Below are 288,358 nucleotides of genomic sequence, written 5' to 3'. Positions count from 1 at the left end.
AGACTATGCGAGAGACAGGAGGACAGGGATTTGGGGAGAGATGGGAGGGACAAAAGAAAGATGATTGGATGATAAAGAAACTTCACAAGGAATAAACATTTGTGTCTGACACACCCAGAAGAAGGTCTGGTGTGTTTCTTTTTAATACTTATTTACGCGGGTGTGTTTGTATGTCTGTGGTCAGAGGAAAGCCAGTTCTCTTTCTACACCGTGTGGGTTCTAGGGTATGGAACTCAAGGCATCAGGCTTGGTGGCAAGCATCCCTTCCTGCTGAGCTACAGCCCCAGCCCTACTCAGTACCCACTCCCAAGCAGAACCTCAATCAAATATCAAGGAAAAAGAAGACAAACCGAAGTGAAGATATTCTCCGAATTGCCTGGCCAGTTTTCTTCAAAGTGTTGTAGTCAGGCCTAGCAGCCAGCCTTGTAATCCAGCTACTGTGAAGGCTGAGGCAGGAGAATATCAAGTTCAAGGACTGCTTAGTCAATGTAATGAGATTCTATCTCAAAAAGTATAAGCTGGGCATGGTGGTGTACTTTTGCAATCCTAGCCTTTGGGAAGTGGAGGGAGGAAAAGAGGGAAGAGTCCAAATAGCTCCAGCTACATAGTGAACTATAAATACCCTCTCAAAAAATAAAATGGGCCAGGCGATGGTGGCGCACGCCTTTAATCCCAGCACTCGGGAGGCAGAGGCAGGCGGATCTCTGTGAGTTCGAGACCAGCCTGGTCTACAGAGCTAGTTCCAGGACAGGCTCCAAAGCCACAGAGAAACCCTGTCTCGAAAAACCAAAAAAATAAATAAATAAATAAATAAATAAAATAAAATAAAACGGGCCAGGTGGTGGTGACGTACATGTTTTATCCCAGCACACGGGAAGCAGAGACAGGAGGATCTCGGTGAGTTCAAGGCTAGCCTGGTGTACAAAGTGAGTTCCAGGATGGCCAGGACTGTTACACAGAGAAACCCTGTCTTGAAAAACAAAAACCAAGCTGGGTGGTGGTGATGCACATGTCGCCGTCAACTCCAGCACTTGGGAGGCAGAAGGAGGCAGATCTCTGTTTGTTCAAGGTCTACAAGAACTAGTTTCAGGATAGCTAGTGCTATTACACAGAGAAATCCTGTCTCAAAAAAAAAAAATATCGGGGGGCTGGAGAGATGGCCCAGCGGTTAAGAGCATTGCCTGCCCTGCTCTTCCAAAGGTCCTGAGTTCAATTCCCAGCTACCACATGGTGGCTCACAACCATCTGTAATGAGGTCTGGTGCCCTCTTCTGGCCTGCAGGCATACATGTAGAGAGAATATTGTATACATAATAAAGAAAGAAAGAAAGAAAGAAAGAAGAAAAAAAAATCAAAGCAAGAAAGTTGGGCTTGTTGGCACACCTTTAATCCCAGAACTCAAGAGGCAGAGGCAGGTGGATTTCTGAATCTGTGACTTTGAGGCCAGTCTGGTCTACATAGTACATTTGAGGCCTGCCGGGGCTAGGTAATGAGATCCTGTTTCAAACAAAACAAAACAAACAAAGGAAAACTCAGGACCATCTAGATGACTCAGTGGGTAAAAGCACTTGCCCCCAAGCCTGACACTGGAACTCAGTTCATTCCCCGGGATCCACACAGTGTGAGTGTAGTCTATGCATGTGTGCATACCTGTGTGCAAGCCGAGACCAGAGGTGGAATTTCTCCAGGAATCTGATTCTGGGAGAAGGAAGGGCTGATGTTTGATGACAGCCAGCGAAGGAACTTATCTCAGGAAAACTTACCACGTCATCTTTCAGGTCAAAATGTCGCCATGACCAGGACTGCTCAGTGATGCATACCCTTAAACCTCACGCTAGGACATCCCAAATGGACCTGGGGGAGACACTGGACCTTTGTTCATCTTCCCAATGTGGCTACATTGAACAAACAGTCCCTTGACCCGTCTACTGGCATCCGCACATAGTAAACCCTTCGTGATCGTCTGCTGAGCTAAGAGTGACCACTTGGTACATCTGCCATGTCCCATACACACAGACATTCCAGGTCAGTGTCCTGGGCCAGGTAGAATTGTTTGTTTTCATTTTGCAGTTGAGGAACTTGAGGTTTTAGGATGGGAACTCGGGTCGGTCTGCCTGACTTTGGGATTCCAGGATTTTTTCCTACCTTGCTTTCTGGTCTCTACAGCTCACTAACTCATGCCTTACTCAGTAAATATTTTGCAAGCCTTCCTACCCCACCCCCACCAGGATTCCAGGCCCTGAGCATCTTAGCTGGGGACTCAGACCTTGGTTAGTAGGTCATGGACCTTACCCTGGAAGAGGTTAGGTCTCACGGCCTGCATAACCGTGTCTCTGAGTGCTGTGCAAACACATCACATCACATTTTCTTTTCTTTTGGCTCCTCTGCCAGGGACCTTCAGCAACTAAGGACCGAGTAGCAGTCATGGCAGTTTCCCTAGGTCAAAGGAGGCAGCGGGTCACACCCAACACTGCTACCCAGCCTGGAGGGGGAAGTGCAACTGAGAGGAGCAAAGACTGAAGCCTAGGCCAGGGGGCGCTGCTACCTCTGCGTGGAGCAATCGCCATTACCAAAAGTGGAGGACTAGAGCCAGCATAACCTGGATTGCAACCCAGCATGCCCCACCCCAGCCCTGCCAAGCTCTGTAGGACAGAAGCCTCCTCCTTACAGACTCTAGCTCCATCTTCCCTCTCTCCCTCCCCCCATCAATGCTCTCCTGGCTCCACCAACAACTGTGTCCCTGCTCCTGGCTACCCCTGCTGCTTTCAACATAGTTCCTTCCTGCGGCTGGCTGGTTGGGGTTTGTGTTTATTTTTCTCTTTTTGCTTTTCTTCTTCTTCTTCTTCTTCTTCTTCTTCTTCTTCTTCTTCTTCTTCTTTTTTTTTTATCGAGGCAAGGTTTCTCTGTGTAGCCCTGGCTGTCCTGGAACTTGCTCTGTAGACTAGGCTGGTCTCGAACTCATAGAGCTCAGTCTGCCCTTAACCATAAATGCTGAGAGGCGGCCGGAACACCGGGCCGCCTTCCGCCGCCCGGAACCGGAGGACGCCCAGCGCAGCCGGCGGGGACCAACTGGGACAGGCTGGAACCGGCAGGGACCGGAGCGGCAGCAGAGGACACAGGCTGCTGGTGGCGGGAACCATCCCAGCAGCAGAAGCAGGCTGCAGGGACCGCGCGAAACACCGAGAACAGATCGCCCCACTACAATTAAACCAAAGAGGTAGGCATTCAGTTGGGGAGGTCCCTGGCAGAGGAGGAGCCCGGTCCTAAACTTGAAGACCCTTCTGAGGGGTGAGAGGGATCTTACCCCCCCGCCCCCCCCCCCCCGCAGGAACCAGGAAACAGAGCAAGGACATTTTGTAAGAGGAGCCCCTGGCCAGCAGGGAAACCTGAACCAGTTTTAACAGACCCCTTAGATAGCATCGATAGGAGGAGATGGGCAGGCGTCAAGGAAAGAATTCACCCAAAAATCTGAAAATCAGCATGAAAACACCAGAACCCAATGATCTTACAACAGAAGGTCTCCAACACCCTAACACAGAAGAAGTGGAAAAAATTGACTTTTTGAAAGCAGTAGAGTCCCTTAAACAACATGTGAAAAATGCCCTTATAGAAATGGATGAGAAGTATAACCAAAAATTTGAAGAAATGAGTAAATACGTACATAATACCCTGGGAAACCAAGAAAGAACGATCAAACAGGTAATGGAAACAGTTCAAGAATTGAAAACTGAAATGGAAGCAAGGAAGAAAACACAAACTGAGGACCAGCTGGATATGGAAAATCTAGGTCAACGAGCACAGCCTACAGAAACAAGCATAATCAATAGAATACAAGAAATAGAAGAAAGAATCTCAGATTCTGAGGACACCATAGAGAAAATAAACGCTCTGATCAAAGAAAACTGCAAAGCCAACAAATTCTCATCACAAAACATTCAGGAATTATGGGACACAATAAAAAGACCAAATATAAGAATAATAGGAATAGAAGAAGGAGAAGAGTCACAGCTCAAAGGCCCAGAAAATATTCTGAACAAAATTATGGAAGAAAACTTTCCCAACTTAAAGAAAGATATTCCTTTGAATATTCAAGAAGCATACAGAACACCAAACAGACTGGATCAAAGGAAAACATCCCCTCGCCATATAATAATCAAAACACAAAATATACAGGTTAAAGAAAGAATATTAAGAGCTGCAAAGGAAAAAGGCCAAGTAACTTATAAAGGTAAACCGATCAGACTTACACCTGATTTCTCTATGGAAACAATGAAAGCCAGAAGGTCCTGGATAGAAGTACTGCAGAAGCTAAGAGACCATGGATGCAAGCCCAGACTACTATACCCAGCCAAGCTTTCGTTCACTATAAATGGAGAAACCAAGACATTCCAGGATAAGAACAAATTTAAGCAATACGTAGCCACGAATCCAGCCCTACAGAAAGTAATAGAAGGAAAACCGCAACCCAAGGAATCCAACATTGCCAACACTGCCTACAATAACTCAGGCATCTAGCGACCCTTCACTAGCACAACTCAAAGAAGGGAGACACACAAATTCTACTTCCAAAAACAACAAGAATATCCGGCATGAACAACCACTGGTCATTAATATCACTTAATATTAATGGTCTCAACTCACCTATAAAAAGGCACAGGCTAAGAGATTGGATACGAAAACAGGATCCAACATTCTGCTGTTTGCAAGAAACACATCTCAACCACAAAGACAGGCATCTACTCAGAGTAAAGGTTTGGGAAAAGGTCTTTCAAGCAAATGGTCCTAAGAAAAAAGCAGGTGTGGCCATATTAATTTCTAACAAAACTGACTTCAAACTAAAATCAATCAGAAGAGATCGAGATGGACACTTTATACTCATAACAGGAACAATTCATCAGGATGATGTCTCAATCCTGAATATTTATGCCCCTAATATAAAAGCACCCATGTATGTAAAAGAAATATTACTAAAACTCAAGGCAGATATCAAACCACACACACTAGTAGTAGGAGACTTCAATACACCTCTCTCAGCAATGGACAGGTCAATCAGACAGAAACCTAATAGAGAAGTAAGAGAACTACTGGAGGTAATGAAGCAAATGGACTTAACAGACATCTATAGAATATTCCACCCAAATAGGAAAGAATATACCTTCTTCTCTGCAGCCCATGGAACCTTCTCGAAAATTGACCACATACTCGGAAACAAAGGAAACCTCCACAGATACAAAAAAATATCAGTGTCCACGTGCGTCTTATCAGATCACCACGGATTAAAGTTAGAATTCAACAACAATCCTACCCCCAGAAAGCCGACAAACTCATGGAAACTGAACAGTCAACTACTGAACCACACCTGGGTTAAGGAAGAAATCAAGAAGGAAATTAAAGTCTTCCTGGAATTCAATGAAAATAGAGAAACAACATACTCAAACCTATGGGACACTATGAAAGCAGTGCTAAGAGGAAAGTTCATAGCACTAAGTGCCCACTTAAAGAAAACAGAGAAAGCATACATCGGAGACTTAACAGCACACCTGAAAGCTTTAGAAAAAAAAGAAGCAGACACGCCCAGGAGGAGCAGAAGACTGGAAATAATCAAACTGAGGGCGGAAATCAACAAAATAGAAACGCAGAAAACAGTCCAAAGAATCAATGAAACAAAAAGTTGGTTCTTGGAGAAAATCAACAAGATCGACAAACCCCTATCCAAACTAATTAAACGACAGAGAGAGAACACGCAAATAAATAAGATCAGAAATGAAAAGGGGGACATAACCACAGACACAGAGGAAATTCAGAGACTCATTAGATCTTACTACAAAAGCCTGTATGCCGCAAAACTAGAAAATGCAAAAGAAATGGACATGTTTTTAGATAAGTGCCACATACCAAAGCTAAACCAAAACCAGGTGAACGATCTAAATAGACCTGTTAGTCGCGAAGAACTAGAAACCGTTATCAAAAATCTACCTTCCAAAAAAAGCCCAGGACCAGATGGTTTCAATGCAGAATTCTACCAGAACTTCCAAGAAGAACTAATACCTATACTCCTTAATGCATTTCACAATATAGAAACAGAAGAGTCATTGCCAAATTCCTTTTATGAAGCTACAGTTACCCTGATACCAAACCCACACAAAGACCCAACCAAGAAAGAAAATTACAGGCCTATCTCACTCATGAATATCGACGCAAAAATTCTCAATAAAATACTGGCAAACCGAATCCAAGAACACATTAGAAAAATTATCCATTATGATCAAGTAGGCTTCATCCCAGAGATGCAGGGCTGGTTCAACATACGCAAATCTATCAATGTAATCCAGCATATAAATCAACTGAAAGAAAAAAACCATATGATCATTTCATTAGATGCTGAAAAAGCATTTGACAAAATTCAACACCCCTTTATGATAAAAGTCTTGGAGAGATTAGGGATACAAGGGTCATACCTAAATATAATAAAAGCTATTTACAGCAAGCCGTCAGCTAACATTAAATTAAATGGAGAAAAACTCAAAGCCATCCCACTAAAATCAGGAACACGACAAGGATGTCCACTCTCTCCATACCTCTTCAATATAGTGCTTGAAGTTCTAGCAATAGCAATAAGACAACATAAAGGGATCAAGGGGATTCGTATCGGAAAAGAAGAAGTTAAGCTCTCGTTATTTGCAGATGATATGATAGTATACATAAGCGACCCCAAAAACTCTACCAAAGAACTCCTACAGCTGATAAACACCTTTAGTAATGTGGCAGGATACAAGATCAACTCCAAAAAATCAGTGGCCTTCCTATACACTAAGGATAAGGAAACAGAGAGGGAAATTAGAGAAGCATCACCTTTCACGATAGCCACAAATAGCATAAAATATCTTGGGGTAACTCTGACCAAGGATGTGAAAGATCTATTTGACAAGAACTTTAAGTCTTTGAAGAAAGAAATTGAAGAGGACACCAGAAAATGGAAAGATCTTCCTTGCTCCTGGATTGGGAGGATCAACATAGTAAAAATGGCAATTCTACCAAAAGCAATCTATAGATTCAATGCAATCCCCATCAAAATCCCATCAAAATTCTTCACAGATCTGGAGAAGACAATAATCAACTTTATATGGAAAAACAAAAAACCCAGGATAGCCAAAACAATCCTATACAACAAAGGAGCGTCTGGAGGCATTACCATCCCTGACTTCAAACTCTACTACAGAGCTACAGTATTGAAAACAGCTTGGTATTGGCATAAAAACAGAGAAGTCGACCAATGGAATCGAATAGAAGATCCTGACATTAACCCACAAACCTATGAACACCTGATTTTTGATAAAGGAGCTAAAAGTATACAATGGACAAAAGAGAGCATCTTCAACAAATTGTGCTGGCAAAACTGGATGTCAACCTGTAGAAGAATGAAAATAGATCCATATCTATCACCATGCACAAAACTCAAGTCCAAATGGATTAAAGACCTCAATATCAGTCTGAACACACTAAACCTGATAGAAGAGAAAGTGGGAAGTACTCTACAACACATGGGCACAGGAGACCACTTCTTACATACAACCCCAGCAGCACAGACATTAAGGACCTCATTGAATAAATGGGACCTCCTGAGACTGAGAAGCTTCTGTAAAGCAAAGGACACTGTCGCTAAGACACAAAGGCAACCCACTAACTGGGAGAAGATCTTCACCAACCCCGCAACTGACAAACGTCTGATCTCCAAAATATATAAAGAACTCAAGAAACTAGACTGTAAAAGGCTAACCAACCCAATTATAAAATGGGGCATTGAGCTGAACAGAGAATTCTCAACAGAAGAACTTCAAACGGCCAAAAGACACTTAAGGTCATGCTCAACTTCCTTAGCGATCAGGGAAATGCAAATCAAGACAACTTTAAGATACCATCTTACACCTGTCAGAATGGCGAAAATCAAAAGCACCAATGATAGCCTTTGTTGGAGAGGTTGTGGAGAAAGGGGTACACTCATCCATTGCTGGTGGGAATGCAAACTTGTGCAACCACTTTGGAAAGCAGTGTGGCGGTTTCTCAGGAAATTCGGGATCAACTTACCCCTGGACCCCGCAATACCACTCTTGGGAATATACCCAAGAGAGGCCTTATCATACAACAAAAGTATATGCTCTACTATGTTCATAGCAGCATTGTTTGTCATAGCCAGAACCTGGAAACAACCTAGATGCCCTTCAATGGAAGAATGGATGAAGAAAGTATGGAATATATACATATTAGAGTATTACTCAGCAGTAAGAAACAAGGACTTCTTGAATTTTGCATACAAATGGATGGAAATAGAAAACACTATCCTGAGTGAGGTAAGCCAGACACAAAAAGAGGAACATGGGATGTACTCACTCATATTTGGTTTCTAGCCATAAACCAAGGACATTGAGCCTATAATTAGTGATCCTAGAGAAGCTAAATAAGGAGAACCCAAAGAAAAACATATAGGCATCCTCCTGAATATTAACCTTCAGCAAGCGATGAAAGGAGACAGAGACAGAGACCCACATTGGAGCACAGGACTGAATTCTCAAGGTCCAAATCAGGAGCAGAGGGAGAGAGAGCACGAGCAAGGAACTCAGGACCATGAGGGGTGCACCCACACACTTAGACAATGGGGATGTTCTACTGGGAACTCACCAAGACCAGCTGGCCTGGGTCTGGAAAAGCCTGGGATAAAACCGGACTCTCTGAACATAACGGACAATGAGGACTACTGAGAACTCAAGAACAATGGCACTGGGTTTCTGATCCTACTGCACGTACTGGCTTTGTGGGAGCCTAGGCAGTTTGGATGCTCAACTTACTAGACCTGGATGGAGGTGGGGGGTTCCTTGGACTTCCCACAGGACAGGGAACCCTGATTGCTTTTCGGGCCGAGGGGGGGGTACTTAATTAGGGGAGGGGGAGGGAAATGGGAGGCGGTGGCTGGGAAGAGACAGAAATCTTTAATAAATAAATAAATTTAATAAAAAAAAAACCATAAATGCTGAGATTAAAGTCATGCTCCACCCCGCCGCCCAGCGTGTTCTGCTTTTTTGACAAGTCTCATAGACCCACGCTGGCCTCAAACTTGCTGTGTAGCCAAAGACAACCATGAACTCCTGATCCTCCTTGTCCACACGTACTGAATGTTGGGATTAAAATGTACGCTACCGCCTTTAATCCCAGCACTCGGGAGGCAGAGGCAGGCGGATCTCTGTGAGTTCGAGACCAGCCTGGTCTACAAGAGCTAGTTCCAGGACAGGCTCCAAAACCACAGAGAAACCCTGTCTCGAAAAACAAAACAAAACAAAACAACAACAAAAAAAATGTACGCTACCACATCCCACCCAAGATTTTTTGGGGGCCTGGACAGGCTTGCTTGTTTGAGACAGGGACTCTGGCTGCCTGAAATTCACAACAGAGACCTAGAACTTGTAAAGATCCATCTGATTGGTTTCCCTGGTGATGAGACTAAATATGTTTCACTAGATATTTTAGAAAGACTTCAGGGCAAGAGAGACTACTCAATGGTTAAGAGCTCTTGCCTAGGACCCGAGTTTGGTTCCCAGCAGCCATGAAATGGCTCGCAACCACCTGTTAATCCAGCCCCTCCTCTAGAGTCATTGGGCACCTGTAGACACATGCATACATACACATAGGTTCACACACTATGCCTAATTAAAAATAAGCCTTATATGGGCCTCTGTTGTCAATCACCTTTGATCCCCAAACTCAGGAGGCAGAGGCAGGTGAATCTCTGAGTTAAAGTCCAGCCTGGTCTGCAGGAATGAATTTCCGGACGGTCAGGGCTACACAGAGAAACCTTAACATGAAAAACCAAAACAATAAAAAATAAAATTAAATCTTAAGAAGTAATAAATTAACCCAGACACAGAGAGACAGTTATCACATATACTCACTCATAGGTAGTTTTTTAAACATAAAGCAAAGAAAGCCAGCCTTCGAGCCACAATCCCAGAGAACTTAGACAACAATGAGGACACTAAGAGAGACATAGATGTAATCTTCATGGGAAATAGAAAAAGACAAGATCTCCTGAGTATATTGGGGGAGCATGGGGACCTTGGGGGAGGGTTGGAAGGGGGAGGGGAGAGGCAGGGAGGGGAACAGAGAAAAATGTAGAGCTCAATAAAAATCAATAAAAAATGGTAATAAATTATTTGGAGAAATGGCTAAATGGTTGAGAGTGCTTGCTGTACCAGCATAAAGACCTGAGTTTGAATCTCCAGCACCCCCAGAAAAGCACTGGGCATGACCACATATGTGCCTGTAACCCCAGACCTGTAGGGTGCAGCCTTAGGTGGCTCACCAGGGCTGGTTGGCCCCCAGTGTAGCTCCAGCTTCAGTGGGAGACCCTGTCTCAAGGGAACAAGACAGAGAGTGAGAACAGGACCCCTGGTGTCCTTCTCTGTCCCCTGCTCAAGCAGGCACACACACCAGTGCACACACCAGTGCACACACATGCACTCAAGCACAAAAAGAAAAGAATGAAAAATATTACTATTGTTGGTTTTTACAGACAGGGTTTCTCTTTGTAGCCCTGCTGTCTTGGAACTCACTCTGTAGACCAGGCTGCCTCCTGAGTGCAGGACTGCGCTACCACCACCTGGCTAAAAATTATTATTATTATTATTATTATTATTATTATTATCATCATCATCATTTTAGTGATTGATTTTGTTTTTTCTGAGACAGGGTTTCTCTGTAACTTTGGAGCCTATCCTGGAACTAACATTTATACACCAGGCTAGCCTTAGACTCACAGAGATCCTCCTGAATCTGCCTCCCTGGGATAAAAATTATTTTTTTTTTTTAAGTTTTTTTGAGACAGGGTTTCTCTGTAGCTTTGGAGCCTGTTCTGGCACTAGCTCTTGTAGACCAGGCTGGCCTAGAACTCACAGAGATCCGCCTGCCTCTGCCTCCTGAGTGCTGGGATTAAAGGCGTGCGCCACCACTCCCCGGCGGTAAAAATTATTTTTAAATCAAGCCCAAGCTACACAGTCTCAAACATCGAAAGCTAGAGCCAGAGAGATGGTTCAGCTTTAAAGAGCACTGCCTGCTCTTCCAGTGAAGAGCCCCCACATGGCAGCTCACCAGCATCTATAGCTCCCATTCCTGGGGACTGGTCACCCTCTTCTGACCTCCTTGGGCAGTGCACAGACATGTTGCATGCAAGCAGGCAATCCCTCACACACAGAAAAATAAATTTTTAAGAAGTATTTTTTAAAGTTTTTATTTATTTTTTGTTTTGTTTTGTTTTTTGAAACAAGGTTTCTCTGTGTAACAGACCTGACTGTCCTGGAACTATCTTTTGTAGACCAGGTTGGCCTTGAACTCTTAGAGATCTGCGCGCCTCTGCCTCCCAAGTGCTGGGACTAAAGGTGTGCACCAAGCCGGAGGCAGAGACAGGCGGATCTCTGGGAGTTCGAGACCAGCCTGGGCTACAGAGCTAGTTCCAGGACAGGCTCCAAAGCCACAGATAAACCCTGTCTCGAAAAACCAAAAAATAAAAAAAAAATAAAAAAAAAATAATAAAGGTGTGCGCCACCACTGCCCAGTCCATAAAAATAAATCTTAAAAAAACTTTGTGTTTTTTATATTCCTATACGTGTATGTCTGCACACTGTGTGCCTGGTGCCTGAGTCGGGCAGAAAATGGCTTCAGATTCTCTGAGAGATTGGCCAGCACTCTTAATCACTGAGCATTCTTTATAGCCCAAATAAATCTTTGAAAAATCAAAACAAGCAGCTGGGTGGTGGTGGCGCACGCCTTTAATCCCAGCACTCGGGAGGCAGAGGCAGGCGGGTCTCTGTGAGTTCGAGGCCAGCCTGGTCTAGAAAAGCTAGTTCCAGGACAGGAACCAAAAAGCTACGGAGAAACCCTGCCTCGAAAATAAAAAAAAAAAAAAAATCAAAACAAGCATTGCTTGGTGGCACATGCTATTAATCCCAATGGGAGGCCTAGGCAGGTAAGTTTGAGGCCAGTCTGGTCCACAGAGTGAGGACAACAAGCACTGTTATACAAAGAAAACCCTGTCTGTAAAAACCAAAAAAAAAAGAGTCAGGCAGTGGTGACGCACACCTTTAATCCCAGCACTTGGGAGGCAGAAGCAGGTGGATCTCTGAGTTCGAGGCCAGCCTGGTCTATAAGAGCTAGTTCCAGAAGAAACTCCAAAGGCACAGAGAAACCCTGTCTCTGGGAGAAAAAAAAATCAAAACAAAATATGGATCTGACAGGGTGGCACACACCTTTAATCCCATAGGCCTAGCTTTAATCCCAGATTTGGGGGGCAAAAACAAGCAGATCTCTGTGAATTTGAAGTCAGCCTGGCCTATATAGTGAATTCCAGGACTCTAAAAACAAACAAACATGCCTTTAATCCCAGCACTTGGGAGGCAGAGACAGGCGGATCTTTGTGTGTTCGAGGCCAGCCTGGTCTACAAGAGCTAGTTCCAGGACAGGCTCCATAGCTACAGAGAAACCCTGTCGCAAAAAACCAACCAACCAAACAAACAAACAAACAGGCAGGGGTGTGTAGGAGGAAACCTTTATGAAGAGCACAAACCAGAGTCCCTGACTTCATGCAGTTCTCACCTCTGCTCCCCATAAATCTGGGGGCTAGTCTGTGGATGGCTCTTACAGGCGCTTCAAACTGAGGAGCAAAGACAAGGAGGCAAAGGAACTTGTCCCCTCAAATCTACTTGAGGGCAACTGGATTTCCCAAACCACAAACCAGGAAATCTGGTCTGACAAGGATGGAAGTCTCTGCTGAACTCAGCCCTGCCCAGGAAAACCTGTGTCTGGGGGTTGCTGTCATCTGAGAACCTGTACTTCCAGGTCGGAGAAGGAAAGGGCCTCCAAGGTTGTGTTTCATCTGGTTCCAAGGATCTTAGACCTGGAGGGACTTTGTTTTGTGATACACCTTGAAGTGCTGTCCTGGAACCTGGAGTCCCTTGTGCATGAGGCAGGTTCTCCCCCAGCACTGGAGGGGACTTTTGAGACCATGAGGGTTGGGGGTAATATAAACTCAAGTGGGTGAAAACTAAGGAAACTGAGAGAACTCAGGGCCAAATTCAGGGTGAGCAGGTATTACACTGAAAGCCCCTGTCAAGGTGCAATAGTGGTGGTTTACCCCTTAACCCCTGCACTCCGAGGCAGAGGCAGGCAGATCTTTTTTTTTTTTGGTTTTTCGAGACAGGGTTTCTCTGTAGCTTTGGAGCCTGTCCTGGAACTCCCTTTGTAGACCAGGCTGGCCTCGAACTCACAGAGATCCTCCTGCCTCTGCCTCCCAAGTGCTGGGATTAAAGGCGTGTGCCGCCACCAGCAGCTTGTTTTATCAATGTTCTTAAATTATATGTATGTATATGTACACGAACCTGTGTGCAGGTGTCTGTGGAGGCCAAAGCCATGAAATCCTTTTGAAGCAAGAGTGAGTAGCTTGATGTGGGGGCTGGGAACCGAACTCCAGGCTTCTATAAAACAGTATGTGTTCTTAACCACTAAGCCATCTCTCCAGCCCCCTTCCTGGCCTTCAAAGCCCCATCTTTATTCAAATGTTTTGCCCAGCTGCATTCATTCACTACCACTGTAGTTTCAGCTCCCCTCTCCACACTCTACCCCTGCCTGCATTCTGGTGTCTTTGTTATCATAGGTGACCCACAACCTATGCTGTGTTATACTGTGTATGTCATGGGTGACATACAACAGCCCGCCTGGCCTTGGGCCTAGTCAGGCCAAGCAATTTCTTTATTGATTAACCAATGAAAGCAACACACAAACAGAAGGCCCTCCTACATCAGGAGTAGAAGTCAGCAGGATGTTTTCAGAGGCAGATCTGCCCAAGGTGCTGCGGTGACAAAGACAGGTACCTATAATGAAGGCAGCAAGGGGGCGCTGGCTTGTTCCCCTGGATACCGAGATTATTACAAAAACTGAAAAGTGCACCTGCAGGAGGCAGGGCAGGGGTGATCCAGGGAGAAAGGCTGGTGATGCCAAGGGGGAAGTCACCCCACCCAAGGGTCAGTGCATTAACACCTCATGGGGCCGTGAGGGTGACAATGGCCATGACTGGGCAATGAGGGTCATGGCACAGCTTCCAACTCCAGGCTTTGCTACACAGAGTCCCCAAGGAAGGGCTGAAAGGAACCAGGTTCTGGATAAGAGGTGAGGAACTTAGGGTGTTTGTTGATGGAAGACTTTGGGCATCAGAAACATGGTAGCAGAAGCATGTGGCAGGCTCGGAAGGGTGAGAGACTGGGGCAGATTAAGGGGTGATCAGGGTCTACAGGGCTGGGCAAGCAGGTAGTGCAGATCATCTGTGAAAATGTAGGCTTGGGCAGTGTGGAGTAGGATGATGTCTAGTCTCCTCAGGTCCACAGTGTCTTGGTTAGGGTTTCTGTTGCTGTGCAGAGACACTGTGACCACAGCAACTCTTTTTTTTCCCTAATATTTATTTATTTATTATGTATACAATATTCTGTCTACATGTATGCCTGCAGGCCAGAAGAGGGCACCAGACCTCATTATAGATGGTTGTGAGCCACCATGTGGTAGCTGGGAACTGAACTCAGGACCTTTGGAAGAGCAGGTAGTGCTCTTAACCACTGAGCCATCTCTCCAGCCCCCACAGCAATTCTTCTAAAGGAAAACATTTCATTGGGGCTGGACTACAGTTTCAGAGGTTTAGTCCATTATTATCATAAGCATGACAGTCTACAGGCAGACATGGTGCTGGAGAAGGAACTGAGAATTCTTCATCTTGATCCACAGGCAGCAGGAGAAGACTGTCTGGCACTGGGTGTAGTTTGAGTATATGAGACCTCAGAGCCTACCCCCAGTAGGCTTCCTCCAGCAAGGCCACACTGCCTAATAGTGTCACTCCCTATGGGCCAAGAACTCAAGCACATGAATTTATGGGGCAATTCCTATTCAAGCTACCAGACCTAGAAAGCCCCCTCTGCATGGAATGCCATGCCCATCATGGTCCAGTACATTAAATACTTTCTGACAGTTCTCTTTTTCTGCAGTGCCCCCAGAGGGCTCTGACCACAGTGGACACTTACAGACATGTGGTAAAATTATCCAACCTGCCATCCGGCTCCAAATGCATAGTTGCTGAGGACAGACACTAAGAAGTCACCCTAGAAACCTCTGTTTCCTTTATCATCTTGAGCCAACCCAGTGCCGCACACCAGATTGCTGGAGTGGCTCACAGGTTTCATTGGAGTCCTTGCTGGGTCTGTGTCACTTCCATCCCCAACCTGGGACCTGGGTCTAGAAGGTCATTGTTCTCTGCCATGTCATCTTCTACAGGAACTGTCCTAATCTGAAGGTTCAGCCTAAACCAGCCCCGCTCCCCTCTGCCTCAGCCGACTCAGTTGCAGTACCATTGACTTGATGTTGCTCCTCTCTCTCTGGAGCTAGTTACACGGTAGACTAGGTAAAGCCTCTGCTTTACACAGGCTGAGCCCCACCCTTCAAATTGCCGCTCTCAGCTCATGGGCCGGGGGCTTCATACATTTGTTGAATAAATAGATCTGCTTCGGGCTGGTTTTATTTATGTTTTCTTCTTGTATGGGCCTCAAGAGCTTATTCTGAAAGTCAAAATCTGAATTTATGCATTCCTGCTCCAGTAATTCCAATTCTCTCTGTGGCAATTAATCTGTGTTCGGTAGGGAGTTAGGAGCAAGGAGGAGCTGCAGTGAACTTGTTATTGATGCTACTTGTGGGGCAGGCAGACAGCGTATTTCTCTGTACTATGCTGGACACGTTGCTTTTCTTTTCTTGTATTTTTTTTTTCTTCTGTTTTTTCAAGACAGAGTTTCTCAGTTATGTAGCTTAGGATGTTCCAGAACTCACTATGTAGGCCAGGCTGGTCTCTTAACTCATAGAGATTCACTTATTTTAGCCTTTGAGTATTAGGATTAAAAACCTGAGTTACTATGCCTGGCTGGAATTCTTTTCCTTTCTTGTTTTTGTTTTTTAAGACAGGGTTTCTCTGTGTAGCTTTGGAACCTGTCCTAAAACCCTGTAACCCTGAAAAGCTCTGTAGACCAGGCGGGCCTTGAACTCACAGAGATCCTCCTGTCTCTGCCTCCTGAAACCTGGAATTAAAGGTGTGTGCTACCACCACCCAGCTGGCATGCTTTTCTTAAAGACGGGGCATCTCTCTGCCTCCCATGCCACCAGCCAACTATGGTAATAAGCAAGCAAGCAAATAATCAAATAGCCCGGGAGTGGCATTAAAGGCTTGGCCCGCCACCGCCCAGTGTTGGTTGCTATAATTATGCCAGTGGTACCCTGTCACTTTAAGAGACACTCCCAATCTCCCCCTTTTCCCCCAAGGCAAACTCTCTCTCTCTCTCTCTCTCTCTCTCTCTCTCTCTCTCTCTCTGTCCCTTCTTCTTCTGAAGACACAGCCTCTGCCTCCCTTCCTCTTTTTCCCCCTTCCTTCCTCCTCCTCCTCTCTCCTCTCTCTCTCTCTCTTTTTTTTATTTTCGAGACAGGGTTTCTCCGTAGCTTTTGGTTCCTGTCCTGGAACTAGCTCTTGTAGACCAGGCTGGCCTCGAACTCACAGAGATCCGCCTGCCTCTGCCTCCCGAGTGCTGGGATTAAAGGCGTGCGCCACCACCACCTGGCTCTCTCCTCTCTCTTTATCTCTGTGTCCCTTCTTCTGAAGAGGCAGCCTCTGCCTCCCTTTCCCTTTTTCCCCTTCCTTCCTCTGTTCTCTCTCTCTCTGTCCTCCCTTTAAGGAAAAGCTCCACCCACTTCCCCAAAGCAACCTCCCCTCTGTCCCTTCTTGAAGAGGCAGCCTCTGCCTCCCTTCTTTTTCCCTCTCCCTCTTCTCTGTGTGTGTGTGTGTCCCTTCTTCTGAAGCAGCAGCCTCTGCCGTCCTTTCCTTCCTCTTTTACCCTTTTTTTCTCTCTCTGTGTGTGCCCCTTCTTCTGAAAAAGCAGCCTCTCTGCCTTCCTTACCTTCCTGTTTTCCCCCTTCCTCTTTTCTCTTTCTCTCCCTGCCCTCCCTTTAAGAGAAAAGCTCTGCGCACTTCCTGAGGCAAACTGATTCTCTCTCTCTCTCTCTCTCTCTCTCTCTCTCTCTCTGTCTCCCCCCCCTCCCTTCTTCTGATTCTGAAGAGGCAGCCTCTGCCTTCCTTCCTCTTTTCTCTCTCCCTCCTACCCTCCTTCCCTCTCTCTCTGTCCCTTCTTCTTTTGAAGAGGCAGCCTCTGCCTCCCTTCTTTTCTCTCTCTGTGCCTATCTATCTCTCTTTCTCTCCCCCCACCATAACACCCCTCCCCTCACCCCTACCAATAATCACTAAAAAGTCTCTATACCTAAGCTCTCTCCGCATGGCACATCTGTCTTTCTCCCACCGGCTGCATCCCACCACTCAGGAGGCAGAGGCAGGCAGATTTCTGTTAGTTCGAGTCCAGCCTGGTCTACAGAGCAAGTTCCAGATGGACCAAAACGACATGGAGAAACCCTGTCTTGAAAAGACCAAAATGCAAAACAAAACAAAAATCCAACAAATAAATAAAAGGTGGGGAAATGTAGCTCTGTTGGCAACATGCTCAAGTATCACAAAGGATGTGGTACTCACTTGTCATCCCAGCATTTGGAAGATAGAAGAGGGAAGATCAGCCAGGCGGTGGTGGCGCATGCCTTTAATCCCAGCACTCGGGAGGCAGAGGCAGGCGGATCTCTGGGAGTTCGAGGCCAGCCTGGTCTACAAGAGCTAGTTCCAGGACAGGCTCCAAAGCTGCAGAGAAATCCTGTCTCGAAAAAACAAAAAACAAACAAACAACAAAAAAAAAAAAAGAGGGAACATCAAGAGTTCAAAGCCATCTTTGGCTACAAAGTAACTTTTTTCTTTAAATTTATTTTATTTTTAAAAAGAAAACAATCTTTATTCATTATACAAGCCAATCCAAGTTCCCTCTCCCTCCCCTCTTCCCAATCCCTCCATTTACTTACAAAGTAACTTTAAAGCTAGCCTAAGCTACATGAGACTGTCTCAATCAAAACAAAACAGTCTTTCTTGCCTCCAAGAAGAATGAAGTAGGCTTAGACACCCATATCCCTTTTGAATGAAAATGAGGACATGCGCCATCCCTGGTATGGCTGACGAGAAGGGTTTTATTGTACAGATGAGGGGGAGGATGGCCAGAGGCATCTGGAAGGGTTCAGATTGAACAAGGCCATTAGAGGATGGAGGACAAGAAGAGAAGGCAAGAGGATCCAGAGAGGAGCCTCAAACCAATTGTCAAGAAAGTGCAGGGGAACCAAGGGAGTGAGTAGCCAAATGACTGGACTATAGAGGAATCAGCACTGGGGGAAGGGAAGAGCCCAGTCCCTGGGCTAGGGGGAGGGGCCAGATTAGACCTGCAGGGAAGAGCCACAGGTACTGAATGGGCCCTGACACCTTTCAGTTGTGGATTTTGGGAGCAAGGAAGTTGGGTGCATATTACCATTTATTTGGCTGAACCCTGTTGGCAGTGGAAGAGTCAGTACTTGACTTTGAACTGGAAGTATATGAAGGAACCAAACTGAAGCCATTTTGGATAGAACTTCCATTTTGAATAAGGATTGAGTAAAGTTCCTAACACCTCCCCAGACCTCCCTGGGTAACTGACAACCTTACTGGCTTCTTGGTTGACAAGATGAGATGCAAGCTACCCTGCTACACTACAGTAAACAACCAACAAGAACAAGAAAAGTGAGCCAGGTGGTGGTGGTGCACACCTTTAATCCCAGCACTGGGTAGGCACAGGCAGGCAGATCTAGTTCAGGACAGGCACCACACCAAAGCTACAGAGAAATCCTGTCTCAAAAACCAACAAAACAAAAACAAAAAAAAAAAAAAGAATTACAAACTCTGAAGTGAGATGGGGAACAAGTAAAACGACTTCTGGAAATGAGGAGCAAGAGACGCGTGGGATAAGCCACTGATGAAAACCTCAGAAGGTCACTCACTAGTGAGCATGCTGCACTCCTGATCCCTGATCCTCCGGCCTCCATCTCCCAAGTGCTGGGAATCAAACACAGGTTCTTGCTTGAGCAGCCACTGTTTTAATGGCACAGCCAGCTCTCCAGTTGTCCTCCCCCAGCTTTTATTTTTTGGAAACTAGATCCCCGGTAGCCCAAGTTGTCTCAAACTATGATGTAGCTGAGGGTGACCTTCAACGCAATCCCCTTGTCTGCACGTCTGCACCTCCCAGATGCTGGGGTTATTGGCTGAAAACAGGAGGCAGAACTTGAAGTCAGTGTCTGCCTGGCTCTGAAGCTTCATGTACAGTCCCACAGCAGACACCAAGCCTGTCCCTGGTGTCCGACTACACCTAACCTCACCCTTACACCCTCTAGTGACAGCATCTATAATCCAGAGTAGGTTTTAGCCAGACTGTAGGCTGACATCCCCTTTCATCCCTTTCTCCCCCAGAAGGGAGGAGGATGCCGCCACCTGCCACTGTTTTTAGTTTGTTCATTGCTCTGCTCTGTCTTTAGAATCCAGTTCTTAATATATGGAAGGTCAGAGTTGAGAGTCCAAGTCAACAAGAACAAGGCACTTCATTAACCTGGAGGTGGGAGGAATAACCAAGCTCTTGATTAATAGGGAGACCTGACATTTGTATAGGCGGTAACTATTTACAGAGGGCTTTACCTCAGTAATCGCGTGAGGCTGTCTAGCTATCAGAGCTGGTGAAAACGGGCAATCCTGGAGGTAGATAAACCCAGGTCTAAAGGTCAGGCCTGCCATGGAGCGTACCACCCTAGGTAGGTTACTTGACCTCAGTACCTCACTGACAGTTATTTTTCTTTTTAAAATTTAAATTTTTTTATTTTAGTTTTCTGTTTTTTTTGTTTTTTTTGTTTTTTTTGGTTTTTCGAGACAGGGTTTCTCTGTGGCTTTGGAGCCTGTCCTGGAACTAGCTCTGTAGACCAGGCTGGTCTCGAACTCACAGAGATCCGCCTACCTCTGCCTCCCGAGTGCTGGGATTAAAGGCGTGCGCCACCATCGCCCGGCTTAGTTTTCTGTTTTAAATTACATTTTCATTGAGGTGGGCAATGTGCCCATGCCATGGCACACATACGGAAGTCAAAGGACAGCTAGCAGATCACCGTGTTCATCCAGCTCAGGTTGTCAGGCTCGGTGCTGGCAGGTGTTCTTACATTAACTTCAGCCATCTTGCAGACCTGATATTCCTTTTTTTCTTCTCTCTCTCCTCTCTCTCTTTTTCAGTTTTATTTTGTATGTGTATGGGATTTGGCTTGCAGTATTTATGTGCACTGCATGTATCCCTGGAAGCCGGAAGAGGGCTTCATATCCTCTGGAACAGGAAATAGAGATTGTTGTGAGCCATCATGTGGGTGCTGGGAACCAAACCTGGGTGATGGAGGAAGGTCATTGGTTAAATAAAAAGAAACTGCTTGGCCCTCATTGGTTAGAAGATAGGTGGGAGGAGTAAACAGAACAGAATGCTGGGAGGAAGAGGAAGTGAGCTCAGACTCCACAGCTCTCCTCTCGGGAGCAGACACCTCAGAGAGATGCCATGCTCCGCTCTCCCGGGCAGACGCACACGATGAAGCAAGCTGCCAGGTTAGACATGCTGAATCTTTCCCAGTAAGACCGGTGCTCACAGATTATTAGAGATGGGTTGATCGGGATGTGAGAATTAGCCTGTAAGGGCTAGAGCTAAAGGGCCAATCAGTGTTTAAATGAATACAGTTTGTGTGTTGTTATTTCGAAGCATAAGCTAGCCATGTCAGGCAGCCGGGGTGATGGGGACGCAGCCCCGCCACCCCTAATTACTACACCTGGGTCTTCTGGACGTATTTGTACTTTTTATCTATTTATTTATTTTTAATATTTATTTCTTATTACACAGTGTTCAGTCTGCATGCCATAAGAGGGAGCCAGATCAAGTTACAGATGGTTGTGAGCCACCATGTGGTTGCTGGGAATTGAACTCAGGACCTCTGGAAGAACAGCCAGTGCTCTTAACCTCTGAGCCATCTCTCCAGCCCCCGTATTTGCGCGTTTAATTAATAATCCAGTCCCTATTTTCACTCATTCATTTTTTGAGTCATCAAATAGACCAGGCTGGCCTTGACTTAACAGAGATTCACCTGCCTCCACCTCCAGAATGCCCGGAGCAGCTGGGCATAATGGAATAGGCTACATAATCCCAGCACTCATGGAGGCTGAAGCAAGAGGATCACAAGTTCAAGGCCTACCTTGGCAAGCTCAAGAGTAACTTGAGACCCTGTCTCAGCAAAAAATAATGGGTGGGGGTAGGATTATTGGGGGATATAAACTCAGTGCCAGAGTGGTTGTCCAGCCCATGTGTGGTTTAGAGTCACCCAAAGGGCCAAGGAGCCAACCCTGTTGGATTATACCTATACTCCCAGCATTTGAGGTGGAAGCAGAACTGCGGTGAGTCTGAAATTGGCCTGAACTACATAGTAAACTCCAGGGGAGCCCAGGCTACACTTACTGAGATTTGAGCAGAGGCCCATGGGCTCCAGGACACTGCTAGGGCTGTGGGCAAAGCCGGGGTCTCCCGCGGCAAGGTAGGGAAATGAACATGAACGTGTGCAGCTGGAGGAAGAGGCTGCAGGAGCCAGGGAAGCCTGGGTATCTCGAGACCAAGTTGAGACCCCACCCTGTGTATCTGCAGCTACTCATGGATCCGTCCTCTTCGCAATCCCCTCCTGGACTATGTCCTATCTGGGGGCAGCAACTTTAGCTCTAAGTCTACAGGGCTAGAATAAACAATCCTCTGAAACGAGAAACACAGATGTTTAGGGCCTACCCAGACCAACCATCTGGTGTTGAAATTTGTTTTTGAGACAGGATCTCTTCTAGTTTAGGTCATATTTAGTCAAAAATGACCTTGACCTTCTAATCCTTCTGTTTCCAAATCCCAAATGCTGGGCTTAAATTTCAGTTTGTGTGGTCATCTCTCCAGCCCAGGTGTTTTTAGACAGAGGTATGCTCCAAATGTGTCACCCAGGTGAAGAGCAAGTTCACCTTAGACATTATTTATGTAGCTGCAGAGAGGCTGAGGAGGTGAAGGGGTGAAGTGGCAGTCCGAAAATGTACTTTGCAATGATTATGATTATAGGATTATAGCTGCCTTAGGTGAGCCCTTGCTATGTTCCTGACACTCAGCAGCAGCTAAGTGGAAAAGTGGGATTACACTTGTTTTGTTTTTTGGTTTTACGAGGACAGGGTTTCTCTGTGGTTTTGGAGCCTGTCCTGGAATTAGCTCTTGTAGACCAGGCTGGAGTCGAACTCAGAGATCCGCCTGCCTCTGCCTCCCGAGTGCTGGGATTAAAGGCGTGCGCCACCACCACCCAGCTAAGGTTACACTTTAAAGCTCTTCATTACTAGGGATTTACACAATTTTTTGTGTCCATCATCCTTTTTATGACCCTAAAAACAAAAATACCTGTGTAAGTTTGAGATCAGCTTGGTCTATATAGTAAGTTCCAGGCCAGCCAGGGCTATCTAGTGAAGACTCTGCCTAAAAATAACAAAGTAACAACAAAAAAATCCAACCAATCAAGAGCAGGATTCTAAAAGTTGAGAACTCCAATATTGCGCTGGGTGCTCTGTCTGTTGGGAGAATTCCTTCTGGGGAGACAAGCATTTGCCCATCACTCACAAGGTTCTAACAACATATCAAAGTCCAATTCCACCCAAGTTCACCCTGGGGAGGCAGTGGGTTTATTGGGCTTACTCACAATATAGGGCTACCTGCAGAAGTGTGGGTGACACCAAAACAGTTGGACTGGAAGTTCTCCACCCAGCAAGAATGCCCGCTTCCTGCTTCCAGCAACTAGAGCAGAATTGCAGATCACAATTCTGGAAGGCGTGGCTGGACTCTCACTGGCACTGCCCCACCTGCTTCTCTGAGGGAAATGGTGGCTGCAGCTCTGAGGACAGAATTCTATCTCCCATAGCAGGTGTCTTCAGTGAGAAAACTGACAGCACAGCCCCTCCCTGCCTGCCAAACCTGAGCCTAATCTCCAGCACCCATGGAGGCAGGTGGTGGCAGAAGCAGGATCCCAGGCAGTCTAACCAATTGGCAAGCTCCCTTTCAGTGAGAAACCATGTATGAGAAACGTGGAGAGCGATATAGGACACCCAACGGCAACTTCCACAGGCACACTCATGAGCATCTACATTGCTACCCATAAAAAGAAAAAGGTTATTTGCTGGGGCTGGAGAGATGGCTCAGTGGTTAAGAGCATTGCCTGCTCTTCCAAAGGTCCTGAGTTCAATTCCCAGCAACCACATGGTGGCTCACAACCATCTGTAAGGAGATCTAGTGCCCTCTTCTGGCTTTCAGGCATACACGCAGAAAGAATATTGTATACATAATAAATAAATAAATAAATAAGTTAAAAAAAAAAAGGTTATAGCCGGGCGATGGTGGCGCACGCCTTTAATCCCAGCACTTGGGAGGGAGGCAGAGGCAGGCGGATCTCTGTGAGTTCGAGGCCAGCCTGGTCTACAAAGACAGAGTGAGTTCCAGGACAGCCATGGCTACTACACAGAGAAACCCTGTCTCGAAAAACCAAAACAAACAAACCAAACCAGATACATCACATATTAACATAAACATTTTTATTAAAATTAACTTTGAAAACAAAAAAAATGACAGTATTGTTCCACACTTTTGCAGTCTTTACTGACAACAGGAGCCAGGTAGAGCCTCAAATCTGCTTCATTTGACCATGCGTGGCTTTACTAAAGTCAAAGAAGAATGCTTTCACTTGGCGTTGCACTGAAGGCAAACCGCCCAGGAGGATTTCAAGAACCATTAGCTGCTAAAAACCAAGGCACCAAAACAGTTTCTCAGTAGGCGTCAGCCATTGACTTAGCATCAGGATGGCAACTCCTTTCAAGGCCAGCATGTTTGAAGGAAACTTGAGCTCTTGTTAATTCAGTTTGAACATCTTTTTTTTCCTTTCCGAGACAGGTTTTCTCTGTGTAGCTCTGGAGCCTTTCTGGAACTCACTCTGTAGACCAGACTGGCCTTAAACTTGTGCCACCACCGCTCGGCTGACCATTCTTTTACTTATTCAGGTCTGTCAGTAACTGAACCCAGGGCCTGGGCAAACATGCCTACTACATGTGCCAGCATACAAACTGCAATGTCTGTTTCGGAAATAAGGTCTCTTGGACTCCAGGGCTCCTTTTCTTCTGAATCCCAGTACCAGGGTCTACAGGCATATACTCAAGTGCCTGGGATTACAGGCATAAACTCATGGAATTACAATCTGTCCAGACAATGTTTAAAGAGTTTAAAACCGCTCTACAAACAGCCAAGATAATATAGTACAATTTTTTAAAAAAGTTTTTTCCTAAACTAGAGAATGCAACATGCCATACACAATCAGCACTGACCTGCAGTGTTTCAGAGCTCACCAAGCACATTTCCTCAATCCTAGGTCCCTCAGGAGAGGGCCTGAGCAGACCTGGCTGGGCCAAGGCAGCCACTGAGGAGCAGGCTACGCTGAGCTGAGTCTCTACGTCCTTCTTCATTCAGCGGCCTGGTGCTATCTCACAAGAAAGACAAGTGACCCACAGTTCCAGACTTGAGCAGGTTCCTCGTGACCTTGTGATGATGCACCTGCAGGACACCTCTGTTCTGATGATGAACAGCGCACTTTCTGAGGTTGTATATGGCACTGAAGAGGCCCCTTCTCAAGGTCACACTTTCCACACACATAAGACAGCAACCATTCTTGAACTTAACGACTTTATTTGACACAAAATACAATATGGCTGTGGGAACAGCAAACACCGAAAACAAAAGAAAGAAAAAACCATAGTTCTATCTAATTTATAATTAACAGGAAGGTGAGTCGCTACACGAGTAACACACGGGTAAGTTTTAGGGAGCGTCTTTTCTAGTGCCCATACCTGAAAGACAAAACAAACGACCTCATGAGGATGCTGGAGAATAAGACCCTAAAACCCACTAAACACTTCTTTGTTTGTTTTCCTGACAGGGTTTCTCTTCTGTGTAGCCCTGGCTGTCTAGGAACTCATTCTGGCGGCCAGGTTGGCCTTGAACTCAAGTTCTAGGGTCAATGGCATTCACTACCACGCCTGGCTTAGCTTTAATAATAAAAATGTGATCAATCTGCTGTAGGTTTGGTATCAGAATCAATCAGCTGAGTGAAGCCAAAGGGACTTGGCACTTGAGGCACCTTGCTTGGAGGGCTAAGGTGGGAGGGTCCTAATGAATTTGAGGCCAGCCTGAATTAAAGAATGAGATGCTGTCTCAAGAAGAGTCCGCCGCCCCGCTTAACCTTCATTTTAACTTCCACATTTTTCACTTTGACAGACCTAGCAGACTGAAAAAACTCTGCAAAATGCTGGCTAATCCCTGTTTATCTCCTCAAAGCTTGCCTTAAAAATAAGGTGTGGCGGCATACACCTTTAATCCTATTGCTAGGGAGGTAGAGACAAATGAGCCTCTGAGTTTGAGGCCAGCCTGGTCTACAGAGCCAGTTCAAGAACAGCCAGAGCGCCGGGCGGTGGTGGCGCACGCCTTTAATCCCAGCACTCGGGAGGCAGAGGCAGGCGGATCTCTGGGAGTTCGAGGCCAGCCTGGTCTACAAGAGCTAGTTCCAGGACAGGAACCAAAAGCTACGGAGAAACCCTGTCTCGAAAAATCAAAAAAAAAAAAAAAAAAAAAAAAGAACAGCCAGAGCTACTTGGAGAGACCTTATCTCAAATAAATTAAACAAACAAGGGGTGGGGGGTGCTCCACCACTCCAGCTGCCTTCAGCTTGAGGCCAGGAGGAGAATGACCTCAACTAGAAGACCCAGACTTAGAACCCCAAACAAGGAGGAACACCTACTTTTGGAATTCCCACTCTCTGTTGTCCAATGGACACACCTGCCTCGTTTTGAGCCATCGAGAGATGCAGTGGAAATGAAAAGCATGCTGAAAGAGAAGACAGGTTGTTACACGTCACTGCAGAGACCACCCACTGTCAACAACAATCACTGGCTGTGTGTGGGAATAACAGGGGACAGGGCAGCCGTGGAGGAGAGGGCAACATCCCACAGAACATCTTGGAACTCTTCTTATTGATAAGGATATTTGCAACACAAGGCATGCCCCTACCGCTAAAGAAATGAATGAATGATCAGGGAGCATAGGAGCATGTTGTGACAGTGAGGACTGGTCTCTGCGGGAATGCAGTTCCCAGGTGCCAATAGCTGTTAACAGGATACTTCTACATCCCTGAGAAAGGGTCCAGACCACAGGCTTCAAATGCGAGAGAGACAACTGTTCTTTCACAACCACAACTCTTACTAGATTCTGCCCTTTCAGACTCTTGACATGATTCATCATGAAAAAACAAACAAAAATCTGAACATCCAAACCAACCAGCATTTCTGCATGCTTATAACCCCAGCACTTGTAAGGTGGAGCGAGAACCAAGAGTTCAAGGTCACACTCAGCTAACACCTGGTTCAAGCTAAAACAAAAACAAAGCAACAAAACAAAAAGCCCCCTCAGAATTTTCAAGAGGCAGAGCCTGAGACACTTCCTGCAACATCTAGGTACTGGGGATAGTTCACTCAAAGACAGGCAAGAGATTTGTCTTTAGCTACCACCTCCCTGCTAAGTATCCTACAGAATGGGGCTTAACCCCACAGAATAGCAAGTGTTCAAGGGCAAAGTGTGTGTGAATTAGGTTTCAATGCAAATGGACCCCATCTTTCTTTGTCTTAATTTAAAATGCAGTAAAGAGTATATTCAGGCGCACGCCTTTAATCCCAGCACTCGGGAGGCAGAGGCAGGCAGATCTCTGTGAGTTCGAGACCAGCCTGGTCTACAAGAGCTAGTTCCAGGACAGGCTCCAAAACCACAGAGAAACCCTGTCTCGAAAAAACAAAACAACAACAACAACAACAAAGAGTATATTCAGCAGACAGTACAATTTACCAAGGGCACATTTACAGCCCAGGTTTATGGAAGAAGTTGACATTATTACCTCATTCGAGCCTACTGCAACCCTGGCAAGCAGGCGTGACAGATATTACTATCTGTTCTTTACAGACAGGAAACTGAACCCCAGACAAATGACTTGTCTAATTTACAGAGCTGGTTCTCACAAGACTCAGAACTAGCACCCTAGCCTAATCTGGAGGTTTCTGGCACAGTATGACCAGGCTCTCCTTTACGGCAAGCTATCTGAATAAATTCATCCTTAATTTTTTTCATTAAAGAAAATTTATTTCCTTTGGCTTTTTTCAAGACAGGGTTTCTCTGTGTAGCCATGGTTACAAACTTAGGAATCCACCTGTCTCTGCCTACTGAGTAATGGAATTGAAGGCATGTAACCACCACCATACCTGGCTCAAAAATTCTTAAGTTTAGATAAAAGCCAGGCGTGATGGCACATGCCTTTAATCCCAGCACAGGTAGACATAGGCAGATCTGAGTTCTAGAACAGCTAGAAATACAAACTGAGTGTCTAAATAAATAAAAATTTAAAATTTCATTTATTTGTGTTTATGTTTGTGGGCACAGGTATGCATGGCACTCATGTGGAGATCAGAGCTAACATATAGAGTCGGTTCTTTCCTATCATGGGGGCTCCAGAGACTGAGTTCTGGTTGTCAGGCTTGGCAGTAAGCACCTTATCCAATGAACCATCTCACCCCTCCCCTTCACACAGAGCAATGCCACCTTTAGTCTGAGGGTGGCGAGGGCAAAGCCCCTGATGTGTTTTCTCTATCTCCATGAACATTTAACATCATTTTTGGCTAATGAGGTCTGTGAAGTGGCCAAAGGGTCTGGACAGAGAAGGAAGAATGGGTGGGAAGACAGCCTCAGGGCCACAAGGAAAACACCGAGCACCAGTTAAGGCCACCCACAAATTTCTATTCATTTAACTTTCTTTTAAAGACCATTATTTTTAATTGTGTGAGAGTGTGCCTAGAGTGGGCATTTGCAGGTGCCCGCAGTGGGTGTGTGCAGGTATCTACAGTGAGTGTGTGCAGATGCCCGCAGCAGGTGTGTGTAGGTGCCTAGAATGGGTGTGTGCAGGTACCTACAGTGAGTGTGTGCAGGTGCCCGCAGCAGGTGTGTGTAGGTGCCTAGAATGGGTGTGTGCAGGTACCTAAAGTGAGTGTGTGCAGGTGCCCGCAGTGGGTGTGTGCAGGTATCTACAGTGAGTGTGTGCAGATGCCCGCAGCAGGTGTGTGTAGGTGCCTAGAATGGGTGTGTGCAGGTACCTACAGTGAGTGTGTGCAGGTGCCCGCAGTGGGTGTGTGCAGGTATCTACAGTGAGTGTGTGCAGGTGCCCGCAGCAGGTGTGTGTAGGTGCCTAGAATGGGTGTGTGCAGGTACCTACAGTGAGTGTGTGCAGGTGCCCGCAGCAGATGTGTGTAGGTGCCTAGAATGGGTGTGTGCAGGTACCTACAGTGAGTGTGTGCAGGTGCCCGCAGCAGGTGTGTGTAGGTGCCTAGAATGGGTGTGTGCAGGTACCTACAGTGAGTGTGTGCAGGTGCCCGCAGTGGGTGTGTGCAGGTACCTAGAGCGGTGTGTGCAGGTAATTAGAGCAGGTGTGTACAGGTGCCCACAGTGGGTGTGTACAGGTGACCACAGCAGGTGTGTACAGGTGTCTGCAGAGGCTAGAGGTGTCCAATTCCCTGAGCTGAAATAACAGGTGGTCCTGAGCAGCCTGATTTGGATTCTGGGAACTGAATTATGGATTCTTTGGAAAAGCAGTATGTGCCCTTAACTGCTGACCCCTCACATTTAGCTTTCTTTCTCCCTCTTTTTGGTTTCTAGAGACATGGTTTTTCTATATAGCCCTGGTTGTCCTGGAACTTGCTCTATAGATCAGTTTGGCCTTGAACTCTACCTCCTGAATGCTGGAATTAAAGGCATATGTCACCACCTCCCTGTAGCTTTTTCTTTTTTTAAAAAAATCTCTTTTGCCGGGCGGTGGTGGCGCACGCCTTTAATCCCAGCACTCGGGAGGCAGAGGCAGGCGGATCTCTGTGAGTTCGAGACCAGCCTGGTCTACAGAACTAGTTCCAGGACAGGCTCCAAAGCCACAGAGAAACCCTGTCTCGAAAAACCAAAAAACAAAACAAAAAAAAAAAAATCTCTTTTTTCAAATATTTATTTATTATATATACAGTGTTCTGTCTGTATGTCTGCCTGCAGGCCAGAAGAGGGCGCCAGATCTCATTACAGATGGTTGTGAGCCACCAGGTGGTTGCTGGGAATTGAACCCAGGATCTCTGGAAGAGCAGGCAGTGCTCTTAACCTCGGAGCCATCTCTCTAGTCCCCCTGTCGCTTTCTTGACAGATATTTCTTCTTACTATGTCCTGGGAGCCATTCTAAGTAGTTTACTTGCTTTGGGCACGTACACATGTTTAGGTTAGCACAACTTGTAGGAGTCAGTTCTGCCCTTCTCTGTGAGCTTGAGGACATCCTGGTCTACAGAGTGAGTTCCAGGACAGCTAGGACTGTTACACAGAGAAACCCTGTCTTGAAAAAACCAAAAGTTAAATCATTTAATCCTGTTTACACTTTTACTATTAGCCATATTTTACCTGAGGGAACCCAGGGTTAGAGATGTTAGATGATCTGACAAAGTCACTTAGCTAGTAAGACAGAAACAGGGTGATCTGAGCCCACACTCCATGACTCCGCGTCACAATGGCAGTTGTGTAGTCAGGGTCCTGTAACCAAGACTAGGGTTCTATAGATGAATTTTTAACGTGCCAGAAATACTATATTTGCTGTCTCATCTCCTTCACAGCTGTCGCACGTGCGAAGCTGGACATCCAGTCAACACTGCCTCATTAAATATTTCTGGCAGGAGTCACAAACACACACATACCCTAGACACTTCCCTTAGAAGGTCTGTTGAGGAGCCTGGAGACATGGCTCAGGGGTGAAAAGCACAGGCTGCTCTTCCAGAGGTTCTGAGTTTTGAGTTCAATTACCACCCCGCATAGGGTGGCTCACAACCATTTCTAATGGAATATGATGCCCTCTTCTGGGATGAAGTCCAACATGTACTCATATACATAAATAAGCAATCTTTAGAAAAATAAAATAAAAAAAAAAAACAGGTCTGTTGAGAAGGTACAGATATTCTCCCAAGACAGTTTTCAGCTTTGAAGAAAATCCCTGAAAGTAGATGAATACTCAAAACACTGCATAGGAAAGAAGGCCCACTTAATAATAATTAAGACAAACTATTTTTCCTTTGTAATAACTACTGTTTATCTGGTTAAACTTAATACTGTAAGGATTTAAAATTTGTCTTTACTATTTGTATACCTTTTGGAGAAAGGTGGGCTACTCAATTATTTTCCCTAATAATTTTCAAGACTGAAAAAAAGGGAGAAGCGGCCACACATGCATAAGTCACAGGCATAGGTAAAGATGGTTTCTTACATTACAGACTCCCCACGCAACAGTACACTCTTCAGAAGTAGCAGACGCTTGGTTGGCCTGACATTCAATGCCTGTGGGAACAAGAGCAAAAGCATCACTGGACCTGGGGGCAGCAGTTTCCAACCTGGCCAGCCAAGTCCTTAAGAGGGTTAACTGGCCATTAACCAGTGGAGAGGGCTGTGCAGTGGCTCACATCTATAATCCCAGGACTTGGTAGGCAGAGGCAGGAGGATATCTGTGAGTCTGAGACCAGTTAGGATTACTCATTCATTCCCCCTAATAATTTAAGACCATTTCAAGGCCATTTCAGGAGAAGTAGCAATGCATTTACAAAGTGTTACTGAAGATGTCAACCAAATAAAATCTTCCTTCTGAAAAACAAGAAGTTTAGGAAAGACTCCTTATTCTGGTACAACTGTACCAGGCTAGCAGATAGGAAGCAGAAAGGCTAGGCATTACTGGGACATCAGTCTTAAGGTTGGACTTTTCCCCACTCCTCAGAGAGATGAGAAGCCAAGGCTCTGAAATCACAGAACTGAGTCTGCTGTTCAGAAACACAGTAACATATAGTCTGCTTGCCACCTGGAAGAGTCTAAGGTCTGTGCTTCACAGTCAAGAATTTACTGGGGTTAGGCCTGGGGCTCATGCCTGAAATCCAGCACTCATGAGACAGAGGCAGTCAGATATCTGTTAAGTTCCAGGTCAGCCTGGACTGTACAGTGAGACCTGTCTCAAGCAAAAACAGTGACACCCTGCCCCCATAAGACCAAGTGGTGCAGGGCTTTCCCCCATCAGTTCAGAGGTGGAGCCAGAAGGAACCACTGAGTCACTCACCAGCATGACTTCTTATTCTTTTTGAGAGGGTTTCATAAATTCTTTGTCTGTCTGCCTACCTACCTACCTATCTGCATGTATAAAATCAAGCTACCTTGAATTTGCTATGTAGCCAAGGATTACTCTGAACTCCTAATCCTCCTGGTTCTACCACAGTGGTAATTTGAATGTAACTGGCCCTCATAATCTCATGGGGAGTGGTGTTATTAGGAGGTGCTGTTTTGTTCGAGTGGGTATGGCTTATTGATGGAAGTTTGTCATTGTGGAGGTGGGCTTTGAGGTTTCTTATGTTAGGATACCACCCAGTGTCTGAGTTGACCTCCTGTTGCTTGCAAGATGTAGAAAAACTCTTAGCTACTCCTGCAGCATCATGTCTGCCTGCATGCCACAATGCTCCCTGCCATGATAATAATGGACTAACCCTTTGAAAATGTAAGCAAGTTCCCTCAATTAAATGTTTTCCTTATAAGAGTTGCCATGCTCAGAGCCAGGTGGAGGTGGGAAGAGATGGCGCGTGTCTTTAATACCAGCACTCAGGAGGCAGAGGCTGGCAGATATCTGTGAGTTTGAGGCCAGTCTGGTCTACAAAATGAGAACTAGTACAGCTATGATTGTTACACAGAGAAACCTTGTCTCAGAAAATAAAACAAAACAAAAACAATCAAAAACAACAGCAAAAACCCGCAAAAAGAATAAGTCAAAGTTTAGAGAAACTGTGAGCCAGCAACAACTACCAGCAAATGGCACATATGCTTTCCAAGTTGCAGTGATCACGGACTGCTACACCATTTGGTTTTTGCTATCCATCTAGCAAATATTCAGAGAAATTTTATTACATATTAGTTTTGTTTTTCTTTTTTTTAATATTTATTTATTTATTATGTATACAATATTCTGTCTGTGTGCAAGTCTGCAGGCCGGAAGAGGGCACCAGACCTCTTTACAGATGGTTGTGAGCCACCATGTGGTTGCCGGGAATCGAACTCAGGACCTCTTGAAGAGCAGGCAATGCTCCCAACCACCGAGCCATCCCTCCAGCCCCTAGTTTTGTTTTTCAAGACAAGAGTTTCTCTGTGTATCTTTGGCTACCCTGGAACTCACTTTCATAGACCAGGCTGGCCTTGAACTCACAGAGATCTATCAGCCTGCCTCCTGACTACTGGGATTAAAGGCTTGCGCCACAATGCCTGGCTTAGATAATATGCTAAAGTAGTAAATAACCACCTGATTAAAAGACAGACATAAACGGGTACTAGAGTATATCTTGGGAATATCTGAAAGAACTGCCAATAACCTATGTGTGCATGTGTAAATGTGGAGAACGTGGGGGGGATACACACACACACACACACAGATGCTGCTTGAATCCACAAATGTAGATAGAATTTGAGATAATGTATGACAGACAGTAAATTTTCTTTATAATTACTTGCTTATTTATTTAATATGTATGCATGTTATGCCTGTACTAGAATATGTCTTGTACCCTTCAGGGCCGGAAGAGGGCATTGAATTTCCTGGAACTGAAGCGATAGAACATGATAAGTCTACATGTGATTGCTGGTAATTAAACCTGGGTCCTTTGGAAAAGCAGCCAGTGCTCTTAACCGCTGAACCATCCCTCCAGCCTGTGACTGTAAATCTTACCCAACAAAACCTAGATCAGATTAAAAGCCCTGGCTGGCCCAATACTCTTGCCATTGCCTCCCAAACGCTGGGATCACAGGGATACATTTACGTATCTACTTTCAAAGGTCATTTTCTTTCACTATTTTTGTCTTGTTGTCTGTACAAGATGGGAAGAAATGTCAACTCTTCCTACAACTCATTCTGAATAGGAACTTGTTGGCTTTACAATGACTATTCTAAGGGAGGGCTGGGTTTACCTCCAAGACATCACTTTAAAAAACAATTTAACTTTTTATTTGAGATGGCTGATAGGAACTTTGGGCAAATTAGTTTTAATTATTTAACTTAACAGTGAGTTCTAGTACAGCCAGGGCTACACATAAAAACCGTGTCTCAAAAACCAAACCAAAACAACCCATTTCAAACACACCAATGGACGAGATTGTACAAGCACCCAAGGGTTCTGATCCTGCTTCACTCATGAAAAAAATCATCAGGATGATCACCATTTCTGTAACCTTCTCAACTTCTTCCCATCCTCCCTGAGTTACTTACAAAGATCCATAATGTGGTTCCTGCAGATGGCACAGTTATCAACTACAATATCCCAGGCCCAGAGGGCTACCGCATTCCACTGAGAAGAGAAAAGAGGGGAAATAATGAATTTTCACTGTAATCGATCAGACTCATTAGGATTTCAGGTTTCAGCTCCAGCTACCAACTCCTTGGCCATAGGGATTATCCAAGAATGTTTTTGGATTATACTATTTGTACTACGTCGTCAGAGGACAACAGCAAACTATATGTATGCTTCCTCATTCACCCAAAGATGGAATATATGAACATGGGATTCTTCAATTTTCTGTCTATAGGGTAAAATAATTTAGCTAGCCAAACCAATGTAAGCAAATTAGAAACACTTTTTTAAACACCTGCTTTAGATTTAATTAAGTACAAACTTATCGTGCAGCTTTCCCTGGCAGCTGTGGAAGGACAGACTCGAAATCTGCAGAAGCACCTGCTCTTCAGGCAGTTTGGACAGGAGCAGGGAGGTGAACAGAATGACTAAGATGACTGGATCATAGAGACGATAATAGTGGGATAAGCTGGACAGCTAATTACCTTCAGTGTCAATACACGGAACAAGGTCATCACTTAAATCTAACCAGATTAATTTCATGGCAAAGTAAAAGCCACTACAATTTTCTTTTCCGATGTTCTCAACTTTTATATGTTCAAACTATTAAGTCTAGAATATTAACTATTAATTCTAGTCAATCTAAACGTAGATCAACCGGCTTCTGCAGTGATACACACATCCTGCCAGATACCCCTCTCAAGGGCTACTTTGATGTGACTTCCCAACTCTTCACTTCTTTCAAATTCAGCTCTCAGAAGTTCAGTAACTTCTACACTACACCATGCCACATCGAGTGGGAAGGAAAAACCGATTCTTTTGATTCTTCTTCAACATGGCTGCTGGCTGTAAAGAGCAGCAATGAGACGCCAAAGAAGGGGGTGGGGTGGAGAGTGTGCTCCGCGACACGTTCCTAAACTACATCTGCCCAACGTCAAGATCTTCATTTTGAACAGATTTATGTAATTTTAGATAGGAACCGACACCTTTCTCCCAGACTGCTAAACCATGAAGAAGAAGAGCGTGTAAAAAGACGTTCCGCATTTCTACTTTTCTGTTCTCAAGTCATTAATAATAATTAGTACCCCACTTTCCTAAATGCCTTAAGTCCTGGGCTTGCTTTTAAAAAAAGGACCAGAACAGGCTCCAAAGCCACAGAGAAACCCTATCTCGAAAAACCAAAAAAAAAAAAAAAAAAGGACCACCAAGCGTTTTAGTTACTGATTTTTGTTAGAAAGGTATCCATCCGGGCATTAGAGAAGTATGGGACTGGCAGAAGCTATGTAACAAGCAGTAGACACCTCGGAAGAACCAAGTCTTACACACGAAGACTAGGCCTTCCGAAGCTAATGAAGTCCTCCATACAATCGAGGCCCCAAACCAGGTCTCCCGGGAGTCAAAAGACTCAGGGATCCAGGAAGGGGCGGGGCAAGGGCACCGGCGGGGCTTCTCAGAGGTTTCTGTGCGGTGCGATCGCACGTTCCCAGCTTTCTCCGCACTGCCCCATCCTCCACCCGCCGCAGTCTCTGCGAGTCTCCATTCCACCCACCCCACCCAGTCCTTCCCCCACCTCTCAGTCACTTTAGTGACAGCTCAAGCGCTTGGCTCCCGCAAGGAAGTCGAGCCCGCGTGTTTCAGTAAGCAGCTTCGCGATTGGCCCCTCAGCTTTCCCAGAGAAACTAATACGGCCTCAGCTAGTGGGCCACCATCACGCCGATCAACCCTAAGGCCCGCCCTCCAGCTTCCTTTCGTGGTACCCGGTCCCCAGGACTGCCCTGAGCCGAAGCTTTTTCCCCCGCGCCTCGCTCGTCCTCAGGCCTGCCAGCCATATCCGCGCCTCGCTAGTTTCCCTGAGGAAGGTACTGGCGAGACCCAACCTTTTTCACTTCAAAGCGCTTCTTGCCCGCGCCGCTGTTGGTGCCGCTGGGGGTATCCACATCCATCGCTGCCGCCATTTTGAAAACACACTGTGCCTCCTCGGGCCACTGCGCCTGCGCGTCGGCTCACAATTCACCTCCTGCTCCGCACAGTGGGCTCCTCCTCCCGCGTCCCTCCCCTTATTGGCGCGCGCGGGTAGGAGGGGCGGGGCTTGTCGTCACGCCCCTTAAAGGCGCAGGTGGGGCTTCCTCTGGCCATCAGCTGGGGAGGCGGCTCTGGGAGCTTGAGGCGGGGCCGGGCGGGGCCGAGCGACGGGAGGCGGAGGCGGAGGCGGCCGGTGGGAATGTCCGTGAGCTCTCACGCCGCTCGCCTTCAGGGAAGCCCCTTAGCCTCACGCCTTCATCTGGGGCGGCGGCTGCTCACCTCGTTTTTGCCTGGACCAATAGCTGCTCCGTTGCCCCAGCGCTGCCCCCGCCAGGCTGCGGTGGAAGGGGCGTGGGCGGCTCTGTGGAAACCCGAAACTCCACACGCGTCTTCCCCTGGTTGTGGCCGACTTTGGAGCTAGGCGGTGTGGCCGTGTCCGGGAGGCCTGCGGCCCGGCTTGCCAGGGCCCGGGCCCCGGCTGAGTTCCCAGTCAGTGTGGGAAGTGATTTCGTGAGGAGAGAAGAGGCCGTGTGTTCTGTCTCCGACCTAACAGAGCAGGCATCCTGCAGCTCTGCCTTCTTCCCCTTCTCACGAGGAGGAAGAGATGGAGAACGCTTGGGAGCCTGGGAGATGCCATATTGCCTCTCTTAACCATTCAGCCCTAAGTGGTCCTCCCTTTCTCCCCATTTCCTATCCGAATTTTCCTGCTTGTACTACAGTTAAGCTAGTTCATCTGTAGTGGCAGAACTTGAATTTGGGTGAGGCATTCTGATAATCGTACACGTCATTTCTATCGAGCGAAACAACATGGACTTTATGTCATGCTCCCATGTGTAGTCCAGGCCTCCGTGGTTTTATCTCCTACACTAGCAGAGGCATGGCTGGAATATATCACCTTGGATTTTCTCTGTTTTTATTTGTCTGTTAATCCTAGGACTTGGGAGGCCAAAGCAGGAGGCTGTTGTATTCCGGTCCCCACAACATGACAACAAAGAGGTTCATCTGAAATGTCACATATCCTCTTGAAAGAGATATTTACTGGAGGGTAATGGAGTGTGACGCTGATGCCATTGCTGAGCAGAGCAATAAATCCAGAAACAGCACCACAGCTTTAACACAAAGAAAATTTGTGAGAGTCTTGCGGGATGTGTGTATTTGCCAAGTTCTACCTCCCATGTTAAAGCTGTCATTGATTTATTATGTGTTAACCGACCTTCTATGGGGATGCAGAAATCCATAGTTAATTAAGATATTAAGAACATATTTATCCATCATTCAACAATTATCTTTATGTACCAGGTCTTTTAAATTTTGGGTTCTTCTTATTTATTTATTTATTATCCATACAGTGTTCTGACCTCATGTATGCCTACATATCAAAAGGGGGCACCAGATTTCATCATAGATGGTTGTGAGCCACCATGTGGTTGCTGGGAATCGAACTCAGGACCTCAGGAAGAGCAGCCAGTGCTCTTTACCTCTGAGCCTTCTCTCCAGCCTGCCCTGTTAAGAACACTGCCTGCTCTTCCAGAGGACCCGGGTTTGGTTCCCAGCACCCACATGGAAGCTCACAACTCTTTGTAATTCCAAGATTAGACACATATGAAGGCAAAACACAACTGCACATAAAAAATAATTTTTAAAAAATGCTATAAAAGTGCTGGCTGGGCTGGAGAGGATAGCTCAGTGGTTAAGAGCACTGGCTGCTCTTCCTGAGGTCCTGAGTTCGATTCCCAGCAACCACATGGTGGCTCACAACCATCTGTAATGAGATCTGGCGCCCTCTTCTGGCGCGCAGGCATACACAGAAGCAGAATGTGTATACATAATAAATAAATCTTAAAAAACAAACAAAGAAACAAACAAAAAACTCATCCTTTCTAACCTGTCCGCAGTCTGAACCAGAAACGTTCTCATCAGGAATAAGCCTGTTGATTATTATTCTTTTTTAAGTCTTTTATATATTTTTATTGTTTTATAGAGCTATATATTTAAATCTAGTCCCTTCCCTTCCTCCCCCCTCCCTTTCTTATGATCCCCATGCTCCCAATTTACCCAGGAGATTATTCTTCTTACTTTTAGGTCCTCAGCCTACATATCTTTGTCCAGATTTTTGTCCCTGATACATATTCACTAGGCCAGAGGCACACTCACTTATGGGACCATGTTTTGTGTGTTTTGTTAATGAGCAAGTGTCTTTGCACCTGTGCTAGGATTAAAGACTGTGCCGAGATTGAAGTTAGGGGTTTATGTCAGGCAAACACTCTACCAACTGATTTCCTATACCTGTATTTCTTCTTATCTCATTTATTCTTTTTATTTTATTTATTTGTGTGTGCATGCACTGGGCCAGAGGGGAGATATTCATTTGGTTTTCTGAGACAGGGTCTCTCATTGGCCTTGAAGGCTGGGCGGACTGAGTGGTGAGCCCCAGATTCATTGCAGTTGGTTATGGGGTTTGAACCCATGTTCATGCTTACAACACAAGCTGGCCTTTTTGATTCAAGGTCTCTCTATGTAGCTCTGGCTGTCCTGGAACTTGCGATGTAATCCAGGCAAGCCTTGAACTCACAAGAAATTTGTTTGTCTCTATTTCTCAAATGCTGGGATTAAAGAAGCCTGAGTCTTGCTATGGAGTTTATATTGATCTGGAATTTTCCTGTTCCACCCTCACATGAAAAGGGATTACAGGCACGCACCAGCACACCCAGCTTTATTTAACTTTTCAGTTTGTAATCTTTGTGAAGAATAGATTATAGAAATGTAAGACGGAAGGAAGGAACACTAAGTAGCCAGTCCTTTGCTTCGACAGCACTAGAATGGGATTTGGATGGTTTTAAGGGCTCACTTATTTAGTTAATATTTTTTAATATTTATTTGTTATGTATACAATATTCTGTCTGTATGTCTGCAGGCCAGAAGAGGACACCAGACCTTATTACAGATGGTTGTGAGCCACCATGTGGTTGCCGGGAATTGAACTCAGGACCTTTGGAAGAGCAGGGAGTGCTCTTAACCACTGAGCCATCTCTCCAGCCCTTAGTTAATATTTTTAAGACAGGTTCTCCCTACGTAGTCCTTGCTGTCGTGGAATTCTCTTTGTAGACCAGGCTATCCTCAAAATCATAGTGGTCCACCTGCCTCTGCCTCCCAAGTGATGGTTTTAAAGGTGTTTGCCACTATGCACAGTTCTCAGGGCTCCTTTAAACTGGAGAAGTCTTGCCAGGTGATGGTTCCGGCAGCGTGTGCCTTTAATCCCAGCACTTGGAAGGCAGAGGAAGAAGTAACTCTGGGAGTTCAAGGCCAGCCTGATCTACACAGAGCTAGTTCCAGGACAGCTAGGATACAAAGAAACCCTGTCTCGAAAAACCAACCGACCAAACCAAACAAGTAACTGTATAAGTCTCATATATCTGGATGTGGTGGTACATGCTTGTCACTTCAGTACTTGGAAGGGAGAGGCAGGAGAATTAGGGGCCCAGTGTCATCCATTACTACACAAAGATTTAGGAAGAGAGGGAAGAGACTGGGTGGTTATGGCATATTTGTTTACTCCCAGTACTCAGGAGGTAGAGACAGGCAGATTTCTGTGTGTTCAAGGCCAGCCTGGTCAACAGAACTGAGTTCCAGGACATCCAGGATTGTTATGTAGAGAAACCTTGTCTTATAAAACAAAACAAAACAAAAAATAGAACTGGGATTCTAAAGACAGAGCAGAACGATGAACAAATCGAAAACAGTGGCAGGTGGCAGAGTCCTCCTTCCTTTTGGGGGGAGAAAGGAGATGAGAAAAGGGATGTCTGCCTACAGTCTAACTAAAACCTACTCTGGATTGCAGATGCTGCCACTACAGGGTGTAAAGGTGAGGTGAGGTATAGTCAGCACACCAAAGACAGGCTTGGTGTTAAGCAGACACTGATTTCAAATTCTGCCTCCTATGGCAAACACCTATAATCCAGGCATTTAGGAGGTGGAGGCAGAAGGATCTCTTGATTTGAAGTCAGGCTGGTCTACAGAGCAAGTTGCAGGATAGCAAAAGCTACATAGAGAAACCCTGTCTTGAAAAACAAATCAAAACAAAAAACAACAGAGCCCTGGTTTCAATCTTCAGTACTACAGAAACAAAATTTAGTAGTATGTATCTTTAGTCCCATCACTCAGAATGTGAAATCAAGAGTAGTAGAAGTTTAAGGTTTTCCTCAACTAAGTAGTGAATTGAGTTTAGTTGAGCACACTATAGTGGTTTGAATAAAAATGGTCCCAGTAGGCCCACGGGGCACTCTAAGGGCGTGTGGCCTTGTAGTAAGTGTGTCACTGGGAGCAGGCTTTGAGGTCCTAAATGGTCAAGCCTGATCAGTGAGTGTGTCAGTCTCCTGCTGCCTGCCAATCCAGATGTAGAACTCTCTGCTCCTGCTCCAGCATCCTGTCTGCCTGCATTCTGCCCTGCTTCCCATAATGATAATGGACTAAACCTCTGAACCCAGTTAAATGCTTTCCTTTATAAATGCTGCCATGGTCTGGATAAGCTGCTGGGGAAGAGTAGTTATTAACAGTGTTACTTCAGCTGGGCGGTGGTGGTGCACACCTTAATCCCAACACACTCGGGAGGCAGAGGCAGGTGGATCTCTGTGGGTTCGAGGCCAGCCTGGTCTACAGAGCGAGTTCCAGGACAGGTTCCAAAAGTTAGAGAAACCCTGTTTTGAAAAACAAAAACAATAAAAAACAAACAAACAAACAAAAAGATTAAAACAGTGTTACTTCACTGTGAGTAGTCTGTGCCACACTATCAACCTACCAGGCAAGACTGTTTAGGATAATCATCTTTTCTTTTCTTTTTTTTTTTTTCTTTTTTTTTTGGTTTTTTCGAGACAGGGTTTCTCTGTAGCTTTGGAGCCTGTCCTGGAACTCCCTATGTAGACCAGGCTGGTCTCGAACTCCCAGAGATCCACCTGCCTCTGCCTCCCGAGTGCTGGGATTAAAGGCGTGCGCCACCACCGCCCGGCGGTAATCATCTTTTCTAAAAGATGGATTTGAGGCCTGTATTTGATGTGGGATTCCCCTCTGTATGCTGTGAATACATTTTAATACTACTGGTTAATAAAGAAGTTGCTTTGGCCTATGGCAGGGCAGAATATAGCTAGGCAGGAAATCCAAACAGGAACAGGGAGAAAGAAGGCGGAGTTGGGGAGATGCTAGCAGCTGCTGGGAAAGCAAGATGTAACAAGCCACGAGCCTCGTGATAAAATGTAGACTAATAGAAATAGGTTAACTTAAACTGTAAGAGCTAGTTAATAAGAAGACTGAGTCAAACAGTTTGTAATTAATATCAAGCCTCAGAGTGGTTATTTGGGAACTGGTGGGTGGGGAGAAAGCTCCAGTTACGTGTTCCACTGGAGAGAATTAATACTGGGTACTGTAAATGTGGTCAAAAGCCTGCAGCTAGAGAGGCTATTAACCCTAGGGGTGATGGATATCATGTGCCTGTCAAATTGCCTTCTGAATATGTTTTTGCTCAAAGAGTAGCACTGCTATCAGCTTTGGTCAGAGAAGCTTCTTTTTCACAGTAGGTAGTAGTTAATGTTGGGACTCATAATTGGACAATGTGAAGATTGTTGAATGTTCATCCCTAGATGGGATATCAATATCACTTCTCTGAGGCTTAGGGAATCCTGTGGTAGAGGGAGTGAGAGAATATAAGAGCGGAATGAAAGGGTGGAATGCTGTCTTCCAGGTACGACATGGCCATCACACCCTGGAGTGCTCAGCAGCTGTGATTACCTACACAAGGCTTGCAGACATTTGGGCCTATCAACATTCCTTCATGGAGGCTCCCCTCCAAGGATCCACAGGGAGCTCATGATAGCTGGACAAGGAAGAGACATTGTCATCTGAGATGTTGCCACTAGTAAGTTGCCCATTCTTCTGCAATTGACCCCTACCCATATTCCTGTAGGTAAGCCTTGAAATTCATTAAGTATATATATACACACACACACTCCCCAAAACCCATGAAAGTAGAAAGAGATTAGCTGGGAAGAGCCATAGGAGTGGGAAGGAAGAGAACAGAGTATAATAGATGGTGAATCAAACTACATTATTTCCAGGCTGGAGAGATGGTTCAGTAGTCAGTAATACTGACTATTCTTCCAGAATACCAGGGTACTATTGCTAGCACCCACATGGCGGCTTCAGTTCTAGGGGATCTGATCCCCTCTTCTTGCTTTCACAGGTACTAGGCACACATGGGGTGCACAGACACACATTCAGGCAAAGCAGCCACATGCATAAAAATTTTAAAAGCACATGAAAGTATCATAATAAAACTATATGTATAATTACGTTGTTCTATTATTATAACATATAATTTATGCTAGTAAAAGAAAGAGGGCTGGAGAGATGGCTCAGATAGTTAAGGACACATGGTAGGTGTGGTAGCACACACCTTTAATCTTAGAGGGCGGCAGAGGCAGAGCCAGTTGATTTCTCTGAGTTCAAGGCCAGGACAGCCAGGGCTACACAGAGAGACCCTGTCTCAAAACAGAAAACTTTAAAAAGATTATAGTTATATCGGGCATGGTGGAATATTTATGTAATTCAGCATTAGGAAGGCCAAGGCAGGAAGTTTCATGCCAGCTTGAGTTATATAGAAATACCTGGTTTCAACAACACGAGATAAGAGAGTGGGTAAGTGGTATGATTAACATCAACTTTACCAATTACATCATGCCATTTTAGATAGTTGAGCATTTAGGCAGGGTCTGCCTAAAGATGGGAAGCAGATTTTTTTCTTCAATACAAGGTTTCTCTATGTAGCCGTGGTAGTGATGGAGCTCACTCTGCAGACAAGGTGGGCCTCGAACTCATAGAGATCTAAGGATGCTGGGATTAAAGGCATATGCCACCACCACCTAGCTTTTTTAAAAAATATATTTATTTTTTACATGCAATGGTGTTTTGGCTGTATGTATATCTACTTGAGGGTGTTGGGTCCACTAAAACTGGAGTTACAGACAGTTGGAGCGACCATGTGGGTGCTAGGAATTGAATCCAGGTCCTATGGAAGAGCTGCTCCAGAAGAGTGAGTGATTTGGCTTATCAGGTGAAGATACCTGCTGACGTGAGTTCTATTCCCAGGAACCACATGGTAGATGGATGGAGAGAGCTAACACCACAAACTGCCCTTTGATCTCTCCTTATCCCGTGTGTTCACACACAAACAATTAAATGCAATTTCAAAAAGAAAATAAATCAGGTGGGGAGGCAGAGGCAGGAGGATCTCTGTGAGTTCAAGGCCAGCCTGGTCTTACAGAGAGAGTTCCAGAACAATCACTGGCTACAAAGGAAAAAAAAAAAGAGCCTTTGGAAGACACCAATTCTGTTCTCAGGATGGGGCTTGGCATGGTGTTTACCTTGGAGAACATCTTTATCTGTTACTTGTCACCAGGAGCCTGAGGTTTATGGAAATACGGCCAAGAAGATGTGCCATCCTTGGGTTACCTATTTTAGCAGAAGCTTTGGGTGAACATTCCCTCATTGAAGATAAGAAGACCAGTCTTAGTTACAGTTTTATTGCTGTGAAGAGACACCATGACCAAGGCAACTCTTACAAAAGAAAGCATTTAACCAGGGGCTTGTTTACAGTTTTGGAGGGTTAGTCCATTATCATCATGGTGGGAAGCAGACAGGCATGATGCTGGAAGAGTGGCTGATCCTCAGGCAGAGACTGGGCCTGGCCTGGGCTTTTGAAACATCAAATTTCGCCCAAATGACATATATCCTCCAACAAGGCCACATCTCCTTCAATAAGTACAGACCTCCTACTCCTTCCCAAACAGTTTCACTAACTGGGAATCAAACATTCAAGCATATGAACCTATGGGGGCCATTCTCATTAACAACACCACAGAGTCACAGATTCATGAGGGCTGAAAGGTGTGGGTGCTATGGGCTGGAGACCTGTAAGGGTATCGTCTATTTGCAGAGGTATCTCCAGTTGGCCAAGATCTGTTTTTCCTGCTTTGCACACTAATTTCTTTGCCTTTCTTCCTTCCTTTCTTTTTAGTTTTGTGGGTTTTTTTTAGACAGGGTTTCTCTGTAGCTTTGGAGCCTGTCCTGGAACTCGCTCTTGTAGACCAGGCTGGCCTCGATCTCACAAAGATCCACCTGCCTCTGTCTCCCACGTCCTGGGATTAAAGGTGTGCGCCACCAATGCCCGGCTCTTTTTGGTTTTTTGAGACAGGGTTTCTCTGTGTAGCTTTGGAGCCTGTCCTGGAATTCAGTCTATAGACCAGGCTGTCCTCAAACTCAGAGAGATCCGCCTGCCTCCTGAATGTTGGGATTAAAGACATGTGCCACTACCGTCCTGCACCTTAAACTATTAATCCTCTTGCCACCTCTGCCTGCATGTGAGGATTATACTCCCATGACACAATTTCAAGCTGAAAATTATATTATTTAAAAAATTAATAAAACACTTATTAAATATATATTTATATTTTGACTGCATGTATGTCTGTGCTCACTGTACATGCACTCCTGCCAGCAGAGTCCAAAAGAGAGTGTTGGGGCCCCTTGAACAGGAGTTACAGATGGTTGTGAGCTGCTATGTGGGTGCTGGGAATCAAACCTCCGGAGGCAGAAGCAGGCGGATCTCTGTGAGTTTGAGGCCAGCCTGGTCTACAAGAGCTAGTTCCAGGACAGGCTCCAAAGCTACAGAGAGACCCTGTCTCAAAAAAACAAACAAAACAAAAAAGGGGACCTTGGAAGTGGAGCCTTGCTGGAAGAAATACACCCCTGGCAGCAGGCTGTAAGGGTAGTTACAGCATAGGCTGCAGAGAAACCCCGTCTCAAAAAAAAAAAAAAAAAAAAAAAAAAAAAAAAAAAAAGAAGAGAACAAGGGAGAAAGAGAGGGACATTTCTTGGGTCACAAGCCAGGCAGCTGCCAGTCAGACATGAGAAGCAGGAAAGTAGGAGATACAGAAAGAAAGGTGAAAAGCCCCGAGGCAAAATGTAGATAGAGAAAATAGATTGAGTTATAACAGCTAGCAAGAAACGAGCATAAGATAAGGCCCGGCATTCATAACTAATAACAAGTCTCCATGTCACAATTTGGGAGCTGGTTGGTGGCCCAAAAGAAAAAGCCTGCTATGATTTTTCTTGGGTTGTATGGTTTAGCCTGGGTTGTTGCATATGCTGTGCAATTTTCCTACCAGCGAGCTCTCCAGATGCAGATTGTTTTTTTTGAGACAGGGTTTCTCTGTGTAGCCCTGGCTATCCTGGAAATATCTCTGTAGACCAAGCTGGCCTGAACTCACAGAGATCAGCCTGCCTCTGTCTCTCAAGTGTTGGGATTAAAGGCCTGAGCTACGGAGGCCTGGTTGTTATTGATTCTTCGTGGCTTTCATTTTGTATATCTTCCTCCCACTCATCTCCCTTTCCCTCCCTATCTACCCTGTTTTTCCCCAAGATAAAACAAAATAAAATTGAAAAAAGAGAGAAAAAGAAAAAAAAGAAAAATCTCATTGTGCAAGCTGCAATGTGACACAGTGAGTCACACAGCATATCCTTGTGTCCATGTATCTTTCTTTACTTTCAAGTGTTCACTGTGATGAGTCATTGATCTGGTTCGAGGCCTCTGGTTTCTGGTTAACACTGGGCCTTCACTGGGACTCTTCTTTTTTTTTTTTTTTTTCTGGTTTTTCGAGACAGGGTTTCTCTGTGGTTTTGGAGCCTGTCCTAGAACTAGCTCTTGTAGACCAGGCTGGTCTCGAACTCACAGAGATCCGCCTGCCTCTGCCTCCCAAGTGCTGGGATTAAAGGCGTACACCACCACCGCCCGACTTGGGACTCCTCTTGAATATCCTGTTGTCCTGTGTCATGGAGATCCTGCAATTTAGGTTCCTATTTCTTTTTTTTTTTGATTTTTCGAGACAGGGTTTCTCTGTAGCTTTGGAGCCTGTCCTGGAAACTCCCTTGGTAGACCAGGCTGGCCTCGAACTCACAGAGATCCGCCTGTCTCTGCCTTCCAAGTGAGCCACCACCGCCCGGCTAGGTTCCTATTTCTTTAGCAATAGTAATTTTCCTTTTAAAATATTTTTTGAGAATATATTTTTATTACATTATTTCCCATCTTCCATATCATCCCAGATAAAAATTATATTTTTAGAAAATGTTATAAAATTAAATGTGAAATTTTGTTCATACTTTTTTTCCTATTCTAACTTACATATTACATTCTCCAAGTCACATGCACATAACCCTAATTCTCTTTAAGTTTATTCCATTGTGCCACACAATTAGTCTTGTAGGCCATGGATATAATGGTGCTAAGCTGCAGGTGCTCTTTACCAATGAGACATATCTCCAACCTGAGCCTCAGATCTTTTTTGGCTCTTTCGAGACAGAATTTCTCTGTGTAGCCTTGCTGGTTTGGAACCCACTCTGTAGTCTGTAGATCAGGCTGGCTCTGAACTCAGATTGCCTGCCTCTGCCTCCTAAGTGCTGCGATTAAACATGTGCACCACCACTGCCCTTTTTTTTTTTGTCTCAGATCTTTAAAAGTTTGCACCTTCACAATTTTACAATTTGATCCTACTTCCTCACAAAAAAATATTCTAAGTTGCTCCAGCCCTGGCTTGTAAGTCATGAGGGTTTTATGAAGCTTTCCTCCCTCTTCCAGAGAGAGATCTTATGATGTAGCCCACAATGGCCTGGAACTCAGACGAGTGATCCTCCTGCCCCATCTTTCCTATTGCTGGGGATGCAGCTGTGCAGTAGCATTCTGGGTCTGACAGGGACTGTACTGAGCCCCATGGGACAGTTTTGCGGAGCCAATCTTTTACTAGTCTGAGTCAAATCCACTGCTGCTTCCTCCCTTCAAACATGAGCTCACTGAATTTATTTTGTAAAGCAAAAGGTTCTTTTTTTCGTTTGTTTTTTTTGAGACAGGATTTCTCTGTGGTTTTGGAGCCTGTCCTGGAACTCACTCTGTAGACCAGGCTGGCCTCGAACTCACAGAGATCCGCCTACCTCTGCCTCCCGAGTGCTGGGATTAAAGACATGCACCACTGCTGCCCAGCTAAGCAAAATGTTCTTATATTTAAGTCTACAAATACTTCCCTGTGTTGGTCACTCTTCTGTTGCTCTGGTGAAACACTAGGACCAAAAGCAATTTATGGAAATGCTTAGTTTGAGGGCCAGCTTGGTCTACAAGGGAGTTCCAGGACAGCAAGGACTACACCGAGAAACTTGAAAAACAAACAAACAAGAAAATTTTATTCGGCTTACATTTCCGGATGAGAGTTCAGATGGTGGTGAAGGGGTGGTAGAAAGCTGCTGGTTGACTGCAAGTTACTTCCACTCAAGAAGCAAGGAGGGAACAGCAAGTGAGACGAGGCTCTACCCTTACAGCCTGCTGCCAGGGGTGTATTTCTTCCAGCAAGGCTCCACTTCCAAGGTCCCCTTTTTTGTTTTGTTTTTTTGAGACAGGGTCTCTCTGTAGCTTTGGAGCCTGTCCTGGAACTAGCTCTTGTAGGCCAGGCTGGCCTCAAACTCACAAAGATCTGCCTGCCTCTGCCTCCCAAGTGCTGGGATTAAAGGCGTGCGCCACCACTGCCCGGCTACTTCCAAGGTTCTATAAGCTCTCAAATAGCACCATTAGTGGGAGACCAAGAGTTCAAATACACATGCCTATCATGACAATTTTCATTTAAACTCCCAACAGGCTAAAATAAAATACACATACCATACAATTCTGTATTGTTTTATAGTATATTTAAAAAATGACAGTAACAGTGCACTCCCTTTATTGGGGAATGATACATCCATTGTCATTGAATAGGGCCTTAAAGAGTAACAGCATTTTGTTCAAATAGAACTTATAATTGCACAAAATTCATATAAAGCATTAAGAAATGTTGACCAAGATTGCAGTTTCTGGATTCTGGTGGGTGCATGGCCTGTGGGCCTGAAGTCCAGTGGTGACCCCTGACCCATACAATACTGACAGTCAAAGCTCCGCAGTGGCCATGGGAGGAAGAAGCCCAGAGGTTTGTGACCACAGGATTCTGTTACAGTGTTAGGAGTTAATGATGTCATTGCCCAGGAACACATAAACACATGTCAGTTTAAAGAAGATTTACCAAGGTCTAAAACTTACACAGTCTATTCAGGTTTGAGCCTTAGATGTCACTTCAGGAAGTTAAGAATAAAAACCACGAGCCACACTATAAAAAATTCTCCGTGTAGTGTTCTTTATGACACCAGCTTGGGCACTCATTTAAATTTTTTTTTTTTTTTTTTTTGGTTTTTTCGAGACAGGGTTTCTCTGTGGCTTTGGTGCCTGTCCTGGAACTAGCTCTGTAGACCAGGCTGGTCTTGAACTCACAGAGATCCGCCTGCCTCTGCCTCCCGAGTGCTGGGATTAAAGGCGTGTGCCACCATCGCCCGGCTTTTTTATTTTTTGAGATATGGTCTCTCTTTGTAACCCTGGTTGTCCTGGAACTCACTATACAGACCAGGCTGTCCTCGAGCTCTGAGTCCTGCCTGGCTCTGTTCCTGAGTGTTGCGATTAAAGGTGTGCACCACCACTGCCTGATTAAATAGTGACCCTTTCATTTACAGTCTTCCAGTCAGTTGTGGCAATGGATCCAACTCAGAACTCAAGTTTAATTGGCAGGAGTTTCTGGGAACATTGTTATAAAGGAGGCGAAGGTACCATTTGGACTGGTGGGAGAGCTCACTATGCTTTACTTATGACCTGCATGAACACAAGAGAGCAGGCAGGACCCATACTTTCTACTTTCAATCTCTGTATTACTATTATTTTCTTCTTTGGAACAGGGATTTACCCCGTAGCCTAGGCTAGTCTTGAACTCACAGCAATCCCCTTCAATCTAGCAAGTGCTGTGCTGACAGGTGTGTGTGACTATGTCTGGGTACAGTCGTCTGTATTATGCACACACTCAGATTTAAAAGAAATTAACACACTAGCTCTTACGGTCCCTTTATCACAGAGCTTTTGAAAAAAGCATTTGTATTAATCCAGCCCTGCCTTGCTCACCATGCAAGCTGGGTTGTATAACCGAACCTGATGCTGAGTTTAGGGAAAGAAACATGATTCTTTGTCACTGCCATGCCACTCTAGCTTAGAGTAGGAAGTGGACCACATGGAACTCACCTTTAATCCCTGCACTCCAGAGGCAGAGACAGCTGGATTTCTGTGAGTTTGAGGCTAGCCTGGTGTACAGGAGAGCCAGGGCTGTTACCTAGACTGAGTCCTATCATGATGATTTGACATACATAGCCAGTTCAAGTGAACCGACAAAGGGCTAGGAGGTGGTGGTGCAGGCCTTTAATCTTAGCAGGGAGGCAGATGGAGGTGGATCTCTTAGATTCAAGGTCAGCCTGGTCTATAAAGAGGGTTCCAGGACAGCTAGGGCTACACAGAGAAACCCTGTCTTGAAAAATCAACCATCCAACCAAAATCCCCACAAAAGCTCTGTAAAAATGGGCAGGGTGCAGGAAGACTGGTAGTCTGAGGCCAGCCTGAACTACCTCAAGAGCCTGTCACAAAGGAAAGCAGCCTGTGAAGGATCTGAGGCACAGTGACATTTTGTCTAAGAAAAGAACCTACGAAGGTCAGGAAGGTGGATGTTTGAAAAAGAATCCCCTTTAAAAACCTAGGCACTTTCCTGGTGCTGGACAACCGAATGGCAAGAAAGACCGAAGACTCTTTTGTTGGCTGGCTGGTGTTGCTGTACTGTGGCTGAATGGAAAGACTGCAGGACATGCATGCTCTCTGAGCCTGAGAGGTCCCAGAAGATGTATGGAACTTGGCTGGGGAGGCAGAGATCATGGAGGATAGGTACTGGCCACCTGGAACACTGACAGGTGGCTTTTAGCACAGGCAGGCATTGGTGAAGAGTAAAAACACAGGCATCATACAAGCGTCTAGGATACTAAGTGTATCTCAGCAGAAGTGCAGAAAGGAAAACCTGAAGACAAGTTTTCTGCTAAATGTGTTAACTGGAATGCATGGGTATGCACAACCAAAACCATTCTTTACATTCACATGTTAAACTTCCTTGACTATTAGCTTTCCAGAATTACTGTCACTAAAGTCCTAGAAACAGACTGTTCCAGAATTCGCCTTCCCAGATTTACATCTATCTAACATGAGAATGTCCTGATATACAGGGACATCCACTCATATAGCTGTGTACTCCTCATAGAACCTGTGTCTAATCCCCCACAAAGACGCTGACTACACACATAGGCAGGACGCCAGTCTGAGACCTGAGATGTGACAGCGACAGTGGTGGTCATGAGGTCCTGCTGCAGATCTGTTCAATGTCATTCATCTCTTTGGGACAATCTGCAGAAAGGATAAGAGGTGAGTCCTGAGTCACCACCACATCATCCTCAATCCGTACTCCGAGACCGCGAAATTTCTCTGGTGCGTCTCTGTCATCCTCAGGAATGTAAATGCCTGAAGAAGAGAAATGGGTTGTGTGTGACCAGTGACAGTAACCAGAAGCATGTTCACCTCTGTTAAAGTTCCTTCAACTGACGGATCTTCAGTGCACTTACCTCAGAGTGGTAGGAATTAAATGAACTACTACAGACAACAGAGCTGTGTACAGGAAGCTCAGTCAAGGTGGCTGTCATTAGTTAGGATTACTACTGTTATAGCCATTTTGTTTAGTAGACTACAGATTGCATTCAACTATAGTAATACCAACCATGATTCTGTCATGGTGTAGTCGTTTAAGAAAGTCACTAATTTGACTGGCAGTGGTGGTGCACGCCTTTAATCCCAGCACTCAGGAGGCAGAGGCAGGTGATCTCTGTGATTTCTAGACCAGCTTAGTCTACAGAGTTCCAGGATAGTCAGGGCTGTTACAGAGAAAGCCTGTCTTGAAAAGCAAAAAACAAAACAAAACAAAAACCAAGAAAGAAACAACAACAACAACAACAAAAACCCCCAATCCCCCCAAACCAAAAAACCCCAAAAACAAAACCCAAAAAACAAATCAACAAACAATACAAAAAACCTTTATCAGTCATAACACACCTAATTTTCAAACTCTGGGTCCTGGTCTAAGAATCATCAATTTTTTAACAGTCAGACTCTTCTACCAGCCTTGCACCTCACTGTGGCCACAACTTGACTTTTCCACTTGCCCAACAGGCATTCGCTTGAGTCAGATAACTCTGTGGGATGAGGGTGGGCAGTTCACTGTAGGTAGCGGGATGCTGGAACCCACCACTACTGTGAGACTATCACAAGCTGACCATGGCAAAGGCAGGATTAAAAAAAATTTGTTTCTTAATATCAACTTACAGAAAGTATTTGCCATCTGTTGTTCATTTGAGGAGTCAAATTAAACAAACCGTGTGCTCCTAAGTAAGAAAACTCAAGACAAACCTAAATATTTTATATTGTGTAAGTAAAAGTAGCAATGTAGCCGGGCGGTGGTGGCACACACCTTTAATCCCAGCACTCGGGAGGCAGAGGCAGGCGGATCGCTGTAAGTTCAAGGCTAGCCTGGTCTACAAGAACTAGTCCAGGACAGGCTCCAAAGCTACAAAGAAAGAAACCCTGTTTCGAAAAACCAAAAAAGTAGCAATGGCTTCAGGGTTAAGCCATCCCTCACCTGGTTCAATTGTGATCACCATACCAGGCTGCAGAGGGAGTGAACGAGGCATGTCTGGAGTGTCATGGACATCCATTCCAAGGTAATGGCCAACATGGTGAGGGCAGTATTTCCGAGCAGCCTGGAAAAGATAATTAGCACAGTATTCTTAGGGCAACAAGCTCTTACAGGGAAAAGTTGGTATGGACAAATCAGTGAGACGTGGTGTTTCTTCCAGTTTCTGCCTTTTAACCTAGCCTTGGATTAATTCTTGAAAGACCTGACAAACTGCAACTTTTTTAGGGGAGTGTGGTGTGTTGTGCTGTGTGCATGAGTGTGTGGGATGCCAGTGTGTGCACTTGTGTGCAGGTACACAGATGCATGAATGTGCCTACTGAAGCCAGAGTTGACAGTGGCTGTCTTCCTCTACAGAACTTCACCTTGTTTCTTGATTGGCTGGCTGGCTGGTTGTGTTTTCGTGTGGGTGTTCATGTCTAATGTGTGTGGAGATAAGAACACAACCTGTTCTCTCCTCCTGCTATGTACGTACGTTTTGGGGAATGAACTCAGGCCATCAGGCTTGGTGGCATGTGACTTTTTATACATGGAACTACCTTATCATCCCTTTTCTTTTTTTTTTAAATTTTTTAAAATATTTATTTATTATGTATATAATATTCTGTGTGTGTATGCCTGTAGGCCAGAAGAGGGCACCAGACCCCATTACATATGGTTGTGAGCCACCATGTGGTTGCTGGGAATTGAACTCAGGACCTTGGAAGAGCAGGCAATGCTCTTAACCGCTGAGCCATCTCTCCAGCCCCTAAATTTATTTTTTTAAAATATTTATTTATTTATTATGTATATAATGTTCTGTGAGGAGACCAGACCTCATTATAGATGGTTGTGAGCCACCATGTGGTTGCTGGGAATTGAACTTAGGACCTTTGGAAGAGCAGGCAATGCTCTTAACCACTGAGCCATCTCTCCAGCTCCCTTATCATCCCTTTTCTTGATGAGTTTGTAGCTCACTGGCTGTCTAGATTAGGGGTGAGCAAGTCCACAGAGGTCGCTCCAGTCTCCACTGCCTAGTGCCAGGATTATGGAAACAGGCTGCTATGTTTTTTAAAGAGACAGGGTCTCTGTGTAGCCGGGGCTGTCCTGGAACGTACAGAGATCCATTTGCCTCTGCCTTGGAGTGCTGGAAGACAGAGGCAGGTGGATCTCAGTGAGTTCGAGGACAGCCTGGTCTACCAAGCGAGTTCCAGGACAGTCAACTGTTACACAGAGAAACTCAGTCTTGAAAAACAAACAAACAAAAATTTATTTAATTTTACTAGTATGAGTGTATGCCTGCATGTATGTATGTGTACTTTGTACGCACCTACTGTCCTCAAAGACCCGAAGACGGTATCAGATCCTTTAGAACTGCAGTTACAGATGTTCATGACCCTCTATGTGTGTGCTGGCAACCTGGTCCTCTGGAAGAGCAGCCTGAGTCATCTGTTCAGCTTCTACACCTTCTTTTTCATGAGGATGCTGGGGATCTGAACTCAGGTCCTCATGCTTGCATCAGAAATCACTTTTCTCACTGAGCCACGTCCATGCCTGGCAAACTGTGCCATCAGCATACTTACCATGCTGCCTTCCATCCCATTGTTAAATTAATTATACACAGGCTAAGGAAAACCAGTAATAACTGACAAAGAGAATCGGTTTCAGGACAAGGATATAGCTCAGTGGTATTTGCCTACCATATGCAAGGTCTTCAGTTTCATCCCTAGCACAGGGGAGAAAAAAAAATCTTTTTGGGGAAAGGGAGGACAGCAATGTTGTTATCCTTTCAAGTCATGCAGGGAAGATATGCAGAGCAGTGGTGGTGCAGGCCTTTAATCTCAGAGAATGTGAGGCCAGCCTGGACTACAACAGGAGTTCCAAGACAGCCTGGACTTATACAGAGCAACTCTGTCTTGAAAAACCAACCAACTAACCAACCAAAAAAGGAAGATACAAACTATGAACATACACATGGAATCCCAGTTCTTGGTGGGTGGAAACAGGAGAATCAGGAATTTAAGACCAGCCCGGGTTATGAGACCTTGTTCCTGCCATCAGTGAAATAAAAAAGATATAACTCACACATCTCTCTTGGGTAGCCTATTTCGGAAATCCTAAGTATTCCATATCAAATTGTGGAATAGGCATGATGTATATTTATTGGCTTGGATAATTCTATCAGTTAGTTAAATATTTTCTGGCTTGGCACAGGGAATTTGTAACTTCTTTTTTTTTTTGACAATAGGAATCCTGGAATTCTAAAATTGGAGATGGAAGATGTCCAATGCTTGTGTGGCTCAGGTTTTTGCAATTATAATGGATACCATTACATTTAGATACAGACAAAACCCATTACAGATGTAACCCTTGGGCATTTTGCTAAAATCTCAATAATGTAACTGAATCAATAAACAGTCTCCCCTCTGATCCCCAGAATTCCCAGGAAAGGTTTAGGAGTTAACGTTCTCTCCTTGTTTGCTCCCTTCCCACCCTGCCTGTACAGACTTCATTTTCTGTTTTCTGAGGACTACACTAGTCCTGTAGCAGACCATGAATCAGAACGTGCTGCCACCTACTGGCAAAAGTAAGCATCAACTTCCTTTGTTTTAATCCATGTTAAAGCTAAATCCATTTTACAAGGAAATGCAAAGACAGAGTCTAAGTTTTGTAGCTTTATTAAGAAGGGCAAAAACTGAGTTGGGTGGTGGTAATGCAGGCCTTTAAACCCAGCACTCTGTGAGTTTGAGGCCAGCCTGGTCTACAAGAGCTAGTTCCAGGACAGGCTCCAAAACCACAGAGAAACCCTGTCTTGAAAAACCAAAAAAAAAAAAAGAGTTAGTTCTAGGACTGGCACCAAAGCTACAGAGATACCCTGTCTTGAAAAAGAAAAGAAAAGAAAACAAAACAAAAAAACCCAAAAAAACCAACCAAACAAACAAACAAAAAATTGAGCAGCGTGTTGGCTGTTCTCAAGGACTGGGTGAAGAGGAGGAAGGTACCTTGAAGGTGTTTTCTTTGCTGTTCTTCACGATCCCCAGATCTTTAAGCTTCTGCCCCATTAGTGTTATCATCGCACTGTAGATGTTCTCCAGGCTTGTCCCAGGGGAGCACAGTGTCAAACACGCTCTTTGGATCTCTAGAACAGCTTCATAGAGCTCTGCCTGAGGTGCCGTGAATCTAGGGACAGGAAAACCAAGGAATGCGAGTTAGGTATTCGGTAGGCAGGCCTGGCAGCAGGTGTTTTACTAGCTAGTCATCTTGCTGGACCTTCAATAGTTTAAGATGAAAGTTTACATTACTGATTTAAACCTTTTCTTCCTTTTTATTTCTTTCTGTGTTGCAGTTTGAGCCCAAAGCCTTGTGAATATGAGGCAAGTACCTACCAACCACTTTCCTTTCCAGTTTAAACACTTAAAATTTATGAACTTCTAAACTGGGCACGGTGGTACAGGGATTCAGTAATCCCAGCACTCATTAGATCGAGGCAGGAGGGCTATAAACTCGAGGCCAGGCTGGGCTACACAATAAGTGTGCAACCGTCTAGGGCACTATGTGAGATCCTGCCTGAAAACAAAAGTCACAAAGGTTTGCTTCAGCTTTCTTCTCCTAATATTTATATATGGTGTTCTTTCTTTCTCTGGTGTTCTGAGACAGTGTCTCTGTGTAGCCCTAGCTGTCCAGGAGCTCCCTCTGCAGGCCAGGCTGTCAGTTGCTGAGCCATCTTTCCAGCCCAGCTTTTAACTGTCATGCCGCTCCAGTTCTGGGTTACAGAAGCACAGCACCACTCTGTCTCATACTCTTTCCCAACTACCTGGACGTCTCAAAAAGAGATTTTATTTATTTCAGGTTATATATGTGTTCATGGCTTGTGTATGTGAATGAAGTGCCTAACAAGGCCCTGGAGCTGGAGTTACAGGCGGCTGTGAGCTGCCAAACATGGGTCTGCTGGAAGAGGAACAAGAATTCTTCATCACTGAGTCAACTCTCCAGCTCTGAAATGTATGTCTGTCAACCAGGCGTGGTGATGCACGTTTTTATTCCCAGTACTTGAGAGGTACAAGGATCTCTGAGTTAGAGGCCAGCCTAGTCTACAGCCTAGTCCTGATGCCTATTTTGTTTGTATTACTGTCACTGTTTTACTTTTCTACACTTGATTTTATTGACGTGCTTATGTGTCATGAGGATCTAAAGATCCTCAAAAAGGCCTATCCATTGCTACTTGACAATCTACAGCTTTGGGGCCTCCAGATTGCCACAGAAAAGGTTCAAATTGTTGATGCTGGCCAGTTTTTAGGTTCTATAATTCTTCCAGATAAGATCCTTCTACAAAAACTAAAAATTTATAAAGATGATTTACAAACATTAAATGATTTTCAAAAATTGTTAGGAGATATTAATTGGCTGCGACCATTTTTAAAGATCCCCTCTGCCGATTTAAAACCTCAGTTCGATATTTTGGAGGGGGATGCTCATATTACTTCCCCCCGGGCTTTAACACCGGCGGCAGAAGCAGCCTTAATGTTGGTAGAGAAATCCATTGAGGAGGCACAATTGTGCCACATTGATGTTACCCGGTCGTTTTCTCTTTGCGTGTTTAAAACGAGAAAATTGCCCACCACTGTGTTATGGCAAGATGGACCATTGTTGTGGATTCACCCACATGCCTCCCCTCAAAAAATTATTGATTGGTATCCTGCAGCCATAGCTCAGATCGCCCTTAGAGGCCTAAAAACATCTGTTAGCCATTTTGGTAAACATCCAGCTATGATGATTGTCCCCTATACTTCCCCTCAGATACAAACCCTGGCTGCCACTTCTAATGATTGGGCCATCTTGGTCACCACCTTTTCTGGGAAAATTGATAATCATTATCCCAAACACCCTCTGCTACAGTTTGCTGCATGTTATCCTCTTGTCTTTCCCCGGGTAACATCTTCCGTTCTGCTAAAAGACGGAATGGTGGTTTATACAGACGGCTCCAAGAGTGGCATGGGAGCCTATGTTGTGGATTCCAAGGTATTTTCAAAAAACTTCTCTGTAACCTCACCTCAGATGGTGGAATGCATGGTGGTGTTAGAAGTTCTTCAAAGATTCCACTGTTTCCGATTCTGCCTATGTGGTTAATGCTGTAAAATTGCTTGAAACCGCCGGGATTATAAGACCTACTAGCACGGTGGCACCTCTTTTCCATAAACTGTGGGAATGTTTGCTAAACAGGAGAGCTCCACTGTATATTACACACATCCGGGCACATTCAGGGCTCCCGGGTCCTATGAGTCTGGGTAATGATTTGGCTGATCGCGCCACACGATTAGCCGCGGCGGCTCTTGCCTCCCCATTACAAGCTGCTAAAACCTTTCATGATAATTTTCATGTCATGGCCGAAACCCTGCGTAGACGCTTTTCCCTTACTAGAAAAGAGGCTTGTGATATCGTGACCCAATGTCACAATTGCTGCCAGTTTCTCCCTGTCCAACACACAGGGATAAATCCCAGAGGGATTCTGCCTCTACAAATATGGCAGATGGATGTTACCCATATCTCTGCCTTTGGAAAACTTCAATATGTACATGTGTCAATTGACACATGCTCTGGTATTCTCCACGCCACGCCCCTACAATCCTCAGGGTCAAGGCATTGTTGAACAAGCACACCACACGCTCAAATCCTACTTGCTTGGGGGCTGGAGAGATGGCTCAGAGGTTAAGAGCACTGGCTGCACTTCCAAGGGTCCTGAGTTCAGTTCCCAGCAACCACATGGTGGCTCACAACCATCTGTAATGAGATATGGTGTCCTCTTCTGGCCTGCTGTGTACTTAAATAAATAAATACTTTAAATAAATTTCAAAAAAAAAATCCTACTTGCTTAAACAAAAAGGGGGAATAATGAAGGATTTACCCCCAACGCCAAGAGTGGCTATTGCCATGGCATTATTTACTATAAATTTTTTAAATTTGGATGATAATGATCACAATGCAGCAGAACGACATTGCTCGGATCCACAGCGACCTAAGGATCTTGTAAAATGGAAAGATGTGCTGACTAATGAATGGAAAGGCCCGGATCCTATTCTAATAAGATCCAGGGGAGCTGTCTGTGTTTTCCCACAGGATGAAGAAAATCCTTTTTGGGTCCCTGAACAGTTTACTAGAACAGTCCTGGAGCAAAAAAATGACACGGACCAACCTCATGACGAGAAGGATCGGGCTAATCCTCATGATGTTAATCATGGGGATCCCAATCGCCTGGGGAGAATCACGATGGGGGATCATGTCGACTTTTCCACTGCCGATGCTGGTGATGTATAATGCACAGGTTTTCCCTCGATTTTTTGCCACTAATAAAGAATTAGGTCTTACATTTTTACCAAAGGATGAGCAAATTGAAGGACTTAAGGAAAACAGAACCCTTTTCCTTAAAGGAAGCTTATGCTTTTTGGTCATAGATAAGCTGGATAATAGCAACCCCTGTATTATATTAGGAAATTTATCTTCCGCTTGGCCGCTTGGCTGAAAGAGGCTGCATGGGGGCCCAGCAGTAACATTGTAGCCAATGCTACTGTTATCTATGGCTGGTGGCCATAGTTCCCATCTATAAATGGTTCTTTTTTTTTTTTTTTTTTTTTTTTGGTTTTTTTCAAGACAGGGTTTCTCTGTGGCTTTGTAGCCTGTCCTGGAACTAGCTCTGTAGACCAGGCTGGTCTCGAACTCACAGAGATCCACCTGCCTCTGCCTCCCGAGTGCTGGGATTAAAGGCGTGCGCCACCATCGCCCGGCTATAAATGGTTCTTTTACCCCGCCACGGCAACCAAAATTGGCCTCCTTTTGCACCGGCAGACAAACGGAAGAGATGGCATTGCCTTGGACAGGATGCCAATCCAGGGATGCTGCCTGGGCTATTACAGGCCTGTTTTCCTTTTCCCCAAGGATAGGCATGGGAACTAACTTTACATCTTTGGACCCCATGCGGGCGGATACTAATCCGTTTGATCAATGGCTGCTTTGCGGTGTTAATGGAAGTTGCACTGATCTTACACCCATGGCCATGCTGAAAGGAGGCAGAAGCGAACAGGGCCAATTGGAATTTGACTGGAAGGGATCCCTGGGCAGTCAACTCCAATCACGCAAGAGTTCAGGGTCATTTCAATGGACTGCCTCCGGAGTAAAATATAAATCTTTTAGACATGTAGATTATGAAGCCACTCCAGTTTGCGTCTGGCCTCCCTTTATGTGGATTGTGAGCAATAAGAGTGCCATAGACAATGAATTTTATTGTAGATCCGGTAAATGCTATTATACCCTGTGTTGGGATGCTCAAAAATTTCCCCTTGCAGTGGTGACCCGGATGCTACGTTTTGTACCTGTCCCTGTAGAGGCATCCAGCAGCATGACACTGTTTCGAGAAAAGAGAGATTTTGGAATTTCGGTAATTATTGTTGGCATCGTAGCTGCTACAGCAGTTGCGGCATCTGTTACTGCCTCTATTGGCTTGTTAGATATACTTATTTGTATTATCTTTTTCTGGTTGCTTTAGGGGTTATGTTGTTCTGAAGAGTGATTTTCTCATCTTGGCTGGATCCAAAGCACAAGTGTTCTCAATGGGAAGCAATTAGACTCTCTGCCTAGTTTACCCAGATTCTAGCTGCTGGTATTTTACTGAGTACTCTAGTGTCTTTGTAGCAAAGTTTTGTTATTAGCTAATAATTTCTGAATATTTTATATGAAGATTTGGGGATTTACTCTCTCTAGCTTCCTCTCTTCAAGAATTTCCCCCAAATTTCTGGTTTGTTTGCCAGGACCTAAATCTGTTCTCTGTTTTTTTTTTTCTTTTTTGAGATAGGGTTTCTCTGTATAGCCTTGGCTGTCCTGGAACTCACTCTGTTGACCAGGCTAGACTTGAATTCAAGAGATCACCTGCCTCTGCCTCAGAGTGCTGGGATTAAAGGCGTGTGCCATTGCTGCCAGGTTGTTCTCTGCCATCTTAGGCTTCTGAGACTGGCTTTACACTGGTATAGTACTGTGGACCAGGAAACGCCTTTGGGGCTTGCCAGAGAGGTGGCTCAGTGTTCAGAGTGACTCCCTCCTTTTGCAGAGGACCCGAGTTTAGTTCATAGCACCCAGTCAGGCAGAATTACCTGTAAATGTGGCTCCAGGGCATCCAATGCCTCTGGCCTTCACTGGTTCCTGTATGCACACAGGTATATAAATTAAAACTAAATTTAAAAAAAATGAAGAAACTAGCCTCAGGCTGAAAACCCTAACCACTAAATCTACCCATTTTAGTAATTTTAAGAGGATTTACATGGGTTGGAGAGGCAGCTCAGTGGTTTTGAGACTGGCTGCTCTTCCAGAGGACCCGGGTTTGACTTTCAGTGCCCACATGATGGCTCACAGCTGTTTATTTTTTTAAATGGTTTATTTATTTTTATCTATTTTATGTGCATTATTGTGCCTAAATGTGTGTCTGTGTGAGGGTGTCAGAACCCCTGGAACTGGAGTTATAGACAGTTATGAGTTGCTATGTGGGTACTGGGAATTGGACCTGGGTTCTCTAGGAAGAACAGCCAATACTCCCAACATCAGAGCAATCTCCCCAGCCCCATCTTAAAGCTGTTCATAATTTCAATTTCAGGGGATCCAATGCCCTCGTCTGGTTTGTGGGCACTACACACCTGGTGCAAAAACACACACAATTTTACAGGTTTTGACTGTTTGTTTTTTGAGACAGGGTTTCTATGTGTAACAGCCCTGGCTGTCCTGAAACTTGCTTTGTAGACCAGGCTGGCCTTGAACTCACAGAGATCTGCCTGCTTCTGCCTTCTGAGTGCTGGTGAATTAAAGGTGCGCACCACCACTACCCAGCAGGATTTACACTTTTTGCCTATAATGGATAGATACTCTCTAGTGCCTTCAAATTGTTCTTAATATTTTGTTGAGCCGGGCGATGGTGGCACATGCCTTTAATCCCAGCACTCGGGAGGCAGAGGCAGGCGGATCTCTGTGAGTTTGAGACCAGCCTGGTCTACAGAGCTAGTTCCAGGACAGGCTCCAAAGCCACAGAGAAACCCTGTCTCGAAAAAAACCAAAACCAAAACAAAACAAAACAAAAAAAATTTTGTTGAGATTTTATAATCATTATCTACGAAGTGTTAATGCAACAAAGATATACTACTGTATAAGACATTATAATTAGAAGGTAAAAAGCAATAAAGAAAACCACAAATGCAAATATCAAAACAAAGTGTATGTGATTCCTATGTTAAGCCTTTCTATGTGCCTTACATGAATAAATCAGGCAAAAACAAAAACAGTAAAAAGCTTTATAAAGACAGCTAACTTGATATATAAGAGCCACTTATTCTAGATACATCCATCCACTAACTTAAATCCTAAGATCCATGGGGCATATTACTCTGTAGATGCCTACCTGCCATTGACAGGCCATGTCCGGGTGATGTCACTCACATAGCAGGCAGATTCACAACCTCCATCAAGAAGCACCATTTCACCATCCTGGAACACAGAAAGGGAAGGAGATAGCAATGAGGCAATCTCACAACTGCAAGTTCTTATCTATGTCTCTGGACCGCTGGAGAGATGGCTTGGTGGTTAAGAGCACTTGTTCTAGCAGACGAGCTGGGTTTGGTTCCCCGCACTCACATAGTGGCTTACAACCACTCTCAGATCCGGTTGCAGGGGATCTGATGACCTCTTCTGATCTTCATGGGCCCATGCAGACAAACTACACACACAAATTGAGGGGGAAAGTTTCTGGGGCCAGCAGGATGGTTCATTGAGTAAGGGTGCTTGACAATCATCATCATCATCATCATCATCATCATCATCATCATCAACAACAACAACATACGTTAATCTACTTCCTTACTAAACACAATTACTCTTAGCATCTTTTCCTTAGGGTCTCTATGTGTAGTTTTGGCTGGTCTGGAACTTTCTATATAGAAGAGGCTGGCCATGAACGAACACAGATTCACTACTTTTAGCTCTTAATTTTAGCATTCCTTTGCTGCTGTCACAATACATGTGGGAAAGAAGAAAATGTTGAGTGTCTTTGTCCTGATCAACTCATAACCCTTAAAGGTAGGTCATATCCTTGCCATACAGAAATAAAAACAAACTTTGGCATAAAAATGATGGTATTTGTCAGGTAGTGGTGGCACATGCCTTTAATGCCTCAGCACTAGGGCTGGAGAGATGGCTCAGTGGTTAAGAGCATTGCCTGCTCTTCCAAAGGTCCTGAGTTCAATTCCCGGCAACCACATGGTGGCTCACAACCATCTGTAATGAGGTCTGGTGCCCTCTTCTGGCCTGCAGGCATACACACAAACAGAATATTGTATGCATAATAAATAAATATTTAAAAAAAAATCCCTCAGCACTCAGGAGGCAGAGGCAGGTGGATCTCTGAGTTTGAGGTCAGCCTGGTCTACAGAGTAAGTTACAAGACAGCAAGGGCTACACAGAGAAACCCTGTCTGGGGTGGAGGTGAGGGTGGAGGACGGAAGAAATGGCAACAGGATGGAATAAAGTCCCTGTTAAAAGCTAACTTGGCCCTGTACAAAACACTTTATAAAACATTCACATTATATAAGAGATATTGGAAAGACTTTTGCTTAAAAACAGATAACCCAAGGCTGGGTGTGGTGATACCCACCTTCAATTTTAGCACTCAGGAGGCAGAAGCAGGGAAATCTCTGTGAGTTCCAGGCTAGCTGGTACTATATAGCAATTCTCTATCTCAGAAACAAAAACAAAAACCTAGACCTGGCAATAGTGGGCTAAGTTAATAGCAAGTAAGACACATACCAACACTGGTAGATATACCTAACACAATCACCTAGAACATGATGAAGTCGAGGCAAGGGGAAGCATGAAATAGAGAACAGAATGAAAAGGTGTAGGACACATCTATTTTAGAGACCTTGAAGGAGTAAGGAATGAACATATAGAACACAGGAAAGATAATACCTTAATTACATCTGAGACACTGACAACAGATTAAATACATAAACGTATAGATATAGAAAGCAGAAATAAATTAATTTACATAAAACCAAGTTGGATTTTTGAGTTCTCTATGTAGCCCTGGCTGGCCTAGAACTTACTATGAAGACCAGGCTAGCCTCAAACTCATACTAGAGATCTGCCTATCCTTGTCTTCAGAGGACTGGGATTAAAGGCACACCACATAAGCCCACTGGCATCTTTACTTCTTAAAGTAACTGTCCCAGTGATACTTCTTTTTGAGAAAAGATATAGTAACTATGATTATGAAGCGGATTTAGATATGACCATGACTTAAGCAAAACAAACAAGGTGGTAGAAAAATGTATAAAGTTATCTCAGGAAAAGAAATTTAATTGCCGTAATCACTTTGGAAATGTCTGGTATTATCCAAGATGCAAACATGCGCATCTTTCAACCCAGACATTCCACTCTTACGTGTCCCTTGGAAGAACTTGATTTCTTATATGCCAGGGCACAAACAATAACATTATAAATTTGGAAATAGCATATAAATGTCTATTATCTCATTAAGAAGTTAAGAAAAAAATTTATAGTATTAAAGTCACTTAAAAATAACAATTATTGGGCTAGAGAGATGGCTCAGTTGTTAAGAGCACTGGCTGCTTTTCCAAAGGACCTGGGTTCAATTCCCAGCACCGACATGGTAGTTCACAACTGTCTGTAGTGTTCCAGTTCCAGGAATCCGACACCTCACACAGACATATGAGCAGGCAATAAACCAATGTACATAAAAATAAATCTTTAAAAAAATTGTGAAACAATTTTAATTTTAATTAAATTTTAATTTAATTACAAAAAAGAATAGAAAACAATTTGGTTTTGTTTTTAACAAATTCTGAGAATGGGATGTCTAATTAAATGTAAATGAAATAAAAAACAAAACAAAAACAAACAATTGTGTTTGTGCAATATAGCTCAGTGGCAGAGCATCCAAGGCACCCCAAGTCTGACCCTTAGCAACGCAAACAATAATATAAGACCCAAAAAACACTGCGCATGCCTGGTGCCCCAGCTACTCTCAGAAGGTTGACAAAGAATGACAGCTAAAGGCGAGGAGTTTGCAGACAGCCTGGGCCACATGATAAGACTTGTCTCTTTAATTCCACCTCCAAAACTCTCTTACTTAAGTATATATATCATTAGTTTTATGAAACTAATGATGCTTCTAAATAAAAATGTGAAATATTGTAATGTACTAATTTCCATGACATTCTGTCTAGCTTAGTAGGAAAGGTGGCCTAGTCTTACAATGGCCTTGCAGTTCAAGCTGTTGAGTAGCCACAGAGCACTCCAGTGGGCCTTGTAACAGCACAAGAGGGAAAGCCATCACATCACGTCTCAGTCCTATGCGAACTGACTTAACCCTTTAGACCGCCTGTTGTTCTACACAGTCAAACTACCGCAGAGCAACTGCAGCTGTGTGCCACTGGAAGTGCTGTGAAATGGCTTCAAAGCCGGGCATGGTGTGCATGCTGTAATGCCAGCACTTGGGAGAGAGACCAAGGCAGGAGGATTGCTACAAGTCTGAGGCCAGCTTGGGCTACACAAGAGAATTCTAAGCTAGTCTAAACCATGGAGTAGCATCCTGCCAACAATAATACTCCGCTCCTAAACATTCTGAAGTTATATAAAGTTCAAAAACAGGGCTGGAGAGATGGCTCAGAGGTTAAGAGCATTGCCTGCTCTTCCAAAGGTGCTGAGTTCAATTCCCAGCAACCACATGGTGGCTCACAACCATCTGTAATGGGGTCTGGTGCCCTCTTCTGGCCTTCAGGCATACACACAGACAGAATATTGTATACATAATAAATAAACAAATATTTTAAACAAACAAACAAACAAACAAAGTTCAAAAACAAAGTCAAATTATGTTAAGTATGTATTGGTAAAAAAAAACCCAAAAAACAAAACCTACGGTATGGACTAGAATGTAGCTCAGTAGAGTCTAATATGACAAAGCCTTGGGTTCCATCCCCAGAACTACATAGAACTGGATGATGGCATCCACCTGTAATCCTAGCACTAGAGAGAGAGGCACACAAGAAAGCTCAGGGTCATTCTTGGCTACATCAGACCCTGTCTCTAAACCACCCATATCAACCATCCAAAAAAGACAAAACAAAGACACAATCATTACCACAATAAATTAAAAAAAAAAAAAAAAAAAAAAAGAGCCTGAACCAGTAGGCTAAGGAAGCCCATAAAGAAATACCAGCTTTAGCAGCTCCACAGGCTGCTTCACACGCAGCACTCTGGAGGCTACCCCGCCTGGTCCACCCAGTGCTGCCTCACACCCTGCCTGTGTACTATGGCTTGCTAACATTTAACAACTATCTTTTTCACCCACTAAGTATGCTAGAAAATGTTCCTACCTGACAGGGCTACTCCAAGGACTAATGAAATAATATCCACAGACCATTTTAGAAATAAAAAGTGCTTTTCAATGGCATTCCATTTGCGAGGGAAGGAAGAGCAGTGAGTTTGGGAAACCCGAGCCTCTTGGGGAGCAGACCACAGGGCATTCCGAATACCTTGATGAGCTGATTGTTCTTCACGTAGTGCAAAGTGTTTGAGCGATTACCGCCTGCAACCACTGGTGGGTAGGCTAAGACGTCGGCACCTCGGGCCCGGCATTCAAATTCAAACTGTGAAAAAGAACAAAGTGTGACTCACACGGTTTCTGTGGAACTGTCCCAGCCCAGGCTGTTTTCAACCACCAGAGGTACTTACTCTAAGTTATTACTGGAACACTTGGCCATACCTAAGCAACCATTTCATGCCACCAACTCAGCACATTTCTGACTCTTCCCGATGTTCTATATTCTGGTCTACAAACGCCCTCTCACATCAATCCTGTCATCCAGCTTTAGTAAGGACAGGAGCTCACGTAGCCCAGATTGACCTCAAACTTACTATATACCTGAGGATGACTCTGAACTCCTGACCACATGTGTTCATTTCCTAAACATTCTGACATGCAACAACCTTATTATTTAATCTCCTGTAATTTAAGCTTCCCATGGTTTTCAAAGGAAGTTCAGAAGACAGAGAAAATCTGTAAAGAAGGCTGAGTCCAAAAACACATGCAAGGCTATTCTTATCAACTAATCAATATATGGCTTATATTTTTATCAATGCCTTAAAATGGCTTATTTTATTTATTTATTTTTAAATGTTTATCATGTATACAGTGTTCTGTCTGCACGTATGCCTGCAGGCCAGAAAAGGGCACCAGATCTCATTACAGATGTTTGTGAGCCACCATGTGGTTGCTGGAAATTGAACTCAGGACCTCTGGAAGACCAGTCAGTGCTCTTAACCGCTGAGCCATCTCTCTAGCCCTATTTATTTATTTGTTTGTTTGTTTATTGTTTTTCAAGACAGGGTTTCTCTGTTGCTTTGGAGCCTGTCCTGGAACTAGCTCTTGTAGACCAGGCTGGCACTGAACTCACAGAGATCCGCCTGCCTCTGCTTCCCGAGTGCTGGGATTAAAGGCGTGCGCCACCACTGCCCGGCTTAAAATGGCTAATTTTAGTTCTGTAAATAGTTACTAACCTAAATGTTCTGGTTAAGTGGAAAAGCATGCTGGGAAACTACATTCTGCCACCTTCAGTACACTCCGAAGGCTCCGTCTAAGGGCTGTTTCAGGTCTCCCTTCCTTTACAGGTACTCAGTGCTGGTCTCCGTTCACACTTTTCTTCACGGGAACACCACGTGCTTTAGATGAGTAAGTTAGCAACAACACGAGGAGGATGAGCTGCCACTACTCTACCTGCCTGCAAGCTGATGCCTGCCACCTGGGAACCAGTGACCTCACTTACACATTTGCCCCAACAGGCCATCTCCTGCTATGTGAAGCTCACCTTTGCGTAGAGAAAGGCTTCATCCACTGGAGCTTTACTGGCAAACATGGTCTCTATGAAGGCCTGGAGAGAGAGGGAAGGGGGAGGACTATGGTTACATTTGTTCACCTGCATGTACTTCCTAGTGAGGGTCCCTTAAAACTGAGCTTACAGACAGCTGTGAGCTGTCATGTCGGTGCTGGGAAATGAACCCAGGTCCTCTGGAGAGCAGCCAGTGCTCTTAAGAACTGAGCTATCTCTTCAGCCCCAAATACAGTTTCATTTTATCTATCACTCAAATATTCAAAATGTTGGGGTTCAAATAAAGAACACTTTTCCCAGCTGGGGGTAGGATGGGGACACAAGCCTTTAATCCCTGCACCCAGGAGAGGATCTGAGTTCAAGGCCAGTCTGGTCTACAGAGTGAGTTCCAGGCCAGCCAGAGCTACAGAGTTTTCTCAACCAGATGCTATGACTAAGTATTATAAAATTTCAGGAGGGAAAAGAAACATTGCTCGCCGGAATAGTTGACTGATGACCGATTTAGAGTTAGGGCGCTCAACCTTCCCACTCAGAATAAACATGTTAGAGCCAGCACTCTGTAAAGTCTTATGTCTTCTCCAAAACTCATGCTGAGTCAACCATCAGTACATGTTTTTATACAAGCACCCAGGAGGCAGAGCCAGGAGGGTCTCTAGAAGTTAATTAGAAAAATGAAAGTAACAGACACATGTACAAAATAAATAATTTTTTTTTCGAGACAGGGTTTCTCTGTAACTTTGGAGCCTGTCCTGGCACTAGCTCTTATAGACCAGGCTGACTTTGAACTCACAGAAATCCGCCTGCCCCTGCCTCCCAAGTGCTGGGATTAAAGGCATGTGCCATCACTGCCCAGCAATAAGTAGATCTTTAAAAAAAGAAAAATCTAATCCTCTCTGGGGTGGTAGGAAGGTCAGGGCCCTTGAAGTGATGCATCACAGGGTCTGCCCCCTCAAGAACGGGATTAGCAGTTGAGAGGTGCCACTCTGAGCGTGAGAACTCCTAGTCTCCACAAGTGTGAAGCTGAAGAAACCGCTATCACTGATGGAGCTAATTATTCCCAGGTGTTCTGACAGAGCTGCACAAAAGAGGAAGCAGCACGTGTCATGTAACAAGATGTGTCTGCAGTTCTACTGTGTGAAATCAAGGACTGAATGAATGGCCTAGTCTACAGCAGGGTTTCCCAACTTCAGTACTTTTTTATTTTTAAAAATTAGGGCTGGGAGAGATGGGTTCAGTGGTTATGAGTACTGGATGCTCTTCCAGAGGTTCTGAGTGTGATTCCCAGCACCCACAAGGCAGTTCACAAGCATCTGTAACTCCACACCCAGAAGATCTGATGTGTTCTTCTGGTCTCTGTGTGCAGCAAGCAAGCCTGTGGTACAATCTCTCTCTCTCTCTCTCTCTCTCTCTCTCTCTCTCTCTCTCACACACACACACACACACACACACACGCAAAACACTCACATAAAATCAATGTAGGATGTCAATAGCATCCTGCATATTCAAACACCAGATATGGCAACTACAAAAGGGACAAAAATACTTCCCCTGAGAAACAATGGCCCAGAATACTGATTCTCTGGGACAGCCACACCCGTGTGTATGTCTATTTTTATTGGTATATATACTTGCAATTCACAACCATACTTAGTTTTTAGACACACACACACACACACACACACACACACACGCACACACACACACACATTTATGGTGCAAGTGATTAACCCAGGTGTGCTCTATTACTTAGCTACACTCCCAGGGCTGCAGAAAATATATTGATTAGCTTATACAGATATTTAAAACATGACACGACAGGCTAAATTTAGAGCTAAAACAAGCTCTGAGGTGTGGAAAGGAGTTGAAAATATTCATTCTGAACCACAAAGATTATCATGATGACTATGGCTACTTATAAGTGGGCCACAAATTTATCTTAGTTTCTTAGCACCCAATGTGAAAAAGGAAACTACACGACTCCTTCTCTTCTCTCTCTTGGTTGTTTTGAGGCAGGGTTTCTGTGTAGTCCTGGCTGTCCTAGAACTTGCTCTGTAGACCAGGCTGGCCTCTAACTCAGAGATCTACCTGCCTCTGCCTCCTGAGTGCTAGAATTAAATGTGAGAGCAACCATGCCTGGCTTATTATTTTAGATTTCTAATTAGACTTGTAAGTTGTGTGGGCTTGTACATGTGAGGGAAGGACCCTAGGGGCAAGAAGGTGGTGTCAAGCTGGGACGGTGGTGGTGCATGCCTTTAATCCCAGCACTCAGGAGGCAGAGGCCAGTCTGGTCTATAAGAGCTAGTTCCAGGATAGGCACCAACGCAACACAGAGAAACTCTGCCTTGAAAAACAAAAACAAACAAACAAACAACAACAACAAAAATGATCTGCACCCGGGTGGTGGTATACACCTTTAATGTCACTGGGGCCAGGAAGTTTATAAATACATATAACATGGTCTCTGATCTCAAGAAAGGGAGAGAGGTGCCAGGTGGTGGGGGCAAGGGCTGTAATCTCAGCACTTGGGAGGTAGAGGTAGGCGTATCTGTGAATTTGAAGCCAGTCTAGCCTACAGAGTGAGTTCTAGGACAGCCAGGGTGGTTACACAGAGAAAAAAGGAAACTGACTTGTTGGGGCTGGAGAGATGGCTCAGTGATTAAGAGTACTTGGTGCTCTTCCTGAGGACCTATGTTTGACTCCCAGCACCCACACATTGGCTCACAATAGACTCTTCTGGCCCTGTGGGCACTGCATGTAAAGATGCACAGACAAACATGCAGACAAAACACACACACACACACGAAACAAAAATTAAAAAAACAAAAACAAAATAAATTGACTTGCAGACTGGAGAAAGACAGTCCAGGGATGACGAGCATTTGCTGCTACTGCAGAGGACCACTTTACTTTGCAGGACCCATGCCAAATGACTTACAACCACCTATAATCCTAATTCCTGAAATCCATGCTCTGTCTTCTCAGGCATGTGCATACCTCTTTCTCTAGTGTATTTTCTTACTCTCTCATTTATTTAATAGACCGGTGCTCACTATGCATCTCTGCTTAGCCTCAAAGTCCCTATGTAGAGCAGGGTAGCTTTAAACTCGCAGAGGTCCTCCTGCCTCTGCCTCCTGAATGCTAAGGCCTATATCACCATGCTCAACACAGGCACACAAATTTAAAAGAAAAAAAAATAAAGAGATTTACCTGTTTGGGCTGGAGAGAGAGCTCAGAAGTCAAGAGCATTTTTTTCTCTTGCAGGACCCAAGCTTGGTTCCACTCACATGGTGGCTCATACCCACCCTAACTCCAGTTCAAGGGACTCTAGTGCCCTCTTCTGACCTCCATGGGCCACAGGTGTGCACATTATACACATAATTACACGCATGAAAATACCCGTAAAATAAATAAATTTTAAAAATATTGACCTGTGATTTGTGAAATCTGAGTTGTTTTTAATTTAAAAAATTTTTATATGTATGTATGCTTTGCCAGTAGGTATGTCTGTATATCACATGGGTGCAATGTCCATGGAGGTCAGGAGAGATCATTGAGTCCCTGAGAAATGGAGTTACAGATGGTTGTGGCTTTGGAGCCTGTCCTTGAACTAACTCTGTAGAACAGGCTGGCCTTGAACTCACAAAGATCCTCACAAAGTAGCTCTGGCTGGCCTGGAACTCAATATGTAGACCAGGCTGGCCTTGTACTCACGGACATATGCCTTTGCCTCCCAAGTGCTGGAATTAAAGTTGTGTACCAATATGTTCAACACTGTGTGAGATCCCTTGCTTTAAGTAGTCATGGGTACCTTTAATCTCAGCACTTGGAAGGTAAAGGCAGGCAAATCTCTGTGCAAGGCCAGCCTGGTCTACAAAGGGAGTTCCAGAGTAGCCGAGGTTATTTTGAAAAACAAAAACAAAACAAAATAAAACAAAAAAGTAATGGGCTGATCAGGCTAAGTGTGTCCTCATCCTATTTCACAGAAGTGCCTAATTTACCAAAACTGATTAAGAGGGCATTCTACTGTGCATACCCATAAACCAGGAATTGTGCTACACAGCACTGAGAACAGCATTTGGGTGTCTGGGTAGGATTTTCAGTTCAGGGTTAGCCTGGTCTATACAGTAAAAACCCTACCTCAAAAACCAAGCATGAAAAGAAATGGCCATCCCCTCTCTGCCCTGAAATGGGTGAATCGTGCCCCTCTTTGGTCAGATAAATGTACACTAAAGATGCAGAAATGCTACTAATGCCTGCGATGCTACAGAACAACACATTTCTTACTTAGGGGTGACTGAAAAGGCACCTCCAGTAGACTACATGAGTCAGCTGTGGAACCCCAGAAACATGTAAAAAGGAGTAATAACTGTATCAGCCAGGCATCTGAAATCCCAACACTTGGAAGGCTTAAGGTTAGTTCGTGCTACTTATTGAGACCTTTCACAAACAAAAGTTTTGTTACTGATATCCTAGATATAAAATAGTAGTAAGTAAGTTCAACACTTTACAAAAGAAACAAAACTAAGAAAAAGACATACCAAAAATTAGGTTAGGCTAGGAAGTTGTGGAGCAGTCAGGTGGTGGTGGCACACACCTTTAATCCCAACATTGAGGAGGCAGAGGCAGGTGGATCTCTGTGAGTTCAGGCCAGCCTGGTCTACAAAGTGATATTCAGGACAGCCAAAACTACACAGAGAAATCTTGTCTCAAAGAGAAAAAAAAATTAGATTAGCCCTTTACCACATACAAAAATGTATTTAAAATGGATGACCAACTTAAACATATTAGCTAAACCTACAAAATTCTAAGAAGTGTTTTTTTTTGTTTTTCAAGACCTGCCCTGGGGGGCTGGAGAGATGGCTCAGTGGTTAAGAGCACTGGCTGCTCTTCCTGCGGTCCTGAGTTCAATTCCCAGCAACCACATGGTGGCTCTCAGCCATCTATAATGAGATCTGGCGCCCTCTTCTGGCATGCGGGCATACATGGAGGCAGAATGTTGTATACATAATAAATAAATAAAATCTTTAAAAAAAGGACCTGTCCTGGAACTTGCCCTGTAGACCAGGCTGGCCTCGAACTCACAGAGGTCCACCTGCCTCTGCCTCCTGAGTGCTGGGATTAAAGGCGGGCGCCACCATCGCCCAGCCTATGAAGTGCTTTTTAACAGTGACTTGATCAGTGATTTTCTTCCCCGTGATATGATACCAAAAGTGCAGGTAACAATAAAAAGACAAACTGGACTTCATAAAAATTAGAAAAAACCCCCAGTGTATCAAAGGGTATTTACTGTTAGAGAGGTAAGACACTCATCAGAGTACTTGTTGTGAAGCCAGACAACCTGAGGTCAATTCCTGGAGGAGAAACAACTCCACAGAGCTGTCTGCTGACCTGCATGCACATGCAGGGCCATATCATATGGGCCCATAAACATATAAGTAATAATAAATAAGGTCGATGTGTAGCTCAACAACAATTAAAATAACCCAATCAAAGTAGAAAACAGTATGGCAGTTTCAGGGAAGAAAATTCATGTTGACTCACACCTGCACTCCCAGACCTTGGGAAGCTGAGGCAGGAGAATTATTATGAGTTCACGGCTTGCATGGGCTACAAAGAGAACCCAATCACAAGAATGAAGTAACACTATTAATCATAGAATATGATTATATTATATTATCTATATACTGTTACTGTAATTCTTAATAACTTTTTGTTATATATAGTTTTAATATATTAAGGTTAAAACCTTCATTTTTATTTAGACAAAAAGAGAAAAGCTCTAGAACAAACCTTTTCCACACTATGAATATGTATTACTCTCACTGGCTAATAAAAAGCTGATAGGTTGGTAGCTGGGAAGTTAGGTGGGAAAATCAAACAGAATGATGGGAAGGATGGTGAAATGGGGAGATGCTAGCCAGCTGCCCAGGAAACAAGACATGCCAGAGGACAAGTAAAGCCAGGAATCACGTGTCAATACAGATGAACAGAAATAGGTTAATTTAAATTAAGTTTTAGCTAGTAACAAGCCTGAGCTATCAACTGAGCATTTGTAATTAATATAAGCCTCTGAGTGATTATCGGGGACTCAGCAGCTGGGACAGGAAACATCTATTTACATACCTTACCTGCCCAATGCACCTGATTGGTCTAATAAAAAGTTGAATGGCCAACACCTAGGCAGGAGAGGGACAGGAAGGCCTGGCACGCAGAGAGAATTAGGAGGAAAAAACTAGGCTTGAAAGAGAGGAGCAGAGGGGAAGAGAATGAGGGAGAAAGAGAGACCCAGCCTGGGGCCAGAAGCCAGGCAGTTGCCAGACATCCAGACATGGAGACAGCAGGAAAGTAAAATATACAGAAAGAAAGAAAGAAAGAAAGAAAGAAAGAAAGAAAGAAAGAAAGAAAGGTAAAAAGTCTCAAGGCAAATGTAGATGAAGAGAAACAGGAGAAATTAAGTCATAAGAGCTAGCAAGAAACAAGCATAAGGTAAGGCCAAGCATTCCTAACTAATAAGAAGTCTCCATGTCATGATTTGGGAGCTGGTCAGTGGCCTAACAGAAAACCTGTTACATTTTGAATAGACCCACAGTTTGCATATCCTTGTTATGTGCAATTCTCAATAAATAATGTTACTCTTTGTAGACTTGTTTTGAGGCTGACAAATACGTCATCAACCTTCTGTACAGGTTAAATGTAGACCATAAAGGTCAGTGAGATGACTCAGTGGGTGAAGCTCTTTGCCACTGCGCCTAAGGACCCGAGTTTGAGTCACACAGCCCACATGGTGGAAGGAGAAAACTGAATCTCACCTGTTGTCCTTTGATCTCCTCACATGTCCAATATGAATGCCCTCTCCTTAAGTAAGAGTTAAGTAAAAAATAGAGAAAATAAAAGTAAATTCAATAATAATTAAAAAAAAAGGCAAGATTATTGCTGTGGTGATGGGAACCAATCAACAGATGCTACAAAAGCCCAAGAGATGCTCTGTGTGAAGAAATGCTTAGTGCATCAGAACAATATTCTTTTTGTCACTGACCCAGATGCCCTTCAGGGTGAAGGACTTACAAATCTCTAGTACTCAATAGCCATAAGTGAGAGAGAGAGAGCCATTAACCTAACAAATACTGAAGAGGTAGCACACGATTTTTGGCTATATGCAGAAATACAAATGAGAGTAAGCAAATTAACAATAATGTGAATAAACACTGTTTAACCAGTCATTAATTGTGATTTAGATAAAAGCGCTAAAATATGACGGCAAAAAGTTAGAGCTGGCTGTGGTGGTACATGTCTTTAATCTCAGCAGTCAGGAAGCAGAAGCAGATGAATCTCAGTTGAGGATAGCTCAGTCTACAGTGTTAGTTCCAGGCCAGGGCCACACAGAGAAACACTGTCTCAAAAAAAAAAAAAAAAAAAAAAAAAAAAAAAACCCATAAAAAAAAACAAAACCCAAAAAACTTATTCACTGCTCTACCCCCTCTCTTATAATATGTGTAAAATAGCTATTTGCTTTATTATTGCAGATGAACAGACATAAGATGAACAATCAGATACTTAAGTCACTGGCAAAGAAAGGAACTAGTTGGTCTAATTCAGCAGGCTTTTTTTTTTGAGACAGGGTCTCATTATGTATCCCTGGCTGGCCTGGAGCTTGCTATGCAGACCAGGTAGATTTCAAACTCACAGAGATCTCTGAGTGTTACCTCTGCCCTTGAAGACAAATATTGTTAATAGTTCAAAAGTGCACAGTGGATGGCCAGGGAGATGGTTGCGGTACAACTGAATCAGTGTGGCTGTTCCTATCACCCCATGACCTAAGCCCGGTGGATTCAGCATGTTTTCAAGTAAGAGAGCTTCAGTGAAATTACGAGTTGTGCTGTTCTGGAACTCACTCTGTAGACTAGGCTGGCCTCAAAGAGAGATCCACCTCCATCTGCCTCCTGAGGGCTAGGATTAAAAGTGTGCATTATCACTGCCTAGCCGGAGTACCCACTTTCATCCTCAGAATCCACAAGGCAATCTGTAACATCTGTAACTGCTGGCCCAGGAGAACCCCGGTTCTGAATTCCTTGGGCATTGCATGCACAGACATACATGCAGGCACAACACCATACACTCAAAATAATTATAAATTTATTTATCTTAACTTTTCCCCACCCAAGACAGGGTTTCTTTGTGTAGCCTTGGCTGTCCTGGATCCTGCTTTGTAGACCAGGCTGTACTTAAACTCACAGAGATCCACCTGCCTCTGCCTCCCGAGTGCTGGGATTAAAACAAGCGCCACTATCTCCAGACAATAAATTTATTTTTATTTCTAAATATTTGTGTTTGTGTATGTGCACATGTATGTAGGGTGTTTGGACCTGTGCTGTGTGGAGGTAAGAAGAAGGCACCAGATCTCTCAAAGCCGGAATGACAGGTGTTTGTGGGATTTGAATTACAGTCCTCATAACTGCACAGCAAGCAATCTTATCTCTCCAGTTATCTTAAGAGATAACTGCCTTAATTCCAGCACTTGGGAGGCAGAGGCAGGCAGATCTCTGTGAGTTCAAGGCCAGCCTGGTCTACAGAACAAGTTCCAGGACACCTAGGGCTGTTACACAGAACAACCCTGTCTCGAAAAACAAAACAAATAAACAAAAACAAACAAACAAAAATAAAATCTTTGCTGGACGTTGTGTAAATTTTTAATCCCAACATTTGGGAGGCAGAGGCAGAGGCAGGCAGATCTCTAAATTTAAGGTTTGCCTGGTCTACAGAGTTCCAGGACAGCCAGGGTTACATAGAGAGACCCTATCTCAGAAACAAAACAACCAGAATACCAAGCTGCTTCACCTATAACTCCCACTGAGCACGAGTCCACCACTTCCTGACTCTGCCTCCCCAAAGTGTCCCACGCCAATAGGAAGTAGCCAGATTTGAACCAGTGCCTATATACCCCAAAAGGTTGGGCTGATCGACTGGAACCACCAGCTCACTCTTGCTTGATCTGTAAAACTTTAAGACAATCCTGAAGCCATTTTTGACAATTCTGAATCCTCTGAGCCTCTGTGCCATAGTGCTTCCCCTCCTCCCCTGGGAACCAAGGACCTAACAGTTACACTCACACGTGCTCAGTTCCTGAACAATTACCCATATAAGTATGTTTTGATTCAGTCCCCTGGGAAACGGGTCAAAATGACCTCTTACCTCATCTGATCTGGCAACAGCTCTCCAGTCAATTATTGGTAATAGCCCTTTCAAATAAGCCAATCAGAATAGTCAAAGAACTACCCCCCTTGCTTCTGTGGCCCCTTTAAAAGTAGACTGTACAAGCTATTCGAGGTCTCTCGGCTTCCCGAATGCTGAGGGACCCTGTCATGACAGAATTAATAAAATCCTCATGCTTTTGCATCGGCTGTGGTGTGTGAGGTGGTCTCTGGGGGTGATTCCTTCTCGGTGTTTGGATGCTAGAGTCCAACAGATCCAGAAAGCCCCATTCCCCTCTCTCCAAACCCCACCCTGTCAGAGAATCTCCAACTAAGAAAAGGTGCCAAAAAGCCCAGATCTCACCTAAAGCCAGCAGCTTTTGACCATACTTGGGCAGAAACCCAGTTGTGGAGACATGCCATCACCCCTCACCTACAGGGTACATAAGCTCCCTGCCTTAGTTCTGCCTGTGACTTCTCTTGCCCTGATCTCTGGAGGCTGCTTTGCTCAGATCTACCTGTGCTTTTGCCTTTTCAATTCAGCTTGACCTGGCTTACTGTGTCAGTTAGAAACCTATTATTGCAGTATAGAAAATCTATTAATATTCACTAAACATATTGCAGAAGTTAGATAAATTCGACTTCTGAAGTTACTACAATGGGTATATGACCTTAAAGGCCCTACTAAACATGAAGAACTTGAGTTTTGTGATCTGACAAAGAAATATTTTCAATAGTTCCATACCTCTGATGTCAGTTTCCCAGCAATCTGCATCCTCTTAATCTCCGCAGGAGATTTAACTAGTCGGAGGCGCTGGATTAGCTGCTGGACACCCCGAACCTTGTTCTTGCTTCTGGCTTTGGCTTCGGTCAGATGCTGCATGTAGTCCGAGTGAAGCTGTGCATGAGAAGGCTTCATCCAGTCATACCAAACCATGCTTGTCTCCGCTTAAAATGGGAAGCCAAATAAGTTTAGAACCAACAGAAGCTGAAGGGGGACTTCAGTGGTGGAAAGCATGCTTAGCACTAATGAGAGCCTTGGTTCAGCCTCCAGCACCAAGCAATAACATACATTAAACTAACACTGGCTTGGGTGTGACATTGCATTACTGTAATAACACCCTGGGAGGTGTAAGAGAGGACCAGGACTCAGTTACATAGTGAGTTCAAAGCCAACCTGGACTACATGAGACAAGCCTCAAAAAGCCACAGTGAGAAAAAAAAAATCCCCAACATTTTTGAAAAAAATTTCTAACAATAGGAAATAGTTCACTGGCAAAACACTTGTCTAGTACATGAGCCCCAAGTTCCTTCTAAAATAAAACATAAACAGCATATCAATAATAAATATGTTGCTGGGTGGTGGTGGTGCATGCCTTTAAACCCAGCACTCGGGAGGCAACAAAGGTAGTAACTAACGTAAGAAATTAAAAGGCCAGAGAGAAAATGCCTTGTGCTCAGTATTTATGTGGCTTCCCCCAGCCAAAGTCCAAGACAGGCCTCATCATTTAATCTAGGCTGATCTTAAAACTTCCAGAGAGCAGGTGACTGGAGTATACCTTTAATCCCAGAACTCAATGATTCAAATTCTGCCTCCTGGGGCAAACACCTATAATCTCAGCATTTAAGAGGCAGAGGTAGGTGAATCTCTGTGAGTTCAAGGGCAGCCTGGTCTACAAAGCAAGTTCTAGGACAGCCAGGGATGTTTACACTGAGAAATACTGTCTCAAAAAACTAACAGCTACAACAACAACAACAACAAACTCATCAGAGACCCTCATGTCCCAGTCTCCCTGAGCGCTGGGATACAATCAGAGACCCTCATGTCCCAGTCTCCCTGAGCGTTGGGATACAGCATGTGTCACCACATTTAGCAATAGTTTTGCTTTTTACAAAAGACATGACTCTTTTCATGATGGCCAAAGAAACATTACTAGGAGAATTATTTTAGAAAATTAACAATGGGGCTGGAGAGAAGACTAGAGCACAGGCTAGTCTTCCAGAGGCCTTGATTTCAAATCCCAGCAACCACATGGCAGCTAACAACCATCTACAATGAGATCTGGTGTCCTCTTCTGGCATGCAGGCAGAACACTGTATACACAATTAAAAAAGAAAGAAAGAAAGAAAGAAAGAAAGGAAGGAAGAAAGGAAAAGAAAATTAACAAAGCCAGGCCATGGTGGCGCACGACTTTAATCCCAGCACTTGGGAGGCAGAGGTAGGTGAATCCCTGTGAGTTCGAGGCCAGCCTGGTCTACAAGAGCTAGTTCCAGGACAGCTAGGACTGTGACACAGGGAAACCCTGTCTCGAAGAACAAAAATCAAAACAAAAAAACAAACAAACAAACAAAAAAAAAGAAAAAGAAAATTAACAACTACAGGCCAAGGAAGTCCCGAATTCTAACTGGGCCCGTGATTTGATTTTACGGCCTTACCTTTCAGTTTAGGTACTAGGTGTTGAAATTCTTCCAGGGTGTAGGCTTCATCCACCCCAGTTAGGGCTACTGCTCCATCTGTGCCAGATCTAGGGCCATCCCACAGTTCTCGACCAGGGTCTCTCCGAGGCACAAAAAGCATGGCCTTGTGGGATGGTAACTGCTTCCCAGAGCAGCTCTGAAGGACCAGAATGCTATCAGGCTCTTGGAACCCACACAGATACAGGAAATTGTTGTCTTGGTGGAATGTGTAGGGGATGTCATTGCTCATGTAGTACGTAGGGTTGGAGAGCACCACCACTGTGTGGTCTGTCCCACTGTGCCCCTGGGTTTCCTTGTGGATCAGAGCCATCAGTTTGTGTCTTCGAAGTGCGTATTCCACCTGAGACAGTCCTGGTGTCACCTCCCCTAGAAACAGTAAAATGAGTAAGTAAATAAATGATTAAATGAAGCCAGTTGATGCTTTGGAAAGGCCACACTTAAAATCCTTACTATCAGATGGAGAAATCTGTGATCATTTCTTTAATTGATGACACAACACACAGAGAATTATGATAATCCAGGTTTTGACTATAAATTGTAGTCAAATGTGTCAATATTTGAAAAATTATGATTAGAATCCTGTAAGATTTTGTACAGATTGTTGGTTCCTTCTTTTATTCATCTAATGAAGTGTTTATCAAGCATTTATTTTTATGTGCATGGGTGTTTGCTTTCGTATGTCCATGCACCACGTGTATACTGGTCCCCTCAAGAGACCAGAAGGTGTTAGATCCCCTGGATCTAATTACAGATGGTTGTGAGCCACTTGGTGGGTGCTGGAAACTATACTTGGGTCTTCTGCAAGAGCAGCCAGTGCTATTAACAGATGAGCCGTCTCTTTAGCTTCTTACAGAATATTACTATGTGCTACGATATAGTTTCTTGAAATTTTAACATGTTAAATATATTTTGATACATTATTTCTCTATGACTTCCTTGTAAAAACGCAATTTCCACATGGACATAGATTTTTCCCTGTTCACCATATTACCAAGATACAGTATAATTAGAATACAGTAGATTCTTGACTGCTAATAGCATGTAGTTTTAATTATAATACGATCTATCCACCTGTTGAGGCTGTTGTTAGAATCAAATAAACATGTAGTTCTCCCCCTCTTTAAATTTTAAATTACATTCCTTATTCATCACTCATTAACTTCTTTGTATGCCAGTGGACATGCACACGCCACAGTGTACATGTGTAGCTCAGAGGACAATCTGCAGGGCTTAGGCCTTTCCTTCTACTGAGATATCTTGCTGGCATTAAACAAAGTATGTGGTCCTTTTATCTTTTTATACCTTATTGCTTATTTTATTTTGAGACGAGGTTTCTCTGTGTAGCCCTGGCTGTCCTGAAACTTGCTCTGTAGACCAGGCTGGCCTTGAACTCAGATATCTGCCTCTTGAGTGCTGGAATTAAAGATGTGTGTCACCACCATCGGGCTTATGCTATTTCTTTTGTATGAGTGTTTGCCTGCATATATGTATGTATGCATGTCCACCATGCATGTGTCTGGTGCCCACAGCCAGAGGGCACTAAAATTATGGATGGTTGTCAGCTTCCACCTGGGTCCTCTGCAAGAGCAACATATGCTCTAAGGTACAAAGCCATTGCTTCTGCCCCAATACATGTGGTTCTTAAGGATCAAATCCTAAGGAGTCTTCAGTCTCTTAACATGTGAGTAAATACAAGCTTTTGAGATAAAAGTTCAAAGGGCTAGATTTTTTTTCTCTCTCCCTCAAACAAAAAGTTACTAGTTATTTAAAAAGCTCTGTCTCAAAAATACCTAAATAAGTACATAAATAAATAAATCAATCTGTGGAAAGGGTTGTGAGTTGATGACTCAACAAATCTTCAGGAAATGGAAATTGCCTGCTTTTATTATATGTTTCAAAGTATAAAAGAACCAATAAAGCAACTATTTAGGGGCTGAAGAGATGGCTCAGTGGTCAAGAGTACACACTCTTTTGTAGAAGACTTAAGTTTAGTTTCCAGCTCCTATGTCTGATGGCCTAGAACTCTAGTTCAGTGGCTCCAATGCCTCTGACCTCCAAATATCAACTCATGTGCACAAACCCACACAGCTACTCACACAACTAAAAATAAAAACTTAAAAATTAGCCAGGCGGTGGGGGTGCACACCTTTAATCCCAGCACTCGGTATGCAGAGACAGGCGGATCTCTATGAGGTTGAGGCCAGCCTGATCTACAGTTTCAGGGCAGTCTACAGAGAAACTCTGCCTCAAACAAAACAAAACAAAAAAACCCATAAATAAATAAATAAATAAGAGCAATTTACCAAGGTGTATCCCTTTGGCCTTCACTTGCTGTTGCCAATAGCCTCATCTGAGAAAGAAACATCAAGGACAGTGGGAAGTGATCTGTACTACAGATATTCCCATCTCAAGGAAGCTGGAATGTGCTACTCCACAAGACTTGTAAATGTTCCTGTATGTTTCTGTCCATACTTCCTTTTTTGTGACACTGCAAGAGGGTCTTTAGATTCTCATCTGCTCTTTGGATTTCCAGCCCTCCCTGCTGAATTCACATGGCAGACTTGGAGAGTCTCAGCTCACGGACTGAGCTCTGCTTTTTGCGGCAGCTTCCCATAATACAAAACAATTGATGTTTTCTGAGTGTTTGCTACATGTATAGTATTAACCATCCTATATTGCTTCATTTAATCTGCACACCGACTGTGGCGCTACGATTCTCCCTGTAGTGGCCAGTGTTCATGTGCAAATATGCAAACACAACTATGGAACAGTGCTGTGTGAAAAAGGCACAGAGCAAAATGAGACACAGACCTAACTTTAGAAAATAAGCATTCTTTTCTTGATCATGTTCGAGCAGGAGTGAGATTAGAACAGACTGAAAATCTTGTATTGATAAAATTGGTAATAAATAAATAGAGGTAATTTAGGATCTATAGACTAGTCTCAATCAATCAAAGCAACAGTGGGATGAGAAAGATGATGGACCAGCCTGACTCCATTTTAAGATTAAAAGTTATCTTAAATAAAAAATAAATAAAATAAAAAAAAGTCATCTTATTACAAGGTCAAAATAAGTTCATGCCTGTTGCCTGTTTTCTGCAGAACTTTCATTTGGCCAGGTCTTGACCCATTTTCTGGTATTTGACATTCCACACCTTATACCCTAATATCCACCCTGATAAGATGCTCTGCCAAATAATTTTGAAATGCTCTGCCAAGTTCCTATGTAACCAAAAACCCATGGAAACCCCTTAGCCTTGCAGTTTTCTGGGCCATAGAAGCCTCACTTTTTTCCTATGTTCAATGCTATTTTCTCAAACCTCACTTAATGGAGATAGCCCTGTCTGAGAGAAAACAAAGCTTGTTTACTTTGACTAAAGAATTTGGGTAATGGTCTTTACCCTGGTTTGGTGAGATTAACAAAGAACCTATTCCCATATTTGTCTTCTTCTTCTCAGACCAGGCCTACCAAGTCTCCTAGAATGCAGGCAGAGACCTCAACTTTGTACTCTGATAACTAGTCGTGCTAAGTTTGCACTGGAAATTTCCTAGTTACCCAAGTAGCAAATGTATGTGCACGTGCATGTATGTGTTCATGCATGTGTGTGTTTATGAAGGGCGAGCAAGGTTCCCTGCAGCAGGGAGAGGTTCTGAGAATGGACTGCCCTGCCTATACACTTTCATAAAAGCAGAGACTGATTATAGTTTGAACTTCTGATCCTCCTGCCTCCATCTCTAGCATGCTGGCATTACAAGCGTATATCCCTACACTCAGTTTTCAGGGTTCTTAGGCATACTAGGTAAGCATTTTACCACAGCCAAGCTATACAGCCCCAGTCTGATTTAAAGGTATCTCCCCAGCCTCATTTAAAGCATTTCTTTATGAAATCTAGTTCATAAGAATGATTGTTTGACAAGTTTTTAAAATATTGGCTGTAATTTCCCAAGATTGGTAATTATCTACAGCTTGGCATAATCATTAGCTAAATGCTTTCAAACTTCCAATCTCAAAGCAGTAGAGTAATAAATCACAACAGAAAAAACATGCAGAAAATGAGCCATTTTCTTCATCTGGTGGGGACAGTGCAAATCAGGTAAGGAATGAACTTTGTACTCTATCAGTAAACTTGCAGTTGCAATGGCCTTTGACCACAGAACCAACAGTCAATATGGCCTAAATTTCTTCTGAGTAGGCATTCTGGCCTTCTGTGAAACTGTAATTATTAAGGATTAAAGTTAGCATTTTGTCTTGTGAAATCAATTAGGGACAAAGGTGACCTTCTACCAACTTTAATGAACCAAAAGACTAGAGATTGTACAATCAATTCTAAGATGGCAGCCAAGAAGGAAGTGTCTTCATGACAGCTAGGACCAGGTCTAATAAGAGGGCAAGGACATGTTTAATTAGCCAAGCAGAAAACCCAGAGAAAAAAGAGCAATAAAGACCAAAAATGGATGGAAAGATGGAGGTATGTAGTTTAATTTTTTAAATATTTATTTATTTATTTATTTATTATGCATATAATATTCTGTCTGTGTGTATGTCTGCAGGCCAGAAGAGGGCACTAGACCTCATTACAGATGGTTGTGAGCCACCATGTGGTTGCCGGGAATTGAACTCAGGACCTTTGGAAGAGCAGGCAATGCTCTTAACCACTAAGCCATCTCTCCAGCCCTGTAGTTTAATTTTTTCCTGAAACTAACTACATTGGTATTTTAAGGTGGCCTATTCTGCCTGGCTTCTATTTTTCTCTTTTTAAAGGAAATTTTCATGTTTTATGTGATGGGCATTGAGACTATATATTGGTGTGTCTTTCTGTTGTTGTTGTTTTTAAAATATTGGTGTTTTGTTTCAAGTTGCTTTTTTTTTTATAATTTATTTATTTATTATGTATACAATATTCTGTCTGTATGCCTGAAGGCCAGAAGAGGGCGCCAGACCTCTTTACAGATGGTTGTGAGCCACCATGTGGTTGCTGGGAATTGAACTCAGGACCTTTGGAAGAGCAGGCAATGCTCTTAACCACTGAGCCATCTCTCCAGCCCTCAAGTTGCTTTTAACATTTTTTTCAGAACAATATTCAAATCTGTAACGAAGGCAAAAGTAAAAAAAAAATATGCACATATGTAGAGAGCAAACAATTTAGACACTAAGTAATTCATCTTCGTATGACTGTGAGGTTCAAGGCCTGGGAAATGCAGCTTACCACATAAAAGTATTTCACCACAAGAAATCAATCATTTCAAAGCTGGTAAAACTTAAGTATCAATTCTACCCTTTCTTCTTCTTTTAAACAGAAACTACAGGTAGCAGGACAGGTTAAAAAAAAATCTTTACTATCAACCAGACTAGTATTATGCTTACCTTACAGCTTTGAAAAACTCTGATTTCTTGTGTGTTTCAGTGGTGAGCTGCATTTCCTGAGTGTCAGCCGACTTCCTAGCAGGAATTCCAGTCTGATGAGGAATCAGCCAAAGGAAGTCCTCACTGAGAGACACACTGGTATCCTTCACTGAGTGGAAACAGTGAAAGAGCAACATATTTCTAAAGGGAATTTATTTTATTACTATACATGCTTTCATAGCAACTTAAAGAAATATATGTTTAACTTCCCATGGTGGAAGGAATAAGTAATTTTCCTCAAAACCCTAAATTTTTCTATAAAGCATTTGGTTTACCCTGCTACCCCATTTCTGGAGTACCAGTCACATATGCACCATCGCCTTCCTAGACAAAAACAAACAAAACAAAACAAAAACCAGTCAAGTCTTACTCTCTGCAACTGCAATGGCACCTGTTCTCGCAGCATCTCTAGAAACAAAAGAAGCCTTCCCAATATTTCCCATGACCCACTACCAACTGAGTCAGCTGCTCACAGTGGCAGACAGCTGAAAATTTTGTTCAATTCATATTGAAGAATTCTGTTAAAATTCTCAAATGAACGTTTAATATTTCAAATAGAAAAGATCAACAGACAATAGTTTTAGAAACTATGACTTAGAATTTTTGTTTAAAAATACCTGAAATATGAGGCTAGAGATGGGTCAGTGGGTAAAAGCACTGGCTGCTTTCTTAGATACCTGAGTTCAGTCCCCAGCACCAACACAGTTGCTTACAACCATTTCTAACTTCAGTTCCAGGGGATACAATGTCCTCTTCTGGCCTCCAAGGTCAACAGGCACATATGTAGTACACAGGTATACATGAAGACAAAATACCCATACAAAAATTCTGGAATATATACTTCTTACTAGTTACTCTGAATTATAGCTTAATTAAAATAATATTATTTGCCAGGTAGTGGTGGCACACGCCTTTAATCCCAGCACTTGGGAGGCAGAAGCAGGCAGATCTCTGTGAGTTTGAGGCCAGCCTGGTCTACAAGAGCTAGTTCCAGGACAGACTTCAAAGCTACAGAGAAACCCTATCTTGAAAAGAACAAAAAACAAAACAAACAAACAAACAAAAACATTAGAACACTATCAGTGTATAATCATGACACACAGCCAGTAGGAAAAATTTTAATGCATAGCATTACCTAGACAGAGCATATACACAGAGTAGTGGTTGTTAGTTAGAGGCCTTACCTGGTCTGAGGAGGTGTGGATGTGTAACTGGGCTGGGCTGGCCTAAGTACCGGTTTGGAATCTTCTTCTTCGGCACAGGCTGGAGGGAGTACCTTCGCTGTAAACACGATCTGCATCCTGAAGAAGAAGCAAAGGCTGCAATGGAGCATCTTTACAGCATGCACACACTCATCTATTCCCAGCAGTCTGGATCCTTACCAAACACACATTAGCAATTCTTTCCTTCTCCTTCCAATATGTTTGTGGCTCCTTTTCTATGCCAGAGCCTGCACTGGGCCCTAGGAAACACAAAGAAGCTCCCTACTCCCAGAGACCTCAGTCTGCTACAGCAGAAGCGACACAAACACACAACATAGCATGAATAAGGAGCTATGAGGAGGAGGAAGAGAAGGAACAAGGAAAAGCAAAAAAGGATCAGAAAGGAGCTCAGGGGTAGCCCAAGGCAATACTCTAAAATTTGGAAGAACAGAATTGACATTTTTTTTGTTGTTGAGACATGTTAGCTATAAGAAAACAAGTACTTGCCGGGCGGTGGTGGTGCACGCCTTTAATCCCAGCATTCGGGAGGGAGAGGCAGGCAGATCTCTGTGAGTTTGAGGCCAGTCTGGTCTACAAGAGCTACAGAGAAACCTTATCTTGAAAAACCAAAAAAGAAAAGAAAACAAGTACTTGCTATTTCATTTAGTATTGCAATGTAAGTCTGGTAAAATAATGTATGAAAAATGCTTAGCCATAGCTGACATATAATATAAGCATGGCCAGCATCAATTTTATTTATTTATTCATTCATTTATTTATTTACTCATTCATTCATTCATTTGGTTTTTTGAGACAGGGTTTTTCTGTGTAACAGCCCTTAGCTGTCCTGGAACTAGCTCTGTAGATCAGGTTGACCTTAAACTCACAGAGATCCACCAGCCTCTGCATCCCAAGTGATGGGATTAAAGGTATGTGCCTCCACTGCCTGGCCTGTTAGCATTAATTTAACCATTTTATTTAGGACATCATTGGAATACACGCTAAGCAAGACATAAGAGTAAGATTGTTTGACCTCATAATCAAAATGAAGTATAATGGAAATAAGACAAGACAGAACATTACACTACTATATAATAAAGTACTAGATTCATAAACACAGTAACTGTTACAACTTAAGATGGGTATAATCACAAGGAGAGGCACATGGAGTGGTTCATAAAAGCTATTTGTGCCGGGCGGTGGTGGCGCACGCCTTTAATCCCAGCACTCGGGAGGCAGAGGCAGGCGGATCTCTGTGAGTTTGAGGCCAGCCTGGTCTACAAGAGCTAGTTCCAGGACAGGAACCAAAAGCTACGGAGAAACCCTGTCTCGAAAAATCAAAAAAAAAAAAATAAACAAAAAGCTATTTGTGTGGGACTGCAAAAGGCGATGATGATTGCTCTGAACAGAAATCACTCACGCCACCTCCCCTTGAGGGAGAACTGAAAAGCATCCCATGAATGCCACGACAGCAGGCACCATGTGTGCAAATGAGCTTGAAGAAAGAGGAGGGGAGGCAGGAACACATGGGAACACACTGGTGTAACAGTAGGTACTCTGCTGACAGTCCTTTGAAAGCTTTGTACGGTTTATCCTGGCACTTGGGAGGCAGAGGCAGGCGGATCTCTGTGAGTTCGAGGCCAGCCTGGTCTACAAGAGCTAGTCCAGGACACGCTCCAAAGCTACAGAGAAACCCTGTCTTGGGAAAAAAAAGAAAGAAATGGTGATCCTTCCTCCAAAATCTCAGAATGAGACTGTGCCTGAGAGTGTTTCCTCTCTAGGGCTGGGATGAAAGGCATGCACTGCCCGGTTTCTATAGCAACTAGTATGGCTACAAGGATTAAAGATGTGTGTTACCACTGCCTGGCCTGTAAGGTTGACCAGTGGGGCTGTCTTACTCTCTGATCTTCAGGCAAGCTTAATCTATTAAAATACAAATGAAATACCACTATAAGCCGGGGCCACATAAAGAATTCCAATCTCAAAAAACAAAACAAAAAGGCAAAACTGTTTAGGGAAAGCTCCATTTCTTCCTCTCTCAGAGAATCTCCAACAAAGAAAAACTGGGGGCTGGAGAGATGGCTCAGCAGTTAAGAGCACTTGACTGCTCTTCTCAAGGACCATGGTTCAATTCCCAGTACCCACATGGTAGCTCACAACTGTCTGAAAATCCAGTTCCAGGGGATCTGACACCTTCACACCAATGCACATAAAAAAAAGTTAAATAAACCATAAAAAAATTTAAAAAAATATTAAAAAAAAACTGTGAAAACGTCCAGTTGTGCATTCTTGCTGGCTGTGGAATCTCTTCCCCTGAAGTTGCCAGAGACCCAGCCTATGGAGGATATGCTGTCACCCTTCAACTACAGGGTACAGAAGCACCCTCCTTTAGTTCGGGCCATGTTTTCTCTTGCCCCTTCTTTAGCCTTGATCTCTGGGGGCTGGAGGACTCACCCAGGAGTTGCATTCCTCAAAGTAAACCTTTTCTTTTTCAATTTGGCTGGATCTGGCTTACTGTGTTGGTGGAGAAACCTATTATCAGGGTACAGAAAACCCATTATCTTGACACTGGAAACCCAGGAAGACTTGAGCTTCCTGCCAGTTAATCGGCCACGGGGGTGGGGGTGGGGGTGGGGTGGTACTTCTCACCCTTTATCTTCGACTGAATCAAATTTTGATACCCAGTTCCAAGTCACCGCCTGCAGGAGACCCCAAGAGTCTGACTCAGAAGAGGTCTTGACCTGGAAGAGGTACCTTGCAGTCAGTCTTAACCTCCCCCACCCCCAACTCAGATTTTATTTCATCAGCTCATTAATGGTCAAAATCGACGACCTCAATTTCCACATTCTCACAGACTGTTACTACCATCTACTGCCACAAATGATGTCCAAATATTTTATACCTGACTGTATGCTTTGTCCTTTTCCTCTAAGGCTCTACTTCCTGACTCCTAAAAATCTTTTTTTCCCCTATGATTTCTTTGTATGTCGCTCTATATTTTAAGATTATACTGTAAACTCTTTTCTTTCTTTTCTTTTGGTTTTTCAAGACAGGGTTTCTTTGTGTTGCCCTGGCTTTCCTGAAACTCACTCTGTAGACCACACTGGCCTAGAACTCAAGAGATCCATCTGCCTCTGCCTTACAAGTGCTGGGATTAAAGGTGTGCGCCACCATTGCCTGGCTCTACACTGTAGACTGTAAACTATTGTTTCAGGATTTGTAAATTGTTCATCTGGCATGGTTTAAAATCTATGTAATTTATAACAAAGTCTGTTTCCATGGAAAGCTTTGTTTGTCTGTCAGAGACCAGCCTTGACAAAAAATACCTCTTGCCAGGGTAGAGGTGTGGGGATTTAGAAAATTTAAGTAAAGAATATGAAGATGGGGCTGGAGAGATGGCTCAGTGGTTAAGAGCATTGCCTGCTCTTCCAAAGGTCCTGAGTTCAATTCCCAGCAACCACATGGTGGCTCACAACCATCTGTAAAGAGGTCTGGCGCCCTCTCCTGACCTTCAGGCATACACACAGAATATTGTATACATAATAAATAAATAAATATTTTTTAAAAAAAATGAAGATACAAAAGAAAATAATAAAACGAAGAAACATATAGGAATAGTATCGGGAGGGAATTCCAGTGAGTACTGAAATTCACCTGTGTTTAATTTCCAACTGCTTAAAATACCCAACCCCAAAAGATAAGAATAAAACAAAAAACTACATTAATATAATACAAGGAAATGAACAGACCAACTGAGGTTGCAGGCTACATTCACAGTTAAACATTCTATTGCTACAACAAAACAAGTCACACTCATTCTCTAGACCAAAAACACTCTGTGGGCAAACCACTCCCTGGATGGAATCCAAAGTTATGTTCTTAAGGGAACCAACTAGAACTTAGTTGGATCCTTAGACTGTTGTTTGAGTATGAACATCTCTATTCCTGGAGTACAAGGCCTGGCTACAAGCCACATCTGTTGACCTTGAGAGCAGAACTAGGTAAGGACCTTTGATTGAGGTAGAAACACAATAACCTTGAAGGACTAGAGGTAAGTTCCAACTCTCTGACCTTTGGTCAGCGTGGACACAGGCTCACATTTGTCTGTTAGAAAAGTTCTATTTTGTATGTATGTATGAATCCGTGCCTGTATGTTTTCTTGTGGACACGGCAGCTACACAGGCTACTTGGGGATCCGCAGTGTTTTATTTTTACCATAACAGCTGCTGCATGTCTGTTTCTGCCTGAGTTTACTATGTTCCCTAAAAAGTTGAGATATCACATTTTCTCAAGTTGTTTTATGCATTTTGTTGTTGTTTTGAGACTGGGTCTCTTTAACAAAGCCTGTCCTGGAACTCACTCTCAGAGAACAAACTCAGAGATCCACATGCCTCTGCCTCCCAAGATTAAAGGCATGGGCCACTTGAGTACAGTCAGTACTTTCTGCATTCTGTATAATCAAGCTTGTTATTTAGTTTTTGAGACAGGGTCTTCCCCTGTAGTCTAGGCTTGCCTGAAACCTCTCTTTTAGTCTTCCTATCTCAGCCTTCTATGTTGGGATTACAGGCATGAACTACCCTACCCATTTTGTATGCCATTACAACTGAAAATTAATACTTTTATTCAATACGGCTATCAGTAGAGGTTAAAACTACCTGGTACAAAGTAAACATTATATACTGAATACACAAATGCACAGCTTCCAAGAGCTTTATTCATGCTTTTCTTTTTCCTTCTAGAACAGACTCACAGTACACAGCATGGTGCATGGCTTTTACTGTGATTTTATAATAGCCATTTAGTAGGCACAGACCCTATCTCAAATGACTCACTGCTGGCAGAAAAGCTTGACTAGTAGGCTACTAAGTCCAGCAAGTTTTCTATGAGACCACAGCCCAGGGCTGTCACATAACTAGTTTATTCATCTGGTGTATATTCCATCATAGTTTTAATTATAACCAAATTACTTATTTTTTATCTTCATTGAATGTGTCTTTTGACTACAATAAATATCTCAACTGCTTGAATACCCCCCGCACAAAGCTTTCTAAGTCTTTATTTTTCTAAATTAAAACATAGAAGCTGGTATGGTGTTACACGCCTTTCTCAGTACAGGGAAGGCAGCAGTAGGATCTCTGAGTTTGAGGTCAGCCTGATCTACAGAGGAAGTAGTTCCAGGATAGCCAGGCAGGGCTACACAGAGAAATCCTGTCCAAAAAACAAACAAACGAACAAAAAAACCAACCAAAACCAGAAGAACCGAGCAATAATTGAGGCTCAGTAATCTAGAAGTCAGAACATATAAGAGGGATGCTGTGGAACACAACCCAAACCAAACCAACCAATCAACCAAACCCAGAAGAACTAAGCAATAATTAAGGCTCAGTAATCTGGAAGTCAGAACAAGAGGGATGCTGTGGCCATCGGCACAGATCGCACAGGAAGATATGGGAGAAAGATAAGAGGTGTTCCAGCCCAGAGTGACTTTGGAGAAATCACATTCGGAAGATTCAATCCCTATCTCTACTCCAGTATGACACCATAATGCAGCTCTGACATATGCTTGTTCCTCTGTTGTCACATAATCAGAACCCTCAAGTCCTTCAGCAGTGGCCCCCAGCACTAACATTACCTTCAATGTAAAAATGTGCCTATTTGCGGTCACTTCTACCACCAGCTGCAGCAACAGAGCTTGAGCTGCAAAGAAAACACAGTGCTTACTATCAAGGGTGTTTGTGTCTAATACTCTGTCAAACCATGGTGGACTACTATGAAGTTCTAGGAGTACAGAGATATGCGTCACTGGAGGACATTAAAAGAGCTTACCGTAAAGTGGCACTTAAATGGCATCCTGATAAAAATCCAGAAAATAAAGAAGAAGCAGAGCGAAAATTCAGAGAAGTCGCCGAGGCATATGAAGTACTATCAAATGGTGAAAAACGGAATATTTATGACAAATATGGCAAAGAAGGATTAAATGGCAGAGGTGGAAGTCATCTTGATGATGAATATGAGCATGGTTTCACATTCCGTAAGGCAGATGATGTCTTCAAAGAGATTTTTGGTGAAAGGGACCCATTTTCATTTCACTTCTTTGAAGACTCACTTGAGGACCTTTTGAGCAGTTCGAGAAGCTCTAGTGGAAGCAGAAGCAGAGGCACCGGATCCCTTTTCTCTTGTTCGTATGACCACCCAGTGTTTGCCAAGCTTTCTTCTTATGACACAGGATATACGTCTTACGTTTCACTGGGGCACGAGGGCCTTACTTCATTCTCTTCCCTGGCATTTGATGACACTGGGATGGGCAATTACATACCCATCACACCTTCAGGCAGAATTGTTAATGGAAGGAATATCAATACAAAGAAAACCTTTGAGAACTATCAAGAAAGAGAAGCTGAGGATGATGGTGAGTTGAAATCCTTTCTAAATAGTGTGGCAGATGAAGAGGGTTTTGCAGAAAAACGACACTGGAGAAGACAGTCGCTCAACAACTATTCACCAAACTCCTACAGCCCCCCAAACATATCTCAATATACCATTGTGGACAACAATGAACAAGGTACACCTTGGGTCACCAACAAGAAGGAGCCTTCCATTTTCTCAGCAGGATTCAAAGAAGGTGGTAGGAGAAAAAAGAAGAAGCACAAAGAGGGGCAGAAGAAGAAGTCAAACAAAAGGAATCACTAATTGCCTCTTCAGACACATTATGATCATATAACATTTAAACACCACTCTTTTGTGTGTTTTGGTTAATCACAGAGTTTCATAGATAATATTTGTTAATACTATGTAAGAGTAGGTGGGGGTCTTTTTGTTTTGTTTTGTTTTTGTGTGCTTTTGAGACAGGGTCTCAACTATGTACCCTAGGCTGGCCTGGAACTTGCTACAGAGACAAGGATGGCTTCAAACTCACAGAGATCTGCCCATTTTGCCTCTCAGTTGCTGAGATTGAAGGTGTACACTACCATACCTGGCTTAAAATTATTTTTTACAGGATTACGGACATTTGGTCAGTAGTTATGTGAATAAGTTATGTCAGAAAAGGATGAATTTGTGGGAACAGTTATTTTAAAACTATGAGAAACTACAAAGATTTTTAATGTTTTACTTTTGAGCTTTTTGAGCATTTTTCCCAAGAGTTTATGACCCATTTAATTCCTTTAATACCATCACAAATTCCTGGTAAATGTACATTAGGAGATAAAAGTCTATTAAGGATTATAGGTTCAGATTCTAGCAGTATTTTCTTTTAAGTTTGAAGTAATCAGTCATATCTGCACAGATGTTCACAGCAGCTCTGCTTACAGTAGCCAAGAGGTAAGAGCAACCCAAATGCTCATTAAGGACCTAAGATATTAACAAAAATTAATAAATAGTCACACTTATGAGCATATGCATGCCTACGAGCATGTGCGCGCGCGCGCGCACACACACACACACACACAGACACGCAGTCTCCTGAGATAGTCCCTTCCTCTGAATTTTTGAAATATTAAAATCTTAAGATGCTAAGTGAAATAAGCCAGTCACCCATAAACAAATACTAAAAAGTAAATGTTACACAGTATCTAAAGCAGTCTAATTGAGATAGGAAGTGGGGAATAAGCTGTTTTGTGGGTACAGAGCTTTAGATCTGCAAAATAAAAACATTCTGGAACCTCACTTCTCAACAATGTGAATATATTAATATCAATGAACTGCACATTAAAAATGTCTAACACGGTAAACTAAATTTAGTGTGTATTATACTACAAGGATTACCCACAATTCCTTGGAATAAACATGGCTGTATCATGAGCTACAGGTCACCAGTCACTCTCTCCAGATAAGAAATGTTTTAGTTTTATTGTGTCTGTATGTAGGATCTACAAATGCTTTACTATAAAACAGCTACAGCTAATTCATTTGAGGATCATGTCGGGAGAAAAAATGGTAAATTACAAATGTATTAGGTACCAAACAAATGGTTTGAGCTGAATATTTAAATTTGTTTCTTTTAAAAATAAATTAACGGGGGTGGGGGGGCTGGAGAGATGGCTCAGAGGTTAAGGGCAATGGCTGCTCTTTCCAGAGGTCCTGAGTTCAATTTACAGCAACCACATGGCTCACAACCATCTGTAATGAGATCTGGTGTCCTCTTCTAGCGTGCGGGCATACATGGAGGCAGAATGTTGTATACATAATAAATAAATAAATCTTAAAAAAACAAAAGAAAACCAAAAAAAAAAAACAAAGAAAAAAAATAAATTAACTTGGGGCTGAAGAGATGACTCAGTGGTTAAAACCACTGGATGCTCTTAAAGAGGACCTGGCTTCAACTCCCAGCACCTGCATGGCAGATCACACCCGTCTGTAACTCCAGCTCCAGTTCTGACACCTTCACACAGATAAAATAATATGCACATAAAATAAAAAAAAACCCTTTTACTTTAACCCTGTCATGTCTTAGCTTTCTGTAACGCTTCCATCTTCATGACGCTTCTCCACATTTTATCCATCCTCTCAGCCACTGAACACTGAGCGTTACGATTTGAGGCCTACTGCCTGTTGAGTGAGCAGAGTAAGGGATCTGAGGAACACACAGCACTATGCAAACAAAAGCCACTGAGTCTACAAACTGGAGACATATCTAAGTAAAACAGGATTTGCTAGGTTTTTTTAGTTGCTTGATTAAAGAGATGGAGCAAAGACATTTTGGAGTATAGAATTATAATTTTTCCATGTGGCTATTTGATGAAACAATTCCAGACATTGGACTTGCAAGGTGTAACATTCCTGCTGTAGGTTGCATGGGAGGAGTTTGAGGAGCACTAAGACCAGTGCTGCAGGTTAAGGATAGCAAATAGACGAAGCCAAAGACCTGAAAGAAAGCAGATTCTCCAGGAGCTGCTTGGTTCACAAGCATGTTAACTACTGCATGGGAGGAAGTAAGCCGCAGGAGGCTCTGAGGAGAGGAATCACATATTCAAATTGGACTCCTTTGCAGTTGCCAAAAGACTCAAGCAAGGGTAGAAAAAGAGAAATTAAAATATTGCCACAGTTTGGTCCAAGGTGGTGGGAATGGGGTCTGTGTGACTTAAAAGTGATAGCATTAGGATATACTAAAAAGGTAGAACGAACAGGTTATGCTGACAGGGTATGACAGAAGTTGAGACCAACAGGTTTTGGAACACAGGAAACAGCAGCGCAGGGGCTAAGTTTTGGCTATGTTACACAAGGGACGCTAGACTTTATTAAGCATGAAAAGAATTTGCTGCATGACTTGTGTTTACATAATCTGTCATTAACTTCTTCCTTTATTACATTACTGGCCATATATATATCCTTTTTTCTTTTGTATTTTAGAAATGTAATTATTGTCAATTCTAGGCATTATCAAGCTTCTAGTCCCAAATTCTTAAAAATTACAGTATTAAAGGGTGCAAACAAATCATCCAGCAACACTGACACCTATCACCTTTGTTCAAACACTAAACTGAAAGCCAGAAACATCTTCCTTCCTTTCCTTCCTTCCTTCCTTCTTTCCTTCCCAATCTGTTTTTCAAGGCAGGTTTCTCTGTCTGTTTACCTACCTACCTACCTACCTGCTTTTCAAGACAGGTTTCTCTGGTTGTTCTAGACCAGGCTGGCCTCAGCCTTGAATCAAGAGATCACCTGTTTTTGCCTCCAAAGTGCTGGGATTAAAAAAAAAAAAAGGTGTGTGTCACCACCGTCGGTATAACTACTATTTTTAAATAATTCCCATAGCAAATGTAAACTTTTGCTTAGTATTGTCTGATTCTCAGTGGGGAGGAAAGGTAATTTATCCTTTAGGAGAAACTGGGGACAATTAGCATCCAAAGTTATTTTCAGAAAATCATAAAAGCTTAGACTATTTTAAATGCCATTAACATAAAATGTGTCACTTAGATTAACCTGTCTCCCTGAAGGAGTAAGGTTGGAAATAAGAAAATCCATTTCCAGAACCAAAACCCAACATCTCAAAAACAGCAAGACTGTAATGATATGTCCTCCAATTCATCTCTCCTTTTTTTGAGCTGGATTTCATGTAGCTCAGGCTGGCCTTGAACTTGCTAAGAAGCCAAGGATGAACATGAACTTCTGATCCTCCTGCCTCTATCTCCCAAGTGCTAAAATTACAGGAATGTGCTACCACATCTGGCCATTTATCCACTTTTAGCTAAAAATTTAGATTCAATTATCTTTCTCAATGCTTAAATTAAAAAAAAAAATAGCTAGCTGACTGGAGGTGGTAGCACACACCTTTAATCCCAGCACTTGGGAGGCAGAGGCAAGACGGATGCTGGTTAGACTCATGTCGTTAGCCACAGTCAAGTGGCGATACACATTAATGGAAATGGGTTAAACTAATATGTGAGAGTTAGCCAATAAGAGGCTAGAGATAATGAGCCAGGCAATGTTTAAATGAATACAGTTTCTGTGTGATTATTTCGGGTGTAAGCTAGCCGGGCGGCCGAGACCAAAAGCAGGCCCTCTCTCTTCACAACAGAGTGGTGCCCAACGTGGTAAACTGACTCTGCGTAAAATCCGAGAGAGCTTCAAAAAGCATACAGAGTTTAACACAGCTTCTTGCTGTTTGCTGGTGGCTTGCCGCAGCTGCTTTAAGAGATTTTCCTGATTCAGCTGTAGCAAAAACAAAAAACAACAACAAAAGCCTTGCCATTTTAGAACAAAGCTTCCTGGGCCCTGCCGCCGGTGCAAACTCCGACTATGGAGCACTTGTGGGCCCGGATGTTTGTGTGCCCACTCCGGGTTGGGAACAAAGTACCCGAGACCATGCCTGTGGCTTGACGCTCCCTGCCTGGGCAGAATGTTAGCCAATAAGAGGCTAGAGATAATGGGCCAGGCAGTGTTTAAATGAATACAATTTCTGTGTGATTATTTTGGGTTTCTCTGTGCTTTTGGAGCCTGTCCTGCAACTAGCTCTTGTAGACCAGACTGGTCTCGAACTCACAGAGATCCGCCTGCCTCTGCCTCTTGAGTGCTGGGATTAAAGGCGTGCACCACCACCACCACCCGGCTGTGTGATTATATTGGGTGTAAGCTAGCCGGGCAGGATGGAACAAGGGGCCCCACTCCCTTCAACACAAAAAGTTGGGCAGTAGTAGCACCTGACTTTAATCCCAGCACTTGGGAGGCAGCGGCAGGCTGATCTTTGTTGAGTTTGAGGCCAGCCTGGTCTATAAAGTGAGTTCCAGGACAGCCAGGACTATCTCACAGAGAAGCCCTATCTCAGGGGGGAAAACGTTCCCCTACTCTCCAGGCTGGTATTGAACTCAGATCCACTTACTCCTGCTTTCCCAGTACTGGGAAGTATGCACCACAATACACAGCTCTCATTGTTTCTTGATAGAATCTACAAGGTCTTCACTGAGCCAAAGTCCAGTTTTTTCTAATATGTCCAGGAATTACAGTCCAAGTCTTATTACAAGATAAATAGATTTTGTCAATCACTGCTAATTACATCTTCCTTTTAGAATTTAAGATTAACTGGGAGTGTACAGATTGCAGCTTATGCATTAGACCAAATAGTCATTTTGATATAAATACCTTAAAATGATATAAATACCTTGAAAATACTTCAAAACATTACCATCCATATAAAATGAAAACACTTCCGGGTTCTAGGGCCATGCATATGTGGACAGGCCCTCAGGCAGAAGTGCCTAATGGTCCTGGGGCCCACATGTGTGGTTGTATCACACACGGATGACTCAGCTAAGACCTTGGGCGCACGTGTGAGCCCCGTCATCTGCGTATGACGTAGTCAAGTCAACCTCCTGTGCACGTGTTAGACAGCTTTTAAATGAGGGACGTGCCATCTCTCTCCCTCTCTCTCAACTAAGAGACTTCAAATCAGCAAAATTTGCAGGGCTGGGGTGTGTGTATAATTCTGTGGTAGAGTCAGCTCCAGGTTCAATCCCCATCACCCACAACCAACCAACCAAAAAACCTACTCTCACTTCAGATATTCATACCTTCCTCAGGAAAGTTTCTTTTTCCTTTTTTTTTGGGGGGGGGAGGGTCTCAATTATGTAGCTCTGGCTGTCCTAGGCCTCACTATGTAGACCAGGTTAGCCTCAAATTCCGAGATCCACCTGCGTCTGCCTCCCTAGTGCAGGGATAAAAAGCATGCACACATCAACTGGGTTAGGCAGTCAATAGTCTTCAATCTAGAGCAGTTCTCAGCACGTGGGGTGTGACCCCTCTGGGAGTTGAACAACCTTTCACAGGAGCTGTGTATCGGATCCTACACATCAGATATTTATGCTTCATAACAGTAGCAAAATTATAGTTATGACGTAGCAATGAAAAAAATATATTTTTTTGGTTGGGGTCAGCTCATGAACTCTATTAAGGGGTAGAAGCATTAGGAAGTTTAAGAGGCAACGATTTAGAGTCTTTCTAAAGAAAGGTGACCACAATGTAGTTGGGGAGGTAAGTTCTGGGAGGAGGGGTGAATGACTCAAATACATTGTATGTAAGTATCGAAGAATTAATAAGAATATATTTTTAAAAAGAAGAGTAAGCAACACCACGGACAGTCCAAGTCCTATTCACAAGAAACTCAAACCCTAACTCCATGGATAGCCATTGCTTACAATGCAAATGCATTCCTATCTTTCCTTTGTTCTGTTATCCCTTGGGTCAAGATTGTAATTTTTCAGTCATAAGGTCATCTGTTGCTTGTCTATCTCCCAATTCTAGACTGTGAGCAACAGTGGGGAGTAGAGATGTATCGACATTAGCTACTGACTCAAAAGCAACTGAATGAAATTGCAGTTTTTGGCTCACAAAATGAGATGCGGCAAAAAAAAAACTGTAACTAGCAAAGACTCAGAAGTGGTATAAAGACTAGACATAACCATGTAACAAACATCGGCCTCAATTGCGTTTCAGTTCCGCATTGGTAAACTGAAGATTCAATGCCACTCCTTCATTAAGCTAAAAAAAAAAAAAAAAAAAAAAAAACATTTAGGGGGAATGAATATAAGATGCTGAATTTACTTTTCTTAGAGGCAAACTACAATAAATTTACAAGATTTTTATGTATTTTAGTCCAGTACCTAGTCCTAAAGCTGGATCAAATCGGGGTTTACACGAAGCTTCAACAAATTAAAGATCAGAATCAAGAAGCTGTCTCTAGCCCGGTCACAGGCCTCTGTGATAATAACTGATCAATCGCGCATTTATTTTCATTCCTCCCTTTAAAGGCACAACAAACTTTAAAGAACAAGCTCGGTGCAATCAACAATTTTTTAAAAATAGAAAGCTGATATAAAAAATTCAATTTCAGCGAGCCCAAGCCTCACACACAAATGCCAAGACAAGTTTTGATGTCAAATACCCTATTTTCTGCACAACTCATCTGAAATATAATCCAATATTTGATACCCTTGGTAGGTGAATGACACATTTTTCAGTATAAAATTTTATGTTAATCAGATTAATTGCTCATCACACGGTACACGGAAGGTTCGCGGTCTCTGCGCTGTTTGACTGTTCATAAAAGACTTAGCCATGTCTCCCTCATCTCCGGTACTTTGTGAACTGAACTGCACATGACATTTGTTCCTAAACGTGTTTCTTCTATCTTTCGAGCTAGCTCTCCTATGAAACCTTTGAAAACCGGAAAGATTTTACGTCGCCCTAACAGAAACAAACGGTACTTGACATGCAATACTTTAGCCAAGTTTGATGATAAAAGATACAAATTCCGAATTCGAACATCTTTGAAGACAGTTCCTCGGGTTTTCCCTCTCTTCAGACATTTCAGCTTCCCAGAATATCAAACTAAAACCCACTTTCTCAGAGCAGCGGGTCAAAAGAAAAAACCGTGGGGACCCAGGAGCCGACCGGTCCAGAACCAGGCTCATCAACTTGTAGCTCTTTGGACTGTTTTAGGCTTCTCCAAGGGAAGACTTGGAGGGGACCCCTGCGGGAAAGACTCTAACCTGAGAGGCCGCGGAGCCTGGCTATTACGGGAACCAGCTTGGGGGTTGAGAGCAGGGAAGGCATGGCCAGCACACACGCGTCAGGAAGAGAAAGTACGAATTGCAGGGGGGAAAGAATCCGCCAGCACAGCCGCGTCGCCAGGAAACCAGCCAACAGCTCGGCCCCTCCGGGCAGGCGCCACTCGCGGGCTTTCTTCCCGCGGCGGCGCGGAGTGGTGACGTCACCCGGCTGGGGTTTTGGCGCGCCCGTCCCACAGGCCCCGCCTCCTTCCACCCCCGTAGGGCGTCTCGTTCTGCTTAACGTACACCTTCACAGAATATCCTATTCCAAATGTCTCCCTGCCTGCCGCTTGAAATCACTGACGCAAGGGCCTTCATCTAGCCCAGGAGCTAGGTCAGAGTTAAAAATACGCGTAAGAGTGTCGGGGTCTAGAAGCAGGCAGTATCACGGACAGCTACACTTCTAGAAGCTTCGAGGCGGCGCACAAGTCCAGAGGTAGAGGGAGTGGGAATGAGCGAGCGAAGGCCCGGGGTCACGAGGCCGTTGGGGGGGAGGAGCCAGCGGCCGGGGAGGTTCTAGTCTGTTCTGCCTCGCGGCTGCCGCCCCCTTGCACTCGGTCACGTTGAACCGCGCCCGGGCCTCCACAGCCGCCCCTCGCCTCCCGCCTCCCGACCATGGATCCCCGCAAAGTGAGCGAGCTTCGGGCCTTCGTGAAGATGTGTAAGCAGGATCCGAGCATCCTGCACACCGAGGAAATGCGTTTCCTGAGGGAGTGGGTGGAGAGGTGAGCCCTGGGCCCCGCGGACCGTTGGGGACGGGAAAAGTGGGGAGCTGGGCCCGAGCTAGCGTGGGGCGGAGGGTAGCGGGTCTAGGCCCCTCCGTGGTTCGCTCCCCAGTGGCTTTGAGAGGTTATCTGGGGATCAGAAGCTTCGGGTAGTTTCGGGGTGAAAAAGCAGAGGTTAGAGCTGGGTTTCCCACAATGAAGTCTCCAGGGGGGTGTGTTTTGGGAGAAATAAATTGTGGGGATCTGAGCACTGGAAATAATGCGCGAAACAAGACAAAGCATATATAGAGGGGTTGTTTTTGAAACTGGCGTCTTGCTTAAGTTGCCTTGACCCATATATTGTTTTAAGTACTATCTTAATAGTGGTAACTCACTTAATCTCTGATACCTTAAATTATCTGTAACGTACGGTACATAGATTTTAATTGCTTGGAATTGTGTTAGGAATCATTTATACCTACGGTAATTGTAGCGCCGGTCACTTCAGACCCTGTAGCAAAATGGTTTTGCAAAGCCCAGCGTGCTTGCAGGACTAACTGGAGAGTGTTTCGCCTGCGTACGAGTAATTCCGTGAACTGATCCAGTGCCAGCTGCTGGGAGACTGAATTGCTCGGATTTGGCTTTCCCTTTCGTTCTTTTGGCTCGTCGATAAAAGATTTTTAGGACAGAATTAACAGGAAGCTTGAGGACCAGTAGAATTTGGGCGGGGGGGGGGGGGGGGCGACAGTGCTGGCAAGCTGTAACTCTCTGCACCTGCCAGGGAGTGGGGGGGGGGGGGGATGAAGAGAAAGTTAAGTCATGCCTTCTGAATTAGGGCCCGCAGTGGAAGCTTACAAGCAGTTGTAGAAATGGGGGGGGGGGTCTTCAGGAAAAGTGAGAATTCAGTGCCAGGTCGAGCTTGTTAAGAACTTTAGTTAATATCCAAAGAAGAGATAGGGGAAAGGTGAAGTTCTATTTTTAATTAGAATCCGGAAAAAAGCTGTCGTAGCTGTGGAGGTCTGAAAGCTTCTCCATGGAGAGAAGGACTTCTGGGCTTTACTTTGTTAAAGTCAGTTATTTCATTTCTTTTGCATATCTTAAGGTGAATCAGCTTTTCTGAGGGGTTGTTTTCTGGGTTAACTCTTTAGGGGAGGACCCAATAAATAACATGTAATCTTTTTTCTTTTTAGAATTTGTTATTTATTTGAGATAGGCTCCCACCATGTAGCTCTGCATACTGAGAACTTGTATAAACCAGACTGGCCTCAAAATCAGAGATCCACCTGTCTCTGCCAGGTATTGTGATTAAAGATGTCTGCCAACACACGAGCAGTTTCATTTCTTTTTTTTTTTAATATTTGTATGCTTTATTTAACTTTATTTTATGTGCATTGGTGTGAAGGTGTCAGATCCCCTGCAACTGGATCTTCGGACAGTTGTGAGCTGCCATATGGGTGCTGGGAATTGAACCCGGGTCCTCTGGAAGAGCAGTCAGTGCTCTTAACCACTGAGCCATATCTCCAGCCCCGCAGTTTCATTTCTTAGGTTATTTTATGTGTATTGAGTGTTTTGCAAGTATACGCATGCTCGAGACCCAGGGAGGGTAGAGGGCACTGGATCTTTTGGATATAGAGTTATGGATGTCTGTACCCCATCCACTATTGTGGGTGTTGGGAATGCTTCCTGGGGTACTCTGTAAAGCAGCAAATACTCTTAATCCCTGAACAATCTCCCAGCCTTGGTATGTAATGTTTTGGGTGGTTTAGAATGTAATTTAAAACATAGAAGAGTACTTCCTAGGTCAGAGTATCGGGGATATGACAAAGCTCCTAGTGAAAGGAAAAGAATTTGAGTTTCTGTCCCTGGAGAAATTACATGAGGCCGGGCGATGGTGGCGCACACCTTTAATCCCAGCACTCGGGAGGCAGAGGCAGGCAGATCTCTGTGAGTTCGAGACCAGCCTGGTCTACAGAGCTAGTTCCAGGACAGGCTCCAAAAAACCACAGAGAAACCCTGTCTCGAAAAAACAAAAAAAAAAAAATTTATTGTTAGAAAGATGTATTTATTTTATGTATTTTGCTTGCACTTTAGTAAGTACACTGCACGCCTTCTAGTGAAGCAAGAATAGGTATCCAATCCTTATGAATTGTTGTCACACAGTTGTGAACCACCCTGTGGGTGGGTGCTGGGAAATAAACCCAGGTTCTCTGAAAGAGCAGCAAATGCTCTTAACTGGTGAACTGTAATCTCTCCAACCCTTCCATTATTTTAAACCTACCAAATGGCAAAGCTGATGCTTCCCTTTCAAGTGTTAGCTAGGAAACAAGAGTTGTGGTTCAAGGCTGGTTGTGACAGAAGAGGTCCATTTTGAATGGGCTTCAACCCATTAACTGTTTAGGTGGTTGTGACACATCTTTAAAGCCAGCAGGTAGCGGTAGGCGAATCTCTTTGGGTTTGAGACCACCCTGGTCTTCAGATCGTGTTCCGGGACAGTCAGGGTTACAGAGAAACCCTGTCTCAAAAAGCTGAGGGAGAGGGGAGAACAGATGAATGGTACAAAATTTATTTTTATAATTACATTCTAGTAGTTTAGCAATCTCCATATTGGAGGGGAGGCTCCTTAGCTGACAAAAGAAGAGCTGCAAATCTTGTCCAGGAAGGGGTTCTTTGAAAAATTACTTCTAGTGGGAGGCTTAGTGCTCGTTCCAGCTTATTCTTCCCCCCTCCCCCCAAAGAAACTCACCCTGTTAGCAAGGAATTATAAAGTGGGAACAGTGGGGCACCATGTTGACTTCCCAGTTACTCTGAAGGTTGAGGCTGCTGCAGGCTCGTTGAATATAGCAGGACCCTGATTAAAGACAAAATCCACTTCCACTCCCTAAAAGAATAAACAAACCCTCACATTAAAGTTGCATTTCAAGGCGACTGGAGAGATGGCTCAGAGGTAAAGAACACTGGCTTCTCTTCCAGAGGTCCCGAGTTCAATTCCCAACAACCACATGGTGGCGCACAACCATCTGTAATAAGATCTGGTGCCCTCTTCTGTACTGTAGGACACATGCAAGAAGAACCCTGTATACATAATAAATAAAAATCTTTAAAGAAAAAGTTGCATTTCAAGAGGGTAGAGGAATGCTGCTTTAAAACATGAGCAGTAAACTGGTGTAGTCGTTTTCTGTGGGGAAAATGGGTCTGGTGATTACTAAAAATACGAGACTAGTTCTCTGAGCAGGCATATTCTCCAGAAGCAAGTCAAAATGTCACTGTTTTATGTGGTGGCGTTTTCCCCATTAAGCCTTTTATTCTTTTTCTTTCTGCCATTTTTTATAACTGCCCTAGAATTTTTACTTGTTGAATAAATAGAACTCTAAAAGTTTATTATTGTAGTAACTTTATTAAAACAATGGAAGAGAATCCTGTTTTGTAGGGCTGGTTGCGCACCTGTGTAACTTGGCTTTGAGCCCTGATGCACACCCTTCAACAATCCCCCCCCCTCTTTTTTTTTCCTTTGAAATTTTTGCTTTCTCAAAAACAAAAAAATCTGCATGTTGCCATTAGATCATTGTTAGAACTAAGAATTGAGACAGAATTTTAGTGTTTTTTTCCCTGATGTTAATCCTAAAACTTAAAGATATTTCTGTTCTGAGCCTGGAGAGATGACTCAGGTTAAGAGCACTGCCTGCTCTTCCAGAGGTCCTGAGTTCAATTCCAGCAACCATCTGGTGGCTCACAACCATCTGTGATGAGATCTGGCGCCCTCTTCTGGCCTGTGGGCTTAATAAATAAATTTTTTTTAAAGGTATTTCTGTTATTTGATCCACTCATAGCTTGTTAAAGGAAGGATTCCCAAATAAACTATAACTAAAATTCTAGGTGAAACAGACAAATCAAAGGAGAAAACTGAAATTTTTGTTTTCCTTCATTCCTCTTAGAAAGAGGGGATGATGAAAAATAGTTAAAAATATTCTTTCTGTATATTTTGCTTTTCAAGACAGGATCTCTCTGTGTAGCCCTGGCTGTCCTGGAATTCGTTCTGTAGATCAGGCTGCTACCTCTGCTTTCCAAGTGTTGGGATTAAAGTATATGAGCCATCACCAGTAACCAGTGATTTTTTTTTTATATCAAATGTTAGTCTGTGAACAAAAGCAGCATTTATAGCAAACTGTTTTCAACACCTTAATTTTGAGCGGATACTGACTGTATGGAAAAAGAGAACTCTGAAATGGTTTCAACTCTGTGTTAATAACAATTTAAGATAATGTTATTAATAACGTAATAACAGAAATGTTAATAACATGAATAGTCCTGGATCTAGAAGTCTCGGTACTTAGCCCAATTTGCAATGGCTGACAAAGATGCAGAGGAGAAAGAAATGAAATAGTCTCATTTAAAATTATCACATATACAAAAATGGAAGTTTTCAGTTCTAGGGACTGAATCCATCAGAGCATGCTAGGCAAGTACTTTACTGTGCTACATGCCCACTCAATCTAGTTTCACCTTAGATTGAAATAAAGGTAACAAGAGACTGGATGTGGGTGATGCATATCTTTGATCCCAACATCTGGGTGGTAGAGGCAGGTGGGTCTCTGAGTTTGAGAGTAGCCTAGTGAATTCCAGGCCAGCTAAGGCTCATGAGACCTGTCTCAAAAAATGGAAAAAAATATACAAATAGATAAAACTAAATCTGAACTTTGTCTTAGGCCTACTTTTATCATTGCACTTGGTGATATTTAAGTCCCCAGGATGTCTTTCCGTTCTACTATGTAGCACAGTTCACGGAACATGACTGAGTCAATATTTGATAGTGGATAGAGTGCATTCCTACCCTCAGTCCAGAGTTTGTCTGTACATGTGCTTAAATAATAACAGAAAGTAGATCAAAGATTGTAACTCTCATGACAATTATGAATGAAGCTTTGTGTGAGCATATTAAGTTTTGGAACATTGAGAACATTGATCAAAATAATCCATATTTAAGCTGGGTGTGGTGACACACACCCTTTTATCCCAGTAATCAAGAGGCAGGGGCAGGCAGATTTCTGAGTTCAAGGCTAGCCTGGTCTGCAGAAAGAGTTCCAGGACAGCCAAAGATACACAGAGAAACCCTATTTCAAAAAACCAAAATTTATATTTAAAATTGGTTCAGACTTGAAGTAATGAACTACAATTTGGAATGTGAGAAACATGAGATACAGCTTATTAATAAATTGTTCTGTGTTTAATTCTTTAATTTTGGAATAGTTTCAAAATTGATTCCTGATAGTAGGCTGCCAGCATGCTCAATCCCATTCAGTGTTGCCTGCTAATAATGACAGTCTTCTACAATGTAGCCATCCAAGTAAGGCAACTAGCAAGGATGAATTAATAATATCCAACCCTTAGAATTACAGGTTGCACTCTGTTGGCATGTTTCATTTTCATTCTGAAAGTTTTCAGTTTTACCTTGGCTTTCATGATTTTGACAATTTGAGTATTACAATCCAGATATTTTAGCCTTTCCCTTAATTTGGATTTGTCTGAGCTTTAATGAGAATTACATTTCTTGGCAGGGCTATCACTTCACAGAGTTAAACTGTTGTAACTATGTTTGGATGTCACCCTACATTCCTGACACTGCAGTTCGGAATTTAGGAAAGACACAGCTTAAGAAAGCTCTGTATTTTCATTAAAATTTAACCTCAAAGAGCCAGTGTTTGGTTACTGTGTGTGTTCTTTTGAAAAGTGGTTTTGTTTGTTTTTAGTGTAGAAATGTTTGTAATGCTATTAAATCATTTTGCTTTCCTGAATTGAAAATTAAGGCATTTTGGATCATGTTTTTTGTTGGTTTTTGTTTTTCGAGATAGGGTTTCTGTGTGTGGCCTTGGCTGTCCTAGAACTAGCTGGCATCAAACTCACAGGTCTGCCTGCCTCTGCCTCCTGAGTGCTGGAATTAAAGGCGTGGGCCAGCTCCCCCCCCAACACACTATGTGATCTTTTGTCATATAGAAACCATTATTCATTGAGTATATTGAGTAATAGAGTGAGTGTATGTGTGTAATTGGAACAGAAAACCTGCACATTTTTTTCTTGAATGAATGGTCTTTAAAAAGAAATGTCAAATTTGGTTTACTATGATGACATATACACTTGTAATCTTAGAAAGATGTAGGAAGATCAAAAACTCAAGGTTATATTGGGCTTTGTAGCATGACTCTTAAGTCTTAACAAGTAAAACCAGAGGCAGGGGAGATGCTTTAGCTGTTAGGAACATCGACTGCTTTCTTGAGTACCTAGGTGTAATTCTCAGCACCCATGCCATTGCTCACAATTGTGTGTCATTAAGCTTAGAATTATAGACAGTTGGGAGCTGCTGTGTCGGTACTGAGAACGGAACCCAGGGCACTTGCAAGAACAATGAGTACTCTTAACCATTGAACCATTTCTTAAGCACCTAAATCTTTTTTTTTAAAAGGAAAAAAAAAACAAAATAAAACCAAAAATTTTTTTTCTATCTGTTGCTTTGCATTTGAACTTCTGTTTTGTATTGGGTTTACTAAAAGATACTAAGGCATGTCACAGATGAGAGAAAGCATTGACAACACATGAAACTGACACAGGCTCATGGACAGAATATAAAAAAGAATGCTCAAGAATAAGATACTGTAATGAAAACCTGAATGAGAATTGAATATTATAAAAATGTTCTTCAGATGACCAAGATTTTATTTACTACAAGGGACTTAATACAATGAAATGTTTGTTTGTTTTTATTTCTTTTTTTTCCATTATTTACATAGAGCGTGAGCTGTTCTCGAACCCGGGACCTTGGGAACAGCAGTCAGCACTCTTAGCCTCTGAGCCACCTGTGTGGCAATACAATGTTAGCATATACCCAGAAAGGCTGGAAATTGAGTGGGGAATAGCAAAGTCAGGATTGAGTAAGTGCTATTTCCATGCAGTGTTGATAACTACTGTAAATTGGTGTAAACAACTTGGAAACTGATGCCCATCTAAATTCAATTTAGGTATATGCTGTACATCCAGATTCTCCATTGGGAAGGGGTGCAGATGTGGGTGGGGCAGCTCTAGTCATAAAGAAATGGTGGCTTGGTAAGATGGGTCAGCGGGTAGAAGTGCTTGCTTGCCAAATGGACTGATGGATAACCTGGGTTGATTCTAGGGTCCCATTGTGGAAGAGTACTGACTTTTCAACGTTGTACACTTGCACTTTTCATACCACATAGAATAAACAACACTAAAAGATTTAAAAAAGAAATAACAAGGGGCTGGAGAGATGACTCAGAGGTTAAGAGGTCTTGAGTTCAATTCCCAGCAACCACATGGTGGCTACAACCATCTCTAATGAGATCTGGTGCCCTCTTTTGGCCTGTAGGCATATATTCAAGAAGAATATTATACATAATAAATAAATAAATCTTAGTAAATGACACTTAAGGGTCTTTTTGGGTGTTACTAAAGCCTTAAATTGTCTTTGTTTCTGCTGATTTGTTTTTTTACCCATCAACCACTTAGGCATTCTACTGTTATTTATGAGTCTATAACAAAAAAGCATGTAAACTTATTTTTTTTGTAGTCTTCTCCCCTCTGAATTTTATTATTTGTATATTGTCTTAAACTATTTGGGAAGCAGGGCTTTGCAAAGAACCAAGTGGTCCCTGAGCTCCTGACACACTCTGGCCAAGTGTCAACCTTAAATTTCTGCTGTTCAGATATATCATACCGTTTTCTAAGCTGATGTCTTAGGGGATGATTTTATCATTGTGTTTTTATTGACTTCTCTGTCTGTTGTTTTTTCTTTGGGAATGGGTACTGATAGCTATAATAGAAATTTATTAGGCTCTTAAGTGACAGTGACACTAGTGTGTCAAAACAATGTGATGTTAACAAACTTAATCATAACAGCATTCATATTAATTAAGAGTGTACTCTTCTAAGCTTTGAAATGTTATCAAGACATTTAGCCCTTTTTAGGTAGAAGTTAATCTCTTTTTAGTGAACTTATGGTGAATATTCTAAACAACTGTCTTTTCTTATTTGAAGCATGGGAGGTAAAGTACCACCTGCTGCTCACAAAACTAAATCAGAAGAAAATGTCAAGGTAAGTTCAAATTTCTTTTATTTGTTTAGGGATAAGACACTATTTTTTTTAAATAGGTCTTTTTGTTTTTTTAACTGCTATTCACAAGTTTTATTATTCCTAATGTTCCCACTTAGAAGTATAATCTTTTAAATTTGTTGTCTTTGAAAAATTTATCTTAGACCAAATCTGGAAGCTGATTTAAAACTGAGAGTTTGAAGTTGGATGCCAGCTGTTTCAGAATAATGTCACCTGTGTGTTTAGTAGCCTGTGAATTCTCTTCTTCTGTCCCTCCTCCCTGAGCGGAAATTGCCGAGGATGAAGAGTATGAATCATGGTTTTGTTTTAGCGTCCTTGGCAGAATGGCATGAAAGGTCGGGAAGGTTGCCCATGGTTTGAGTATGAAGGGGCAAATAACACTTCACATATTTTTCAGTAGTTTTTGTTTTCCTGACTGAGATTTCCCCCCAAGTTTTCTAATTAGTTTGTCTTAAATTGATCGGAAAATCTGTTTAACTTGGAACTCTAAAGGCTTAATTTGTATAAGAAAATAGAAGTTATAATCCAGATGTGGTGATAGAAGCTTGTAATCTCAGCACTTGCGAGACAGAGGCAAGTGAATCGAGGATTTAGGTCGTCTTGTGTTATATAAAGAGTTCCAGGCCATTCTGGATTATCTCGTAGGACATCTCCCCAACAAAAAGGAAAACAGCTTTTTTTCTTTTACTTTTTACCTGAGGGTCTGAGTTCACATTCCCAGCTCATACTTAAAAAGCTGGGTGTTGCAGGGTGGTGTTGGCACTCACCTTTGATCCCAGCACTGGAGAGGCAGAGACAAGTGGATTTCAGATTTTTTTTTTTTAAGCCAGCCTGGTCAATAGAGCAAGTTCTAGCACAGTCAGGGATACACACAGAGACCCTGTCTTGAAACCCCAAGCTGTAGATGTAGTGACTTCTGTTGCTGTTGTAGATACCATGACCAAAACCCGTCTGGAGAGGAAAGAGGAAAGGGTTTATTTCAGCTGATAGGTAACAGTATCATAAAGGGAAGCCAGGACAGGAGCTCAGGGTAGGAACCTGGAGACAGAAACTGTGGAGGAATGATGATTAGTAGATAGCTTAGCTACAGCTCGAGCCCACCTGCCTAGCCACAGTTGGCTGGACATTCCTACATCAATGAGCAGTTAGAAAATGTCTCAGCAAAGAAGACTGCAGGCCAGTCTGGTCACTTCTTCAAATGAGACTTTCTATTCCCAGGTAACTAACTATAGGTTTGTGTCAAATCGACAGGTGAAGCTAACTATGACATTTGACCCCTTGACACCATGATTTTAAACTGACCTTTTCTTTCTTGTCTCCAGTGATATTAATATGAAATATAAAACTTGAAAAGACCCACAGTTTTTAGTAATTCTAATGCTTTAAAAATTCAGTGGGAAGCCGTGTTTAGTGGCCATACTTCTGGCATTAATTTATGTTCTTCATTTCTTTCTGTTGGCCAGAAGCGTGGGTTGTTGCTGTGATGGATCTAAGTTGGTTTGGTGTCAGGCTGCAGACAAACTTGGAACTTTTGAGTTGTAACAGCTGTGGAGTGTTTAGTACTACATGAAAGTCAGGAAGATATGAATGTCTAGATAAATTCCAGGGCAGATTTTAAGAGAGAATGGAAGAATGCTGTTCATTTACTCAGCTGCTTTGTATATGTGTATGTGATAAAGTTTTACTTTGTAGCTTTGGCTGGCCTACAACTCTCTATGTAGAGTAGACTGGCCTTAGACTCACAGAGAATCACCTGCTTGGAGTAAAGGTATATGCCACATCTGGCTTAGCTACTTTTTTTGTGATGTTCAGGCCCACCTGCTTAGGAAGTAATGTTGTATGAAGTTTCTGTCCTGCCTGGTTTCTGCATTAAGTCCCAAAGAAATCACAGAAGTCTACATTAATTATAAACTGATTCGCCTAGTATCTCAGGCTTATTAACTCTTTTTTTTTTTAATTTTTTTTTAAATATTTTATTCATTTATTATGTATACAATATTCTGTCTGTATGCCTGAAGGCCAGTTGAGGGCGCCAGACGTCCTTACAGATGGTTGTGAGCCACCATGTGGTTGCTGGGAATTGAACTCAGGACCTTTGGAAGAGCAGGCAATGCTCTTAACCACTGAGCCATCTCTCCAGCCCGGCTTATTAACTCTTATAACTTATTTTAGCCCATAATTCTTGTCTCTGTTAACCACATGGCTTGGTACCTTTTTCGGTGAGGCAGTTACATCTTGCTTCCTCTGTGTCTGGGTGAGGACTGCAGACTGACTTCCCTCTTCCCAGAATTCTCCGTGCCCTGCCTCTACTTTCTGCCAGGTTGTCCCACCTATACTTCCTGCCTGGCTACTGACCAATCAATGTTTATTTAAAATACAAGTGACAGGGTACAGACTATTGTCCCACAGTAGAGTAGCATTGCCCACAGTGGGCTAGCCTCTTCTACATTAATTATTAAGGTGCTTCACAGATATAATTACAGGCCATTTTGATCTGGGCAATTCTTCATTTGGGGTTTCCTCTTTTCAGATGACCCTAAGTTTGTATCAGTTTGATGGATGAAGTTTTTTATGATAGTGACATAGACCTTTAATCTTAAGGATGGTCATGCAGCCAGGCAAACCTCTGCAGCTCACTGACACTTGTATGATCTTGGGCACTATCATAGTTACTTTTCTCTTGCTGTGAGGAGACACCATAACTGAGACACCTTGTAGAAAAAAGAGCTTACTGGGGTCTTGTAGTCTCAGAGGGTTAGAGTCCATGAACATTATGGCAGGGAGCATGGCAGCAGGAAGACAAGCATGGTGATGGATAGATAACTGAGCTCACCTCTTGATCCACAAGCACGGGGCAGAGAAAGTGAACCGGGAATGGCATGGACTTTTGAAACCTCAGAGCCAGCCCCTAATGATACACCTCCCCTAACAAGGCCAGAGCTCTTAATTCTTGCCAAACAGTTCCACTCATTAGGTATCAAGTATTCGTATATATTTGTCCCTGGGACCCACTTTCATTTAAGTCACCACAGGCAAATTGCACAAACACCAGACATGAAGTTTTCCATATACATGTGTGTATATATAAAAGAAAACCTTTAGTTGAGTGACCCTGTTTCACAAATATGGTAAAGAGTTACTAATGAAGATGCCCAACATCCTTTGGCCTCTATGTTCATGTAATGTGCACACACATGAACATACATACATATACCACCCTATATATCTAAATGTTCTGGATTAGAATTATAACTGGTCCAAGATGAGTGTGGTATGTACCTGTGATCTCAGCATTTGTGGGGTTAAAGCAGGATAATTGTGTGGGCTATATATCTTAGTCACTGTGCTGTTTCTGTGAAGAGATACCATTACCAAGGCAACTCTTGTAAAGGAAAACATTTAATTGAGGGTTTGCTTATAGTTTCAGAGGGTTAGTCCATTATTATTGTGACAGGAAGCACAGTGTTAGGCAAGGCACTGAAGCAGAAGCTGAGACCTACCTACATACTGATCTGCAGACAGAGGGAGACACTGGATTTGGCTTGGGACTTTGAAACCCAGTGACACACACTTTTGCGCTAATAAAAGCCACATGTCCTTACCCTTTCAAATAGTGCCACTCACTGGTGACTAAGCATTAAATGTATTTGCCTAAGGGGGGGGCATTTTTATTGACACTATCACACTATCTCAAACAACAAAATTATCCACAATAGAAGTATATGCTAACATATCTACAGCTTGCACATTTGTTACTCATCGAATATTTTAAAATTAAAGTTGAGACTTAAGCCATCTTGCTCTGTTTTTGGGAGACAGTCTTACTGTGTATCCCTAGCAGATCTGTAATTTCTGTAGACCAGGCTGGCCTCTTAATTCAGAGAGATATGCTGGGATTAAAGGCATGTGCCACCACTCCTGGCCTGACTTTGTTTAAGATCGCAAGGGGGAAGGAACCTAAAAGTGCAGTTAAATTACTTCTGTTCTGTTGACAGTTGGATGAGTATATACAGGTTGGCTGGTAGTGATATAATAAAAATAACCTTCTCATTAAAGAAGGCAGTGCAAATTTATCTCCTGTCCTCCCAGTATCAGATTAGATGAAACCATGGGGTACTAAAAGGTGGGGAGAAAAATTTGTTTTCCATCATGTTCTCTTTTAAATTCTTTTTAATTTCTTTGTGTGTTACAATTTGACAGAATACTTTCTTTGGAGTTTTCAAACTGAGCAACCCTTGGAAGCTGAAGTATTCAGAACACATTTGTCATTAAAACACCATTCCAGCAGGCAGATCTTGAGGCCAGCCGAATGAGTTCAGGATAGCCAGGGCTACACAGAGAAACTCTTAAAAAAGAACAGTCACAATCTGAAAATGTGCTCTTTCACATACAGTCTCATGTTGTTGCCCAGAGTGTCCTCAAACTACCCTACCCTACTGTCTTGTCTGTTTTCAGTCTTTACCATCAGTCATGTGTAGTATGGTTCATTTCGCATAAAATGTTAATGTTTTCAGAGATTGGGAGTCTTGTGCAGTGTAAGCTGGCCTCCTAGACTCCTGATTCTCAGGCGTCTATCTGTGTGCTGTGGTTATGGACAGGTGTTTCCATATACAGCCAAGATGTTAGATTATGGAGAGTCAGCGTATAGTGCCTGCGAAAGAATATTACCTATGTGAATTATATTTGCTTTTAAGAACCTCAGACGGTTTGAATTCTAAAATACCTATCTTAAAGGTGTGGATAGGGTACCAGATCTAAAGTTAATTAGAAATGAGAAGTAAAGGAAGGATATAGTATATTTGAATAAAATACATTTATGTGTATATGTTATATGCATACACAAACACAAAATGTGCTATGTTTTTAAGTACTGATAGCACTGTTTAATTTTCTTCTGTTAGGAAGAAAAAAGAGATGATAAGACAGAGGAAAGCATAAAGACAGATGAACCATCAAGTGAAGAGAGTGATCTAGGTGAGTAGTACATGGTAATGCGTTTAGATAACCTTGGTAACTCAATCCTGTGAGTGGTATTTTTGTTTAACGGTTTATTTTTGATGCAGCATCTCAGTTTATAGCCGAGGATGATCTAAAACTGCGAGGCAGTCCTCTTGTCTCAGCCTCCTGAGTGCTAGGTGCTGTTTTTATTTACTGGTTTGGTTATAATACTGACCTACAGACTTCTTATGTGTTATAGAATTTGTCTACACCTGATTTTTGAAGTTAATTCTATTAAAATGAAATCGTATTTTGTCATTAGCTAATTTGCTCTTCCATAACTTGTGCTGTCTGAATCAGTGCCTTTAAAAACATTGTGGTACATCTCTGGGAAATTTTTAGAGAAGTTTATTAATTTGCTGATGGGGAGGTTTTGTGAAGGTCAGAGGACAACCCTTGGGAGTCAGTTTTCTCCTTCACTGTGTTGAGTTCCAGGGAAGGAGCTCAAGTTCAGTTAATTTGCTACACTATGTATATTACCATCATCACTACAAGAACAGTTCAAGTAGTAGTCTCTGTTAAAGTTTTCATTTGATGTGTGCAGGTTTCTGCATGTTGTCTATGCACCATGTGCATACCTATTGCTCTCAGAAGCCAGAAGAGGACATCAGATCCCATGGAACCTGGAGTTAATGGATGGTTGGGAGCCATCATGTGGATGCTGGGAATTGAATTGGTGTCCTCTGAAAGAATAGCCAATGTTCTTAACCATAGAGCCATCTTTTCAGCCTACCCCTAAGTAGTAGGCTTCCCAACAAATAGTTACTAGTAGTTACTTTTAATAGGGAAATAGTTTATAATGTATCAGAGTTCAGGTGAAACTAGCTCATAGTTATACAAGCAAGTAGTTTTGTGTTTTTGAGATATTATTTATAATACCTATAACCTCCAACATACTAACAAGTACTTTACTCCTGTGCCACACCTAGATCAGTTCATATGATATTAATAGTTTCATAAGTGATGGCTATTAGGCTTTCCCACATGTTTAGTTTAGGTTTTAATTTTTGTGGTTTTTTTTTTTTTTCAACTTTTGCAGAAATTGACAATGAAGGTGTAATTGAGCCAGACACTGATAACCCTCAAGAAATGGGAGATGAAAATGCAGAGGTAAGTTTAACGACTTAGCATAGTTTTTCAAAGGAATTTAATAAATAAATTAGAAGTAGATCAAAATATTTCAACGAATCCATTACTATAATACAGATCTAAGAAATTTTATTTTCTCTTTAACACAAAGCCGTATTTTTCATACATGGAGTGATAATTTCAGTACATATATAGTGTATACCGATCAAATCAGAGTAATTATCCTTATTTCCTCATAAAGACAGATTTAAGTATGTCATATTCTTTGACCATGAGTGTTCTCTCCCCTATCCCATTCCCCTCTAGATTACAGACTTGTAGGTCAGCATGCCATAGGCACACTTGGGTATTTGTGCCTAATGCAGCGCTGTCACAGTAGCCAAGTTAGGGACTTGACCTAGTTGCCTGTCAGCCGGTGAGTTGGTTCTTCTATTGCTGTGAAAAGACACCTTGGCAACTTCAAATCCCCAGCAACACTCCTGCAACAAGGACACATCTACTCTAACGTGTGACACCTTCTATTCGTCTCAGTTTGTCATCAGCTGGGTCTAAGCATGCAAATAAATGGGCCTATGATGATCATGCACATTCAAGCTACCACATAGATAGAAAATATGTGTGTATACATAGTGAATTTTTACCAAACCATAAAGATGAATGCAGTTATATTGATTGTTAGAAAATAGGTTCATCTGGAGAACCTGTTAAGGGAAATATGTCAAGACTCAGACAAATACCACATTTCTTTCATTTGTGTGTCCTGGGTTGCACATAGATACATAAAGCTATTTTTATATATGTGACATAAATTTTCTTTGAATTCTTTTTATGATTTTTTTAATAGAATTTTACTTTTTCGTGTTTGTGGAAGTTTTATGTGGTCTTGGAAACTATGTTTTATAGGCTTGGTTTCTGTTTTATACAATTTTTTTTGTGGTGCACACGAGCTCTGATGTAGCTTTTGTTGTTTTTGCATTGTAAGGGTCTTACTCAGTAAATAAGCTGGCCTTTGAGGTTCTAACAATCCTCTACCTCCACCTCCTAAATGCTAAGATGACACTGTGTGCTGCCACACGGGCTTGCTTGGTGTTTTTCTTTCTTGTTGTACAGATCAAGTAACTTGTCTCTTCTATTGAATTTTCTAGTTAGATATAAAGATAGCTTTCTTTTCTGTTCTTAGATAAAGCAGATTACTTCTATCTCTTCCTCCTCTTCCATCAACACCAAGACAGGTTCTCATGTAGCTCTAATTGTCCTGGAACTCTTAGTGAGACCAGGTTGGCCTTGACCGCAGATTCTCCTGCTTCTGCCTCTTGAGTATTGGGATTAAAGCTGAACTTTTAATGCGTGGCATAGGTCATTTTCGCACAGCGGAGTCGATAAGATGGATGTGGTTAAAGTTACCGTCAAACACTGAACTTTAGGCAGGCTGTTCAGCATATGTTTCTGTTAGTCATTGTGCTGTCAGCATTGCTCTTGATTTTCGTCCTCAGAGCTGGTATAGGCACTCGCAGGATTTTTATGGGACTAAAGTAATAAGACCTGTGTCTTCTATGATTGTAGTGTGAAAGGCAGTAGCTCACTTTTTTTTTTCTTTTCTTTTTTTTTGGTTTTTTTCGAGACAGGGTTTCTCCATAGCTTTTGGTTCCTGTCCTGGAACTAGCTCTTGTAGACCAGGCTGGTCTCGAACTCACAGAGATCTGCCTGCCTCTGCTTCCCGAGTGCTGGGATTAAAGGCGTGCGCCACCACCACCAGGCCAGTAGTTCACTTTTTATAGGGACTAGAAGAGGAAAGACATTGGAAGGAAGCAAAACAAAAGTCCTACCTGAGGCAGAATGTGAAATGTTTGTATAAAAGATTTACACTCTCTAGTTTTTCACTACTAGAGGTGAATGCACGAATGTGTGGATAGCAACTGTCATCCACAGTGCTTTCTCTTCGCATGCTTGTGTCACTACTTCTGAAATAACCTCCAATTTTCTGTTAGATAACTGAGGAAATGATGGATCAAGCAAATGAAAAGAAGGGGGCTGCCATTGAAGCCCTAAATGATGGTGAGTAGTGTGTTCTTTTTGTGTTTCTTTAATAATGGGAATGGAATGTTTTTTTTTCCTACCTCAATGACTGTTAATAGTGTAAACATGAAGGGTTGAAATTTTTATCTTTACCATCCTGAAGATGTTAAGATCCTACTGTCCAGCCACCCCCTTCCTCATGGCAAAGAGTTTAGAATCATTCAGCATTGGTTACATTACTTTAGCATAGACGGATTTGACTTAGCCTCTTTCTGCATGTAATATGGCCTTTCTCTGCTCAGAAGCAGCTTTTAAAAAGATGAAAGGGGTGAGGTGGTCTTTAATCCCAGCACTGGGAGGGAGAGGCAGGTGGATCTGGGTTCAAGACCACCCTGGTCTATAGAACTAATTCTAGGACAGGGCTACACAGAAACTCTATCTCAAAAAAGAAAGAAAAGATTTTAAAAAATCCTGGCAATCCATAACTTTTGATACAGTAATATCTTTTGGCAAGTGGTGTTTGTAGGCCAAACATCTGTTAGAATGGGACTAGAGTCCCGGAATTTTAGGTCTTCAAAAAAATTACTGTTGGTGGCAACAAGGTGGCTTAGCAGGTAAAGGGACTCATACCAAACCTAGTTGATCTGAGAGAACCACTTTCACTGGTCATCTCCTGACCTCCTTGTGTTCCTTGGCATGCCCCTTCCCACCCATGCCAAAAATTTAATTAAAAATTATGTTGAGTGTTTTTTCTGCATCTATGTGTGTGCACCACGTGCGTGCCTGGTGCTTGTAGAAGCCAAGAGAGGGTGTCAGATACCCTGGAACTGCAGGTACAGGTAATGTGAGCCAGCATGTGATACTGAGAATGAAAGTTGGCTTTTTGCAGGAGCTTTTAGCCACTGAGCCATCTCTCCAGCCCCTAAATTGTAATTAAAAAATATTAGAAAGGCTTGATATTATTATGTTTAGTTAAATTTGAATGAGTGATCCTAAACTTGGAACTGTTGTGACTATTATCAGTAGCATTTAATGCAGACTGCATCATAACTTGGAAGGCGTGTCACTGTCATAGCTAACAGTGCTGTCACATGCTTATGCGCATTTGCTCTTGATTTAGAAGATGACTGAAAGTTTTATTTTCAGATGAGTTTAGCTGTCTGGTTCCATATTGACTCCTTGGCTTTTTGGCATGGGAGTGGGGTTAGGATGGGGGAAGTGTTAGTCTCAGTAGTAGAGCTAGGTTAACATGTCCACAGGACTTCTACTCTGTGGCCAAAGCTGGCCTTTATTAAACTCGAGATCTTCTCCTTCAGCCCTGTGAATGCTGGGGACTTTCAGCATTGGCATCGACCCAGCTCATTGTACCATCTGTTTAGTTTAGGTCCTTGTTGGCTTGTTTATTCTTTGTATTGTACAGTTGCCTTAGTGTTTTGAAGCTTTGATTGATATTTTTGGCCTTTATTAGAACTGTCTTTTTTTATTTTATTGAGAGAGTCATATTATGTAGCTCTAGCTGTCTTGGAACTCCCTATGGAGACTAGGCTTGCCTGGAACTCACAGAGATCCACCTGCCTATGCCTCCCAAGTGCTGGGATTAAATTTGCGTGACACCTTTACACCCAAGAACTACTGGTTACTACTGTTTTGCCTGAGTGCCAGTACATTTGAAGATTGCCATGATGTTCCTACCTACTGTGGTCAGACTACAAGTATCTCTATATTTTGTTTTTGTCTTTTAGAGACAGATTCCTTTTGGTGTAGTTTAGGCAAGCCTCCAATTGTGATCCTATTGCCTTAGTCTCTTCAGTACAGGGATTAGAGAAATGTGCCATTATGTATAGCTTTCTTACTTTGTTCCTCCGCATGAACATGAAACTCCAATCCCCCACACACCATGGTGGGATTGACCCAAGGGTCTTAGGATGCTATTTCCAGTTGGATTTCACTGCTCAGGAATGTTTTTCCTTGTGCTTTATAACTGCACATAAACTTGTTCATCAGTTTCATCTTTGAATTCAACCCTGTGGTTGGTAGCCAGTATCATAGTCCTTTTCCACCATAGTTTTAATTGTCCTGCTATTTAAGTGGCTGTTCTTCTGTTTGATGTTATACATACTTGCAGTTTTATAGTGTGTCTGTGTGATTTCATTAAAGCCTTTACTAACAGCCAGTGAGTAAGATGGCTCAGTGGGTGTGGGTCATGGTGTTGCCACTAGTCTTGATGAACTGAACCCACAAAGTAGGGAAAAACCCCACCCCACTCACAGTTGACCTCTGACCTCTCTTGGCATGCTCCGCTCCACTTAGAAATAAAATAAAAGATGTCCCTCTTACTAGTTGTGTCTGTTCAAAGCCTGGACCCAGGCAGATTGTGAGCTGCTCAGTTCCTTTGCCATATTCTCACTTACAGTTGCTTTACTCTTAAGTGCTGGAGAGCAGAGTATTCCTGTCCACTATTATCTCCAAGCCATTTGCTTAGCCGTTCTTTATTACTTTTGTCACTCACTTTACATGTTGTCTGTTTTTCTTACAGTCTTAACAAGATTGAACAAGAGTTACGCCATACAATAGTTGTTTCTGTTTTCCTGTTTCCAGGCAAGCTGTCAATCCGTATAAATTTGACCTAGTTCTGACCCCCCGCCCCCTAAAGACAGGGTTTCTCTGTAGCTTTGGAGCCTGTCCTGGAACTAGTTTTTGTAGACGAGGCTGGCCTCGAACTCACAGAGATCTGCCTGCCTCTGCCTCCCGAGTGCTGGGATTAAAAGTGTGCACCACCATTGCCCGGTGACCTAGTTCTGATTTTATAGTATAGATAAGTGGATCAAAACTTAACATTCTAAGTTAGGTATTCTGAGTATAACCCTGACCTGGAGTTGGCAAAGTCACTTAGTTAAAACATTTGATCACACACACAAGTGCCTTACTTTGGATTCAGTTGTGGTACCTAACAATGTCAGTTTTCTACTCAAATGGCAATTTGGATTGAGTGTATTATCTACAAAGTATGAAGTAATGGCTGTTTCCAGAAAACAGTTTGCCAAAGTTTGTCCTAGGTAAATGCAAGGATGGTTTACTTGTTTAGGGAGATGGGGGATGGTGAAGGCGTAAGTCACAAACAATGCCACACCAATTCGGGGTTATGATTATTAGGGTGGTATTTATTTAAAGGGGAAAAAACTTACAGATCACTGTCCCAGGCAACAGCCCTCTACGCAACCAGGAAAGGAGTCTAGTCGCCGGCGGAGCAGGAAGTGAAGAGAGAGAGGAGAGGGAAGTGGCCGCTTTTTTTTTTTTTTTTTTGGTTTTTCGAGACAGGGTTGGCCGCTTTTTTAAAGGGAGAGAAACCACGCCCCAGTGGGCTGGTACCTCAGCGGTGATAGGCTGGAGGAGTGGGAGGACCTCCCGCAACACCTCCCACTTTTGTTTAAATAAGAGAGTTCTAAACCTACTATGAAATTATATACAATAAGTACAAATATCCTATTCTAACTAGCTTAGGTCTTGTATAATAAATAACTTGGCCAAGTCATGAGAGAAAGTAACTACATCTATATAGTCTTCAACCCCATCAAAGATCTGAGAAGGGAAATAATGTTACCTGGGTAATTAGGAAGTTCAGTAAAACAACTTCCAAAACATGCAACAAATCACAGAGACAACTGGCTACCTGGGCAATCACCCAAAATCACGTTAGCAGCGTTGAAGCAACCAACTTTGGCTAAGGCCTAACATAACTGACATACCATTTTCAAAGGCAAGCAACTTTCAAAACTATCTTACCCTGTCTTGGCAGGATATGACAGCCCTGTTTTATCCACTGATGCACGCTCTGTATCTTTGTCAGTCGTTGAGGTATGGGCATTTGTTTGCCCAAAGGCCAGTTCTGCCAAAAAGAAGGCTCCAGGTGGAGTGTCTTTGGTGCTCAACATTCTCTCGGGAATAGAGTGGTGTTGCCAGGAGCAATTGTGTCTCACTACCACAAAACTCTGAGTTAGATTAAAGGCCATTTTCTACAGCTCTTTGAAGAAGTTGAAGATTATCTATCTATACTGAGTATAATCTCTATATATCTAAAGAACCTGATTAGTCTATTATAAATGACAAACTTAGCTGACTATGAGTCTATATAATTCCCAATATCTATCTAACTTAAAGACTAAGACAATAAACGACTGTGAAACAAATGAGGACAATGACCTCCAAATATAAACAATGTACAAATATACATTGCAGTAGGTAAATATATATCAATACACAATCATTATATAAGTATCTTAATCAGAGGTAGAAATGTACACTGCAATATGGTAAATATATACTATATATATATCAATACAATATATGTCAATACATAAAAAATGTTTTAAACAGAGGTAGAAGCATGCGTACAATAGTCAATATAATTTAACTTTGTATCAATATACAAGAATCTATACCAATGTATTTGTCTAAAAATAGTAACTCAAAATTACAAATCTATTATCCCATCATCCCTCTTTTTTTTTTTTTTTCAAAATGATCCCTGAGCGTATAAAATTCCTCCCCCAACCCTCAATCATATACTAATTATAATCAACCCCTAAATGATGTCCCTAAACCCAAGGGCAAACTTTACTGGGAGAGGGGACGTCGTCCTCTAGAATTACTTCCAGCTGTCATAGGGGCGACGTTCTTTCTGGGGGATCCTGTGAAAGTGAAATGATGATTAAATTTCAAGATCAATGTCTTTTAAAATTGCCAATAGTCTCTGACTATTTTGTGCAGGTCTGGCCAAAATGTTGTATAAGATGTGCACCATTTCAGCTAACCAAGTTGGAACTGTCTTGTGCAGCTGGTACCAAAAGCAGGTCTTGTAGTAGCGCTATCAGTATCATGACGTCATATCAACCAGGTGGAGTTGTTGTTATGGGGCCCCATCTTCTTCCTGGAAACTTCAAATGTCACTTCAGGAAAAACTCATTGTTCTTTATGAAAAACTTAAACATTAATCATATAGACATATATAGACATATATATATATATATATTCAATGAAAGACATGATAGATATATTCAATGAAAAGTATGATAGATATGAAGAAAAGCAAAGATGTTTTCTAAACTCATATTTCTTTCTGTCCCATATCATGGCTCTTGACATGAGACAGAAACTCCAGAAACTCTGGGTTTTTCTCTTACTAACAGGCTTGGAATTGGAGAGGGACTGAGCCAGAGTCCAACTTCAAAACCAGCTTTATAAATTTAGAAATATGGTTTAATATTACTTACACAACCCATTCAGTTGTCTTGATATTTCCTATTGGGCAGGTATTTTTCCATCTGTCAGTATCCAAACATCCAGGGTCCCTTGAATTTCTCAAAGATGTGGAGATAAGAACAGAACCCTGCCCCCATTCTATATGTTTTTCTTACCACCTGTATGAATATCATCGTTGTGGATGAGTTGTCATTTCTCCTTTCCAAGAGGTTTCTCCTCTTCAAATCGAAACTTTATTAATTTTGATGGTATCCACAATTTTTCTTCTGTGGAAACAAGAGCAAAACCCCTTCCCCAACGTAGCACATCTCCTGGCTTCCACTAAGAGGTCAGCACATCTTTGAAATAAATCGGTTGATTTAGTTCGGCAGACTTTTCCATTATCCAATGTCTTTCTGCTGCTGTCGTTCCTTTCTCATTAGCGTTAAGAAAATTCAAGGTTAATAAAGCATTATGTAATCTATTTCTGGGGGTATTTTCAGTCCCTTTCTGTTTGTTCAGCATATCCTTTATAGTACGATTTGATCTTTCTATAACTGCCTGACCTGTAGGATTATTTGGTATACCTGTAATGTGTTTTATATTATAATAATCAAAAAAGCGTTTCATTTTCTTAGATACATATGCTGGACCGTTATCTGTCTTTATTTGCGCAGGTATACCCATGATGGCCATAACTTCCAATAAATGTGTGATTACTGAATCAGCCTTTTCTGAGCTCAGGGCAGTAGCCCATTGAAAACCTGAATACGTGTCTATGGTGTGGTGTACATATTTTAATTTACCAAATTCCATAAAGTGGAACACATCCATCTGCCAGATTTCATTTCTCTTAGTACCCTTTGGGTTACTCCTTGCAGGCAACGGTGTTTGATTATAGAAAGAACAAGTAGGACATCTCTTTATAATGTCCTTAGCTTGTTGCCAAGTAATGGAAAATTCTTTCTTTAGGCCTTTACTATTGACATGATGCTTCTTATGAAATTCCGAGGCCTGCAACACACTTCCTATCAATAATTGATCAATCTCAGCATTGCCTTGGGCTAGAGGACCAGGCAGACCTGTATGGGACCGGATGTGTTATGTACATCGGACAAAGCCTGTTCCTGATTATGTCTTGTACCTGGATAAACAATGAAGTCAACTCTGTGTCATCTGCTATAAATTCAGCGGTTTCAATATACAAGATAACTCTTTCTGCATATTGTGAATCTGTAACTATATCAAGAGGTTCTTTAAAATCCCTTAGCACCATAAGAATGGCATATAATTCTGCCTTCTGGACAGAATTATAAGGGCTTTGTTCCACCTTACTCAATTCATCTGACTTGTAACCTGCTTTCCCTGATTTATTTGCATCGGTATAGAACGTACGGGCTCCAGTTATTGGAGCATCACGTACAATTCTAGGAAGAATCCAAGAAGTTCTTTTTATGAGATTAAGTCTATCACTTTTGGGATAGTTGCTATTAATTTCTCCCAAAAAGTTAGCACAAGCTCTTTGCCACGGTTCATTGTCTTCCCATAACTTTTTTATTTCTTCAGTAGTAAAAGGCACTATAATTTCTGCTGGGTCTATACCTGCTAGTTGACGAAGTCTCAGCTTACCTTTTATAATTAATTCAGAGACTTTTTCCACATAAGTTTTTAATTTTTTACTTGGTTTATTAGGTATAAATATCCACTCTAAAATAATATCTTCCCTCTGCATTAGAATCCCTGTAGGAGAAATTCTGGAAGGCAATATGACTAGGATGCAGCTAAGATTTGGGTTCACCCTATCCACATGTGCCTCCTGTAATTTTTCCTCAATCATTGTCAGTTCCTTTTCTGCTTCAGCTGTCAGTTCTCTTGGACTATTCAAATCTTTATCACCATCTAAGGTTTTGTTTAAATGAACTATTAGATCAGGTGTTATTCCAACAGCTGGTCGTAGACTGGAAATGTCTCCTAACAATCTTTGGAAGTCATTAAGAGTCTTTAAGCGGTCTCTCCTAATTTGTGCCTTTTGCGTTTTAATTTTCTCTAACCCTATTCTGTAACCTAGGTAATTAATAGAATTTCCTCTTTGAATCTTTTCAGGGGCAATTTGTAATCCCCACCTAGGCAAGACTTTCTTTACTTCTTCAAACATCCTTTCTAAAGTATCTTTATTTGAATCAGATAACAAGATGTCATCCATGTAATGATAAATGATGGACTTGGGGAATTGTTTACGAATTATTTCCAATGGCTTACTTACAAAATATTGGCACAGTGTAGGACTATTGAGCATACCCTGTGGGAGGACAGTCCATTGATATCTCCTATTAGGCTGAGAATTATTATAAGTAGGCACTGTGAAGACAAATTTTTCTCTATCTTTTTCTTGTAATGGTATAGTGAAAAAACAATCTTTCAAATCAATAACTATAAGAGGCCATCCTTTTGGTAACAGAGAAGGCAAAGGAATTCCAGGTTGAATTACTTTGTTGACAGCTCTTAGATCTGTCACCATTCTCCATTTACCAGATTTCTTTTTTACAACGAACACAGGAGAATTCCAAGGGCTGGTTGATTCTTCAATATGGTGAGCATCTAGTTGCTCTTGCACCAGCTGTTCCAATGCCTGTAGTTTATCTTCAGCTAGAGGCCATTGTTTGGTCCATATTGGCTTCTCAGTTAGCCATTTTAAAGGTAGGGCTGTTGGTACCTCTAAAGGTTTGGTATTTGCTGTATGTTCTTGTACAGCCTGAATGGCTGGTGACCTTTTCCCATAATACCTCATCATATCCTTCCCAGAATTATGAGTTCCTGGAAATACAGGAATGTTAATCTGGGTATTCCATTGCTGTAGCAGGTCACGGCCCCATAAATTTATGGCAATATTGGCTACATATGGCCTTAGTCTTCCTATTTGCCCTTCGGGCCCTATGCATTCAACCCATCTTGTGCTTTGTTTTACACGAGATAGGGTTCCAATTCCCAGGAACTGAACATCTACCTCTTGAAGAGGCCAATTCGGATGCCAAGATTCTGGGGTAATGATACTTACATCCGCACCTGTGTCTAATAAGCCTTCAATAAAAGTGCCATTTATACAGACTCTTAGCTTTGGTCTTTGGTCATTAATAGAAGTCTGCCAAAATATACGTTTACTCTGTCCTATTGGGTTTTTTGACTCATCCTCCACACGTAATTCTTCATTTAGACCAGTATTACTTTTTACAGCAGAAATTGGAGCTTTTAATTTTCTTGGTGAGGCACGTTCTCCACTGTAACTGGGAATGACTGGGCCACTGTTGGCTTGGGGGCCTGCGAGAGGCCCCCCAAGGAGTTTCCCGATGATATCGGATTGCCCCGTCTGTCTGTTGTTGACCTACATTCGTTGGACCAATGCCTGCCTTTACCGCATCTCCTACATATACCTGAAGGCCGAGGTCTCCTATTTTTGTCATTCCCAGAAGAGATATTATTCCTAGAAATTCTTTGCCTGCAATCCCTTTGCAAATGTCCTAATTTACCACAATTAAAACACCTGGCAGTTTGATGTCTCCTTATTGCTTTGGAAATCGCTTCTCCTACCCAAGATTCATCATTATAGCTAAACGTCTCAACATTCATCGTATGCTGAATCCATTCATCCATAGGTGCTGATCTAGACTTTAAAGGGCCAATTATCTTCTTGCATTCTATGTTTGCATTCTCAAAAGCTAGAGATTCAAGAAGTATTCGTCTAGCTTCTGGGTCTGTTACCCCTATGTCCAGAGCCTTAATTAATCTTTGCAAAAAGTCAATAAAGGGTTCTCTCTGTCCCTGCCTAATTCTGGTATATGATTCAACCCTTTTTGCTGGATCTTGTATCCTGTTCCAAGCATTTAAAGCTGCTTGGTGACATAGGCACAGTAGTTCATCGTCATAAAGAGCTTGGACCTGTGGATCAGCATATTCTCCTGCACCAAGAATTTGATCTTGGGAAACCTCAATACCTTTTGCTCTTCCTTGCTGTTCCATATGTTTGGATTCTTCTCTGAAATAAATTCCAAACATCAAGGAAGGTCCATTATCTAAAACTGCAGACACTAACTGATGGAAATCATGGGGGGTAGCTCTAGCATTAGAAGCCCAAGTCCTTATCATTTCCTTTACATATGCATTGTGCAAGCCAAAATTAACAACAGCTTGCTTAATTTCTTTCAGATCATTCATTGCTATTGGCGTCCATCTAGCTTCTCTGACTCCCTTTGAGCCTTTAGAAGTTGATGCTTTTTCAGAATTAAGTATAGGGTATGTCGCTAGAACCCTGGGTAAGCCAGTTCTAATAGCTGGTGGAGGCATTGTATCCTGTCCTTGTGCCTCCTTACTCTGTTCACCAGCTGCAATAATTTCCCCAATCTTTTCAAATCTTTTTATCATTGTCTCTCTTAAATCCTGAATCTCCTGACCTGTATATATTTCCAGTGATTTCACTGAGGTATCAATTTTTTGGTCCCCATTCTGCACCTGTGATTCCAAAGCTTTAATTTTTTCCTTCAAAGATAACATGTCCTCCTTAAACTTTTCTTGTATATCATGTAGATTCCCATCTTGGAGGTACATTCTGTCTGTTACCTTGTCAAAACTTTGTGATAAAGTCTGAAGGTCAAATTCAACAGCCTGAACCCTTTCAGGTAACTTTCTAATACCCTTGGATATGGAATCAATTTTGTCTGTCATAGTATCCACTTGTTCAGATAACCTCTGATTTTCAATGATTTTAATCCTGTCAATTAGTTGTTCATTATTAGTTCGTAAAGATTCTATCATTCTTAGGAGTGCCATATTCTTCTGTTCATTATTAGTTTGTAAAGATTCTATCGTTCTTAGGAGTGCCATATTCTTCTGTTCATTATTAGTACGTAAAGATTCAATCGTTCTTAGGAGTGCCATATTCTTCTGTTCATTATTAGTACGTAAAGATTCAATTGTTCTTAGGAGTGCCATATTCTTCCTTAATGATAGAATATGGAAAAGAAAACTGAAGCCTAGTAACAAGCAAATTAAGGTATCCCCATAATCATATAAACCTTGTATGATGTAATTCATTGTATTAGTAAATGTAAATTTACTAATCCATTGTATTAGTGAAAACAAAGCAGTAAAATTTGCGTTAGAAACGAAAACTGCAATATTACCTATTATCCAGCAGGTGGCGCTGTTGCAGAGTCGCGGTGAAAACATGGTCCTGTTTCAGTGCCTTAGTAGATGTTAAAAACTGGAAAATGCAAGTTTCTCAACAAAGTAAATGTAATTAAATCAATTCCTGAGACGGAACCAGAAACCCAGAATCCAGGGGTATAGAAGAGCAATCTGGAAGCCGCTTATGCCTCAACGTGACAGAGTCACCCTGAGGGGTTGCAGCTTTCAGCAACCGCGTGTTCTGGTTCGTGCCACTTAAGAGCTGTGCTTGCAAGGGAGATTTAAAAATGACTCAGAAAAGAGCAAACCAGAGACTACACGGGCCTGTGGAGTTTAAATCCACGTGGGGAGGCCAAGGCTGCCGCTGCCCTTGCAGCGGCTGAGAAAGGGAGGGCTCCCGCCAAGCCGAACTCGCGGCCGCCAAGCCGAACTCGCGGCTGCCAGCGGGGAAAGGAGAGGTTCTAAAACCAAACGTTGGGTGCCAAAATGAAGGCGTAAGTCACAAACAATGCCACACCAATTCGGGGTTATGATTATTAGGGTGGTATTTATTTAAAGGGGAAAAAACTTACAGATCACTGTCCCAGGCAACCAGGAAAGGAGTCCAGTCGCCGGCGGAGCAGGAAGTGAAGAGAGAGAGGAGAGGGAAGTGGCCGCTTTTTTAAAGGGAGAGAGACCACGCCCCATGGGGTGGTATCTCAGCGGTGATAGGCTGGAGGAGTGGGAGGACCTCCCGCAACAGGATGGAGAATAGATTTCGATGTTGAGTGGAAATTAATTATTAAATTTGGTGATGTAGTTGTAGAACATTTGTATGGAATTGTGCAAAGCCCTAGAACATGGTATATTTTTATTATTAGAAAGAATTTTGTGTAAGACACACATACACACACAGTAGTACTAAGTAAGGCTTTTTTGGGTTGTTTTTGCTTTTTGTTTTTTGAGACAATGTCTCACTATATAGTTCTGGCTCTCTTGGAACTCACGTAGACTAAGCTGGCCTTGAACTTTCAAAAATCCACCTGCCCAAGTGCTGGAATTATTAAAGTGCAATGCCACCCCTCCGGGCACTTAGAAATTTTTGTGTGTTTTGTTTTTGTGAAGTTTGTTAAAATCCCATATTCACTAATTAGGTAAAAATTTTCCCAACAAAGTGTTACATTTTAAAATTCTTCAGTTGTCTTGCTACTGAGAATTAAACTGAGCCATACAAAGAACTTTTCTAATTCTGTTTTTTGTTAGTTAGCTTCTCTTAAAGGACCAATTCATAAACAAAGAAAGAAAAAAACAAAAGCTTTTGGGCCAACAAAATGGCTATGTAGGCAAAGGTGTTGGCTACTAAGCCTGGAAATTTGAGTTCAGTCCCTGGGACTGATAAGATGAAAGGAGCTCTGAAAGTTGTCCTGATTTCCATGCATACACAAGTAAGAATAAATCGGTGTGATTCATTACACATAAAGCTCTAAGACTGCGGGGCTTGAGGATGGCTCAGTAGGACTAGAGATCCTAGCACCCATATTGGGTGTCTCACATATGTCCTTAAGTCCAGCTCCAAGGCATCCAGTGCTATATTCTAGTCCGAACATGTGTGAATACATTTATAAAAATACAGAGACAAGTAATGATAACAGTGAATAAAGGTTAATGTCTTAATGGCTTGGATGTCTCTATTTTTGTGAATTCAAGGTGTTGGGAACCAGACCTGGGTCTTCTGCAAGAGCAATAAGTTTCCTGACTATTGTTCCTGCTCCCCTTTTATTTATTTTTTTTTGCTTGAGGTTGGGATACTCATGCACAGTGCATGTGTAGAGGTCAGAGAACAGCTTTCAGAAGTTCATTCTGTGCTGCTACCATGTGGGTCTTTTCTTTTGAGACAGTCTCCCTACAGTCCAGGTTTCCTGGGATTAATTTTTGTAGCCTAGGCTTGCCTTCAGTTTGTAATCCTTTGACTTCTGCTTCTTGGGTGCTGGAGTTTACAAATGTGCATCTTTTTGCTTTGTCTTTTTTCCTTCAAAATTTTTTGTTTGTTTTGTTTTTCAAGACTGTTCTGGGGCTTCCTCTGTAAACCAAGCTGGCCTCCCAAGTGCTCATATGCCACCACAGCAGACTCTTTTAAATTTTTTTTTAAATTATTTTATGATTTTATGTGTATGGGTGTCCTGGTGCCCTCAGAGGCCAGAAGAAGCCATTAGATCTCCTGTAGCTTGTATTATTGATAGTTGGTTGTGAACTGATACATGAGTGTAGGAAACTGGACCTCGATCATCCGGAATAGCAGTCAGTGTTCTTAACCACTGAAGCATCTCTCTAGCCTGTTATTTAAAAAATGTTACGGTACTGGCTGCTCAATAATAGTTCATTCATGCTTGTTGAAAAGTACATGTCATTAAGCTATGTCTCCCATCTTTAGCAGTCTTTTCTCTTTTTAAAAAAATAGACTGAGAAGGTTGGAGAGATGGTTCAGAGGTTAAGAGCACTGCTTGCTCTTTCAGATAATTCCCACCAACCACATGGTGGCTCACAGCCATCTCTATAATGAGATCTGGTGCCCTTTTCTGGTTTGCAGGCATACATGCAGGCAGGACACTATACATAATAAATAAATAAATATTTAATAAAACGAACTGAGAAAAGGATGTATAATTCTTAATCAGATTAAAAAGTCAAAGTATTTTATTAATATTTTTGTCCTTTGGATATTTCTTAGTAAGTATTCTTTCACTTCAGGTGAGCTGCAGAAAGCAATTGACTTGTTCACTGATGCCATCAAGCTAAATCCTCGCTTGGCTATTCTGTATGCCAAGAGAGCCAGGTAAGAACACTTAAGTACAAAAGTACCTTTTATAGACTTTTTTCCTTCTTTAAGTAATTTTGATTCTGTAGAAATCCCAAAGGTTTTATTGTTTGAAGCGACATTTTTCTTAATACTATCTTGGTTTTTTAGTGTGTTCGTCAAATTACAGAAGCCAAATGCTGCTATCCGAGACTGTGACAGAGCCATTGAAATAAACCCTGATTCAGCTCAGCCATACAAGTGGCGAGGGAAAGCACACAGGTAAAAGAGCAAACAGAGCTGGGGAAATGGCTTAACTGTTGCCAGTGCTTGGAGGACTGAGTTTGACCCATAGGTAGTAGTGGTGCACACCTGTTTTCATCTCTATTCATACCTGAACTATATCAGCTTCTCAGTGGACCTGAGAGACACGGAACTTCACCAGGAAACAAACACTTGTGAAACACTTAAGTTTTACCATTAGAAATAATTACCAAACTGGGTGAAAATGTCTTTTATTCAGATTTTTTTTTTAAAGGTTCCACTAATGAATAAAGAAGATTCAGACTAGGGTATTCATTATCTCTCTTGGATTTTGTTGTTTTTTAAGACAGGGTTTCTCTTAGTAACAACACTGGCTGTTCTAGAACTCACTTTTTAGACCAGGTTTGCCTCAAACTTTCAGAGATCTGCTTGCCTTCTCCAAGTGCTGGGGTTAGAGGTATGTGCTACCACTGTCTGGAGAGAATGGATGTTCTTTGCACAAATGTATTAAATGACTCACAGTAGTGACTTTTATGAAGGCACTTCTCAAAGAGAAAGGTTGAAATAAATGTATCAATGCTGTGTAGGTGGAGGAGACACTTAACATGTTGTTTGGTATCTTGGAAATCGGCCACTAGTTCTCAGGTGGTGATCTGCTGTCTAATACGAGCATGCTCTCCTTTTGTGCCTGGCTGGTTACAGATTTAGAATAAACTTAAGAGACAATAGTTTAATTTATTTTTATGGGCTCTAAAACCTGTGTGGTAGGGTGGGTGTACTTACTGCTTCTGTTACTGTCACTTTAGTGAAACAACCAAGAAAAAGTATCTTTAGAAATTCATGATTTGAATGAAGAATGTTTAAATTGCATTTATGCTAAAATTTTCAATTATAAACTGAATGTTTGCCATTTAAGTCTTTGTCCCTATGTAATTTTAAAAACCTACCATATATGTAACAGTGTTTCGTAATTATTATCTTAGCACAGCATACCCTCCAAGTTAGTTGAAAATTTTTCCTTGACAGGATTGTCCTTAAGAATATAGCTCATTCAAAATATGTGGCTAAAACAAAATATTTTGAAAGATAATTTTAGGTTTTGGGGGGAGTTGTTAAATGTGATATTCACATTTCTATTCATATTTGGGTTTAGGGTTTGCTTTATCATTTTTTATTACATATATCTTGAGGGAGTGGCAGTATTTCATGTCATGTTGTATGTGTTCTCCACTTTTTTTTTAAAGATAGATTTATTTATTTATGTGTACAGTATTCTACCTGCATACCAGAAGGAGGGTACTATAGATGGTTGTGAGCCACCATGTGGTTGGTGGGAATTGAACTCAGGACCTCTGGAAGAGCAGCCAGTGCTCTTAACCCCTGAGCCATCTCTCCAGCCCCCTCCACTTCATTTTCAACTGCCTCTCCACCCCTAGTCTTTTAGTTCTGAGTCTTAGTTTGGGTTGTTTTCTCAATAAAGCAGACCCATGGGCATGGCTTTCCCTTCAGTCCTACGAAGAAAATACCATGCAAAATGTCTTTGATGTTAAAAAATTACTGCTTTACCTCCTCCTTTTAAATACTTTAGAATTATTGTGGAAATTTCAGTTTCATCAAGTTTTTAGAATGTTACCCATAATGGTAACACAGTTCTTAAATTGGTTGCTTAAAAATTTGTAATTTATAATTAACTGGAAACTTTCTGTTATTCTGCTTTTTGTAAGTGGCTCTTTCAGTGATTTTTTTTTTTTTTAATCTATTTCAGACTCTTGGGTCACTGGGAAGAAGCAGCTCATGATCTAGCCCTTGCCTGTAAACTGGATTATGACGAGGATGCCAGTGCAATGCTGAAAGAGGTTCAACCTCGGGTATGTCAGAATGTCCTTAAGACTTCATGGCTTTGTACTTGGCCTGGAAGGTACAATCTCCTGACACAGATGATGAAACATGGAGCGGTAAAGGCACTGACAATGTATTCTACCTGGAAACTCATTAGTATGTCATACTTCCAATTTGGACACTGTCATCTTTTCTACAAGACTTCAGTGGAGTGATACGCAAAATTAGAAGGGTGATGCACATACTTGGGAGGCAGAAGCAGGCAGATCTCTGAGTTCTGGCTGTGTAGAGAGACCCTGTCTCAAGAAAGGAAGGAAGGAAGAAAGAAAGGGCAGGTTTGCAGTAAGGAAAGCAACTGAAAATCACGAAATAAGACCCAGGGTTATGTTTGACTCTGCTCATCTTATATAATAGGGGTATGCAGAAGACAAAGTCCTCTCTGGAGGTAAATTTCAATGTTTTTTTTTTTTTTGTTTTTTGTTTTTTGTTTTTCGAGACAGGGTTTCTCTGTGGTTTTGGAGCCTGTCCTGGAACTAGCTCTTGTAGACCAGGCTGGTCTCGAACTCACAGAGATCCTCCTGCCTCTGCCTCCCGAGTGCTGGGATTAAAGGCGTGCGCCACCACCGCCCGGCTTTTTTTTTTTAAAGTCTTTACTATGCAGAGAATTTTGGGGTTTTTTTTTTGGGGGGGCGGCGCGGTTTGTTTTGTTTTTGAGATAGGGATTCTCTGTAGCTCTAGCTGTTCTGGAACTCCCTTTGTGTCTCCCTATCTCTCTGTGTCCCAAGTGCTGGGATTAAAGATGTGTGCCACCACTGCTTTGCAAGACTTTTTTTTTTTTTTTGGTTTTTCGAGACAGGGTTTCTCTGTGGTTTTGGAGCCTGTCCTGGAACTAGCTCTGTAGACCAGGCTGGTCTCGAACTCACAGAGATCCGCCTGCCTCTGCCTCCCGAGTGCTGGGATTAAAGGCTTGCGCCACCATTGCCCGGCTTTGTTGTTTTTAATGAATCTGTTTATTCCAAAAACTATATAGCCTTTAGAGTCTTTTATTTGTTTTGCTCCTGAAACAGAATCTCAAGATTTGCCTATCCTGGAACTCGCTCTATATACCAGGCTGGCCTCAAACTCAGAGATCCACCTGCTTCTGCCTCCCAAGTGCTAGGATTAAAATTGTACATCACTACATCCAACTACAAAGTCTTTTTATTTTATTTTATTTTTTTAATGCAGAAGTATGAACTGGGGATATAGCTCAGTGGTGGAGTGCTTGTGTAGCATTTACAAAGTCCCAGGTTCAATCCCCATTTTGAATGAATGAATGAAAAAGAATAAATTGAATTTACCCTTGAATATTTTAATACAGGGGTTTTATTGGATTTAAATTATCACCAGATTTAATTTGATTAATAGAATTTTTTTCCCTTTTACTTGTTATTAATGTTGCTGTGAAGATGTATATTGAGGCTGGAAGAGTCATTTTTTATTTCAGCCTTGGTTTGTGGGTTTTAACTGAAGTCATCAGTATTTTGTAGCATTTGCTTTAACTTTGAACCATCATCTCACTGGCTCTTGACTTTTTTTGTTTGTTTTGGGGTTTTGTGTGTGTGTGTTTTGTTTTTCAACACAGTTTTTCTGTGTATAACTTTGGCTGACCTGGAACTTGGCTGGCCTCGATCGAACTCATAGAGAGATCCATCTGCCTCTGCCTCCCTAGTCCTGGAATTAAAGGCGTGCACTGACACCACCTGCTTTTTTAAACATTTTTATTGCAATAAACTTAGCAAACTAGCTGTTGAACCATATTCTAACATAAAGTATTTAAAATACTTGTATGGATACTAAAGCAACTAACATTTGAATACCAACTGTTCATCTCTAAAGCATTTGAAAGGTCTGTTTCTGCACCTCCACCCCTTTTTGTTTGGTTCTAGTGATCAAACTCCAGCCAGGCCTTGGGTGTGTTAATCACATACTTACTACAAAACTCTATCCCAGGGTCTAAGACTGAATGTTTCTGACTGTGTCCCCAGTTTTTAAAGTATTGTTTTCACTTTATGTTATGGGTGTTATAACTACATGTGTGTTAGGGTGTCACATTCCTGCAGTGCCTGCAGGAGGAAGAAGAGTGCATTGAATCATCTGGAACTGGAGTTAAAGGCAGTTCTAAGTTTCTGTATGGGTATTAAATATCAAACCCAGGTTCTTTGAAAGAGCAGCCAGTATTCTTAGCCATTGAGCCATCTTGCCAGCTCACCTTGTCCCCATTTTATAGGTGTAGAAACTTGAAATATAGACAGACTGGCAAAATCTTGGTGTGTGTATTGAGTATCTGCCTACTTCTGCAGATGTTTTTAATGATAGTTTTCTACTGTGCTGATCTGGGACTGGTGAACCCTAAGTTCTATGTTTGAGTAGAAGCCATCAAGCAAGAATTGTCCTAAAATTTGTAAAGTATTTGATCCTTGAGCTTTGTCATGAACGTCGCTTGACTTTATCAGACTTTTCAGGCAAACTTACTTCCTGTGATTCTTCTTTCCAGGCTCAAAAAATTGCTGAGCATCGGAGAAAATATGAGCGAAAACGTGAAGAGCGAGAGATAAAAGAAAGAATAGAAAGGGTGAAGAAGGCTCGAGAAGAGCATGAAAGAGCCCAAAGGGTAAATTGCTGTAACTAACTCAGTAGATGAGACCTCAGGACACTGTTGCTAATTCTCTGTTCTTTCTGAGATGGCTGTAGTGTGTGGGGTGACAGCCCTCGAAAGGAGTCTCCATACATTCTTTCCTTTCTGTTTTTAGTTTCTAAGTTTAAGTGATCTTGTATTTTCACCAATTTATATTTGTTTGTTCTTTTACACTTGCAAATTTGGGCCAAGAGTATAACTTACAGAGACTTCTTCAGCAGGGCTCTAACCCCCCCCCCCCCAGGTTAATTCAAATTTGATATTGCTATCATTTTGTGTGGGTACTAGTCCTTTCCCATAGGATTTGTCCTCTGTTTATTTTATGGTTCCTCCCTTTCTAACTGTGGGTTCATGGCTATTTAAAAAAAAGAGAGAGATTCTAGCTATGCATCTAATCCCAGCATTCAGGAAAATGAGTCGGCATAGCCTGCTCTCAAGGCGGGGAATTCTGTTTATTTATAATTATACAGTTGTATTATAGAAATGTAGAAAGAGGCTTCCTGCTGCTCTTCTGAATAGGGAAGCAGGTCTTTGCCCTCCCCCACCTCTTTCATCTCCTTTACTCTTCTCTCAATAAACTCCACACTCAAAAAGGAAAGAAATGTAGAAAGAGATCTTTGTTAGTTTGCCCCCGTAGTGTTAATCCCTTCCTGTTTATCCTAGTTTGTTCTTCCCTGTGTATCTTTGTATATTAGTATTATGTGACAAGACTTTTCCTCGGGAGGTGCTAGGCACACATCTGCTCATGCCAGAGAGGGAGTCCACAACAGACCAAAGTACGAATGCAACATCCAACTTGGTGAACCATGAGTTTTTAATTGGGTTACTTACAGGAATATAGGTGAGGGCTTCTCTGTAGGAGAAGAAATGACTTAGAGACAGTTCCATCACCAGTGTCCACTCAGCATGGGTAACAGCTCACAAAAAGCTGACAACCTGGAGCACACCGCATAGCCTGCAGGTAGGCTAGCAGGTCACAAAGTGACCTTTCCAAATGACCTCTTCAGGCAGTTTGACTTGACTGTGAGTGACTCTGAGCAGCTTGGCTTGTTTACTCTTAAGAAAGGGAACCTAGAGTTTCAGAGACCTCTAAAGGTATTTTGAGTTGTTACCTTGCTTAAAGAGCTTCCCTACAGGATGGACTGTTTTCATTTCTGGAAGAAACTGGTATACAACTGTTGTAGACTACTAGCATTTCCTTATATAGCTATATATAAGGAAGTCTTAATTTTACATCGTACTTTAAATATACATGTTTAAGTTTATAAAAAAAATATGCCTATGTGTTTGTATTTATTTGGTTTTCTTCTCTTCATGTCCTGGGGATTGAACTGGGCCTCAACATGCAAATGCTGTACCAGTGGGATACAGCCTATCTTGATTTTTTTCTAACTAGGTATGAAGGAAGGTTCTAATTGACTTTTGTTGGTTATAAAAACAACTCAGAAAGACTTCTTCAGTGTTATTTTACATTTTGCTGGGAGAATGTAAAAAGAGATGAACCTAGGAAGTAATCTAGACATGCCCTTTCATTTTGGAGTTTTTTTTTTTTTTAAATATTTATTTATTATGTATACAATATTCTGTCTGTCTGTATGCCTGCAGGCCAGAAGAGGGCACCAGACCTCATTACAGATGGTTGTGAGCCACCATGTGGTTGCTGGGAATTGAACTCAGGACCTTTGGAAGAGCAGGCAATGCTCTTAACCTCTGAGCCATCTCTCCAGCCCCTCATTTTGGAGTTTTAAAGTAGGCGAGAATTCATAGCTTGTATAAGAAGCAAGTGATTTGCCTTACCAGAGAAGTAAAATTGCTAGAAATCATTTGTAAAATGAGGCCCAGTGACAGTTGGAAATGGTTCTTCTGTTATTTTGAATCTCACCATTCTGCTGTCCTCTAATTTTTTGACTTTTGATTCCCTGGATTTCCATGAATAGGTTAAGTATGGGGGGAAAAGACTTTTTTGTTGCTTTTCTTCTGTTACATAATTTGTTTTCATTTTATCTTCAAGGAAGAGGAAGCCAGAAGACAATCTGGGGCTCAGTATGGCTCTTTTCCAGGTATGTATGAAAGGAGAATATGGTCAGGTGTGGTGGCGCACGCCTTTAATCCCAGCACTCAAGAGGCAGAGGCGTCTGAATTTCTGTGAGTTCAAGACCATCCTGGTCTACAAATTGAGTTCCAGGTCAGCCAGGACTAACTATACAGAGAAACCCTGTCTTAAAGTGTCTTGAAAATCCAAAGAGAGAATATGTTCACTTGTTTGTGTATTGAGAGTTCTTTAATACCCTGGATCTGGAGTTAACAGCAGTCAGTTTGGAGCTTTCCAAATTGGAAACTGGGTCCTGAACTGTTTTCAGAGCATCAAGCATGCACTCCTAACTGTTGAGGTGTCTAGGCCCTCTTTTCTTTCTTGTAAATGTTTTATAATCAGAAATTATTAGCAAAACAAAGCTTTTGAATGTAAGCAGAGGACTAGCATTCAGAAAGATAAGGGGGAAAGAAATTTAAGAAAATAAGTTTTGTTGCCTGAAAGAGGCAGTGTGAAGTTTTTTTCTTTTTTTAATAAACAATACACTTTTAACAATTGGGGTTCTTTTTGCTTATTTTTTAAAAGACTGTCTTCTACTTTGTGATCATATTCTCGCAAGGAAAATTTTGTGCTTATATGACATTGGTTAGAACAATTTATTTCAAAGCTAGAAAATATAGCATGTGTTCTCCAGGCAGTGGTGGCTCATGCAGAGGTAGGCAGATCTCTGAATTTGAGGTATACAGAGGAATTTCAGGACAATAATTGTATATTATTTTTTAGCGATACTGATTGTTTAGAATGGGACTCCTAAATACATTGATTCACCAAGCCTGGTGAAGCTCACCTGTCATCTCAGCCGGTCCTGGCTAGTTTTATGCCAACTTTTGACACAAGCTAGAGTCATATGAGAGGAAGAAACCTCAATTGAGAGTATGCCTCTGTAAGATCCAAGTGTAGGGCATTTTCTTAATTAGTGATTGATGGGTGCTATCCTTGGGCTGGTGGTCCTGGGTTCTATAAGAAAACAGGCTGTGCAAGCCATAGTGAGGAAGCCAGTAAGCAGTACCCTCCATGGCCCGTGCATCAGCTTTTACGTCCAGGTTCCTGCCCTGCTTGTGTTTTTGTCCTGACTTCCTTCAGTGATATGGAACTGATATGGAAGTAGTGTAAGCCAACTTGCTTTTGGTCAAGGTTTTTCATCACAGCAATAGTAACCCTAACTAGGACACTGACTTTAGGAGGTAGAGGCCAGAGGCTCAGGATTCTTGACCATTTTCACCTACAGAGCAAGTTTTGAGCTTGCCCAGGCTCTTAGCTGTCTGATTCGGTAAGCTAAAAAGGGAAATTAATTTCTGTTATCCCTATTTTAGGTAATACTTGAAAAATAACTGCTCTAGATAATGCCAAAACTAAATAAAACAAGCTTAGACTGATAAAAATTAACTTTAAATTGAAACAAGAAACTCTGAAGAAGAAATTCAAAGATGATTGGCAAGCATGGTGACACACACCTGCAGACTTAGCATTTAGAATGCCAAGGGAGGAAATGAAGGGTTCAGGACAGCCACCCTGCATCAGACAACTCATCCCCACCCCCCACCCCCAAGACATGTCTGACGTTAATGTTTTAGGAGGACCTGAAACATGTTACATGTTGATTCCTGGTTGTTTTTTTTTAAAAGGCAGGATTAGTTTTATCGAGCAGTTTTAAGTAATGAAAAATAACTCCAGAAAGGAGTAAAGTCTGATTTACAGCTCTAAAAAATTAGAAGTCGTGGTTGACAGCCTGCTCTGTTAAGAAAAGAATGTGCTAACTACCCAGGGGCATCCTTGTTCCTCATGTGTGTCCTTCAGTGTTAGAGAAGATCAGTAGAAACTTGGTGATGCCCCTCATTATTCTTTTATCCTTCTAGGTGGTTTTCCTGGGGGAATGCCTGGTAATTTTCCTGGAGGAATGCCTGGAATGGGAGGGGGCGTGCCTGGAATGGGAGGAATGCCTGGACTCAATGAAATCCTCAGTGACCCCGAGGTTCTTGCAGCAATGCAGGTAAGGTTTGGGATAATAAAGTTGGGCTTTGGTCGTCAGAGCCTTTCTTTTCTTCTTTTGTGTGATGACAGCACTCTCTGCTATTTTTCCTCTTTGTCATCAACTAATTTTGCAGTCTGGCATCTTTCTAAATTGAGATAAATTTGTTTTGTTGGCAGTGCTGGCTCACACCTTTATCCCAGCACTCAAGGAGCAGGCAGATACTTGTGAGTTTGAGGACAGCCAAGCTACACTCAGAAGTCTTGTCTTAAAAAAAAACAAAAAAAAATTGATTTTTATGTCTGTGAGCATTTATTTGCATGTTTCTAACATGCATTTAGTGCCCTTGAAGATCATAAGAGGGCATCGTGAGCTACCATGTGCGTGCTGGGAACCCAAGCCAGCTCCTTGGCAAGAACCACCATTGCTCCTAACCGCTAAACCATCTCTCCAGCCTGTTTTATTTTTTGTGTGTGTGTTCTTGTATTTATGTGTGCCAAATGTATGCTACCAGATCCCCTGGAGTTAGAGTTACAGGCTGTTTGTTGGTTGGGAGCTGCCTGTTGCCTGACATATATTCTGGGAACCAAACTCCGGTCCCCAGCCTAAAGGTTACATTTTTGAAAGTTTGTTGTAGGAAATAGTAGGAATTAAGTTTGACTTGAGTCTGGGTGCTTTGAAGATACTCCCAATCCTTGTGTATCAAATTATACACTGCTTTGACATTAGGGCATTTAGTATTCGAAATTGTATCTCTTTATTTACAACAAACGTTTTAAATTTTAGATTTAGAATACTAAACTTGGTCCATTGGGCACGTTGCTTAAATAAGTTATAAAACCCAGACATTGCCAGGATGTGGTGGCATACACCTTTAATCCCAGCATTTGGAAGACAAGAGGCAGTCTGATCTCTGTGAGTTTAAGACCTGCTTAGTCTACAGTGCTAATTCTAGGACAGCCAGGGCTACACAGAGAAACCCTATCTCGAACAAAAACAAAATATCCAACATAGCTGAAAAATTCAACCCTACTCCCTATTTATTTATTTTTTTCTTTTCTTTTCTTTAGGATCCAGAAGTCATGGTGGCTTTCCAGGATGTGGCCCAGAACCCAGCAAATATGTCAAAATATCAGAACAACCCAAAGGTTATGAATCTCATCAGTAAATTGTCAGCCAAGTTTGGAGGTCAAGCGTAATGTCAAACAGAGCCCTTGCTGAATGAAGAGCAGCTTAGCTCACTTACTGGATGTTGCAATAATACAAACCAGTGTACCTCTGACCTCATCAGGAGAGCTGGGGTGCTTCGAAGACTATCCCTACCCTTCTGCATCAAATGCGGCTGAAGCATTTTACAGTGGTTTGCCATTAGGGTCTTCATTCAGATAATGTTTTCCTACTAGGAATTATAAACATTTTTCAACCTTAAACATATTTTTTAAAAATTTAGGGGGTATTAATTCCTCCATTTTTCTTTACTAATCTTTTTGAGTTTTTCCTTTGAATTACTGGGCAAGGAAGCTGAATATGGTCGACTTACTGCTCTCATGAATGGAAATTAAGATTTGTTAGTGGGAAGTAAATAAAACTCATTTAAGTTGATTGAGTTGGACACTAAAGCATCTTGATTTGTCTTTTTTTAATGTTTCATTTCAAAATGATCTATTTCAGTGAATTTCTTGGGACCACCAGTATTTGGATCTGACCTGGGTAGAAATGTTGGACAGAGCAGCAGCAAGTCCTAGGTTTTGTTTGACTCTGTGTAAACTCCATTTAAATCTTACACTGTGCTGCAGGGGCAGTTTTTATTTTTAGGCATTGCAGTGGAATTAGAATCCCTAGTTCTGCTATTGTCCACTGTTTCACATAAATGTTCCCTATCATTCCCACATAAAGGAAAATGTGCTTTCTATGTTTCTGTCAAAAATTACCTTTCCTGTTAGAAAATACCTGTCTGCTTGTCCTCTTGATCTTCTTGCTGAGCTAAAGGTATTTTTTTTTCACTAGTGTCATCACTTTGCAACATAATTGTGGAAGCATATTTATTGCTAGTTTAATTTCATATATAGTAGATACGGTCGTTGTAAGGTCATACCTGGAACAGCTGTGGTATCTTATTGGACCATGGAGTTGCTTGTTTGGATATTAAACTTTGACACTTGTGAACTCCTATCAGAAGTCATTGGAAGGGAGCTTCCCTTTGGTTTTAGGTTTGCTTATGAAATTGAGAAACAAATGTGATTTTAGAGTTGATGTTGAAGTATACACCTTTGTATTTTGAAGAGTTTAAATTGTTTACATATGACGAAAGATTCATTTGTCCTATTCAGCTCTTAAATACTGCGATGTATTTAATGCCTGTTTTCTCTCTTGCTGCAAGGATAAAGAAAAATGATAAATCCACAGAGTGCATATTTAAATTAACACATCTGAAATCATATGTCCATGTAGATTTTAACTGCTTCATACAGCAGACACAGATGCATCTTGTTACATGTAAGAAGAAGCTGTATTTGGACAGAGCATGTGTTTAAAGTCCTTGATAACCATCACATATTCTTAAATTTGAATTTTGCATGGTGTTCCTTTTGTCCAAGAGTGTTTTCCTTTCATAATTTCTATGGTGTGCTGTGCTTTACTAAAGATAGTTTCTTTTGGACTCTGACTATAACTAATTATATTCTAATATTGCAAATATTTCCATAAGTGGGTGAAATTGCTCTTCTGAAAATTGTGTCCTTTACTTTTAGACTTCTGAGTTCCACAGATAGAAAAAAAATACAGGCTTCATTTATTTCATAAAGACTCAGTATCATTTCTACACCAAAAATATTGGGGTATTTTTTTTCACTAAAGATATAAGAAAAATACTATAAGATGAAGTTGTTTTTTTTTTTGTTTTTTGTTTTTTGTTTTTTTTTGCTTAAAGATATGTGGTTAATATTCCTAAGATGCTAAAATAAAATACGGTTTCAAACTGGATCTTGACCTTCCCCTTTTTGTTTTTTTTTGGGGGGGTATAGTGTACACTGAAGTTATATAATGGGTACAGTGGGCTATGGATTACTAACAGCTGACCCCTAAAAGCTGAGTATAATGTTCACCCATGTAGTCCCAGAATGTGAGAGGATAAGGGAGGAGTACAAGTTTGATTCTGGACGGTATAGCAAAACTTTGGAACCCAGGAGCTGCCCCGCCCCCACTTGCTCCTGCTCACCTAACATTCAGAGGACACCTTCTTTTGTACTTTTTAGAAGTTAGCAGTTCTGCCTTGCATTGAAGTAAATAACTTCTATGTGGGTCCAGAGAAGTTGATCTTGTGCCCTGGTCTAAGGAAAAAGGCGTGTGGTCAGGGATGCAGTTTGGGGAGATGCTGATGATACATGGCATTAACAGCTATCTTTTCATATTCCATTGTTCAGCCTTATTAGTTATCAGAGAAACAGCACACAGGTGTATGGTTATATGGACAAACTATTAGATTAAAACAAAGCTTGGTAAGCCTACTAGCTATCACATATCAGGAGACAGCTTCATAAAGGAGAAATAGCTTCTGGATTTAGAAAGTGGCTCACTGTTGGAGGTGGTGGTATGCGCCTTTAATCCCAGCAGAGGCAGGTGGATCTCTGAGTTCAAGATCAGCCTAGTCTACAAGAGCTTCTTCCAGGACAGGCTCCAAAGCTACAGAGAAAAACCCTGTCTTGAAAAAACAAGAAAATGGTTCACACGTAAAGTTAATGGGCCTGAATTAACATTCACACTAGTAGAACTTGGTTCCATGCACTGTTGTGATAAGATCCTACTGTGTTATCTTAGAACTGAGTACTTTCATTGCTTCACAATTTTATAGATGAAACTGAAGCACTTTGGCAGTTGCTCAGTGTAGTGTTTGTGGAGCAAGGAATCTAACATTTGTGTCTTTCCAGTTTTTTTATGAATCTGTTACTCCTGATTATTATAGGAGTTAGTGTGCGTGCACTTTAGCGGTAATTTTGAGACAGCATTTCACTATGCAATTCTGACTTGAAACAAACACATTGTATAGATCAGGCTAACCACAAAGCCTCTACCTCAAGTGTTGAGATCAAAGCCATGTACCACTATGCCTGGCTATTACAGTTTTGGTGGTTTTTTTTTTTTAAGTTATTTATTATGCCTACAGTGTTCCACCTGCATATTTGCATGCAGGCCGGAAGAGCGCACCAGATCTCATTAGATAGTTGTGAGCCACCATGTTGTTGCTGGGACTTAGGACCTCTGGAAGAGCAACCACTGCTCTTAATCTCTGAGCCATCTCTCCAGCCCGTTTTGGTTTTTTATGGTCTTGTTTACTCAGGGTCTTGCTGTGTAACCCAGGCTGGCACTTGAATTTTCATCTTTGTGTCTTGGTCTCCCAACAATAGTTATGTCAGTATGCCTGACTGCTGCTTTAAGAAATAGAAAGGCAGATGCAGTTGGATTTGAGTTCTAGGCCAGCTTGATCTACAGAGTGGTTCCAAGACAGCTAAGACTACACAGAGAAACCCTGTTGGGGTGAGTGGAGAAATTAAAACCCAAAATGGACATTCTAATGAGAATGGTTAAACTAGGTTATTTGTGCCATTGAATACAGCATAATTGAAGTTCTTTGTCTACTCATTAAACTTAAGGTATAATTATTTTAACAGGTAGAATATGCAATTAATGAGGCTGGAGAGATGACTCAACCGTGAAGAGCACATCTTGAAGTCCCATGTTCAGTTCCCAAGCACCCACCCATGTTTAGTAGTTCAGAGCTGCATGCAACTCCAGCTCCTTGACTTCGAAATGCTCTGCACTAACATGCACAGACATCCGTTTTTATTTTTATTTATTTTGGTTTTTTCGAGACAGGGTTCCTCTGTAACTTCGGAGCTTGTTCTGAAAGTCACTCTGTAGACCAGGCTGGCCTCAAACTCAGAGGTATCTGCCTGTCTCTGCTTCCAGAGCGCTGGGATTAAAGGCGAGTGCCACCGACGCCCGGTCACATAATACTATAAAAAACACAACTCATGGGTTGAAGGGGAAAACAAAAGTAGTTAAGTTTTGAAAGTTTGGACAATTCTGTGAGACTTTGTATGGTGTCACAGTGGAAACTTAAATGCCTGTTTTCCTACCACTTAGATTTATCTTTATGTTCATGAATGCTTGTGAGTGCACCCGATGCCGTCAGAGGACAAGACCCGATTCCCCTGGAGCTTGATTACAGAGGGTTGTGTGATGGCAGCTGAACCCAGACCCTCTGCAAGAGCCCTAAACGTTCTTAGCCCCTGAACCATCTGTCTAGCCTCAAATTGTCAGTTTAAGCAAATTGAAGCCTCATGCTAGAGCTTTGCCTTCCCTGCCTGGGCTCCTTGTTTTCATATCCAGCGGCCAGGTTGGTGGTGGGTTTTGGAGATGAATGGATGAAGAAGGTTGGAGCTATTGACCTGTTCCCCTTAGCTGTGGCCTTCAGCTTATTTTGGAGGGTTGGTGTTATTGTGACATGACTTCTGTAGTTTAGGCTGGCCTATGTCCCCTCTAGTACTAGGATAAAAGGCGAAGGTCACTAGGATATGCTTTGCGTCGGGTACGTTTACGGGTTTTGGGGGGTTTTGTTTTGTTTTGAGAGCCGCGATGACCACACGCTTTCCATATAGCCGAAGGTCACTCAACTAATGATTCTTTTAACAAAATATTAAATGCATGTCTCAGTGCGTGCAGTACCCAGTGTGGGTCAGAAGAGGTTAGAGCCCCTGGAACTGGAGTTCAATAGCTAGCCTCCATGTGGGTCCTGGGAACTAAAAAGCGGTTCCTCTGCAAAAGCTGTAGAGTTCTTAATAGAGGCATCCCTCCAGTCCCTTGATCCTTTTCCCACTTTCTGAGTGCTGCAATTACAGGTGTTTGTGGAGTGCTGGGGATCATGCAAAGGACTCTTACAACTGACCTACGTCCTCAGCCTGCCAACTTGTATTTTGTAAGCAGTTAGAGTGCAGAGATCATTAGGCGCTTTTATGTCCCCCGTTTTACGTCAATAGGCATGGCTAACCATATTAGCTTGCACCAACGTCCCGGTCGGCCTAGCATCGCCCCGCCCCTTGCTTTCCCCGGACCAATCGGTGTTCAGGGGCGTTCTTGGGCCCTCCACATCCACGTCCGCGGCTGTTCTCCCGGGCGACGGAGGGCAGCTTGTGACCCGGAAGTGGTTGTTTTGTTGGAGGCGGGGGGGTCTGAGAGGTGGGGCTTGAGACGCTCCTGAAAGGAGCCCACGTTGCGGCGTCTGAGGGGGAAAGTGTGGCATTATGGCTTCTGTGTTGTCCTACGAAAGCCTGGTGCATGCCGTGGCCGGAGCCGTGGTGAGGAAGGGTTTGGGGCTTTACGAAGTCAGTCCGGGGATGGGGCCGGGAGATGTGGGGTCTGAGTCTGTCACGACTGGGACCAGGGCGAAAACAGAAAGTTGCTGCAAGTGTGAGTGTGAGGGGTGAGGCAGGCACCCACCCCCTGCCCCTGCCGCGCGCTCCCAGAGCCGGTCTGGACTGGCAGTCACAAATGTCCAGGGGGTAAGGAAGAATACATTGCTATTTTCTTCACCTTCTGACGTTTAAGGCCAGCCATCGCCCTACCCCATCCTCACGGCACACAAACTTCGTCTAACCGGTCCCGAGGAGAAACTAGGAGTGAAGCTGGGGTGCTTGATGTAAGGTTACTAACATTCTGTTGTCACACTTTACCGCAGGCAATGGCAATAGCTAGGAAAGTAGCTCTGGTCAGCATTATTGCCAGGAAAAGATAAGAGTTTTTGTTTTGTTTTTAAATCAAAATCGGGATTGTTATGAGTTAAGTGCTCGGTTCTTGGATCTTGGATGTTGAGTCGTCTGAGTTCCTTCCATTTGACACTCTTCCTTTTTTTTTTTTTTTTCCAACTTCACGTTCTTGATACTACGAGTAATGTGCCTCTTCTGCTTCTCTTTCTCAGGTTGTTTCTCATGTCCGTCCCTAATTTCCAGCCAACATGTTCTTTTAGCCTTTTAGAATCATTGTGGACCATTTCAGTCTGTTCGGTGGACCGTTCCTGAATATGGGACAACTCATGTCCTGTAATGAGGAATCTGAGTTTTGAATTCCAGTTCTACCATTTATTTACTAGGCAGTCTCAGGTCTCACATTTGTATTTCTGTGAAGTGGAAGAAAGGCTAGTTTTCCCCCAGACTCTTGAGAATTATGTGAGTGAGTGTTACAGGAAGTGTCTAATTCAAGAAGCCTCTGTCATTGAAATCAACCAGGAGAGCCTTTCACCCATTAAGAAAAAGCTGGTGTGGAAGTTTGCTTGATATGTTTTCAGTTGGTCACAGAGACCTGTGTGGCTGTAGAGAAAATGCAAACAGTGACCAAATTATTCATGACTTTGTGTAGGAAAGAGTCAGCTGTTGAATTTACTAATTTACATTTTCACAACTGATCTTCCGGGCTTCTTTGTAGAGAGTAGAATGAGCAAGGCCCAACAGTCAGACGAGATGGTTGTAAGGCTTAGATGAAGGTCATGGAGGTGGTAAGCGATTATTCTCCTGAAATGTATTTATGAGAACCACCAGAGTTCAGTGGTTGATTGGGTGTAGATTAGGATTGGTTGTCTCTGACAGTTTTGGCTCCAGTAACATGATGGTCTTCCTCCTGAGTTGAATTGACAATGATTGTGTGAACGCATGGGTTTGGGGAAAAGATAAACTTGGTCATAGTTTTGAACTAGTTAAATTTGAAATCCCTGAGGGTAGCATGACCATTAAATTATTAACTCACCAAGGAGGTGACTCTGAACTAAGAAAAATGACAGTGACTGAGTGGAGAAGCAGGCCGACATGAAAAGGTGGGGGAAGGAAGTTTTCGGGTACATAGAAGACTTGAGAACCAGTGGGGGGGGGGGGGGAGGAAATGGAAAAAGTGCTCTGCCAGCTGTTCGGAGAAAGTATTTCGGGAAGAAGGGTGTTTTCCAAGTGGGTCACCTACTGCCAGGAGGTCAAGTACTGTGGGGACTGAGAATGACAAATCCAGCAGTTAACTGAGACCACCAGTTTTGGTGGATAGCTGGGCAAGGCGGATTGCAACGGACAATGGGAAGAAGAGAAATCCTTGTTAATTTTTCTTTCTCTTACCCAGTGCCATTTGTTGAGTTCATTCTGTGGGCCACGTGCTCTCTAGGTTCTAAGAAGAGAGAAACCAAGTCACTTTTCTTCCCTAACTGTCGGTTACAGTAGAAAAGCCAGCACATGAGTAAACAAAACTATTTTAAATAGTAAATGCTATTAAATCAGTAGGCCTAGCAAGTATTTTTTTTTATATATAAGCTGACAGATATTTTATGTATTGTGTTCAGTCTCTGTCGTGGCTGCTCAGCACAGCCCTGGTAGTGTGAAAACAGCCAGAGACCTAAGTAAATGGATGGGCAGAGCTTTGTTTCCCATGAAACTGCTGTCACCGAAACGGACGGCGCATTGATTTTGGCCCTCAGACCAGCTTACTGAGCCCTGTGATGAAGCATGGCCGTGGGCAGGAGTGGTGTATCTCTCTTAATCTACAAAATCATTTTAATTCATTTGCTGCCTATTTTTCTTTCATTAAAATTTCACTTGAAGCCTGGTGGTGGTGGTGCACACCTTTAATCCCAGCACAGGGATTAAGGCATGCAAATCTCTTGCTGTTTTTTTTTTCCCCAAATTATCTATTATATACTTTTATAAGAATAATTCATTTTACTCTTGCTTTATCTCAGGGAAGTGGTATTCCTACTATATGTATGAAGGAAAAGTAGCTTTGTACATTGTTTTGGTTTTGGTTGTTTTGAAACAGGGTCTAACTGTATAGCCCAGAACAACCTCAAACATGAAATCTTTTAGCCACAACCTCCTAAATTCTTAGAATTAAAGGCATGTACCATCATATTCAGCTGCTTCCGTGTGTATAGCGCAGGCTGGACTTGAACTTGTGATCCTCCTGCCTCTTCGTGATCAGATATTCTCCCAGTGTGTGCCACCACAACTGGTCGTGTTTTGTCATGGTTGTTGCTGCTGTGTTTTTATTATTAGTATTGTTACCATTATTTTTATTCATTATGCCGAAGAGTTGTTCTCAAATTCTTAGCAGGTCTGTATATTAAGGTTCAGTAACATAACCTGGGCTCTCAGCGCTTGGGTGTTCTCAGTCACGATGTGGCCTTGCTGTGGCTGTCTGAAGTACTGTTTCTAGCCAAAGAGCAGAAGCAGTCTGGGTAAAAGCAGGTGAATTGTTTAAGATGTTGACTCACAGTCTTTGTCACTCCTGGCTTGTTTGTTCAGTTCCCCTAGGTTGTGCATTCTCCTACAGCCAGTGAAATGCAAGTACGCTTACCTTTTTTCAGTGCTGAGTACCAGACCCAGAGCTTGGCATGTGCTAAGTACCCCCTCTATCACAGAGTTGTGCACACTGCCCCAATATGCAATTATATTTTAAAAGTTAAATTACTGATTTTGAGGTTTTTTTGATGCCATACCTTGGGATAATCACAGATAACCTTACATATCTCAAAACTAGAATTACATTGCTTCAGAAAGATGTTGTAGCTTCTTGGTCACTATTATATGACGTAGTTACCAGCTTCATATGTAAAGAGCTATAAAAAAAACAAGTATAATTAGATTTATAATTTTATATTTTGGTTATCTTTGAAAGATTTCATATGTAAAAATCTCTCTCTTGCTCTCTTTTTTTAAACCCAGTCTGACTTTGACCTTGCTGTGTAACCAAAGATGATCTTGATCTTTTGATCTTCTTGTTTTCATCTCCTAAATTTTAAGATTAGACTAGCATTAGATTTTAGGGTTGAATCTAGGCTTCCAAACAAATAGGTTTTTTGCCTCTCCCCAGACCCCATAATAGGTTTCTCTGCTAGTGTAGTTAACCAGATCAAGCCAAATTGAAGAAGTATAATAATAGGTTTATTTGAGCAAAGCAATTCTTAGACAAGTTCTCCAGTCCCAGAGTTCGAGACCACAGAATCCTCATCCTCATACTAAAGCAGGGAGACTTTATAGGTTGTAGGGTTGATGTCATGTCCTGCCGCAAGCTGGGTTTGTGCCCAAGTATGGTCAGAAGCTGAACACTTTAGGCTGGGACTTGAGTGGCTGGCAACGTCAGGGGAGCAAGCTGCAGTACCCCCAAGAATGTGGAACTGGGCTTTTTGGTGCCTTTCCTTTGTTCGGAGACTCTCTGAGCAGGTTAGGTTTGGAGGGGCAGGACCGGGGCTTTCCAGATCCATGCAGGTCCAAGCTGTAGGTTCTAATCGAATATGACCGTGCTTGGCAATCTCTACCAACTTAGCGACATCCCTAGCTCAGAAATGTCTGTTTACAAGTAAAAGATTTCCTTAGTCTAGAATTAGAAAAGTGCTATTTGTAGGACTTGCATAAGGTAGATTACACACTGAAACTGGATTCTGAATTGTCATGATTAATCAGTAATATCAAATTTTTTTTATTTATCAGTCAGTTTGTTGGGATTTGTGTGGGGATGAGAGGACAACTGTGGGAGTCACTTTTCTCCTTTACTACATGGTCCAAGAATCGAACTCAGGTCTTCAGGCTTGTTCGGCAAGCACTTTTATTCTTGCCAACTCATCTCCGTGGCCTGACCAGTAACTTTCAAGGAATTTCTTTTGAATCAATTGCTTATTTAAATCATCTTGATTTATTGTTTGTTTTGATTATCCAGCAGGACAGTCTCTTTACATTGGTTAGGCTGGCCTTGAACTTCTGGGTTCAAGACGTCCTCCTGCAGCCTTAAGTAGCTGCCTTGGTCAGAGAGTCTCCAATGTTATGCAGAGGAGTTTGGGTTAAAGTTGGTCAGATAAAATGTTTGTCAAAATGTGGCTATATCTTCAGTCTCCATTTTGTCTGTGTGGATTTACAAATGAGTGCATAAATAGATTTTGTTGTTGTTTATGTAACTGTTAGAGTTTCATACCCTGGGATTTCTCTGTTTGCTTGTTATGAGTATGTTTGTTTTAGAATATAAGGAGTATCCCATGTGACTCAGTTAGGGCTCCCTGGTTGCAGGGTGGAGAAACAGACTGGGTATTTTAAGTATTAAGAAGAGTTTTCTTTAAAGGCTGTTTGAGAACTGTTCTGTCAGTGGGGAAGCTGAGAACCTTGGAGTAGAAAGGAGCCAAGTGGCTGCAGGAAGATTTCTGAAGTAGTCACTGGAAAGTCTCTGTCAGACACCACCACTGAAATCAGAGTTTTGTCCTGTCCTTCTACCCTTACAGGGGTCTGCTGAAGACTCGAAGTTCTGTAAAGAGTTCCTGCTAACAGAACTCGAAGCCCTGTGCCCAAGCAAGCCTTGACACACCTCTAGTAATTAACAGGTGTGAAAGGAAGGTATGGGTAGAAGGACCTTTTGAGTCCTCTTCAGGGACTGTCGTGGAGGGTGGCACCTGCATTTTCTGTCCTGCCAAGATTGTACACAATAGAGCAAGGTAATTCTTCAAAAGAAAATTAGAGGCTGGAAAAATGGCTCAGCAGTTAGATGCTCTGACCACAATCTTACAGAAAACCCAGCTACAATCCTAGCACCACGTGATGGCTCACAGCCATCTTTAATTCCCTTCAAATGGTATCTGACACCCTCGTAAGGCCTGCATGGGAATTGCATGCATGTGGTACACAAACACTCATACACATAAAATAAGAAAAGAAAATCAGCAAAAGAGAGTGATGTTATGTATATCAGGCTGTTAAAATACCTTGAAGCCAGATGTGGTAGTGATGCACACCTATAATCTCAAACCTCAGGACTCTAAGGTGGGAAGGAGAATCCCACTTTCTAAGCAGTCTGGGAGACCCTGCCTCTAAAATCAGAAATCTTCAAATACCATTGATTTTTAAGAATATATAATATTCCAAAACTGGACATGGTGGCGCAGGCCTTTAATTCTAACTCTTGGAAGGCAAAGGCAGGCGAATTTCTTGAATTCAAGGCCAGCCTGGTCTACAGAGTTCCAAGATAGCTAGGGCTCCACAGAGAAACCCTGTCTTGAAAAACAACAACAACAGAGTAATAATGAACATTTGATTTATTTATGGTACTTACACTGCCCCAAAACCCTTTGCTTTGATAAACTTTTTATATAATGAAAATGTTAGTGTTATCTCCCATGACTCCATTACTTCTGTTTCACTAATTTTGTGATATTTAGAGAAAAAACAAACTGTATTTTTGTTAACTTGGATCCCTATCTGTAAACTGTCAGTAACCTCCCACGACTTGTGAATATTAACACGTTAATAACAAGACTTTATGTTAGCTGACACTGTTATAGTGTGTATCATAGGGCTTTATACATGAATTAGAAAAAGGAAATTGATGCTGGGCGGTGATGGCACATGCCTTTAATTCTAACATTTAAATCTAACATTGGGGGGCAGAGGCAGGTGGTTCTCTGTGAGTTTGAGGCCAGCCTGGTCTACAGAGTGAGTTCCAGGACAGCCAGGATTGTAGGATTGTTTCACAGAGAAACCCTATTTTGATAAAACCAAAAAAAAAAAAAAAAAGAAAGAAAAAAAAGAAGAAGAAAAAAGGAATAGTCACATATACAGTATCCTTTGTCCTTTGTTTTTCCCAACATTTATATATTTATTCTGTGGGCAGAGGACCCATGTTGAGGTACTCTGAAGGTCAGAAAACAACTTTCTGGAATTGTTTTTTTCTTCCATTTTGTAGATTCTGGGGAATTAAACTTGGGCCATCAGACTTGACAACAAGCATCTGAGCCATTATGCTAGCCCTTTCTTTCCTCCTTTTAAACAAGTAAACGTGATATAATAGCTGGGAAGGGTTTTGGAGTAAAGCTTAGCTCTCAGTAACATGGTGGGTAACTTAGATTTTCTTCCTCAACTTGGGTTTGCCAAGTTATATAGCGGGGACAGTAATGCCTCACCCACAGAGTTCTCATGAAACATTGGGGTGGTGATGGGACTATTACAGCAATAAGTATCCAGTCCTACTTGGGTCTGTTCTCGCATTATTTTTGCCCAGTTTCAGAAATTCAGTAAGTATGTGACTAGCATGATCAGTGGCCTGAGTTTAATCTCCAGCACCGAGAAGGAGGAGGAGAAGGGCAACCTTCTTACTGCTTTCACTCATAGCAGATGACCTCACCTTTTATCCTCTAGAACCTAGACGATAAACTCTAGTTCATCTGCCAGGCGTTTCATCCCAGGCAGGCAGATTTTGAGTTTGGGGCCAGCCTGGTCTACAGAGCTAGTTCCAGGAGCCAAGTCTACACAAAGAAACCCTGTCTAGAACCGCCCCCCCCCAAAAAAAAAAGCCAAAAACAAACCCACAAATAAACAAATAATTGGAAAGAAGGTAGGAAGAAGTATATTTACTGGGCTCTAAGAATGTATGTCTTTTTAAACATTATTTATAGTGTTGTGTGTATGTGTGTGTCTGTGCATCATAGCAGTTGTGTGGAGATCTTAGAGCCGCTCTCCTTCATCGTGCATGTTCCAGGCACGAAACTCAACTCTTCAGGCTTGGCATCAAGTGCCAGCCCCCAGATGCATTTTTCTCTTCTTTGCCATTCCTTCATCTTTATAGTATTAAACCCACCACCCATTTGGCATCTCAAAACCATCTGTACCTTCAGTTCCAGGGGAATCAAAACCCTCTTCTGGCCTCTACAAGCACCAGTCATGCATGAGATAGACAGATATACATTCAAGCAAAACAACCTACATATAAGACATTGTTTTTTCTAAGACAACAGGGATTCTCTGTCTTGAACAAATTATACTGGTGTATGATTTGGGAAATGGAAGCCCGTTTTAATTCTGTCCCTTTCTCCATTTCTAGTCACTGCTAAAATCCCAGCACTGTAGAGCAGTGGAAGGGCAGGTGGATCTAAACAAAACACAAAACAAAACCCAAGAAACTAACCCTGAACAAAAATAAAGAGCTGGATGCAGTGTCACACACCTGTGATCCAGCATTCAGAAGGCACAGGCTGGCCGATCACTGAGTCCAAGGCTAGCCTGGTCTACATGGAGAATTCCAGACCAGTCAAAAGCTACTCTAAAATATGTAAGCAAATGAAAGTAAGTCATATATGTGAAGCTGGGGAGATGGCTCAGTGGTTAAGAGCATTGGCTCTTACAGAGGACCAGCGTTTGGCTCCCAGAAGCCACCCTGGGCAGTTCATAATCACCCACGGCTCCATCTCTGGGGGCTTGGTAGGCATCGACACATGTTACACATACTCACAGACTTACAAATAAAGACAAAAGGAAAAAGTCAAGGGCTGGTGAGACGGCCCACTGGGGGAAAGTGCTTAATGCCTGGCCTGATGACCTCTGTTCCCTTCTGGAGCCCACATGTAGAAGAAAAAACCAACTCCCACAAATTAATTAATTATTGTCTTTTTATCTACATACATGTGCCACACACAATAAATAAATGTGATACTTTTTTAAAAAAAAGTGAAAGGCAGTTGTATGTGTGTCTGGCTGAGTATGATATTTAACTGTGAAACAGGGCATGAGGGGTGAGGGTGCATCCATCCTGCTTCTGCCACACTGCCTTTGGGCAGCCCCTGGCTGCTGGCCCCAGGCTCTTCCCTTTCCAACTGAAGCACCCTCCCAGCTTCAAGTCCCAATGCAGTATAGGAATTTACTTGTTCTCCCAAGGCAGAATGTTGTAATTCAAAATAGTTTTGGTGAAAGAATGAAGTCTCTGAAATAGATTTCTCTAGAAATAGATTCTTGTAAATTGTAATTATTGTCTGTAGTAGCACTCCTACTCATAGGATTCTGTGGGACTCAATAGGCTTATTTTATGTCTCTGGCACAGCAGCATGGTACATCATGACTGCTTTCTCATTTGTGTCTTCTTATTTTGTATAAGTGAACAAATTGTTCTCAGGGAAAAATGAATATATTTAGATTCTGAAAATCATGTGTTTGTATAACTCGGTAGAAGCTGTGCATATAAAATAAATATTTTGTTGCAGGTAACAGTGCATGTGAAAACAGCTCTCTGTTTACTTGATGAAGAAGCAAATACAGCAGATCCCCAATGTGTAAAATGCCTGTGTCCCAAATTTTAGATGCAGTAGTGGCTGAAGGTGAACTCTGATCTTGTTAGAGAAATGGCTGAGCTTGTCTAGCCATGTTCCCATCTGTCCCTATTCCGTCAGGCTGATGTGGGGACTTACTTTGTAACTGAGGTATAATGCACATAGCAAAGTTAATTTTCAAGTGTGCAGTTCAGTGATGTTTAGTGCATTGAGAATGTTGTACAACCGCTACCTCTGTCTTTTTGGCTTTTTTTTTTTTTTTTTTTTTTTTTTTTTGGTTTTTCGAGACAGGGTTTCTCTGTGGTTTTGGAGCCTGTCCTGGAACTAGCTCTTGTAGACCAGGCTGGTCTCGAACTCACAAAGATCCGCCTGCCTCTGCCTCCCAAGTGCTGGGATTAAAGGCGTGCGCCACCACCGCCCGGCACTTTTTGGCTTTTTTGAGCGTAGTCTTGGACCAGGTCTATCCTTAGACCAGGTTGACCTCAAACTCAGAGATCCACCTTTAATCTCGGCTGTGACAGGTGGATCTCTGAGTTCAAGGCCAAGAGTGGTTTAGGAGAGTTCCAGGACCACGGAGACTACACACAGAGAAACTGACTGAAAACAAAACAAAGCCAAACAAAAAGCTCCAGAAGCCCATAAGGTAGATGAACCTGTTTAACCCTGTGGTTGTATAATCTCTAGCTCTCCAGGGGTTCATTTACTTTCTAGTTTACTGAGATAAGCTGAAAGGTGCTTGTTTATAAGACACCATTTTGCTGTAATTAGAAATCCACATCTCTAGTTTCAAGCCTCACATTCATGTTTCTAACAAAGGATAGAGGGAATCTCTCTCTCTCTTTCAGTCACTGTGTGGGTGTGTGAGTGTGCACGCACGTGCACCCTCCCCTTTACTAGAGTAAAACCTGTGAGCTTTGAGTTCCTATTCATTTACTGCTGCTGGCCCACAGGGATTAGGACAAGTAAGCTGGGACTCTGGCAGGCTAGCTTTCTGTGCCACCTTCATATCCCAAGTCACTTTAGGATGGAAGAAGCCCAAATTTAGTTATTACCTGGGACTGGTATTCCCTGGTTACTGTTGTCATGGTGTTCAACTCGTCAACCAGAAAGGTACCCCAGGGCTCCTTCTGCTTCCCAGTGCTGTGGACTAATACTTCTGTACAGTGTGAAAATGTGTCGTTCTCATTGTTAATAAAAAGTTGATTAGCTGATAGGCAGGATTTTGGGGACAGAGAAAATGCTGGAAAGAAAAAGGGCAGAGTCTGAGGAGTCACAAACAGATGAAGAAAGAAGCAAGATGAATATGTTGGAAGAAGGTATGGCCACACGGCAGTGGGTAGATAAGAAATATGAGTTAATTTAAAATGTAAGAGTTAGCTAGTAATAAGTCTGAGCTATTGGCTGAACATTTAATATTAAGTCTGCATAGTTATTTGGGAACCTGCTGGTGGGACAGGAAAGTCCACATATATCCCAGGATTTGTCCTCACCATCCTGTTGTATCTGTTTTCTGTTGCTGCTATAACAATGGTACTATATTTAGTGGCTTAAAATTCTACCTGTTTATCATCTCTAAGTTAGGCCAGTGCAGGTTAACTGAGACAAAATCAAGAAGTAAATTTTTTTTTCATTTTGTATTCCTTTATGAAGACTCTAGGGTACAAGCAATTTCCTAACTTTGACCACTTACAGAAGCTGCCCACAGTCCTTGACTAGTGGTACATTCTTCCGTCTTCACAGTTAGCTGTGTGCTCACCCCCTCTTACTCCTTTGCTTTGTCCTTGATACTTCTTTTTTTCAGTGATGGGAATAGAACTCAGGGTTTTGTATGTGTTGAACAGCTCCTTTTCCCCTCAGCCACATCCCCAGCTTTCCTTTGCTACTTTTTAAAAGTGCTTTTGTATTGTTTTAGATAGTCTTACTATGTCACTTGGACTCTGTAGACCAGGCTAGCCTTAAACTCAGAGATCCTAAGTGTTCCTAAAGGCTTGCACCACTGCATCCTGCTTATTGTTGTTGTTGTTGTTTTGTTTTCGAGACAGGGTTTCTCTGTGTTGCTTTGGAGCCAGTCCTAGAACTAGCTCTTGTAGACCTTGAACTCACAGAGATCTGCCTGCCGAGTGTAGCCAAGTGCTGCTCTATCACCTCCCCACATGTGCACACACTTCCACACATTTACATAAACGAAATGTAAAAAAAACATTAAGCACCACGTAGGCGTTAGTTCTCGTCCATTGTATGGGTCCTGGGATGAACTGAGCCTTTACCCAATGAGTCATTTTTCTAGCCTCGTGCTACTTTTAAGGAGTCTTGTAATTTCATGATTTTCACTTAGTGATCCAAAATAATCTTCCTGTTTTAAAGTCAGCTGATTAATAAACTATAACATAATGTGCCATTTTCACAGGTAGTAGGAGTTAGGACAGCCACTTTAAGAAAATCTAGTTCAACCTTTGGTCTCCACATGCATACATAAACACACACACTATTTCAAATACTTTTTGTATAATTCTTACATGCCTTTTCAGTATTTGGTGAATATATTTGCTAAGCATAGAAAGTAGTTGTGTGTGTGTGTGTCTTTGTGTTGGGACAAAGTCTTGCCATGTAGCCTTGGCTGTTCTGGAACTTGCTGTGTAAACCAGGCTGACCTTGAACTCATAGAGATCTGCCTGTCTCTACCTTCTGAATTCTGGAATTAAAGATGTGTGCCAACATGCCTGGCTTAGAATATGTTTTAAAATTATTGGCTATTTTAATGTTGGGGACTATCAGAGGCCTTATAGCAAACTGACCTGAGAAATCTGAGAAAAAAGTCAAAATTCTATTTATCTGTCATCTTCAAATATGCCATAGTTTTGTTTCTTTTTCAGTATCAGAGAAAGAGATGAGATTTCTCCTGGAAAATTAAACTCTTTTTTATTTTAAGTAGCTAATGATAGAAATTTGAATGCGAACAATCCCAATAGATTAAAGTACTGTGTTTATTTGGTAAGAATTTAATTTAACTGATTGTACTAATGAGTTTTTGGTCATTTAAAAGTTGTAGTCTGGGCTAGAGAGATGGCTCAGTGGTTAAGAACATTGACTATTATTGCAGAGGACTTAGTTCAATTCATGGCAGCTCATAAACATCTGAACTCCAGTCCCGGGGAATCTGACACCCTCTTCTAGCCTTCACAGCGCACCAGGGATGCAAATAATACACAGGCCTACGTGCAGATAAAACACCTACACACAGCCAGGCGGTGGTGGCAGAGACAGGCCTGATCTACAAGAACGAGTTCCAGGACAGGCTCCGAAGCTACAGAGAAACCCTGTCTTGAACCTCCCCCCCCCCCCAAAAAAAAACCCAACCTATTTGTTTGTTTGTTTTTTAATGTTGTGGTCTGTCTTTTACTGCAATGGCTAAAGCCCTTTTTAAACTTTGCAGGGAAGTGTGACTGCTATGACAGTGTTCTTTCCCTTGGATACTGCTAGACTTCGACTTCAGGGTGAGTAGTGATCACATTCTCTAGTATGGTACTGCACCAAGATAAGAATATTCTGTTTACATCTCTGTTTGCTTGCTTGCTTGCTTGCTTGTTTGGCTTTGTGGTAGGGTTATGTGTAGCCCAAGCAGGCTTAAAACTCACTACTTAGCCTAACCATGAGCTCATCCTCCTGCTCCACCTCTGAAGTTTTTTGCATTATAGGTATGTACCATTGCACCTGATTTAAATATTTGATCTCCCCCCCCCCCCCGCCCCAATATTTCTTTCTGTGCTAGGGGCTGAACCTAGAGCTTGTACAGACAGCTAGTCTAGTGCTCCACCAATATTGTTCTTTCTTTCTTTCTTTCTTTCTTCCTTCCTTCCTTCCTTCCTTCCTTTCTTTAAAAAAGATTTATCTATGCTTATGAGTGCTCTATTTGCATGTGTGCCTGTGTGACAGAAGAGGGCACAGACAGAACACGGCACCATGTGGTTCCTGAGAACTGAACTCGGGACCTCTGGAAGAGAACAGTCAGTGCTCTTAACCACTGAGCCATCTCTCCAGCTCCTCAGTATTATTCTTTAGATGGGGAATTGTGGCAACTCAAGTTAATGTAAATAAGTCACCTGTAGAAAATTCCACAGCAGGAATTACCAAATACGCAGTCAGAAAAGCCTAAATACTAAGTGTATAGGGACAGTTTCTATTATAAACTGACGAGTGACTACTGAAGAAGCATTCTTCAGGGCTGGTGAGATGGCTCAACAGTTAAGAGTACCCATGTTCAATTCCCAGCACTTTGCTGTAATTCTCTTTCTTCTGTTTTTTTAACTTGAAATTATTATTATCATTATTGTTGTTATTATTTTGATTATTATTATTATTATTATTTTGGTTTTCAAGACAGGGTTTCTCTGTGTAGCACTGACTGTCCTGGAACTAACTCTGTAGAACCATGCTGACCTTGAACTCAGATCTCTCTACCTTTGCTAGGATTAAAGGCGTGTACCACCACCTGGCTCAACTTGAAATTATAAACTGATACCACAATTTACATAAAAAGATTTTGAAAACTAGCTAAGAGGTTAAACACTCTGTGCCTACTGCTTGTGGTTAGAATTTTTAGGTGGGTGGTTCTATGCCTCACAAAGGAAAACATGTAAGAAAGTGTTGTACAGGGAAACCTCACCTCCACCTTTACTCCTCTCCACTGTGTTGACACTGACTGACTTTGTGCTGTTTCTTTGGTATCTTCATTGCTAGGAAAGATGGGTCTCTCCCTTAGTTTTTTTTGTGTTTTCTGTTTTTGTTTTTCGAGACAGGGTTTCACTGTAACTTTGGAACCTAACCTGGAGCTAGCTCTTATAGACCAGGCTGACCTCGAACTCACAGAGATCCACCTGCCTCTGTCTCCCTAGTGCTAGGATTAAAGGCATGTGCCACCACTGCCTGGCTTCTCTATTAGTTTTTAAAATTACTTTATGCCTTGTATTTGGGGGTATGTGCACATGAGCGCAGATGGCCTCAGAAGCCAAGGTGCTGGAATTCCTGGAGTTGCAGGTGTTGTGAGCCACCTGATATGCTGAGAATCAAACTCAGGTCCTCTACAGGAGCAGTACAAGCTCTTAACTGATGAACCATCCTCGCAGCCCCAAGTGTTCTGATTTGGACATTCTTCAGAATGGCAAATGTAGGGTGGGTTCTGTGTACACACCCCAGTCACAGCTACTTGGGAGACGGAGGCTTTTGAACCATTTGAACACAGGAGCTGTACTGAGAGGAAGGGAGGAAGAGAGAATGAGAGAGCCAGAGCAAAACAAAAAGAATGTTTGTAGAGACCAGAGGCCAGTGCTGTACAGGAGTGAAGCATGAGACTGAGTGTCAGCAAACCTGGTTTTCACACTTTATGGAAATACATACAAGTGATGTAGATTCTGAGTTTTCACCTTACTCATACAAAAGGCACATTTTGGCTGGGCAGTGATGGCACACACCCTTAATCTCAGCACTCAGGAGGCAGAGGCAGGCAAATCTCCCGTGAGTTCAAGGCCGGCCTGGTTTACTAGAGCTCGTTTCAGGACAGGCTCCAAAGCTACAGAGAAACCCTGTCTTGGGGGGGAAAAGCTACAGAGAAACACTGTCTCGAAAAACAAAACCAAAAAAACCCAACCAACCAACCAACCAACCAACCAGCCAAACAAACAAAACTAAAACAAAAAAAGTTCTAGACTATGCATTTAAACAATTAGTTTTAGGTATTATTTAATGTATATCGGTGTTTTGTCTGGGCATATCTGTGTACCACATGCATGTCTGGTGTCCACACAGACCAGAAGGCACCAGATTCTCTAGCACTGGGCTTACAGATGGTGCTCTTACCTGTTGACTTGTCTCTCTAGCCCCCAGACTGTCCATCTTTAGCCTGGCAGCGCATTTCCCTTCATCCAGTCTTGCAGTTCTCAAGTCTGGTGTGGATGCACCCTAACCTGCTTACCCTTGCCCTACTGTGGAAGAATTCTTGGGTTGTTTCACAATTTTGTTATTGTCGTTCTTGCAAATATCATGTAAGAAAAGATTTGTTCATAGGCCATTTTGTTTCTGTAAACTTTATGGGATAAATTCCCAGATGTGGGACTTCTTCTGAATCAAGGGGTGATTTTGAGTAAACGCCAGATTGCTTTTATTAGGGGCTGACTAACTTGCCATTTCCTAAGATATATTGGTACCAATTTTAATTCTGAGGAAATTGGTTCATTTCCACATTTTTAGTTTTTCAGATTAGTTTTCTAGTATATGTAGGAAATTTGAAAGTTAATTGAAGTGGATATTGTTTTCATTCAGTGATAACGCACAAAAATGTCCTTCTGGGATTTTTTTTTTTTTGTAAGGTTAGGAAGCAGCACAAAGCCAGAACTTTTGAAATTTGAGTTTTAATTTTATTCCTGACTTTGTGTTTGATTTTCTGGCCTCTTTTACAAAAAGAAGAGAGTAGGGACTGGAGAGACGGCTCAGCAGTAAGAGCACTTGTAGCTCTAGCCGAGGACCCGGGATCAATTCCTAGCATTCACATGGCAACTCACAACCATCTGTAACTTAGTTCCAGGTTACCCAACACTCTTCTGACTTCCCTGGGCACCAGGCACATATGTGGTACACATACACATGCAGGCAAAACACCCATACATAGAAAATAAAATAAATCTTTTTTTATAAAAGGTAAAAAGAGAAGATAATCTAGTTCCTATTCTATAAGGTGTGGGATATAAAAATGAGAACATGCATATTAATTTAAAACAAGAGCACGATATAGGGCTGGAGAGCTGGCTCAGCCATTAAGAGCATTTACTGATCTCCAGAGGATCCAAGTTTGGTTTTCAGCACCCATATCATGAGGTTCATAGTTGCCCGTATCTCCAGGTCCAGGGGATCTGATGCCCTCTGGCCTCCAAGGTTCTACCAGTTTACATGTGGCTCACATAAAATCACAGAGGTACATAAGAAGGGAGGGAGGGAAGAAAGAAGAGAAGGAGGGATCGATAGACAGATGGCTTAGTGTACTACACCAGGCGGTGGTGGCGCATGCTTTTAATCCTAGCACCTGGGAGGCAGAGACAAGCAGATCTCTGTGATTTCGAGGCCAGCTTGGACTACAGAGCTAGTTCCAGGATAGCTAGGACTGTTACATGGAGAAAACTTGTCTCCAAAAAACAAAACAAAAAGTAAATAAATAAAATAAAAAAAAAACATGTACTGCTTTTCCAGAGGACACAACTTCAGTTTCCAGTAACTCTAGTTCCAGGGGATCTTATACCCTCTTCTGGCCTCCAAGGGCACCTGCACTCATGTGCACACACTGACACACAGACACATACATATAATTAAAGATAAAATATAAGAAAAAGCACTGGAGCCAGATGGTGGTGGTCCATGCCTTTAATCCCATCACTTGGGAGCAGAGGCAGATGGATCTCTGAGTTTAAGGCCAGCCTGGTTTACAAAGTGAGTTCCAGGACAGTCAGAGCTACATAAAGAAACTCTGTCTAGAAAAACAAAACAAAGCAAAACAAAAAAAAAAAATGAAGAAGAAAGAAAGAAAACAGGTAGAAAGAGTACTATAAAACCCTAGAAATAACATTTCTGCTTTACTGTGGAAATTAGAGTTTAACTTAAAATTCTGAATAATAGATGAAACTCAAGAAATTTACTTTGGGAAAGTAATCCATGGCCAGACACACTGGAGGATCTGAGGCAAAGTAGGGAGCTCAAAAAAATGGATGAGAGTTGATGCAGGTGGCGTGATGGCATTTCAGTGACGCTTGCTGATGCTAGAGATAATAATTCTCTTGATTTTTACAGTTGATGAGAAAAGAAAGTCAAAAACTACTCATGCAGTGCTCCTGGAGATTATTAAAGAAGAAGGCCTGTGAGTACCCATTTCCCAACTTCTCAGAGTGGCTCCTTGGGAAACTCAGAAGCCCCGGTTATAGACTTATAGTCTTGAGAGTTTGTAATTGCCTAACATATAGAAGCATATCTGTTCTTAACCCCTTATAGATCTGTTAGCCATTTGATCTTTATTTTTAGATTTATTTCTGTGTGTATTTTGCTTACATGTTTGTCTGTGTACCATGTGCTTCCCTGATGCCCAAGGAGGTTGTAGGGGGAAGTCGGATCCTATGGAACTGGAGTCACACATGAATGACTGTGTGGTACTGGGAACAAAACCCAGGTCCTCTGCAAGAATAACAAATGCCCTTAGCTGCTGAGCCATTTTTCTAGCCCACACCATTTGTTTAGTTTTGATTATGGAGCATTCTAGGAAATGTAATGTATAACAAAGTAGCGGTATTATTGCTTAGAAGTTTGAACATTAACTCACTGTGTTTGCCTAGCCTTTATGGGGCCAAGTCTAAATGCCAGTAGCACACATCACACAAACACACACACACAATTCACATAAGACATACCCTTATACACCAAACAAAACACACATAACTCACATAAGACACACACATACACCACACAAGCACACAAACCCTCTCTCACAGTTCCTTCCTATCAGTTGCATCCAGACAGATTGCATTATTCTTTTATTTTGATTTCTTTGAATTTGTGTTTTGAAGTAATTTCAGAGTTGCAAACGATTTCAAAACTGAAATTGGTACAAAGGATACCACTGTATGCTTTCCATGTTTATTGTCCATTTTTCTCCTGCGTTACCAACTATGCTCACACTTGCCATCCCTACACTTCTGTCACACACATGTAGATTACATACAAGTTTTTTCAGTTATTTAAACATCAGTTACATGCGTCAAAACATTTTGACATCTATGCCATTGACATATATTCTCTCCCTTCCATTTTAAATTGCTCTTTTTCCTTGAGACAGTCTCTCTATGTAGCCCTAGCTGGACTGGAACTTGCTATGTTGACCTTGAACTCACAGAGATTCACCTACCTTTGCCTCTCGTGCTGAAATGAAAGTTGTGAGTTTAAATTCTTGTTTTATATTTGTCTCATGGTTAGATTGGTTTCGCATTCTTGGTAAGAATAATGAGTTCCTGGGTAGCACAGTGGTGCATGCCTGGAGTCCCTGCTCTACAAGAGACTGGGGAAGAATTCCCCAGGGTCAGACTGTACCGTTATGAAACATCTCTCTGCCTGCCTCCCTCACCCCCTTTTTCTCCCCCTCTTCTCTCTCTCTCCCTTTTCTCTCTCTTTCCCTCTCTCCCCCATCTCTTCCTCTCTTCTCTTGTTTTCTCTCCTCTTCTTTCTCTCTCAGTCTTTGCTTACCCCTTCCTTTTCTCTCCCTTGCTGTCTCTTTCTCCCCACCCCATTTTTCTCTGGCATCATAGTGTCTGCGTGCTTTCTAGCCCGTGGTTTGGCTGCTTTTTGTGTGACCATTTCTCCTTTCCTGTAACTCACCCATGGGGAGAACCTTTCTAAGGTCCTGCAGTTGTCCCACTCCTATCAAACCTTGGGACTGTTTGTGTAGACCAAACTGCTGGGCTTCATAATAGGTTACTTTTTTCAGTTCTGTGATCGAGGGCCTAACTAGAACCAAGTTAAGTGCAGGAGGGTTTTTTCTGACTTAGAAGTGAAGACAGTTTACAGTCTGTCACAGTAGGGCAGGCAAGGCCAGCTGATCACATTGTTGTCTCCACAGGAAGTGGGACTGGGCTGTCAAGCCTCAAGGCCTGTCCCCAGTGACTATTCCCTCTTGCAAGGCTCTTCCTCTTATAGTAGACTTCCCAGGGAATGCATAAGCCTATTGGGGATCTGTTTACATTCAGACCTTGACACGCTTCTCTGGCAATTTTCTGTGGCTTTTGTCTATGACCTTTACTTTGCTTATTGTTTTGTTTTTTGTTTTTTTCCATAGCCTGGCACCATACCGAGGGTGGTTTCCAGTTATCTCCAGTCTCTGCTGCTCCAATTTTGTCTATTTCTACACTTTTAATAGCCTCAAAGCAGTATGGGTCAAAGGCCAACGTTCTTCTACAGGAAAAGATCTGGTGGTTGGATTTGTTGCAGGTAACAAGATTTTCTGGGTATAAAATATCTTTATATTTTAATATTGATCTGTGCTTCATATATCCTCTAAGATATTATTTTAGCACCCAGTAGCGCTGCAGGGAATATGGCCAGTTTTTCTGACGTGTTTCCTTGATGTGATAAAAGCACATGACATAAAATTTGCCAGTGTGACCATTTTAAGGTAAGTTAGTCATGTGAAGTATGTGCATTTTATAACTGACACCAGAAGGTTTTCATTGTACAAACCTCAGACCCTAGTAAATTCCCATCTCTCCTCTCAACACCTGGTAACCATCATTCATTCTGCTTCTGCCTTTAAGGATTTGACTACATTTGGTGCTGCATACAAGTGAGATCATACGGTATTTGTCTTTTGTAATGGCCTCATTTCACTTAGTATCCTCACGGTTCATCCACGTTGTAGCATTTGAATAGATAATATTCTGTTGTGTGAATACATCACATTGTGTGTGTCTTTTCATCTGCTAAGGGACATTTGGGTTGCGTCCACCTCTTGCTGTTTGGAGTATGCTTCATGAACATGGGGTGGGTTGACTCTTTGGAAATTGCTCTCAAGTGTGTTAGAAGGGTTTCTCTGTGTCTCAGCAAAGACTTATTAGTTATAAATGCTTGGCCAGTACCTTAGGCTTGTCTCCAGCCAGCTCTTACAACTTTTTTAAAAAATTTATTTATTTTTATTTTATGTGCATTGGTGTTTAGCCTCCATGTATGTGTGTATGAGGGTATTGAAGTTACAGACAGTTGTTAGCTGCCATGTGGGTGCTGGGAATTGAACCTGGGTCCTTTAGAAGAGCAGAGTACTCTTTTTTTGTTTGTTTTTTGTTTTTGGGTTGTTTTTTTTTTTTTTTCGAGACACGGTTTCTCTGTAGCTTTGGAGTCTGTCCTGGAACTTGCTCTGTAGACCAGGCCACCAGGCTGACCTCGAACGAGCAGCCCCAAGCTCTTACAACTTAAATTAACCCATTTCTATTAATCTGTGTGCTGCCCTGAGGCTTATGGCTTTTACCTCTCCTGCATATCCTGCTTCCTTTCCATCTGGCTGGTGACTCCTCTAACTTTGCCCGTCTTCCCAGCATTCTCTGTGCCCAAAAATTCCTGCCTAGTTATCGGCCAATCAGCTTTTTATTAACAATGAGAGTAATATATATTTACAGTATACAAAGGTTGTTCCTCAGCATGTCCCCCCCTTTTTTTTCCCTTTTCAAATATTTATTTATTTATTGTGTACACAATATTCTGTCTGTGTGTATGACCGCAGGCCAGAAGAGGGCACCAGACCTCATTACAGATGGTTGTGAGCCACCATGTGGTTGCTGGGAACTGAACTCAGGACCTTTGGAAGAGCAGTCAACGCTCCCAACCTCTGAGCCATCTCTCCAGCCCCATGTCCCCCTTTTTATCTAATTAAAATGGAAGGTTTTAACTTTAGCATAGTAAAATTATATACAACAAAACAGTTATCAAGTAAGAATTACAGTTGCAACATCCAGTCCATTTGTATTTGGCAAAATTAGAGAAAATACCCTATTTTTATCATATCTTTGTAAACCTAAAGTTTTATATCTAATTTACCTTTTATTATAACTAAGGAAAACTTTAACTACGAGTATCTAATCCTCAGCTCCCTCAAAGACCCCAGAAGGTAAAATGTTACCTAACAGCAGGGATATCTGGCTGCCTGGACAGCCACTCAAAGTTCTGTAACATTGAAGCATCCATCTTTGGCCTACAGGCCTAGTATATCTGATGATATTTTTGAGAAGCAGGGAATTTTGAAGGACTGTCTACCTTGTCTTGGCAAAGTTTGGTGCAGTCAATTTGTGTGTGTGGGTGGATGGGTAGGTGGTCCAGTTTCAACAGTATACTGTCAGCAATTGAAGCAATGGCAGTTTCTTTGCCAAAATGACTAACTTTTGCCATAAAGAATGCAAACTCCATATACAGTTTCTTTGATGTCCATTATCTTCTCTGAAATTAATTGGTGCTGCCATGAGCAGATGTGTCTCACTGTCAAGAAAAGTTTTACATTATTAAAACATTTTAATGCCATTTTCTGTAGGTCTTTGAAGTGTTTGAAGACCTAATTCATCTTAATATATCTGTTATTGACCTTGAAAACATACCTAACATGACTGTAAGTTTGCCTATAGATGACTATTAATCTATATTTCTTTTCTTTCTCTTATTTTTGGTTTTTCGAGACAGTTTCTCTGTGTAGCTTTGAAACCTGTCCTGGAACTAGCTCTTGTAGACCAGGCTGGTCTCGAACTCAAGAGATCTGCCTGCCTCTGCCTCCCAAGTGCTGGGATTAAAGGTATGCGCCACCACCGCCTGGTTTAATCTATATTTCTTAATTATATATTACATTTTAAAATGAGCTGCATAAACACAATATCTCTCATATCTTGTGGAAATAAAAATATAACCTCTTTCCCAAAGTAATATATCTTTTGATTTCCATTTTGAAGTCAAGACATTTTAAAAATATATAGGTTGATTTAATTTAGTAGTTTCATAATCCAATGTGTTTTAGCAGTTGTCATTTCTTTATTAGCAATCAGAAAATCTAAAAACAACACAATAAAATACAGAATCCAAGCTCTCTGTGTATTTTCTATCTTTACATGGCTAATTATATTTATATTTTTTACTCTATTCTTTTTTAAGGGTTTTATTATTTTTAAACTATTTTTTAATCTATGAGTGCATCTACCCTTTCCCTTTTCTCTTCTAAGTCTTTGTACATTTTTTTTAAAAAATGTCCTTGTTTCAGAGTGAGAGGGATGTCTCCAAACAAGCTCACGTTATTAATTGATTTATTTTTTATTTTATGCTCATTGGTGTTTTGCCATGGGTGTTGGGTCCCCTGGAACTGGGATTACAGACAGTTGTGAGGCACCATGTGGGTGCTAGGAATTGAACCTGGGTCCATCTGGAAGAACAACCAGTGCTCTTAACCACTGAGCCATCTCTCCAGCCCACCTTTGTACATTTTTAAACACACCGTAACTTGTTTAGAGGTTTTTTTCCCCCCATTATCTAGATCTGTCTTGTTTTGCTTTGTTTTGAGACAGGCTTTCTCTCTGTAACAGTCCTAGCTGTCCTGGAACTAGCTCTGTAGACCAGGCTGGTCTCGAACTCCCAGAGATCCAACTTCCTCTGCCTCATGAGTGTACCATAGCACATATGAAAGACTGCAGAACCCACCATGCGGCTTTGCTCATGGTATGCCGGCACCTGCCAGGAGATGAGTCTCTGTACTGTGGCTAGCATGAGAGGCAAGACTAGGAAGCCACATTTGGCTCCATTTTTTGTGTGTTCAGAACCTTTTTTTAACTTTTTATTTATTTTTTTTTAATATTTATTTATTTATTATGTATACAATATTCTGTCTGTATATGCCTGCAGGCCAGAAGAGGGCACCAGACCCCATTACAGATGGTTGTGAGCCATCATGTGGTTGCCCTGTTCAGAACCTTTTTAAAGCTTTCTTAGGTCTTATGTGGTTGTAGGTGCCCCATGTTTGGGTACCACTTGTAGTCATTAGGGAACCCTGAAAAAAATGAGATAAAGGTCATGTTCTGGGAGACTAATTGTTGTCCTGTCTCAATGTGATGGGAAACTGCAGGGCTGAACTGAAGTCCTGACTGGAGTAGTCTACAGGACTGGGCCATCTAAGCTAACCACTTTGAAGTTGTTCTGAGCAGTTTGTAGTCCAAAGCTGGTCTTTGGGTGGCGTTTGTCAACTTGGTGTTGTTACCACCTTCCAGGTGGACTCATCTTTAGGGGGCCCATCATCTTTTTGGAGACTTCAAAGGCCCCATCATTATTTTGGAGACTTCAAAGGCCCCATCATTATTTTGGAGACTTCAAAGGTTGTTGTTAGGAATGGTCACAATTTACTGCAGAAACTTAAACATTTTAAATGTCTTATGCAACAGATCTCAGAGAGGTTATAGGATCATATCTATTAAATACATCTGGGGTATACAAGCTCAATTCCTAATTATCTGCTTCAAATTCAAGCCTGAAATCACATACAGGAAGCTAGATGAATCCTATTTTTAGAATTAGTTAGTACTCTTATATGATCATTAATGTCAAATTTTAAGATAATATTTATACCTTAAGAAAAGTTTTGAAGAGTCAAGATAAAAACCAAAAGATTATGAGATTAGTGACAATAGAATAGTCCCTTATTTTTTGATTTTCTGTCCCATACCAGGTGGCTCTTCTGATGTGAGATATAGACTTTGGATTTTCCTTTAATAAGTATGCTTGAGTTGGAGAAGGAGTGAGCCATGCTCAAACTCCAAAGCCAGCTTTAAAGTTTAATTGAATTGGAAATACAAAACATCATTTGCCTGATATTTCTGCAGAGAACAGCAGAAACAAACATTTGGGAAGATTTATGATTTTTTTTTCTGTTGGAACTGTGTTATACTATTAAGCCAATTTATTCTTTTTCTTGGGACATTTTCTCTGAATATTTGTCCTCTTCTTCAAATGTCTCCTAACCCTAACTTTGGGAGGTTCCCTTTTGGGCAGGTTATGTCTGATCAAATATTTATTAGTCTTATAAGTTAACTTCGGTGGAATGGCTATGTGGTTTGATGAACTTTGGCTTCTCCTAATCAAGAGGTCTCTGTTGTTTGAATCTAATCTTTGTGGTCTTGCTGGTATCCATAGCTTTTCTTCTCCTGTGGAAACAAAAAGCAAAACCTCTTCCCCAATGTAACACATACCTGGTTTCCATTCTGAGGTCAATACATCTTTTAAGTGTACAGGCTGATTTTTCTTCTACTATCAAATCTCTCTGCACAGCTGTTGTTCCTTTCTCATTAGCATTTAAAAAATTTAAAGTTAATAAAGCATGTACAATGGATCTCTGGGGGGGTCTTTATTACCCCTTCCTGTTTATTAAACATATCTTTTAAAGTACAGTTAGATCTTTCTGTAACAGCTTGGAATAGGATTGTGTATATCTGTAATATGCTTTATATTGTAATATGAAAAAAACTTTCATTTTACTAAAGGCATATACTGGAGCATTATCAGTCTTAATTTGTACAGGTATCTCCATGATGGCCATAACTTCTAGCAAATGTGTAATTACAGAATCAGCCTTTCCAGAACTCAAAGCAGTTGAAATCCTGCATAAGGGTTTATAGAGGGACATCATAGTTGACATCTAGCAGCACTTTCTTCTATCACCTAATGGGACAGTCTCCAGAATAATCCATGGATTAGTCAGAAAACAAATTTCAATATGTACAGAAAATTGAAATTCCAGGGTGTGTGTTTTCTGCCCATTATGCAATAAAATGAAATTTACAAATTGTTCAAATAAAGAAATCCTGAATGAATATCTATTGTATGCTGCATATACTTTAATTTTTTCAAACTCCAAACTCTACAAAATGAAACATCCATTTGCCAAATTTCATTTTTTTGAGTACCCTTTGGATTACTTCCTGCAAGCAGTGGAATTTAGCTGTACAAAGAACAAGTAGGATGTTGCCTTATAATCTCCTTGGCTTGTTGCCACGTGATAGAAAAATCTTTCTTCAAACATTTGCTATTAATATGTTCAATTTCTTATAAAATTCCAAGGCTTCCAAAAAATTAAAAAAATAAAATTCTGAGGCTTCTAGCACATTTCCTACCAATAGATGATCAATTTTATCATTACCTTGTATCAGAGGGCCTGGTAGGCCAAAATGGGATCTGATAGGTGTTTTATATATAAGGGATGCTTTCTAGTCCTGATTATTTCTTGTAATTTAATAAATAGCAAAGTTAATTCTGAACCATCTGGAATTAGTTCAGTGGTTTCAATATGTAAAACAACTCTTTCTGCATATTGAGAGTCAGTAACTATATTAAGATGTGCTGGAGAAGTCTAATAATACAGTAAGAATAGCATATAATTCTGATTTTTTACTGAATCATAAGGCTTTGAGCTACTCATTTTTCTTGTCTTAAACCTGCCTTTTCTGATTTATTTGCATCAGTATAGAATGTAGGGACTCCAGAAATTTGTGATCCCTGTACAGTATAAAGAAGGATCCAATTATTTCTCTTTATAAATTGAAGTTTCTTGCTTTTGGAATAATCTCCCCCCCCCCCAAATTACTGCAAGTTATTTGCCAATGTTTATTTTCTGTCCATAATGAAGCAGTTTTAGCATTAGTAAAAGGTACCACAATTTCTGCTAATTGATAAAGTCTTAATTTTTCTTTCAGAATCAATTTAGAACCTTTTCTACATAGGTCTTTAATTTTTAACTGTATTTGTGTGGTAAAAATATCCATTCTAAGATATTATCTTCTTTCTGCATAAGAATTCCTGTGGGAAAATGTGTAGAAGGTAAAATAACCAGAATACAATCAAGCTCTGGATCCAAACAACCCACTTGTGCCTCCTCTAATTTCCTTTCTACCAAAGCCAATTCTCTCTCAGCTTCCGCTGATAATTTTCTTGAACTATTTAAGTCTTTATCACCTTGTAAGGTTTGAAATAAATCACTTCTTGAGTTGTTAATCCAGTTTCAGGCTGTAGCCAGTTAATATCTCCCAGCAAATTATGAAAATCATTAAGAGTTCATAATTGATCTCTCCTGATTTATGATTTCTGTGGTTTAATTTTTTGTAAACCTATCTATATCCTAGGTAATTAATAGAATCTCCTCTTTGTATTTTTTTCCCCAACAAGGGAAAATTTTCTTTACTTCATAATTTTTCTAAGGTATCTGTGTCTGAATCAGCTAGTAAGGTGTCATCCATATAATGATAAATTATATATTGAAATAACTATGAATTATTTCTAATGCCTGTTGTACAAAATGTTGACACAAGGTAGGGATGTTTAACATCCCTTGTGGAAGAATACTCTCCTGATACCTTTTAACAGGCTGAGAATTATATATTATGTGAAGGCAAATTGTTCTCTATCCTGTTTTTGTAAAGGTATAGTAAAAAAACAGTCTTAAGTCAATCACTCTAATAGACCATCCTTTAGGTAATAAAGAAGGCAAGAGAATTCCAGGCTGTAAAGAATCCATTGGCTGAATCACCTTATTTATCACTCTTAAATTATTGTGTTAATATTCTCCATTTTCCTGATTTCTTTCTTTCTTTCTTTTTTTTTTTTTTTTTATTTTTGAGACAGGATTTCTCCGTAGCTTTTGGTTCCTGTCCTGGAACTAGCTCTTCTAGACCAGGCTGGCCTCGAACTCAAAGAGATCCACCTGCCTCTGCCTCCCGAGTGCTGGGATTAAAGGCGTGCGCCACCACCGCCCGGCTTCCTGATTTCTTTTTAATGACAAATATAGGAGAATTCTAAGAACTAGTCGATTTTTCAGTGTTGAGCATCCTGTATCAGTTGTTCTAGTGCCTGTAATTTTTCTGATGTCAAAGGCCATTGTTCCACACACAAAGTTTGTCAGTTAACCATTTTAAAGGTTGGTACCCTTGAAAGACCACCAGATGTTGTGCCCTGCTCATGTACAACCTGAACAGTCTGTAGCTGTTCTTGATACCTTTTAGTATTTCTCTCAGAAGCATTCCTTATTTTATAGTTTATTTCTGAGATTGGAGGAATGTTAACCTGTGTTTTCCATTGCTGCAACAAATCCCATCCCATAAATTCATTGCTATGTTAGCCACATATGGTTTTTCTATCTGCCCTTCTGGTCCTATACACTTGATCTATCTTGCACTTTATTTTACTTGATATAAAATTCCAACCCAAGAAGCTGAACATTTACCTTCTTAAGAGGCCAAGCTGGATGCCAAGATTTTGGTGAAATTATTGTTACATCTGTATTTGTGTCTACCAAACCCTCAACTTCAGTGCCATTTACATGTATTTTTAGCTTTGATCTCTGGTCATTTATAGCAGCTCACCAGAATACTTGTTTTCTGGTCTCCCCCAAACTTTTTATTTCATTTATTCAAGTTGTTCTGTCTTTGATCACATCCAGAGCAATGTGTGCATTTTTTAAAGGCTTTATTTATTTATTTATTATGTGTATATGGTGTTTTCTCTGCATGTATGTCTGCAGGCTAAAAGAGGGCAGCAGATCTCATTATGGATGGTTATGAGCCACTATGTGGTTGCTGGGAATTTAACTCAGGAGCTCTAGAAGAGTAGCCAGTGCTCATAACCTCTGAGTCAGATCTCCAGTCCCAGCAGGGGTTTTTTTTGTAAGATTTATATAATATGTATACAGTGTTCTGTCTGCATGTATGTCTGAATGCCAGAAGAGGGCACCAGATATCATTATAGATGATTGTAAGCCACAATGTGGTTGCTGGGAATTGAATTTAGTATCTCTGGAAGAACAACCAGTGCTCTTAACCATGGAGCCATCTCTCCAGCCCCAGCAGTATGGTTTTTAACAACAGATATTAAGTGTCTTAATTGCTCTGTGGATGAGTTTCTCCAATGCTGACAGAGAATGATTGAGCCAAATTTGATATTGGAGCTGCAGGAGGCTCTGCAGGGCATTTCCTGATTGCAAAAGATTATTTTGACTGTCCCTTGTTGAATTGCATTCATTAGTCCAATGCCAGACTTTGCCACACCTTCTGTATGTTCCAGAAAGCTAGGGTCTTCTGTTTGGATTATCTCTAGAAAAAAACATTGTTTCTAGGAACATCTTGCCTACAATCCCTTTTCAGATGACCTTGTTTACCATGACTAAAACATAGGACATTTTGGGTCTTCTTAAAATTTCTAGAAATTATTTTCCTATCAAAGCAGCATCATAAGAGTGAGATTCAGTTTCAGCTATTCTAATCCATTCGTCTGTTGATGCAGATCATGCATTTAAAGGCCTAATCACCCTTTTGTATTCTGAATTAGCATTTTCAAAAGCCAAGGACTCAATTAATATTTGTCTTATCTTATGGATCTGATATCATTCTATTTACAGTTAAAGTCAATCTTGGAAAAAAAATTAGTGTGGACTTCTTTTAGGCTTTGTGTAATTTTAGTAAATGACTCAGTCCTCTTTCCTGATTCTTCAACCCTGTCCTAAGCACTCAAAGATGCTACATGACATAGCACCACGGTGTAGTCATCAAATCTAAACTGTCTTTTCAAATCATTCTCCTGGCCTTCACCGAGAGTATGGTCTTGGGAAATTTCAATACCTCTAGTCCTACCTCATTCTATGATCCTAGCTTCCTCATTCCACCATGTTTTCCATTGTAACTAAGGGCTAGCCTCCAATATTGCTGTTGCTAAATCTTTCCAGTCTTGTGGAATAATTCTATTCCTAGTTGCCCACGAATTCACCATCTGCTTCACAAAGGGTGAACGCGTACCATATGAAATGATTGCTTTTTAAAAATCTCTTGAAATCGAAAATTTTTACAGGATTTCAGTCAACTTCTGCATAGCCTTGGGATGCCTATCATCTGGTGGTTGTTCTTGTATGGTAACTGAATAAAGGTGGTGTTCTGGTAACCTTACGCTGCTCTTCTTCAATTTCATAATGCAATGGTGTGGTAGGTTCCACTCTAAATTGCTCTGTCTGTGTCTGAATATTTTTCTCATTTTCTTAGTAGGTCTTTCTAAGGCTTGTATTTTATCAGTCAAATTTTTAGTTTGTATCTTATAAGGAGGAAGTCTTTCTAAAGCTTGCATCTTATCAATAGTAAGTCTAACGTTTCTATCTTATCAGTCAAATTTTTATATTTGGCAGTTGTCATACCATTTTAAGGATAAAATATGAATTACCAAACTGATAGTAATTAAAATTGCTATTATGTTAATCCCAGCTAAATGGTTTATCCCCTCGTTTATTTTTTTTTTTTTTCATTTTCAAGCCATTCATAGCACTAACCAGGGTCCTAACTCCCTGCCTTGTGATATTTCCAATTCTTAACATGGGAAAGATTTTTTCCATTTTTTTCAAACTAAGCCCATTTAAGAATTCCCGGCTGTCTCATCTAATCTGCTGACTCTGCAGTAATAATGTTCTACTGTGCCAGCAGGGAGGGCGGGTGTGGTAGGGTCCCCCATGAACACTACCAACACTGCCTAGTATTTTCTTTTTTTTTAAATATTTATTTATTTATTATGGACACACTATTCTGTTTGCATATATACCTGTAGGCCAGAAGAGGACACCAGACCTCCTTACAGATGGTTGTGAGCCACCATGTGGTTGCTGGGAATCGAACTCGGGTTCTTTGGAAGAGCACGCAATGCTCTTAACCACTGAGCCATCTCTCCAGCCCCTGCCTAGTGTTTTCAAAATTACCTAATGCTGCAATCCATTAATATAGTTCCTCATGTTCTGGTAACCCCCAACCATAAAATTTTCACTGGGTGGTAGTGGCATACACCTTTAATTCCAGCACTCAGAAGGCAGAGGCAAGCAGATCTCTGAGTTTAAGGCTAGCCTGGCTTACAAAGTGAGTTCCAGGACAGCCAGGCTACACAGGGAAACCCTCTTTCGAAAAACAAACAAAATTTCATTGCTACTTTATACCTGCAATTTTGCTACTGTTATTAATTGTAATCTAAACATTTGATATGCAGAATATCTGATGTGTGACCCCTTGAAAGGTTTGGTCGACCCCAAAGGCATCATGACCCGGAGGATGAGAACTGCTGGCTTTGTTATTCAGATTCTACTTGAAACTTTTGATTATTATTTATTATCTTTCCACAGAAAAATCACATAAGCACACCTAGAAGAATTTGGAACTAGAACCTTACAGATAACGTAACTGAAGACTGTTGGCCACGCTGATGAAATTGTGATATTGAGCACAGCACTTTTGAATGCCAGCTGCCAGTTTTCAGAGTTGAGGATGTACTTCCTGCCTCTGCCTTAATCTGGCCAGTCAGGTTTATTCTTGTTGTACATCATGTTGCACACCCCTCTAGGGAGACAGTAGCTTAGATCTGGGCTTTCATCTGCCATTTTGTTTTATTTTGTTCTATCTTTTTTGCGGGGGGGGGGGGGGTAAGGGTTGCTTATTGAGATAAAACTTTCACTATACAGACACTGCTGGCTTTGAATTCATGACCCTGCTGTATGATAATATTTTATTTATATTTTAATAAATAAAGCTTTCCTGAAGATCAGAGTGCAAAGCTAACCACACTAGTTAGTCATAAGACCAGGCAGTGGTGGCACACACCTTTACTCCCAGCAGCCACACTAGCTAGCCATAGAGGCCAGGCGGTGGTGGCACATGCCTTATATCCCAGCCCTAGAGAGGAATATAAGGTGAGAGGAGACAGGAAGTCGCTCTCTTTTCAGTCTGAAGATTTCATAGAGGTAAGAGCTTTCTAGTGGTTGGTTGCTTTGCTTCTCTGACCTTTCAGCTTGAACTCCAGTATCTGTCTCTAGGTCTTTATCGTGCTACACTCCTGCCTTAGCCTTCCACACTTGATTTGCCATTTCCTTTCTCTTTAGTCAGGCACTTCTCTCCCGCCCGCCAGTTCCCAAATAAATACTCAGAGGCTTAATATTATTTATGAATGCGCAGCCAATAGCTCGGAATGGCTACTGGTTAACTCTTACACATAAATTAACCCATAATTCTTATCTGTAGTTAGCCTCGTGGCTTGCTATGGCATTCTCACCTTGCTTCTCTGTGTTTGCCAGCTACTCTCTGAGCCCGCCCTTCCTCTTCCCAGAATTCTTAGTCTGGCTCTTGTGCTCAATCTCTTTCCTGCTCAGTTATTGACCAATCAGCTTTTGAGACTAATACATATTCGTAGTGTACAAAAAGATTGTTCCACAGCATTCTCTGTTTAAAATTTATTTATGTGTGTGCATGCATGAACGCATGTGTGCATGCTACCTACGTTCATATGTGTGGAAACTGGAGAATATTGGAGATTGTCCTCTATAGCTCTCAGTCTTATTTCCTTGAAGTATGTTTTTCAATGGAGGCCTTGAATTTGGAGCCCACCCCTTTCTGGTCCCCCCGTCCTTCCACACACATAGCACTGGGGTTAGAGGCACATGCAACCATCCATTCCCAATTTTTTGTTGTTGTTTTTTGTTTGTTTATTTTTGGTGACAGGGTTTCTCTGTGCAGCTTTAAAGCCTGTCCTAGAACTCTCCCTGTAGACCAGGCTGCCTCCTGAATTCTGAGGTTAAAAGTATGCGCCACCACCACCAGGCCCCCATACCCAGCTTCTTATGGGGTGCTGAAGATCTGAATTCTGGACATTTTCTTGTACCAGCTGTCATTACATGCTTCCCAGTTGGGTATCCTAGACATATGTTCATCTTCCCTCTTCAACAATGCTGTTTATTTTGACAATTTCAGAAGTAAAAAGCAGGGTCCCAGTTATTCCTGGTGTGAGGATGAAAACATCTGCTTCTGTATCCTGGAAAGGTGTCTGAATTTAGCCGATAGTGGGGTCGGCTAACAGGGGAAAGATACACAAGTGAGATCACGTCTCAAAAAGCAATTCCCACCCAAAAAAAGATAGAATTAAATTAAAAAAAAAAGGCAGATTGTCTTAGGGTTTCTATTGTTGCACTAAAACACCATGGTCAAAAAGTAAGTTGGGGAGAAAGGGTTTATTTGGCTTACATTTCCATTTTGCATGTCATTATTGAAAGAAGTCAGGACAGGAACTTAAACAGGGTAGGATCCTGGAGGCAGGAGCTGATGCAGAGGCCATAGAGGGGGTGCCTCTTACTGACTTGCTTACCTGAGTTGTTCAGCCTGCTCTCTTGTAGAACCCAGGACCAGCCTAGGGATGGCACCACCCACCCTGGGCTAGGCCCTCCCTCATTGATTAGTAATTGAGAAAATGCCTTACAGCAGAATCTCATGAAGACATTTCCTCAACTGAGGCTCCTTCCTCTGATGAGCTTGTGTCAAGTTGACACAAACCAGCCAGTACATAGATGAAAGTCCTAACTACCCACTGCCTCTCTCAGGAGGAATACAGCATGATCTGCATTAGAACAAATGTCTTTAAATCAGGTCAGTGACTACACAATAAACTATGCACTCTTTTTTGTCAGAGGGAAAGAGGTCATTTTTGAGTGGTACCAGTAAAGGGCTATTAGAATGAGTGGGTCTGGAGACCAGTGTGGTTTGGGTGATTCTCTCTGGAAGTGAACTGGCTGGGGAGACAGACAAGAGTTTGTGAAGTCTATCCAGGTGTAGTAACAGAACCCAGTTTTCTCTCCTGTGGTATGCAAGCATTGTCTTTAGGCAAATAAGCAAACTTCAGAGTGGAGCCTCTTCCAGCCTTCAAGAGCCTACATTCAAAGATTAGTATTCTGGCTGCTAATTTAGGATGGTATTCCCTGGCTTCTTTACCAGAGTGGGAGAGTGGGTTTTGTGTGTTTGGTTAGTGTACCACAGCTCTTGATTTTGGGTCTGCTTTCTCCTAAATGATTTGTTATTGAGAAGGAAAAGAAAGTAAACTCATGATACTCCAAAGAAAAATAACCTCATCCCCTTAAGTAAGAAGAGCATTAATTAGTGCTTAGGTCTTAGAGCTGGAGTAACACCCACATATTGGAACTAGCAAGAGTACTGCCCCAGCTGCCTTGAGGGGCTGCCTGTGGTATGTTATTAGGGACTAGAGTTAGTCATGAGGAGCTCTGGAACACTGCCATTCACTTGATTATGTAAGTTGCAAATTTTGATGAAGTTTTTAAAAAGCATTGTCAGGTAGTTTGAGTGTATTCCTCCCCAGAATTCATAAGATTATCGTGGTAAAAAGGCACTTCCCTCCACTCTGACTCAGAGGATGAAGGAAGTACTTGACCGCCTCAGATGCAAAGCTTTGGAATGACTTTCCATCCCTTCATTTAAATATTGCGGTACACTTGGTACTTGAGGTTGTCCTCAGAATCTTTCAGTCTTTCTGCTATATTAGTAATGGGAATGTGGAAACAGTGCTTTAAGTAATGGTTGAATCTTATTCTTGGCTGTGTTGCCCCTCAAGTGTTTTGTGTATGCCTACTTACTGACTAGAGCCTGAAAGATATTTTGAATTCTAAAGGATCTGCTTAATGGACATTACATTTCATTTGTTTGGAAAGGTGTGTATACACTGTGCTTTTCTGTATCCTTGGGTTCCAAGTTCTCCTGGTTTGTCTTTCTCTTTTAAAAAGAAAAGAAAGGGGGGGGGGAACAAAAGCTGCTAAATGTCACTAACACTTTCTGGCCTGATTTTCCCATAACTGATTTGTCTCTGTGAAGTAAAGTATACATCATCAAGTAGGTATCCATTCTGAACTCTGGGCAGATGTGCATGTATCTTGGACTGTGGGGCACTGTGGGGCTCTTTTTAGAAAGAGTCCAGCAAGGATCTTCTGGGGCAGACACAGCTTTTTCAGATCATGATCCATGCCTCGAGACAGTGTGTGAAGAGAGTCAGAGCTACAGATGACTTCTGGGTATATGTGAATCTATAGAACTGCAATTCATAAGATTACTTGATACTATCTTTTCTTTGGGGAAATATGTTGGTACATCTGGAAAATAAGCAAAAAAAAAAATCTTACTTTGGTAACTGTATGCAACAAATAGAAAGATAGATTTCAGTCTCTGTACTGCTTTCACCGATTTTATCCTTGGTTAAACTGTTTTCTCTGTAGGGTGTTTTGAGATTCCTTAAATGAAAACATTTTTTCCCTTTGTTTTGCCTTTAAAGGACTTTCAGCAGTGTGGTGGGGTGGGGCTTCTTTGTCTTCTTTAGGATTGTTCCTCTTCTGGGCTCAGCTGGAGCCAGACAGCTGTACTAGACTTAACCAATGCTTGTTCGTTGGTTGGTCTATAGTTACAAAGTATACACCACTTGTCAGACGCTTTGTTACAATCCTGTATGGTATTATTTTCTTTAATCATTTCAGGACTATGAGCAAGTTTTAATATCTCAAGATGCTGTTAAATTGAGACCATGTGTTTTCAAAGGAGCGTCTGACTCACTGTGCTGCTCTGAGGCAGCCTGGGGGGCCAAGGTCCGTCTCTGTGCTTGTAATGATCTCCGTGTTGTAACGCTTTGTAACTGCTGCCTGCTGCTGCTGTCCTAACCGTCGGAGTGATGAGCTCCTCTGGGAGCTTTTGGTCCCAGTTGAAAGACTTGGAAATGTCACTCTGTCCTCCCACCTGTCACCCTTAGTACCAGATCATACTTGTTTAAAACCGTGTGAGCTACTTTGTATGAGAGTTGGCACTTGTTTTCTATGGTGTTGACATGGATTTAGCATGGTGTCAATAGAATACTACCCCCTCTCAGAAGCTCTTATTTAACAATTTGTTTAAAACTGTATCAAATGCTGCTTCATTTTGGGGTAACCTTGTGTTTTGTTTCTTTAGTATTGCTGGCGATTGAACTAGGCCTTGCATGTGTTAGACAGCTGTTGTACCCCAGAGTTAAATCCCCATCCCCAAATTGCCATTTTGAATGTTATTTTTTTTTAAAATCAACAAATGATTGCCCTCATGAGTAGGTAAGGAAATTCTCCACTCCTTTAGTGTCAGTAAACACTGCTATCAGCCGTGCTTCCAAATAGCTTCTAATGGCAGTAATGTGTTGTACCCCAGCACGAAAATAAGTCGTAACTGCAGTCAGTGGCAGAGATATAAATGGAGTGTGTGTCTAACCAGTGGAGCAGAGCTGAGCAGGTAGCGCTGTGCCACCAGGCGTCTTTCTCTGTTTCTCAGGAGTGGTGAACGTGCTGCTGACGACTCCGCTCTGGGTGGTGAACACCAGACTGAAGTTGCAAGGGGCAAAATTTCGGAATGAAGACATTATACCAACTAACTACAAAGGCATTATCGGTAAGTGTCTCCAGGATGTGTCCTTGTATGTTTGTCTGTTTCCACAGTAAAGCTGCCTAGCAGACAGCCTCAGATCCCAGCAGCCATTGTTTCTGTGTCTGTGGTTGGTAGGCACTCCTCTGGGCATACTCTTCTCATAACAATGGCACACCACCGGAGGAAGCACCTACTATGCCCCCTTTGTATCTTGCCTCATAACAAGTCTAAGACTAGGGTAGAGGGTGCATACTGTTCCCAAAAAGCAGACAGGAAAGAGGCTGTGAATATGTGAGTTTTTATTTAACTTTTTGCAGTGTTAGGTTTTAAACCCAGGGCCTCAAGTGTGCTAGGCAAGCATTCTACCCCGAGCTACACCCCTAAACTAAATATTCCTATTGTTGTCATAGTTGTTTTGTTTTTGTTCTTATTTTGCTTGTTTTTAGTTTTTCAGGACAGGGCTTCTCTGTGTAACCTTGAATATCCTGGAACTCTGTAGACCAGACTGGCTTTGAATTCACAGAGATCTGCCTCCCTCTACTGGGACTAAAGGCTTGCGCCACTGCCGCCCAGCCCTTTTTTTCTTTTTAAGACAATCTCTTGTAGCCTAGGTTAACCTCAGACTCATACTGAGGATGATCTTGAACTTCTGATCCTCTTGCCTCCAACTTCTCAGTGCTGGGATTACAGGAGTGCATCACAATGCCATGCCTGAGACTGAACCCAGGGCTTTGTATGTGCTGGGCAAGCACTCTACTGACTGACTTATATCCCCAGCTCCAAGGGTTTAGGTTTTGTGTTCTTTTTAAGGCAGAATTTTGCCATTTTGCAGGTTAGCCTTGAACTCACTGTATAGCCTAGTCTGGCCTCAAATTCATAGCAGTTCTTCCAAGTACTGAGATCACAGGTGTGACTCACCATACCCAACATGTTACTGGTTTTGAGACAATCTCACTGTGTAACCTAGGCTGGCCTCAAACTTGAGATCCTCCTGCCTTTTAACTTCCCCAGTGCCGGTGTTAAAGGTGGTTACTGCACAATCCCTGTAAGGAATGAGCAGGCCTCGTCCTGCTGCCTGGCTAGCTTAACCCCCGAAATAACCACACAGAAATTGTATTAATTAAATTACTGCCTGGCCCATTATATCTAGCCTCTTCTTGGCCAACTCTCACATCTTGATCTAACCCATTTCTACCAATCTGTGTAACACCACGAGGTCGTGACTTACTGGGGAAGATTCTAACCAGCGTCTGTCTCAGGCAGGAGCTTCATGGCGTCTCTCTGCCCCTGGTTTCTTTCTCTCAGAATTCAGTTCTGTCTTCTCCACCTACCTAAGTTCTGCCCTGTCAGGCCAAGCAGTTTCTTTATTGATTAACCAATGAAAGTAACACATAAACAGAAGGACTTCCTACACCAAATCTCACAAGGTAATTTTGTTTTGTTTTTGTTTTTGTTTTTTTTTTTTTTTTTTGTAGTCTGGTCTACAGATCAAGTTCCAAGTCAGCCAAGGCTACCCAGAGAAACTCTGTCTTATAAAAACAAAACAAGATAGTTAATTCCAGTGCGAGGCAGTTCATACCTCTTGTCTGAGGCAGGAAGATTTAAGTGTTCAAGGTCATACTGGATTACGTAGCAAGAACAAACAAACAAATGAACAAAGATACCCAAATAGGGAATCTGCCTCGCCTCCAAACTATCATTGAAAAGAGGATGGTTTCTGTCAGGGTCCATTCAAACAGAACAGTTGTCTTTTCTAGTTAGGGCACTCTCAGGGTGCTTTACAAAAGCCTGACTTCTTGCTTAGATGCATTCCACCAGATTATTCGAGATGAAGGAGTCTTGGCTCTGTGGAATGGCACCTTCCCCTCCTTGCTGTTGGTCTTCAACCCTGCCATCCAGTTCATGTTCTACGAAGGCTTAAAACGGCAGCTTTTAAAGAAGCAGATGAAGGTAATCCCTGATTTTAAAAGCGACTAAAAGAGATGCCTGTTTTCCTGTCTGACTGAAGTGCTCCCCTCTGCTTTCCAGCTCTCCTCTCTGGATGTGTTCCTCATTGGGGCAGTAGCCAAAGCGGTGGCCACCACAGTCACATACCCCATGCAGACGGTGCAGTCGATTCTGAGGGTAAGTGCTGGGGTTCCTCCCAGAGTGGGTCCAGTAACATCTAAAACACATCCTAAGATCTTCAGTGCAGTAATGCAGGTGGTGTGCCTGAGTGTTTGTGCCCATTCTCCCCTGTGTGCAATACTCTGCTAACCAGGCTTTCGGCTGGCAAGGAGTGAGGGTTACATTGGAATTTCTTAGTAATGTATTGTCTCAGGAAAACCGTATGTGCAAACAGATTCCTCAAGGACCTCAGGATAACCCGAGTTTGCTTCCTTCCCATTCACATTATTTGCCGTGTGCCATGAAGCAGATGACCCCTGACAGAATCAGAGGTTAACACCTTTAGTTCACTCACAAGTTCTTAATGAGTTAGCCTTTCCAAATCACTTTCAGACTTCAGGGCTTTTTTTATACATTTGGTTGTTTATACATACAGACAGTTTTAGACACTGAGAAGCTGGGGTTGCAGTGTAGCTCCTGTCCTCATGAAAACAGCAAGGAAAGAGCCAAGTAATTATTATAAACTGAGTCCACTGTTGAGCATATGAACAGCACTGGCTTACTGAAGAGAGCTGTGGGGTTCTTCCTGGGCACCTGGCTGAACGCCTGCCCTTCTGAGGAGGCACATGGAAATCCAGGTACAAGGGAATATGAAGCTTGTGCCATGTCAAGAGCTTCCTTCATCTTAGAAACTGAAAGGAAGCCTCTGTGGCTGGACCTGGAAGAACTAGAGGAAAACTGTTGGGGAGGAAAGTGGCGGGAAGATTCTGTTTTCCACCCAGCAGGAAGCCTGCGCAGGACTTTGAGGTGGAAGTGGTGGGATCTGAGGTAGGGCTTGGAAGGCCAGTGAGGTCTGTGCAGCTCTTCTGTAGTGGATGGATTGGAAGCTGGGAGGTAGGGGGCTAGAGAAAGGCAGATCTTCTGGTTCAGTGAGAACCAGTCTTAAGACAGTAAGGCAGGGATCCAGAGAAGACAGCAACAGAGGCCTTACTGAAAGAGGGCCAATCACGTAGGAAACCATTTTAGTAATGTAGGTGAGGGCTTGATAAGCCTAGACTAGGTTAGCAGCAGTGGAGATAAGCTGTAGGTAGATTCAGTATCTGTACTGGGACTTGGTATGTTGCTCAGAATACCACTTTACTGGGACTAGTTAGCATGTGCAAGGTCCTGAGTTTGATCCCCAGCACCACAAAAAGAAAAAAAAAAAAAGAGAAGAAAATTTGTTAAAAATCTGTTGTATAGAGAACATTTAAAGGATTTATTGCCAGAGAAAATGAAGGTAGTTGTCTCAGTTAGGGTTTCTATTGCTGTGAAGAGACACTATGACCACGGTAATTCTTACAAAGGAAAACATTTAATTGGGGTGGTTCGCTTATAGTTCAGAGGTTTATTCCATTATCATCATGGTGAGACGTGGCAGCATGCAGGCAGACATGGTTCTGGAGAAGTAACTGAGAGTCCTACATCTTTTAGGCAACAGGAAGTGTTTCGTCTCACAGGGCCTAGCTTGAGTCAGGCTTGAGACCTCAAAGCCTGACTCCACAGTGACACACTTCCTCCAACAAGACCATACCTCCTAATAGTGCCACTCCCTTTGGGGGTCATTTTCTTTCTAACCACCATGGTAGTATATCAATAAAAACACTGCTTTCTATGAAAAGTGTTTTTGCTAATGTGCTATTTTTTTGTGTTGTTTTTAATAGAACGGTCTTAAATAACTGGAAGCTACTACCCCCAGCATGTCTGTGTATCATCCCAGGCCTGTGCTTTGTCTTGTTTTGTCTGTGCTGATAAGAGTTTTCCCTTCATTCTCTGTAAAAGTGAAAGTTATTGATGCTGAGGATGTAGGTTAGTGGTAAGGGTATTTGTTTTAGCTTATTGAAGGCCTTTGCTATAACCCCCCAGAACAATAACAACAGTAACAAAAATACTTTCTTTATTGAAAAATATTTTTATTTTTAGCTTATTTAGTTAAAAAAAGAGGATTAATAAAATCTGTGTTGCTAACTGGACATTTTTATAATCATACACTGTGCTATGAGAGTTATTCCAAAGAAATTTACTGAATAGAAATTAAGAAGAAGAGGGGCTGGAGAGATGACTCTGGTTAAGAGCACAGTACCTGAGTTCACTTCCCAGCACCCATGTCAAAGGCTCACAGCCTTCTGTGACTCCAGCTCCTGGGGACCCAATACCCTCTTCTGCACTTTGTGGGCACCAGCACTCAATTGTATACATCACATATACACAGACACACACTTGTACACATGGTTAAGATAAAATAAATCTCTTTTTTAAAATGAAATTTAAGGTAAAGAGTGATAAATAGTAATTATCTCTTTTTCTGTCTTCCTTCCTTCCCAGTTTGGACGTCATAGACTAAACCCAGAAAACAGAACCCTGGGGAGTCTTCGGAATGTTCTCTATCTTCTTCACCAGCGAGTCAAGTGAGCTCTAAGTGTTTGCTGACCTGGGCTTCCTTTGAGCAGCCTCACTGTGCTGGGAGTGATGGGGTGGTCGGGTGAGCTGTCCCCTTCAGTGCTGCTGCAGCCTCAGAAGTCTCCCCCTCTTGTTTAAGTTTCTCTCAGTTTAGAAGCTTAGTGTGATTTGACGGCAATTTGGGGAATTACGGAAAAGTTCAGGCCTTTATTCCTTGCTAGTTACAAATATACAGAACCCCTTTGGGAAGGGAACCCCCAAAGGGTTGGGAACGGAGCTTGGTGGCAAAGCCTGTGCCTAGTACTTGCATAGCCCTGGGTTCAAACCCTAACACCAAGAAAAAATAAAGAAGAAAGAGGCCAGGCGTCATGGCATACTCCTTTAACTCCTTTAACCCCTGCACCGGGAGGCAGGGGCAGGCAGATCTGTGAGTTTGAGGCCAGCCTGCTCTACAGAGCTAGTTCTAGGCCAACTGGGGCCACATAGTGAGACCTGTCTCAACAATCAATAAATAAAACTAAACAAAAACTCACCAGGTTAAAAAGCCAGTTAAATGTCAATAAATGATACATATGTACATATATTTAAAACATTTTCCCTTTCTTCTTACTCCTTTCCCAAGAGGTAGTCCCTATAAAGTATATGCATTTCTAGAGAATTATAGGAAACTAATGTTTTCGGTGGATATAGCCAGCTTACTGTTCCTATTTATTTATTTATTTATTTGAGGCAGGGTTTTGCTATGACGCCCTGACTAGACTAGTACTTGTCAAGTAGACCAGGCTGGCCTCAGTCCTCCTGCCTCATCTTCTCTCTTTTAGTAAGCTTACCATCACGCCCCTCCCTTCGGTTGTACTAGTTTCCTGTGATGTGACACACTGATTTGCTCACTGGCGCTCGTACTGACGAGTGCAGGGTCTTCACAAGCACTGCCGAGTGAAGAGCATAAACTGAGCCTCCTAGAATTAAGCAGCCATAATTTATGTGCAATTACTTAGAGTACATACAATTTGACATTGTATTATTTAATTAATAATTAATTATGTATACAATATTCTGTCTGTATGCCTGAAGGCCAGAAGAGGGCACCAGATCTCATTACAGATGGTTGTGAGCCATCATGTGGTTGCTGGGAATTGAACTCAGGACCTTTGGAAGAGCAGGCAATGCTCTTAACCGCTGAGCCATCTCTCCAGCCCCTGTATAATTTCAAGAATTAGAAATTTAGACATTGCCAGTTGACCTGCAGTCTTTTTGCCAGCACCGAGAAGGCTAAGAACAATGGGCATTACCAGGCCATTTAAGACATTGTCAGTTGGAGACCGATGAAGTCCTAGGATTTGCAAATTGTTTTTACATGTTTATCTTGTTTGGTCCTCACTCAGCCCTGTAGAAAAGTGACTATATTCCTATTTTGCAAATCAAGAAGCAGATTTAGAGAAGTTGATTTGCCCAACACTAGAGACAGCGCCGTTCTTCAGTGCCGTGTCCTCTAGTGATGGGAGCACCTGCACTGTCCAGTAGAGCTGAGACTAGCTGAGGTAGCTGTTGAGCTTCTGAGAAACCAAGCTTGCATTGTTTGAATTGCCACATCTGCCTAATGGTTACTGTCATCGATAATGCAGTGCCGTACTGAGCCTCTCATTTATGTGACTGGGAATCACCTGAAGGTCTGGGGTGACGGCTCCGTTTGTGCAAGCATGAAAACCTGAGTTCAGACGTCTAGTACCCATATAAAAATACAGGTGTGGCAGTGTGTGGCTGTCCCCGCGGCACTGATGAGTGGGTCCTGGAGGTTTGCTTGGCCAACCAGTTTAGCCAAAACAGCAAGTTCTAGCTTCAGTGAGAGGCTTTGTCTCAAAAAAAAAAAAAAACAAAAAAACAAAAACAAACAAACAAAAAAAACCAAAAACGTGGCTTGTGATAGATAAAGATACTCAAGTCAGCCAGGCAGTGGTGGTGCACACCTTTAATCCCAACACTTAGGAGGCAGAGGCAGGTGGAACTCTGTAAGTTTGAGGCCAGCCTGATCTACAGAATGAATTCCAGGATAGCCAGGGCTATACAGAGAAACCCTGTCTAAAATATATATACACACACACTCAAGTCAACCTCTGGGCTATGCATGTGCAAACAAAGGCATGCACACACACCACATACATACATGCGCAATATCATCTGAAGTCAGGTGTGATGTGCATACCTAAAGTGGTGGAAGAATCAAGAGTTAAAGACAAGCCGGGCGGTGGTGGCGCACGCCTTTAATCCCAGCACTCGGGAGGCAGAGGCAGGCGGATCTCTGTGAGTTCGAGACCAGCCTGGTCTACAAGAGCTAGTTCCAGGACAGGCTCCAAAACCACAGAGAAACCTTGTCTCGAAAAACCAAAAAAAAAAAAAAAAAAAAAAAAAAAAGAGTTAAAGACAACCTTGGCTATGTAAGAAATTTGAGGCCAGCTTGGGCTACATAAGACCCTGTCTGTAAAAAGAAAATGCAGTTGAAATGCCTGTTACAATGTAGATCTGGGCAGCCCTGGGACTTCCACTGTGGGTGGATGTCACCCTGAAGAACACAGTGAACAGGAAATGCATGGGTCCAGTCTTCTGCCCTCCTTTTCATATGATTGCCCCTTAAGAAATTTTCACAGAAAGCATATAAACTAGCTTGATTCGGGCACCAGATTAGTTTAATGTCAATCTGCAGGCTGGAGTTGGTATTGAGCTAGCGTAAGAGACTAACTCACTTTCAGCAAATAGTTTTGGAGGGATTATTTGCTTTGGGTTTCAGGTTCTAGCCAAAGCATTCTTAGGATCTCTTAAGTGCTGTCCCCAGGTGAGCATGCTCCTCCTCAGCAGCTGGGAGCTAGCTGGACATGCAAATTTTTTGATTCCTGTCCCAAAGTTAATGAAGTGAATCAGATACTCTGGAAATGGCCCAGCAGACCTGTATTTAACCAGTTCTTCAGGTGACTTAGGTGCTTCCTGAATTTCATTTGAACCTAGGACCAAATGTACAGGCAGTCTAAGAATCAGACAGCTTTTCATTTCTGTGTCTTCCCTTATTTCTTCTGAAGTTAAAATAATCTAACCTAATTAATGACTTTCCTACCACTTAGGGAATTTTAAGTTGAAATAACTGAATTGGAGACCCATTAAACTTAGAAGTTCTTAGATATCTGGTCTGAGCATTCCAGTGGTTTCAGAAGCCTTCACCTCTGCATCTTAGTAGTGCGGTGTTGCCAGCATCCCACTAATGAGTGAGGGCTATAACAAAGACAAAGTATCAGTGGCCTCTGAATACTACACTTCATCTGTTCCTAGTGCCTTCAAGGCTAAGAAGTACTCCACAGAGAAGTCTGTTGGAATTGAAAATCTCCGTTGCTTGTTTTGCTCCTAAAGAAAAACCCTTTCAGAGAGAAGCTATCGGGGCAGCAGATCTCTCTAATACAAGAGCTGACATTTACAAAGAAAATCTATTTTTTCCCAACCTCTTTCCTTTCAGGCGCTTTGGAATAATGGGACTCTACAAAGGCCTTGAAGCCAAGCTGCTCCAGACCGTGCTCACAGCTGCCCTCATGTTCCTGGTGTATGAGAAACTGACAGCTGCTACCTTCACTGTAATGGGCCTGAAGAGCACACACAAGCACTGAGGCCCTCCACGGAGCAGTGTGGAGATGCACTGAGAAGAGTGGGGCTCTCCTCTCCTCTCCTCTGGTTCCATCCGCACCACAGTCATTCCTGTCATTGGCTCGAAAGGCTCCAAAGGCTAAACAGGGAGTAGAGTTGGCTAGGCCTATTGCCAACTTAATTTTTATGGTGTTTGCTTGGATTTGGGGGTGGAGGTTAGACTAATATTGAAATATTGAAAACCTGAAAATGTAAGTTTGAGGGTGTTTATTAATTTTCGCAAGGGGTATGGACTTTCCACCTGAAGTTTTTCTCAACTTTGCCACTTGTTCTCTTTCCCCGAACGCAGGTTCTGACAATTCTAACGTACCTTCTCAATACTTTTATGTGTCTTAATCTTGGTAAAGATTTTCCTCACTGAAATAACATGATGACTGTGCCATGGGCATGACTTTATTTCTGTTCAATTCTTCTCCTCCTGCTCAATGAGAGTTAAGTGAGCTATTTATTTTGTGGGGAAAATGAAAATGATTAATCCTAAATAATTTTCTTAAAATTTGTAAATGTCAATTATTCCTTAGTGTTTGACATAGTTTTTTAAAATACATATTTATTTTGAATTGTCTTTTATTATAAAAAAAAAAGTCCTGATGTTGTATGTCCACCCATGTGAGCTCCAATCAGACAATCCTCAATAAACTGTCAGCACACACACACACACACATTCATGAAGGTTGCTCTTTATTAAGGTACTAAGTGGGTGCGTGTGGTGTCTGAATGAGAATGGCCCGCAGGTGTGAACACCTGGTTCCTAGTTGGTGAGGAGGTGTGTCACTGTGGCCAGGCTTTAAGTTTCAGAGCCCACACCAGTCCCACTTGACTCCCTCTGCCTCATGGTTGTACCACACGGTGTGAGCTCTCAGCTGCTGCTCCAGGGCCATGCGTGCCTGCCTGCTGCCATGCTCTCCACCATAACAGTCACGGACTCTGCCCTCTGAGCCTCAAATTAAATGCTTTCTTTTATAAGTTTCTTGGGTAGCGGTGTTTTAGTGCAGCAGTAGAGCAGTAACCGGGGCAGTGTGCAACCAGGTGGGTAAAGAAAGATTGTAAGAGTGCACTGAGCACCAGATTCTCGTGTGGACTCCAGAATGCCCTTCCCCTGTAGAGCTGTGTGGACTGTATTTTCAGAAGCATTTGATATAGGTTATTTCTATTTGGAAACATTCCTTGGGGGCCTACTACTGTAAAATATGGCCCATCACACAGTAGCGTTGGCATGAGCTGAGAGTGTGGTAGGCTTTCAGCCCAGGCCTTCTGAGTCATATTTTGTAGTTTAACACGATCCCCAGGTAATTCTCATCTATAATAAAGTTCAGAAGATCTTAGGGCCACTGACCCCAACAGAAGATGGCATTGGTTTTGATTACAGAAGTCAAAAAAATATTTCTCTCAAGGGAAAACTAGAGCATTGTAGGAAAGATGGCCTCTGAGAAATCTCAGAATCACATGTCATCAATTTCTCCTCTCAGAGCACACAGCCAGGAGTGGCTCAGATAGCTCAGCCACTTAACCACAAAGCAGACTCTCTTTATTTATTTATTTTTTTTAAAGATATTTATTTATTATGTATACAACATTCCTTCCATGAATGCTTGCAAGCCAGAAGAGGGCACCAGATCTCATTATAGATGGCTTTGGGCCACCATGTGGTTGCTGGGAATTGAACTCAGGAACTCTGGAAGAGCAGCCAGTGCTCTTAACCTCTGAGCCATTTCTCCAGCCCCAGACTCTCTTTACATTCATAGAATTCTGTATTCTCAGCCTCTTGGCTAAGATGGAGTATGGCTTCCTCTTACAATGACTTTGATTCTTGTGCTTTGGTTTTTGTCTCTGACAAAACGACGCACTGTGTTTTTAAGTCTGTTTCAGTTAGTCTGAGAGTCGTGAGGATTCTGTGGATCTGGACTTGGTAGAAATTTCTTGTTTTTGCCTCCTACTCCTGTGGTGATTTCAAAGTGTGTGCTTGTTAACTAATAATAACTGAAGAGATAGGTGGTGTTCTAGAAAACAAACATTAAGAGAGCTAAACTGAATACTCATTCCCCATTGAAGACAGAACTGGTCTCTCTGTGTGTGTGTGTGTGTGTGTGTGTGTGTGTGTGTGTGTGTGTGTGTGTTTGTGTATGTGTGTGTGTGTGCAAGAAGAAGTGTGTGCTTGCATGTGGAAGCCAAAGGCTGCCATTGGGTATCCCCTCCAGTCTCTTTCCACCTTCTCTTTTTGATCCAGGGTCTCTCACTAAACCTGGAACCGATTTGGCTAGATTAGACGGCTAGCAAACCCCCAGGATCCACCTGTTTGTACCTCTGCAATGCTGGAGTTGTAGGCATGCCTTGTTGTGTCTGCATGGGTCCCGGTACTTGAACTCAGATCTTTATGCTTGTGCTGCAAGCACTTTTGTAGTGATATTTAGTTTGTGTCTTAACAAAGCTTGCCTGAAGGTCACAGAGGTGATCCCAGCACTAGGAGGTGGAGGTGGGAGTGACAGGGCTGCACAGAGAGAAGCGGATGAGGCGGGAGGAGACAGGAGCTCAGTGCAGTCGGAGGATGCAATCAGGACAGGATCGCCCCCATGGTCTGAGCATTGATAGAAGCAAATGGTCTCTAGTGACTGGTCGCACTGCTTCTCTGATCCTTCAGCTTTCACCCCAATATCTGACTCCAGGTTTTATTTATTAAGACCAATTAGAATTCATGTTACATACTTTACTAACTAAACCGCAGCCCCTCCACCATTACTACTTTTTTGTTTTGGGGTTTTTTTGGGGGGGGGTGTGAGGTTTGAGACGGGGCTTCTCTGTGTAACCTTGGCTGTCCTGGAACTCACTCTGTAGACCAGGCTAATCTTGAACTCACAGAGATCCTCATGCCTCTACCCCCTGAGTGTTAGGACTAAAGGCATGCACCACCACACCTGGCCCACTACTTCTTATTTTACTTTAAGATTTGTGTATGTTTGAAGTCTTGGGTGGGAAGCACAAGACCTCTGGGCTGTGTAGAGGAAGAGAATGACTTAGAATGGTGCTACTGTATTTTCATGATCATCTTAGTTATGCTGTTCACTTAGAAGCTTGCATGTTGATCTCCCGATGCGATGGGTTGGTATGTTAGAATACCCTCCAAACCAAAGTATACAGCTCAGGTGTTTATGATGTGAGAATGTGTTCAATACTTTTTTTTCTCTGACATCTTTTTTATTTTCTTCCTTTTTTTTATCTGGTTTGTTTGTTTAATTAAGACAGGGTCATACTTTGTAGCTCTGGCTATTCTGGATCTCACTATGTAGGCTGTGCTGGCCTCAAACTCACAGAGATCCATGTCTCTGCCTCAAAATGCTGGACCAAAGGTGTGTGCCACCACGCTTTGTCCCTTTTTCTCTGATCTTATGAGGGGCAGTTTAGTAATAAGGTTTTATGTTTTTTGAGGAAGGGGGATAGACTCACCAGTAGAAATTAAGTAATAAAACCTAGTTTTGTAGCCTTTGGTGAGTAACAGGTTAATTGAGCGTGATGAAGAGCTGATGCCCCTTAGAAGGGAATGGGAGATTTTCCTCTTGAATCATGCAGTTTCTTTAGACTGTGCCGATTACGTCAGTGTCACCGCGGTGGGAATGCTCATCTCTGTAAGTATTTAATCTCTGCCTTGAAGTGGACACTGATGTTCCTGTCCTTGACTATTTTATAATTAATTTAGAAGCATAAAAAATTAGACTGAACCCTGAGAGCATAAGCGGTGGGAGTTGGAAGTCGAGGTTTTATTCCCAGGTTTACCACTGGCTCTCAGATTATTGCACTTCCGCTCTCTGATAAGTAACGATAATAATACTTCCTACCCACTTCAGAGGGTTGTGAGAGCTAATGATGCCTGCTAAATCCCTTTATGGTCCTGCAGTGGGGATGGAGTGAGAGGATCCAGATTTATATAGCAATTTCCCTTCTAAAGCTTTTGCTTTTTCTCCTCTCACCATCCCAGTAGCTCTGTGAAGTAGGCACAAGTAACCATAACCCTATTTAATTAATAAGGAAATTGAAATAGAACTGTCAGAGGATTGCCTAGGTAAAGCCAGGACTTGAGTTGAATTTCCTGCATTCTGGTAGAAGATTAAGAGAATGGGTTCCAAACCAGACAGTGGTGGTGCACGTGCTCGGGAGGCAGAGGCAGGCGGATCTCTGTGAGTTTGAGGCCAGCCCGGTCTAGAAGAACTAGTTCCAGGACAGGCACCAAAGCTACAGAGAAACCCTGTCTCGGGGCGCGGGGGGAGGGAGGGATGGGCTCTAGGACTAAATAAATCGTCACTCATACTGAACTTTCAGGAAACTTAGTTTTCTTAACCATGGACTGGAGAGCTCTCTCTCTCTCTCACACACACTCGCTTTTTTAAAATACTACTTTATTTTGTGCCTGTGGGTGCCTGTAGGTATGTCTGTGCACCACTTGCAAGTCTGGTGCTTGAGGAGGCCAGAAGAGAGCATTGGATATCCTGGAACTGGAGTTAAAGGTGGTTGTGAGCCACCACATGGTTGTTGGTGGGAATTGACCTCGAGTCTTCTGGTGGGAAGCTCTTAACCGCTGAGCCATCCCTCCAGCTCTGGAGTGCGTTCCTGGTAAAGCTAGTTATGGGGTGATCAAAAGTGTTATCTAGTGATCGTTAGTGTTGTCTTGTAAGAGCTGGATAAACATTAGTGGTAACTATTACTATCATATTGATTAGGGATGCAACTGGCTGGGTAAATATAACTGTGCCCTCTGGATTTTGAGTCAGACCTGGGCCCAGTTTCCATATATCAAGTAATGATGGCCTTGTGGCCACAAACCAGTCACTTCACCTTCAAAGCGTCCTCCTCCTCCTGTCAAGTGCAGTTATTACTGCTGAAGGCTGTTCTGAGGGCACAATGCAGGTGTGTGGGTGCTGAAGCACCTGCACAGTATGTGGTGTGTGTTTGTGTTTAACAAGTGCTGTTGAAACCAAGAAAATCTCTTCGGGTGTTTCTTTTGATGTGTGTGTTTTTGTTTTTATTATATATTTTTTATTTTTTTTATACAATGTGTTTTGTTCTAAAGTTCTCTCAGCTCCTCCCCACCTTCCTACCCACCCAAGTTCATGTTCTTTCTCGTGAAACAAGCAAACAAAACAAAAGCCCAAAGCTCTGCGTGGTGACTCATTCTTTCAGTCCCAGGACTTGGCAAGCAGACGCAGGCAGATCTCTGAGGTCGAGACCAACCTAGTGCACATCACGGGTTCCAGGGACCAGGAGGGAGGATGTGATCGCCCAAGGAAGGGGGAAATAGAATACAGCTTTGCTTTTGTGTTAGTGTGAGGCGTGGTCTATTATGTAGCCCTGGCTATCCTGGAACTCGATGTATAGATCAGGCTGGCATCTAACTCACAGAGTTCCAGCTGCCTCTGGTCCTGGAGTGCTGGAGTTAAGGGCATGTGTCCCCACAGCTGGTTTAGAGTACGGTTTTATCCAGGAATGAAAGGGAGACTAGAGGATCAAATGGGATTGAGGATGGGAGAACAGGGTAAAGGAGGGACTATGGGGAGGGTAACTTTTGAAAAGCCACATTGAAAGCTAGTATTCTAGAAGCTTCCTAAAATATAGAAAAGGAATTCAGATGGGATTACCATAGAATGAGGGAAACAGTGACCTCATAAGTCCCACCCCCAAACTACTATAGCTATTGTTAGTGCTATTGGTACCCTCCACAACCAATGGATGGCAAGGCCCTATTACTGAAGATACCATTGAACATGGAGAAATTGAGCTGGTGCTCACCTAGAAGCTTTACCCCATCCTGACTAGTGTTCATAGTGCTGAAAGGTCTATACATGCTAGCAGAGGAGGAAGGTAATGTTCATTCTCACCCAACCATCAGCCCCTCAATTACAACAGTGATCTGCCCACAAGATAAACAAGTGTGATAGTGGTGCAGATGTTAGGGGAGCAGCTGACTGCATCTTAAAATTGGATTAAAGGCCCATTACGTGAGGTGGAACATATATCTGACACTATTCATATATGTGTTGTTGTTCAGAGAGAAACCAGGTTCTTGTTCAGCAGAAGAAATTGAAATTAAAAAGATACAGACATTAGCATGGTGCCTATGCAAGGTGACTGTTAAAGTCTGCACTCTCTTGTGACCAAAGGCCACGTGGAGGATGAGTGCTGCTTTCATCTTGCACTTCCTGGTCACAGTTGGTAATGGAGGGAAGTCGCAGGAGCATGAAGCGGAGCATGAAGCGGGAACCAGTGGGAGGACACTGCCTTCTGGCCCTCTCAGGCTTGCTTAGCTAGCTTTCTTACATGCCTGCCTAGGGATGGTGCTGCCCCTAGTGGATTGAGTCCTCCCACACCAATTAACAACCAAGAAAAAGCTACACAGACATTCCCAGTCTGATGGAGGCAAGTCTTCATTGAGGTTCCCCCTTCTCAGCTATGATTGTCAGAGGAAGATTGTTTGGCTTTTGCCCCTATGGGCTCCCTTTCCTCTTGCTTCCGAGTTTCCCTGTTGCGGCTGGCTGCTGTTGCTGATTCCTTTGCTCATATGGGAACTAGCAATTTCCAGGCTTCCATTGTTGACTGAGGACCAGTTGCTCTCCAGAAACTCTCCAGTTTTCAGCACCTTATTGGAACTGCTGGGGCACCCAGGCTAGTGGACTGAGTGCCCAGCCCCTCAGGTATGAGACACCTGTTATTTCAATGTAAGCTGACTTAGTAGTTTCTTTATATACATACATATATATCGCATGCATGTTATATATGTGTGTCTTATATATGTATATTCCATTGGTTCTGTTCCTCTAGAGAACATTGACTAATACAAATTGTGGTACTAGGAGCTGTTCTGGAGAAAGAGTTGTGAGTATGACTTACCCTAACGGTCTTGGTGGTGTCTGGAGCTGGCTCTCCAACTGGATGAAACTGTGGTCACTAAAGACTGCTATGGTAGTGTGGGTATCACTGGAAGTCCATGGTGTGAGCTGTGGTAGTGTTGGGTATCACTGGAAGTCCATGGTGTGAGCTGTGGTAGTGTTGGGTATCACTGGAAGTCCATGGTGTGAGCTGTGGTAGTGTTGGGTATCACTGGAAGTCCGTGGTGTGAGCTGTGGTAGTGTTGGGTGTCACTGGAAGTCCATGGTGTGAGCTGTGGTAGTGTTGGGTATCACTGGAAGTCCATGGTGTGAACTGTGGTGGTGTTGGGTATCACTGGAAGTCCATGGTGTGAGCTGTGGTAGTGTTGGGTATCACTGGAAGTCCATGGTGTGAACTGTGGTAGTGTTGGGCATCACTGGAAGTCCATGGTGTGAACTGTGGTAGTGTTGGGTATCACTGGAAGTCCATGGTGTGAGCTGTGGTAGTGTTGGGTATCACTGGAAGTCCATGGTGTGAACTGTGGTAGTGTTGGGTATCACTGGAAGTCCGTGGTGTGAGCTGTGGTAGTGTTGGATATCACTGGAAGTCCATGGTGTGAGCTGTGGTAGTGTTGGGTATCACTGGAAGTCCATGGTGTGAACTGTGGTAGTGTTGGGCATCACTGGAAGTCCATGGTGTGAACTGTGGTAGTGTTGGGTATCACTGGAAGTCTATGGTATGAACTATGTAAAGAACTGTGCAAAATAAATGCATTTGATGCTCCGGATTCACCTCTTGTTTGAAACTGGGGATTTAGTGACTTTATGTAAAACCTTTGAACATTTGTGGAAAAAATAATGATGCTGCCTACTTCCTTTTAGTGTCTTTGAATAGTTACCAAGCAGATGAAAAAAAAAATGAGTAATAAAATTGATGATCCCCAGGTGTGCATACACAATCGAAAGGTTCCTTGGTATGCCCCAGAAGGGAATCCAGCAGCTGTTAGAACTTAAGCTGCAGAAAACCAAACCCAAGCGCTCCTTATACAGTTAGCTGACTTACAGTGCAAATGTAATTCCTAACGTCTAAGGGTGCCAGCAGTTAAAATGAGAGCACTGAGTGGAAAAGAGTAGGATCCTGTGGCTTGGTTGCTGATCTGTGGAAGGACCTAAGGACGCTGGCATTGAATGCTCAGATTCCCGTGGGTCCGGTCTGCCTGAGGAAACAGTCTCATTCTTAGCGGGGACGCATCCCCACCACCTGCGGTATTAGCCTGAAGAACCTAATGCATTTAACTCATTCAAGCAGACATTTGGGGAGTGTGTGTGAGAATGGATCTTTAAGGCAGCGAGATAGGTGGAAGGAAAGCCAGATCAGGACCCGAGGCAAAGATTCTGGGTTTACTCTGGTACAATTACAGGAACCATGAGTTTATTTGATTGGTCGGCTGAGTAGCTGTGAGGAGATGGCCTGCCGAGAAGGAGCTGGAGATGCCTGCTATTCTCTGCCTTGGTGTTGAGGGATTTTTAATGCTTGGGGAAATTAGAATGCTTGAGTGGTTTTGTTATTTAAAGCCTAACCAGAAGACACGCCCTTCACTGAGGCAGTGAGACACAACGGTGAGAGGGACACACCTGAAGAGCTTTGTCATTGCTCTTCTCCTCCTAGGTCTTAGGCTGGAGTCGTTGCCGCTCAATTTGGCAAATTAAACGCAGTGTGTTAAATTGGGCACTGGAGTAGCAAGAGGGGTAGGTGGCAGCATTGAATTGCCAATGACAAGGGATTGTAGTTACCGTAATGGGCAGCACAGGCAAACAGTGTCTATAATGGCATGACTCATAATGGGCAGCACAGGCCAAGCATTGTTTATCATGGCCTGGCTCTAATGGGCAGCACAGGTAAAGTGATGTCTATAATGGCATGACTCACGCAGACCTCTGTGATCGCTGATCAATCCCTATAATAAAATAGAATGAGGCTCCCTACTCCAGCTGCTGAGTGCCCAGCCTCGAGGACTGAGCAACTACTGGGTTCTCAGTCTCTCTTAAGCTGATTTAATAAATTCTTTTAATATATTTATTCTTCCTATTGGTTCTGTTCCTCTGGAGAACATCAACTCATACACCAGGTTACTAGTTTGTGTCAAGCTGACAACCAAGATTGGCCATCACGGTGACACAAATTTGTAAAGCATTCCATCTAAACAAACAAACAGACTGTGCAGTGATGAGTATGGAAAATCATAAATAAATAGGGAAAAGCAAAAGTGAGAAGCCAAATCCAATAACGTTTTATTTTACTCAGGCTTCAAAGTAGGTGTCCCTCCCTGAAATTGTCAGTCAGTACCATGCCATGTTCAGTAGCGGAGTCCCTGGCTGAGCCTGTGACTCACCTGGGTTCCGTAGAAAAGCTGAAGTGACTGTGGAGCCGAGTGCCACAGGGCGGAGAGAGCTGATGGCAGGGCATTGATTGCCTGGCAGCGCTGAGTGTACCAGACTAGCTAAGTGGATAGGAAGGCTCACTCGGAAGGAGCGTATCCGTGCAATGAATTGGGCTGCTTGAGAAGCTACAAGCTTTTTGCCACTGTCTAAATAAAAAGGCCTTGTGTTAATGCTGATGTTTGTGGGGCACACTAGTTAGTCCCATGGAATTGCTCAGTGGGTCTAACTGAACGGGAAAGAAAGTTTTCTAGGGTGTATGTAAAAGAGAAGAAAATGATCACTTAAAGTTACAGAGTGCTAACTGGCAAGGTGGGTCAGAGGCTAAAGGTTCTTGCCACACAAGCCTAGTGAACTGAGTTTGATCCCTAGAACCCGTGAAAAGGTGGAAGCAGAGAGCCAAACCCAGAGTTGTCCTCTGACCTCCACATACATGTCTGTCCTCCATGCACACGCACAACAATTATACACGAAAGAAACAAAGGTAGAATACAAACCAGGAATAGGGCAGGCACCTGTAACACCAGCTGTTTAGAAGGCAGTAGCCAGAGCCTGTGTTTGATGGTTATTCTCGGCTATGTAGCAAGTTTGAGGAGAACCTGGTCTGCGTAAGACCCTGTCTCAATTAAAAAAAAGGGAACTGGGAAAGGAATGGCTTCTTGGTAAGAGTGCTTGCCGTGTGAGAATGGGAAACTGAGTTCAGAGCTCTAGAACCACGTTGGCAGTGTTTTTTTTTTTTTAAATCTCAGCACTTGGTAGGCAGAGGCAGGCAGATCTCTGAATCCGCCTGCCCTCGCCTCCTAAGTGCTGGGATTAAAGGTATGTGCTGCCATTGCCAGCTTTTTTTCCCCTCTAGTTTGTTTTTATAATTCTTGTACTATGGTATTTTCAGCTTTCTTTAATTAGTTCATTCTTATTGAGACAGTCTCTGTATAACTTAGACTGACTTCAGATCCCTGATCCTCCTGCCTCTGCCTTCCAGGTGCAGGGGTCACACACATGCAGCACAACGTGGCTTCATTGTGTGTTTACTCACCCTCTAAATACTTGTTAGCCTTTGCTTTACAGGCAGCTGCCTGGACCAGCTGCTGGCTACTCTGTGTGCCTCATCCCTGTTTGCTTTAGACTCTGTGGAGCCCATAGGTAGAGTGGACAGTTAGCAGTGAGTGGTCCCTGTCTGGGTGCCATATGGATGGATTCATTAAATTGCTACTTCCTGTTTTAAGGCTGGTGTTCTGCTCATGGCTTTAAAAATTGTTTTTTGATTATTTGCCATATGCAAACACATGCCAATTTCTTGGATTAGAAAGATAAATAATATTCAGCTTCTGCCTCTCTAATTCATTATTCAGTGTGGGAGTCAGACAGACAACAGCTTAGACTTCTTCCGCTGATAAGTTCTGATGAAAAAATGTTATGTAAATGTTCAGTCATTCTGTGTGCCTGGAGAGATGGCTCAGCAGCTGAGAGTACTTGTTTCTCTTCCAGAGGACCAGAGTTCAACTCCCAGCACCCATCCTCAAACTCCAGGGATCCAACAGCCTCTTTTGGTTTTTGTGGACTCTGCACACATGTGGCACACACACACACACACACACACACACACACACACAAACATTTCTAAATTTAATTTTAAAAATTATTTTATGTGTCTAGGTGTTTGGGTTATATGTATATCTATGCACTGTGTGGGTGCCTGGTGCTCACTGAGGCCAGAAGAGGGCATCAGATACTGCGGGAACTGAACCCAGGTCCTCTGGACTAGCAGCCAAAGCTCTTAATCACTGAGCCATCTCTCCAGGCAGGCGCTACATCACTTCATAGCCTGAGAGGCAGGGTCTAACTGTCGTCGAGTTTTAGGTGGGAAGGTGAGGTTCCCCGGGATCACACCAGGCAGTAGAGGATTGTCTTGACGAGGAAGTAGACAGTGTTTGTCAGTTAGCGAGAGGACTAAACCCAGAACATTTCAGCCTAGGCCTGAGCACTGAAGGAAGGCTGAAGTAGAGGAGAGGGGAGACCTGTGGCCACTGCCCCGCACCTGGGGGTGGCGGCTTCAGCAGCCCTGTCTTTCTTAACAGTCTTGTTTACAGTTAGACTTGAGTCTAATGAGATGATGAGGTCCTCAAAGTCTAAATTATGTTATTAAATTTTTAAATTAAATTAATCATAACATGAACTGTTTAGTTTTCCATGTACAAGATCAGTTAACAAGAACACCTTAGGTTTCTTGTAACTACCGTCCTTAGCCAGGCTGGCCATCCTGCATTTTGGTGGGGAGGGGAGTTGTGGGTTTTGTATTTTGTTGTTGTATATATGTAAATACACACATACCCACACATTGTGTGTGTGTGTGTCTGTGTGTGTGTGTGTGTGTGTATGTGTGTTTGACAGGGTTTCTCTGTATAGCCCTGGCTGTCCTGAAACTCGCTCTGTTCCAGGTCAGGCTGGCCTCTAACTCACAGAGATCCACCTGCCTCTGCCTTCCAAGTGCTGGGATTAGAGGTGTGTGCCAACACCACCCAGTTAAGGGTTTGTAGTTTTTCAAGACAGGGTCTTACTAGGTCAGCCAGGCTGGCCTGCAGCACATAGTAGCTTTGAATTCTATCCTCCTTGGCTTCTCCAATACTGGGATTGTAGACTCTCTAGACTATACCACCCCATTGTCTCAGCAAAACAGTAGTTAGACCTCAGCTACATTGTGAGTTGGAACTCAATCCAGATAACATGAGAACAATAATTAGGCCAGAACGTCATGGGCACACATCTTTAAAATCAGCACTCAGGAGGCAGAGGCAGGTGATCTCTGTGAGTTCAAGGCTGCCCTAGTCTACTTAGTAAATTCCAGGACAGCCAGAGCTATGTACAGAGACCATGATTAAAAAAAAAAAAAAAAAGACTAAACTAATGAAAATAAAGACTTTATCTTGTCTGGTATATGCTAACCTCCTCCCGTGCCCTCCAATCTGTCCACACCCTGCTCCCCCAGACAGAACCCTGGGCCTGGCATGCCCAGGGCCTGCACTCTCCCACTGTCCTGCTGACTTGTTTACGTTCAATGTCATTCATTCAGCAGTGTGGACACTCTTCACCTCTGCTTGGGAATTTGCTGGAGAAATTCCACTGGAAGTGGAATGGGAAGAAAGGTGCAGGACTGGGGAGTGGGCTGCATGTTCTATGTGCATTTAATATGCCTCAAAAATCCTGCCAAGTCACATGACCTACCAAAGTGAACAATACACAGCTAATAGCAGAAAGTCCTCACTGGCAGGCAGCTGAGATTGTGACTGTCTACTAAAAGAGAACATAATAATAGCAACTATTTACTAGGCACCTCCTATTTACCAATGGTGTCACAAGACCTTGTGTGTATCTTTTATTGAATCCTGAAGATCCCAAAGCCTCTGTATTTTCCACAGTTCTGTCCTTGGGGCTTTGGTTCCATGTCTACACAACTACCTACATTGTGTGTCTTTGTTAGATAGTAATTTCTACATTTTGCAGTTCTTCATCATAATGCCCCCTTCCAATTTTTTTGACAGGTAGCACAGGCTAGCCACAAACTAATTGTGGTGTTATGGATGATAATATCTCCCATAGGCTCACATGGTCTTGTTCTCCAGTTGGTTGAACTTGTTTGGGAAGGATTAGGAGGTATGGCCTTGCTGGAGGAGATGTGTCACTGGAGCCAGGCTTCAAGGTTTCAAAAGACTCCCCATTCCAAGCACATTCTCCACCTCCTGCTGGAGGATCCGATGTGAGCTCAGCTGTTCCTGCCAGCATACCTTTCTTCTGCCATTGTGGACTCAGCCTCTGAAACTGTAAGGCTAATTAAACTCTTTCTTTTCTATGTTACCTTGGTCATGGTGTTTTGTCACAGAGAGAAAGCCAAGGATAACCTTGAACTTTGGATCCTCCACCCTCATCCTCTGAAGCTCTAGGATTACTGCCACGTACCACCACGCCTTGCTGGGGATCACACAAAGGACTTCATGTGTGCTAGGCTACCTCACTTACCCATCTCTCTAAGCCATGGAGTAGCATTTGTAATGAGCCTGTGTAGAAATGATTTATGATCATGGAGCTTACAAATATTGAAGAGTTTTACAGTTTTGACTTCTGGTTTTATAAGTGTGCTGCGCACAATGCCTGTCTGTGCTTTATGCGCTACCATATAGTTCGCGAGCTTCAGGCAAGGGGCTGGAGATTGAAACACACAAAGACACACAGAGACAGAGACACGGATCTCTAGTCACTGGTAAGAAGCCACTTATTCAATAGCACCACAGAGGCTTATATACCCAACAGTCAGGTGGGCCAACAGGTGAAAACCTTATCCTCTGATCCTTAAGGCAAGGCAACCCGTGCTTGTGAAGCAGAGCTGGTAAACAACTTTGACACAGCTTTCAGTAACTCAAAACAGAAGGAGAATAAAGATCTCTAGCAGGGAAGAGCAGCTGGAGGCCAGGACTCCAAATGGTCCCAACATAAGTGAGCTCCCTTTTAAGAGAAAAATGGCTGCATTTGCGTTTTGTTTTCTGGTTTTGTTTTTTGTTTTTGTTTTTTTTTTTTAAATTTTTCTGTTGCAGCTAGGGAAGGTACTTTAAACCACCAGAGGGCATTGCAGTTAGCCTCCAGTATCTGCTGCGCTTCAAATCCCAGCCTCCAGAGGTGCCTCGTGAAATCTGTTTCCAGGAAAAGAAGCCAGAAAAAGAAGCTTTTTCACATTTAATGAACAGCCCGAAGAGGATCTGAAGATTGAACTTGGAACACAAGGGCGAGCATCCTTTTTATCTAACCAGGCAAAGAACAGAGTAGGTGGTGTCTCGCTAAAATGTCATTCTCTTCCTAAACTTTGTATTGCCATCTATGATTAAAAATAATCTTTTCTGGGCAGAAGGTAAACTCAGTACCTCCCAGTATCAACAGAAATTGAAGTAGAGACATAGAAGCCCAGCTTTGGTAGCATCCATCTCTTTGTGGCTTTTGTTGCCACTAATAAAAAACATATAACTTGACTGGAGCACAGCCAACACCCGCCGTGTAGAAGCTAAAGCAGGCAAAAAGCGGCTGCATCACAAAATGGCATGGAGAGTGGGTGGCATTCTGTCAACCCATGAACTGAAGTCAACTCAGCACCCCTTGCCAGCGGTGCTGGTGCAAATGGGTCCATCTTTCCACATCGTGTGAGATAAATACAGCTGCTACAGCTCTAGGCTGTGGCTGATGAGAACGCAGTCATCTGTGCCCCGAGTACGGTGCCCTGAGCTCAGTTCACTGGTATTTATCGAATGCATTTGTGTCACTCCCAAAGACTGGCATGCTCACGTGAAGAGTGATCTGAGCCATTCAAAAGCATCACAGATTTGGTCTCAAGAGGGGAGTGTGTCATGAAGAACTCCAGTCTGCAAGAACTCCCACCTAAGAGTCACACAATGTGGCTTCGTAGTTTAGAAGCCATCTGGCACCTTATTTCAGACCTCTGAGGTTGACTGGACAGACAGTATCTGCCTTGTATGTGTGAGGCACTTTTCAACGGTTAACTGAGCTCCCTAGCGGTAAGTGACAGCAGAACCTGACACAGGGCTTCTGGTGCCACTTTTCAGGTGCCACCCTTGCCCACAACCCTACAGTCTCTCTAGGAGTTACGCTGTCATGCTCATGGGCAGAAGGACAGGCCACCATGCAAGCGTGAGTAAGAATGTCCCTGCTATGTGCAACACACCTTTCCTGTGTGCTCATGATCTTGCCCTGAATCCTCACTAACATGTCCTGGGCTCTACTTTCGAGAGCTCAGTCAATATTCAAGTGTTGATTATATATGGGGCAGCTGGGGACTCCTGGTCGGTTGGTATTCAGTCAGGCGGACTAAACCAGAGCTCCATCTGAGCATCGGTTCTTAGGATGGAATGTATTGTAGCAAAAGTAACTGGGGCTCCTCTGGGGCGCCATTAGCACCCTTGTGCTTTCACCATTTGATACAACATGGCCTGTCCACTCTACCTTAGCCTGAGCTGTCCTGAAGCACTACACAGACCAGGCTGGCCTTGAACTCACAGAGATCCCCCCTCTGCCTCCCGAGTGCTGGGATTAAAGGTGTGCGCCACCACCACCCAGTTTAGCCTTGCTTTTTAAACTTAATTTCGTTGTTTCTTGTGAGTATATAAGAATACAATTAAATTGGGGGTATTGATATTTTTAATAGATATTTTTAAGGAATTTCATGTCTTCCAATGTGGATGGCTTTTATGTTTTACCTGATCATTCTGAATGGAACTTAAATACAGTGTTGGATACAGGTGGTAAAAACAGACGTTTTGTCCCTGATTATGCACTAAAGCACGCAGTCTCGTGCTGTTGAATGTGATGCTAGCTGCGGGTTTTCCAGAGGGCCACCATTGTTTGTTTTCAAGACTGCACACCTGCCCTGAGCTGGGCCCTGCCTCCAGGCTTAGAAATACACACAGATACACTAACCCCAGCTCCAAATACACACCGATACACTAACCCCAGCTCCAAATACACACAGATACACTAACCCCAGCTCCAAATACACACAGATACACTAACCCCCAGCTTCCCCAGCATCATTTCATTGTCTGCTTTGCACTAAAATGTCCTGACTCACCGCTTGGTTTTGTTGTTTGTTTTTTTTTTTAACCGTTTTATTAAATCTTTCTCAGAATGCTGACGATCCCTAGTCACAGTAAACATAATAGGGTGCATCTAATTCAGTTGCTGCTTTAGCGCTTTGTCCTAACATGACGGCAGCGGCTGCCACAGGCGCTGCATCTCCACACAATTGGCTGCTCCGTCCCTGCAGAGACTCGCTCCAGACCCTGAGGAGATCAGGCTTGTTCAGGGTGGTCTGGTCTGGACTGTTTGTGCGTTTCTGTAAATACGTGTTGTCCTGTTCCTAGGTGCTAATTCTAATTCTGAACACTTTTGCCTTCGTCGGTCTGCATTTGAGAACATTCTCTTCTTCCAGTAATTTGCTGAGGATCAGGCTGCCAGAGAAAATTTCAGACATTTCTGCAAAACAAGAGACGTAAACTTAGGAAGAAGTTCTCCTGGATTAAAGTGCAGGGGCTTTACACAGTCCGTCAGGGTGTTTACATGCCCCTGAGACCTAGGCTCAGCTCTGCTCAGGGTGAATGATTCCGATGTGAGGCCTCTCTGTAAACTATGTGGAACTGTTCTGTTTTGTTCAGGGCTTGCTGAGTCCCTTGTACCTCACATATACCCTTACTCAGTTGTTTTTTTATTTTATTTTTATTTAGTATATAGTGTTCTGTCTGAATATATGCCTGCAGGCCAGAAGAGGGCACCAGATCTCATTATAGATGGTTGTGAATCACCATGAGGTTGCTGGGAATTGAACTCAGGACATCTAGAAGAGCAGCCAGTGGTGTTCTTATCCTCTGAGCCATCTCTCCAGCCCCCCTTACTCAGTTTTTATTAGTTGGCCTCTCCCCTCTTTATCTTACTCATCCAACATGTAACTGTTAACCCAGAATTATCCATAATAGCCAAAGATTCACATCATCTAATTTTTTTAAAAAAAGCCGTTTTTCACATTAATCTGTACAACGGAACACTATGCAGCCGTGAAAGGGAAGAAACGGCAGCTCTGCAACAGCAGGGATGAGTCACACCAACTTTTAATCTCAAAGCAGTGCTTACCTGGGGGTGGGGAAGACAGAAAACACAGCTAGGGCAAGACGAAGTTAGGAAGAAATGGAAGTAGGCACAGCAAGCAGACACTAAGGCAAAGGAAAACTAGTTAATGTCCTTGGAAAAAGCATTTTGCACATAAGAAAGGACAAGGCGATAAGTCTGATGGTGGGTGCCAGTAGTCCTAGTGCTTGGGGGCCGAGGCAGGAGGATCCCTACAAACAAGTTCAAGGTCAGCCTGTTCTACAAATCCAGCTCCAGGCTACATAACAAAATCCTGCCTCGACAAAACTAAAATTAAAAGGGAAAAGGTCACGAGTGTTGTAATCTATTTAAAAACACGGCGAAGAGAAGGCACGACATACAAGGCTCACATAGCAGGTTTGTTGGAGAGGAGAGAGAGAAGGGGCAGAGTGGGGGGCCAGAGATTGGTCCCTGGGGACAAGAGTGGCAGAAGAGAGGGGGAGCAGCGGTGAGGACAAGGCCCGCCTTTTAAAAGGGAACACAGCAGATGTGCGCAGGAGGTGCTCTTAGTGGCTGCAGCTGAGGACAGATCCTGTCAGGACCCCAAGGGCAGGCCAGTGCAGATGCCTGAATACGAACAATGAGGACTTTCAAATAGATTTCTAGTAAAAGAAAACAATGGAGCCGGGCGGTGGTGGCGCACGCCTTTAATCCTAGCACTCAGGAGGCAGAGGCAGGCGGATCTCTGTGAGTTCGAGACCAGCCTGGTCTACAAGAGCTAGTTCCAGGACAGGCACCAAAGCTACAGAGAAACCCTGTCTCAAAAAACCAAAAAAAAAAAAAAAAAAAAAGAAAGAAAACAATGGGAAGTCTGAAGCAAGGTGAACCTGATAATAGATCACATCAATATAATGATGGCCAGAACTACTAAAAGAAGTGAACAGACCCAGGCCAGCAAGGTGGCTCAGTGGTTAGAGGCCCTTGCCACCACCAAGCTTGATGACCTACGTTCTGTCCTCATAGCCTCCTGGTGGGAAGAGATAACTGACTCCACAAGTTGTCCTCTGACTTCCACATGTGTGTTGTGGCATGCACTTGCCTGCATACATACACTCTTATACACACAAACAAACAAATGTAATTTCCACATGTGTGTTGTGGCATGCACTTGCCTGCATACATACACTCTTATACACACAAACAAACAAATGTAATTTCCAATTTCCACATGTGTGTTGTGGCATGCACTTGCCTGCATACATACACTCTTATACACACAAACAAACAAATGTAATTTCCACGTGTGTGTTGTGGCATGCACTTGCCTGCACACATACACTCTTATACACACAAACAAACAAATGTAATTTCCACATGTGTGTTGTGGCATGCACATGCCTGCATACATACACTCTTATACACACAAATAAATAAATGTAATTTTAAAAATGAACAAGAGGGGCTGGAGAGATGGCTCAGTGGTTAAGAGCACAGACTGCTCTTCCAGAGGACCCGGGTTCAATTCCCAGCACCCACATGGCAGCTCACAACTGTCTGAAGATCAGTTCCAGGGGATCTGACACTTCACACCAATGCACACAAAATAAAGTTAAATAAACCATAAAAATGTTTTAAAAAAATAAATAAATAAAAATAAAAATGAACAAGAGACTTGGGAGGCAGACTAGGAAATTTTCCAGTAGGGATTATTGGGGAATATAATTTAAAGTGGGTTGCTTTTGTTTATGCTACATTTGTTTAACTGTGAAGTTGTGAATTTTGGCCTGTCTAAAACACCTGATGTTCTAATAAAAAGCTGAACGACTACTAGCAGGGCGGGGACAAGGATAGGTGGGGCTGACGGGAGAGATTATAAAGAGAAGGAGAAACAAGGAAGAGGAGGAGAACAAGGAGAGGAGGACATCAGGGGCCAGCCACACAGCAAGCCATAGAGAAAGAAGGAAAGAAGGGTAAACAGAAATAGAGAAAGAGAAAAGCCCAGAGGCAAAAGGTAGTCAGGGTAATATAAGTTAAGAAATGCTGGCAAGAAGCAATCCAGGCAAAGGCCAGGCATTCATTTTTTTTAACTTATTTATTTATTAATTTATTATGTATACAATATTCTTTCTGCATGTATGCCTGAAAGCCAGAAGAGGGCACCAGACCTCATTACAGATGGTTGTGAGCCACCATGTGGTTGCTGGGAATTGAACTCAGGACCTTTGGTAGAGCAGGCAATGCTCTTAACCGCTGAGCCATCTCTCGCCATCTCTCCAGCCCAAGGCCAGGCATTCATAACTAAGACTCTGCGTGTGATTTACTTGGGAGCTGGGTGGCACGCCCCTCAAAAAGAGTAAGACGTCAAAGAACAAAAACAACCACAACAAGGAACAAGGAATAGAGACCATTTGTGACAGGTTCAGCTTGAGAAAGCCACCGCACAGCCAAGGGGAGACCTTGGTTGCCTCTTCTGAAAAAGTAGCATCCCTGTGCCTGGAGACAGGAAGTTAGCTCAGGAAGATGGGCTGGTGACATGGTTCAGAAAGTGAAAGCATTTGCTGCCAAGCCTGATGATCTGAATTCAATCCCCAGAACACATATAACAAAAAGAAGGCAAGACCTGAGCCCAGCGGGTGGTCCTCTGCCCTCCACACACGCAAGACCATGTGTGTACACACACATACATATCTAAATGTAATAATAAAAAAGAATGCATTCAGGCAGTGATGGCTCACACTTTTAATCCCAGCATTCAGGAGGCAGAAGCAGGAGGCTCTCTATGAGTCTGAGGCCATCCTGGTCTACAGAGCATATTCCAGGACAGCCAAAGCTGCCACACAGAGAAACCCTGTCTCAAACACACACACACACACACACACACACACACACACACAAAAGTTTACAACCTTACAAATGAGTCTATCCATCATACACACATACACCACAAACATACACACGTTAAAAGGAACTGGAACATTGTTCACAAGATGATGGCAAATCATAAATTGTCTAATTGTACTTAACGACGTATCTCCTAATTTGGGGTTCAATAGAGAGCAAACCAGTATCCAAGGGTCTTTTCTGTTTTCCTCCGCTCTGCCTCAGTGCAGTACATAAGGCTCCATGTCTGGTGCCCATGTATAACCCATGTTTAACTCTCTGGCAAACACCAGCTGGGGGTGTCTGATTCAGTTCTGACCCTGTCCCACAGGATGCAGGCTCAGTCCCACAAGAGTGCCCCCTCAGATGCCAGCGCAGGATGTGACATTATACTTCTGACCAATGAGCTATAATCTGGACTTCCCCTCTTTAGGTCTGAACAATTTGCTTGAGTGGTTTGTAGAACTCAGAAAAAGTGCTCGTCACTTGTGAGCTACATTAGTTTCCCATTACCGTAACCAATGCCCGAGGCAATCAGCTTCCAGAGAGAAAAGGTTTCCATTGCTCTGGCTTCAGAAATTTTAGCCCATGATCCAGGGTGATGCGGGGCATCAGAACAAAGGTTATGGAAAATAGCAAAGTTGCTGAGCTCACAGCTGGGGCCTAGAAGGGAAAAAGAGACCAAGGGCCTCACCAGCCCTGTCAAGGACACACCCTTAAAGACTAGAATATTCCCCTTCCCCCCCGCAAGGCCCCATCTCTTGAAGTTTTCACTGCCTCCTAACAGATCGAAGCTGAGGCCTTTGGAGGATACACACAGACTCAAGCATGTACCGATTTGTTAGAAAAGATATCACCATGGATACAGATGAAGATCCCGAGGGAAAAGCCAGAGAGGCAGAGGGCAAAGCTTGTGGGAAGGGACCGGTACTAACCCCAGACACCCGCCTGCCTGGTTGCCCGGAGGCTCTGCAGGCCTCACCATCGCACAAGCGCAGCTGATTACACAACTGGCCTTTCCGGGGGGTCAGTTCAGCCCTTCTTCTCTTGCTCCTGTGTTAGAGGTGGCGCTGAAAGTCTTAGCCACCCCTGGTATTTCTAGTGACCAGGGGACTGTGAGATACCAATTATCTAACTGACACACAAAACATACCATTTTGGAAACAATTTAACTAAGACACATATTTTTATTTATATGTATTGGTGTCTCTGTGTGTATGCTGTGTGGGTGGGGATATCTGAGAAGGCCAGGAGAGAGTTTCAGTCCCCGGGACCTGGAGTTAAGGGGTTTGTAAGCCACCTGACATAGATACCGGGGACTTGACTCTGGTGCATTGCAGGAGCAGCACACACTCTTAGCTGCCGAGCCTTCTCTCTAGTCCAGTTCATCTTTCTTGAGCATTTAAAAAAAAATTGTCATTGGGCAGTGGTGGTGCTTGCCTTTAATCCCAGCATTCAGGAGCCAGAGGCAGACACATTTCTGCCAGCCTGCTCTACAGAGGGAGTTCCAGGCAGGCCAGGGCTACACAGAAAAACCCGTCTCCAAAAAACCACAACAAAAATAATTGTCGTGTGTGTGCATATACCAGTCAGAGGACCGCTGTCCGGAGTCAGTCCTCTCCTCTTTCCACCATGTGGGTCCTAGGGATTGAACTCAGGACCCCAAGCTTGGCAGCAAGCTACCTTTACCCACTGAGCCATCTTCCCGCCCCCTCCCCTTTTAACATTTAGTGAGGCAGAGGAGGGGAGTGGATGTCAAAAGGCAACCAGGGGGCTGTTGGTTCTCTCCGCCATGTGTGTTTTAGGAACTAAAGTTGTCAGGCTCAGAGGCAAGTGCCTTTTCTGAGCCATGTCACTGATACTTCTGGGCTAGGATATGGGATGATGACCAAATATATTCTCACAGCTGTGTGCTATTATTACAAGGTCAAGGTAATGGCAGACTTTGCATCTGGTGAAGACCTACTACCTAGGTCACAGAACACCTTTTCACGGTGGTGGGGAGCAACCCGGGGTCTCTTCAGGCGTCTTACATTAGGCACTGACCCCACTAATGAGGTCTCCACATTGGAAAACATGTTAGAAAACATACTTTGACCAGATAGCCCCTAAATTTGTGGGGGGGTTTGTTTGTTTGTTTGTTTTTGCATGCTATTTTGTCTGCACATTGTCTGTGTGAGGGTGTCAGATCTTGGAGTTACAGACAGCTGTAAGCTGCCATGTGTGCCCTGGGAATTGAACCCAGATCCTCTGGAAGAGCAGTCAGTGCTCTGACCTGCTGAGCCAACTCTCCAGCCCTAAATTTGTGTTCTTATTTCTAAGAGTATGATAAAAGCATCCCCCCTTTCTTCCCTCGGGCCTCTGGTGACTAGGTAAAGCTGGGTCATCTTGACCAAATTGCTGCAGGAGGAAGACACTTACTTATCCTTCCAGCAGGAGTGCCTGCTGGCGGAGTGGGCAATCCGGCTGTGTGTTTAGGAGTGTCGTACAGCCGCTGTTCTCCTTTTAAAGCAGCTCTCAATGATTCCTCCGTCTGAGACACTGTGGAGGTACTGAGGAAATATGACTCAATCCCCACCCCAAGAAGCCTGAAGTTGTTCTGGAAGATAACGGGCAGCTCAAGACAGTTTTCTTTTACATATTTAAAAATGCCCACACATCTTCTGTTACTGCTCCTTCAGAGGTACAGGTGAATAGAGTAGAGCCCGTATCCCGCGTTTCATTGTACAGTCTAACACAATAGCTCTGAGCGCTGGCTAAAGGTGAGGCTGGGCTGTAGAGGTGCCGGTCCTTGAGCAGAGGTGTAGCTCAGTGGTACACCAGGCACTTGCCTGGGATGTGTGAGCGGAGGAAGCTTTGGGTTTGTTTGCCAGCACTGCCAAAAAGAAGAAAAAAAAAATAATGCTTTCAAGTTGAAGTGTCTCTGGAATGGTCTGTGGGCTTTAGCTGGAAAGGAAATTCTATCAGTTGCCAAAGGCTTACTGAGAGGATTTGTGTGCACGGTTAGGAGACATTTGTTGACAGACCTGGACCAGCTGCAAGGCAGAGTCTGTGCCTTCAATCCCCCACACACACCATGGCTCCAACCAAGCGGGGCAGAGAGATGAAAACAAAGACTATTCTGCCTGGAGGGTCGGAGAGGTCCTTGCCAATGAAACCCGTGGCATGTGTGTGACACCATCCTCTCTCAGCAGGCTTAATGCTGAGCCCAAAGGACGGCCATGTTTCCCAGGCTCACCTGTGAGTGCCCCTCGCAGGCCACCTGGCCGTGCTACCACGGTAACTGTGGGAACTGTATCAGCCACCGAGTGGTTAAATCACTTCAAATGCTCTAAGAATTAGAGAAGGAGCATGGAGAGGGACAGTCAGGGCTGTGGGGAACCCTACCTAGCCCCTTGCTTTGCCTCTGCCGCGTCCATGTTCTAAAGCAGACTCTTATTGTAGTAACTAGAGCTTTTACTTTTTTCTTTTTTCTTGTTTTGTTTTCTGGTCCATACTCCTTTATCCCAAGGAAACTTTCCCTAAATTACTCTCAACTTCAACATGATTTAAATTTGTATGCTCTCATTTTACACATTTCTTTACTGATGAAAACTTGGAGCAATTAGCTAAATGGGTGAAGGAATATTCGCTGAGAGTTCACTGCCAAACAACCATTATCCATGTGTTGGTGGAGCTGTGATTGACACGCGCATATTTAGGTCAGCACAACAGAAGTTTGCATTCTGCTTCCGTTGCTCTTCACGCCCTTACACCTAGTTCCCCGCGAGAGGTTTTGAAACTGTGTGTGCGCGTCCATACATGCGTGCGTGTGGGGTACATGAGTGTGTATGCGTGTTCATACATGTATGCGTTTGGTGCATGTGTGGAGGGGGGAACTTATGTGTGGAGGGCAGCAGTCAATGTCAGATGTCTTCCTTGATTGATCTCCAACTTACTTGTTGAGACAGGGTCTCTCCTGAACCTGGCACTGGCCCATTTGGCTAAACTGGCCAGCCAGCAAGCCCTGGGCGCCACGTGCCTCCACTGCCCCAGTGTTGGGATTCCGGGTGACTTCTGTCACACCTGCCTTTGATGTGGCTTCTGGAGGACTGAACTCAGGTCCTTATATGACAGCCATTCTACTAACTGAGCCTCAACTCTGGTCATTGTAATTCCTTTTATAACTTAATTTTTCTATTGATTGATTGAACATCAATTTTTTAGATGGGTTTATTTTATGTGTATGAATGTTTCGTCTGCATATATGTATGTACCCTACATATATGTCTGGTAGCCAAGGACGTCAGGAAATGGCTTCGGATCTCTTACAGCTAGGGTTATAGATGCTTGGGAGTCCACATGGGCGCTAGGAATCTAGCACTGGGCGCCCTTAGCGGCCGAGCCATCTCCACACGCACATACCTGAATCATAACTATTAGTGGCCACCTCTTTATTAGCGGGTTACATTTGTTTATTTGTTTGTCTTTTCTGTGTGGGTTCTCAAACACATGCACGTGGGACATGGAACGTGTGTGGAGGTCAGAGGACAGTTTTCAGGAGTCAGTGCTCTCCTGTCGTGGAGGCCCTGGGGATTGAACTCGGGTTAGCAAGCTTGGCTTGTAGGCACCTTTGCCTGCTGAACCATTGGTCCTCAGTGTTAATGGGACCCGATGGAGGCCAGGGAGTAGGCAGCTCACAAGTGAGGAACTGCTGATGCCGAGGCAGAGAGGTCAGAGGAAGCCAGTGTCCTCCTGTCCAGACTGCTCTCTCCTCAAGAAGGGTGCGAGTCACTTCGGGTTTGCCCAGCAGTCAGTGGACCGGTGTTGGCTGCACCTCCTGTGGCTCTGTGGCCTCTGGGAAGCTACTTTACTCTGGTTTCCTCAACAATTATGTTGACATGACTATGGCTTCTTCTGCATAGGAATTAGGGTAATGGTTCTCAACTATTTGACCCCTTTGTGGGGTGGTCAAACAATCATTTCACACAGATCGCATATCAGATACCCTACATATCAGATATTTACATTATAATCCATAACAGTAGCAAAATTACAGTTATGAAGTGGCAATGAAGTAATTTTATGGGCGGGCGTCACTACAACATGAGGAACTGTATTAAAGGGTCGCAGCTTTAGGAAGGTTGAGAGCCCCTAGCTTAGGGGAAGAGTAAATAAATTCAGCTGGCATTCAAAAATGAGTGCCTGGCATGTCCTTGTGGCTATTTTTTTTTTTTTTTTTTTTTTAGCTATTGGCACAGGTCAGGACATTAGGAGCAATATTTTTATTTTCTCTCCCTCTACCCTGACCACGTTTATGCTTTTTAGACAAGGTCCTTTATTTTGCTGGGGAAAGAGCTGTGTTGTTACAGTGCGAATATTGGAATTTAATTCTGAAGGAAAGTGACTACATTCAGGGAAATGGAGTCCTCTGATAAATATAACATATTATTAATTTTTTTAACCCTGGAAAAATGACAAAAGCCTTTCTTGATGACTGAGCCATGCAGCTTTTCTGGGCTCCAAGGCTCGTCTGTAAAAGCCTGCTATGTGGCTCTCTGCGTGAAGGCCTGTGATTACAGCCACCACCTTCGCTTACCCAGAAATCATTTCATCTCAGTTGCTCTCCCAAGACTGCAGACCAAAAGTGGGCTTTTTTTTTTTTTTTTTAATTGTCACTAGCTCACTGTGTACAGGGCCAGGGGACACAGGCTCGAGTCCTAGTCTCCCCCTTCATTCCCTCTCTGATTGTCTAAGTGGCTTTTAGCACGTCACTTGACATCTTCGTAGCTTGCTGTTCTCTTCTGAAGAGTGACTGTCTTACATAACCACTTCAGAGAGATGGTGCAGGATTAGATTCATTCGTTAACACGGGGCTGTAGAGCCCTGTAACCACAGAGCTCTGGATTTGGGCCATGGAAAAGAGACACTAATATGCCAGCAAACATAGCAAGGGGCTATGCTATGCCTGCGCCTCTCTGAGTATTAGCTAGTGTGACATAAGCCCACTGCTCTTCCTATACACCCGCAAAGGGTTTCTCTTTCCTACCCTCCAACACGTCTCCGCCACAAAAGGAGAGCTTCTGGAAACACGCTGTGTCCAGTAGCTGGCGGTGCGTGGCGATGAACAGATAATTGCAGGGTCAGACTTTGCGCTTCCTGTGGGTTCTCATAATAAAACAGCTTGTTTATCTCCATCTGAGAGGAGCAGGCCCATTTATTCCTATTGTGCCCTGCTCTGTCACGTTTCACACCGACCGCTACTTTATTAATTAAAGTTCCCAAAGAAAACATCTCTATTTCAGCTGAGAGCCGCATCTCTGACAACAGGCAGGCGCAGCCCTTTTAGGGAGACCACTGTGTGGTGCACTATGCTCCCTAAGAGACAGGCTTGTAGCTATAGAAACTGCAGGCTCCTCCAGGCCAGTGGTGTGGACAAGGCGGGGGTGTGCCGGCACTGTTGATTTCTTTCTTAGTCACTGCACTGCAAAATGCCCAGGGACACGGGTGGTATAATTCAGAGCTGGCATCTGCCCCAGCTGGGTCTCTCCCCACTTTGTAGCATCGGAGAGAAAACTGAGAGGATACTATGTGGGGGCGAAGATGAGGAGTGTGTAACACACGTGAAAAGGCGACAATGAAGTGTCACTTTGTAAAAGGAGTATATGCTAATAATAAAAAGAGATGGCATTGCACCGAGCATCGCGTAGTCCAACGGCTTCGCACTCAAATAGTCTGAGCATTGCGATGCCCGCACATAGCAGGAACCGGTCAATATGGCTATTCATTTGTTCAAAACACGTTTACTGAATCAAAGATTTTTAGATGTGTGTGTGTGTGAACATATTTATATCGTCAACGATTTGCAGAAATTGTTTTCTAGTTCTGTCCTTTCCCGGACGTCTTTGGAAAGGAAATGAGGAGTACGTTACGTGTGTATCTTTTCCTGTTTGTGCAGCATGTGCCTGCCGTGCCCAAGGAATCCGGAAGAGGCTTCAGGCCCCCCAGAACTGGGATTGAGATGGCTGTGAGCCACCATGTGGGTGCTGGGAATTGAACCCAGGTCCTCTGCAGAGCAGCCAGTGTTTTTAGCTGCTGGGCCATCTCTCTACCCTCCCCCTTTTACTGGTACTTCCCTTGCACAACAATAGAATAGATACTTTCTTTGGTTTTAGCTGTTTGTTCATTCATCCATCCATTATACTAACACGGGGGCAGTCCTAGCCTTGTCTCCTTCTGTGCCCGATCGTTGTAAACTCCTAGCGTTTGGCAGAAGGGTTTGTGGCAAGTCTACAGTATGATCAGTTCTGAACTTAGCCCATTGCCCTTTGGTCTACAGTTACTGTTTCCCCCTTAGGTGCCATGCCCATGCCAAGTTCTGGGCATATGTAAGTATGTAGGACATACGTTACATAGCTGTTAGGATACCATAGACTGGACTGCTTAGAAACAATTCTCCTCTCTCATGGTTCTAGAGCCTTGAAGCCCAAGCTTATGCCAGCATGGTCAGGCTGTGATGAAGGCCCACTTCCTGGTGGCAGACTGTCAATCACGAGAGGGAAAAAAGCAAGCCAGCTCCTGACCACTAGAGAGATGCAGACAATGTGTATGGCATGCAGGAGCACGCACACATGCGCATGCACGCGCACACACACACACACACATGCATACAAAGAGGATTATTGAAGTAATGACCTATATTCTCTCTTTCCAGTAGCTTTATGATGCTGGGGTAATAAATATTCTCTGCGGAGATGATTTACATATAAAAGGATCTTTTCTTTCTAATGTGAAAAAGATTTTGTAATAACTGCAGAAGCTAGTTAGTCCATAAAGCAAAAGAGACAGCAGCCCACCTCTGCTGCCGGCTCACATCCCCTATGCACAGAGCTGTCCAACTCTCAAAGAGGGGAGAGTTTGTTTCTCGGGTGGTTTTTAAGATGACTTCATTCTGTATGCACGAGTGTTTTGCCTGTATGTATGTAGATGTGTGTCAGTGCTCTCTGAAGTTGGAAAAGGGCACTAGAACTGGAATTATAGATGGTTGGGAGCCACCAAGTGGGTAGTTGGAATCAAACCCAGGTCCTCTGGGAGAGCAGCCAGTGCTCTCGACTGCTGAGCCATCTCTCCAGCCCCTCTCTGTTGAATTTTAAGAGGCTTGCCTTCGTCTTCCTCTGCAGTGGGGCAGGCCACGGCTTATCCCGGCTCCCTAAGGATAGCCAGCTCTTACCTGCGGTGCGACTGTCCGCTGGGCATGGCTGGTGGCTGCCTGTGGGTTCCGAAGGAAGAGGACTCCTATCACAAGTTCTTGTTCATCTCTGAACTTCACTCCCCAGGGAACCTGTGCTGAGTGCTACCCTGTTCCAGATATTGATTGGGCACTTGCTATTATAGGCTGTGGGCCCTATACTAGGAGTAAAGAGATGAATGAGATGTGGGCTCTCACCCCAAGGAGCTCATTGTCTAAGGAGGGGGGAAGACACAAAAACCCATTGCTGGTGGAAGGAGAGAACCGACTCCTGATAGTTGTCCTCTGACCTTCGCATGTATATCGTGGTGTGCACACGTGAATGCGTGCATGCACACACACACTTCAACACATACACACACACTAAAAATGTAAAAGAAAACCCACTGTAATGCTGAGCAGTGAGTTCAACTGCACGGTTATACACAACGATATGCTCAAAGGGTATCACAGAGACAAGGATGCTTCCCAGCAGACATAAAGTGTACCTGGGATCTAAGGAGGTGGGAGGGGCTTACCCAGGCAAGGTGGAAAAGACCGTGTTGGCAGGAGACCCCCCCAACTACCACACCCATCTTTTTACATCTGTGACTCTCAGGGTCTAGGCTGATAAAACAAGACAGATGTTTATTTAGTACAGATACTTAAAAAAAATGGGGGGGGGGTTGGGGTTTTGAGACTGGGTTTCTTTATGTAGCTTTGGAACCTGTCCTGGAATTCACTTCATAAACCAGGCCGGCCTTGAACTCTCAGAGATCCACCTGTCTCTGCCTCCTAAGTGCTAGGATTAAAAACACTACCACCCTGTCCAACACTCTCTTCTTACCTTCTTGGGTATTCATGTGCGCGCACACATACAGACACAAACACACACACATAAATAATAAACTTTTTTTTAAAGTCAAGGATGGTGGTGCACACTTAACAGCCTCAAGTTCTGGGGGCGGGGCTGGGGGGGAGGGGAAGGAGAATAAATACAGTCAGATCCTGGGAGCGTTCTGCAAGCCAGCCTAACCAAAGGATATACTGCTTCTGATTCAGTGAGAGACAGGAAGTGTAGGGCAAGGCACAGATGTCCTTCTTGGGCCTCCACAGGCACGCAAACACACACACACACACACACACACACACACACCTCACTTAACCTCTCTGGCCCTCAGTTTCCTCAGTGAGCAATGACTGGGTGGATGCATGCTGCTGCGTCCCGGAGTGAGCAGTGCCCAGGAGGCCTGTTCAATGCACCACCCTGTGCTCTCAGTGTTTTCTTTCTACAGCAGAGTGTGGCCCCTCCAGGACGGCGAGGCCAGCTTTGTTTCTACCTTGATTCCTTTTTGTCATTATGACTGTGACTCATGCAGCTCATTATGTTTCTAGGCCATTAAAATAGGAAAAATGTCACTCAGAAGAGCAGGAACAAACGGAGCCCAGAGACGCTCACTTGATAACTGGCATTAACAATCACAAAAGCCAGAAGTTAGGCATTAGCAGCAGGACAGAATCCGATGCAGACAATAAACAATTCTGTGCTGTGGCCTCTGATGGGCTCTAGTCCCAAGATTCTCCCTTGAAATGCTCGCTTCAAAGGGTCTTAATAATTCACTCAACTTCCAAAAAATTGACAGGCTCTTACGGGTTTGTTTGTTTGTCTGTGGGGCGGATCAGCTGGAAGAGGGAGAAAGGGGAGCTGGTATAAGGAGACTGCCCTCGCCACCTCACGTCCCTCATTTCAAAGGTAGGAGCTCATTTTTAAGACAATCATTTTCTTCAAAGGAACTTCCAATTCAACTAAAAAATTAGCCACAAGCTTAGGAGGGCGGCACCCCTAGGGCTACCCATTCCACACACACTGGTATAGTGGAAGAGGCTGCCCTTGCACAGCACAGGGTGGACAGATGTCCCTTGCTCTCTGCTCTTTCAGTGAGACTTGCTCATCTTGAGACTGGGCTGTTCGTTCGCTTCCACTGTCACCATTGCTTTCTGGAAGCCTCGCTTTATTTTATACAGTATTGGATTTCCTAAAGAGGGGCAGAGACTTCATTTCTGCTGCAATTCTTCACCCCAGCACTTGGGAAATGGAGCTAAGAAGATCGGGAGTTGAGGGCCAGCCTGGGCTACATGGGAGAGGAAGGCGGGAAGACCAGGAGTTAAAGGCTAGCCTGGGCTACTTGAAACAAGTACAACAGGATTTCTAGTAATGCCCAAGGGAAATTGTTTTAGCACCACCAGACCCATGTCAAAGGACACAGTTTAGGACAAAGACTCAATCTGTGAAGATGCTCTCGAAGTTCCAGTCAGCTTGGAAGCTGAGGTGACCCAGTGGGCTATGTAGTGAGAGCCCTGTCTCAAAAACAAAACAAAAACGACCTAAAACATGAATTTATTAAAAGCAAATGGTTGAATAAGTAAAAGTAGATCTACTACAACGTGGGGTAATAGGAAATCCTATATAAACTTTCCGTGTTGTTCCCATGTTGGCAGTGGAGCCAGCACTGAGCTTGCTCTGAGCTGGCTCTGCATGGCTGAACTTTACGATGCCCTGCCCATGGGCACTGGAGCACACTGGGCTGGTAATACTCCATCTGCCTCACTCTTTCCTTAGCGGGAAATCACTCTCATAGACCATAATTCCTGCTCACCCTTCTGAAGCATGAACAAGATGAATGTTTAGAAGCAAAAAATTATAAAAGAGCTAGCCAACAAGCTAGACGTGAAATTAAAGCTGAAAAGGTGAACATCTGTTAGAGGGGCTGCAGGTGAGTGCGGGGGGCGATCCCTGGCCGGGCACCTGCAAGGACCCGGACTCCACCCCCAGCCCCACAAACAAAAACAAAAGCAGACATGCAAACGTATTTGAAAACTGAAAAATGCTTCTCTTACTAACACAGAGAACAAAGAAGATTAAATACTAAATTCTGTAGAAGGAAACAGTAATGAACCCGTCTCACATCAAAGCTTCCAGGATGCTATGAGCGCCATACTTCATGAGAAATGTATGCTCTTAAATGCTTATAGAAGGGAATGAAGGCCAAAAGTTAATGTGATAAACACCCGACTTGCTAACTTCAAACAAAGCACAATGAAGATGCAGAGGAAACCAAACAAGGGGCCGAACCAGAACGGTCAAGGGGTATCCGCCAGCCGTTGAGTTGAGCAGTGATGTTTATCTTGGGTAGCCTGTCTGCCGCTTGCTGCTCCCTGGGTTCCCTCTGATGGGACTCCACCGAACTTCCTGATCTCACGCCTGCCTCCCAATAAGAGTCTCTTGAGTGAGCCATCCCACGGGGACCCCAAGCCTTAGCAAGCCATGTCCCGGTCCTCATTCTCAATGCACATTTTCTCTTGGCCTCCATCTTCCCTGAGGACACTGGCCATGCAGCCCCTCCCCCTGCCCTGTCTCGTTCCTGCACGCCTGCCAGACCGAGGGTCCGAGTGTGGGGTTTTCATCATTACCCAGCACCTTCCACCACCAGCCAGACATCGCCCCTTTGAGGCACCTCCCACTTGTGTCTCTGACCCCACCCTTCCTCTCCAGCCCCTTCTACCAACCTTAGCACCCTTCAGGCTTATCTTGATTACTGCAAGCACCTCCTCTCTGCCTCTCTGCCTCTCTGCCTTCATCTGACCCGGTTCCATTCTCCACACAGTAGACCATAGCCAGAGTGACCCTTCTAGAAGGACAGGTCACACAGCCCCTGTTATTAGCCTTCACCGGGGTGGTGGGGCTCCTTTATTGCCCCAGGGAGTTAGGTACCCACTTCCTCTTGCCTTGCTAGTACCAGAAGCAGTCTAATTGCACAGCCTGTCTCTATCAAACTTGAGAGACGTGCCATTCAAAGTGTGGTCAGGGGACCAATGCCAGCTGCTGCATCTGAAGGGTTTAAAGGGATGTAGCATGCCAGGCCTCACCGGGATCTGCAGAATTTTCATTTGCATTTAACAAGATCCCAGGTGATGTGTGTGCGTGTGTTCAAAACTGAGAGGCATGATGCCTGCCAGGGGAGCTTGCCAAGCTCAGGTTGATCTTTTCATTGTTGTCTGGGCGAGCTGAGGTGGCCTGGGGAGCGACTATCAAAATGACCTTCACTTGTCTGTCTTGAAGGGACGAAAATCAACCCAAATCAGGACGAGAACGGATCATTCTGGAAACAGCTGACAGCTTCAGGTGGAGGAGAACAAAGGCAGGCAGATGTCAGGCTCCACCAGTGAAAGGACCTGTCAGGGTATCTATTAAGAGAAAAGCTGAATGCTCACCCCTTTGATGGCGCTAGAACTTGGGGGGAGCAGAGCGGCAGGAAGGCAAGAAGGCAGGCAGCCCTGTCCCCGGCCACAGGAAATTGCCCTGGGAAGATTGATTTACCCATCACGCACAGTGAGCCGAAGGGGCTGCGTGTCTGGTCTTTCCTGCATACTTGACTCACCCAAGTGGCCCCACCCCCGTAGGCACTCAGGTCTCTTGTTGCTTAGAGAGTTTTCACAGGCAGTTGCTCTTAAATAATGGGCCCTCACGCCTAACTTGCCAAAAGGCTCGGGTAATCTTTCCTTGATACAAAATAGATCTGTGGGGAAGACGTAAGGCTTCGGCGCTCCTACCCAGCAGTCCACTTGTGTGCGGAGGTGGCCTAATACAGTTGGGGGAAGGATGGAGGGCTTTAATGCTAGCCTGTGGTCGCCATGTGCTGAGCTGTTACCCTGGGCCAGGTACTGCGTGGGAAATGGCCATGCATGATCTCATTAGTTTCTCCCTAGACACAGCGTCCTGATCTACACCTTCCCGTGGCTGGAGAGGGCAAGGCTCTAGGCCCTACCATCTCACAGCTAACGAGGGGCAGAGCTGGTCTTCTGGCTTGAATTCTGGCGTTCTCATATAACCTTATTTGCCAATAGGGACATGAGGAGAGGATTAGTTATGATGCGGACATACCAGAGGAGGTTGGGTCCTCAGTCCAATATGTCTGGCACCCCTTTCTCTTTTCTCCCTGCGATGGTGGGAACTGAACCCAGGCTGTTACACACACTAGGATGGCAATCTCTGTGGCCACACCCCCAGACTGTGGTGTGCTAATAAGACCCTGAAGCAGAAATTCAGTGTGATGGTGTGGATAGCAATGGGAGGACTTCAGATGGCTGGCAGACCTGAAGCTCAAAGAAGGCTTTCTACATGTTTCTGGGGAGAGTGGCCCTGCCACCAACTTATTTTAGGGGTTCCCAGCTTCCTGGATTGGAAGGCAATAGACTTCGGTCGCATTCAACTACCCTGTTTATGGTATTTGCTGTGGCAGCCCTGACAAATATCCTATTGGGATTAAGACTTTGGCCTGTGCAGACCAACAGGCATGGGTTCCCACTGATGCCACTCTGCAGACATGACATGGACAGAGGAATTGAAAGGCTTGGATGAAAGGCATCCACACTCGAAACCCTTCTCCATCCCCCTGGTACACACATTGAGATAATGGTCCTGTCACTATGGGTGAAGGAGACACTACAGTCCCAACTCTGTGTATGTGTGTCTGTGTCTGTGTGTATGTGTGTCTGTGTCTGTGTGTGTGTGTATGTGTGTGTATGTGTGTGTATGTGTGTGTATGTGCGTGTGTGTGTATGTGTGTGTATGTGTGTGTGTATGTGTGTGTGTGTCTGTATATGTGTGTGTGTGTATGTGTGTGTATGTGTGTGTGTATGTGTGTGTGTCTGTATATGTGTGTGTGTGTATGTGTGTGTATGTGTGTGTCTGTGTATGTGTGTGTATGTGTGTGTATGTGTGTGTCTGTGTATGTGTGTGTGTATGTGTGTGTATGTGTGTGTATGTGCGTGCATGTGTGTGTGTGTGTGTGTGTGTGTGTGTGTGTGTATAGCTAGCAAGTGCACCCATGCCTGTACTCGGGTGTCACCTGTGTACAGATGCCCAAGGAGGCCAGAAGAGGGTGTTGGATCCTTTGGAGCTGGAGCTACCGGTGGTTATGTGCCATCTGACATATGTCTGACATATGTGCTAGGAACTGAACTCAGGTCCTCTGAAGAACAAAAGCACTCTTTTCTTTGGGGGGGGGGCAGTATTGAGACAGGGTTTCTCTGTGTAGCCCTGACTGTCCTGGTACTCACTTTGTAGACCAGGTTGGCCTCAAACTCACAGAGATCCGCCTGCCTCTGCCTGCTGAGTGCTGGGATTACAGGCGTGCACCACCACACTCAGCTTTTAATATTTATTTTATATCTCTGCATGTTCTGCCTACATGTATGTATATGTACCTTTCCCACTGAAGTCAGAGGAACACATCAGATCCCCTGAAACTGGATTTACGAACGGTTGTGAGTCACCGTGTGGGTGCTAGGAACTGAGCCCACTGCAGTTGCTCTGGCAGAAGACCTGGTCAACACAGCAAGTTCCAGGACAGTCTCAAAGATAAACAAGGCTGAGAAAGTGAGCTGAGTACCAGCATGCATTCGTTAACCTGTTGGTCCCTGGTCCTGATTGCGGATGTTCTGTGACCAGCTCCTTCACGTTCTTCCCACCCCAATGTCCCGCAGTCATGGGCTTTATGGCCTGGAGCCATGAGCCAAGCAAACCTTGTCTTTCTGAAGCTGGTTTTGTCAGGCTGTGCTATCCCAGCCACGGGAAATGAAACACAGACACCTGGGATTTTGTTAAGTGTATAACAAGCGTCTTAGCTCTAGGAAAGACCCAGGAGTGTTCATCCCTGGGGTAAGGATTCTCAGGCAAGGGAATAATGGAGGGAAGGCTCTCTGGAGAAACCCATAAGGAGAAGATGCTGTGAGCCTTGCTAGGAAGATGCTGGGATAAAATGTGGTTTTAGGAGCTCAGCCTGAGTCTGGTCGCATGGAGTGTTCTGGAGAAGTCACCTCACAAAGGGGCAAGGCTGATATCCTCTTTCGTTAGCCCTGCCATCGACCCTAGGAAGAGGCCACAAGCTCCCAAGTGTTCTTAGCCAATAGTGAGCTTTAGAAAAAGGTCTGAGTGTGGGTCCTTTATCGCCAATATATGCAGCAGCTGGCGGGGGTGTGGCTGGGGTGCGGGTCTGGTAGGACACCTGCAGCTTCTGTTCTGACCACCCCACTAAGTCACCAAACAGTCCTATCAGCTGTCTCAACTCTATTTATGGAGTGATGTCGGAAGGGAAGGGAAGTGTAGAAAGAAGGTATTTGCTAGGTCATATTCTGCTCTCGTCTTTATTGCTGTGGGGGACGAGGTTCTTTTCATCTGTGACAGCTCTCCCTCCTACTTTCTTTCCATGTCATTGTCCTCTTCGAAATACAACTGAGGGCTAAGGAGATGGTTCGGTGGTTAAAGGGCTTGCCACACAAGTGTGTGAGGGTTGGAATTTGGATCCCCTGAAACCCGTGTAAATTTTGGTAGCCTGTCTGTAATTCAAGCCTGAGGAGGGTGTAGAGGATCCCCCTGAGCAAGTTAACCAAATTAATGAGCGCAGGGCTTGGCGGATAGACTCTCCCTCAGTGAATAAGGTGGGGGACTGATTACACAGGAATCCACATGCACACACAGAAGCCATACCAACCACAGCAGGACCACTAAAGGATCAGGGGGTGTAGAGGCAACAGAGCTGGGATTTGCAGAATTCCAGAATTTTCCATCATCGATACTCTAAGAACAAGGCTTAGTCTTTAACTTCTTCAAACCTCATTGTTTTGGTGAAATTTAAAGGTTAAAATACATTTTTTGGAGACAGCATCTCACTCTGTAGCACTAGCCAGCCTGGATCTCAGTATTTAGAGCAGACTGAACCAGAACTCACAGAGATCCACCTGCCTCTCCTTCCCAAGTGCTGGGATTAAAGGCATGCATCTCCACATCTGATTTTTTTTTAAAAAGATGTATTTATTTTGTATACAGTGTCCTGTTGGCACATATGCCTGAAGGCCAGAAGAGGCTCCAGATGTCATTATGTCATTACAGATGGTTGTGAGCCACCATGTGGGTGCTGGGTACTGAACTCAGGATCTCTGAAAGAGTAGCTAGTGCTCTTAACCACTAAGCCATCTCTCCAGCCCCCACATCTGATTTATTCAATTCATAGATGCAGGTTTTCATAAGTCGTGAGGATCTGGGAGAGCTCAGAGCTCACACTCAACTCTAAAGGGTGTGCTGGGTGTGTTGGTATGATGGTTGGTACTGTCAACTTGACAGGAGCTAGAATCCTAGGATACAAGCCTCTGACCATGCCCGGGAGAGATTACCTAGACTGGGTTCATTGGGATGGGGAAAACCCATCTTAATTGTGGGTGGCATCAGGGTCGGGATCCTGGTCGCTATAGAAAAGAGAAAGCGAGAGCTGAGTACCAGCATTTCTCTCTCTCTGTCTGCTGACTGGGTGTCAGGTGACAGCAACCTCAAACTCCTGCCATCATGCCTTCTCTACCAGAATGAACTGTTCCCCTTGACCCAGGAGCCAAAATGAAGCCTTAAGTTGCTTTTGCCACAGCTTTTTGTCAGTCGGCTTCATGTCACCGTAACAAATAGCTGAGGTTATTTATAGTTGTGGCTCAGGGCTTTGGAGGGTCCAGCCAAGGCCTACTTTGTCCTGTTGCCGTGACTGTGGCAAAGCAGAGAGCATCATGGTAGCAGCTTACTTTGTGGCTGGGGACAAAACTCCTTCATGGCAGAGAGAGAGAGAGAGAAAGAGAGAGAGAGAGAGAGAGAGAGAGAGAGAGAGAGAGATGGAGAAAGGGCTAGAGTTGCATTTACCCTTTCACAAACTAACCAAATGATTTAGGATCTGCCCCCATACTTTCCCTCACTCCCAACTCCACACGCCATCCCCCCCACCCCACCCCCCTCACCACAAGGTCCCTTCTCTAAAAGGTCCACCGTATTTCAATAGGGCCACTCCGGGGAAACAAGCATTTGATACATGGGCCTCTGGGGGAACAGCCGGATCCTAACTAGAGCAATGAGGTTGCAGTGAGAGAATGAGCAAACACAGGACTTTGCCCTGGAGAGATGGCTTTGGGGACTGCGCAGAGTTGCTCTGTTGTTCTGAGCTGCTCCGCAGTCCCTCTAAGCAGCTTTCCCCGGGACGGGGCTGAGACCCTTTGCCCCTGCTTATTCGCCGCATCTCATCCATTTTGTCTGCTGCCTCCCAGATCGGACTGGCTGGCCAGGCTCTGCTGCCTGCCATCCTGCTGGCGATGAAAAGAAAGGGTGGCTGACCAGCTACAACCCCTAAGAGGCTGGCGTGGTACCCACCCCAGCACCTGACACCCCTGGCTGACTGTCTTCCTCATCACACCGCACCCAGCAATGCCTTCTCCTCCCGTCGCTGCTGGAAACCAGCCCAGGCCTGGCCCACTCGCTCTCTGTGGATTTTGTCTTGTGCCTCTCTCAGGGTGTTAAGCTGTAAAATTGCAGAACAGGGCAGGAAAGCAGCAAATTTGGTGGGTGAGAGGAGAGACTCAGGCTTCCCTGGAGTCCTGGGATTCACACATTTATAATTGACTCATTTCCCATGCATGGAGCTAGGGCAGTGGGAAGAAGGGGTGTTTACAGAGAAAAGCAGCAAATTTTCGTTTATGTTTCAAGCACTTGGGAGGTGACCTGTGTTGTCTGCATGTCAAGCTGGGTCTGAATGAGGCCACTTCCCGAGTGATCGGTGTGTGTGTGTGTGTGTGTGTGTGTGTGTGTGTATGTATGTGTGTGTATGTGTGTGTGTGAGAGAGAGTGTGCTACATATGGGGAGGTGTGTAGTCTGTGTGTGCTGGGTATGGTGTGTGTGGATGGGGGGATGTTGCTATGCTTCTGGTATATGACATGCAGTTGTGTGGGGAGGGTATACGTGGCAGAGCAGCTATGCAGTGGATGGAGAGTATGATTGCAATATTTGTGTCTTTGTGATGTGTGTGTAACATGTGTGACGTGGCGGGTATGTGTGGTGTGTGCGATGCACGTTTGTGCTGAGTCTTGCATGTGTGGATGCATCTGTGGTGTGGGATGTTTGCCTTTGGAGGCTAGAAAACAACCTGAGGAAGTGAGTCAGCTCTCTCCTTCCGCCATGCCAGTCCTGGAGACCAAGCCCAGGGTGTCAGGCTTGGTGGCAGATACCTTTTCCTGCTGAACTTCTTGCTAGCCCTCATTGGGTTTTTTGAAACAGGGTCCCACATACTCCAGGCTGGCTTGGAACAGCTGCACAGAGTGACGAGGATAACTCTGTCCTTCTGATCTTCCTGCCTCCACCTCCCAAGGGCTGGGATTTTAGGTGGGCACTGCCTCCTCCTGGGGCTGGCTTGTTTAACATAAGCACAAAGTCTTGAACTTGTGCCTGTGCAACTTCATCCATGTTGCAGTTTGTGCCAAAATTTCACCCCCTTTTTAAAAAGCTGAATAGCATTGAATATACTAGCGCACCATGTTAATATTCCACCAGTGTTACAAAATGCCTGCGACAATTAAAGTTATTGGTGAATCAGCCTGCCTCCATCTTAGGCTTGAAAGCCATCTTATAGTAAAGACAAACTAGATTAATTCCTGTTTATTATTAAATCTGTTTCTCAAGGATTTGCTTATGCCCCACCTGTAACCTTAACTTCAAATGGCTCTGTACAGCCTGTTCCACGAAACGACAACCATGCCTGTGAAAAGGTTATTATGACCTCGTTGTTTATGACCACTTGTTATAATCACCTGTTGTTATGACTACCTTGTTAGGACCACCTTGCAAGCATGTCTTTGTTTTAGGGGTTTGTTATATTCTGCTTCTGTAGCCCCCTATTTGTCTGCCAAACCCTCTGTTTGGAAACTCCCTACTCCTGGACTATAAAAGTCTTACCCATGTTCACGGCTGACCACTCGATCCCCATCTTAGAGGGAGACAGACCATGTACAGGAATTTTTAAAAGCTTGCTTTTATTAATCATTTGATGTAATTAATCTGGCTATGATGATTTGGGTTCGTGCTCTTTCTCCTTGGATCTGGGGGGAATTAACATTTTAAAGAGAAAGGTTTTATTTTTGTCTCATGGTTTTGCAGATTTCAGTCCATGAGTAATGTGTTTCATTGTTTGTTTTCTTTTCTTTTTTTTTTTTTTGGTTTTTCGAGACAGGGTTTCTCTGTAGCTTTGGTGCCGGAACTAGCTCTTGTAGACCAGGCTGGCCTCGAACTCCCAGAGATCTGCCTGCCTCTGCCTCCGTGTTCCATTGTTTTGGGCCTGTCATTCATCTGTCATGGCAGAGGACAAGACAGAACAAAACTACTCTCTACACAAGCCAGGGAACAAAGGAGAAAGAGACTGGGGTCTCACAGATCCCTTCAGAATACCTCTGAATGATCTAAGCATCTCGAAGTGATTTCACAGTCTCTTAATAGCTTCACTTTGGGACCCAACCCTTCATTGCCTGCAACCCCACAGGTATTCAGGGCCCACACTATATCCTGCATTGTGTTTACTTATATATTTATTTATTGGAGGGGGTACACACATGGTATGGTACGTATGTGGAATTCAGAGGGCTAATTAAGAGAGAGTTTACACCACTTTACACTTTACACCGCACGGGCCCTGGGAATTGAATTCGTATCATCAAGCTTGGCAGCAAGCACCATTATCCACTGAGTCATCTCATGTCTCCCTGGCCACACCTACATCTGTTGATGGACATTCATATTGCATTCATCTTTTGAGACTTAAGATTGATGCTACTACAAACAGGGGTACGAGAACATCCAAGCCCCTGTTTTTAGAAACGAAACTGCTAGATCCTATGATGACTCTATTTTTAATTTCTGAGGAGTCACCAGGCAGTTTCCCAGCAGCAGCACCCAAGAGTCCCAACTTCGCAGCCTCCCCTACACTTTTTCTATCCTTTTTATAATAGCAATCACAGTGGGCGTGAGGTGGGAACCTCATTGTGATGTTCTAGATCGCTGATGTAAAATGTCTCTTAAGTTTGTTGCCCATTTGTATGTTTTCTTTGGGGCAATTCCCTTGTTCATTTCATAACTAGATTTTTTTCTTCTTGGTTTTTAAGAGTTCCTTGTATAGTCTGACCATGAACCCCTGATCAAGTAGACAGTTTGCAAACACACCTTCCCATTCTCTCGACTGGTCTTTCCCTCTGACTACTTCCTTTGATGCACAAACATTTCTAACTTTTGTGTAGCCCAATCTTTTTTAAAGATTTATTTTTCTGTGTATGGGTGTTGTGCCTGCATGTAGGTGTGCACCACATGTGTGCAGTGTACACAGAAGCCAAAAGATCCCTGGAACTAGAGATACAGATGGTTGTGAGCCATCATGTGGATGCTGGGAACCAAACCTGGCTCATCTGGAAAAGGAGCCAATGCTTTTAACCACTGAGCCATTTCTCTAGCCCCCGTTTTTTTCCAGCTTTAAAGTTTTAACTAGTTTATTTGGTGTGGTATGTGTGTGGCTACACATGCTATAACATACATGTAACGGTCAAAGGACAATTTTCAGGAGTCAGTTCTCCCTTCCACCTTGTGGAGTTCAGGAATTGAACTCAGGCCATCAGGTTTACCAAAAATACCTCTATTTGCTGAAGTCCTCTTGCTGACCCTGTTTTCTTTCTTTTTTTAAAATTGATTTTACTGGGCTCTACATTTTTCTCTGCTCTCCCCTCCCTTCCTCTCACCTCCCCTTCAACCCTCTCCCATGGTCCCCATGCTCCCAATTTACCCAGGAGATCTTGACTGACCCTGTTTTCATATCTAAGGACTCATTACTAAATTTTGAAGATTTCCCCTAAGTTTTCTTCTAAGAGTTGTAAGGTTTTAGCTCCTATGTTTAGGTTTTTGATCCAATTTTTTTTGTTTGTTTTCTATTTAATTTTATGTATGCTATAAAGGGAAAGTTCCACTTTGTTTTTTTGTTTGTTTGTTTGTTTGTTTTGAGGGCATATAGATGTCGTATCATTTGTTGAAAAGACCCCTTTCCATGACTGAGAAACCCTGATCTCTTGGTCAAAATCATTGTATCACACGTTTGAGAGTCGCCTTCTGGTCTCTGCATTTTATTCCACGGATCCATACAACATGTGCTTGGGGAGACGCCGTATTATGTTGACAATGGTAGCTTTGTGGCAGAAAGTATGAGCCCTCCAATTTTGTTCTTTCCACCCCCTCACCTGGGGCAAAGATTATTTAGGGTTCCCCAATATTTACCAAATTAAAAAAAAAGGGATAAGGTTTTTAATGGGGATTGCAGTTAAAACTGTAGACTACACTGGATAGCACTGGCATCTGTGTTAGCTTTCCGTCACTGTGACAAAATACCAGATCATATTCACCTGTGAGATGGAAAGGTTTATCTTTGCTAATGGTTTGGCTTTCTCCTTTGTTCCTGTGCCCGCCGTCAAGCAGAGCATCACAGTGGACACTGAGTGGTGATGCAAGCCGCTCACCTATGGCAGCCAAAAAGCAGAGAGAGAGAGAGAGAGAGAGAGAGAGAGAGAGAGAGAGAGAGAGAGAGAAGCAGGAAGGCTGGGCTCCATATCCTCTTTAAGGCCACACCTCCCTCCAGTGATTAACTTTCTTCTACTAGGTCCCACCCATCTCGAGTCCCACTACTTGGAGCTGGAGAGATGGCCCAGCAGTTAAGAGCACCGTCTTGGTTCTCAGCACCCTTATCAGCTCACCGTTGTCTGTAACTCCAGTTTTGAGAGATCCGATGTCTTCTTCGAGCCTTTGCAGGTATCAGGAACACATATACACTTGCAGGCAAAACTCTACACACAGAAAACAAATCTAAATGTAATTAAGTCAGTTTTGTTTCCATATATTAACAATGAAAAACCCAAAAAGGAAATTAAGGAAACAACTCTAGCCCTTGCCCCAGCCCTTCTGCTGCTGTTCCTCTTGGCTTCCAGAGCAACAGCCTTTCCCACCTCAGGCTGTTGCTACAGCAATGTTCTGTGGTGCACATACAGACAAACAGGCACACACGGAAATCAAAATAAACGTTTAAAAGTCCCGCTACTTCCCAACAACATCAAGCCACTGACAGCAAGGCCTTTGGGGACTGTGCAAGATCTAAACTATAGCAATCCTAACAGCATTAAGTTTTCTAGTCTGAACAAACACTGGTTTTCCTTCTGTTTGTATTTTGTTTGCACTGGATCCCTCGGAACTGGAATTACCCATGCATCTCCATGTGTCTTAGTCACTGTTCTGTTGCTGTGAAGATACCATGGCCAAGGCAATTATTATAAGAAAAAGCATTTAATGGGGCTTTATTATAGTTTCAGAGGTTTAGTCCGTTATATCATGGCAGGAAGCATGGCAGTGTGCAGGTGGACACTGGAGCAGTAGCTGAGGAATGAACTCTGGTCTGTAGATTCAGGGCTTGGCATGCTGTAACTGGATGTTTCTCTCCTGCCCGCCAGATCCCAAATAACCACTCTGAGGCTTAATATTAATTACAAGCTGTTTGGCCTTTTATTATTAGCTAGCTCTTACAACTCAAATTAACCCATTTCTATTATTCTATATTTTACCATGATAAAGGCTTGTGGCTTCTTACTTTTTCTGCTTGCTTCTCTGGTGACTGCTGGCATCCCTCAGACTCTGCCTTCTTTCTCCCTGTATCTGTTTGGATTTCCCACCTAGCTATATTCTGCCTGACTATTGGCCAAATCAAATTCTTCATTAACCAATGATAATAAGACACATTCATAGCATACAGAAGGAAATTCCACATCAGCATGGGTGTTTGAAACCTCAACCCCAGTGACACACTTCCTCCAACAAAATCACATCTATTAATCCTTCTCTTTTTTTTATTTTTTTTAAATATTTATTTATTATGTACACAATATTCTGCCTCCGTGTATGCCTGCAGGTCAGAAGAGGGCACCAGATCTCATTACAGATGGTTGTGAGCCACCATGTGGTTGCCGGGAATTGAACTCAGGACCTTTGGAAGAGCAGGCAATGCTCTTAACCACTGAGCCATCTCTCCAGCCCCCCTATTAATCCTTCTAATCCTTTCTAATACTGCCACTTCTTGGTGACTAAGCATTCAAATATATGAGTCTCTGTATGTCATTCTTATTCAAATCAACACACCATGGTTCTGAACCACCATATGGGAGCAGGGAACCAAACGCAGGTCCTCTGCAAGAGTAATAAGTGCTCTTAACCACTGAGCCATCCCTCCAACCCCAAAACCAAATTTTGCATTGATTTTGTGTCCTGCAACTCAGCTGAATTTCTTAGTTCTAACAGTGTCTGTGTGTGTGTGTGTGTGTGTGCGCGCGCGCGTGTGTGTGCGTGCGTGCGTGTGCGTGCACATGCAAAGGTTCTTGAGATAATCATTTGAGGAAGAAAGTGATGTCTCTCATGTTTTTTTTCAAGACAAGGTTTCTCTGTAGCTTTGGAGCCTGTCCTGGAACTAGCTCTGTAGACCAGGCTGGCCTCAAACTCTCAGAGATCTACCTGCCTCTGTCTCCTGAGTGCTGGGATTAAAGGCATGTACCAATGCTGCCAGCAAAAGTGATGTTTATTGATCAGTGATGTAATCTGTCCAACAGAGACCAGTCTAAGAGATGGATGTCATAGGGACCCTGTGGATGATGGGGTCTCCTATTCTCTGAAGTAATCTACGTGACTTTATGTTTGGAGGCAATGTCTAGTTAAAGCCTTACAAGTCAGATAATTTTGCTTTCATATTAAAATATTCTTTCATATTTAAAAAAGTAAATTACAGTATTTTATTTAGTCAGGGTGGGTGCCATTGCACAGGTATGGCAATCAGAGGATAGCTTGAGGATGTTGATTCTTTCTACCACATGGGCCTGGGGATTGAGCTCAGGTCATCTGGCTTGGTGGCAAGTGCCTTTACCCACTAAACCATCTCACTGGCCCTCATGTTTGTACTTTTTAATGATTTGTTTTAAATATATGACAGGCTACAAAGTTAAGAAGGTTCAAACAACTGTCTTATGAAAAGTATCTTCCTGCCGGGCAATGGTGGCACATGAGTTCGAGGCCAGCCTGGTCTACAAGATTTAGTTCCAGGGCAGGCACCAAAGCTACAGAGAAACCTGTCTCAAGAAGAGAAAAAAGAAAAGTATGTTCCCCAGAAAACAGCTTTCATCCAGTCGGATTTCTTAAAATTCTTCCCAGGAAGGACTAAGGACCTCCACAGCATTTAGAAGCACATACAATTTTTTTTTTTTTTCACTAACACTGCCCTCTTAGAGACACTCTTTGGCCTCTTCCCTCTTCCATTTCCAGAGCCCATCTCGGGAATTGTTTCGCGTGAGTGACCTAAACTGTTGTTCTTTCCTCTGAATAACTGCATGTTTCTCCAGCAGACATTTGTACAATCACGTCTTCGAGGGACTTTGAGACTCTTTCCAATTTCTGGTATTATAAATAACGACTATTAGGATCTTGAGTGACATTTTGGCAACATGACTCAGCCCAAGAAATTTAACGAGCAATGGTTGCTTATCTTTGGATGGGCCTACGTAAGAATTCCTCGCAGATCTCAGTGCAGATGCAGGGTGTCCCTTCTCTTGCGAAGTTCCAGATTTTTCCTTTATGGATTCTGCATTTCCCGTGTGAGATCATTCACTCTTTGCTTTGGAATGCTGGGGCTTTCAAAGCCAAGTTTATGGCTCACATTAACAACAGTGAGCACAACTTACTGCACATTTATGGGCTTTCATTATTTCCTTCCTCTGAATTTCTCTTTAGTTTCCAAAGATATCTATTTCATTCCTTGATATCACATATAATTTTGTATGCTGTCTCAAGCATTTTGTGTAATGAAACAAATATAAACATATACATGCATGAAAATGTCCCCACTTATCCCACCACCACCATCCCTGTGCATAAGCAACACATAAATTAGTAGCAATATCCATAGCGGTAAACTTGACCTCTTTTCTACCCAGAGTAAAGTGAAGCCCCCATCTCTTTCTCCCCTCAGTCTTTTGCAGGGTCCCTTGGTTCCCAGTACTGTCTGCCCAGTGCCTTATTAGCCTGTTTCTGGTTACTTCCGGTTCACCATAGTGCTTCCTGCCCCACGTAAGGCCAAGAGAAATACTGACCTGGAATCCCACAGTCTGTAAAACCTATACCAAGAGCTGGGATGAAGGGGAAGACAAGTGCAGGTGCTTAAAGGAGCGGGGGTGGGGGTAGAGGGTGGGAAGGGTTGGAGACAGAGCAGGAGAAGGAGAGAATTCCTGGGGTGTCCTGTCACTAACCCCACTCCCACAGTCAGCGGCACACCCCCCGCCAGTCATGCCATGCCACCCACCAGCGTTCTTTCTCCTCGGTGGGAGAAAGCAATTAGCATCCCAGCAGCAGGATCAAGATAGATGGGGAGACGAGCACTCTCATCTCACAGAGGCTGCTGCACACAAGGCAGTGGGGGTGGTGTGGTTGCAATGTGGTCCCTGCAGGCTGAGTTGCAGATTTGTGGCTCATCTGCCTTCGAGGTGCCAAACAGCTGGACATGCTGCAGCCTGGGGACCAAAGACACTTAAGCCAGACCTGGCTGGCTGCCAGCTCCTGTGGGGGTGGCTGTTGAAAGCCTGGAGATGCAGGCATGGCTCTGATTGCAATATCTGGGGTGGACATGGGGCGTCCAGGCATTGGCTTGAGGAGTGCTGTGGGAAATGGGATATGGGACTTGAGATCCAGAACCTTTCTCCTTCCCCGGGGCTTCTCCCTCAGCACAGAGAGCTCGAGGACGGGTGGGAGCAGAGTGGAGGGTTCCTTCTCAGAGCTAAGATATTTCCAAGACACTGTGCCTTTACCTACAGAACAAGCACTTATGTTCCCAGGCCCACAGAACCCTCGGAAGGATTAAATAGTGATGTGTCTGCTCACCAGTCTTCATACTAGATGCTTGGCGTGCAGTAATGATGTATGTGATGGTCATGGGGTATGTGCCAACATTCGGTAACAATGTATAAAGGAATCTTCACGCCACCCTAATCAGATAATGTCTGGTTTTTTTTTTTTTTTTTCCAAAGGAAATTGAAGCCCAGAGATGGAGAGAAAGACCTTCCTGTGCACAGCTGGCGATCGGCAGCATTGGAATCAAACCCAAGTAACTCAGTCCCAGAGTCTGGACCCTGGAGTTCTGTGACAAGTCTGCAAAGAGCCCCAAGTCATGCCTGACGCCAGAAGACGCACACCAAAGGTAAATCATTGTCACTGGTTCTGACTTGTGCTGGGATATGAGCCCTATGAAGGCTAAGTCTAGCTTGCCCTGCTCTCCCCAGCTTCCCTTCTTGATGCCCCAGAGGGACTCTGGCTATGCACCTAGTGCTGTGCCCTGGGGCACAGTGCACTGTTTATAACAACGTCTCTCCTGCCTACCTTGCCCCTCTCCTCAGCACTTAACACAGCTCTTCACGTACATAGGTGCTTGGTGTTCACCTAAGCCATTCCTCTGGACTGGAGAGATGGCTCCGCAGTTAAAAGTGCTGGTCACTCTTCTTGAGGACCCACGTTTTAGTCCCAGCACCCACACGGTGGCTTACAATCATCTATAACTCCAGTTCCAGGGGACCCAATGTTGTCTTCTGCCCTCCACTGACACCAGGCTCACAGGTAGTGCATAGATATATATGCAGGCAAAACACCACTATACACAAAAATAATTGAAACTCCCAAACTTCAGAGCATTCTTCCTCAGAGTCGGTAAGATGACTCAGCAGATAATGTGACTGCCAAGCGGGAGCCCTGGAACTCACATAAAGGTATTAGGAGAAAACTGATGTCCACACGTACGCTGTGGTTCTCATGCACTCACGCGCGCACACACACACACACACACACACACACACACACACACCTCCCCTACACACACCACATACACAATAATATAAATAAAAATTTTAAAAGAATTATTTCTTCTGAACCAGGTGAGGTGATAACATCTGTGATCTTAGCACTGAGGCAGGAGGATTGGAAGTTTCAGGTCAGCAAGAGCTACAGAGTAAAGGCATATCTCAAAAGCCCAAAAGCAAACAAACAAACAGCCTGGTTAAAGCAGTGCTGAGCAAGGCTGTGGAGAAAGGGAATGCCTGCACAGCCTTGCTGCGAGTGTTAATTGCCGTGGCCAGTATGGGAAACATCTTGAAAATTCACAAAGGGAAAAAAAATCACTCTGGTGACTTAAATGAGAATGTTATCTATAGGCTCACATATTTGAATATTTGACCCCCCGGTTGATGGGGCTGTTTGGGAAGGATGAGGAAGTGTGGCCTTGTTGGAGGAGGTGTGTCACTGGGGGAGAGCTTCAAGGTTTCAAAAGCCCAAGCCATTCCTAGTTAGCCCTGTCTCTCTGCCTTGTGGTTACAGATCAGGATGTGAACTTCCAGCTGTCTGTTTATTTTGCTGCCATCATGAGCTCTGATCCTCTGATACCCTAAGCCAAATGAAATGCTTTCTTTTATAAGTTGTCTTGTTCATGGTGTATTGCCATACTAACAGAAAAGTAATTAAAACACCCATGAAACTGCTATGTAGTTGAACAGTCCCACTTTTGGCCATGTGTAGTATCCAAATGACACAAAATCAGTATCAAAAGAAATAGATAAACTCCCGTGTTCATTGTAGCAGTATCCAAAATAACTGCTATGGATACAACCTAATTGTTTCCAGATGAATGCGTAAAGAAAATGCAATATGTATTTGCAATGAAGTATTATTTAGTCTTTTTCCTTCTCTGTGTATGTGTCTGGTGTGTGTGTGTGTGTACTTGTGAATATGGAGGCCCAAGGTCGATGTCAGGAATCTTCCTGGATTATTTTTCCATCTTATTCATTGAGACAGGGTTTTTGTTTGTTTAGTTGGTTGGTTGGTTTTTTTGGGGGGGGGACAGGGTCTCTCTGTGTAACAGCTCTGGCTGTCCTGGAACTCACTTTGTAGACCAGGCTGGCCTCAAACTCACAGAGATTCGGAGGCAGTGGTTTCTTAATCAAACTCAGCTTGTTGATCTGAGTACCCCTCCTAGCCAGCCTGCTCTGGGGATCCCTGTGTCTGTCTTCCAGGGCTAGAATACCATCACGCCCACCCAGCATTTACCTGAGTTTTGAACTCCAGGCAGGAGGATCATGAATGTGGCCAGGCTGGCCTGTGTGAAACCATTGAATAAAAGAAGAAAAAGAGAGGTGGGGCTTGGATGTTCCTTCAGACAGTAACTTGTGTGAAGTGGTGTATGTATTAACTAGCTGGACTGGTTAGCAATAGTTATTAGCAATGATTCCTAGTATATATGTGTCAAAGTATCACACATATACTGTAAATATATTCAATTTTTGTTTTGTTTTTCGAGACAGGGTTTCTCTGTGTAGTCCTGGCTGTTCTGGAACTCGCTCTGGCGAGTTCTAGGCTGGCCTTAAATATATACAATTTTAATGTGTTAAAACTGGAGAATATCTATATAACTATTGTCCAGCATAAGATCAACTTCTTTTTTTTTCTCTTGAGATAGGGTCTCATGTAACCCAGGCTAGCTTTAAACTTCTTATGTAGCCAAGGATAACCTTAAGTTTCTGATCCTCCTGATTCTGACTTGAGAGTGCTAAGATTGTGGGTCTGAGCTGCCACGGTTTATTCGGGGCTGGGGAATGAACCCAGGGCTTTGCCCATGCCAGGCAAACATTCTGCTAGCCTTATACTGCCAGCCCCAAATTATATTTTTTACAAAAGAATTTGATATTTCCAGAAGCTCTGGACCTGGAACTTCATCACATGTTGCAATGTCAAATGTGTTTCACAGGCCAGCAGCTGCGGCAACACCCAGGAACCTGTTAGGAATCTGACTGGGGATACAGTAGAACGCTTCCTGTGCATGAAGCCCTGGGTTCGATTCCCGGAATAGCATGAAACTGAACTTGGTGGTGCATCCCTGAAAGCCCTATGGGCGATGAATATGGAAGGGTATCCTCAGCTGTGTGTCAAATTTGAGACTAGCATGGGATATATGAAACTGCCAGAAAGAGAGGCAAGGGGGAGAGAAGGGATCCATCTCAGGTTCTACCCGGACGTGTAGGATTATTTTTTATTGAATAAGACCCCACCTACTTGAGGCTCCTTAAAGTTAGAAAACAATTGCCCATAACTGTCCTCCCACCCCAGCCTAGACAACAAGTGTCATTTGTTCCGTGTGTATGGAAGGCTTATGTAAAAGCACATTCTTCTCACCTCTTACAGTAATTACCAGCCATTTTCTAACCTCATGCCCAGCCAAACCATCATTGATGCCATTCAGCAGGAAGCTAACAAAGGCATCATTAGCCTGTCTCTCCCTTCTCCTCTCACCCTGTGTCGCCCATCCTCCCTCCACAGCCAGATGATCTCATTTGCACATAGACAGGATCATGGCACTCCCTGCTTGGAACCAAGTGGTGGTGCCCTCGCATTGCCCTGGGAACAGGTGGTAGCCTCTGCACCACTACCTGCCACCCTCCCTCTGGTTCTGCACTGCTCTCACCAAGGTGACCTGCTCGCCTAGCCACAAGTCAAGCTGACTCTTGGCTCTGGGTCTTTGTGATGGCTGTTCCTAAGCCGGAGGTGTCCTGTTCTCTCTCTCTCTCTCTCTCTCTCTCTCTCTCTCTCTCTCTCTCTTTCTTTTCCTGGCTATTTCCCTTTCATTCTCTGTTCTTGATGTAAGCATCACCTCCCCAGAGGTGTGAGAAGAGACGACCCAGTGCATAAAGCAAGCCTTTACCCACAACATTCTCCCTGTCCTCCCAGGCTTGGACCTCAGCTATAGTCATGTTCATGTCTGATGGTTTGTGACTCTCTGCCCATGAGAGTCTCATGCCCATAGGTTCCCTAAGCGTGAGGGGCGCTCTGCCTCCCTCTCCTGGATCCACAGCACCTCTTGCTGTGCTGACTCATTGTCTGTTGAACTGGTAAGCTTACCAAATCAGGCTTCTTAATTCATCTCTCTGTTTTGATAAGCTTACTGAAATTATAAAAATAATGGATATTGATTTATTATTTCTAATTGCATGTATGTGTGTGCATGTGACTATGTGTACGTGAGTGCAAACGGTCTCGGGAACCAGAGACACTGGAGTCTTGGGAGCTAACATTACAGACAGTTGTGAGTTGCCTGCCCGATGTGGGTGCTGAAACTGAACCTGGGTCCTCTGGAATAGCAGCATGTGCTCGAACCTCTGGGCCCCCTCTCTGGTCCCTTGATTCAGATTTTTAAAAGTTTCCAAAAGGGAATACAATTAATAGCCTCTTCCTTCTTTAATCTCCCAACTTCAAAGATAAATACAACAGTTTATTTTATCTTCTTCAAAAGTTATATAGCCCTTTGAAAAGAAATTCAGCAAAACAGGTCATGGTGATGCATGCTTTTAATTCCAGCACTCAGGAGGCAGAAGCAGGCAGATCTCTGTGAATTTGATGCCAGCTTGGTCTACAGAGTGAATTCTAGGACAGGCAAAGGCTACATAGTGATGTTTCATCTAATAAAACAAACAAACAAAAAACCCAACCAACCAAACAAGCAAGCAAAAAAACTAAACAAACATAAGATACAAAGAAGAGCCTTCTTATATATTAAGTTTTTAAAAAGGAAAAGGTAGCCAGGCAATGGTGGCACATGCCTTTAATCCCAGCACTCAGAAGGCAGAGGCAGGTGGATCTCTGTGAGTTCGAGGCCAGCCTAGTCCACAAGAGATAGTTCCAGGACAGGCTCCAAAGTTACAGAGAAACCCTGTCTTGAAAAACAAAAAGTAAAAGGTATAGCCTAAACCTGTCTTTAAAAACAAAATAAACCCCCGGTCTTGCCACTCATAGTGGCTCACTCCTATAATTTCAACACTTAGAGAGGCAGAGGTATTAAAGTCAGGCATTTAGGGCTGCCTTAGCTACATATCAAGTTCAAGATCAGCCTAGGCCTATACCAGCCATGAGAAGAAACACTAGGTTCTCACTACATAGCCAGGCAAGCCTCAGGCTCTAGATCCTCTCGTTTTGGCCCCCGAGTACTGAGATTACTACTTGGAGGTGTCACACCCCCAGCTTTTTTTGTTTGTTTTGTTTGTTTGAGACAGAATTGTTGTCTGTAATCCAGGTTGGCTCAGAACTCATACAGCACAGATGCCTACTTAGTTCAACTGTTTTGAAAAGCGGAGGTCAGTAGGGTTATGGCCACAGTGTGTGTGTGTGTGTGTGTGTGTGTGTGTGTGTGTGTGAATGTATCTTTTTGTTTGTTTTGAGACACAATTTCCCAGGGTAGCCCTGGCTGTCCTAGAACTCACTCTGCAGACCAGGCTGGCCTCAACTCAGAGATCCACCTGCCTCTGCCTCCTGAGTGCTACGATTAAACGTATGCACCACCTCCACCAGGCTATATAATGTGTCTTGGTCCTATCCACCCCCAACTCCTCCCTCCCACTCTCCCTGACCCCCAACACCATGCAACATGTCCTCTTTCCCATCTTTATGTCCTCTTCTTTATTTCTGGGAATTCACTATTTCCAGAATATTTTCACCATACAGAGGTAAAATTCTGTAGCCATGAATCACCTCCCTACTTCTCCCCCTTTAGTTCCATTCTTTCTGGTTCTTTGCATTTGAGCATTTGTTTGTTTTTGTTTTTTTTTCTGAACAGTCCCTATTTGTACATGGGCATGTCAGTTCTAGCTTACTGTTCTTCAGCTGTGTAGTTTTCCATAGTGTCAAAGCCAGTGGCTGTCAACCTGTAGGTCGTTACACCTTTCACAGGGGTCGCCTAAGACCATTGGAAAACACAGATATTCACATTATGATTTATAACATAGCAAAATTCCAGTTATGAAGTAGCAATGAAAATAATTGTATTAGCGGGGCGGTGGTGGTGCACGCCTTTAATCCCAGCACTCTGGAGGCTAAGACAGTCGGATCTCCGCGAGTTCTAGGTCAGCCTGGTCTGCAGAGTGAGTTCCAGCACAGTCAGGGCTACACAGAGAAATCCTGTCTCGAAAATCCAGGAAAAAAAAAATCCCAGAGGGTTAAGTTCAAAAGGTCTGCATTTACATCTGGTCGAATCGCTGTTCAAACAGATCCTTCTCATCTCCTCTCCCCCACTGCAGACAGAAGGCTTTTTACCCTGGGTACCCATTGGGTTCTTCCTAGGGTAAGCCAACAAGTAAATATGTATCCCAGGGACAAGTGGGCCCTGACCTTGAAAGGAGTAGTCAGTGGCTGCCTTCAGTGGCTGCCTTCAGTGGTGCTTTCCTGGGGAGAAGCCTGGGAGGCAAGTTGGTGGCAAGCAGGGGGGAATCAAAGCCTCTGGTGTATATACACAGAGGAAGTCTAATTCAAAAGCCATATAATGAGTGGACTTGGGAAGAAGCTCGTTGCTGTGGCAACCTGATTCCCCTGCTGCCAAGAGCGGGCTTTCTTCTTTCTTCTGCACCTGGCAGGGACTCCTTTCCTTCCACGTTACTTGGGGAAGAAAGACAGGATTGGCGTTCTTTGACTGAGGTGAGAGCGCACTTTCTGTCTGTGGCCAACTGTCACCAAGAGAACGTGATTCCCCTAATTCCCTCACTGGGCGTGGAGCCAGCTGCTCCCTGAAGGAGACTGTAGCTCCCTGCCTCAGACCAAAGGTCACCTGGGTGCCTGGTTGCAAAGGCTGATGTCACAGACCATCCGTTGACCAGGACTGTCTTTTTCTGACTTTCCCCGCAAGTACAGGAAGGCCAAGCTCCTCACAAGACTGTTCTGTCCCCTGTCAACAGAAACATTTCTACATCTTTCTTTAGGGATGCCAAAGGTCAAGGGTCAGAAAACCAGTCTCCCTGGTTCAAAATCATTCTAATAAAATTTACTGCTCCCTCTTGGGCATTCAATCCTGAAAATGCAGATTGCGAAAGAGCTGGGGGGAGAGACAGACAATGGGCCAAATTAAATTGCTTTTTTCTTTCTCCATTTTCTCACCTGTTCCGAGTCAGGCTCTCTGCAGCCCCGCACGACTTAACCGCCCCTCATCTAGTTCTTTCAACGGCTCTGTAAAGTGGCCACCCTTATTCACAATCACTACACTCGTACTGAAAACCGAGGCAGCTGCACGCAGCCTGAAGTCATTTGCCCCAGATCCTGGGTCTGCCTGGATCTCAAGGTCATGTTCCTGCACTTCACCCACTGTGAGAAACAAACAAGACTGCCGAGGGACAGTCCTTTCTCCTTGCTGTGGTGGCAGCTACTTATTAAATCTCCCTTTAAGCAACAAAGAGGGACTTGCCCCACCCAATTCGTCAGGTCTCCTCCCCATTCCCCTTGCACCTGCCTCCTATAGCCGGGCAGTGGCTGTGCTGGAGACAATGTGGGTGTCGAGGGCTGAATCTATCCAAACTGTAGGGTCACCGACATTGCCTGCATTCAAACCTCCCAGGAGAAACATGGGGAATGATGGCTGTGGGGTGTTGCTCTGTTTCTAGAATGTCAAGGGTTATGGAGGGATTCAGTGAGCCTAGGCAGGCACCATAACATGGTTCTTCTAAACCTCAAAAGGACCAGATCCCAGTCTAGAGGCTTCTGGAAACTTCTCTTGGTTGACCTCTTTAATGGGAGCTCTTCTATAGGAAACCCTTTTTTCATTGATGGGGGAGGAATGGAGTGGAGTTGGAGGTAAATGGCAGTATTGATTTGTACCAGGGAATCTGTCTAAATCTCATCCCAGAGGCAACCACGGCACAGTGTCATCTCTCAGGAGGACAGTGACCACTCACATGGTTACATACCACCTCCTAGGCCCCACCCACAAGGTCCTTTTCAGGGGCAGGTCTCCGGAAGCAGCTCTCTGCTGGTTTTGAGGCACTGGAGCGACATTGCTTCTGTGTTTCCTGTGACTAATCTGACACTGTGAGTCTCTGCCCTCTGAGGAGCAGGAGTCGGGGAGTGGAAATAAACCATCATTCACTGCCTGACAAGATTCCAGCATGTTCCATTTAAATAACCCCCCTAGGATGACCACCTGTGCATAACGGCAGGTGGCTTAGATCTCTTTGCGGGGTGGAGGGTGGGGGGAGGGGGGTGTCAGGCTCAGCTACACCAGGAGTGTGGTAAGGGCTGGGTTCTAGGCCAGTTCTGTTTTCAGTTTAATGATGACTCTCCATGAGGTTTTCTAGCTCCTCTGTTCTTGCTGGAACAAGTGTCCCAGTATGGGGGTCCTGCTAGGGTTGAACAGGAAAGAGGGCCAAGGACCCACAGTTCGAACTACCTCCTCATCTCTTCTAGTATGAACCTTCCTTGATCCCTGGATTGGCTCCCAGAGGTGCTTGAAATTAAACATGAAACATTTTGTGACTCTTGCTTCTGTCCCTTTATGGTCACGGTAGCGCCGCCTCCTCTGCATCTTGCGTATAGATTTCCTTCCACTCGAAACACACAGAACGGAGCTCGGGAATCCAGCCCACTGCGGAAGGCGGTGGATCTCTTCCATGAGCTTGAACCTATTTAGAGCATCCTTGGCTGGCTGAGTTTGGAAGCTCTTACCTTGCTTCAGACTCGGGACTATTTCGGGGGGCTGTTCACAACTGAGCGCCCATTTCCTCCTCTCTCTGCATCCCTGTTTCCTTGGCAAACAGAGGCCTTTGGCAGAAGAGGAAGGACACGCCAGCGATGGAGCACAGTCAAGGGGCACGTTATAGGTGCCCTGTTGCTTCTGACAAGACCGTGAAGTCCCTCGCAGCCCTGACTTGCTCTGCAGCTGTCAATCCCACCCCTTTTAACCTAATTCATATAAATCTATGTTTCTTGTTTTCCAGTGCTTAAGATGGAACTCAGAGTCTATTGAATCTAGTTCTAGCTGGACAGGTTCTCTATCACAGAGCTATATTCCTAACTCAGGACTTTGACCTTTTGTTTCTGATTTTCCTTGTTAAGTCTTGCTATGTAACCCATCCTGCTCTTAAACAATCCTTCTTTTAAGGTGCTTTCTTTTTCTTTGCTTGGCTTGTTTTTTGTTTTGTTCTTCTTTCTTTCTTTCTTTCTTTTCTTTCTTTCTTTTCTTTCTTTCTTTCTTTTCCTTTTTGAGACAGGGCCTCATTATGTAGTCCTAGCTAGCCTGAAAGATGCTCTACAGACCAGGCTGGCCTTGAACTCGCAGAACATCTTTTAGAATATGCTGAGTCCTAACACACTTTACACTTGGGAGGAAATTGACACACAACTCTCAGTTCTATCCCAGCATCCCAAAATAGGAACATGGATAAGATATTCTTATGAGAAATCAGTAATAGGAAATGAGGTTGCCCTGGGTTGTGGGAGCCATCTGGGAGATACTGACTATAAAGAAGAGGCCATGGGAACCTCTGGCTTGTAGCCAAGCTGAGCAGAAGGGATCAGCTTATTGGGAGGACCGGAGAACTGGAGGCACGGCTGTGGTCAGAATCGCCTTCCTAGAGGTGCTCATCTAGTGTCAGAAGAGAATGCCGTGAGCGTGTGTGGAGAAGCATCATTTGTTTTCCTTCTCAGGGATAAGCAGCAAAGGACAGACACCACTGAGTCCAGCTGGAGCCTTTTGCAGAGTGAGCTATGTGGGCTGGAGAGATAGAAAGATCACGAAGACACGAGTTCTGCCGGTTTTTAAGTCTGTGGTGGTGGAGATGGTGTGTGGACAGATGGAAACCCTGGACCAAGGGATCAGAAAGGGAGAGAGGGGAGCTGAGAGATGACTCAGTGTGCAAAACTGTTCATCACACAAGCGTGAAGACCTGAGGTCAAATCCCCAGAACCCAGGTAAAGCCAGATGCATTGCATAACAGGCTGCAACCCTCTGCTGGTACAGAGATGAGAGGGAGAGGCAGGTGGCTCCCGGAAGCTTATGAGCCAGCTAGTCTGATGCACACAGTGGAAAACAACAAAGGGACCCCCTGTCCAAGCAAGATGCCAGGCATGGTGGTGCATTCTGTTCATCTCAGCCCTTCTGAGGCGGCAGGTAGATCTCTGAGTTTGAGGCCAGCCTGGTCTACAAAGCAAATTCCAGCACAGCCAGAGTTACTGCACAGAAAAAAAAAAAAAAAAAAAAAAAAAACCCTGTCTCTAAAAACAAAACCAAAACCAAAAAGATGGAGAACAAGACCTGATGTAACAAGGCAAGACAGACAGTGCAGAGGCTCTTTCAGCTCGCTTTATTGTTGAGGCCATTTTGGATTTAACTAGAATTTGACCTCCTTGATGGAGAGTCCTTTGGAAAATTACCCATCTCTATTCTAGGGAACCTGAGGTTGAGATGCCCCAGCTCTCTAAGCGTCTGTTAAACTGCCTGCGTGTACAAACCTCTCTTTCCAGCTAACTGCTTGTCTTAGCGCCTGTTAAATTGCTTGCCTTTAAAGCTCTGCAGCTGCTGAGGGGGGTGCAGGCTGCGGTGTTGCCTTTAAAAACCCCTTGCTCTAAATGCTCAGTACTATACTTGGGCCCCAAATACCTGAGTGTAGTCCCAGATGGCTGGAAAAAAGACTTTCTTTTTTTGTTACCGTGGTTTTTGTTTTGTTTTGTTTTTTGAGACACAGTTTCTCTGTGTAGCTCTGGCTGTCCTGGAACTCACTTTGAAGACCAGGTTGGCCTTGCAGAGATCCACCTGCCTCTGCTTCCAGAGTTCTGGGACTAAAGGTGTGCACCTCCACCACCAACTTTAGAATAAAGACTTTCAGTCGGTTATAGGCTGAGTGGTCTGTATAGTGTCTGAGTGATCCATCATCTTTGGCAGGTTCTCTGTAACACTGACACCTAGGCGGTCCCCTGAGATTCACCTATGCACTGTGACACCCTCACACAGTGCATAGATATATGCACATCATTTAAACACACATCGCACAAGATCCCTAGTTTAATCCTGAGTTTTGGGGGAGGTATTTGGAGAGCATTGGCATAGAGGCTGCGAGATTGACTAATCAGAGAGAGACCGAGCAGAGGGGTAGAGTTTGAGGTAACTTTTGGGGCCATACTTCCTGAGAGGTGCTATGGAATTTTCAATTCTCCTCCAGTTCCTTCTGAAGGTATTTCTTAGTTTTTGATTTCTTGATTTTTTTTTTACCTCTATATCCCAAGGAAGAACAAGGAAAGAGGGAGAAGGGAAGGAGGAGGGAAGGAAGTCTTGACAGCTTCAAATGGCTCCTGCAGAGGCAGCAGATGAGGAGCAACCTGGGCCCAGTGCCTCCAGGCTTCTCCAGTAAGAGTGGTAGAGAGGCCCAACAGACCACAGGGGACACCAAAGAAGGTGCAGGAACCAGGGGCACTTGTGCTCAAACTCCACTGTTCTGACATGCCAGAGCCCTGTCCGCTTTGGGAATGTTGCTGGCTTTCTGTTTTTCAGTGTTTGTTTCTAGTGCAATCCAGAAGAAGCCAAGATGGAGCCAGCTACATCTCGGAGAAGCTCACTTGCTTAGTTTCCCCCTTTGCAGTGAATTAATTGGTTTGCCCCAGGCTGCTGTTAGCCCTGGGTAACCCCAGACAGATTGCTTTCTTATTATACTTTGCAAAACAGACCCCAGGAGGACCCCAAAATATAAGCATCCAGCCAAGATACCCCAGATTCGTCCCATGACCTTGAGTGCCTTCAAGCTGGAGGCTGTTGCACAGATTCAGTGACTGTCTGCTGGGGAGGCCCCCTCCCTCTCTGGCCCTTAGATCACGGTAGGGGAGGATCTCCAGAAGGCCTGTCCTTCACAACCTTTTTGCCTTAGACGTCTCTTTGGTGAGTCCAATCAGTAATGTTACGACTATTTGTGGGGTTATTGTAAGACTCCTTACCCTCCACTTTCCCCATTTCCTAGTCCAGTAGAAAGAAGTCCAGCCTGCCCTTGCTCTAGGGGGAGGTACCATACCCCATGCTGAACAGGTTCCCTGGGAGCTACTTTAGCAGATTACTGACCATGATGAAAGGCTCATGGGGACCTCTGATTTGGAGCCAAGTTGGGAAGATGTTGTGGGTAACCAAGGGTTGGCATTAGAATGGAGGGGCCAGTTTTGCGGGCCTGAATCATTAACCTGTGGGGTCTATACTAATTCTGGGCAGTTAGTATCAGAACTGAGTTCATTTGAACCCAGTGTCCTGGGAGGACTGCAGAAAGGTTCCTGGTCTCCCCTTGGCACTTGAGGTTTTTAGCGGACTCTTGAGCCAGTTCTGTGATCCAGTGCTGGGCATGCCTCTGCGCCCAGGGAGTCTCTACAGCTTCCACCCCATTGGCAGCCATGAAATGTGTGTGCGGTCATACACCTGGAAGGGCAAGGTCCAGGGTCTGCGTGGACCCTTCCTGGGCATTGCTCGGAAACCCTCGGCCTCGCTGTCTTGCCTCTTTGTCCTGTTCTGTTTTCCTTGCACACTTTCCCTCAACCCTCCCTCATCTCTGATCCGTGAGATCTTACCTGCCAGCACAGCTCTTGCCCCACGTACCTGCCATTCTTCACTCTGTGAGACAGAACTGCCACCCGCCACACACACACACACACACACACACACACACACACACACACACTAAAATGAAAGGAGCAGAAGAGATGGGTCAATGGTAAAGCATGAGGAACCTGAGTTCGAATCCCCAGTTCCTACATAACTCTGGCTTAGCTGTATGCATCTGTAAACCCAGTGTTCCTAGGTAAACCAAAAGCAGAGACAAAATATTTGGGATTCAGTGAGCCTGGTATACATAGTGGTAAAACAGCAAGAGACTATTCAAACAAGGAGGAATGTAAGAACTGATACCCAAGGTTGTCCTCTGACCTCCACACACGTATGTACGACATATGGATATGGATGGCAAACACACAAAGATTAAACAAAAAAAAAACAACACTCCACATCTCAAGACTATGATAATAGGCATATCTCACACAGATACACAAACCACATCACACTCCACATTCCCAGCACACACACCATACATATAACACATAATATATCATGCACAAACCCACATCGCACACATCTCTCATCATGGAAATCACACATCATACACACACATTGGGGGTCAATGAACCAGTCCACTGTGAACATGTGACCTATACTAGCCAATCAGAGGGTCCCATTTCCCCAGGTCTGCGCTGAGGTGGCAGAAGGAAGGCACATAACTCTCATGGAGATCCACTTGCAATCGCTGCATGCAGGAAGTGGAAATGGGTGGATTAGGACCCTTAGCAACAAAGCGAATCCAAGGTCCGCCTGGACTGCGTAAGACCCCGTCTCAAAACAAAATTATATTACCTGCCTTGTAGGGAATTAACGAACTTGAACACGATGTTTATGCCGCATTGGGAGCAGTCCCTGGCACACACCCAACAAATGTTTGTCATAACTGCTGATCCCTTCCAAGAACTTGGGGAGACTGTATGTTCCTTTCTGGAACTCAGAAGAAAATGAGCAGGGGTGGGGGTGGGCAGTGCTTCCTTTTTAACCGTGACAGGGGTGAGGGGAGCCGAGACGGTAAACAGTTCCCAGAAAAGGAAGCCGACTTTGCAGACAAAGCAATCAGTGTCCACTTCTAGGGAGGAGTGTCGGCGTAAGTGCCCGTTCTGTTCAAGGTACCGTGTGGGAGCTGGGGGTGGGGGGAATCTGGAGAAATCAGCCTCTCTGACTACGGCTTACAATGGAGAGGCAGGGCAATAACTCACAAGGAAGAGAACATCCAAGACACACGACACAGCGGGATTAATCACGTCCTGATGCAGCTAAGAGTTTCACAATGCATCCAGAGATGACAGATTCATCCGAGGTCAAGCAACTGGGAAGGGTGCCAGTGAGGTAGCTCAGCGGGTAATGCCATTTCCTGACAACTTGAGCCCAGTCCCTTGAACCCACACAGTGAAAAGAACCCACGAACCCGCATGGTGCGAGTTGTCCTGACCTCCCCAAGAGCACCCTGCTATTCATTTGCCTGCCCTCGGACACATTCGTAGTTGTGGGGACACACACGTATGTCCAGGCTGGGCTGCACATGTATGTGGAAGCCTGCTGTTGGTGTCTTCTTCCACGTCACTTTCCATGTCACGTATGAGCTGCAGTCTCTCACATGAACCCAGAGTTTACTGACGACCCCCCCCCCCACACACACACACCCCGGTCTAAGCTAGCAGACTGCTGTAAGGAATCCCACCTCTGGTCCCCAGCACTAGAGTTACAGACAGGCTGCCACATTTTCCCAGGATTTATGTGGTGCTGGGGACCATCTCCCCAGCCCTGCCATCTAGATAGCTCTGTTAGCATTTATTTATTGGTGAGGGAAGGCTCGTCTATGTCTATAGAGTGCACGCCACCGCACATGTGTGGAGGTTAGAGGGAACTTGGTGGGGTGTTGATCTGTCCCATCCTGCGTGTTCCTGGGATTGAACTCCCGTTGTCAAGCTTGGTGGCAAGCACCTTTACCCACTGAGCCATCTCAGAGGCCTTAATTTTTTTTTTTATTTTTTTATTTTTTTTTTTTTTTTTGGTTTTTCGAGACAGGGTTTCTCTGTGGCTTTGGAGCCTGTCCTGGAACTAGCTCTGTAGACCAGGCTGGTCTCGAACTCACAGAGATCCGCCTACCTCTGCCTCCCGAGTGCTGGGATTAAAGGCGTGCGCCACCATCGCCCGGCTTCAGAGGCCTTAATTTATTTGTTTGCTTGTCTTATTGTTTGGTTACCACACAGATTTTTAAGTGCTCGAATGGTGAATGTCCTCTCGGAGGCCCACAGGCCAGAGGTTTGGTCTCAAGGAGGCAACGCTACTGGGAAGTCCTGAAGCCTTTACAGGGTGGGGCCTGGTGAGAAGTTGTATTACTGGGCCTTTTAACCTTGCCAGGGTCTTTCTGTCTCTCTGTCTTTGTTTCCCCATCACCATGAGGTGAGCAGTCCACTCTGTTCCATCTCCCTACAGTCCCAGAGACAGGGCTAAGTGACCATGGCAGAAACCCTGAGCTAAAACATTCCTTCAGATAAGTTTTTTTTTTTTTTGTCACAGCAACAGAAGCCCAACATCTTAATTAAATCTATAAATTTAAAAGCTGGCTACTAGCTTAGTAACTTTTCAGATGGCTAAACAAAAAGAAAACACGTCTAAGCCGGGGATGTAGAGTGCTTGCCTAGCATGTGCAAGGCTTGATTCTTCAGTATTAAAAAAAAAAAAAAAAAAAAAAAAAAAAGCTGAAAAAATAATCTGTACCTGTTACGAAGAATCCTAACCCTAACCCTCCCAACATCCAGATGCTGGTTTCTGCTTTAAGAGTCCTAGACAAAGCCGGGCGATGGTGGCGCACGCCTTTAATCCCAGCACTCGGGAGGCAGAGGTAGGCGGATCTCTGTGAGTTCGAGACCAGCCTGGTCTACAGAGCTAGTTCCAGGACAGGCTCCAAAGCCACAGAGAAACCCTGTCTCGAAAAACCAAAAAAAAAAAAAAAAAAAAAAAAAAAAAAAAAAAAAAAAAAAAGAGTCCTAGACAAGGGGGCTGGAGAGATGGCTCAGAGGTTAAGAGCATTGCCTGCTCTTCCAAAGGTCCTGAGTTCAATTCCCAGCAACCACATGGTGGCTCACAACCATCTATAATTGGGTCTGGTGCCCTCTTCTGGCCTGCAGGTATACACACAGACAGAATATTGTGTACATAATAAATAAATAAATATTAAAAAAAAAAGAGTCCTGATGGAGGAAGGTAATTAGCTAATAAAGGTACTGCCCTGGCCCATTTTATTGGTTAGAGGATAGGTGGGAGGAGTAAACAGAACAAAATGCTGGGAGGAAGAGGAAGTGAGCTCAGAGACTACACAGCTCTCCTCTCGGGAGCAGACGCCTGAGAGAGACGCCATACTCCCAGCTCCCAGGCAGACACACGCCATGAAGCTAGACCCAGGATGGACTAGGCTAGAATCTTCCCGGTAAGACCGGTGCTCACCGATTATTAGAGATGGGTTGATCGGGATATCAGAATTAGCCAGTAAGGGCTAGGGCAGAAGGGCCAAGCAGTGATTAAATGAATACAGTGTCTGTGTAATTATTTTGGGCATAAGCTAGCCTGGCAGGCGGCCGGGGGTGCTGAGAAAGCAGTGAGCTCAGAGACACGACAGCTCTCCTCTCAGGAGAAGACCCCTGAGAGAGACACCATGCCCCGCTCCCGGCATGAAGCTCCGACCCAGGATGGACTAGGCTAGAATCTTCCCGGTAAGACCGGTTCTCACAGATTATTAGAGATGGGTTGATCGGGATGTGAGAATTGGCCTGTAAGTGCTAGAGCTAAAGGGCCAAGCAGTGCTTAAAAGAATACAGTGTCCGTGTAATTATTTCGGGCATAAGCTAGCCGGGCAGGCGGCCAGGGGTGCTGAGAACGCAGCCCCGCCGCCCTTATTACTACAGAGTCCTAGACAAAACAAATGCTAGAAAAACATTCAGGGGCAAGATAATAAGGCTTCTTTCTCTCCTGCCCTGCTCTGGTGTGACTGGGAAGAATACCTACCCCACACAGGATAAAAAGAGTGTCTTCTTGGGCATGAGCAGACTTCCTGCCATGATGAATTGTAGCACTGCTCCACAGTGGCCAGAAGAGAGATTTAGAGGCTCTGGAACTAGGAGGAGGGAGGAAGTGAAGGACTCGGGTTCACTGTTCATAGCTCAGAAGCAGAGTGGCCTGGCTGGGTCAGGGAGGAGAGGGCAGGGAGAACCTCCCGTGCCTTGGCATAGATAGACTGCAGGAATCTCAAGGCCTGCCAGCCAGCCCCCATCCTTCCTAATTGTGGTCCATTCCTCCTTCCCCGGGTGCCTCAGGCTAAGGCTACCTGTGCAGAGAGCAGAGGCTGCTTGGAGAGGCAGTGACACCACGAGGTCACTTGAGCCACAGTAGGCAGGTGACACATAGGACCTGGCCATGAACACTCAGAGAGGTTTCTGAGAGGGAACTGGCCTACCTAGCTACCTGCAACCCTTCTGTCTTAGTTAAGGCTTCTATTGCTGAGAAGAGACTCCATGACCACAGCAACTCTTATAAAAGAAAACATTTAATTGTGATGGTTTGCTTACAGTTCAGAGGTCCATTATCGTCATGGCAGGAGGCATGGCAGCATGCAGGCAGACATGATGCTGGGGAAGGAGCTGAGCGTCCTTACATCTTGATTCAGAGGGAACAGGAAGTGGTCTGTCTCACTGGGTGTGGCTTGAGCATATATGAGACCTCAAAGCCCATCTCCACAGTGACACACTTCCTCCAGCAAGACCACACACACTCCAAGGCCACACCTCCTAACAGTGCCACTCCCTTTGGGGGCCATTTTCTTCCAAACCAAGACACCTTTTCTCCCAAGCTGGAAGCTAAAATTGGCTTATTCAACCTAAATAAAAACCAGAGAAATCTCCAAACGTTAGCCTACTGGTAGACTGGGTATGCTGGCCCACACCTCTAATCCCAGTACTCAGGAGGCAGAGGCAGAAGGATTTTTGTAAGTCTGAGGTGGACAGAGCTATATAATGAGACCCTGTCTCAGAAAAACCTCCCACAAAAAAAAAAGAAAAGAAGCATTTTTCTTTTAAAATGTGTTTTATTAAACTTTAGTGTGTGTATTTGGTTGTGTAAGGTTGTGTGTGTGTGGTGTGTTTGTGAGCAAGTGCAGGTGCACATATGTGCCACAGTACTGGTGGGGGACAATTCTGTATTCTGTCATTTACGTTTTAAATAAATGCTGATTGGCCAGTAGCCAGACAGGAAGTAGAGGCGGGGCAATGAGAACAGGAGTATTCTGGGAAGAAGGAAGCTCTTCCCCCAGTCCTGCCCAGATCACTGAAGAAGCAGGATGTGACCTGCCCTGCTGAAAAAGGTACCGAGCCATGTGGCTAACATAGATAAGAACAATGGGCTAATATAAGTTATAAGAGCTAATAAGAAGCCTGAGCTAATGGGCCAGTCAGTTTTATAACTTATGTAGACCTCTGTGTGATTTTTCTTTGGGGCTTACTGGCTGCGGGAACCTGGCAGGACAGAAACCCCAACAAGCCCAGCCCTCATGTTACACAGTACACATGTGGAGGTCAGAGGACAATTTTTTTTCTTTCTTTTTTAAATGATTGATTTATTTTTCGTTTCATATGCAATGGTGTTTTGTCTGTATGAATGTCTTTATAAGGGTGTCAGATCTCCTGGAACTGGAGCTATAGACAGTTGTGAACTTTTGTGTGGTGGCTGGGAATTGAACCCAGATCTTCTGCAAGAGTGCTGGTACTCTTAACCACTGAACCATCTCTCCAGTCCCCAAGAGGACAACTTCTCAGAGTCATTTCTCTTCTTCCACTGTGGGTTCTGGGATTGAACTCGGGTTGGCAGACATGTATGAGAAGCACTTTGGTTCACTGAGCCTGCTCACCTGCCCTCTCATGCTTTAATAAGGACTCTTCCCTTCTTCATAGCCTGGGATGCCCACCACTCATCCTCTCCTCCAGGAGGTAGCCCTGGAGCTAAGTGAGTGGCTTGCACATCCCATCTCTGACCATCTGGAGGTTCTGCATTCTCCTGGCCTCTGAGAGTGAGAGCTGGGTGGGCTCTTGGGAAAGCCACCCACCACTCTTTAGCTACTTGCTTTCCCTGACCTCCTCAGGTCAAGCTACTGACTCTATAGGACTTAACGGCTGATCACAGGCTTTGGAGGGTAGCTTAGTCATTTACCCTACTCCTGATACTAACTTCTGTCTTAGTCACTGTTCTATTGCTGGGAAGAGACACCATAACCAGAGCAACTCTCAAAAAGGAAAGCATCTAATCATGGGCTTGCTTACGGTTTCAGGGGCTTATAGTCCATTCCCATCACAGCAGGGAACATGGTGGCATATAAGCATGGTGCTGGTGGAGCTACATCCTGGTCTCTAGGGAGGGAGGAATCAAACTTGGGTTTTTATGCTAACTGAACTATCTTCCTGAGCCCTTAAATTTTGAAAAAATTAATTATGTTCATGTATTTATATGAGTATATGTCTCGGGGGGTACCTGCATGCCACAGTACGCGTGTGGGGGTCAGAGAACAACTTCTAAGAGGAGCTTCTCTCCTTCCCCCAGATTGAACTCAGATCATCAGGCTTGACAGAAAGTCCCTTTACCCTCTGAGTCATCTGGCAGACACCACTCAATTTTGTCAAAAGGGCAAGAATTCCATTAAACTGCAGAGGAGAAAGAACTTAGTTGTTATTTTTTTTTCAAATCTATTTTTTTCCTAGCAACAAGGCATCCAGAACCAATTATTACTAATTTGAGTTGAGTAAAATACCATTCTAACAATAAAGAAGAACAAACCAATTTTAAAAAATAGACAAAGGACTTGAAGACAATTTCTCCAAAGGAGCTATACAAATGAAGACTGAGCAGATGAAGGTACGCTCGACATCACTAATGATGAGGCAGCAAAGACCAGTTCACATCATTTGAACAGGTTTCACTTCAGAGAATAAGAAGAGGGGAAGGAAAAACAAAGCCGGTGTGAGGGTGTGGAGCGCTGGATCCCATGTATGTTCTGATGAGAAAGGAAAACGATGCCGAGGCTGCAGGTCTTCAAAACGTTCCGCATAGAACTGCCATGAGAGCCCACAGTTTTCCTTCTGGGTAAATACCCAAAGGAGCTAAAAGCCCAGGCTCCAACGGTTAACATGGACATGTTGACAGCGGCATAATCTACCCGCCGTAGCCAAATGATGATGACATCGTGTGTCCATCCCTCGCTGGAGATAAACACAGCCTTAAAGGATTCTGACATCCGCGGCAATATCAAAGGACTTTAAGGACATCACACTAGGAGAAATAAACCAATCGCAAATCATGGATAAACAGCATGTAGTTCCATTGTGGGAGCCGCTTAGAACAGTCAGATTCATAGACTGGTGATTCCGGGAGCTGGAGGCAGGGGAGAACGAAGCAAGTTCGTGTGTATTTATTTTGTGTGAGTGCATTTGCACACGTGGGTGCAAAAGGGAGCCAGGGAACACACTTAGTGTTGTTCCATCCGTGCTTATGCATTTTCATTTTTATTGTGTTTGCATTCATTTATTGCTGTGTATGTAGAAAGCACCTTTATCCACTGAGCCATCTCACCAGTCCCACCCTGGTTTTGGAGATGGAATCTCACATTGGCCTGGAGCTCATTGATTAGGCTAAACCAGCTAGCCAGGGAGCCCCAGAGACTCTTCCGTCTGCCTCCCCATCATTAGGATCATAGATACATACCACTGCACCCGCTTTTTTAAAAACATGGATTTGAGGTTCGAACTCGGGTCTTCATGCTTGCTCAGCGAGCACTTCTCTGCCTGAGCATCCTCCCAGCACATGAGCTAGCATTTAACTGGAGCTTTAGTTTGGGATGATGATATTCTGAAGGGGGATGGTGGTGGCAGCTACACAATACTCAGTTCAGCTGGGCTGCGGTGGCGTCTGTTTTAAGTCCCAATGAGGGAACAGCTCATGAGTGAAGGACGTCTTCGGATGAGATTAGTATACGGATTGGTAATTCTATGGGTAGTACTACTCGGTTGTCTACTTCTAGGAGGCGAAGTTCTCTGGGCTTTAAGTCAGGGGTTGGAATCATGTATGAGTCGAAGCAGAGATCCTCGTAGTCTGTGTATTCATAGCTTCAATATCATTGGTGGCCTATTGTTTTTACTGTGAGGGCTGGGTTGTTAATTTCGTCTATTATGTACAAGATTCGTAAGGAGGGTAGGGCGATTAGAATCAGGATTACGGCGGGTAAGATGGTTCAGATAGTCTCTACTTCTTGGGAGTCTATAGTGCTAGTATGAGTTAGTTTTGTTGTGAGTATGAGAGTAATGATATATAGAACTAAAGAACTGATTAGAAATACTATTATAAGTGTATGGTCATGAAAATTTATTAATTCTTCTATAATAGGTGAAGATGCATCTTGTAAGCCTAGTTGGAATGGATAAGCCATATAAGATATATAGAGTTTAGTCTATAATTTAACTTTGACAAAGTTATGTAATTTATTTACTAATATCTCATTGAGATATCTCAATGCTCAGGAGGCAGGGGCAGGGGAATCTCTGAGTTGGAAGCCAGCCTGGTCTGTACAGTGAGTTCCAGGAGAGTGAGTTTTCCAGACAGAGAAACCCTGTCTGGAAATTCAAAATAAACAAAAACCACAAAATCAAAAGGTCAAAGTAGCAAAGCATACATTTTACTACAATTTAAAAAACAAGCCAAAGACAAAAGTGAAAGGGCAGGAAAGTCAGTTCCCAGGGCAGAGGAGCTTGCCATACAAGCCTGATGGTTCAGTTCCCAGAACCCGTGGTGGACAGAGAGGACCAAAGTTGTCCTCGGACTGCAGGGCCATATTACACAGGCCCATATTTCTACCTCGAATGGCGGCCAGACTTTCAGGCCACAGTTTGCACCTGCCACACAGGAGGTGGTCACCTAGCCTTTCCCGGCAAACTGAGGGCATCCTAAACAAAGGGTCAGGAGATGCTAATGTCACTCTGCTCCTTCTTTGTCATTTGGGGGGACACCTGGAAAAGAGGTGTTAATTCAGTCTACGTGACAGAGCAGTCATAGATAGGAAGACGTGACAAAATGGGCATAGAAAGGTGTGGACGTGACCACAATTATTCGCCTGGCTACCTAGGAAACAGAATGCTAATGAACTTCCCCCTCAGTTTACAGTTTGGTATGAAAGTTGTTTGGAGAATAAACATGTGTGAATTTTCAGGATGTGAATTCAGGATTTCATGAGGGAATCCCTGATAATTCTCTCCTGATAAAGTCATGTGAGTTGTGTCTCAATTATTCCCATGCCTCCCCGCTGGTCCGAGAAATACTTTATGGTCCAGGCTGATCCTGACATCGGACCCCCCGCCACACGTATGTGCATATATGGACACACACACACACACACACACACGCACAATAATGAAACTAAGAGCAGATGATGCCTAGAACAGAAGAGAAGCTGCTGGTCCTGTTGCATGGTGCCCTTGCTGCCTGTGGAGGGTTCCTGTAGAGGGGCTTCCGGGTGGTCTTTTTTTTTTTTTTTTTTTTTTTTTGGTTTTTCGAGACAGGGTTTCTCTGTGGTTTTTGGAGCCTGTCCTGGAACTAGCTCTTGTAGACCAGGCCGGTCTCGAACTCACAAAGATCCGCCTGCCTCTGCCTCCCAAGTGCTGGGATTAAAGGAGTGCACCACCACCGCCCGGCCCAGGTGGTCTTTTGTACCTGTGTGCTGTGCAGCCATAAGCCAGGCTGTGAAATTCCTCTACCTCGGAGAGTTGTAGGAAAGTCATCCTCACACCTGTAGAGGAGATGTTTCCTGAGGAGAATCCCTGTAGAAAGTTCACTGCGTCTGGGGAGATTGCCTGCTGAGGTCCCCGAGACCCTAGCTGTTAGTTGGGTGGAGTGAGAGGGAAGTGGAGAGATCAAGGCGTAGTCCTCATGCTTCTCAAACTCTGCGTCTTCCAGTGCTCACCCCAATTCCGGCTCGCCAAGTCCTGACAGTAAAGCTGCACTCATTCCTTGAACCTGGCCAGTAGCCTATCCCAGAATCCCCCATTCCTGCCAACAATGTCAACAAGCTATCCTACAGCTTAACAAGCTGTCCTACAGCCTACACCTGACTGTTGTACCTTGTACGGAGCTTTTCCCTTTCCTCCACTTCCTCCTCTTTTCCTTTTCTCCCAAGTCTTGTTATTGTAGCCCAGGCTGACTTGAAACTCCTGATCTTCATCTTCAGCCACCTAAATGCTGGGGTTCTGGGCGTGTGTCACCACACCTGGCTGCCTAAGTTTCTGCTGACCCAGTGACATCTCAGGAGTTGCCCAGGTTACTGATGAGGCCGGGGAGATGGGAGTGGTGACAGTCTCCACACTCCCAGTATAACTTCCCACCTCTCTCGGCCTTCCGGACACCCTCCTTGGTGCTATCCCCCGATCCCAGGTCTTCTGCCCTTTCTCCTGCTTACATCACCACCCACTCTCTCAGAGCTCAGCATACTCAGCTTCCATGTAGGTCTCTTCACTGTCAGATCAGCAGCTCGAGGGAGAAAGGCCCTTCCTTGGAGCTTCTGAGGGGTCCACCCTTGTTGGCTGGGTCACACGTATTCCTAGGAGAGGCTGAGAGGCCGTCTTACCTGGCTCCCAGTTTCCTTGGAGGGCTGTGGGTGTGGAGGTCATGGGAAACCTCTTCATAGACATGCTAGGTCGAGGGAAACCTCTTTCTCCACTGGTGGGATGGAGCTGCTCCTCCAAGGATTTACCTTAAGGCTTCTATAAGACTCTTTTTCTTCTTAGGAAGGTTCTAGTAGCCCAGGGCGGACTTGAACTCCTTTTTTTGTCTTAATAGAATATATTTTTTTTAAGCTTTGACAATTTCATACATGTAAGCAATGTACTTCAGTTATATACACCCCAAACTCACCCTCCCATTCCCCCAGGCACCCCCAGCAGCATGCCCCCCTTTTCTTCATTTTCCTCTCCTCCATTGCTAATATAACCCATTGAGTGGGACTAACGCTGCCTGTGGATGCCGACGGGTCCTGTGACCGTGGTCACGGCTGCCCTGAATCCGTGGGTACAATGACCGTGTCATGTCTCAAGCACAGCCTTTCCCAGGGCTCCTCCCTGTCCTCCGGCCCTTATGTTCCTTTCCACTCCTGTTTCACAGTTGAGCTCGGATTTTTTCCTTTAAACTTTATTATCGTGGTGCTGGACGTGGATGTGGGGTGTGGAGGACAACTTCATAGAGTCAGCTCTCTCCTTCCACGTTGTTTACCTGTGTGGCTTCTGGGGGACAGACATGTGTGACAAGCCCTTTACCCTTTGTACCCCTTCTCAGTCCGTCTGCCCCCGACACACGCCTGCCTTGAACTCTTAAGTCTTCTGGCTCCAGCCTCCTTCACGCTGAGGTTGCACATATGCATCCCCACATCCACTTCCCCACTGAGAATCTTGGTTTTTCCCCCCCACTGGTCTTGCGCCTAAACTAGACTTGAAGCTTACCTATGGCGGCTAGCGGCCTTCCTGTTAGGAGCAAGGAGCGCTAACCTCAGGTGTGTGTGTGGGGAATAACTGCTATTCGCTAGCACCTGGGGAGGCTCCCTCAGGTATTCTAAGTGGTTACTCCTGCAAGTCTGCAGTGAAAAGTGACCCAGCAAGGGGTGGCCCAGCCTCCAGGACAGTTGCTCTGGCCTCTGGACAAGTTGCTCAGGCTCTCTCATTTATGTCTGCTGAGCATCACGCTGACGACGCCTGCGCCCTCTCGATGACAAAGCTAAGAAGCAGCAGCATGACTGCCTCCCAGCGGCCTGAATGGCCATCTGCTTTTAAGGTGCCCAACGAATCTCAGCTGCAGCAAACAGAGCCTAGCTCAGACTCCCCCCCCCCCCCCCAAGAGCCAGCCTTGCAGCTGATGACTCAGCATGAGTCAGGGGTGAGGGGAAGGGTCTGGGGGAGTCATATGGGGGTAAAGTTGGGGACCTACGGGGCAGCATTGATAATAATCAGGAGTCCAAGCCAGGATGCTGAGTCTGCAATCGAAATGAATTCACAGTAATTCCATTAATGTCACTAACTCCTCTCTGTGGGTTTAGAAAGACAGATTCCTTACTTCAGGCTCCCTAAAAATGCAGTCCCAAACAAGATCCGAATACTATAATCAAATGACCCCTATTTCCTTGTATAGGACTCACCCCACCCCCAAAGCCCAAGCAATTACGCAGGAGTCTCCAGAATGACGTGGGTCGAGATTTGCCTTTATTTCGTTTTGATTGGGAGTGAGAGGCACAAGCACTAAGATGACATTGACATCAGGCACTGGAGTGACCCCCTGCACATGCAGAACACATGGATGCTGACTCTGGATCAGCCATGGACTGTGCCCTGGAAAGAGAATGTCCCTGTCACTGCCAAAGCCCCTTACCCTCATTTTTATTCGCGATCCACATCATCTCGAGTCGCTTCATCAAGTCTCAGTTATTGGATCATCCAACACATTGGGCTCTTTTGATTTTTAAACTCCTGTGGGCTCAGAGCCCCACCCCAGTGTAAACATGCATCCCCTACACGGAGAGTCAAACCCACATGGGATGCTGGAGCTGAGACTGCATGCTTCATAGATGATCAGCAGCTTAGAAGAAAGGCTGCCTTTTTCACACCAGTGAGAGATGAGAGGGAAGGCTCAGCTTGAACATCTCACAGTATGACCCCTGTCCACCTCCTAGACCTGCCTGATTGCAGCTAGGCACCTTCAACCTCTTCCCTTGGGAAAAAGATGTCTGTGAGCTAACAGATAGAGCCCCCTGTGGACCAGTCAAATCACCATTTTCTTCTCTCTCTGCCAAGGGGATTTCTGAGGTTTGAAGCTCCCCACCAAAACCTGGCTGCAAGCCTCCCTAAGCAATTTATGAGCCCTGTGGAATGTGGTAGCTACAAGCCCTCAGCCTCCAGCCTCCCTGCCTTCTCCCAGGGTAGCCTTGGATTTATCTCAGTCTCTCTCCCCAAGGTTTGGTGTGGTGACCTGCCTTGGAGGTGAGAGGGGAAGTGTCAGGTGCCTTTGCTCTCTGTCCTGTCCTCATCAGCTGTCTGAGCATTGCTGACTGTACGAAGCTGCCCCTGGGCCGCGGGCTTCACGGACAAGACCAAGCGTTTCCGAAAGGTCTCACAGAGTACTATGTACACAAAGGGATTGAGGCAGCTGTTGGCGTAGCCCAAGCTGATGGCCGCATTGTACAAGTAGACAAACGTGAGGGTGGGGCGGCTGATGGAGAGCTGGGTCAGCTGCAACACGTAGTAGGGTGCCCAGCACACAAAGAACACCAGGCAGATGGCGATGGCTGTGCGAGTCACCCTCTTTGTCCGAAGCCGGATGCTGCGTTGAGAGGCTGGGGCCACCGAAGAGGTCATACGCTGCAGTATCTTCACGTATGCAGCAGTGATGACCACAAAGGGCAGGGCGAAGGCCAAGAAAAACTGGTATAGAGTGAACCAGTAGAGGTCAGTGTCGGGGTTTGGCAGGCGGATGCCACAGCCCACAGCACCCCCTGGGAAGGGGATGAGCCTGGCATAGAGCCACACGGGGGTGATGCTGATGAAGGAGAGAGCCCACAGGAGGCAGATCACGAGGGTGGCCATAGAGGGCTTCCGGAATTTGGTGGAGGAGATGGGGTGGACGGTGGCCAAGTAGCGATCAATGGCCATGGCGGTCAGGATGTAGGTGCTGGTGAACTGACTATTGGCATCCATGGCGGTGATGAGGGTGCACATGGTTTCCCCAAAGTGCCAGACCCCATTGCCCATGAGCTGGTGGATCATGAAAGGCATGCCCAGGAGGAAGAGCAGATCCACCACCGAGAGGTTAATAATGAAGATGTCCGGGACGTTGCTGCACCAGTGTAGCTTGGATTTTTTCACCACGGCGAAGATGACTGTGGAGTTTCCCACAATGCCCAGGAGACAGATGGTGCCAAACACCGAAGGCATAATGATGTTGATGTAGGAGACACTCCCTTTTCGAGGAGGTGACCCTGAGGACAGAAGGAACAAGTGTGACCTGCCATCCGCTCCAGAAGCTGACAAGTTGCCATCCAGTGGCACTCCTGCTGATTTCTCGTGGTCCCCATTTCAGCTTGAGGTCACGATCATCTCCCACCACCTTCCCTCACATGCTATTGTTAATTCTGTCCCTTACCCTCCTCCACTGTTCCCTGCTGAATACTCCTACCGAATTTTCTAGACCCACCTGTTACTCAAAAGACCTTCACATCAGTCATTTACACAGAGGGCCGGGAGTCAAGACTCCCAGATGTCTGCTGAGAACTCCACATCCCTGAGGTTCACCAGGAATCCTTGTCAAAACAAAAAAAAAACTTGAAGGACGTTCAAGAACGCACTAGTGTGTGTGCATGCCCATAAGCGTGTATGTGTGTGTGTGCGCACGCGTGCGTGTGTGTGTGTGTGTGGTGTGTGGTGTTTTCCTTATTTGCACACTCATCATTTCAGAGATAGCTGGCCAAAGGTTTTATACAGATTCCTAGGCATATCCGGGGAGTGACTGTCACTATGGGTGTGGGGTGTGTTTTAGGCTCAACAGCCCAGCCCTCTCCAGGCTCCCGACAGGGATTTCCTTGGGCCATGTCTCCTGAGCCTGGGCTTCCCCAACAGGGCTGAGACTGATGCTGTGTTATACCCCAGAAGCTTGAGAATTTTCTCCACATAAACCCTTCCCCTTCTCTCCCTTCTCCTTCAAAGCTAGAATTTCAGGGCATTGCCGTTCTGCAAATGTCAAGAAGCTTAATTCACCAGAAAAGTTAATCCTCTCACACCCTGTGAAGTCTTTTGCTCCCAGCAGCCTCTGCTAGAGGACAGCAAGGACCACTCGGACCCCATTACCCCAGTGCGAGGCTAGAGGATTGAGCCCAGGGTAGCGGTGAATCAAAGAGCTTCCGCTGGCTCCCACATGCTACCCGCCCGCTCTCCTCTCGCTTGCTTTTCCAGCCTTGATTCCCCCCGCCCCCCAATGCAAAGCATATTTGGGACTCATCCGCAAGCTTCCCCCTGTCTGCCTCACGCCTCGCCACCAACCCTTGTTATTTCTAGATGTACCTCTGCCCCATCTCTGTTCCTTCCTACCCCTTCTGTCCTAGCTGGTGTCCCCTCCTCTCCTCTTCCCCTCCAGGCAGAGCAGACTGCAGATCTTAATCGCCGAGAACTGTAAAATAAAGTTTCCTAGGCAGTTTGGCTCTGGAGGTGAAACCTTCCCATTTTCCACACCCATCCCGGAGGAGGGAGGATCTAACTCGACTCACCGGCCAACGTGAGATTATCCTGGCCATCGGAGATGTTGCTGGCGTTGGGGCCAGTGGACAGCAACGAGGCTTGCAGATCCATGCAGCCGGTGCAGGTCGCCTGCTCCCTGGAGTTGAGAGCCCGTCCACCCACGCAGGCTGCGGCAGCCTCCAGTGCCTGCCACCGCCTTGTCCCAAGCGTGAGCCAGCCCTGCAGTCGAGAAAAGGGTCTTCCTCTAGCGCCTGGCAGCCTCTGCTGCCTCTGAGCCCAACTGCTCGCCCCACTCCCTCCTTCCCAGCTCCTACTGACATCACCTAGACACATTAACATTCGGAGGCAGATGCACGTTAACCTCTTCAGTCCCGGCTGCAGCTCCCACTCCTGACTGCCTGCAGAGCAGCAACTAGGCTCAAGCAGCCCCATATGGAGGAGCCTTCCTTCTTACTGGCTCCTGGGGCTGTCTCCTGAGCTCGCAGGGGTTGCCAAGCTCGCTTTGCATGACCATCCAGGTCTCCGCAAAGGCAAAAGGGGAAAGCAACCTGCTGGCTGCCTTGAGGAGCCTGGACCATGAGGCAGGAGCCAGGGGTACTGTTCCTAGTGCTGAGGACTCAGAAGCTAAGACTGAAGCACCCTTGGCTCTCAAGCATGCTGGAGGTCACCCTAGACCCTTCCTGCATCCTGGTAACTTCCAAACATCTCCTTGGCTAGGCGGCAATTGCTAGCCCTTGCCTGGTGGGCCGAGGTGATTCTAGCTTTCCATGCTGTCAATAGTCAGTGTCTGGGGTGCAGAAAGACCAAACTTCCCTTGACACATCATTAATCTGGACCCACTATGGGAGTTTTATTTTTTTAGGGCGTTGAGCTCTTTGAGGTTTTGCCTGGGACTCTGAGACAATTATCAGAGCATAAGAGACTAAGTCCACACTGAGATTAGCAATGGACAACAGCCTCAGTGTGCACAGGCATTAGATAATTCTCCGCAGAGGTTCCTGCTGCCAGCTCCAGGGGATTTCACCATCAAACGCTGTCATCACACCAGGACCAGATGCAGAGTCCGACTCCTTGTCTGTCACAGTTGCCTGTTAACCCTTCTTTATGGACACGGAAGCACAAATATCCTTACAGCTCCTGTGAGTTTCAGCCACACTCTTCCTTGCCACCACTGGACATCAGCATGCCTAGTTCTTCAGGCTAAGCTACTGGTTATCCCAACCACCTATTAGAGCTCCTCTTTCTTGGCCTCTTGGTCTGCCAGCATGAAGAGCTTAAATAGAGTCAGATAGGGGCTGAGGATGCAGCTCAGGTGGTAGTGTGCTTGTCTCATAGGCACCAAGCCCAGGGTTTCCTCCCCTGTGCTCATAAACTGGACATGGTGCATGCCACCAACCCAGCACCTAGGAGGTGGAGGCAGGAGGGTCCGAATTTCAGGGCCTGCCCCTTCACTCCCTCACACACACACACACACACACACACAAAGGAAATCAATTGATAGTTTAGCCACAGGTGCGGTGGATGGTTAGTGTATCTCTGATGGAACACCCCAAATCTGTGATGCTCCCAGACCTCCATGTCCCTTGTGGAGTCCGCAAAGGAGATGCTGTGGCGATTCCAATGAGAATGTCAGCCGTTTGAATCCTAGCAGACTTGGTTTGGAAAGGATTGGGAGGTGTGTCACTGGAGGTGGTTTTGAGGTTTCAAAAACCCATGCCTCAGTTCCCGTTAGCTTTCTCTGTTTTTACTTGCAGATCAGGATAGAAGCCTGTAGCTGTTCCTGCTGCCACACCTTGCTGTACCGCCATGGACACTAACCCTCCAAAAACATAAGTCTAAACTAAACACTCTCTTTTCTAAGTTGATCGTGCTGTCTCGATAGCAATAGGAAACCAAGACAGGCGTTCTCTGAGCCTCCCTGGAGGACTGGCTGGTGTGTGCTGTGGCCTCACATGGTAAATTCCACTCGACCATTGTACTTCTCTGAGTCTTCTGACTCGTCTCTCAAACTCTGCCAGAGGCCAGTGGAAAGGATCAGTGGGGAGTTAGTGTTGAATGGGTACAGAGTGTCTGTATAAGGAGTGGGAGAGAACCTTCTAGAAATAGATGTTAATGTTTGAGCGACACTGTGCACACACTTAATACTGCTGAAGTTGACTCTTACACATGGTTAAGGGAGTGTGAGCCTATCTAAGGGGTAGAATGCTTGCCTGGTGTGCCCAAGGCCCTGAGCTAAATCCTCAGTAACACATACACAGAGTTAGAATAGCCAATTTTATATTATGTATGTTTTACCACAGTGCTAAGAAATTTAGTGGTAGATTTATGTATACGACCCAACAGCCATGTGAGGACATCCGAATTTTGCCAAGGTGGTGCAAGCACCTTTGTATGATGGCTGTGGGCCACTTCCTGGAGCCATCCAAAGCTATTTTAGCACTGGCTCCAGGTGTCCTCCCGGTTTGGTCTATCCCATGTAGTAGGATCACCCCTGCCAAGAAATGCTCTCCTTTCCATTTGATATTTGTGCCACATGCTAACACCCTGAAGTTAATTTCTGTAATGCTCCAATTATTTTTTTCCAGTCCATAATAAGAGAATGCCAGTGTAGAGGGCCATATCTACAAATGATAAAAGTCCTTTTGTAAGTTATAATCTCAGTTGAGTCCTATCATGATTTCTAAACAAGGTCAAGCTATTAAAACTTACAGAGATGGGCTGGAAAGATGGCTCAGTAGTTATAGAGCATTGACTGCTCTTCCAGAGGTTGTGAGTTCAATTCCCAGCAACTATGTGGTGGCTCACAACCATCTGTAATGAGATCTGGCGCCCTCTTCTGGTGTGTGGGCATACATGGAGGCAGAATGTTGCATACATAATAAATAAATCTTTAAAAAAATTTACAGAGATGGTTGTATCTGCTGGTCTGAAGGGTTCAAGGAGTTAGGGGAATCCTAACTCAAATTCATCCAAATATCCCCTAACTCAGCTATCCAGATATTCTAACTCAAATTCATCCAGATATCCCCTCCTAGACTTCAGGGTTTCACTCTTTATCATCAAAGATCTGCTGAGGCTGTATATACTCCATCTTTTTTGAGCCTCAGCTACCCTTACCATTAGATTCTGAGTCTTATTTTCAGCACAGAGTGCTGTACCGCTGCAGACAATGACAGTATCCTTGAACTGCTGCTCTGGAGACCTTCTGTCTTCCACTGTGTGTCCTAACTCTATAGCTGGTTATTTGAGACCTCCGTCTTCTTCCTCCTAGGCTTCCAAAGCAGGGCCATCATCCTTATGATCCCACACTTCACTGCTCTTCTGGGGAGACTGCACACGTCAGCACCTGCTTTTCTATTGTGTTCATCTCAGCCAACCGCAGGAAGGACCCTTTGTCACTTCCAGGTCACTGCCAGGGCAGGGTTGGTCAGCATCTTGTTCACACACCAGCAGTGGCACTCTTAGGGACAACTGACTGGTAACTGATGTGTTCCAGCATCTTACCTTGGAGGATCCATCTTCTGCTGTGACTCCTAGAGTTCATTTCCTCTGTTTGGGTTCCTCTGAAATCACAGACATAGACATAGACTTGTGTGTAGAAATCTATTCCTGGTGTGTGTCTAAGGAACATGAGTAAGAGGGTAGGATGAGTGAGGAACTTGAATAAGTAAAGTCGGTGGGAACTACGCCTGAGTTTGTTGCTGTGGACTGTGGGAACCCCATTTTAGAACTGCTCAGAGGACTGAGGGTTTAGTTAAGGGGTACAGCACTTGTATGGCATGCATAAGGCCCCAGATTCAGTCCTCAGCATCACAGAGAGAGAGACAGACAGATAGATAGACAGACAGACAGACAGAGAAAGAGAGAGACTGACTCTTAGGATTAGTCATCTACAGTACCGACAGTTGGGCTTATATTGACTGGTTCTTGTTCCCATTGGTGGAGACTCCTGGGACATTGGATCTGCCCTTCTGGACTGTTTACATTAGAGTCAAAAGTCTCTAGTGCGGTGATTCTCAGCCTGTGGGTTGCAACCCTTTAGCATCTCTGTCTCCAAAAATATTTACATTATGATTCACAACAGTAGCAAAATTACAGTGATAAAGTAGCAGCAAAAATAATTTTATGGCCGGGCGGTGGTGGCGCACGCCTTTAATCCCAGCACTCGGGAGGCAGAGGCAGGCGGATCTCTGTGAGTTCGAGGCCAGCCTGGTCTACAGAGCTAGTTCCAGGACAGGCTCCAAAGCCACAGAGAAACCCTGTCTCGAAAAACCAAAAAAAAAATAATAATTTTATGGTTGGAGTGATCACAACATGAGGAACTGTATTAAAGGGTCGTAGCCTTAGGAAGGCTGAGAATCACTAGCCTAGCTTATCAGAGAGAAGTCTAGGGCAGAAAGCAGATAGACACAAGGCAAGACACTGCTGGGACAAGATGAATTAAGCTCATTCACTAATCCGTTATAGCCAGAGCCGGAACCAGAGGTGGTCCAGGAGAACGTGACAAGGATTTTAGAGGCATCTAGTGGGGGACTGTTTGGGGTCTGGCCAGGTCTACTGGACACACACGTGCATCTCTTTAGATCCGCCCACTACTCCCAGCTCCTATGCCCACCACTTCTGCAGCAGCCGCTCTTCTCGGTTCCTACTGAGCACAGGTGTCAGTGCTGCACAGGACAGGTAGGGCCTACTGGTCCCGCGTCTCAGACCTGCCCCATGTCATTTGCCCCTCTGTGCAGGGTGTTCTCCATTTCTGCTATCACTTAGAACATGGGAACCCCAAAATACCCAACCATAGCCCACCTAGAAAGCAGGGTGCTTCTTGGGGTGCATCTTCATTCAATATGGGATGAAAGTCACCTATCGTTGCTTTCACCTTGTTATCTCAGGATATGTGATCAGAGGCATTTCTCATGGCCTCTCAGTGGTCCAGGGTCACCTGACATGGCACTAACCGGAAATCCTTATGCCATGTCTCTCGCTGTTCTCTTGCTCCTCTTTCATTCCTGATTCCTGGGATCACATGTCCCAGTAGAACACCCACGTGCCCCTTAGTCTCCGACTTTTTATTTCTCCCTGGGGATCTGAGTGTGTGACTCACTACTGCCAACTGGAGTCCAGGAGAACAGTGGAGTTCGAACCCTTTGGCAGAGGTTTCCTGCTTCTTGCAAAGACAACATGAAGGAATTATCTCCTTTGCTTCCTCTGAACTTTGTTGTGGCTGGAGGTGCCTCCTGGAATGCCTGCAGCAGGTGAGATGATGTGTATTGATTGGATCAATCAGGGTATCTGGAGAAACTGTACGAGCAAGTGGGAAAGCAGAGAGACTTTAATAAAGAGCCTATTTATCAAGGTTTGGGTACCATGAAGGCAGAGTTCATGAAGGATGCTGCAGCAGTGGCTGGGGCTGGCAACAGCTGGACACCATTCCTATTTGAACTGGCCAGCTAGCAGAACCCAGAAAGAACTGCCAGGCACTCCACAGACAGGAGTTGCGAGGAACAATAGGCTGAGCTCTCTGACCACCTACCTTCTGATCTTTCCCTGTTGATACAGTCCAAAAATCATCCTCCTGGGGCCCAGGGCAGAGTAGATGAGGATAGACAGTGGATTTGAAGGAGCAGATAGAAAATTAACCCAATGGGTTAGGGAAATGGCTCAATTGCTCGTGTTCTTGCCTAGCGTTCAGGAGGCTCTAGGTTCCCTTCCTAACAGAGCATGAACAGGGAGAGGTGGTGTACCACTGTAGGCCAGCATTTGGAAAATGGAGACAGGAGAATCAAGTTCAAGGTCATCCATTTGAGACCAAAATGAGATCTGAGAGCCCTTGTCTCAAAAATGAATATGGAACTGGAGAGTTGGTTCAGTGGTTAGGAGCACTGACTACTCTTGCAGAGGACCCGAATTCAATTCCTAGCACCTACATGGGAGCTCACAACTGTCTGTAATTCCAGTTTCAGGAGACCCGACACCCATGGCAACACACCAATGCACAGAATAAATAAATAAATAAATAAATAAATAAATAAATAAATAAATAACTTAGTGCCGAGACACAGGAAGAGACAGACAAGTTTTGTTAATAATCCTTGAAACAACAGACTGCTACTATCCTTATGTGACAGGTGAAGAAGTGGGTGCCACAAGCATGGGTTTACCCAGGGTAGAGGCTTTAATGGAAAGCAGGGTAAATAGTGTACAATGGAACAGAGGAAGGGAAGTGATAGGAAGAGGGCCATAGACAAGGATACAGACTTGACAAGAATGCTGTCAATCAAGCAAAAGCTCCAGAGAAAAGCTGTCCAAGGTCAGATAGAAATGCCTGGGCCCCTAAGCTGCTTTATCCTGTCCATGCTTGAGATTCACCCCAAAATAAGTGTGAGTCCTAGCTGAAAAGTTGAGGCAACGTTCCTTAATAAATAAAATCTAGAATTACCATATGACCCAGCAACCCTGCTTCTGGATTTTATATCCAAGGACAAGGTAACACTTATATCTCAAAGAGCTATCTGCTCCCTGAGTTTACTGCAGCACTAATCAAAATGGGTAAGATATGGGGAGTATCCATCCACAATATATATATTGTGCAAGGAAACCGTCACAACACAGATGAACCTCATTACATGTAACAACCGTATGAGGCTTACAGAACAGACCACAGCGTGACCATAAGTAACCCGAGGCCGAGGGCCAGAGGGCCAGAGAAGATACTGGAGAGATGCTAGTCAGAGGATACAATGTCACAGGCAGGTGCCTCTGAGGTGATGGGTAATTAGCTTGAGGTTACAACCCCACACTGGATGAAGATACATGCCATAAAGTTACTTTGTAGCTGTAAATGTATGTGGTTGTAACTTGCCCCTATTCTTGTTTAAGCAAAGGAAACCAGAGGCAGAGACAGAAGGGACCGGGCACAGAGAGTTGAACCTACTCTTTGTGACTGAACGCCAAGATCTTTTCCTTAGTGAAATCTCAATGGCAAAGTTGCCGTTCTTGCTGGAGAAAGGCTCAGATGAGTTAAAACCTCATCTCATTCTAAAGACTGTGGTTCCTTCCACCTGCTTAGACGATTCTGGGGGAACGCTAAGACCCTGGGAAGACCCTGGAGGCTTGATGTGACGAGAGAGGAGGGACAGTTGAAGAGACCTCACCGGGGCTGCGTGGAGCTCTGCCTCCAAGCCTCATCCCTGCTGTTGTGTAGCACAGCCAGGGCCCGTAGCTTATGTTCTACTTTGCTCGTGGACACAAATGGCTGGTGACCGTACTTCAAGGTTTGGGTAAATGTACAAATGTAACAGGGTGTTCCGGGCTTCGCAGAGTGTAACTTTAGGGGCAGCACAAACTATCTTCCGACAGATGTCCCTAGGTGTGAGGATTTGAGTTCTTCTCACTGCCTGCTCACCAAGCTGTAGGCCAGAGAGTCTAAACTGCTTCCCCAGGCAAAATGCTTGGAGTTAGAGCTTTGTAATGAACATAACCCAAATGTCAAGAAAGGCTGCTTTTGCCTCCAGTGTTCTCAAAGAACAGAACTTTGACCTACTCCAACCATTCTGGCTCCTAACCTGTCTGTTTTAGCCCCAGTAAAACCATTCAAGACATGTAGTCTAGGGGCTGGAGAGACGGCTCAGCATTGGGAGCACTGGCTGCTCTTCCAGAGGACCCAGTTTCAATTTCCAGACCCACATGGCAGCTCACAACTGTCCAGTTCAAGGGATCCACACCCTCACAGATATATGTGTAGGCAAAACAAAAGTCAATCCTATTTCTAGCAATAAGCTCTTTCCCCCTGAGATCCACCTATCACCTATCTATCTGTCCTGCCCAAGGCACCCTAAGGTTTCCATTCATCCCTCTTGTGGGTGTCCACCACTCTGTCCCCAGGTCCCAGCCGCTGTCTGCATGTTAGTACAACTGCATCTGAGAATCATTTATCCTTCCTCACTCCTGCTTGGCCTTTTCTAATAGTTTCTCTACCAAATAGCAGGAGCAGTCCTGCGAAAATGTAAACCTCATCCATCTACTGTACTGTTGAAAACAGGTTAGTTGTTTCCCGTTGCTTTCAAAATAAAATTAACCCCCAATATAGAAAACGCTGCCTTCGTATTAAAAGTTGACCTCCTGGGAAAGTAAGGCCTTGAGAAGTACCTTGGAAGAAGAGGAAATGCTAGTACCCTTGATCAGCCCTTAGTGGGACCTGTTGGTGGGAGCTGGAGTGACTTCCCCTGTTTAATAGGAAGTGTAGATTCTGGGGTGGTAAGAACCAAGGCCAGCCTTCTTTTGGGGAGGAAGGTTAAGTGGGTTATTATTAGGGTAGGCAGGGCTGGGGCAGTTACTGGGACTGGGATAGCCTCAGCTGCAGAGAATGCTCAGTTCATCACAGAACAAAGAGATGAGCAGTCTGCCTGCTGTCTTTGTTTGAGCTTGATTTACAAACATGAAAAACTGCAGGGGCTGGGGTATAGCTCAGTGGTAGAGCAATTGCCCAGTGTGCGCAGGATCCCAGGTTCTATCTCCAGCACTGATAAGTAAATGAACAAATATAAACCAATAAAGCCTTCAGGTCTGGTCCACAAGAAGCTGACCTTCTCCACGATGGTTGTTCGGACAGTCCGTCTCCCCATTTCTAAGCATGAATCAGTCACTACTCCAGAACCCGGGAAGTAATGGAGCCTGGATACTCCCAGGAAAGGATAACGGAGCTGGAAATGCAGCTTAGTGGGACACTCATCTAGCGTGCTTTGAGGCCCTGGGTTTGATGTCTAGTGCATGCTTGCACACACATAAAGAGGTTGCCAATGACACAGGCATGACCTGCGACGTTGATTCAGTCCTTTTCCTGGGATCTAAGCCCATCTGGCAGGCTGCCTATATGCAGCAGACGCTTAGTACTGAGCCTTTTGGTGATAAACAGGCAATGGCTCTTGGTTAATGGGAATTTTTGTTGACCAGAACTCCGCTGGGATCTACTGTCAGAGCAGGGTTAAGATGGATTAATCAATGGACTTGACTGAGATGGCTTTACAGCAGGCCCTGTGCTTCTCCAAACCTATTCATGTCAGTGCCTCTAGTTACATGCCTGGAATAGATGTCCCGGCTACTGGCAGAATTACTGCATTAACTCTCAGTTTGGCAGACTAAGAGATTTGACGACGAGCAAAGCCAAATGGAAACTCCTGATTGATTAGCAAAAGAAATCTGGTTGATAATATTATAAAGCAGATATGGAGTCTCTTGCCTGTAAATCCTAGCACCAAAGGGTGGCTGAGTCAAGAGGATCACCTCGAGGTCATGGCCAATCCAGGATACATCGTGAGTTCTGGTCCATTTGGGCTATGAAGTGAGACCCTGTCTCCAACAATAACAAGAAAAACAACACAGACCACTAAGGCTGAGGCTGTAGCTCAGCTGGCCAAGTGCTTGTGTGGCCCATAAAGCCCTGAGTTCAACCCCCAGCATAAATTAGCCATTGATGATAGTCATCTCTTAGCACCATGGAAGTTGAGGCAGGAGGATCAGAAATGTAAGGTCATCTTCAGCATAGTGAGTTCAAGGTCAGCCAAGGCAGCGTGAGACCCATTCTCAGAAGGGGGAAGGGAACAGGAGAGATGACTTAGTGGTTAGGGCATTGGTTGTTCTTTCAGACTCGGGTTTGATTCCCATCACCCATGTAACAACAGCGAACTACTCTCTGTAACTCCAGTTCTAGGGTTCCTAACACCCTTTTCTGGCCTCTGGGCCTGCCCATGTGTTGTGTAGATGGTGCTGTAGGAATTCCTACAGCCAGTAGCCTTTAAGTTACCCACCCACTTGGGCGTGGCCTCATACTATTTATGCCGAAGCGCTCCTCTGGCCTCTTTTCTGGCTGCTGTGGGATTCGGTTGCTGTTCCCCGGTCCAGCAGAGGACTGTGATCTGTGAGTCTAAATACCCCTAAATAAATAACCCTCTATTATTCTCAATTCTGAGCTAGTGTGGGATTTCTTTTAAGTGTCCCTCCTCGTCTGGCACCTGCAGGCAAAACACCCATACACATAAAATAAAAACAAATCTTAAAAAAAATTTAAAAAAACCCAATAGTCTATTCCTAAAAAACAAAATACCCACAATCATGGCTTTGAAAGACTCTGGGGTGATGATTTAACTAAATTCCTCTTTTGTTCTTCACCCTGGCTAGTGAAGATGGCAGCTGAGTCTTGGAAAATGGCAGTGGATTTCCATAAACCTAATTATGTGGAGACTCCAGTCACAGCTGCTATTTCTGATGCGGTCCCGTTGACGGGTAAAATAAGTTCCATCCCTGACATCTGATACTCACTTGCGGCGCTGCAAATGCCTCTTCTCTCTTCTAGGAGGCAGGAAAGATCAGAAACTGCTCACATCCATCAGGGTCATCAGATCACCTGCTCCATCTCGTCAGGGGATGCTGTCAGCTCTTTCGACAGCTCTTCACATCTCAGACTTCTAACGCTCCATTGTTTCCCATGATGCTACCCTATTCCACTTTACACTGATGACATCATGCTGCAGGGGGGCAGAGAATAGAAATGAACAAGGACCCTAAATGTGACCGAGATGCCATGAACATACCAAGGCCTGACATCTCAATAAAGGCTCTGGGATCTAGTATTATGAACATGTGTGTTTTTCTCTTTCCAAAGTGCATGACAATATACTTCCACCTCCTGCTGCCAAGAAGGCACGGTGCTTTGCCAGTCTTCAGCGATTCGAGGGTTACATTGATTTCTGGTACTGTGTCAACCCATTTTCTGGATGATCATAGAAGTTCTGGGGCCAGGATATAACCCGGGTGGCAGAATGTTTCCCTAGCATGCACAAAGCCCTAGCACTGTATAAACCAGACAGAGTGGCACATGCCTGTAATAGCGTCCGTCACTCATGACATGGTGGCAGGAGGCTCAGAAGGCCAAGGTCACTCTTCACTACACAGTTAGTATGAGGCTACATGGGACTCTGTCTAAAAAAATGCTCCCAGCTCTGTACAAAGCCCTGAGCAAGACAAAACTCGCTCTGCACCTGGTGTGTGTGGTGCAAGCTCTGCCACCTGATACTAGAGACCTTGCAGGTCCCATGAGGTACTGACTTTCTACAGTGGATGCCAAGAACGCCACGGCCAAATATAGCTGTGCTGTGCCTCACGGGAAAAGGTCCTAGGCTTTTTGGTTGGTTTTTGGTTTTATTTTAGGGGCTGGAGAGATGGTTTAGCACTTAAGAGCACTGGCTGTTCTGTTCTTCCAGAGGTCATGAGTTCAAGTCCCAGAACCACATGGTGGCTCACAACAATCTGTAATGGGATCCAGTGTTATCTTCTGCTGTGCATATATACATGCAGACAAAGCACTCATACATAAGTAAACCTTTAAAAAAATATCTTATGGTTGGGCAGTGGTGGTGCATGCCTTTAATCCCAGCACTTGGGAGGCAGCGGTAGGCGGAGATCTGTGAGTTCGAGGCCAGCCTGGTCTACAAGAGCTAGTTCCAGGACAGCTAGGGCTGTTACCCAGAGAAATTCTGTCTCAGAAAAAAAAAAAGATCTTATATGTATGTATGTATTGCATGTATGTCTGTGCACTATTTGTAATGCCTTGGGCCCAAGAAAGCCAGAAAAAGGTGTTGGGTCCCCTGAAACTGGAATTGCAGTTGGTTGTGAGCTATTATGTGGGTGCTAGGACTTGAACCTGGATCCTCTGGAAAAAGCATCCAGTGCTCTTAGCCACTAGGCCGCCTCTCTCTAGCCTGTAATGCTAGTTTGTTTGGAATTTGTCTTTTTTTTATGTTATTATTATGTGGTTGTTTGCTTGCTGGTCTTTTGAGACAAGATCTCTCTATGCAGCCCTGGTTGTCCTGGAACTCACAGAGATCCACCTGCCCTTGCCTCCTGAGTGCTGGGATAACCAGCTGTGCCCAGCAGCCCAGCATAGGCACTCAGGAGGCAGCACCACCACACCCAGCTTCCCGGTGCTAGCATTTGTTTGGAGCTAAGTCTTGCTCTCTTCAAATTGCTTTGTACCTTCCTTTGCAGAAATAATCCATGTTTACTCCTAGGTTCTGGTAGACACCAAATGCCTAAGCATTGGATAACAGATGACCAAAGCATCTGGCCAGCTGTCAGGAACTTGCTGCAGCTGTTTCCTACTTCTTCCTTGTCATTTGAAGGTGAGATTTATGCCCTTAGAACAAGCAGGCTCTACATAGATTGCCACTGCAGTCACAGCCTCCTCTTGCATCTCTGCTACCCTCCTGTCAGCCCATAACTGTGGCCTCTGAGTTCTCCCACACATAGAAGGGACTCATTACTCCTTCCCTGAGGTAAAGGAAAGGAGCAAGATGGATCCCAGGGAAATCTCCTGGGTGTCCTTTCTTATTATCTCATCCACATGCAGGAAAAATAAAGGGATGTGACCATGTCCTGTATAGTCAGCACCATCAAGAGCTCAGCCCAGGGCATTAAAGGTTTGGACACTTTATTAGGGAAAACTATTGCCCAGAGCCCAGCAGAGAGCACTCGAAGGAGTCTAAGGAGGAAGGCCACCTTGGACTACAATCCAAATTTCCGTCTTAAACAAATTAACAACAAAAAAATTCACAAAAACAAACTTTAAGATCTGGAGAGATGTCTCCGTGGTTGAAAGTGCATGCTGTCCTTACAGAGGACCAAAGTTCAGGTCCCAGCACCCACACTGGGTGGTTCACATATGCCTCTAACTCCAGTCCGGGGGAAGCAATACCTCTGGGCTCCTTGGGCACCTGCATGCACATACTGTTTGCACACCCACATACTTAACACACACACACCTCACACATTTGAAAATAAATCTCTGAAAACAAAACCCCAAAATGAAACAATAAAGTTCTGAAGAGATGGATCAGCGTTTATAGCACTGACTGTTCTTCCAGATGACCTGGGTTGGATTCTCAGCATCCACATGGTGACTGGCTCATTACCATCTATAACTCAAGTTCTAGGGGATACGGCATCCTGGCCTCTGAGGGCATCAGGCATGCTTATGGCATGAAGACATATATGTAGGCAAAACAGCCATACATGTAAAATAAACAAAAATAGTAAATAAAAAAAAAGTTTAAAATGCTAGGTGTGGTGGCGCACACCTTTAATCCCAGCAGTTGGGAGTCAGAGGCAGGCAGATCTCTGTGAGTTCCAGTGCCTACAGAGGGAGTTCTAGGACAGTCAGGCTACACAGAGAAACCCTGTCTCAAAAAAGAAAAACATCACAAAGATGCAAATTTCCATAGATTCTCAAGTCCTGTATATAAAAAATAGTACCATTTGCCAAGAACCTGCAAACGTCTTCCCAAACACTTGTATTTATGTGTGTGTCGGTGTCCGTGTGTCTGTGTTCGTGTGTGTGTGTGTGTGTGTGTGTGTGCGTGTATGTGTGTGTGCATATCCAAATGTGGTATTATATATTGAACCCAGGGCCCTGAACTTTCCCTGTTATGCCCACATTGCGAGACCCCGAACAAGATCACCACGGAGCGGACTTTCTGATCCAAACACACCATTTCTTTATTACTTACAAGGAGGGACCTGGTCCAATACACTGACGCAGCAGGTGAGGGAGGAAGGTCCCCTCTCACACTGCAAGGGGTTTTTAAAGGAAAAAACCGCAAGCAGGGAGTTACATGTCTTGGCTTTACATGCCTTGGCGTTACTGGACTGGGTAGGGGGATATGCTTATGCTGCAGTTGGCTCTAAGTCAAGAGAGGATGTTTGTAACTTTACAGAAAACCACCCAGTAACTGTAAAAACTTGTTTGCCTAGCTTCTGATGGACTGTCCTCAGGTCTTTGGGCAGCCAGGCAGTTTTTGGGCTGTTTGCGGCTTTTCTCAGAATTTGCCGGTACATAGGGTAGGGTGTCTGGGGTGGGGTGCCTGCTAGGTTAGAGTCTCACAAAATGGGGCCTGGGTGTCAAATGGCTTAGGTATCTGGGGTCCCAATCTTGGGTCCCTAACGCCATCTATTTTGGCAAGCAGGCCGCTGACTCAATGGGATGTAGCTTTCCCCAGTCTCTCGGTTGAGAATTTCATATTGAGTCTGCGTTCTCTGGACCATCAGTTGAATAGTTCCTAGCCTCTCCTTTATGAACCATACTAGCTGATTTAAAATGCAAGGGCTGAAAGTCAAAAGAAGAATTAATATCACCTGGAGTTGGTATTTTAGGTGAAATGATGGCCAGAGCCTAGGGTTGGGTCTCCAGTCTCTTCAGAGCATGGGCAGGAGGGTAGGGTTTGGGTTAAGCACCTTACTGGGGCCTATTACTACTGGTGGTTGTACTGTCTCTATCTTAAGCTGAATTATGAGTGTAGAACCCACATGTCACCCATATCTATAATATGTTACACTCCAATGTAGACCTGATGACCATTGTGTGTCCTGTTTTCCCTGGTTGGTGAAGGTAATCTTTATCAGGTCTAAGTCGCTTGGCACACAGGGCTTGTTCAACTGCAGGCCAGGGGGTCATACCGGTTGGTTTACACATCTAAAGGTGACCAAATCTGGTTTACTTACAGATCGTTTCCGTTCTCCACCATTAGCGCTGACACAGACCCAATTCTTGGAGAAAGAAGACTCTAAGCCTCCTCATTTCTTCTTAGTCCTGAGATGACCTAGCACACATCAAATCCATACCTCCTAGCCTCATTCTGGGGTGTCGCTATAGACATGGTTCAGATCACGAGAGCAGAAATGCCAATCAGGCCACCAGGTATTCAATGGGGACACGCGGGTAGTCTGGTATAGGGTCTCATATGACTCTCCATCCAAGAGAATCCAAGTCAGCTTGAATGGTACATGGGGGTTGATCTCTTTAGCAGGCACAGGGAAATCAACGTCAACATTAACAGGATCAGGAATGACACTTGAGCTGGATCTTCAGGGGGTTGGTGGGGTATCGTGAAGCCTCCCAGCCTTCTCCTCCATAATCCTCTTTGTGGGCAAATGGATCCGCAGGGTGTACGTGCAAATAATGAACCTAGGCAGCCACTCCGTCCACCTTAAGGCTGTGGGCGTGGTCGTCAAGATGATGAAGGGTCCCTTCCGTCATGGCTCTAGGGACCCCTGCCAATGACGCCTGATAAAGACCTAGTCTTCCGCCGGGCGGTGGTGGCGCACGCCTTTAATCCCAGCACTCGGGAGGCAGAGACAGGCGGATCTCTGTGAGTTCGAGACCAGCCTGGTCTACAAAGGGAGTTCCAGGACAGGCTCCAAAGCTACAGAGAAACCCTGTCTCGAAAAACCAAAAAAAAAAAAAAAAAAGACCTAGTCTTCCGAATGAAACCTGTGGGGTTTTTGGGGGAGGGGGCAGGGAGGTAGCAGATACATATAGGGCCCTGGGTTTGGGCCATATATGTTTGTGGGTCATTGCAGTCATTGGATGGAATGAAGCACATCCCGGTCATCTGGTTCTGTCAAGATTGGAAGCTGGGAATAATAGGAGGAAGAGTACCAAACCTGATTTCAAAGGGAGTTAGGCCCATCTGATACAGGGAGTTTCTCATGCGGTACAAGGCAAAGAGAAGGAGAGTAACCCAGTCTGTGCCAGTCTCTAAGGCTAATTTAGTCAAAGTCTCATTCTCTCTACCTGAACTCTGGGGTCTGTATGCACAACGTAATTTCCCATCAGTCCCCAGAATGGTGGCTAGACTCTGACTCACCTGAGATATAAATGCTCAACCGTTGTCTGACCCTACCATAGTGGGGATCTGTACCTGGGCAGTGTTTCTTCTAGCAATTTCTTGGCCACCGTCTGGGCAGTCTCGTGTCTGGTAGGGAACACCTTGGTCCATTCAGAAAATGGATCTATAAAAACCAGAAGATTCCTATAGTCAAACTAACTGTGTTTGACTTCCAGGACGTCAACCTCTCAGCACACACCTGGTCTCTTTCCAGGGTTCTTGGGGTTGGAGTTGGCATTGGTTACTTGGCAGCCCTGGCAGCTGTAGACCAGATCCTCTGTAATCTGGTTTCCATTTTCTATTTTTACTTTGGAATACCTCAACAAGTCCGGCATCTGATGAGTCCCCACGTGGGAGGCGCGGTGTACTCTGCACAGGTTCTGAAGGCCCACTTGTTTGGGCAGTGTGACTTTACTGTCAGCCGCTCTCCACCATCCTCCCAGGCATTGTGTCACAGGGAGGGTTTTTATCCACGTCAGATCTTCCCGGTTGTATTTTGGTTCATCCAGTAAAGCTGGGGGCCCAGGGTCCACCAAGACAGGGGCCAAAGTGGAGGTTATTGCTACCTCCCTGGCTGTTCCATCAGCAAGCTGTTTCCTTTTTGTATTGGACTGTCCCCCTTCTGGTGGCTGGGCCAATGTATTATGGTCAATTTTTGGTAGCTCCACGATGCCCTCAGGAGGCCCCAAATATCATTTTTGTTTTTAAGCGTCTTCCCCTCTGCTGTCAATAGGCCCCTTTCTTTGAATATGGCCCCATGTACATGGGCAGAGGCAAAGGCATAGCGGCTGTCTGTGTAAACATTAATCTTCTTTCCCCATCCCAGCTCTAAAAGGCTTGGTTAATGCAATTAATTTGGCCTTTTGAGCTGAAGTCCCTGCTGTCATTGGTTCTGCCCAGACCACCTCATTGGTGGTCCAACTGACCCACGTGCAGACATAGGCAAAGGCCTAGAAATGAGGGCTGGGGCACCCTGTTGTGTTTTGTTACCTCTTCTCTGCCTCGGCCCTGGCTCCCCAGAACCCGCCATCAGAAGACCACCTCACGAATTTTTTTTTTTTTTTTACCACTATACAAACGAGGAAGACCTGAATGCCTTGGTCTGTCTGGCACAAAAGCTGCCTCTGTTCATGAACCATGTCCCCTCTGCATCTGAGAGTGGAGCATCTCCCGGAGCGGTCATATAGCAGGGCTTCCAGGTCTGGATCTGGCAACAATATAGCCGGGTTTAGAGCTCTTGGGACTGGAAACATTATCCTAGCTGGGTTAAGGAGCAGAGTCTGATAATGAGCCCTTTACTCAACCATTGGTCAGGCGGCTGTACCCTTGCAGTGCATGTGGAGGGGTAATGATGAGATTTTGTCCTAGAGTTAGCTTGTCAGCATTCTTAACCAGCATGGCCACTGCTGCGATGCCACAAGCGAGGGGGCCAGCCTGCGGCCATGGGGTCTAGTTTCCTGGATAGATAAGCTACCGGTGTTTTCCATGGCCCTAGGGTCTACGTGAGTATGCCTTTAGCTATTCCCTTATGCTCAATTCCCAGCACCCTCGTGGCAGCTCACAGAAATCCAATGTCCTTATAGACATACATGAAGGCAAAAATAAATGCACATAAAATAAATATAAATAAATTTAAATTTAAAGAATTGAACTTAATTTGCTTATGTTTTGAGACAAGGTCTTACCCTCTAGCACAAGCTGGCCTTGAACTCAAGGTAGCCCTCCTTCCTCAGCCTCCCCACTTCTGTACACTGTAAGTCGTGGTGCCTAACACAATGTAAGTGTGATGTAACTAGCTGCTGTGCTGTATTGTTTAGAGAATAACAAGGAGGAATGGCATCTCCACTTTTAGGACAGATGCAGCTCCCCGGCCCCCACATTTCCGCCCACGTAGACTGAACCCTTAAATGCACAGAACTGACTACATACCCAAGAGAAAGTTTTTAAAAATATCCACATGAAAATTCATACATAAATTTTATAGCAGCCAGAAGCTAGAAACAATTGGAAGGTCTATCTGCCTAATGGATAAAACAAAACAAAACAAAACAAAAACCACATTTTTTTTTTTTTACTTTTACAGTGATGGCGTACACCTTTAATCCCAGCACTCAGGAGGCAGAGACAGATGGATCCCAGAGTTTGAGGCCAGCCTGGTCTATAGAGCAAGTTCCAGGACAGCCAGGGCTACCCAGAGAAACGCTGTCTCAAAAACCAAGCAAATAACAAAGAATGTTATCATCCATGAAAAAGCAAGAAGTACTAATGAAGGCCACCTTGTGGATGAGTCTCTAAGTGGCTGTGCTGTATTAGAAGGCCGCTCACAAAGACTGTGCATTTTGTAGTTCTAGCTAATGAAATGTCTACAAGAGGCTAATCTGTAGAGAAAATAGATTCTTGTTTTCCCATTTCTGGGGCTTAGATGGAGAAAGACAGCGGCTGCTCATGGGATGAGGGATGTGTCCTAAACGTACGTTGTACATTAGTATCACCACAAATACACGGAAACATTAGCCTCTGCACATCAGTTTCATTTTGTTTTCTGAGTCTTACGTAATATAGGCAGTCCTCAAAATGGCTACATAACTGAGGATGGCCTTGAACTCCTGGTCTTCCTACTAATTCCTGAGTGCTGGGACAACAGGCTTGCACCACCACGCGCAGCTCTGGGCTGAATGCTTTAAAAAGATGTGTTTTATGATGTGTAGATTTCAGCCTCACAAATCTGGTTTTAAATTTTACTATTTCTAAAGACGTAGGTTCTCATGTAGCTCATGCTGGCCTCAAACTCATGATGTAGATTCTTCTGCCTCTGCCTCCCCAGTGCTGAGACCACATTTGGGTACCACTGCACTTGACTACAAATATGGCTTTATAAGATGAAAGAACTCAGAAAAGAAAAGCAATAGGAGAATCGGGAGTTCAAGGTCTGGGGTGATCCTTAGCTATGTAGGACGTTCAAGGCTAGCCTGGTCTACATGAGAACTCTTATCTCTATTGGTATCCATGAAGGCCTGGCTTTGTGCCTCACCACTACATAGGCAGGTCTATAGTCCTCAATTCTTCAGAAGGTAGAGGCAGGAGAACAAAAGTTCAAGGTCATTTTGGGTTTCGTAGTGAGTAGGAAGCCAGCTTGGGCTACCCTGTCTTGAAAACAAACAACAAACAAACAAAAACTCCCAACAATAAGAAAAATACCAATAAGATGACTTTTGGTGGGGGATTAAAGCCAAGGTTGACAATGTGAATTCTAGCCCCAGGACCCACCTGATGGGAACTGATTCCCAGAGCTTGTCCTCCAACCTCCACAAGCACACACACATCTGGACACACACAATAAACCAATACATAACATGTAATTAAAAACGAACAAAAAGGACAAAAATAAAAGAAAAAAATCTCATCTGCTCTGTAGACTTCAGGCAAATGGCCTACCCAGATATTTGTCTCCTACTTCTACTGTCCCTTGTCACTCTGCCTCCTGGGCATCTCATGCAGCTATGTCTTACATCTCTGGGCTCTTCATGGAACACCACAGACACACGGTTACACATATGAGACTCCAAAGAAGCACCCTAAGCTAGAACTGCCACGTGCAGTCGGGTCCTGGCTGGTGCTGCTGACAGTCCCAGGCATCCATCACTTAGATGGCTCCATGTGCTGGCTCCCCTGCTGACTTGCTGTGTCATCCAGTGAATCTCCAACCGGCTTGGTGCCAAATGGCAAGTGGAATGACATGAGCCTGTCCCCAGCGTCGCCTTTGCTGAGAGTTTATTTTTTGTGCAAGCTTATGATCACTAAAGATTGTGTGGCTGCTTTAAACACCGATCTTATTTCAGCTGATCCCCTGGGGGCCGGTAGGATTCCTGGTGACAGATGTAGGGGCAGAGGAACTCAGAGCTGGGTGACTTTCCCCGGGCCATCCAGCTGGCTCTGTGGAGTACACATGCAGGTTCTCTGCCTGTTCTTTCCTCCACGGGCTTCCCTTGTGACCGTACTTTCTTCCTAATCTCAAATGCCGGTGTGGAGGAAATGGCTTGTTTTCAGCTGCTCTCTGTGCTGGTGTTCTCGATGTGCAGAGATAGCCCCATTAGTCAGATGTCACTGATGGTTCCTTTTCCCCTTCACTTCCTCGGTGGCAGCTGAGTCCTGATTTGGCAAGTCTGAATAGATTTGGTCTGGCTGGCCCTGCCTGTGACATTGGGTACATGGTTGCAGAAAACAACTGGGGTGGCCATACATACATGGTGAATGTCATAATCCAAGCACTTAGAAGTCTGAGGCGGGGGGGGGGGGGGGGGGGGGGGGGGGATCAAGAGTTTCAGGCCAGTCAGACACATAAACAAACAAACAATCTAAACAAACAAACAAATAGATAAATAAGGCTGGTGAGAGCCTAGGAGTTGCTTTCCCAGCACCACTTCAAGCAGGGCATACTAGTCTGGAACTCCAGCTCCAGCACTGTGACATGCTGCCGTGCAGATACACACACCTACACACAATTGAAAATAAATTGCAGGGCAGTGGTGGCACACATCTTTAATCTCAGCGCTTGGGAGGCAGAGGCAGGTGGATCTCAGTGAGTTCAACGCCAGCTTGATCTATAGAGCTAGTTTCAGGACAGGTTCCAAAGCTACATAGAGAAACCCTGTCTTGAAAAAAAAAAAACTTAAATAATAGGGCAACAAGATGTCTCCAGGTGCTTGTTGCCAAGCCTGATGACACATAAAATAAAATAAATCTAGATCAAACGTAAGAACAGGGTTAGGGAAGTAGCTGAGCTCATAGAGATATTATCCAATATGCAAGGAGCCCTGGGTTCAGTTCTCAGCATCTTACAAACCCAGGTGTGGAGTTGCACGCTCTAATCCAAACACTTGGGAGGTGTGGGCAAGAGGGTCAGAAATTCAAGGTCATTCTCAGGCTACAGCTAGGTGGCAAGTTCAAAGCCAGGCTGGGAAACAGGAGCCCTTTGGTCAAAAATAAACAAACAAAAAAAGTGCAAATTGTTTAGGACTGCCAGCCTGTCCAACCTCTTCCACACCTGGTGTGGCCCTCAAGTTCCTCTGCCCTTGCCCATGCTGATCTCTGGCTTGGAATGACCTTGTCCTACGTTTCTGCTACTTCCCACCCTGCCCCCATCAAGTGGCTGGCCATCTACACATTTGTGAATGCCTGTGATGCCTCCCGGGTGGCTTTGCCAGACAGGTCACCTAACTTCCACCTGCTATGAAGGGCTGCCTCCTGATGCAGAGAATGGCCCTTGCTGACAGATACTGCTTGCCAGGAAAGCTACCGGTGCTATTAGAGGGCATGCTGTCTTAGTTTAGGTTTCTATTGCTGGGATGAAACACCATGTCCAAAAGCACATGGGGAGGAAAGGGCTGATGTGGCTTACACCTCCACATCACAGTTCATCATCAAAGGAAGTCAGGGCAGGAACCTGGAGGCAGGAGCTGACGCAGAGGCCATGGAGGAGTGCTGCTTACTGGCTGGCTTCTCATGTCTTGCTCAGCCTGCTTTCTTACAGAACCCAGGACCACCAGCCCAGAGATGGCACCACCCCCATGGGCTGGGCCATTAGCTGAGAAAATGCTGTTCAGGCTTGCCTATAGCCTGATCTTATGGAGGCATTTTCTGAATTGAGGATCTCCCCTCAGATGACTTGAGCTTGTGTCAAGTTGACACAAAACTTAGCTAGCACACATGCAAAACCTAGAAAGACAGGAACCAACCTCCCTGCCTCAAGTGTGGCCATGCTTCAGATCTATCTGCCCAGCCTCCTGGACCAGGTGGAGCTAGAGATCTGGCTTAGAAATGTCTCCTTTTGTCTCTCTGTCTTTGAGATTTCCCTTCTAACCATCTCAACTCTCCAAGCTGCCCTCAGGCCAGGACACTGCTTGTTCTGTTATAATTTAACCTTTTGTTCTCGAAGTCAAGACAGGATCTCTGTATGTAGCTCTGGCTTGCCTAGAACTTACTGTGTAGCCCAGGCTGGCCCCCAATTTACAGAATCTTCCCAGATCAGCCTCCTGAGTTGCTAGGATTACAGGCATGCCCCACAAAGCCCAACTCTTAACCATTTTTCTTATTGTCTCCCAGCACAGACTCTGAGGTTCCCGAGGACAATAATAATGTCCTATTTATTTCTATGTCCACATTCCCTAGTTGGGGGCCTGACCCAGAGCAAAGACTGTGTGTTGAAGCCAGCACAGCTTGTGAGGGTCCCAGAGTCACGTTCTCCTGGTTTTCCTGTCTCCATCTCTCTTTTCTTCTCTCTCCTGCCCCCTCCCCTCATCGTGGCTGCTTCCTCCATGCCTCCCTTCCCCAGCAAGTGACAAAGACATGAGTTATTATGACTAAGTTTGAGGTGCGCTGTGGAGAGAAGAAGGAGGGCCAACCAGAGAGCTACCCTCCTACTCTCGCCTCCTCCTGCTTCTTAAAAAATTAGAAAGGATGGAAGACCAGGAGGGCCTAGAAGGAAGGGGCCCCATCTGGCTCCGAGGCAGAGACACGAGCAGAAGCAGGGCAGGGGCTTCTGTCTGGTCACACTCCCAGGTCTGGGCTGCACCGTGGAGACCCTCAATGTGAAGCTCACGTCCTCACTGGCAGCCTTTCACAGTGATTCCCCTTGACGGTCCCCTCCTGCTCAGAGTACATCTCAGCGTCACCAATGCTCCAGGAACATTTCCACTCCAATTCATTCATCCCCGCCCACTCACGGCATCAGCCCACGTCACAGGAGGGACGTCTTGTCTCAGAAGCTTATTAACTTTCCAGGCAGCTCATCAGGCACTGAGTCAGGGCCATCTCAGCCGCCCCGCCCCCTGGCGCAAGCTGACTCAGTAGCCCAGGGGCTCAGCTGGGGTCTCCTGGAACCGCACGATACAGCAAGTCATCTAGTGCGGAAGGGAGGGATGGGGGGAGAGAATACAGTAATTACCTAGTTGCAGTTTCCTTGATTGATAACCTAATCCTGGTGTTATAATTTCTTTTTTTTTTTTTTAAATCTAAGGCTGGGTTAATTATAGGAAAGAAAGCTTATTTGGCTCATGCTTCTGGAGACTGTGAAGTCCAAGATCACAGCCCCAGCATGCACCGTCTCACCTGGCTGAAATCTTTGTTTTAGGAAGAATGAATGACTGCTCTTTCCTCTCAAAGCCACAGGCCTGCACTCTGTGAACTCTGAGATGGGAAGACGTCCACGAGAAGAAGCTGCGTTTCATTTTATTCCTGGAAGACTGACACAAAAATAAAATAAAACATTTTTTAAAAGATCAACTATTTCATCAGGGGAGGCAGCGAGTGGCTGAGAGTGATTGCTGTGCTGTACACGTAGGAGGACCTGAGTTCAAATCCTCAGAACTCATGTAAACAAGAGCAGTGCCTGGACTGTCGGCACTGTGTGTGGGAAGACCCTGGGGCTGGCTGGCTGGCAGCCCACCTCAAGGTGAAGTCACTAACCCTTTCTCAAGGGAATAAAGTGGAGAGTGACAGGGCAGGACAGCCAGCGTCCTCCTCTGGCCTCTGCGTGGACGTAGGCTACATGCATATACAATACACACATCAACTAAAATGTCAAGAACCGAAGGTTGATGGCTACTAATAGGTTTTCTGTAACGCGATAATAGGTTTCTCCGCTGACGCAGTAAGCCAGATCAAACCTAATTGAAAAAGTAAAAGAACAGGTTTATGTGAGCAAAGCAACTCCTCAGTGAGTCCTCCAGCCCCAGACAGAGATCGGGCCAGAGAAGTCACTCATGAACTAAAGGAGGGAGCTTCTATAGCCTGTGGGTGAGGGGGTGATGGTGTGTCCTACACAAGCTGGGTTTGTGCCCAAGTATGGTCAAAAACTGACCCTTTAGGTGGGGTCTTGGGCTTCTGGCAGCTTCAGGGGAGGAGCTACTGCAGCTGACAAGAATGAGGAACTGGGCTTTTTTGGCACCTTTGTTGGAGATTCTCAGAGAGGATTTGGAGAGAGAGGAATGGGGCTTTTCCAGATCAAGCAGGACGGAGCTGGAGGTTCTTCAGTGGTGCACCTTAAAACCGCTGCCTAGGTAGAAAGGCCGCCAAAGTCACCTGCTGAAGGTCACTATGGACCATCAGACCTCTCTTACTCTCACCACGTGGCCAGGGGAGTAGAGATGGGGAGAGAAAGGGTTGGTTGGTATTGGCTCTGGGCCGAGGAGATGTATCTGCTTCAGAGGGACAAGGAGCAGGAATGCAGAGACAGGAGATAGAGGACAAGGGAGAAAGGAAGGGACCAATGGAGAGGGGACAGGGATATTTGTCCCAGAGGGACAAAGGACTGTCTCTAGATAGAGAGGAGACAGATGTGGCCCACAGACAAATGGTGGTTCGCCCATATCCTTTCATCTACATAATTTTATGTATCTCAGTTACCTTTGCTCTGTACTGCCCATCCTGCTTCCTCAACATCTGGCTGGCCACTCCTTTCTTCTTCTTTCCAGAGCTCCCTCTGTCCAACGTCCCGCCATCACCTCCTGCCTACCTATTCCACAACATTCCATAGTCAGCCTCAGGAAGAGGAAGCGGTCAAATAAGGGACTAGACCTTGGTGGCTAGATTTAGGAATGCTATCTAATGGTTTTTAGCAAGACAGAGGGAATTGGGGGAAAGGGCAAGGTCTACCAGAGCTGTGTTTGCCATATTGTAGCTGGCCAGAGTCCCTCCAATGGAGGTCTGCTTGGGCCTCTCCTGATGTCTGATTGGAGGGAGAACCCAGCTCTTAAGATGGTCTGGATGTCGGTGATACTGGCTCCCTGCTTTCTGTGGCAGTTCACTAGCTTGGCCCAGCAGTAAGATCTGCCTCCGTCAGCCTCATGCCTCCAATTGTGCCCGTAGATCGTGCCTTGTGTTGGCGGTCATACTACAGGATAATTGGCTCTCCAGCTTTCAAATGACTATAATCTTCGCCTCCCATGTGTAATGGTAAAAATAAAATGGTGCTGTTTCCCCGAGTGGCAGCAGCGGGCAGCTGGCCACGAGGGGCAGCGAGTCCCAGGCAGGGAGCCTTGCAGCAGGTGAGAGACCTTGGCGTGTCAGCCTTGGTGCGTAGGAGACAGAGACGGATAGCACGCCATGCGGAGTGGGGTTGGATACTTATTTAGTGGGTTATGGAAGGGAAGGGGAAAGGGGAGAGGAAGGGAAAACAGGGATGAGGAGAGAGAGGCAGATAGACAGAGAGAAAGAAAGAAAGAAAGAGAAACAGAGAGGGAAAGGAGAAGAGAAGCTACCTCTTCCGGACAGAGATGGGAAAGAGAGAGCTCCCAGGCTGGAAGCAGAAGGAAGATCTTCTTGCCTCAATGGAAGGGGAGGGGAGTGAGCAGGGCTTGTCTCTTAAAGGGACAGGATAGACCATTACATTACAACCATCTACACCAGGATGTGACTAGCACCCAGCTTTCTCAGGTTCCCCCCACAAGATGACGCCCACAAATAAGCAGGAAGCAGTCTTGAGAATCCACCTCCCAATTCCTTCAACCTGTTGTGCCTAACCTCCTGCCTTTTTATTATAAGAAAGAGATGGGAATGTTATGATCTACTGGCCTAATCTGTCACCTGGGTACACTGTCCCTTTACGAGACAAGCCACATCCTCTCCCAACCCCTCCCCTTCCATAGAGGGAAACAGATATCCTGCCTTCTCCAGCCTGCACTCTCTCTTTTTCCATCTCTCTCCTGAAGACGTAACTTCTGCTCTTTACCTCTCTCTCTCTCTCTCTCTCTCTCTCTCTCTCTCTCCCTCTCCCTCTCTCTCCTTCTCTCTCCTTCCCCCTTTTCCCCTTTCCCTTTCCCCTCCATAACCCACTAAGTAAATTCGCCTCTCTGTGTGATGTATCCCTTTGTCTCTTACCTGCCATGATCTCCCACCCACCAAGGTGATCCTCCAAAGCCTCAGGGGAGTCACCAAGGCCTCGGGGGACTTTCCACCGAGGCCTCAGGTCACCTGCTGCTACCCCTCGTGGGACTGCCGCCCCTCATGGGACTGGTCTTCCCCCCACCACCCTCATATCTTTAAATAACAATAACATCGTGTCTTTATTGGAGTACTGGAATTACAAATGGATGTCACCACATCAAGCTTTTTACCTGGGTTCCTTGGCTCAAACTGGGGTCTTCACACTTTTGTTGTAAGTGGAGTTTTTTGTTTGTTTGTTTGGGGGTTTTTGTTCTGTTTTGCTTTTTGAGAGACTGATTAAGCTTTATTTATTAAAGCACACAATATCACCATATTTCCCCTTTTTGTCTAAAATAAAAAGAAGGCTATAGCAAATGTAAGAAAAACTATATTCAATAAGTACAATATGTACAATATACTGGCAATACGCACATCAACAATGTCTAGTCCATTTGCATTCAATAAATTCAGAGAAAATACCCCATTATCTATCCCATCTTGGTGAGTCCAAAAGGTTGTATCTAATTCACTTTCTGTTCTAATTTGCATTATCAAACTATCTTTTAATATCTCTCCACCTTTTACACTTTATACCTCTTTAGTGGGCTTCTTTTCTGAGTCTCTTAAACAAGGAAAACTGTAACTATAACTATCTAGTTTTCAACTACCTCAGGGACCTGAGAGGAAATATTACTAACTGAATAAGCAGGAAGTACAAGCAAGTGACTTCCACAAACTGTGAGAAATGACAGACAAGCTGTCTTAAAATTCCTGCAAGCCCCTACGCCAAATCCAGTTCAGTCGCTTCCTGCCATCCTAGAGGAAACTCCTTCCCAGAGCAATTGAAGAACCTAATGCTTATTGTAAGAAACCATATTGCTCTGGATGATAGAACAACTATAGAAGATAAAACAAAAATTTCGTCTCTTGGCCTTAGCAGCATCTTCCTCAAAACTCCTGCACCATGAGAGTGAAGTAAAGGCTGAAGCGCAAGAGAAGGAAGATGAGGCAGAGGTACAAGTAAACTATCTTCTCCACTCACAAAGGCTGAAGGAGCAGGAGTAAGGGATGCTGAAGGGTGGGTGCTGGTACAAGTTGTTGTGTTACTGTTGGTATTAGTCTCAGTGGGTCTGGAACCTCGCCATCTGCTTGCAGAGACCACTTGACTGCCTTCATGACAACCAAAATGTCCCGCTGGCCCTTTGCCCTGGACTAGTTCTGTTTTTACTTGTGGCTGAAAAGAAGACAAAATTCCACAACGATGGTCCATCAGGACTGTGATAACACCACCAAGCTGAAAAGAAGATGGAATCCCACAATGTTGGTCCATCAGAACTGTGATAACACCACCAAGCTGAAAAACATCTCCTAAAGATTGGCTTTGGACTACAAACTGCTCAGGACAGTTTCAAGGTAGCTAGCTGAGATGATCTAGTCAGGACTTGAGACAAGCTGTTATGATTTACGGTGGAGTGACCCTGGAAGATTCCCCTGCTGGTGTGGGGGACTACTGCCGGTGGGAGACAGACAGATACACCATGCAGAGAGAGTTTATTTACTGGATATTAGGAAGGATATCAGGGTAAGGGGGTTATGGAGGGAAGAGAGAAATAGAGAGAAAGGGGCAGAGAAAGAGAAGAAAGGGGAAGGGAGAGGGAGAGGCTGCCTCTTCAGAAGAAGGACAGACAGAAAGAGAGAGGAGGAAAGGAGGTATGAGATCAGCTAGAAGGGCATGGGGGTAGGCGGAGTTTGTCTCTTAAGGGATAGGGTACCCAGGTGAAAGGGCAGGCCAGCAGAATTATAATTACAACACAAGTCCTGCACTTTCCCATTACACAGAGACTGGACTGGACAACAGATGATGCAGCTACCTCTCCCAGGACTTGACAATTAACCCAATTTTTTCTTCTCAGGATTCCCCAAAGATGCCATTGCCCCAGACAGCAGGAAGTAAACTTAAGAATATGGCAGCCACATTCCCAAGAAGTGGGGTGGGTTTTCGTCATTCAGTGGGTTATGGATATTTGTCATTGTTTAGGGAGGTTGGTTATAAGTTGGTATTGGTTACAGTCAGGAGGAAAGTTGAACAAAGGAGATTAGATTCAGAGTTCTTGTTTTGAAAACAAAAAAGGGATACAGATATGATAAGATAAAAGGGTAGATTGTTGAATCTACTCTGAAAAGAAAAAAGGGTGGATGTAGATATAACATTAAAAGGTAGATTATTGAATCTACTTTTAAAAAGCAACTACTACACTAAAACTACAGCAAAACCCTGTCTCAAAAAAAAACAACTACTAAGTTTAAATATTGTACATTGTATTGGACTTTTGTATATTGTATACAAATTTTGTATATTGATACAAATAAAAAATTAATTTTATT

General features: G+C 44.0%; 6 protein-coding genes across 11 annotated transcripts; 3 read left to right on the top strand and 3 right to left on the bottom strand.

Moving 5' to 3' along the window:
• Window positions 1–24,789: 24,789 nt before the first annotated feature.
• Rbx1 (ring-box 1) lies at window positions 24,790–35,630 on the bottom strand. Its single transcript, XM_041671674.1, has 5 exons — window positions 35,475–35,630; window positions 33,516–33,594; window positions 30,498–30,568; window positions 25,920–26,005; window positions 24,790–24,972 (listed from the first exon to the last, which is right to left on the bottom strand). Exons 1-5 carry the CDS (start codon window positions 35,550–35,552, stop codon window positions 24,960–24,962), a joined length of 327 nt encoding a protein of 108 aa, XP_041527608.1. The 5' UTR covers window positions 35,553–35,630; the 3' UTR covers window positions 24,790–24,959.
• Window positions 35,631–48,095: 12,465 nt separating this feature from the next.
• Xpnpep3 (X-prolyl aminopeptidase 3) lies at window positions 48,096–98,689 on the bottom strand. Of its 3 annotated transcripts, XM_041672641.1 has the most exons (10): window positions 98,496–98,689; window positions 84,499–84,615; window positions 77,869–78,276; window positions 76,178–76,380; window positions 66,224–66,286; window positions 64,892–65,005; window positions 60,739–60,824; window positions 54,311–54,488; window positions 51,276–51,396; window positions 48,096–50,107 (listed from the first exon to the last, which is right to left on the bottom strand). In XM_041672641.1, the coding sequence occupies exons 1-10, from the start codon at window positions 98,557–98,559 to the stop codon at window positions 49,941–49,943; spliced, it is 1,521 nt and encodes a 506-aa protein (XP_041528575.1). In that variant the 5' UTR covers window positions 98,560–98,689; the 3' UTR covers window positions 48,096–49,940. The 3 variants fall into 3 exon arrangements, with proteins under 3 accessions (XP_041528575.1, XP_041528576.1, XP_041528577.1); XM_041672642.1 differs by lacking the exons at window positions 84,499–84,615; window positions 98,496–98,689 and adding an exon at window positions 83,276–83,410; XM_041672643.1 differs by lacking the exons at window positions 48,096–50,107; window positions 54,311–54,488 and having other exon boundaries at window positions 51,291–51,396.
• Dnajb7 (DnaJ heat shock protein family (Hsp40) member B7) lies at window positions 90,274–91,206 on the top strand. Of its 3 annotated transcripts, none has more exons than XM_041672646.1 (2): window positions 90,274–90,613; window positions 90,950–91,206. In XM_041672646.1, exons 1-2 carry the CDS (start codon window positions 90,274–90,276, stop codon window positions 91,204–91,206), a joined length of 597 nt encoding a protein of 198 aa, XP_041528580.1. The 3 variants fall into 3 exon arrangements, with proteins under 3 accessions (XP_041528580.1, XP_041528579.1, XP_041528578.1); XM_041672645.1 differs by having other exon boundaries at window positions 90,274–90,949; window positions 91,124–91,206; XM_041672644.1 differs by having other exon boundaries at window positions 90,274–91,206.
• A 121-nt stretch (window positions 98,690–98,810) lies between the features above and the next one.
• Window positions 98,811–140,493, top strand: St13 (ST13 Hsp70 interacting protein). Its single transcript, XM_041672439.1, has 12 exons — window positions 98,811–99,280; window positions 107,303–107,360; window positions 112,280–112,352; window positions 113,416–113,486; window positions 115,454–115,520; window positions 128,625–128,709; window positions 128,842–128,952; window positions 130,700–130,802; window positions 133,310–133,426; window positions 135,462–135,510; window positions 137,399–137,532; window positions 138,582–140,493. Exons 1-12 carry the CDS (start codon window positions 99,171–99,173, stop codon window positions 138,708–138,710), a joined length of 1,107 nt encoding a protein of 368 aa, XP_041528373.1. The 5' UTR covers window positions 98,811–99,170; the 3' UTR covers window positions 138,711–140,493.
• Window positions 140,494–143,728: 3,235 nt separating this feature from the next.
• Slc25a17 (solute carrier family 25 member 17) lies at window positions 143,729–187,297 on the top strand. The gene is made up of 9 exons (XM_041672196.1): window positions 143,729–143,864; window positions 156,042–156,102; window positions 160,439–160,505; window positions 162,468–162,619; window positions 178,318–178,434; window positions 180,215–180,360; window positions 180,439–180,534; window positions 182,881–182,963; window positions 186,455–187,297. The coding sequence occupies exons 1-9, from the start codon at window positions 143,811–143,813 to the stop codon at window positions 186,600–186,602; spliced, it is 924 nt and encodes a 307-aa protein (XP_041528130.1). The 5' UTR covers window positions 143,729–143,810; the 3' UTR covers window positions 186,603–187,297.
• A 70,009-nt stretch (window positions 187,298–257,306) lies between these two features.
• Mchr1 (melanin concentrating hormone receptor 1) lies at window positions 257,307–260,655 on the bottom strand. 2 transcript variants are annotated; one of them, XM_041672279.1, is made up of 3 exons: window positions 260,369–260,470; window positions 259,303–259,408; window positions 257,307–259,087 (listed from the first exon to the last, which is right to left on the bottom strand). In XM_041672279.1, exon 3 carries the CDS (start codon window positions 259,041–259,043, stop codon window positions 258,108–258,110), a length of 936 nt encoding a protein of 311 aa, XP_041528213.1. In that variant the 5' UTR covers window positions 259,044–259,087; window positions 259,303–259,408; window positions 260,369–260,470; the 3' UTR covers window positions 257,307–258,107. The 2 variants fall into 2 exon arrangements, with proteins under 2 accessions (XP_041528213.1, XP_041528212.1); XM_041672278.1 differs by lacking the exon at window positions 259,303–259,408 and having other exon boundaries at window positions 260,369–260,655.
• Window positions 260,656–288,358: the final 27,703 nt, after the last annotated feature.

This window comes from Microtus oregoni, unplaced genomic scaffold (genome assembly GCF_018167655.1).
Source record: "Microtus oregoni isolate MIOR12 unplaced genomic scaffold, Mior012 000022F_ref0000154, whole genome shotgun sequence".
NCBI lineage: Eukaryota > Metazoa > Chordata > Mammalia > Rodentia > Cricetidae > Microtus > Microtus oregoni.
Note: the sequence above shows the minus strand (reverse complement) of the source record. Positions and strands in the feature narration are given on the sequence as shown.

What these genes read in the sequence shown, in the direction of transcription:
- Rbx1 (XM_041671674.1), bottom strand. Translation starts at nt 35,552, where the DNA reads ATGGCGGCAGCGATGGATGTGGATACCCCCAGCGGCACCAACAGCGGC. An exon ending in AGCGCTTTGAAGTGAAAAAG is followed by an intron (nt 33,595 to 35,474) that starts GTTGGGTCTCGC and finishes TTCTCTTCTCAG; the next exon opens with TGGAATGCGGTAGCCCTCTG. An exon ending in TTGCGTGGGGAGTCTGTAAT is followed by an intron (nt 26,006 to 30,497) that starts GTAAGAAACCAT and finishes CTTCTCTTTCAG; the next exon opens with CATGCTTTTCATTTCCACTG.
- Dnajb7 (XM_041672644.1), top strand. Translation starts at nt 90,274, where the DNA reads ATGGTGGACTACTATGAAGTTCTAGGAGTACAGAGATATGCGTCACTG.
- Xpnpep3 (XM_041672641.1), bottom strand. Translation starts at nt 98,559, where the DNA reads ATGCCTTCCCTGCTCTCAACCCCCAAGCTGGTTCCCGTAATAGCCAGG. An exon ending in GCAAAGAAAACACCTTCAAG is followed by an intron (nt 51,397 to 54,310) that starts GTACCTTCCTCC and finishes TATCTTTTCCAG; the next exon opens with GCTGCTCGGAAATACTGCCC. An exon ending in GGTGATCACAATTGAACCAG is followed by an intron (nt 50,108 to 51,275) that starts GTGAGGGATGGC and finishes TCTCTTCTTCAG; the next exon opens with GCATTTACATTCCTGAGGAT.
- St13 (XM_041672439.1), top strand. Translation starts at nt 99,171, where the DNA reads ATGGATCCCCGCAAAGTGAGCGAGCTTCGGGCCTTCGTGAAGATGTGT. An exon ending in CTGTATGCCAAGAGAGCCAG is followed by an intron (nt 128,710 to 128,841) that starts GTAAGAACACTT and finishes TTGGTTTTTTAG; the next exon opens with TGTGTTCGTCAAATTACAGA. An exon ending in AGCATGAAAGAGCCCAAAGG is followed by an intron (nt 133,427 to 135,461) that starts GTAAATTGCTGT and finishes TTTATCTTCAAG; the next exon opens with GAAGAGGAAGCCAGAAGACA.
- Slc25a17 (XM_041672196.1), top strand. Translation starts at nt 143,811, where the DNA reads ATGGCTTCTGTGTTGTCCTACGAAAGCCTGGTGCATGCCGTGGCCGGA. An exon ending in ATTATTAAAGAAGAAGGCCT is followed by an intron (nt 160,506 to 162,467) that starts GTGAGTACCCAT and finishes TTTTTTCCATAG; the next exon opens with CCTGGCACCATACCGAGGGT. An exon ending in CTTCTTCACCAGCGAGTCAA is followed by an intron (nt 182,964 to 186,454) that starts GTGAGCTCTAAG and finishes CTTTCCTTTCAG; the next exon opens with GCGCTTTGGAATAATGGGAC.
- Mchr1 (XM_041672278.1), bottom strand. Translation starts at nt 260,450, where the DNA reads ATGGATCTGCAAGCCTCGTTGCTGTCCACTGGCCCCAACGCCAGCAAC. An exon ending in GGATAATCTCACGTTGGCCG is followed by an intron (nt 259,088 to 260,368) that starts GTGAGTCGAGTT and finishes TTCTGTCCTCAG; the next exon opens with GGTCACCTCCTCGAAAAGGG.